Raw genomic sequence first — 288,358 nt, forward strand, 5'->3', positions numbered from 1 at the left:
GAAGCAGAGTTTAGTCTGTTACATCTCTCTAATAGCGGGTTAAGCAGCTGTTTGTCAAATGTTGAGTTTGGGTATGGGTCCTATGCGTACCCCATCCCTATCCCCTCAGTTTGCTGAATGCTAAGTTTCACTGCTGCCACTGCTTTGAGAAAACCAGGCAACGCTGCTGCCACCCGATCAAGAGTAGCTGAGAAATATCCGATAGGGTGCTCAGTCTCCCCATGGGCCTGTGTTAGTACAGACAATGCACACCCATCTCTTTTATGACAAAAGAGCACACATTCTTTCCTTTAATCTGGCAATCCAAGAGCAGGTGCGCTACGAAGAAGATTTTTGAGCTCTTGGAAGGCTTTTATGCTTTTGTCATCCTTTGGTGCTGAGTCATTGCCATTAGTGTACGTTAGCCTCAGTGAAGCTTTGCCACAAAAGAAAAGTTTGAGATCCATTGTCTGCAGTAGCCAATCATGCCCAAGAACATTTGCACTTCTCTCTGTGTGGTTGGGAACTTCATTTTAAGGACTGTCTCTATGTGTTTATGAGATACTTTCCTCTCTCCCTTTTCTATCTCATGTCCCAAATACATGACTTCCTTTTGACTTTATTGTAATTTCTCAGGAGAGACCCAGTGCTCATTCTCAGCCAAACGGTTGAGCAGAGAACTCGTGTCTTGCTTGCAAGCTTCCTTTGACATTGATGCAATCAGGAGATCTTCATAGTACTGTATTTGGGTTGAACTCCATGGTAGGTGCAGGGACTCTAGATGCTTTTAAATTATCTGATTGGAATGCTCTCAGTATACCCTAGTGGGGGTGCAACACCACACATGGGTTTTCATTCGGAACTGAAACTGGCTCTCTTTGTGGAAGGGAACTGAGAAAAAGGCTTGGCAAAGGCCAACAACCTTAAACCACTCGGCTTCAGGGGAATTAATAACACAATTATAGCATGCTTCTGCACCGCAGGATAGCATGGAATGCCGATTTGGTTAATTTTGGTTAATTTTTCAAAGGTCCTGAACTATTCTACACTTTTTGTAAAGTCATGATTCAATCAATCAATCAATCAATCAATCAATCAATCAATCAATCAATCATTTGTAGAGCGCACTACTCACCCGCAAGGGTCTCAAGGTGCTAAGGGGAGGGGCTGCTACTGCTCGAACAGCCAGGTCTTGAGGAGTCTCCTGAAGGTCAGCAGGTCCTGGGTCTGTCGCAGGTGGATGGGGAGGGTGTTCCATGGCTTGGTGGCAAATTGGGAGAAGGATCTGCCGCCGGTGGTCATTCGGTGTATGAGTGGAACAGTGGCAAGGGCGAGGTCAGCGGAGCGAAGCTGGTGGTTGTGAGTGTAGAAGCTGAGTCGTTTGTTGAGGTATGTAGGTCCGGCGTCATGAAGTGCTTTGTGAGCATGGGTGAGGAGCTTGAAGGTGATCCTTTTGTTGACGGGAGCCAGTGCAGGTCTCTAAGGTGGGTAGTGGTGTGGCTGTGGTGGGGGATGTCGAGGATGAGGCGCGCGGAGGCGTTCTGTGAGCGTTTAAGTCCTTTCTGGAGTTTGGCTGTGGTTCCTGCGTAGAGGGCGTTGCCATAGTCCAGTCTACTGGTGACGAGGGCCTGGGTGACCGTCCTTCTGGTTCCGGTGGGGATCCATCTGTAGATCTTGCAAAGCATGAGGAGGGTGTTGAAGCAGGAGGAGGAGACGGCGTTGACTTGCTGGCTCATTGACAGTGAAGAGTCCAGGATGAACCCCAGGTTGCGTGCGGGATCGGTGAGTGTCGGCGCAGCTCCCAGCGAGGCCGGCCACCAGGCGTCGTCCCAGGTGGAGGGGTGGGGCCGAGGATGAGGACCTCTGTCTTGTCCGAGTTCAGTTTCAGGCGACTGTTCTTCATCCATTCGGCGACTGCCTTCATTCCTTCGTGGAAGTTGGTTTTAGCAGTGGTGGGGTCCTTGGTGAGGGAGAGGATCTGCTGGATGTTGTCAGCATACGAGACAATGTTGAGGTTGTGCGATCGGACGATGTTGGCGAGCAGTGCCATGTAGACGTTGAAAAGGGTCGGGCTGAGGAATGATCCTTGGGGTACGCCACAGGTGATCTTAGTGGCTTCGGATCGGAATGGAGGGAGGCGGACTCTCTGGGTTCTGTCAGTGAGGAAGGAGGTGATCCAGTCCAGGGCTTTGTCGCAGATCTCTGCGTTGTGGAGGCATGTGCGAAGGGTGTGGTGGCAGACGGTGTCAAAGGTGGCCAAGAGGTCTAGGAGGATGAGGGCCACGGTTTCGCCGTTGTCCAGCAGGGTCCTGATGTCGTCTGTGGTGGCGATGAGGGCGGTTTCGGTGCTGTGTTTGCTGTGGAATCCGGATTGGGACGAGTCCAGGGTGTCGTTCTCTTCGAGGAAACGGTTCAGTTTTCTGTTGACGCTCTTCTCAATGACTTTTGCCGGGCACGGGAGCAGGGAGATGGGCCGGAAGTTCTTGGTGAGTTGCATGAACTCCGATGACTTCCTTTAGAATGCCTTGCTCTATCATGCAAGAGTAATCCATGCACTGGCTTCTGGGGCCATTCTATAGAATGGGCCTGAGGAAAAATATAAATGGGTGACCTATTGTGGTTTGCAAACTTTGACTAATCTGATTTATTTTTATTTGAAATCACAGACATCCTGTCTGACTGTCTCTCTCAGATCGACCTGTAGGTCCTGTCTGGCAATGACCAGATATAACATGATGACAGGTTTCGGCACTGTAATTCAAACTCAGCATTGGATGCCTATGTTTCAATCCTGCATCTGCATCGGGTTAAAGGAATTCAGCAGAATGCCAGACTAAGGGACCTTCAGGGCTGACATAGGGGTCTAGGTATTGGGAGGAGCTTCCCCTGCCTGCAGGATTTGCAGTTTGAGTGTCGGTCATGATTCAGTCTGGATTGTAACAACACTTGTACCACCTTGTAACAAATGTGACAGGGGTAACCTTCTAAAGTACACTTATGCTGGTCCCAGACATGTTACCTCGCATTTTACCATTCCAGAGACGTTCCCACCATAGATCATGGAGTCTCACTGCATTGCCATTCTGTAACTGGGGTCTATTTCAGGTTCTGAGGGTGGAACTTTAAGTCCCTTTTCTTCCCACTCTGGGCTATCATATACTTCTCTTTAAGCCCCTTTTGCTTTAATTCTATCATGTCATTACAATACTTCGCAAACTGCATGATCTCGTCACCAGGTTTGCTCTGCCAGCAGAGCACTCTTTCAATGGTTTGATTGCTGATCTCAGATCGAAGTTCCTGCACAAAGGAGGCAAGAAACCCTCCCATATATATCTCCAGAAAATCATTCATTGACTGTGCTCCCTGCATTAACCTCTCAAAGTAGGCATGCACTGACTCCTTTGGTTCTTTAGAATTTCAGAAGATCTTGGACCAATTCATCTCCTTTTGAGGAACTTTTGTCTTTAGATGTTTTATGACTTTGTCATATTTGGTTTTGACTATAAACAAAGTGGCATTCGTCCCTACCATCCGTGAGGGTTTCTGTGTCGGCCAGTCAACTGCCCTCTTACATCCTGCCCACAGATTCTTTGGGACTGCCACCTCAAACAATGCATCCAAAACCTCCAACAGAACCTTGGAAATTAATTTGTTCCATATGTGTGTACCACTTATCGGGATTCTCGCTGAGTTAGGAAGAGAGTTGGTAAAGTGGAAAAATTCTGATCGAGAGCAAGGGATATATATGTATGCTCCTTCCCATGCTTCTCTCAAATGATAATCCTTTGACTTTTTTCATCAAACTCTCTTTCTTATGATGCCCCTAGACCTTCTCCTTCCTAGACCACAGCTCTCTGAATTTATAAGTCACCCAATTCTCTAATGTTCTCGATCAGTTCCCTTACATGAGTCGTTAACCCTCTAAACTTCAGAAGCTTCAACTCCTTCTCACTCTTTGTCATCCTAGCATTTTTCCACAACTTCTTTTGCTGTGTTATGTTAATTCCACATTTTACCGCCAAACTTTACATCCTCTCATGCGTCTCTATTGTCACCCTGACTGCTTTCTTGCTCATGTAGAGCAACTCACTCTCACTGTAATGCCCCAGATAGTCCGTTCACATGTTTCCCTTAACAATGTATTCAAATTCTGTTTTCAGTTGGGCGACATTAAGTCGCAGTGGGGTTTGCCCTCTGCTTAGCGATTTAACTTGTAAGGCTGTACTTGTTGTCTGGCCTTCCATCCTACTGCAAGGCAAGCCCTCTCCTTGCGGGGAACCTAATCCCATTACTCCAGGCCTTGGAACTGAGCCCTGAGGTATGCTTGTTATAGGTTGACTCAGTAGAGCACTAAGAAGTGTCTTAACCAAGGAAGCAATAGTAGTGCTTGATGAAGGCAGGGCTTAGGCTGCGATTTTAAGTCCTACATTCTCCTCCTCAGATTCTCTATTTAAGGGATATGAAATGTCCTGCTTAATGGGAATTGCGGATCTCCTACCTTGAATGTATATTCGTGCCACTGGCTAAGCTACATGCGAGTATGTGTATCCCTTTCTCGTCTATCATCCCCCTAGCTGGGGTACCTTCGAGGGGAAACTTTTCCTCCTTATATACGTCCGTCTCCTTTTTTGAAAAGGGATTTCCCATTCTGGCAAGCTTCCAGTCACTCTCTAGTCCACTCACTCACTTATTCCACCCTAATGGGTTCACGATCGGTCCATCAAATCCAGCACATCTCTGATAAAGGTCACCCTACAGCATGTGCCAGCCAGTCCCTGCATGGCAACTTGATGACACAATGCCTGAATACTGCCAGAATTTTCTGAACCACTTTCCACAAAGTCTTCTCATTTGCCTGCCTCACTAAAAACAGAAAACCTCTACAGCAATAAGAATACTACCTACTTACATCCAACAGTGGACCCTCGACCCACGAAAAGTCACGGTACTTGGTGCTGTAAGGAACAAAACCGCTACGGAGTTTAATTAGTACAACTGTGTGGAAAGATTATGTCCCTGTCTAAGTGTAGCTGATAGCGCTTCACAGCACACTACATCTTAGCAGGCAAGTTCAACAGTTTAATACTAACTTGAGGTACCTCTCTTTAGCTCTATACCATATGTATAACGAGCCATTCAATTGTCAATTTAAAAAGAAATCCAAGAATATCATAAAGAAAGCAACACCTATCGTTCCCACAAATCCAAAGATCAAAGTCACGTATTAATTACTCTCAAAATCCGTCTACTGCATTCCACCACAATGCTCCTACTACAACTTCCAACATGCAGTGCTCTGCAATGTATTTACTTTTCGTATGCGTGCAAATCCATATTGAGACTCACGTCTTTCTTCTACAACCATCTCGTTTCTGGTAACCAGGGTCAGATTGGAACTGGAACAATTTAAATCTTGGGCGAAACTATCTGGACCATGAAGGTACAGTAGTCGGTTTTGCAGCCAATTTGGTCACTAATCGAATCTAATCGAAACCATCAACTATGTTACCAGATCTGTTGCGTGCAAACTCGTCCTAAATAATCATACAAAAGGCACGCTAACGACTAAGTATGTGAGTAGTATAGTCCTGATTTAGACTTTGGTGCTTCCCAACTGTACCCATAACTAATACATTTGTGATCAAATTCAATAATCAATACTGAAACATTCTCATAAGAATGGCAAATGCCGGATAATAAGTTTAAGACTTTATATAATAAATTAATGAGCATTGTACATAAAATATGTCATCATTGGTTAGAAGCAAATGGTACAGATCATAAATATGAAGAACTCAGTACAGTATTTTATGAAATTCAGTATAGATTCACCTTCTAAAGGTGGGGAATAAGGGGTTCAGGGTACAGAGAAATACATTACTTTTTATAGCGCTTCAGACAAAGACATTCTTACATTCTACACAAGTACATGGTTCTCAGGATATGCAACAAAGAGAAGCAAGCAAGAAGAAACATTTCACTACAGACACATTCAGAGATTCTTTCATAGCAGCATTGTTTTGGAATTTAGTGGTCCTCACAGTTTATTCAACCATATTAGTTGATACATTGTACAATGGTAGCCTGACACAGTTGGAATGTCAGTTGTTAGGCACATTGTGGGAAAGATCTCTGGGAACATTCTGTTTATTTGAGTAAAACACACAATTCTTTATTTAGAACAAGAAACAATAGCAGTGGTCCTCACATGGTGTATTATGAAAAGATGGAAGACAATGTAAACACAGTCTATGTTAGCATAAGCCCAGTTTATAGCACATTTAGATGGAAAAGGAAGAACAACTCTCACACTGGCTAATGCTAAATGCCTTAGCTAGTTCTCGGTGCTAATGAAGAAACAAAGTATAGGTGGATTATATCTCCCTGATTTCTAGTTTTACTATTGGGCTTTCCAGTTTTAGTGTATAAACAGAGGTTTTTTCTTGGATTACAACTCATAGTGTCAAATTTCACCACATTCAACCATGCAGAGGACATTCAAGTATGCTTAGTCTGCTATCATCTCAGAACCCATAAATGAATTGTAAACACAAAAATCTTTTATGAATATCACAAAAGTTAATTTATTAAAATCAATAATGTAAAACACAATGATTTAAACCAATTAAAACGAAGTTAAAAATGTATTCCGACAAACGTATACATATAACAAATGAGTTTCAATATACATAAGAGACAAAAACAAGTGACACATTGAAAAAACCATCAGAAATATGTTCATTCAACTGAATGAGTTACATTGGAGTCTATCAATCCTTTTATAATTATGCTCAAACATTCCTCGAATTCAACAATTTCGAAGAAAAGGGCGTTGACGCAGTTCGGTGGGCTATATATGTCTAAGCCACCTTCTTCAGGACTCCTCTCTCTTACAATTGGCACAATATCATGTATGCCTTATAATAACACCATCTCATCAGGAAGAAATACATTTTCAATTAGTTTCCATTCTTAGTATATAGTGTCTACTTTTTACCTAAAGTTGTAAATTCTTGAACTCCGTGAAATAATGCGCTTCTTTGATCACATTTCTCCGGCAGCACTTCAATACTTCCCAATAGATTTTCGCATTCTTTCAACACATATAGTGCACAATAGCAGCAAACATGGCTGTAGCCAGCACCAATTTCAGACCTTTGGGTTTAAGACCTGTAGGCCATTAATCGGGCGTTTAATCGGGCTCCCAAGTGGCAAAAAGCTGGGTCTATTATCTCAAGAAATATTGACGGTACTGTGTTTGGAACAGTTCCTTTATGAATTTGGAATACCTAATTACTTTAAAAAGGTCTGGTTAAAGGTACTAAACACAGCAGCAAGACAGTATGGGGTAGGAACTGATTTGGAACTCAATGTTATGGACATCTAACACCCTCCTGAGACTCCACAGGAACATCCGAGGTCCTGAGAGATTATCTGAGACTTCCCCTAGAAAAAGAAAAGATAGTAAAATGGAGTCTGTCAATAGCGCATGGGAAATTAAATTCATGGGAAAAAACTGCACAATCAAACCAAAGGAGGCATAACTCTACTGGGTACCAAAAAGTAAGATCACAGTGCGCCAAATAAAAATGGACTCAAGAAACCATTTTGGAAGTGGAGGAGGCACTCCAAAACCTGTCCCTGAAAAGAAAAGGAGGTTTCATTCTTGTACAGAGTGAATAAGCTTTTGTGCATTAATTAAAATTTGTGCCTGTTACTGGTGTGCTCAACAAAAAATCTACACTCAAATTCATGTATATACACTGACATGATGCTATTGCTTTGAACACAATTTTAATATAATCCTTTAAAGTACATTATCCTGGCTTATGGTAACTTGGCCTCAGCTAAGCCTCAATGCCATCTTGTTCAAAATTGATGTCTCATCTTGTTTGTGCTCTGTTTTTTTATTTCTGCCTGACATAGTCAAGCAAGTCATGCTTGCTTATTTATGAATTATCTTAAAGACCAGTCTCCAGCATGGGCTCAGTATTGTATCTTTTTTCCAAGGACCTTTCAATTATGTGAAGCATTGAATTAATTTACAATATTTCACTGTTGTTTTTGTAAATGATTTTCTCTACTACCTCTGAATGACAGTTGGTCAGAGGGGGCTGAATCAATATTCATCTAGTGGGTTAGTGCTTAAATGGTAAGACTGTGTGATCAATCTAAAGTCTTATTTCAGATTTGTTTTAAATGTATTTTTTTGCTCAATGGTTCTACCACTTCTCATGCTTTTCTATAACAAGATTTCCTATATACAGCTACAATTTTGTAGGTGAGCCATGAGACCTTCCCTATGCTACTAGGTATGCTGTCCGATTTCTTACTGATTTTGCTGCCCATCTGGGATTTAGTACCTGATTTAGGTGTTAGCGGATTGGGTCCCAACATCTCTTTTCTGATGGTTTGCCTGCCTTGGCAGTCCGCCCGTTTTATTTAGATATTGGTGGAACCTTAGAAGGAAGACCATCAATGGTGTCATAGGCAAGCCAGCTTTCAGATGGAGTTCTGCCAAAAATACCACCGAGCAGATTATGATGTACCTTTCCGTCGAGGCAACTGTGGCGGGGAAACCTCCAAACTCGAGTTGGCGGAAATATAGAAAAAGAGGAGAAACGTAATTTTTTTCAGGTTCCCTCAGCGGAATTATCTCGACATAAACCTGACGGCAATGGAGTACTGTTAGCCAGTAGTCTGTTGATGCCACATCTAAATATGGTGAGCAGACCACCATCAGCTTGATGGAGTACTTGGAATCACAGCCACTGCCGGACAATGGTACTCCTGTCAAGATCTAAGTCACACTCTAAGTCTATTTTCGATTTTGCCTATTGTCATGCATTATCCTATTTATGAGAGCCTTAATGGCAATTACTTTATTCATTTAGATGAGATTGCCTGCATTTGCATTTTAATTATCCTCTATAATACCTTTTTTATTAAATCTTCATAAAAGTTCAATTTTGAGCCCTGGAACTCACTTATTGAGTCAATCCTTGCTTATTTGACTGCATTTTTGACATGCTGATTTTGTACCTTGTCTTGAGACACATTGCCTCATGAAATTGAGGTTAACACCGTCTCCAAACCACCCACGTGTGGGTGCGCTATTGAGATGTCTTTTCAGGTGTAGGATTTTAGGAGTACAAAGCACCCACAGCAGGATTGCTAGAGAAGAAGGAAAAATGCTTGGCACCAGATAAAATCTGGAATTCAGTATTGCCCTCCACGACAACAGAAAAACTATGACGTTTCCCTGTATAAACGGATTAATTTACATCACATAGGAGAAATAAACTCTTCGCCATTTGCAGAATTTTTTGGTCGCCAAAAAGGTTTTATTTTACTTTTTCTGTGTTTATTGTCCTCAATCGCCTTGTAGGCCTCCACCTAGCAACCTCCAGCCCCTTTGTACTGCTCTCTTAACTTGCCAGTGTTCACAGGTTCACAAGTCTGGGAAGATATAGTCGACCCTTCAGATCTGGCCCACGCCACCCGGTGGTCTGATGTAATAATGGTACTGTTAAACTTGCGTTTCCTCCATAGTCTCCACCACACCTTGCGATCAAGGGTTACCATACATAAGAACTTCTTAGAGCTTTGGAGTGCGTATCCATTTTAAAGTGTACATTACAGAATCCAACCACTCGGCTTTAGTATTAGGGATACTTATAAGCCTGGGTGGTAAAATCCGCTCTGCTCGCGGGGTTTGTGGATTTTTGGCAACTCTGCGTTCCGCATAGAATGCGGAGTTACCGAAAACTCCACGCTCTGCTGCAGAGCGGAGTTTTTTCGTGTTCACGATCTCCAAATGCGTTTTTGAGTGCGGGGAAGCGACTTACCAGGATGCCTGCGATCGCCACCTAGATTTCCCATCTGTTTGCGCGTGCCACGAGAATTGGTAGCTAGCCGCACGATCCTACGAGAGTGTGCGATCGCGAACACGTCATTCGGGCACGCCATCAGACTTCCGGTGGACGTTTTGAGATGATCATGACCCCGAACGCACAAAACTTGCAATCTGGAGAAGAATCTCTCTCGAGCGGCAACCAAACTTTCCCGAAACGGTGATTCTGATTTAAAAAAACTCCTCAGATTGACATTTGGCTATACTTTTTTGTGGAAGGAGTCCCTTTTCTTTTTTTACTTTTTTTTTTAAGGGGAAGGAAGTGCCCCAGAGTCTCAAACTTCCTGTTCCTGTCCAGCTGGCTCCTCCCAGTGCATTGTCCATCTCCTGTTCACTTTGCATTTAGATTTGGAGCTGGAAGGATCACTCTTTGTGGCTGCTGCATCATATATCATTGGATCTGAGGACTTTTGAATCTGAGATTTCACAAGTAAGTTGGAAAATTGCTGTTGTTTGTTTGATTGGGACATTGCACCTACATTTTTTGGTACTTTTCATGGTTTTAAAAAAATGTATTGTGGTGGGTGGCCTGTAGTTCAGTAGGAGTCTAGTTGTTTCTTTATAAGTAATTTTTCATCTTTTATAAAGGAAACATGTTGCACAGTTCACTGCATTTTCTCGAAATTTTAAAATTAATTAATTTGCAATATTTATGTAATTCGCTAGCCCAGTAGTCTGCCAATACTATAGGCCTTTCAGCCAGTAGGCCCAGAGCTACTCATGGGTGCACCAAACAACTGTTTCTGTGGTGTCTGTTGAATTTAAACATCATTTAGGGCATGGATGGCATTGGATTGAATAGCAAAATGTGTTTTTTGGGGGTATTTCACTTTTTTCGTTTGTGTTCAATAAATACCTTTGTTGGATGTGTGTGGTGTGGGTGTTGTGCAACTTGCGAACCTTTTTTAGCCCTGTGGTTTTTCGTTTTTGCATTGTTGCATTAAAGCTGTGTTGTTTAGCATGCCTCCTTTGTCTGGCCATATGGGGCCTGCTTGAGTTAATTGTTTTCCAGACTTCCTGCTTGTTCTGAGTGACCATGTGGCTGGTGGCCATTTTGTGGTGGTACTTAGTGTGCTGCTTTTGCCATAGGCCTGCATGTCCTTCCTTTGGTCCTCTTGGCTTACTTCTTGTTTTTGTTGTGGCCTGACCATGAGGCTGGCAGCCATTTTATTCAGGCAGCCGGTGTGCTTTTGCCATAGGCGTGCATTGTCTGTCTTCCCTTTCTCATTGTTGTGGCCTGGCCATGTGGCTAGCTGCCATTTTGTGAAAGCAGCCAGTGTGCTTTTGCCATAGGCCTTCATTGTCTGTCTTCCCTTTCTTGCTGTTGTGGACTAGCCATGTGCCTGGCAGCCATTTTGTGAAGGCAGCCAGTGTGCCTTTGCCATAGGACTGCATTGTCTGTCTTCCCTTTCTTGTTGTTGTGGCCTGGCCATTTCGCTGGCGGTCATTTTGTGAAGGCAGCCAGTGTACTTTTTGCCATAGGCCACCATTGTCTGTCTTCCCTTTCTTGTTGCTGTGGCCTGGCCATGTGACTGGCAGCCATTTTGTGAAGGCCGTCAGTGCGCTTTTGCCATAGGCCTGCATTGTCTGTCTCTCCTTTTTTCATTGTTGTGGTGGCCTGGGCATGTGGCTGGCGGACATTTTGTGAAGGCAGCCAGTGTGCTTCTGCTTTAGGCTTGCAAACCTTCTTTGTGGTGCCCATGCCTTGTAGTTGATTTGCATGCAATTATTTCTCCTTTTACCCAGCAAAAAATGCATCATAGTTATGTTATGTTATGTTAAGCCACACTTTTTGAGCGCACGGCTACCCCAAAAGGGTGTCTAATACATTTGCAATATTATTGATTTGAATTGATTCACTATGTGGCCTAGTCTGCCAATGGGGTTTCCAACCAATAGGCCCAGAGCTACTCATGGGTGCATGAAGCAAATGTGTCTGTGGTGTCTGTTGAATTTAAACATAATTTAGGGCATGGATGGCATTGGATTGAACCGCAAAATGTGTTTTTTGGGGGTATTTCACTTTTTTAGTATGTGTTAATTAAATGCCTTTGCTGGATGTGTGTGGTGTGGTTGTTTGTTTAACTTGCAAACCTTTTTTAGCCCTGTGGTTTTTTTGTTTTGTTTTTGCATTGTTGCATTAAAGCTGTGTTGTTTAGCCTCCTTTGTCTGGCCACATGGGGCCTGCTTGATTTCATTGTTTTACAGGCCTCCTGCATGTTGTGACTGTGAGTGACCATGTGGCTGGTGGCCATTTTGTGGTGGTAGTACTAGTTAATGTGCTGCTTTTGCCATAGGCCTGCATGTCTTTCCTTTGTTCCTCTTGGCTTACTGTTTCCATCCCCATTGCCAGCTGCATCTCCATGAATGCTGCATCCCATGCACAATGCCAAACAGGTTCCATTACATTTGTATTTTTTTTTGTTCTTCTTCTTTCCTATCCTTCCTGACTGTACACAGTACACCATGAAAGCCTGTGTTGTCAAAGTCTCACAAATGTCTACACTGTTGTTATGTTTTTTTAATAACGAAACAGAGTTAATTAAATTCAATAATATTAATAATAACACTAACAAGTACGACCACACAATAAGTTATAAATTATTATATTTGTTTGTTTGTACTAGTAGGAATTGAACCACAATAGCAAATGCCACGTTTCACTTCTGGCTTCTTTGCTTTTAGGTGCACAAGACTTAGAAGGAGGTGTCATCATCACCCGTTGTACTGCTAGACAGAAGTACTGCTACGCACGACGTCACAAGACTTGTGACCACAGACAGACATCTCTTCAACTTGTGCCACTGCGTGCTGCTGACATCTGAAGAAGATGGCCCAAAATAAAGGTACCACGTCCTCCAGTACTAAGAAAGTTGGCAGTGAGAAGAAGGATCTGCCACTTACCAAGACTCGTGTGCCGCCCAAGATGTTTTTTGGGAAACAAAAAACTGCGCCTGCAGCAGCGGTGTCCAGGAAGCAAGCTGGGAGCAGCACCCCCGCATCAGTGGACCCATTCCTTAAACCTTGGCCCTAGCCCATGTCTGTTACAGAGGCAGCCAGTCTATTCACGACAACGCAGACGAGCAGTGATGTTTTAATTGACTTATCGTTATCGAAAAGTAGTACCCAATCAACTCAGATAAGTGGACAACAACAGCCGCAACAACAGTCGCAACCACTGCCCACAATCGTAGTTGTTCCTCCCTTAGTAGGGGCAGTTCAGGTGATAGAGCTTCCAGCATAGGAAGAAGAGCAAGCCACTGTTTCAGAAGATCCATTGTCTTCCACATCCCCAGCAAGAAAAAAGGAGGGTTAGTCCATCGAGCTCTTCTGCAAGCCCCCCTTCTGATGATCTAGATGCCAATTGGATGCCACCACCTCAGTCTGAGAGTGACACACGCCAGGAGAGAAGGCCAGGGAAAAGGAAGGTTCCAGAAAGCCTTAGAGTTATGGAGGTCGATGTAGAAGAGGAGGATGATGACGAGCCAGTTATCATGGATATTAGTCCTGCCCCAGTAGAGACCGACATTATTACCACATCCCAAATTTCTGTGAGGGATGTGGCACGGATACCACCAACACAGATAACACCAACACCATCTGCAGCTTCCATATTTGCATTTGCAAAGGCCCGGCAGCGACCTACATCCAGCACAACCACCTCAGAAGAAGTAGGTACTGCATCTGCGGAGAGTCAGACTTCATCCCGCCCACCTTCCAGTTCATTTGGCATTGCAAGTGGCACCTCCAGCAGCACCAGAAAGTTCACCTCCCCAGTTTGGGACTTCTTTTCGGTTAGCAGTAAGAAGGAAAACAATGCTATAGGCTCCATTTGTGGACAATGTGTTAGTCGGGGTAAGTTTGGTACAAACTATGCTACCGGAGGCCAAACAACCCATCTGAAAAAACACCACTTGATTCAGTGGGAGGAGCTATACACACTAAAGGAAGTAAGGTGAGTAAAAATCGCAAATTTTAAGTATGTATGAAGTTATGTCTGGAGCACATTCACTTTGTAAAAACTGCCCTACACACACAACAAGTTGTGGCATGCTTCATCATAGGGCTGCTACTAAATGCCTCGGTGCAGACCAATGCTAGAGGCGGAGCAATAGGGAGGGGTAGACAATACAAACAAATAGAAACAGGAAAAGAAAAGGATCCTAAACAGGTGCAGATCATTAGTGTTAAAACTGACTAAGAGATATAGTCATAACAATTTTATTCCTTGATGCCCTTGTCAGGAGTAAAAAAGGGTGAAAAATATTACCTCGGATAGTGATGCCGTGAGTGAGTTATGCGCGCTCCATCCCTCTGTTCTGCACAGAGGTCAACATGTTTCTGCCGGATTCCGTCTCTCTACCGGCATTCATCAGGACAAACGGGATCCCTATACTACTTTCCTTGTTGTCATTAATCCTGAAGGACACGTGCTCACAGTGATAACGTCATAAAAATGCACCCTTTAAAATGGGCAAACAGTGGCCCTATCTCTTTAATCTAGAACATTCAATGTGAATATCTAATATCCATACGCGTTTGACACAGTGCCCCATGCCATACTGTTACGTTGCCTGGAGGAGGCAGGAATCACTGGTCCGGCTTTGGAGTGGCTTGCCTCATTCCTCCATGAGAGGTCATTTGTGGTGACAGCCTCCCCATATGCCTCAGGCGAACACCCCATTAAACAAGGGGTGCCACAGGGTTCTTCCCTAAGCCCCCTGCTATTCAATCTTTACGTCCTACCTCTGGCCGCAGTAGCTAAAAGCAGAGGACTGACCATGGTCTCCTACGCCGACGATACACAGTTGGTGGTGGCACTGTCGAATGACACCGAGCAGGATGCCCTTAAGTTTCAGGGTGACCTGGTGGCAGTCGCCGGGTGGATGACCGCCAACTGTCTCCAGCTGAACGCCAGCAAGTCGGAGGTATTGTTGGTGGGGAAGGACCATGGTCTGTGGAGTGAACGCTGGTGGCCCGCACATCTTGGTAGTGCCCCCCCCCCCCCCCCAAGCAGACTGTGAAAAACCTGGGGGGGTGGCTAGACTCGTCTCTCAACTTTCGCGTCCAAACTAAAAATGTGGCAGGGACCTGCTTTGGACTTCTTCGGGGGCTTAGACCCCTAGTGGGTTTCTTTGATGCACCCACACGACAGGTCATCATTCAGGCGTCTGTAATGTCAAGACTGGACTATGCCTGCTCTCTGTACCTGGGGTCCAATAAGTCTGAAATTCTGAGGCTGCAAAGGGCACAGAACGCAGCAGCAAGAACCCTTCTAGGTCTGCGCAGGTCCTGCCCGGTGTCCGACGCCATCCGTCGTCTTCACTGGTTGCCTGTGGCTAGGCAAATTGAATTCAAACCTTTATGCATTGCTTTCAAAACCTTTGAAACTGTCCACCCCTAACATCTTGGCCAACCTCCTCTTGCCTTATGTGCCCTCACGTCAACTCCACTCACAGTGTCACCACCTGGTAGTGTTCCCCCATACACAGAGAGTCCGTGCTGGAGGCCGCTCCTTTCGTAGTAGAGCGGCCCTCCTCTGGAATGCACTTCCAGGTCACATCTGGGGCCTTAACAACTACCTGGAATTCCGGAAGACCATTAAAACTCACCTTTTCCCTGCACCATAGTCTGACTATCAATTCCACCCGCTTGTGTGAGTTGCTCTGCTGTCAGCGCCAGGACGCGCTATACAAGTCATGGTAACATAACATACTATGAAGGTATCACTGTGAGCACGTGTCCTTCACTTGTATTAATTATTTATGTGTTTGTCAGTTTACCACTGTACAGATTGCTATCACTGTTTTCATTTTTTCTACTTACAGATGTCATTTGATGAGTACGTGTACTGGACTGCACCAGACTTACAGGTGGAGTAACACTTAGTATAGTGGAAATACCAGGGGGATAAATGACAACAAGGAAAGTAGCATAGGGATCCTGTTTGTCCTGATGAATGCCAGTAGAGAGACGAAATCCGGCACAAACATGTAGACCTCTATGCAGAACAGAGGAGTGGAGAGTGTATAACTCACTCACGGCACCACTATCCTTTACTCCTGACAAGGGAATCAAGGAATAAAATTGTTATGACGGTATCCTTTAGTCAGTTTTAACACTAATGATCTGCACCTGCTTAGGATCTTTTTCTTTTCCTGTTTTCATTTGTTTGTATTGTCTACCCCTCTCTATTGCTCAGCCTCTAACGTTGATCTGCACTGAGGCGATTATTAGCAGCCCTATGATGAAGCATGCCACAACTTGTTGTGGGTGAGGGCAGTTTTTACACAGTGAATGTGCTCCAGACATAACTCATACATACTTAAAATTAGTGATTTTTACTCACCTTACTTCCTCTTGTGTGTATATATCGTCTTGGAGGAGGACGAGGTAAGGTTTTGTCCTTCTCCCCCCTTTGTTTCGTGTAAAGTGCATTCAACACGGCCGCTGAGCCATAGGGGAATAGAAGCATTTTCTGGTGCCCTAGTGGGAACCCCCACATAGTAATGGTGAACATAGGTGCTTTTTATCTAGTGAATACATCTGTAGCTTATCATGTCATTGGACCAGTGACTCGCATTTGACGAGGAGGCTGTTCTGAAGATTCTAGCAGGGCCTTCACTGTTGGGTGAAACAACATCAACCAGGTCCTTACCCAAGGAGAAAGGTGGGACACTGATAGAACTTAGGAAGACACATGTGAAGGCCCTCTTGTATGGGGCCATCCTTACTGAATACCTGAGGGTGAATGCTGCCTCGAGGGGTCTAATAGTGACTAACAAACCTCTCATCTTCCTAGAAGACCCCTCGTTCAGGATTGGGCATTAATCGCTGGGAAATGCACCAGAGATTGGTTAGTGTTAATTATACTACAACTTTATTGGGACAACCTTCTGTCCCTAGCCGCTGGCACTGCTTACTTTTTTTCGGAATTGCATTTGCAAAAAATTATTCATCTCGAGTTCATCTTAACCAGTTTTCTAAGCGTTGTTTTATTCCTTAAATACTCCATGTATTCTCTTTAGGATAATTTAGATCTTCATGCAAGAAAAGGCCATTTTTCCATATTTCTAATGCTCCTGCCGGGCCATCCGAACCTCATTTCAAGAACACGACCAAAGGCAAATTCTTCCATCGCAGTTTATTAAAATCCAATGCATTTCGGGCCTCAAGGGGCCCTTCGTCAGGGACAACTGAAAATAACATTTACACACATTACTATGCCATCATATAATGTTAAATACAACTATAATGTCTCATGCTTGGAGTTACGCTTTTTGCTTTATCTAAATTAATTAATTTAACGAAAATGCATGCTTTTCTTTGTTATAACCCCCCTCTTTAATAGTAACATAAGTGACTACCTGTTGTTCCATAGCGGATTTCCTTGCTAATTACCCCAACTTCTTGTACTCCCCGTCTACTCCTTCACTTGCTATCCTCTCTTTAAATCATCCACGTCCTCGATCTCACGACTCCTTCCCTCATTAGTGCTTCCCCACGCATCCCGCTTTTATTGAAAACATCCTTTCCTTTTCGAAAACGAACAGTTCTTTAGTTTTCAACAGCATTACTGCTCTAATCATACCTGCTAGGAAGCAACCGTCCTCCTCACTCCATCTCGGGTAAAGTTTCACATTTCCCTTCCATCCTCAGATCTTTAAACCAACTCTGACCCCTCCTCTCAAGAAACCCTCCCCTTCACTTTCGAATAATTAACACCTGTGTCACTAAGAAAACTCCCGGGTTATCCTGTAAACACTACATTTCCCATGATGCATTTACACATAAAAATTACAATGGTTAAGCGTATTTGATTCAACTTCAAGCTATAAGTCTCTAGCAATCTCTACAACGTATGCTTTGACCAATGAGATAGTTGCTGTATTATTCAGATTCTGCTGACTCCAAAAATAAACTTGCTGTGTGAATTCCGATGTTCCGTCTTGCATGAAAAAAATTAAAGCTTCGTTCAGAGTCTTCCTTTTGTTATATTATTCTTGATGGGTGCTAACTCGAAAAGGGCATTTCTTGTAGAATCATCATTTGTGGACGAGTTGCACACCTTGTTTACGACCAATTTCTCCAATTTTTAAACATTTTCTTTTTACCATTGCGTGCTTTATCAGCGGCGTCGCGCCCAGCCCAAACAGCACGTATGAAACCAAACTACAACTTTATTGGGACAACCTTCTGTCCCTAGCCGCTGGCACTGCTTACTTTTTTTCGGAATTGCATTTGCAAAAAATTATTCATCTCGAGTTCATCTTAACCAGTTTTCTAAGCGTTGTTTTATTCCTTAAATACTCCATGTATTCTCTTTAGGATAATTTAGATCTTCATGCAAGAAAAGGCCATTTTTCCATATTTCTAATGCTCCTGCCGGGCCATCCGAACCTCATTTCAAGAACACGACCAAAGGCAAATTCTTCCATCGCAGTTTATTAAAATCCAATGCATTTCGGGCCTCAAGGGGCCCTTCGTCAGGGACAACTGAAAATAACATTTACACACATTACTATGCCATCATATAATGTTAAATACAACTATAATGTCTCATGCTTGGAGTTACGCTTTTTGCTTTATCTAAATTAATTAATTTAACGAAAATGCATGCTTTTCTTTGTTATAACCCCCCTCTTTAATAGTAACATAAGTGACTACCTGTTGTTCCATAGCGGATTTCCTTGCTAATTACCCCAACTTCTTGTACTCCCCGTCTACTCCTTCACTTGCTATCCTCTCTTTAAATCATCCACGTCCTCGATCTCACGACTCCTTCCCTCATTAGTGCTTCCCCACGCATCCCGCTTTTATTGAAAACATCCTTTCCTTTTCGAAAACGAACAGTTCTTTAGTTTTCAACAGCATTACTGCTCTAATCATACCTGCTAGGAAGCAACCGTCCTCCTCACTCCATCTCGGGTAAAGTTTCACATTTCCCTTCCATCCTCAGATCTTTAAACCAACTCTCACCCCTCCTCTCAAGAAACCCTCCCCTTCACTTTCGAATAATTAACACCTGTGTCACTAAGAAAACTCCCGGGTTATCCTGTAAACACTACATTTCCCATGATGCATTTACACATAAAAATTACAATGGTTAAGCGTATTTGATTCAACTTCAAGCTATAAGTCTCTAGCAATCTCTACAACGTATGCTTTGACCAATGAGATAGTTGCTGTATTATTCAGATTCTGCTGACTCCAAAAATAAACTTGCTGCGTGAATTCCGATGTTCCGTCTTGCATGAAAAAAATTAAAGCTTCGAGTACAAGAAGTTGGGGTAATTAGCAAGGAAATCCGCTATGGAACAACAGGTAGTCACTTATGTTACTATTAAAGAGGGGGGTTATAACAAAGAAAAGCATGCATTTTCGTTAAATTAATTAATTTAGATAAAGCAAAAAGCGTAACTCCAAGCATGAGACATTATAGTTGTATTTAACATTATATGATGGCATAGTAATGTGTGTAAATGTTATTTTCAGTTGTCCCTGACGAAGGGCCCCTTGAGGCCCGAAATGCATTGGATTTTAATAAACTGCGATGGAAGAATTTGCCTTTGGTCGTGTTCTTGAAATGAGGTTCGGATGGCCCGGCAGGAGCATTAGAAATATGGAAAAATGGCCTTTTATTGCATGAAGATCTAAACTATCCTAAAGAGAATACATGGAGTATTTAAGCAATAAAACAACGCTTAGAAAACTGGTTAAGATGAACTCGAGATGAATAATTTTTTGCAAATGCAATTCCGAAAAAAAGTAAGCAGTGTCAGCGGCTAGGGACAGAAGGTTGTCCCAATAAAGTTGTAGTTTGGTTTCATACGTGCTGTTTGGGCTGGGCGCGACGCCGCTGATAAAGCACACAATGGTAAAAAGAAAATGTTTAAAAATTGGAGAAATTGGTCGTAAACAAGGTGTGCAACTCGTCCACAAATGATGATTCTACAAGAAATGCCCTTTTCGAGTTAGCACCCATCAAGAATAATATAACAAAAGGAAGACTCTGAACGAAGCTTTAATTTTTTTCATGCAAGACGGAACATCGGAATTCACGCAGCAAGTTTATTTTTGGAGTCAGCAGAATCTGAATAATACAGCAACTATCTCATTGGTCAAAGCATACGTTGTAAAGATTGCTAGAGACTTATAGCTTGAAGTTGAATCAAATACGCTTAACCATTGTAATTTTTATGTGTAAATGCATCATGGGAAATGTAGTGTTTACAGGATAACCCGGGAGTTTTCTTAGTGACACAGGTGTTAATTATTCAAAAGTGAAGGGGAGGGTTTCTTGAGAGGAGGGGTCAGAGTTGGTTTAAAGATCTGAGGATGGAAGGGAAATGTGAAACTTTACCCGAGATGGAGTGAGGAGGACGGTTGCTTCCTAGCAGGTATGATTAGAGCAGTAATGCTGTTGAAAACTAAAGATCTGTTCGTTTTCGAAAAGGAAAGGATGTTTTCAATAAAAGTGGGATGCGTGGGGAAGCACTAATGAGGGAAGGAGTCGTGAGATCGAGGACGTGGATGATTTAAAGAGAGGATAGCAAGTGAAGGAGTAGACGGGGAGTACAAGAAGTTGGGGTAATTAGCAAGGAAATCCGCTATGTAACAACAGGTAGTCACTTATGTTACTATTAAAGAGGGGGGTTATAACAAAGAAAAGCATGCATTTTCGTTAAATTAATTAATTTAGATAAAGCAAAAAGCGTAACTCCAAGCATGAGACATTATAGTTGTATTTAACATTATATGATGGCATAGTAATGTGTGTAAATGTTATTTTCAGTTGTCCCTGACGAAGGGCCCCTTGAGGCCCGAAATGCATTGGATTTTAATAAACTGCGATGGAAGAATTTGCCTTTGGTCGTGTTCTTGAAATGAGGTTCGGATGGCCGGCAGGAGCATTAGAAATATGGAAAAATGGCCTTTTCTTGCATGAAGATCTAAATTATCCTAAAGAGAATACATGGAGTATTTAAGGAATAAAACAACGCTTAGAAAACTGGTTAAGATGAACTCGAGATGAATAAATTTTTGCAAATGCAATTCCGAAAAAAAGTAAGCAGTGCCAGCGGCTAGGGACAGAAGGTTGTCCCAATAAAGTTGTAGTTTGGTTTCATACGTGCTGTTTGGGCTGGGCACGACGCCGCTGATAAAGCACGCAATGGTAAAAAGAAAATGTTTAAAAATTGGAGAAATTGGTCGGAAACAAGGTGTGCAACTCGTCCACAAATGATAGTGTTAATTATAACCATGGCGAAAAGGATTGCAGATACCCTGTTTATTCAGATACATATCTTGGCCAAATATAAAAAGAAACTTAAAGAGACAAATAAAGAGATCGGGGAGAATAAGGACTACCTTATGCAATCTAAGATCTCGAAGCTACAGAAGGACCTTAAAAAGTTCTTGAAAGATAAAATTTACCCATACACTACAGACGAGTATGTAGAAAGAAAAATGGAAGAAATTAAGATGGGGCAACAAGCAGGACATAGAAGTTCAGATTCCATGAGCTCCAATAGTGATGGCAGTGTGTTTGAGAATAGACCGAAGAGAAGGGGGAGAGGCAGGGGCAGAGCACAGTACCATGGCCCTGGACCCAATTATAATCCTATGTACCAGAACTACCCAGGTCAAGGATTTGGGTGGCCACAGATGTACCAACCATACCCACCAATGCAGGGTCCCCACAACAACCCACACGTTCTGCAGACACTTGGTCCCCCTTTTTTAGGCAGAGGCAGGGGCGGAGGCAGGGGCAAACAAGGAGAAGCATTGGAGGTACAGTGGGAAGACCTCAAGCAGAGGGTGACAAGGAGCATGGCACGGGATCCCTCGCCGGGCACCAGCAGGGAGGGAATCTAGTGATGACACTAACTTTTGCCCTAAATCTACCTTCACTCCTGCTAGCTCCTCACTTCCACTAGAAGTCATTGCTTTTGAGAGAGCAGTGATTCACAATTCAAAAGATCTGGGGAAAACACAGAGCCAACCCTTTAGGAACATCACAAAGGAAGAGAGGGAGGCTCTGGATGAACTAAAAAATAATCATGAATTGGTATAAAGCCTGCAGACAAGGGTGGGGCTATAGTGATCCAGACTAAAACAGCAAATGATCAGAGGTGTCAGCGACTACTGGGAGATGGAAGGAACTACAAGGCCCTCCCTAAAGATCCCATACCAGATCTGAGAAAGGAAATTTCCACTGTGATAGAGGAGGCCCTAAGCAACGACTGGATCTCAGAACATGAGGCCAGTTGTTTGCAGCAAAAAGATCCTGTCACACCATCCTTTTATACACTACCGAAAGTGCATATGGCCGCTAGACCACCGCCAGGTAGACCCATCGTTGCTGGCATAGGTTCTATTCTTGAACCTTTGTCACAATTTAGTGATTTCTTTTTCAAACCTTTGGTTCAGAGTAGAACAGCTTATCTCAAAGACACCACAGAGGTTCTTAACCCTGAGTGACATGGACTTCAACCCAGATGAAGAATACCTGGTTGGGTTAGACATAGAATCCCTGTACACCAATATCCCTCAGCTGGAAACCCTCCATGTTGTGGAGAAATACTCTTTGAACAGGACTGGCAGTACTGTACCCCTAGGCCCTTCATTTCAAATCTGGCTGAGCTAGCACTCACGAAAAATGTCTTTGAGTACAGGGGGACTCATTACTTGCAAACCCATGGCACATCAATGGGTAATGCTTTCGTGCTGAGCTTGGCGGGGTTGTATGTTGCAGCCTTTGAGCAGAAACACATTTTTGATGCTGGGAATCCATGGACACGAAACATCCGTGTCTGGAAATGCATTATAGATGATGTCATCCTAATATGGAAAGGGGACGAACAATCCATGACAGACTTCATGCAATGGCTGATGACAAGCAACACTTTCCTGCACTTCACCATTACAATCCCTATGGAGGGCCTCCCATTTCTGGACCTGGTAATTTTTCCACCTGAAGGGAAATCATCCACTAAGGTCTACCTCAAACCGACAGATAAAAATGGTCTGCTACACTTTGGGAGTTTTCACCCCAAATCCCTCAGGGAGAATCTTCTGGTGGAGCAGTTTCTGTGCCTGCGCAGGAATTGTTCTGAACCGGAGAATATCAGGGAAGAAGCTGCCCTCCTATCTGACAAACTAGACAAAAGAGGTTACCCTACGCGAGTGCACACCAACTGTATCTCCACGAATGTCATTTATATGATCAGGTGCCCTTGTGGCCTGATCTACATGGGTATGACTTGCAGGAAGGTGAAAGTGAGAATAATGGAGCACAGGAGCAACATCCACTGTGCTAGGACCACAACACTCACAATGCATTATGCAGAGAAGGGACACACTGTTGAAGATATGTATTGGACTGTGTTGGACAAACCTCACATCTCATCCAATACCAGGGACCCTTCTTGGACTTTGTTCATACGTGAACAGAAGTGGGTCTACAGGATTCATAGTCATGAGACAGGACTCAATGACGACATCCCCTGGACTACCCTGGGCAGGTCATAGGGTACTATAGCCAAACTGTAGCGGGTCGAGGCTTCTAAGGTTTGATTGCTAGTGCCTTCAGGGTCAAGCTGTTTTCCTATTATTACACCCCGTTCAGCTCCCTTTATGCTCAGCCTGAGTCCTTTTTCGAAAGTATCTGGCAATTTTTACAGACGAGCCACTGCGTTTCGCATTGGATGGCATACTGAATAGACAGAGCCTGAGTTATCGCTCTAGTTGTGGCGTCCTTGCGTGGGCTGTAAGACGCTGCACTGACATCATACAAAATCATCAATTTATCTTTATTTCGGTCGCCAGGACCATAAAAGAGTACAAATAATGCAACAATAATTATATAAAGTAAAATTAGCGATAATGATTCAAAAACATAAACAATTGGACTAAAATCATCAAAATAATTCATCCGGTTGGGAGGACTTGAGACAGTGCGTACGAATAAACCACATTGATGTTAAAAATTTTGCAATCGCAAATACAATAGGAGCAGAAAGATCTGATTTCAATATTCTGAAAGCTGGGGCATGCTGTCTGAAACCCATATTTGTAAGAAGGGGACAGAGCCAGCAATTCCTTGGTCTTTGATAGGCCGGACAGAAAAATATAACATGCAAGTCTGTTTCACAGGAATGCGCACAGGTGGGGCATTGGGCTGTGTGATTTGAATGTGCCCACAGAGCCGTATATGCCCTAAGGGGTAGTGTATTAAAGCGCCATTGCATGTAAAGTTTCCTAGTCAGTGATGGGCCCATGTCGTTGAATGTAAGCTCCAGGTGGTAAAAATCTTTAAAACCCAAGAAATGAGCTGTTTGGGAGCCCTCTCGAGAGCACTGACATCATACACTTCCCACATGATGGGAAGCTATCCTTTATTCTTGGATACCGGTCCTCCATTTGCCTTGTATCTACGCAGCACCCGGGGAGACAGCTTAGGTGGCAGCTGACCACCCTTGACGAAGTAAGGAGGAATGGGGGGTTTCTGTCTAAATGCGGAGGGTTGTGTGCACGCATACCACGCAGGGGTTGATGAGCAGTCTATCTCGGTGCCGGCTGTGTGATCAGCAGGGGCAAATGGCTTTACTCCAATGCCATTTCGCTCCAGTACCATGACACACTAGCACTTTGTAGTGGACATGTTTTTCCTAAAGCGTGCATACTCTACATTTACAAGTATTTACCTGACTACCATTTCTCCTCACAGAGTGTGACTACAGGGGGTCGCACTCTACTCCCATGCATGTTCCAGCGCTCATCTCAATAAACTCGGTAAGGTGTGCCAAGTGGAGATATATGTATGACCTTGTAAGCACACTTAAGGTTATGCCTAATACTAGGAGTACGTCTTTGCAGATGTGTTCACTATACCTATGATACAAAAGCACAGTATGTTTGGATATAATACATTCGCATTGAGTGTTCTAGATTAAAGAGATAGGGCCACTGTTTGCCCATTTTAAAGGGTGTATTTTTCATGATTCATAAAACACCCTAGTCACACCTAATGGGTTGTTTTTATGAAGTCATCACTGTGAGCAGGTGTCCTTCACTTGTATTAATTATGTATGTGTTTGTTGGTGTACCACTGTACAGATTGCTATCACTGTTTTCATTTTTTCCACTTACAGATGTCATTTGATGAGTAAGTGTGCTGGACTGCATCAGACATACAGGTGGAGTAACACTTAGTGTAGTAGAAATACCAAGGGGATTAATGACAACAAGGAAAGTAGCATAGGGATCCTGTTTGTCCTGATGAATGCCGGTAGAGTGACGGAATCCTGCAGAAACATGTAGACCTCTATGCAGAACGGAGGGGTGGCGAGTGGAATGGAAATGGAATGGAAAGGCATTTGTAGAGCGCATGGCTACCCAGGAGCGTCCTAGCGTTACGAACCGAGAGTGTATAACTCACTCACGCCACCATCATCCAAGGGTATCTTTTTCACCCTTTTTTACTCTTGACAAGATAATCAAGGAATAAAATTGTTATGAAGATATCTCTTAGTCAGTTTTAACACTAATTATCTGCACCTGTTTAGGATCTTTTTCCTTTCCTGTTTTCATTTGTTTGTATTGTCTACCCCTCTCTATTGCTCCGCCTCTATCGTTGGTCTGCACTGAGGCGATTAGTAGCAGCCCTATGATGAAGCATGCCACAACTTGTTGTGGGTGAGGGCAGTTTTTATATAGTGAATGTGCTCCAGACATAACTTCATACATACTTAAAATGTGCGATTTGTACTCACCTTACTTCCTTTTGTGTGTATATATCGTCTTGGAGGAGGAAGAGGTAAGGTTTTGTCCTTCTCCCCCTTGGTTCCATGTAAGGTCCAGTGGGAGGAGCACCTTAAAGGCCAAAAAACTGCACCCATCGCTGTTGGTGGTGATGAAGAAGTAGACGATACGATCGCGGTGGAAGGTGAACAAGAGGGAGACATTTTCTCTGGAACACAAAGTAGCCATGTCCCCAGCAGTGCAGAGGTAGCGCCAACAGCCTCAGCAACATCTCAGTGGCATAAGAGTAACAGTCAGGCTGAGACACTAAGGCATGAGAGTACCGCAACGAAAAAACATGCGGCATTGAGCCTAACAACATCTGGCGCCAAGAAGTCACCTTCATCAGTGGCACCAGAAAAGAACAAATCCAGCCTACCATTCTCAGCATGTTTAGGTCAGAGGGGCAGTACGAACCCAACCACCCAACCGCACATTTGTGCAATGCGAAGCTGGCTAAAATGTTAGCACGGGACCTCCTCACTTTTTCTTTTGTGGAAGGGGTGGGTTTTCTCAAATTTGTGACAGCCATCTGCACAAAATGGAAGTTTCCCAGCTGGTCCTATTTTGCCAGAGTTGCTGTTCCTGCCCTACATCACGAAGTGCTGGAATTGCTTGGACAAGCTTTGCAGCAGAGTGCTGGTCACACTATCCACCTGACAACAGACATGTGGACCAGTTGCCAAGCCACTGATTACATGTGCATCACTGCACACTGGATCTCTTTTGTGGGGGTTAGAGAAAAGATATCTGCAGATTTTGATACTGCTGAGATTTTTAATGCCACTCGGAAGCATGCAACTGTAGCCATATTGCCATGGAGAAATCTCATACTGCTGCAAACATTTTGGAAGAGTTTAAAAGGAAGGTATTTGAGTGTATGCACCCAAGAGGGCTTAACATTGTTTTTGTTGCCACGGACAATGGCAGCTATTTCAGGGTCCTGTGTTTGGCGCACTGCATTAACATTATTGTACAAGACATGCTGAAAAAAGAATACCAAGTCAGCAACTTACTGACCACCTGCAGAAGAATCTACACAAATTTCAGCCATTCTTTTAAAGCTTGGAAGCAGCTGAGGATCATTCAACGTGAGCATAGAGTTCCAGTTAAAGCACTCATCCAGGAGGTGCCAACACGTTGGAACTCAACTTATTACATGCTTGAACATCTGTTTGAGCAGTACAGACCAATCAATGAATATGTCATGCAAAGAGGGGATGCTATTGTGAAATGCATGACCTTTGAGATGGACCTGGTTAAATGCCTGACAGAAATGCTACTTCCTTTTGAGCTCTTCACACGTGAAGTCAGCAAGGAGGACTGTACTATGAGCCAAGCTATACCATTGTTGCACATGCTACAGGAACAGCTGAAGGGGGTGTCTGTAATGTACGCAGGTTTGGAGGGAAAAAAAGAAGCATATGAGTTGGTGGAGAGCTTAACCCATCGCTTATCTGAAAATACAAGGGTGCAAAGAGAAATTGTGTCATCCAACTGCTACATTTCTGCCACAGTTCTGAACACCAACACATTGATTCCTTTTTCAGAAGTGGATGTTGCCAAGTACAAAACTTGGATAACTTTGGAAGTCAGTCAATTAGAGAAAGAATGGCCAGCATTTAGAGGCCCTCTACTCCAGGCCACAACAAGAACTGCAGGGCAGCCGGCATCAAATTCAACTTTAGTGCCTGAGGGCAGTCGGTTGGCTCACAGCAGCCAAACCACCAACAACACCAAGAACAACATCAACAACAACAAGAACAGGAGCATCAGCCCCACCAAAATCAACATAGGAATGGTTTCTACAGCAAGGGCTTGTTAGGTCCAGTGCTGAAGCTAAATCAAAAGAGGCCGAGCAATTCAGAGCACCCCATAGCATTGGCCTATCTGGATGACCCAACAGAGTTCTACATTGATCAAAACCCATTGCTGTATTGGTATGGGAAAAGGTGCCAATGGCTAGTGCTCAGCATGGTGGCAAAAAACTGTCTGGATTGCCCTGTGGCAAGTGTCTCTTCTGAGCGTGTTTTCAGTGCTTCTGGTGCCGTTGTAACAGTGAAAAGGACCAGTCTCTTGCCCCAAAATGTGAAGAGGTTAACCATGATCAAAATGAATCAGCACTTTATACCACTGGATTACACCATACCTGAAGTAGCACAGCAGGAAGATGATGACAGCGACTTAGGTCGTGGAAGTATGTGTTAGATGACCTACTTCTGGGTGAACCACCAGAGTTTGAGGATGAGCTCTGCTTCCCTGACAACTAGGCTTTCAACTTGTTGTTACTTTTTTCCTTATTTACTTTTATTATTTGTGTGTGTCTCTGTCTTTCTGGTTCGAATCACAACAAATCCATCACCACCGTGTTACTCTTTTTATTGCTGTATTGGAGTTGCAACTGTGGGCATTTATTAAAGAAGTAAGTCCACCCCTCCGAGTCCTGCTCCATCCTGACTTGCACTAAATCAATTTCCCTCAAGACAGACATTGGATGGAGAATGGTACAACAAATGTGTGCCTGCCTCGTCGAGTCACTCCAAAGAACACGACAATAGCTATCCTCCTTTCTGAGCCGAGAGGGACTGGCCCTTAAGAACAACAGGTAATGATGGATGGCATGCATTAGACGCTGACTCTGAGTGATTGGTGTTTGTGTTGTTGTTGTGCATGAAGTGTACTAGTATTATTTAATCTACACACAAAAAAGTGACTCAAGTCAATGTTTCCCTTTTGTTGTTTAATAACAAAAATGCACTTCTACTGCAGGCCAATCTATTGCATTTTTGAATATGGAATCTATTCTGGACTCACTTGGTATACTACAGAGTTGGACACCATGATGATGATGACCATACTATACTCATCGCAGTCAGTCAGTAGGATCAGAGATGATTGATGGAATAACTCGGGGTGTTTTATGAGGTGGCCTAAAAGGTAAATAAGGGCCACAACAAACACAGCAGACCTACATGTCTGTATAGTGGTGGAGGTGAGTGTAGTAGTGGTATGACTGACAGCGGTGCATTGATTTAGTTACTTAATTTGGAAAATGCTATGTTGCTGTATATGTGTGCTCTGTCTGGCTCAAAATCTAAGCTAAGTGGAGGTTGGGTGGGTGCTGTGAGCCTGCTCTGTCCTGTTGCTGTTATAGGTTAATGCTGGAAACAGAGTAGTAGACATGATGGACCCATGCCGCCTCTGAAAGTTTACCTTGTGCTATACTGTGAAAAACAACTCACACTTACCTTACTAATACGAATCCGCCTGGCAGGCAGTGGCACCCAAGATTGACGGACGGAGCATCCATGGAAGGGGAGGACCAAGAGGAATGCTGAGATGCAACTGCCCAATTTGACCACGATAACATACAGTAACATAGTATCATTCATCATCTTTTAATTAATTTGAGTCATTTTTTCTCTTCAATCATTACGACTGTGTGTTGTTGTTTATTATATTTGCTCTTTGCTTTTAATTGATCCCTTCAGCTATTTCTTTATTTTCTTTGCTAGTTTTAAAAGGAAGCCCGGTACAACAGAACATAAAATGCATGTAATTTGGGTCTCTCTGAGAGCAGACAGGCAAGGCAATTGCATAATAATAATAATATACTGCTGCCCTGTACTACTAGTCTAGAACTACTTATTAACCATCAAGTTATCATCATGCATGCATTTCCTTTTCTCCCTTAACAGATTTATGATGGTCGTCTGCCAAGATTGTGTGTTGTCCATGTGTAGTGTTTGTCTTTGTCAAATCTTTTCCTCAAATATCCCTTCCCAACCATTCATCAAACCCTAACCCTCTTCCCCCCCTGTTTGATTTGTATTGAGGTGTGACTAAATTAAGTTTATACCAATAATTAATCACACACTTGCTGGGGCGGATGTGGTGAAAGCAACACTAACTCAAGGCAGGGCGAGGATCTTCGTCTTCTGCTCTAAGTATATATATATATATATATATATATATATATATATATATATATATATATATATATGCACCACAGCTGAATTTTTTCGGGATACGAAAGTAACAGCAACCACGGACTCTTCAGGCTTTTCAAATGCACAAGTTTATTCTGCAAAAACGGCCCACTGTACGCGTTTCGGGACTTGCTCCCTTGTTCACAAGTGACGTGGTTACAATAAAGTGTTGTTTAAATAAACAAACATGTGATCGTGTGAAGAATACAACGACAGAGAAAACAGACTTCATACTTAGGAGTTACTTCACTCCATAAACAATGCAAGTCGGCGAATCCCACCATCTTTCAAATGGTGTTGATCTATCAATCGGAAAGCTTATAAGATTATACCAGTGTGTATTTGATCATAATTAAATGCAAGGTAAGGAACAGAATGTAACGCATTTAAAATAGGCAATAAATCAAATAATCAGATGTTGAACACCAATCTATGAAAACGTCTCTGACTGTTTTCGACGCAGTATCATTTTACTGCTTTATCACTGATTCCTTTGTTATGAAGTTATGATGGCTAACGGAATTTTCAAATTCCATTCTGTTACTTCTGTTGTAATTATCCTTATCTGCTAACTGTCTCATCCCTTCTTCAATGTACTTCTGTTTAGATAATACAACAACATTCCCTCCTTTGTCTGTTTTTTAATGACAATGGCATTGTCTTTCTTTAGATTATCAATTGCACTCATCTGCTTTTTGGAAACATTTTTCCACCCATAATATTTCTTTTTGGCCAATTTAGATAATTCCTGTGTAGACTCGATACGACTCAATGAACGAGGCGGCAACAGAGTACAAGATCTGAGACGTCTCGAGTCTAAATTAATTATACAGTACAGGACTCTAGTTCCCATTGGACACAATTGTGATGAGGAAATGGAAGTTCATTTGGGTTAAGAGAGTATACTGTTTTGGACATTTTCTGTGATGTACTGCCAGTGGTTGCTTATATCCCTATTAGAGTTTGCAAGAATCTCTTAATCTGACATTTATGAGAATAAAAGAAAAAAGTTTGTTGTTTTCCATCCTGTCTTAGTCAAAGAACGATTTTTGATTAAGTATTTATTCAGTTATATTTCTGAAGTGTCTTATATTGTGGTGTAGTGTATTATGTCTTTGTAGTGAAAATTAATGTGTGATTTTATTTATGTTTTTCTTCCGTTTATTGCAGAGAACAGAAAAGTCATCGTTTGGAAAAATGCAAATGAGCCAAAGTATTTGTGGATTGATCCACAAAGGAAGGAAAGAATAATACTGTTTAATGGTAGAACTGTTCCAGATTAAGGAGTGTGTATTGAAGAGGTTTGACCCACTTGGGTTTAACTTAATGTCTAACGCAAATTTAGCCATCGTAACTTCATAACAAAGGAATCAGTGATAAAGCAGTAAAATTATACTGCGTCGAAAACAGTCAGAGACGTTTTCATAGATTGGTGTACAACATCTGATTATTTGATTTATTCCCTATTTTAAATGCGTTACATTCTGTTCCTTAGCTTGCATTTAATTATGATGAAATACACACTGGTATAATCTTATAAACTTTCCGATTGATAGATCAACACCATTTGAAAGATGGCGGGATTCGCCGACTTGCATTGTTTATGGAGTGAAGTAACTCCTAAGTATGAGTCTGTTTTCTCTGTCGTTGTATTCTTCACATGATCACATGTTTGTTTATTTAAACAGCACTTTATTGTAACCACGGCACTCGTGAATAAGGGAGCAAGTCCCGAAACACGTAGAGTGGGCCGTTTTTGCAGAATAAACTTGTGCATTTGAAAAGCCTGAAGAGTCCGTAGTTGCTGTTACTTTCGTATCCCTAAAAAATTCAGCTGTGGTGCATTTGTTGAGGTTCGCTTCCTCGCCACGGACCGCCATCGCCTTTCAGCACCGATGCATAAGCATTGATATCTATATCTATATATATATATATTACCTTCTGGCGGTCGCCAGTAGGTAGTTATAGTTAGGACCCTGTTTCCATAGGAAAACCGCAACATTCTATTTGGAATAACTTTGGCGCCGGTCGACGAATCCTCGCGAAATTTTCAAAACTAATGGGGCGCTACACTCCGCTCCTACCCTGAAAGTCTCGGGGGGATTCGTCAAGCGGGGGCTGAGATAAAAGGGGGGTCCCAAAACGCGTTTTTCCCATGCATTTTTCCATAGGACCTTTAGACACAGCTACAGCCCGAACGGCTGAACAGAGTTCCTTGAAATTTGGCAGAGAGGTAGTCTACAGGTCAAGGAAGTGCCTTTTGTAGGTTTGGTGTAAATCTGTTCAGTAGATTCTGAGAAAATAGCCTTTAAATCAATATATATATCCGAGCCAGCTTACGGTGCGCTTACGGTGCGCTTACCGTACGCGTACGGTGACGTGCGCGAGCGCGATTCTGATTGGCTGTTAGATCTTAGTAAACATTCGAATCGGTTGAAATCAGGAAGTGTCGGCCGCCATTTTGTGTGTTTCACTCAGAAAAAAAAGGGTGATAACTTGAAAAGGGGGCAAGGAAGAGAGTTACAGACCCCCTAACATTTGAAAGGGGGTCAAAGAAGGACAGAAAAGTACAAAAAAAACATTTATTAATTTTAAAAAATATCGCGGGGTACGCGTACGGTAAGCTCACCGTACGCGTATGGTAAAAAAAAAAAAAAAAGAAATGAAATGCAGATTTAAGTGTTTAGATATTAGGGGGCTCTAAAAAGAGCCGTTGTGTTTATTAAGTGATTTTTTAGTGGTACCTACAAGTAAGTACCGATGCAGAGTCTAAGGTTCAAGAGGAAGACTCTGTTCCCTTCATCAGTGAAGTGTACACCATCTCCTCTATAAATGTCTTGCATGTCGTAACGCAAGTTGTTGTGGTAAATGGAACCCATACCATAGTCACGGAGGAAAGCAGAAACAGATTTGTTGACGTGCTTTCTTGCTTTGTCAATCTGTGGACAAAAATGATTGGCCCAGTTCCATTTTTGCCTTTGGCATATGTTAGAAAACACAAAGGCAGTTTTAGGGAAAAGTGAAAACAGTTGTGCAAAGGTCTCCTTCATAAGCATTTCCAGACCTACCCCAGTCAAAGTGCCTAGGTCATTGCCACCACAGTGCACTATTATGAGGTCAGGGTGTTGGATTTGCATGAAGGATTTCACCAATGGCATTAATTGGTGCCACTTTAACCCTCTCTGGCCAATCCATTTAATGTCTACATTTGGCAAAGCAAGGTCTCTCACCATACCTGTTTTCTCAGCAAACTTTTCACTCCAGAAAACATAGCTGTGCCCTACAATCCACACTGTGAACATCTTCCAAGGAGATCTGGATGGACTCAGGAGGTGTATTTCAGTAGAATGGGAAAATGAAATGAAAGACAGTTTGGAAATGGAGGCATACATATTTTTTTTAAATAAAATGAACTCATTGGCTGTTTCATACCATTCTACACTAAAAACTAGGCTGTGTGTGTCAATTTATAGAAGCATGATTTGTATTGGTACAGAAAAATGTGTTACCAAAGAACATTAGTATGGATTTGCTGTTAGGTTAGAAAAGTCAAGAACTCTTGCTCATTGAAAATGAAACATTGTGTGGTGAACTTCTGACCTGACTGTAGACAGCAGTGTTCCATGAGCTGTTGCTATGGTAGCAGGCAGAAGTCAAGTTGGGGGAAGGGTACTAGGCTGAAGTCAAGTTGGGGGAAGGGTACAGTTGGAAAAGGGTTGGTTTTCAACCAATAGAAATGTGTGATTACATTTGAAAAAAAGGGGGAAGCACTGAGATTTGAACCTAACATGTATATGTGTGGAAAAAGAGAGGGAAACTTTGCCATTATCTGGTTCTGCTGAGAGGAGAGAGGTGTACAGAACAGAGATCCTGGCTCTGATAATCTGCTGTTTGAGTGCCACATCTCTTTCACAACTAACTAATTTTAAAGGTGAGTTAAGAGTTTGAGAGGGGATGTATATGGTAAATTAAGAAATGAATAATAGCATTGGAATTCCTTTTGTTGAAGTTGTGTTTATCATTTTGTGTTTTGGGAGAAATTTAAATGTGAGGAACATGTAAAATAATATGGACTATGTTTTCACCATAAATTAAGGTGTACTGGTATAATTAAGGAATACTTTTAGGGTTTGAGGTTCCAGTCAGTAATGCAAATACATTCAGCATCACTAAGGCTGGTTGCCCTTGCTGGAGTGTAGTCAGTCACCCAGGTTACACATGTTGCTGGTCTCAGAAAGCTGTTTGGTATTGCTCTGGTGATTTTACATTTGCATTAGATGGAAAGGGGGAGCTATTTTTTTATGCAGAAGCAGACTCTTAGCACACAGCCAGCTGCTTATCCTGTGGAATCATGTACAGTATTCACAACCGAGTGGGGTTTGAGGTTGCAGTCAGTAATGCAAATACATTCAGCATCACTAAGGCTGGTTGCCCTTGCTTGAGTGTAGTCAGTCACCCAGGTTACAGATGTTGCTGGTCTCAAAAAGTTGTTTGGACATGTGCTTTTTTAAGAATCTGAAAAGTGGATTCAAAATGTGTCAGACTGTAAAAGTACTTATCACTTGCAAAAAAAAGAGTAGTAAGTGTGCTTTCAAATTGGCAAAGAAATTTCGTTTTCTGACTAATATGAAAACATGACTCTGTGTGCAAAGAGGAATTACAGGCAGAGATTTATTGCGTATTGCTCTGGTAATTTTACAGTTGCATTAGTAGGAAAGGGGGAGCTATTTTTTTGTGCAGAAGCAGACTCTTAGCACACAGCCAGCTGCTTATCCTGTGGAATCATGCACAGTATTCACAACCGAGTGGGGTTTGAGGTTGCAGTCAGGAATGCAAATACATTCAGCATCACTAAGGCTGGTTGCCCTTGCTGGAGTGTAGTCAGTCACCCAGGTTACACATGTTGGTGGTCTCAAAAAGCTGTTTGGACATGTGCTTTTTTAAGAATCTGAAAAGTGGATTCAAAATGTGTCAGACTTTAAAAGTACTTATCAATTGGCAAAAAAAAGAGTAGTAAGTGTGCTTTCAAATTGGCAAAGAAATGTCGTTTTCTGACTAATATGAAAACATGACTCTGTGTGCAAAGAGGAATTACAGGCAGAGATTTATTGCGTATTGCTCTGGTAATTTTACAGTTGCATAAGTAGGAAAGGGGGAACTATTTTTTTTATGCAGAAGCAGACTCTTAGCACACAGCCAGCTGCTTATCCTGTGGAATCATGCACAGTATTCACAACCGAGTGGGGTTTGAGGTTGCAGTCAGTAATGCAAATACATTCAGCATCACTAAGGCTGGTTGCCCTTGCTGGAGTGTAGTCAGTCACCCAGGTTACACATGTTGGTGGTCTCAAAAAGCTGTTTGGACATGTGCTTTTTTAAGAATCTGAAAAGTGGATTCAAAATGTGTCAGACTTTAAAAGTACTTATCAATTGGCAAAAAAAAAGAGTAGTAAGTGTGCTTTCAAATTGGCAAAGAAATTTCGTTTTCTGACTAATATGAAAACATGACTCTGTGTGCAAAGAGGAATTACAGGCAGAGATTTATTGCGTATTGCTCTGGTAATTTTACAGTTGCATTAGTAGGAAAGGGGGAACTAATTTTTGTATGCAGAAGCAGACTCTTAGCACACAGCCAGCTGCTTATCCTGTGGAATCATGCACAGTATTCACAACTGAGTGGGGTTTGAGGTTGCAGTTAGTAATGCAAATACATTCAGTATCACTAAGGCTGGTTGCCCTTGCTGGAGTGTAGTCAGTCACCCAGGTTACACATGTTGCTGGTCTCAAAAAGCTGTTTGGACATGTGCTTTTTTAAGAATCTGAAAAGTGGATTCAAAATGTGTCAGACTGTAAAAGTACTTATCACTTGCCAAAAAAAAGAGTAGTAAGTGTGCTTTCAAATTGGCAAAGAAATTTCGTTTTCTGACTAATATGAAAACATGACTCTGTGTGCAAAGAGGAATTACAGGCAGAGATATATTGCGTATTGCTCTGGTAATTTTACAGTTTCATTAGTAGGAAAGGGGGAGCTATTTTTTTTATGCAGAAGCAGACTCTTAGCACACAGCCAGCTGCTTATCCTGTGGAATCATGCACAGTATTCACAACCGAGTGGGGTTTGAGGTTGCAGTCAGTAATGCAAGTACATTCAGCATCACTAAGGCTGGTTGCCCTTGCTGGAGTGTAGTCAGTCACCCAGGTTACAGATGTTTCTGGTGTGAAAAAGCTGTTTGGACATGTGCTTTTTTGAGAATCTGAAAAGTGGATTCAAAATGTGTCAGACTGTAAAAGTACTTATCACTTGCCAAAAAAAAGAGTAGTAAGTGTGCTTTCAAATTGGCAAAGAAATTTTGTTTTCTGACTAATATGAAAACATGACTCTGTGTGCAAAGAGGAATTACAGGCAGAGATTTATTGCGTATTGCTCTGGTAATTTTACAGTTGCATTAGTAGGAAAGGGGGAGCTATTTTTTTGTGCAGAAGCAGACTCTTAGCACACACCCAGCTGCTTACCCTGTGGAATCATGCACAGTATTCACAACCGAGTGGGGTTTGAGGTTGCAGTCAGTTATTCAAATACATTCAGCATCACTAAGGCTGGTTGCCCTTGCTGGAGTGTAGTCAGTCACCCAGGTTACACATGTTGCTGGTCTCAAAAAGCTGTTTGGACATGTGCTTTTTTGAGAATCTGAAAAGTGGATTAGAAATGTGTCAGATTGTAAAAGTACTTATCTTTTGCCAAAAAAAAGAGTAGTAAGTGTGCTTTCAAATTGGAAAGAAATTTCGTTTTCTGACTAATATGAAAACATGACTCTGTGTGCAAAGAGGAATTACATGCAGAGATTTATTGCGTATTGCTCTGGTAATTTTACAGTTGCATTAGTAGGAAAGGGGGAACTATTTTTTTTATGCAGAAGCAGACTCTTAGCACACACCCAGCTGCTTACCCTGTGGAATCATGCACAGTATTCACAACCGAGTGGGGTTTGAGGTTGCAGTCAGTAATGCAAATACATTCAGCATCACTAAGGCTGGTTGCCCTTGCTGGAGTGTAGTCAGTCACCCAGGTTACACATGTTGCTGGTCTCAAAAAGCTGTTTGGACATGTGCTTTTTTGAGAATCTGAAAAGTGGATTAGAAATGTGTCAGATTGTAAAAGTACTTATCAATTGGCAAAAAAAAAAGAGTAGTAAGTGTGCTTTCAAATTGGCAAAGAAATTTCGTTTTCTGACTAATATGAAAACATGACTCTGTGTGCAAAGAGGAATTACAGGCAGAGATATATTGCGTATTGCTCTGGTAATTTTACAGTTTCATTAGTAGGAAAGGGGGAGCTATTTTTTTTATGCAGAAGCAGACTCTTAGCACACAGCCAGCTGCTTATCCTGTGGAATCATGCACAGTATTCACAACCGAGTGGGGTTTGAGGTTGCAGTCAGTAATGCAAGTACATTCAGCATCACTAAGGCTGGTTGCCCTTGCTGGAGTGTAGTCAGTCACCCAGGTTACAGATGTTTCTGGTGTGAAAAAGCTGTTTGGACATGTGCTTTTTTGAGAATCTGAAAAGTGGATTCAAAATGTGTCAGACTGTAAAAGTACTTATCACTTGCCAAAAAAAAGAGTAGTAAGTGTGCTTTCAAATTGGCAAAGAAATTTTGTTTTCTGACTAATATGAAAACATGACTCTGTGTGCAAAGAGGAATTACAGGCAGAGATTTATTGCGTATTGCTCTGGTAATTTTACAGTTGCATTAGTAGGAAAGGGGGAGCTATTTTTTTGTGCAGAAGCAGACTCTTAGCACACACCCAGCTGCTTACCCTGTGGAATCATGCACAGTATTCACAACCGAGTGGGGTTTGAGGTTGCAGTCAGTTATTCAAATACATTCAGCATCACTAAGGCTGGTTGCCCTTGCTGGAGTGTAGTCAGTCACCCAGGTTACACATGTTGCTGGTCTCAAAAAGCTGTTTGGACATGTGCTTTTTTGAGAATCTGAAAAGTGGATTAGAAATGTGTCAGATTGTAAAAGTACTTATCTTTTGCCAAAAAAAAGAGTAGTAAGTGTGCTTTCAAATTGGAAAGAAATTTCGTTTTCTGACTAATATGAAAACATGACTCTGTGTGCAAAGAGGAATTAAATGCAGAGATTTATTGCGTATTGCTCTGGTAATTTTACAGTTGCATTAGTAGGAAAGGGGGAACTATTTTTTTTATGCAGAAGCAGACTCTTAGCACACACCCAGCTGCTTACCCTGTGGAATCATACACAGTATTCACAACCGAGTGGGGTTTGAGGTTGCAGTCAGTAATGCAAATACATTCAGCATCACTAAGGCTGGTTGCCCTTGCTGGAGTGTAGTCAGTCACCCAGGTTACACATGTTGCTGGTCTCAAAAAGCTGTTTGGACATGTGCTTTTTTGAGAATCTGAAAAGTGGATTAGAAATGTGTCAGATTGTAAAAGTACTTATCAATTGGCAAAAAAAAAGAGTAGTAAGTGTGCTTTCAAATTGGCAAAGAAATTTCGTTTTCTGACTAATATGAAAACATGACTCTGTGTGCAAAGAGGAATTACAGACAGAGATTTATTGCGTATTGCTCTGGTAATTTTACAGTTGCATTAGTAGGAAAAGGAGAACTATTTTTTTTATGCAGAAGCAGACTCTTAGCTCACAGCCAGCTGCTTATCCTGTGGAATCATGCACAGTATTCACAACCGAGTGGGGTTTGAGGTTGCAGTTAGTAATGCAAATACATTCAGCATCACTAAGGCTGGTTGCCCTTGTTGGAGTGTAGTCAGTCACCCAGGTTACAGATGTTTCTGGTCTGAAAAAGCTGTTTGGACATGTGCTTTTTTGAGAATCTGAAAAGTGGATTAGAAATGTGTCAGATTGTAAAAGTACTTATCACTTGCCAAAAAAGCAGTAGGAAGTGTGCTTTCCAATTGGCAAAGAAATTTCGTTTTTTGCCTAATTTCAAACCATGACTCTGTGTGCACACAGGAATTGTTTTTAGATATTTAATTTGTGAAGGTGTTATTGTGATTTTCACTTGTAGGAAAGGGGTACTTAGTATTTTAAGATTTGAAAAGATGATAAAAAATGTAGTAATATATTTAAATAAAATAAAGAATTTTTTTTTAGTTTTTTTCAGGTATTGCTGAAGAGCAGTGAACAAAATTTAAGATGCCTACAAAATCCAGACTAAGGAAAAACCACAAAAAAAAACTATATTTGAAGACAACTGGAGGACCTAAGTTAGCTGGAGATGCTCATGTTGGGAAAAAGAGAAAGTCTTCTGGTAAGCAGACAAAAGATTTTTTAAAGAACATCTTCAAAAAAAGGAAAAATGTACAAAATGTCTGTACTGGAAAGAATGTTTTAAATAGAAAAGAACAGGAAAAAATTGAGCATTTAGTTAATGCAAATATACCTTCAGAAACAATAAAGATTAACTTAAACAGAAAAACTGCGTTTAAAGAGATACGTAGAAAAATGTTTCAGAGAAGAGTTATGTCCAATTTGATAAAGGATGTGAAGAAATATAAGCAAAAGGCTAAATTTTATAAGAGAAAAAAAGAAATTGAAGCCATTGCAGCTAAGGCATTAGAATTAAAAAGGAAACTATTCATTTTAATTTTGAATAGGATGCGTACATTAGATAAAATGGTTAATGTACTGAAATCACAAACCAAAAGGAAAAGAGAAGTGAAAAGAACAAACTTTTGTAAAGTGTTTTTAGGAGAATGGATGCATAGTTCAAGTACTGAACCTTTTTTTAATGAAGAGAGTTATTTTCAAAGTAATAGTTTGCTGCATGCAGTTGACACCAGAGGTCGTGCTTACGAAGTGAAAAATGGTTGTATAATGGAGAGGGAGAAAATGGTTCAAGAGATGAGGTACAAGTGATGGCGGATGAGGCTATGGGGAGACGTCCTAAAGCCCCATTGTACACTTGGAATTGTAGTAGTATTTGCACTGTGCGTCAGGAATCTATTGATAAATTTCGTGAGTTTCTAAGAGAATATAGTAAAAAAAAGTGTAAATCAGAAGATAAAGGTGCTTCAAAGTCTAGATCCATGCAGAGTGAGAGAGAATACTGGTTTGCAGGGTCATTCTCTGGCTTGTCTATCTAGAAAAGTGTGTAAAAGTGTTTTTCATCATTTTAGGATGCTGGCTGTTCATCATACTGAAATGAGAAAGTTTGTGAGACGGTTGTATTTTGCTAAAAGTCCAGCAATAAAGTTAGATGAATTGAATAGGGCTCTGTTCCGTGGATCGGTATCAGATGTAGAGAAGGTTATTGATGAAATTCAGTTTTGTTACTTTGGTCCTGAACAAGACAGTGCAGAAAAGGACACAGTAAATGAGGAAGAAGTGGAAGAGAATGTAGAACCCTCTGTAAGTAAGACATTTAATGATCACATAACAAAATTTGCAATAATCTCTAATGAAAGACCAAATATTACTTGTATTTGTTGCCGCAGAACTCATTATAGAAAACAAACCAGGTATGTTGATCTCTACAGAAAAAGTGAAAATGAAGATAATTATAAGTGGAAGGATTTTGCCACATATATATTTCTTGAAAATTGTTTTCAATTGGGTGAAGATCAGCGTATTTGTAAATACTGTTACAACAAATTAGAAGAAAATAGAATGCCGACCAGAGCTGTACATAATAATTTAGAATTGGATGCTATTCCTGCCGAACTTTCTGAATTAAATACATATGAGTCTATACTTATTCAATGTGTTCACCCGTTCCAGACCATAGTGCGTATGGAGCCAAAAACTGGTAAATTACCTCCTTCAGATTTAGTAAGAGGTTTAAAAGGAAGAGTGGTGTATTTGCCCTTGGATTTGAAAACAAATATGGAAACTAATAATGCAGATACTTTGGAAACTAAACCATTAGTTATTCTGGTTAATGGTGTACCTACAAAGAATAAGAAGATTTGGCAGGAGCTGGTAGATGTACGGAAAGTACAAAGAGCAAATTTGTATTTGAAAAGGAATAACAAATGGTATGAATCAATTTATATAGAAGAAGAAGAAGAAGATTTACAAGAAGACACAGAAACACCAACTGGACAAATTGAAAAAGTGGACAAGTCAAAGGAAGAAGAAGAAGTTTATGAACATTTTAGCATACATCCTCTTCATTCAAAAGAAGTTATGGGAGACAATATTGATCTGTTTCAGATGAAGAAAGCAAAAGGAACTCCTGTGAGTGTATGGGAGGAGAGCTTGGAAGCTCGATGTTTTCCCCAGCTGTTTCCTACAGGAAAAGGAGGACGATACGATAAACGTCCAGAACAGATTCCAGCTTCTGAGTATCGGACTACAAGACTATATGCAGAAGATCCAAGATTTCGACAAAGTATTCCTTATTTATTCCATCTTTTATATGAAAGCGACTTGTCTGCATTATCATATGCAGTAAATCACATTTTAAAAAGTGGAGTACATTTACAAAATGTGTCTGCTAAGGATTTTATGGAGAAAGTGCAGCACCGAGATGATCATTTGGAAACACAACTGATCAATCTGATGGCTTGTCAGCGTGGGACAAATGAATATTGGTACCGACGCCATGGTGAATTAAAATGCATGTTACGAAATTTAGGAACACCAACATGGTTCCTTACTCTAAGCTGTGCTGAGTACGCTTGGGATGATTTACTGGATTTTCTACGAGAGGCAAATTCAAACATTAAAAACATCGAATACAAGACAGCTGGAGAACTGTGCTCATTGGATCCGGTTAATGTTTGCAGATATTTCAATCATAGATTTGAGGCTATGATGTCCTTCATCTGCAATAAAAAAAATCCACCTCTTGGAGAAGTAGAGGATTTCTTTTGGAGAAAAGAGTACCAGGCAAGAGGTGCTCCTCATATTCATATGCTGTTGTGGATCAAGGATGCCCCAAAGTTTGGAACAGATACTGATGAAGCAGTGTTATCTTTCATTGAAGAATATGCAACATGTGCTATACCAAAAAGCACAGAAGAGAAAAAGTTAAAGGAGCAAGTTTTACGTTTCCAAAGTCATCGGTGTGGAATATACTGTCGACGGAAATACAAGAGCAAAGATAAATACTACACTAAATGTCGATTTGGATTTCCTAGACCTGTTCTTTCAAATGGAAGAGTAAACAGTTTTATGTCATCTGTGAGACATACTATTACAAGAAAATCACCTAAGAATACCTACAACCTTAAAAGAAAAGAAGAATCAAAAAATATAAATGACTACAACCCAGTCTGTTTATCCATGTGGAATGCTAACATGGATATACAGTATGTAGCTGACAATTCCATTGCTGTTGCTTGATATGTAACGTCTTACATTACTAAATCTGAAAAAACTGAATTGAAGGAAATGTGGGAAGAGATTTCTCACGAGAAGACTGTCAGTAAGAAGCTGTACAGTTTCAGTTTAAAGATGTTATCGCATCGAGAAATTGGATCCTACGAATGTTCAGATAGGTTATCTTCTGCAAGTCTCTACTCGAAATCAAGAAGAATAATTTGGGCAAGTTTAGGCCTTGCAGCAATGAGAAATCGGGTACTGAAATCTGTTGGAGAAATTGAATATTTGGCCGAGAATGACCCAGAAAGTACAGATATTTTGAAATCAAACATGTTGGACACATATTATCCCAAGAGAAGTCATCATCTGGAGAACATGTGTCTCTATGAAGTGCTGCAGAACTACATTTATTCACGGAAAGCCGCAGAAGACATCAACAATGGAAAATATAAAGTCATTGGTGAGGAAGGGTGTTTGGTGAAGCAAACAAAAGGAAGTTTGATAAATCACAGGAAGCTGAGTTGCGACACTACTGACAAAAAGGAATTTTACTACTTGGCTATTTTACAGCTGTTTAAACCATGGCGTACAGAGGACGAACTACTGGGAGAATTTCAAAGCTATGAAGATTCATTTAATGCTTGCAAAGACAGCATACAATGCAGTACATTCACAACTTATGTGCAAATGTTAAATGAAGAAATTGAACAGGAAACTACAATTGCAGCTGAAGTAGCTAGAGACAGTTCTCAAGACAGCCAAAGTTCAGGAACACTCAGTCAAGATCCCCTAGGACAACCAATCGTTGAAAATGAAGCTGCAATAGCCATGAATGAAGTGGAAACGGCTATGAATCAAGCTCAAGAAGAATTTATAGACTTACCAAATTTGGAAAGACAACTGAATGAAGAGCAGCAACAAATTTATGAAGAAATCAGAAACAAAATTGATCACGGATTACTACATGAAAAAAAAGAGTGCTCATGCACATCATTTCATCCAATCAGGATGTATGTAAGCGGACAAGCTGGAACTGGAAAAAGTTTCCTAATAAAAGTCATCAGAAGCTACCTACAGCAAAAAACGGATTCTACTTTGTCTTGTGTGGTTACTGCTCCAACTGGGTTAGCAGCATATAACATAAAAGGAATCACCTTACATCGTTTGCTAATGTTACCAGTGGAGCATGAGAACAAAATACAATACCACAAGCTAACTGGAGAAGCATGCTTGGCAGTTTCAAGAGTATTGAAGAAGATGCAAGTTCTCATTATTGATGAGGTGAGCATGGTATCAAACTTAATGCTTGCCTTTGTGCATTTAAGAATGCAGCAAACTCTAAGGACAGACTATGACGTGTTATTTGGTGGAAAACATGTCATAGTTTTTGGGGATCTTCTACAGCTTACTCAAGTTAAAGGACAACCAGTGTTTAATACTGTGACACATGAAGACACAAAGAAGTCATTGGGAAGCATCGGTAATGCAAATATTTGGTCCTTCTTTGAGTACAAGGAACTTACTACTAATATGAGACAAGCAAACGATGAAGAATATGGAAGTATTCTGAAAGATATCAGAATTGGACTACTCACTGAAGCTGGCACAAAAGCATTACAGAGTCGGTTGCTACATAATTTATTTCCAAAGGAAGAAATAGTTGCAGAGAAGATATTCAAGAACATTGCAGAAAAGAAAAGTGTCATCTGCTTAATGCCAACTCTACGTGAATGCTCAATATTCAATGAGGAGCTTTTGAAATTGGAAAATGAAGATATCAGGAAATTGGAAGCAGTGGACAAAATTCAGGATGGAAGAATTACTATCACATTAACAGGCAAACTGAAAAATAAATTGGATTCACTAGAGAAGAACATTTCCAAAACTGCTGGATTAGAAAAAAATCTATATGTTTACATGAACTGTAGAGTATTTTTAAGGAGAAATTTGGATGTTGAAAAAGGTTTAGTTAATGGAGCTATGGGAAGAGTTGTGGGTTTTATTAATTATCAGAAAAACGATGGAATTGAATGTTTAAAAATAAAATTTGATCAGATAGAAGAAGTTATAGACATTTGTCGTTGTACAGTTCGTTTTATGCTTGTGAAAGACTTATATGTACAAAGGAAACAGTTTCCGTTTTCTCTAGCATATGCTGTAACTATTCACAAGTCTCAAGGATTGACTGTAGATTGTGCATTTGTAAACATTGGTTCAACTGTGTTCAAAGAAGGTATGGCTTATGTAGCTTTGTCACAAGTGAAAACATTATCTGGTTTATTCATGATAGACTTTGATGATTCAAAAGTTAGTGCTGATGCAAATTGTGTAAAGGAGTACAATAGATTAAGAAGAACCTATGCTCCTCATTTAGGTCAGTATCCTGTGTTAGAGAAACGTGTAGTTTCTCGTAAAAGGAGAAATGAGAATATCTGTAATGAGGATGTAGAGAGGAGGAAAAAAAAGAGGAGTGATGTAATTGCAAGCAAAAAAAAAAAGGAAAATGAAGAAGAGGTTGTAGGATGTCATTTTGAAAATAGCTCTGGTGTCAACTGCTACGCTAATGTAGTGCTGAATGTTGCATTTTATCTAGAAAGTTTGCAAGAGCAGATAATAGTAAATCAGAGAAAAAGATTCTGTTCTGAGTTGAGTCTCCTTTTTCAAAAGCTGAGTAATGATAAAACTCAAATAGAAAGTGCTACTGAAATTAGAAAACTTTTAGATGTATGTTCAGGATGTACACAGTTTTCTCAAAATGTACAGCAAGACGCACAGGAATTCTTGTTGTGTTTTCTTCAGGTACTGGAAGAAGAAGGTGTACACATTGAAAATTTGTTTGGTCTCTCTTATAAATGGGAACATAGTTGTGTAAACTGTTTCAATACATGTGGCTCTAATGTTGATTCTGAAAGGTTTATTTATTTAACATTGCCAGAGAGTAAAACAGTCACTTTTGCTAAATTAGTTAAAGATGCTAATCATAGCATGGAATGCGGTGAGTGTAAATCTGACATGTTTTCAACGTTAATTTTAAAGGAATACGGACAGTATGTAATTTTAATGATGCAACGATGTAGAGCTGATGGTTCAAAATTGGATACTTTAATAAAGAAGTTTACAGGACAGCAATTATCAATTTCAGGAAAAACTTTTGTAACAGTTGCAATAATTTTCCATGATGGACCTACTGTAACTTCTGGTCATTACACAGTTTATCTAAAATGTAAAAAAGGCTGGACAATGTGTAATGATTGTCAATTGGTTTTTAAGCAACGTTTGCCGTTTGATTTAGCAAATTCCTATCTAATCTTCCTGAAACCTACATTTTAGAGAGAATTGGCAACATCTGTACAAAACAAGTTTACCATTTTATTGGATTACCATTGGAATTTTCAAATTTAAAGATTTTTAAAATTACCATTTGGCCTAAAGGAAAGGTAACCAATTGTATTGTGGACTTATATAATTCTTAATTAATGTTTCGGAAATCAACATTTTAGAGAGAATCGGTAACATCTGTACAATTTAAATTTTTGTATTTTATTGGATTACCGTTGGAAATTTAATCAAAAAAGATTTTTAAAATTACCATTTGGCCTAAAGGAAAGGTATCCAATTGTATTGTGGACTTAATTAAATCCTAATTAATCTTTCGGAAACCAAAATTTTAGAGAGAATCGGTAACATCTGTACAATTTAAATTTTGGAATTTTATTGGAATATCGTTGGAAATTTAATCAAAAAATAATTTCAAAAATTAACATTTGGCCTAAAGGAAAGGAAACTAGATGTATTGTGGATTTATTTGAGATATATTTTTTTGGAGATTATGCTTCTGAAAGAAAATAGTCAGACGGTATTTTTTAGAAATAGTTTTTGTTATTAGATGATATTAATGAATAATATTTTGCATTTCGATAATGTTATGTCTAACTGAGTAGAGATTCTGGGCTTTGTTTAAACAATCTTTGAGATTGTTATTTTTTTTTGCCCGCTGTTAAGTGATGAATGCAATTGCTTTCACGATTTATAGTGAAATGCAATATATTCTGAAAACAGCAAAAAAAAGGCAAAAAATTGTTTTTGGAAAATTTGTAAATATGTGTACTGTATTATAAAATGTTTTATTAAATATTAATACTTTTTTCTTTTTTTTCAGATTGAGAAAGAAAATTTTCGAAAACTTGAACCATTTTTCTAGCAATTAAAATTAAATTTGAATTAATAAATAATTTTTTGAGTGGGTATGGTAAGTCAGAAATGTCATGGTCCCTTTTTTCCACTTCTCCACAATCACATTTTCAGTTTTTCATTGTAATCTCTCAAGGACCTTGTAATGTGGTAATTGATTTTTAGTGGGTTTTTTAAAAAAAAAAAATCAAAAAAAAGTTTGAAAAAATATATAAAAAAAAGTTGATAGGTAAGGTTGGCTCTTAAAAGAGCTGTTGTGTTCGTACAGGGACAGAGGAAAGAAAGAATGGGAATGTTAGTCGGTAGGACAAATGTGCTGGTCTATTTTATTGTTAACTAGGGCAACACTGGTCTCCCTATGAGCAATTAGACCATAACAAGTGGCGCACCGCATTGTAACCCTCGCAAACCGATGGTTAGTTTCCAGAGGACCAGAAAAAGGAGATGCTCCCCCCACAGATGAAGGGCTCAGCTGACCTGCCGAAGATGGACTCGGCCCTGCAGATGATGGACTAGGCTGAGCTGCTGTGGATGTGCTTGGTTGACTTACTGAAGGGTTTCCTCCAGTATGTCGAGCATATGTCCTACCGTGTACATCATGAAGGTGTCTTAACATAGTGTGATTCCCAAAGGAATACTTCTTGTTAGGATTCCCTCTTGAAAGTACACGGTCACAAAGCTTACAAGTCACTAAAGGTGCATTTACCTTTTTCTTGCCCTCTGGAAAAGAAAAATACTCCCATATGAAAGAGCTCTTTTGTTTCCTCCTTCTCTGCCTGATGGTAGTGCTGCTAGGCTCACTCTCAGAAGAGGTCTGCTGTTCTGCCATCGTATCACAAAGACAACTCAGCTCCTTCTCCTAAGGGATCACAAGCAGAAATGAGGGGAATGGGTGTGGTGTAGGAGAGTTCTAGAACTGAAAGTAGTAAAAACCAATCAAAAGTGTTGTTTCTTGATCACATGACCCAACGTGCGCGTACGTTACGCTTACGGTGCGCTTACGGAGCGCTTATGGTAAATGTACGCATGCGCGTAAAAAAGACACGCGCACGCGCGCATGCGCAAAACAGGCACGCCCCTTCACTTCCGCGTAACATGCGCGTGCAGCGTACGCGTTACGCGCCGCGTGCGCGTGACGCACGTCTACGCAAATTGCGTAACTGAACGCAAACAGCGTAGAAATCTAACGTACTAAAAGCAAGACGTGCGCTTACCGTACGCGCACGTTAAAAAAATACTAAAAAAAAAAGAAAAGGGAAAAAAAGATTCACTATGTTATACTACTATATCTTACCTGTTTAGTTTAAAAAAAAGGTGAAAATAAAAAATATATTGTAGAATTTTTAAAATTTAACCATAGTCTTTAAAGAGGATATAAATTTAAAATAAAAATATGTAAAAAACATTGCAAAAAAAAAAAAAAAACGTTAAATATAAGAATTAGCATTTAAAAAACCTTGCAAATTCACTGAAAAAACCATGGGTTTCACACACGTTATAGTTAGGAATTAGCATTTAAAAAACCTTAGAAATTCAATGAAAAAACCAAAGGTTTCACACATGTTATAGTTAGCTGGACATTTCACTCGTAAAAAACCAATGAAATTCCCCCGTTATAGTTAGTTCAGCTAACTATAACTCGCGCGCCCGCAATGCACTGCTGATGACGTCACATATTACATCACTCATGACATGGTCAGTGACATCACTCATGACATCACTGTCGCCAGTAGGTAGTTATAGTTAGGACCCTGTTTCCATAGGAAATCCGCAACATTCTATTTGGAATAACTTTGGCGCCGGTCAACGAATCCTTGCGAAATTTTCAAAATAGGTGGAGCGCTATGCTCCGCTCCTACCCTGAAATTCTCGGGGGGATTTGTCAAGCGGGGGCTGAGATAAAAGGGGGGTCCCAAAAGTTTTTCCCATGAATTTTTCCATAGGACCTTTAGACACAGCTACAGACCGAACGGCTGAACAGAGTTACTTGAAATTTGGCAGAGAGGTAGTCTACAGGTCAAGGAAGTGTAAATCTGTTCAGTAGATCCTGAGAAAATAGCCTTTAAACCAATATATATATCTGTGGCAGCTTACGGTGCGCTTACCGTGCGCTTACCGTACGCGTACGGTGACGTGCGCGAGCGCGATTCTGATTGGCTGTTAGATCTTAGTAAACATTCGAATCGGTCGAAACCAGGAAGCGGCGGCCGCCATTTTCTATCTCGCACTCTGAGGGGGTGGAAGAAAAACAAAGGCAAAAAACATATAAAGGGGCTGTTTAGACTGCTCCCAACCACCTAGCCTTGATGATGGTGTCCTCAAAGAACCCCCAAGGGCAAAAATGCAATTTTAATTTTTTTCGAAAAATCGCCGATTACGCCTACCATCCGCGTACGGTAAAAAAACTGCAAAAAAAAAAAATCCATATTCTCCATACCCCGTGTGCAAATGGTGCCCGAAGGGCACCATTCGTGCATTGCTTCTCAATGCACCATTGCACAACAAAAAATCAAACATTACCTTTCACAACGAAGCGCATAATATGACCTCCATGTGCGCACGGTGCGCGAAGCGCACCGTGCGTACATGGCCCATCCAGCGTAACGTGGGCACGCGGTGCGTGTGCCCACCCGGCGTGCACGGCACTAACTGCGTAAAGTGGGCGCGCGGTGCGCGAAACGCACCGCGTGCTCACTATGCGCGCACGGTGCGCGAAGCGCACCCTGCGCGCACGGAACGAACTGCGTTAAGTGGGCGCGCACAGCACGAATGGCGTAAAGTAACTTAGCATTTAAAAAACCGTACAAATTCACTGAAAAAACCATAGGTTTCACACACGTTATAGTTAGGAATTAGCATTTAAAAAACCTTGCAAATTCACTGAGAAAAACATAGGTTTCACACATGTTATAGTTAGCTGGACATTTTACTGATAAAAAATCAATGAAATTCCCCCGTTATAGTTAGTGCAGGCAACTATAACTCACGCGACCGCAATCCTCTGCTGATGACATATGTGTCTTTATGAAAAAAAAATATTTGTAATATATGTATAGCTAAAATTTAATGGAAGAAGACATGGGCAAATAATTGTCTAAATACAGTATTAGCATCAGCAGAGGATTGCGGTCGCGTGAGTTATAGTTGCCTGCATTAACTATAACGGGGGAATTTCATTGGTTTTTTATCAGTAAAATGTCCAGCTAACTATAACATGTGTGAAACCTATGGTTTTTTCAGCGAATATATATATGTATATTACCTACTGGCGGTCGCCAGTAGGTAGTTATAGTTAGGACCGTGTTTCCATAGGAAATCTCAAAATTCTATTTTGAATAACTTTGGCGCCGGTCGACGAATCCTCGCAAAATTTTCAAAACTAATGGGGCGCTCCGCTCAGCTCCTACCCTGAAAGTCTCGGGGGGATTCGTCAAGCGGGGGCTGAGATAAAAGGGGGGTCCCAAAACGCGTTTTTCCCATGCATTTTTCCATAGGACCTTTAGACAGAGCTACAGCCCGAACGGCTGAACAGAATTACTAGAAATTTGGCAGAGAGGTAGCCATAAGGTCCATGAAGTGCCTTTTGCAGGTTTGGTGTAAATCTGTTCAGTATTTCCTGAGAAATTAGCATTTAAATCAATATATATATCTGTACGCGCGTACCGTGCGCGCACTGAGCAAGTCCTGTGCGCGCACCTTGCCGTGCGCGAGCGCACTTCTGATTGGTTGTTAGATGTCAGTAAACATTCGAATCGGTGGAAATCAGGAAGCGGCGGCCGCCATTTTGTCTCTCGCATAAAGAGGGGGTGATAAACAAAGGGGGAGAACTTGAAAAGGGGGCAGAGTGGGGAGATATTGACCCACTAGGCATTGTAAGGGGGTCACAGTAGGACCTTGTAGGGCAAAAAAAAAGATTTATATTTTGAAAAAAAAATATCGCCGAGTGCGCGCACCCAGCGCGCACCCGAAAAAAAACTTTAAAAAAAAAATAATAAAAAAATCGCATTTAAGTGTTTAGATATAAGGTGGCTCTAAAAAGAGCCCTTGTGTTTATTGTGTGTTTTTTGGTACCTACAAGTAAGTACCGATGCAGAGTCTAAAGTTCAAGAGGAAGACTCTGTTGCCTTCATCAGTGAAGTGTTCACCATCTCCTCTATAAATGTCTTGCATGTTGTAACGCAAGTTGTTGTGGTATATAGAACCCATACCATAGTTTCTGAGGAAAGCAGAAATAGATTTGTTGACGTGTTTCCTTGCTTTGTCAATCTGCGGACAAAATTGGTTGGACCAGTTCCACTTTTGCCTTTGGCATATGTTAGAATATACGAAGGCAGTTTGTGGAAAAAGCGATATCAATTGCAAAAAGGTGTCCTTAATAAGCATTTCCAGACCTACCCCAGTTAAAGTGCCTAGGTCATTACCACCACAGTGCACAATAATAAGGTTAGGCTGTGGGAGATGTAGAAAGGTTTTCACCAAAGGCATTAATTGGTGCCACTTTAACCCTCTCTGACCAATCCATTTAATGTCTACATTTGGCAAAGCAAGGTCTCTCACCATACCTCTTTTTTCTGCAAATGTTTCACTCCAGAAGACATAGCTGTGACCTACAATCCACACTGTGAACATCTTCAAAGGAGATCTGGATGCACTCAGGAGGTGTCTTTCAGTAGAAAGGCAAAAAAAAATGAAAGACAGTTGAAAAATGGGGGCACACATACTTTTTTTATAAAAAGAACTCATTGGCTGTTTCAAACCATTCTACACTAAAAACTAGGCTGTATGTTTAAATTTTAAAAAGCATGTTTTGTATTGGTTCAGAAAAATGTGTGAGCAAAGAACATTAGTTTGGATTTGCTGTTAGGTTTGAAAAGTCAAGCACTCTTGCTCTTTGGAAATGAAACATTGTCTGCTGAACTTCTGACCTCTCTGCTCACACCTGTGTTCCATGACCTGTTGCTATGGTAGCAGGCAGAAGTCAAGTTGGGGGAAGGGTACATTTGGAAAGGGGTTGAAGTTTTCAACCAATATTAATGTGTGATTTCATTTGAAAAAAAGTGGGAAGCACTGAGATTGGAAATTAACATGTATATGTGTGAAAAAAGAGAGGGAAACATTGCCATTTACTGGTTCTGCAGAGAGGAGAGAGGTGTAGAGCTCTGATATTCTGACTCTGATAGTCTGCTGTTTGAGTGGCACATTTATTAAACAACTAACTAATTTTAAAGTTGAGTTATGAGTTTGAGAGGGAAAGTATGTGGTGATTTTTTAGATAAATATTAGAATTGTGAATCTTCTTCAAAAGTTATGTTTTACATTTTGAGGTTTGGGAGATATTTAACTGTATTGAACTTGTAAGATATTAAGGACTATGTTTTCACCATAAGTTAATGTGTACTGGTAACAATGAGGAATACTGTTTTGTGCCTACCATCAAACCATGAGTCTGTGTGCAGAGAAGAATTGTTGACAGAGATTTAATTTGCGTTGCTGTTGAAAAGTAAGACTTGCAGTTGAAAGAAAAGGGCAGCTTGTTTTTAATTGTGATGGTTAGGATTTAGCAGAAATCACTTTGAAAGAAAAGAGAGGAAAATGGCAGCACATTTGAAAAAAGCATTAGTTCTGTAAGAATTGATGACCCAGGAAAGGGTCAGCCTGTGTTTTGTGCCTACCAACACAGCATGAGTCTGTGTGCATATAGGAATTGTTGTCTGAGATTTAATTTGTGAAGTTGTTGTTCTGTAAGGATTGCAGACCCAGGAAAGGGGCAGCCTGTGCTTTGTGCCTACCAACACAGCATGAGTCTGTGTGCATATAGGAATTGTGGCCAGAGATGTATTTTGTGTTGCAGTTGTTTTGTAAAACATGCACTTGCAGGAAAGGGACAGCTTGTTTTCTTCAAATGTGGTGGTTAGCACTCAGCAGAAATCACTTAATCGCAAATTGGAGGTAAAAGCTAAAAAATTTGAAACCAACAGGGTAGATTTCCCTTTCAAAATAGCAAAGGCACATGTAGATGCCATATGTTCAAAACTGAAAATAACCCTTAGCACACATGCACTGTTACATATATCTCTGCAGTCTTCATGCAGTTCTGGAAGTCTCTTTGCTCATCTGTCTTGCACCAGACAATACACAGTCTTCAGAAACACACTCTTGGCACACACGCAGCAGCTTCTCCAACACTCTCATGTGTAGTACTCAGCTCTGTGTGCTGTTTCAGATAGCAATGTGTAATGCAAACACATTCAACGTCACCAAGGCCTCATTTAAATTGATCTAGTCTAATCACTCACCCTGTAACACATGGTCATGGTCTTAAGGAGCTGTTAGGACATGTGCTGTTTTCTGCTTCTGTGAATGATAAGGGAAATGTGTCAGGCAGTAACAGTAATTTGGTACTATTCAGGGACACTGTTTTGTTCCAAAAAACATAGCATGAGTCTGTGTGCGCAATGGAATTGTGGGCAGAGATTTAATTTGTGAAGATGTTTTTCAGTAAGAAATGCAGTCCCAGGAAAGGGTCAGCCTGTGTTATGTGCCTAAAATGATGGCATGACTCTGTGTGCACACAGGAATTGTGGGCAGAGATTTAATTTATGAAGTTGTTGTTCAGTAAGAAATGCAGTCCCAGGAAAGGGGCAGCCTGTGTTATGTGCCTAAAATGATGGCGTGAGTCTGTGTGCGCACAGGAATTGTGGGCAGAGATTTAATTTGTGAAGATGTTGTTCAGTAAGAAATGCAGTCCCAGGAAAGGGGCAGCCTGTTGTGTTTACACAAATTATCCCTTAGCACACATGCACTGTTACATACATCCCTGCAGTCTTCATGCAGTTCTGGAAGTCTCTTTGCTCATCTGTCTTGCACCAGACAATACACAGTCTTCAGAAACACACTCTTGGCACACACGCAGCAGCTTCTCCAACACTCTCATGTGTAGTACTCAGCTCTGTGTGCTGTTTCAGATAGCACTGTGTAATGCAAACACATTCAACGTCACCAAGGCCTCATTTAAATTGATCTAGTCTAATCACTCACCCTGTAACACATGGTCATGGTCTTAAGGAGCTGTTAGGACATGTGCTGTTTTCTGCTTCTGTAAATGATAAGGGAAATGTGTCAGGCTGTAACAGTAATTTGGTACTATTCAGGGACACTGTTTTGTTCCAAAAAACATAGCATGACTCTGTGTGTGCACAGGAATTGTGGGCAGAGATTTAATTTGTGAAGATGTTGTTCAGTAAGAAATGCAGTCCCAGGAAAGGGTCAGCCTGTTGTGTTTACACAAATTATCCCTTAGCACACATGCACTGTTACATACATCCCTGCAGTCTTCATGCAGTTCTGGAAGTCTCTTTGCTCATCTGTCTTGCACCAGACAATACACAGTCTAAAGAAACACACTCTTGGCACACACGCAGCAGCTTCTGCAACACTCTCATGTGTAGTACTCAACTCTGTGTGCTGTTTCAGATAGCACTGTGTAATGCAAACACATCAACGTCACCAAGGCCTCATTTAAATTTAAATTCTAACTATAACGTGCCTGAAGCCTATGGTTTTTTCAGTGTTATTTAAAGGTTTTTTAAATGCTAATTTCTAACTTTAACGTGCCTGAAACCTATGGTTTTTTCAATGAATTTCAATGTTTTTTAAAGGCTAATTTCGAATTATAATGCTCATTAAAGGTATGGATTTTTCAGTAATTTATAATTCTTTTTAGTGATATTTTGTAACTTTAATGTCCCAAAAATACTTTTTCTATTTTTTTTGTTTGTTATTAAAATGATATAATGTCTTCTGTTTTCTTAAATATTTTTATATATATATATATATATATATATTCCAGACGGAGTCCCAGAACGCGCTCTTGGAGCAAATAAACAATACCAGGGAAACGAATGGTAACATCAATACAGGTAGGTTTATTCACATCATAAACCAGCTGCAACGCGTTTCACCCGCAAATGGGCTTGTTCACACAATCTATCTGAACTAACTATAACGGGGGAATTTCATTGGTTTTTTACGAGTGAAATGTCCAGCTAACTATAACATGTGTGAAACCTATGGTTTTTTAAGTGAATTTGCAAGGTTTTTTAAATGCTAATTCCTAACTATAACGTGTGTGAAACCTATGGTTTTTTAAGTGAATTTGTAAGGTTTTTTAAATGCTAAGTTATGTATGTTTTATTATATTTCTTATATATATATATATTTTTTTTAAGGTTTTTCACCGTGCGCGCACCCTGTGCGCGCACCCAGCGATTTTTTGAAAAAAAATAAAATGTTTTTTTCACCCTTCGGGGTCCTTCAGGGACCCCCTGACAAAGACTAGGGGGTCAGGAACTCTCTACCCTGCCCCCTTTTCACTTTCTCCACCTTTCTTTTTCACTGTCAGACACAAAACACACAAAATGGCGGCCGATGCTTCCTGATTTCGACCGATTCGAACGTTGACTGACATGTAACCACCAATCAGAATTACGCTTGCGCACGTTAAGGTGCGCGCACGGTGCGCGCACGGTGCGCGCCTATAGATATTTATGTACTTTTAACTGCAATTTTCTCAGGAACTACTGAACAGATTGACTCCATATATGCAAAAGGCACATCCCTGACCTGAGGACTACCTCTTTGCCAAACTTCAAGTAATTCTGTTCAGCCGTTCGGGCTGTACCTTTGACTAAAGGTCCTATGGGAAAATGCATGGGGAAAACGTGTTTTGGGACCCCCTTTTTTTTCAGCCCCCGCTTGATGAATCACCCCGAGACTTTCAGGGTAGGAGCTGAGTGGAGCGCCCCATTAGTTTTGAAAATTTCGCAAGGATTCGTCAACTGGCGCCAAAGTTATTCAAAATAGAATTTTCAGATTTCCTATGGAAACTCGATCCTAACTATAACTATCTACTGGCGACTGCCAGTAGATAATATATTCACTGAAAAAACCATAGGTTTCACACATGTTATAGTTAGCTGGACATTTCACTCGTAAAAAACCATTGAAATTCCCCCGTTATAGTTAGTTCAGCTAAATATAACACGCGCGACCGCAATCCACTGCTGATGACATCACATATTACATCACTCATGACATCACTGATGACATCTCAAATGACATCACTGATGACATCACTGATGACATCATCCAGTGAATATGTGTCTTTCTTAAAAATAAATATTTTTTATATATGTATATCTAAAGGTTAATGGAAGAATAAATGGGTAAATAAGTGTCTAAATGGATGTTTTTTTTTGTAAAATTAATTGTATAACTGACTTATTAACATTATCTTAGTGAATACAGTGATGTAATATGTGACATCATCAGCAGTGGATTGCGGTCGCGCGAGTTATATTTAGCTGAACTAACTATAACGGGGGAATTTCAATGGTTTTTTACGAGTGAAATGTCCAGCTAACTATAACATGTGTGAAACCTATGGTTTTTTCAGTGAATTTGCAAGGTTTTTAAAATGCTAATTCCTAACTATAACGTGTGTGAAACCTACGGTTTTTTAAGTGAATTTGCAAGGTTTTTTAAATGCTAATTTCTAACTATAACGTGTGTGAAACCTATGTTTTTTTAGTGAATTTGTAAGGTTTTTTAAATGCTAATTTATGTATGTATTATTATATTTTTTATATATTTATTTTACAATAAACTACCTATGTATATAGTTATAGATTGACTGTATCCTGTAATATGGAATGGCTCGTTTAAAATGTTTTTTTTTTTAAGGGTTTTTCACCGTGCGGGCACCGTGCGCGCACCTCGCGATTTTTGGAGAAAAAAATAAAATGTTTTTTTCACCCTTCGGGGTCCTTCAGGGACCCCCTGATAAAGGCTAGGGGGTCAGGAACTCTCTACCCTGCCCCCTTTTCACGTTCTCCACCTTTGTTTTTCACTGCCACACACAAAATGGTGTCCGACACTTCCTGATTTCGACCGATTCGAAAGTTAACTGACATCTAACCACCAATCAGAATTACGCTCGCGCACAGCGTGGTGCGCGCATGGTGCGCGCACGGTGGGCGCCTATAGATATTTATGTACTTTTAACTGCAATTTTCTCAGAAACTACTGAACAGATTGACACCATATATGCAAAAGGCACATCCCTGACCTGAGGACTACCTCTTTGCCAAATTTCAAGTAATTCTGTTCAGCCGTTCGGGCTGTACCTTCGACTAAAGGTCCTCTGGGAAAATGCATGGGGAAAATACATTTTGGGACCCCCTTTTTTCTCAGCCCCCGCTTGACGAGACTTTCAGGGTAGGAGCTGAGCAGAGCGCCCCATTAGTTTTGAAAATTTCGCGAGGATTCGTCAACCGGCGCCAAAGTTATTCAAAATATAATTTTCAGATTTCCTATGGGAACTCGGTCCTAACTATAACTATCTACTGGCGACCGCCAGTAGATAATATATATATATATTTATATATATATATATATATGTTTGCGGCAAGACCGTCGCGAAAAAACTGAGACCCAGAAGGCAAAATCCCAACAGCGCCAAAGACTCAACCAAAAGCGCAGATTGCGTCGACAAGCATGCCGCAAACATCAGGCCAAAAAGGAAAAACAACAAGAGATGGAACAAGTAACTAAAGTATCACATGAAGTTGCAGAGTCCATGGGATCATCATCAGTTGTCAACCTTACTAGCACCCAGCTTAGTCCAGCTGAGATTAACATTTTACATCTTGGTCTCTCGTTCAGCCCGGGCAGCAACTTTAACTATTCCAAAACTCGGATCGATTTATACAAATTTATCCGCAAGTTAAAGCTGCAGAAGTATTTTCTACTCAATCCCAACATTCGGAGACCAAGTCTTACACCCATGTTGGATATGCAACAAGGATTGAGTGCCAACGATTTGGATTTAATGCAAGACCTTCAGCAGTTAAGGTATGAGGGCTCTAGTTCTGATTTCACTGAAGAACACTTATCTCTGAATGTGCCTGGACACACCAAATTCAAACCTAAATCTACCTTCACTCCTTTAATGCTGCATGATAACATCGATATTTTTCACGAACTATATTCATCTAACCTGCGTGAAAAATTTAAATTTAAATACACAGCACGGAACAATTGCTACTTCCAACTTGTCAGCAAATTACAAGCCAATAACAACATCATCATACGTCAATCTGACAAGGGGGTAATGTAGTGCTTTGGTCCAGGGACCTCTATTTGGAGGAAGCCTACAGTCAACTTAATGATTCCCTTTGTTACAGACGCTGTGATGCAGCTTCAGTGAAGGTAGCTAGAACTGAATTCTATTCCCATCTTGTTGCCTGGAGGAGTACAGGATTACTAAATCAAGATGAACTGAAATTCCTCAAAAATGACTTCCCAGTAATTCCTGTCATGTATTTTATTCCTAAAATACATAAGAACTTTGAGAAGCCCCCAGGCAGACCAATTATCTCGGCACGAGGTGGACTATGTGAGAATACCTCTATATATATTGATGCCTTTCTGCAGGAACATGTCAAGACTTTGCCATCATATGTGCAGGACACAAGCGATTTTTTAAGGAAAATAGCTGGGTTAAATTGGGACCCCACATTTTGGTTGGTTACACTGGATGTAACCTCCCTCTACACCAGCATCCATCATCCTGATGGTGTAAAAGCTGTCCAGCACTATCTGGGTACCCGACCTCTACATATGTTCAACCATAACAAAATGTTGTTAGCTATGATTTCCTTTTGCCTGCACAATAATTTCTTTATGTTTGGCAATCAGTTCTTCCAGCAGGTCAGAGGTGTTGCCATGGGGGCCAGCTTTTCTCCCAGTTATGCCTGCCTCCATATGGGCTACTGAGAGGAGCAGGTCCTCTATGGTCAACATCATGATATCCTGTCAAAACATGTAATTCATTGGTATCGTTTTGTAGATGATATTTTCATGGTTTGGCAAGGCACAAAACAACAGATCCTTGACTTTATCGATGTTATTAATCTTAACACCTTTAATCTCAGTTTCACCACAGATATTAGTCAAGACAGAGTGTTGGATGTTGAAATCTTTATTGACTATGGCAAACTCAATACACGCCTCTTTAGGAAACCCACCGCGGGTAATACGGTTCTCCATGCCACAAGTCACCATCCTGTGCATCTTATTCGCAGCATTCCTTACGGGGAGATGCTGCGTATCAGGCGCATCTGTAGCACATCGTGGTACCCGAGATGGGCACCTGCTTCGCCCCCAGTTACGCGAACCTGTTCGTGGGCTGGTGGGAGGAGCAGGTGGCATGGTCTGAAGCAAACATAGACTGGACAAATAAAATCATATCGTGGTACAGGTATATAGACGACCTTTTCCTGGTATGGAATGGCACGGTAAATCAAGCAGAAAAATACATTGAACATCTAAACAAGAATGAGATCAATCTACGATTCTCAGGCGAGATAAGTTTGGTGGCAGTAAACTATCTTGACCTGAGAGTCGAGATACAGGAGGGCAAAATCACAACGGCCTTATATAGAAAGCCGACAGCTGGAAATAGCACTCTACATGCTGCTAGCAGCCATCCCCAAAGATTAAAAAACAGCATTCCGTATGGGGAATTTCTTAGACTGAAAAGGAATTGCTCTGAAGAAAGCGATTTTAAATTGGCAGCCAGAGCAAGCATACACAGATTTATAGAGAGAGGTTACACTCCAGGTCTCCTTGAAAACACACTTAAAAAGGTAGAAAGAATACCTAGAAAGGACTTATTTCAGCCAAAAGTCCGGGATGATCAAATTGGCAAATTCCGTATGATAACGACCTTTTCGGAAGATGCCAACAGTCTAAGATTAATAATGAAGAAAAACTGGCATATATTGAAAACCGATGCCATTATTGGTACAGATATTCCAGCAGGACCACTGATTACCTTTAAAAAGGCTCGATCCCTCAAAGACAGCTTGGTACATAGCCATCTAGACATTATACCATCCAAACAGGGAACCATAAATGAAATGAAAGGGTTTTTCCCCTGTGGAAGATGCAAGGCCTGTGCACACAGCAAAAGGGTGTTGACGTATGAGATCAAAGGCCTGAAATCACCTAAAAAAATCAAAAAATTCATGACCTGTAACACCACACATGCGGTCCATCGTCTGAAATGTCCCTGTGGGCTGAGATACATAGGGAGCACAATACATTGTGTCAAACTTAGAGTGCTGGAGCATATGCGTGCAATTGCAAAAAAAGATTTTAACTATCCTGTGGCACGTCATTTTGCCCTTAAGCATAATAGCAACAGGGACCTGTTGCAGTATTTCAGCATAGACTGCATCCCATTTGATGTAAGGGGAGGAGACAGGGTACTGAAATTGCGAAGACTCGAATCACGATATATCATAGATCTCCAATCCAAGTCCCCGAATGGGTTAAATGGTGGGGAAGAATTGACAGTTCATCTGGGTAACCAATAGTTATGTAATTTATTGTGATCACTGATCGTTGAAATGTTGACTGGTGAAGAACCTGGTACATCGAAAGCATCTGCCGATACACGGCTAAATAATGATAAATGAGGGACACTGGAAGTTCATTCTATTTGGTGCAACTGGCCGATACACGGCAAAATTGTAATTAACTGACTGGTCACAGCAAGGTTATGATTATAAAATCAAGCACGCTGATGAATTTTCATGTGAAATGCATAATATGTTGTATTTACCAACTGTACTCCAAGAACCATGCATAATTGACCACTTTAAGATGGCGCGCATAAAGTAAACGCGCTAGTCCCCTGTTTATGTCTATGTTAATCGATGTGACTCTTTTTAATGGCGCCTCACAGCGCGTAATGCAAACACTGAAGAAGGATCTATTCTGAAACGCGTCTGTTTGTATTCGGTTTAAACCATTAAACCTTGCTGAAACGAAAGCCCCGTGAGTGCCGTTTTTTCCTTCTAGAGGACGGAGGAATTTTTGGAGCTTGCATTTCGTGCGGTACACCACCGCATTCGGCACCCGCCCACCAAAGAGTGACTCGTATTTTGGTGTATTTGGAGCGACATATATATATATATATATATATATATATATATATATATATATATATATATATATATTTCCCCTTTTTTCTAGAAAAGTGAAGTCGCGCACCCATCGTGTACCTATCTCGCTGGAAGTGCGGATTCAAACCGCCATATTGGTAAAGTCATGTAGGATGCGCGTTTCAGCCAGCCCACTCCGCTTACGCTTACAGGGAGGGAACTACAACGCTACATGTCCCAGGTCTTCCCTGTAGTGCTCTGCTGATCACAGGTCTAGTTGTCAGCATGCCACAGCCACTCCCTCACGGCTGCTTTACACACACACCACATCCATGCAGCACAGTTATCACAGGACATGTGACCCTGCCAATAAAAAGGTCTGGGCTCACGTGCTCGATGCCAGTTCCACTCTCTATCTGGGTGTATCCGTGTGCTTATTATGTTGGTGGCAGCCGAGGCACTTTGACCGACACAGGCCTCCCTCAACGTCGCGATGAGTTGAGGTGCACAGAGATGGTGGCAGCCGAACCAATTTGCCAGAGACTGGCCTTCTGCCACTTGACGATGAGTCAAGGTGCACAGAGTTGGTGGCAGCCGAGGCATTTTGGCTGACATGGGCCTCCCGCCACGTGGCAATGACTTGAGCTGCACTGAGTTAGTGCCACCAGAGCTGAGCGGGTGTGCAGCCTGCTATGATGCATGGCCTCGATACGCTATCCTGGCAATCAAGACCCAATCTGAATTGTGAGCTTGGCTGGACCATGTGTACGCCAAAGGCAGCTGGCTGTACAGACATGACTCCTCGGCGCGGTGCAGCAGGATGCGCTGGGGTCCTGTGCTGCGGAATCCAGCAAGGGCGGAGGAGGTTGCTCCGGCACTTGGTGGTCCCTCTTAGAGACACACCAGTGGCGGCAGGTGAGCATTGAGGTCTGGGTGCGTAGAGTCAGGCAGTCATCACTGGGTGGCGGACTGGTCTGGGGACCAGGGCTGGGATGCTTGCGAAAGATGTAAGAATCATGCACACTGCCTGCGAAGTTTGCGACGACATCAGTGCACAGGCCCCGGTGAACCAGTTTTGCCTGCCCATTGTTGGAATGCGTGTGGTTTCTGTTGCAGTAATTGGGTGCGGTGTCGGAAGGGGGCACAAATAGTACATGTGTGCAGTCAGTTGCCCCCAACACGTGCAGGAAGGTTGTTATGGCGTGGTTCCCTTACTTGGTCTCCAGTTGTTTCTGTGCAGTTTAGGTGAAGTGAACATGCATGTGTATCAATCTGAAATGAGCCCTGATGCTAACAGGTGTGATAAATCCTGCATAATGAGACCGTAACAGAAGTTCGTGTGGTTGTAACGTTCTATTTCTTTCCTACGAAGGTTACAACCACACAAGCTTCTGTTACTGTCATTCTGTGCAGGATTGATCATACCTGTAAGCATTCCGGTTTGTCCAAGTGCAATACATTGTACCATATTACGTTTGTGACCATACTAACGCTTGACCATTATCTTCATTTATCCAACAGGTGTCTGAATACGGACTTTTGGGATTTCCAGGACGATCTACAGTTATTTCGATCCGCAAGTTGATGTTCCCCGTTGGCAATGTCACTCGTTGTTTGATGTGTTTGTGTTGTTAATTTATCTTTTTCTAAGAAAGTACTGTTTTTCAACTACTGTTCACTACTAGACTTCATGACCTGGCGCACCCCCATTTCAGTGACTACAATCTTGGATCTGGAGCACAGAGGCATCAAGCAACGGCTGGGATTGGGGTTGGTTGTGCAGGAATACTACGAATTGGGATGAGCGGGTAGTGCGGATGCAGGGGCCCTAAGTTGCTTTTGTAGACATGCATCCAAGACGTGTGAGGAAGTTTACTAGGGCTGGCTGTGAGACTCCTAGAACTCTAGCAGTTGTTAGTTGGAAGACACCAGAGGCCAACAGGTGCAGCACAGCCAGCAGCTTTGTCTGTGTAACGATGTTGATTGTCCGCTGTGTTGGTACCGTCAGCCTGTGGGGAATGTGTCAGTATGCACCAACTTGAGAATGGCGTGATAATTCTTTCGCCACTTTTGCTGCGCTAAACTGCTGATAACTCAGCGATAAGTCCCAACTGTTGTGTTATAGGGTGATTCTAAAACGAGCCCTTGTGTTTATTAGGACTTTGTCGTAGCTACATGCGAATCACAAGAAAAAAGATGAAAAAACTAGAAAAGTGGGCAAGGTACAAACACCCAGGCCCCCTAGGCCTGCTCAGGGGATCCCACAAAAAGCCCCAGGGCCCAAAAAGTATTACTATTTTTTTTTTTAAAGCGGCTGGGTGCACGAATCTGGACAATTTTTTTTTTTAAAACAATGGGGTGTATTCTCAAGAACTTACCGCTGAGTTATCGGCACTTTACTGCAGCAAAAGAATTATCATCCCATTCTCAACCTGGTGAAAACTGCCAATATCGCCAGTTTTCCAGCGATAGCTTCCTCAAAAAAAACATCTCCACCAATGAGAGCGACAACTAACGCTAATGATATGCAGAATAGACGTTCCAGTGGAAAAAAAAACATGAAAACACCACTTCCTGATATTTTTAACAACCAGGGAAATCTGCAATACAAACCAAAAACAGGCGATAAGCCGTGTTAGCAGTAGAAATTTAACATCTGACTTTTACTGGTGTAAAGCATGACGACTGCCTACAGTACCACATCTGAAGACCAACATATGTCATAGAGCAACTGACCATGCAGCTCCGACACCCAAGAAAGCCACAACACCCAATGCCACCAGCCCCAGGACCTCCCCCTCGGACCACCTCCATCCCCCTCCTACGACTACCGAGGCAGCGCAGAACAGCGGACCTTCCCAAAACGGCATGGCCCCTCAGCCACACAATAGCTGAATGTTGGGAGACGTGGGAATCAAGTATGTGTGAAGGAGGCAAGTCGCCCATCAATAATAATGCACACAACCCCAAGTGTAGCGGTAATGTGCTGGACATACCTCACTATGCAGAGCACAGACCTCTCCATGTGTAAATATACTGCTGGTGCTTGTACTGTTGTGGACAGAGGACGCAACCATGTTACCTCAGGCAGTGGTGAAGATCTCGGTCATGTAACTGTGTCGTCCCCCCTGTAAGCGAAACCGGAAGAGGAGTGGGCTGGTCCAACATACGCCACTCCAGCGTAGAAGTGTGAATAAATAGGCCGGGGCTCTGGCCGTGGTTCACTTCTGGGTAGGCCAACGCGTCTGCCAGAGCGGCGGCCCTCACCCTGCCACGAGGCCACCACCATGACCATCGGCCTCCTCGACACAGGCCCCCTGCGAACCCAGCAGCACAGAACCTCAGAGTTATGTCTGTACAGACTACTGCCTTCGATGTACACTGCGGACAGCAGGGCTCACAATTCAGATTGAGTCGCGATTGCAGTGAGTGCTTCAGGTACCACTAACTCTGTGCAGCTCAAGTGAACGCCACGTGGCTGTTGGCTCTTGCTGACCACTGCCTCTGGCCTACACTTCGGTTTGCAGGGCTGAAAATTCAGATAGAGTCACGATTGCAGATGACGCAGTCCAGTAGGCAACAGACATTGCATCCAGTGCAGTCCACCCAGACCACGCATCATCGCTCGCTGCGCACACGCCGAGTGCTTGGTGCCTCTATCTCAGTGCACCACAAGTCATCGCCACATAGCCTTTTTAAGGCAGAATACATTAGGTAAAAGACATTGCTCCCAGTGTGGCCCGCCCGGACCATGCATCATCGCAGGCTGCGCACAAGCTGAGTGCTTCAGGTGCCACTAACTCAGTGCACTGCAACTCACCGCCACTTGGCCTTATTGACGCAGAATTCATTAGGCAAAAGACATTGCTCCCATTGCAGCCCGCCCGAACCACGCATCATCGCTGGCTGCTTCAGGTACAAATAACTCTGTGTAGCTCAAGTCAACACCACGTCGCTGTGGGCCCTTGGTGACCACTGCCTCCGGCCTACACTGCGGTCAGCAGGGCTCGCAATTCAAATTCAGTCTTGATTCATTAATTTCACAGTCCAATAGGCAACTAACTATAACATCCCTGAAACCTACATATTTCGGCAATGTATTCCATACATATTTCATCTTTTGTTCCATACTCCTACACTGCGGTCAGCAGAGCTCCAAATTCGAATTCAATCTTGATTTATTAATTGCAGAGCCCACTAGGCAACAGACATTGCATCCACTGCAGCCTGCACGCACAACGCATCATCGTTAGCTGCACACACGCTGAGTGCTTCAGGTGCCACTAACTCTGTGCAGCTCAAGTCTACACTACTTGGCTGTGGGCCCTTGCTGACCGCTGCCTCTGGCCTACACTGCAGTTAGCAGGGCTCACAATTCAGATCGAGTCGCGATTGCAGATGACCCAGTCCAGTAGGCAACAGACATTGCTCCCAGTGTGGCCCACCCGCACCACGCATCATCGCTGGCTGCGCACATGCTGAATGCTTCTGATGCCACTAACTCAGTGCACCACAAGTCACCGCCACGTGGCCTTATTGACGCAGAATTCATTAGGCAAAAGACATTGCTCCCAGTGCGGCCTGCCCAAAGTAAGTATCATCGCTGGCTGCGCACACGCTGAGCACCACTGTTGCCACTAACTCAGTGAACCACAAGTCAACACCACGTAGTTGTAGGCCTTGCTGACCGCTGCCTCCAGGCTACACTGCGGTTTGCAGGTCTCACATATCCAATCCAATCCTGTCCTGCAAGGACACGCCATCATCGCTGGCTGCGCACATGCTGAGCTCTTCAGGTACCACTAACTCTGTGCATCACACCTCATGGACCCTTTATGATTGACTTTCGTGCTGTAGACACCGGACGCAACAATGTCACCTCATGCAGCAGGAATATCCCAAAGGGACATTAACAATTTCTTCACATCAGCACACTCATCTCTGGTGCCCCTACCTCAGTGCACCACAAGTCATGGACCCTTTACGATACAATCTTTTCTGTTTGATTTGAGATCTGGTACCCCTACTTTAGTGCACCACAAGTCAAGGACCCTTTATGATGGAATCTCTGTGTGTGATCCAATTATCACTGTTGTAGTTGTTGCCAGCACCAACCATTCTCTGAGGGCTGGCTTACACTCACCCCACACGCATCCAGCACAGACATCACTGGACATGTGACCCTGGTAATAAAAAGGGGCTGAGCGCACGTGCCCATAGCCAGTTCCACTAACTGTGTCCGTGTGTTCATTATGTATGTATGAAGGCTCTGGTCCGTACCACATTACATTGTGCTGTTGACTCCGCACGCAACCATGTTACCTCTGGCAGTGGGGAAGACCTCGGTTATGTAACTTTGTCTGGGTCATTCTATGAGTTCATGGGTAGAGACTGGATGATTAGAATACTGCAAGGAGAGTGTATAGTGAATTTATAAGTGCTTGGGGATTGGCGAAGTGATTGGATAAGTACATATGTTGGCGGAGCCTAACCCCCGAGCACGAGCTTGGCTCTAATTGGCTGCCAACCAGTGGCAACCCTGGCGGAGCGTCAGGATTGCATACCAAGCCAGGAAAGGCCCAGAATCCTGTCTGCAAGATATTTCCAGCTCCACAGCTGGATCATTGACATATGGCAGATAGAATCTACGAAATTCTGTAAGCATAAGCGGAGTGGGCAGAGCCGGCGTACGCCAGTCAGGGGCGCAACTAGAGCCAAGTTTTGGGGGAGGCTGATAAATATTTCGGGGGGAGGGGGCTAATTCTTCCTGTCATAGGAGTGGAGATGCAGGGTCTCTAAGAAGAGGTGAAATCACCATAAAGCCTCATTTAGAGGTAAATGGTCTTTTAAAGACCTGTGAATTACTCGGTTGCCGTGCTGAGAGTGATGGAGCGGGAAAAATATTTAGCTTTTATATACCCAATCCATTTATATAAGTTTTATTAAAATGACTAAAGAACTAATTCTAATGAATAATAAAGTGATGTAATTGAATTAATCAACCTTATTAACCAAGAGAATACACATGGGAATGCATTTGCATGGCTAAAATAATAAGTGTACTAAGTTTGTACGCATATTAAATTTATATGTCTAGCTTAAGCAGTGTTAATGTGATTTGCTCTTAAATAAACCAGCATTACCGGCTTTAAATGTTGCATATGGCTAGATAAATGCATACACATAAGGGTATTAGCGAGGGAATAACATTGTTTATTTCATTTCTATGTATTAATTATGATTTGTGTTTCTTTTACTTAAGTTAACTATATCGGCCTACTAAAAGATGGCTGCCTCACTAAAGTACATGACATCACGCAATTAGCAATGGAGGAAGACGCCTGCACTGACTACGTCGTGCCCTCTCCTTGAACCTCCGAACCAGGTCCATGAAGACTACTCTGGGCGAGATGCCAATGTCCCTGAACATGGACCAAATGTTGCCATCTGGGAACCAAAAGTCACCTATGAACAATAGACTGATACTTTCCCGACCTGGGAACATCCTTTCCCATGCGCCTAGTTTATTCATTATCCGTATGTGAATTTTGAAAGATGTTTCTTAATGTATTTAGATGTGACTGAATTCAGCCAATCAATGACCTGGAAATAATGAAAATGCTACATGTATATGTAAATTTTGGTATAAATACTAGTAGCCTAGAGAGGGAAATTAGATTACCACCCAAAGAGCTTGAGACGCACCCTGATCGATGCTACTCTATGCGGCACTCCATGCTGACAGCAGAGGACGGGACGGTAGAACTCTGATGAATTTCTGAGGACCAGTTTCTGACTGAGAGATCGACAATTAGCCAGAATAGGTAACTATGACAAAAGATAATATTGCATTGTTAGGATTTAACCTGCAAATTTAATTAGAAAAATCATTGTTTGAAGAACTGTGTCGGGTGGTTATTTTTTGTAATGTTTATTGATTAATATAAGAATTGAAGTGTTATCTATCAAATTCCAACTCAACTAAATGATCCGATCGTCCTCCGGATGGAGGAATTGTTAGGGTAATTTAACAGATGTGATTTCCTCCATCCAAGTAGGAAGAATTGTAGTTCGGGATATTCGAAGATCCCTCTGTAGGCACGGATATGATTGATGTAGAATGAATGTTGGTGTTATGGGCCCCACCAGCGTGTGATGTGTGTATGTGCGTGTGACTGAGGAATCATTCCGTCCGTGGAAGCAGGAGGAGATTTTGTGTTCTGAACTGCACCAAGAGCTGCACACCCAGCGCATTCACACTAGGGGGGAGCCCTGAGTGCCGCAAACCCAGCGCGTATACACTAGGGGGGCATGCTGAGCACGTTAGGATCGCCACTCCAAACTTTAAAAGAAAAAAAAAAACACAGTCCACTTCCATTAATTAATATTTGCCTCGAGGACCCCATCCCCCGGGGCATGCCTAATTCTTGAATGTATTTATTAATTATTAGGCCGCATGGTCCCCCTTCCCTTGTCCACTTCTGGCCCCATGGACGCCATCCCCCGGGACCTGGCCTCTTCGTTGGGGACCGTGGGAGGGAGCCCCAAAGCCCCCACGGTCTCAGCCGGCTCCCCGCCTCCTGCGCGAGCCGGCATTGCTTTTGGGCAAGAGGAGCTGCTACATACAGCTCCCCTTGCCCAAAAGCAATCCTGCAATATAATTATAGGATTGCCCACAGAACCTAGCCCAACCGGGGGCTCATTTAAATGAAGTGGGGGAGCCCCCGTCTCATTTAAAAAAAAAATCACCTGGATTTGCGCACCCAGCGCGCATACTGACGTTAAAAAATAAATTAATTGTGCCTGCCTAGGGGTCCTTGTGGGACCCCCTGAGCAGGCCTAGGGGGTCAGAGTATATCTACCCTGCCCCCATTTCTTCTTTTTTAATCTTTTTTCAACTGTTTTCTTGTGACTCGGTTATACCGAGTCACAAGATGGCTGCCAACACTTCCTGGTATGAAGTGTTGGCAGCCATTCACAGTGAAGCTCGTGGTCGTGGCAGCCAATCACAGTGAAGTGCGTGGATGGGAGGGTGCGTGAACCCACCGCTGCCCCAGAAAAATCAAAACTTATTTTTTGAATTTCTTAGCAACTACTGTTGTGACTCGGTTCTACCTAGTCACAAGATGGCTGCCAACACTTCCTGGTATGAAGTGTTGGCAGCAAATCACAGTGAAGCTCATGGTCGTGGCAGCCAATCACAGTGAAGCGCGTGGTCGGGAAGGTGCGCGAGCCCACCACTGCCCCAGATATTGAAACTTTTATTTTTTGAATTTCTCAGCAACTACTGAACAGGTTTACACCATTTAAAAAAAAAAAGTCGCTTTCTGAATCAAGCAATACCTTTTGGCCACATTTGGTGTAATCATCACTGTTCCGCAGCTATCCCTTTGGAAGCCGATGGCCAGATGGCCAGATGGCCCGCACCTTTCCCTATACCAGTCGGCCTGCAGGTGTTCCTCTGCGAGCTGGTCCGCAGCTCTCCCTGTGCGAACTGACGGGCTGCAGTTCTCCCTCTATGAGCCTGCCAGTCGGCTCACAGATCTTCATCTACGAGCCAGCCCGCCGGCTCGTAAGTCTCTGAGAGCAGATGCAATGGAGGCAACGATCATGCAGGTTGGGCACCCAACACTGCTCCGACATCCCCCAGCAGGAGCTCCTTGTCCACCATCTCCCCTCACCCCCACCCCCCACAAACAAATGTGACAATCACGTTAGGGAATCTGGAACGTAAAAAATTGGGTAATGTTGTTTAATTAATAAGAAGATGCTTGTGAGGTTGGACAAATAAGAATCTTAGTCACATATGGATTTACATATAAAACATTTTATGAAAACAAAACAACAGCAAATAAAACTATGTACAGCCATGTTGTGTCATCGCTGAACCATTTGTCAATCATAGCCTGCAAGACAAAAAGAAAGATTAGATGGTGCGTCATGCGTCCAGCAAAGGAGAAAAAGAAAGAGAGAAAGAGTGACAGAGAGGGAGAGAGAGGAACAAAGAAAGAGTGAGAGAGAGAGGAAGACAATGAAAAAGAGAAAGAGTGAGAGAGAGAAAGAGAAAGAGAGAAACTGTGAGAAAGGAAAAGCGAGAGAGAGAGAGAGAAAGAGTGAGAGAGATGAAAAGAGAGAGACAGAAAGAGTGAGCGAGAGGCGAGAAAGAGTGACAGAGAGGGAGACAGAGAAAGAGTGAGAGAGAGAGGAAGACAGAAAGAGAGAAAGTCATTAATTTGTGCTGCATTAAGGTAGGGGCACCAGATGTGAAATAGTATGCAAAAGATTCTATTGTAAAGGGTCCATGACTTGTGGTACACTGAGGTAGGGGCACCAGATGTAAAATTATACACAAAATATTGTATCATAAAGGGTCCATGAGACATGCTGCATTGAGATAGGGGCATTAGAAGAATTCAGCGTGTGCGCAGCCAGCGATGATGCATGGTCTGGGCGGGCCGCACTGGGAGCAATGTCTCTTGCCTACTGGACTGCGTCATCTGCATTTGCGACTCGATCTGAATTGTGAGCCCTGCAGTCCGCAATATAGATGGAAGGCAGTAGTCAGCACAGACATCGAGGAAGGCTTTTTGTCACTTCCTCCTGACAAAATCCGAGGACATAGAGTACAATTCTGTCTGCAATTAATAAATCATGTCTCAATTTAAATTGTGAGCTCTGCTGACCGCAGTGTAGGTAACAAAAGATGAAATATGTATGGAATATATTGTCAAAATGTGTAGGTTTTGGGGACGTTATAGTTAGTTGCCTAGTGGACTCTGAAATTAATTAATCAAGACTGAATTTGAACTGTGAACTCTGCTGGCCGCAGTGTAGACTGCCATTCAGTGTTCCTTTGGAGTTGCAAGATGAATTTCGTCATTGTACTAAGCAACTAAAAGGATACTAAAAGATACTAAAAGGATATTGTGTAGGTTTGAGGGACGTTACACTTAGTTGCCTACTGCACTCTGCAATTAATGAATGAAGACTCAATTTTAATTGTGAGCCCTGATGACCGCAATGTAGGCAGGAGGCAGTGGTCAGCAAGGGCCCACAGCCACGTGGCATTGAGTAGAGCTGCACAGTTATTGGCAATCCAGCGTGTGTGCAGCCAGCCATGATAAGTGGTGCACCGAGTTAGTGGCACCTGAAGCAACCACCGTGTGTGCACCCTGCGATGATGCGTGGTCCCTGCGGGCCGCACTGGGAGCAATGTCTTTTGCCTACTGAATTCTGCCCTAATAAGTCCTTGTGGCGATGACTTATGGTGCAGTAAGTTAGTGGCACCTGAAGCACTCAGTGTGTGCGCACCCTGCGATGATGCGCGGTCCGGGCAGGCTGCACTGGGAGCAATGTCTTTTGCCTACTGAATTCTGCCTTAATAAGTCCACGTGGCCATGACTTATGGCGCAGTAGTTAGTGGCACCTGAAGCCCTTAGCGCGTGTGCACCCTGCGATGATGCGTGGTCCGGGCGGGCCGCACTGGGAGCAATGTGTTTTGTCTAATGAATTCTGCCTTAATAAGGGCACGTGGTGTTCACTTCTGGTGCACTGTGTTAGTGGTACCTTTGGCACTCAGCGTGTGCGCACCCTGCGATGATGCGTGGTCCGGGGGGGCCGCACTGGGAGCAATGTATCTTCCATACTGGACTGCGTCATATGCAATCACCACTCCATCTGAATTGTGAGCCCTGCTGTCTGCAGTGTAGATCGAAGGTAGTAGTCTGTACAAACATAAGTCTGAGGTGCTGTGCCGCTAGGTTCGTAGGGGACCTATATTGAGCAGGCCCGGGGCCATGGCACGAGGCACGTGGCAGGGTGAGGGCCACCGCTCTGGAAGACGCTTTGGTCTTCCCACAAGTGAACCACGCCCAGACCTCCGGCCTATTTATTCATACTCCTACCCTGGAGTGGCGTATGTTGGAGCAGCCCACTCCGCTTCCGCTTACAGGGCACGACGACACAGGTACGTGACCGAGATCTTCCCCTCTGCCTGAGGTAACATGGTTGCGTCCACTGTCCACAACACTAGAAGCACCAGCAGTATATGTACACATGCAGAGGTTTGTGCTCTGCATAGTGAGGTCTGTCCAGTGCATCACCGCTACACTTGGTATTGTGTGCATTATTATTGATGGGTGACTTGCGTCCTTCACCCATAGCGACCCTTGACCTTCCAGGCAGGTCGCTCCCCCCGCTGCAGCTCCGCCTGCACCCCCGCTGTCTCTGCTAAGGTTTGTTTCCGCTGTGCCTATTGCTTGCGTTGCCTGTCTGCCCACTCCTCTTCTGTGCCCCCCTGCCCCCCTGCTCACCGCTTTCTTCCGTGGCCCCTTCTGATTTCTGTACCCCTCGCCAAGCTCTGTGCCCCCTTATATTCTGTACCACTGACTTCTGTGCCCCTCTGATATTGTGTTTATTTGTACTCCTGTGCCCCTCTGATTTTGTGCTTTTTTGTACACCTGTGCCCCTCTGATTTTGTGCTTTTTTGTACTTCTGTGCCCCCTCCTCGAGTCCGTGCCCCGCGCGGTCTCCTTTCCCCTGTCCCCGCCACTGCCTCCCCTACGGCCCCGCCCCATCCACGCCCATTCACTCCACCGTCCCTCGCCTCCCACCTCCCAGCTGCTCCTCCCTCTCCACCTCCCCATATATGGCGGCTGCTGTGCAGCCATGCCTAAGGCAAGCCCGTCTGCGCCCGTCCGCGCCTGGACTGCACCCAGCGCCAGAACCCCTGGACCCCACAGCAGCCACGAGGACCACCGCCTCCGCTACGTCGCCAACACCCTCGTCACTCTCAACCCAGGAAAGACTCACACCTGCTGCAAGGCCGCCCCGAAGCGCACCCACGGTCCCTTCACCTGCCGGAACTGCAGCTTCTCCTGCCACAAAAGCGCCAAGACGCCTGCCACGACGGAACCCAACCAGCTCAGATGCATCCTGATCAACACCCGTTCCACACACAAACACACCGTCGAACTCTGGAACCTACTCGACACCGCATCACCGGACGTCGCCTTCCTGACCGAGACCTGGATGAACGAAGCCTCCTCGCCAGACATCGCCATAGCCATCCCAGACGGGTACAAGATCACCCGCAGAGACCGCATCAACAGGGTCGGAGGAGGAATCGCCATCGTCCACAAAAACACCATCAGGGTCTCAACAAACACCAACGACACCCTCAGCACCGCCGAACACATGCACTTCCAGATCCACACGGACCCCAAGACCACCCTAAGAGGCACCCTCATCTACAGACCCCCGGCCTCAATTCTGCGACTCCATCGCCGACCTCATCAGCACGCACACGCTGACCTCCACCGACTACATCCTCCTAGGAGACCTGAACTATCACCTGGAGAACAACAACGACAACAACTCCTCCACCCTGATCGACAACCTCGCCAACCTCGGACTGAAACAGCTTGTCATGACGCCGACCCACATCGCCGGCCACACGCTAGATGCCATCTTCTCCTCAAGCCCCCACGTCACCTTAAGCCACGCCTCCGAACTCACCTGGACAGACCACCACTGCATCCACTTCTTCTTCCGAAAACCCCTCACACACCACCGCACACTATAGACCCCCCACCGCTGCTGGGGCAAAGTCACTCCAGAACAATACAGACAAGCCTCGAACGCTCGATGAACGACTGCACCAACACCGTAAGCCCGCTGAAAAAACCCACCAGCAGAGACACCAGCAAAAGAGTCAGCTGGTTCACCCCGGAACTCCTTGACTCAAAACGCACCTGCCGGAAACTGGAGAACATATGGCACAGTGACAAGACGCCAGACAGCCGCGCTGCCCACAAAGACGCCATCCGCAACCACCACCACCTCATCAGGACCGCCAAAAGGACCTCCTTCACAGACCGCCTTGACAACAACGCACACAACAGCAAGGAGCTCTTCACCATCGAGAAGGAACTCTCCAGCCCCAGCTCCTGTGCCAACGACATCCCACCATCGCAAGCCCTGTGCGACTCCCTCGCCACCTTCTTTCACCGGAAAATCACCGACATCCATGACAGTTTCAAACCCCGGATGACCCCCACAGACCTCGCCGCACCGGACCCACCGCACCCCACCACCCACGACACCCTGACAACCTGGGCCAACGTGAGCATCGAGGACACAATCAAGACCATGGGAACAATCCACTCCGGATCCCCGTCTGACCCTCTCCCGCACCACATCTTCAACAAGGCCAGCAACTCCATCGCATCCCACCTGCACAAAATCATCAACCTCTCCTTCGAGACCGCCACCTTCCCTGAGAACTTGAAGCACGCAGAGATCAACACCCTACTGAAGAAACCCTAGGCGGATCCGAGCGACCTCAAGAACTTCCGGTCCATCTCCCTGCTTCCGTTCCCTGCAAAGGTCATGAAGAAGATAAACATCCAGCTCACCCGTCACCAGTAAGAAGACAACAACATCCTGGACCCTTCCCAATCAGGATTCCGCAGCAACCACAGCACGGAGACCGCCCTCATCGCTGTCACAGACGACATCAGGATCCTTCTAGACAATGGCGAAATGGCGGCCCTCATCCTCCTGGATCTCTCCGCCGCTTTCGACACCGTCTGCCACCGCACACTACGCACATGACTCCATGACGCAGGGATCCGAGACAAGGCCCTGGACTGGACCTCCTCCTTCCTCTCCGGCAGAACCCAGAGAGTCCGCCTCCCCCCGTTCCGGTCCGAGGCCTCCAAGATCATCTGCGGTGTCCCACAGGGGTCCTCCCTCAGCCCGACGCTGTTCAACGTCTACATGGCACCACTAGCATGCATCGCCTAACAGCACGACCTCAACATAATCTCCTACGCCGATGACACTCTGCTGAGCCTCTCCCTCACCAAGGACCCTCTCACCGCCAAATCCAACCTCCACCAGGGAGTGAAGGCCGTCGCAGACTGGATGGAGGACAGCCGCCTTAAACTGAACACAGACAAGACGGAGATCCTCATCCTCGGGTCCAATCCCTCAGCATGAGACGACTCATGGTGGCCCACGTCTCTGGGGACCCCCCTGGCCCCCACCGACCACACACGCAACCTGGGAGTCATACTCAACTCAAAGTTCACCATGACCAAACAAGTCAACGCAGTCTCCTCCACCTGCTTCAACACCCTCCGCATGCTCCGCAAGATCTACAGATGGATCCCGACAAACACAAGGAAAACAGTCACCCAGGCCCTAGTCAGCAGAAGACTCGACTACGGAAACGCCCTCTACGCCGGAGCCTCGTCCAAGCTCATCAACAGACTGCAGAGAATCCAGAACGCCTCTGCACTCCTGATCCTCGACATCCCGCGTCGTGTCCACATCACCCCCCACCTGAGGAACCTGCACTGGCTCCCCGTCGACAGGAGAATCTCCTTCAAGCTCCTGATCCACACACACAAGGCACTCCACAGGACCGGACCAGCCTATCTCAACAATCGGCTCTCCTTCTACGTACCCAACAGGAAACTCCACTCTGCTGACCACGCCCTGGCCACGGTCCCGCGCATCTGTAGAACATCTTCCGGAGGCAGATCCTTCTCCCATCGTGCCGCCAGGACCTGGAACACCCTCCCCCTCTACCTACGACAAACCGAAGACCTGCTGACCTTCAGGAAACAACTCAAGACCTGGCTCTTCGACCAATAGCAGCAGCACCCCCCCCACCCAGCGCCTTGAAACCCTCACAGGTATGTAGTGCGCTTTACAAATTACTTGATTGATTGATACTTGGTTGCCGCATCTGACAACATTCATGTATTGTGTGGCTGAGGGACCATGCGGTTTTTGGAAGGTCCGCTATCCTGTTCTGCGCTGCCTCGGTGGTAGTAGGGAGGGGGTGGTCCGAGGGGGATGTCGTGAGGCTGGTGGCAGGGGGTGTTGTGGCCTTCTTGGGTGTCGGAGTTGCATTATCACTAACTTTATGACATGTGTTGTTGTTCAGATGTGATTCTGGGATGGGCTCCCTTTCACACTGTAAGTAGTCATCCTGGTTTACACCAGTAAAAGGCAAATGTTAGATTCCTACTGCTAACGAGGCTTATTGCCTGTTTTTGGATCGCACCCCAGATTTGGCTGCTCGTTGAAAATATCGGGAAGTGTTTCTTTGGTGTTATTTTTGCTCGGGAATGCCTACTCATATTATTACCGTTAGTTGTTGCTGTCATTTGTGGTGATTTTTTTTTGCGGAAGCTATTGCTGGAAAACTGGGGATATCGGCTGTTTTCACTAGGTTGAGAATGGAATGATGATTGAAAATCACTGAAAAAACATGGGTTTAATGAACATTATAATTAGAAATTATCATTTTAAAAACCTTTGAAATTCACTGAAAAAACCATAGGTTTCAGGAACGTTATAGTTACAAATTATCATTTTAAAAACCTTTGAAATTCACTCAAAAAACCATAGGTGTCAGGGACATTATACTAACAAATTAGCATTTAAAAAAACCTTTGAAACTCACTGAAAAAACCATAGGTTTCAGGGACGTTATTGTTAGTTACACATTTCACTCATACAAAACATAGAAATTCAGCCGTTATAGTTAGTTGAGCTAACTATAACTCACGCCCCCGCAATGCACTGCTGATGACGTCACATATTACATCATTCATGACATGGTCAGTGACATCACTGATGACATCACTGATGACATCTCAAATGACATCACTGATGACATCACTGATGACATCATCCATGTGAAAATCTGATGCCACTCCTCATACCTTAATAAAACCTTTGATACACCCACTCTAAAATACAGACTACCATTTTCGAAACAATCGAGACACCAATACCAGTTACTATGGGCCCGATTCACAGAACTAACTTAAGACAAAATCCTAAACTTACTACTTTTGGTATTCACAGAAGGCATTTAGTAGTAGTAAAGTTAGGAGTTTGTCTTAAGTTTGTCCTAAGTTTGTCTTAAGTCTGTCTTAAGTCTGTCTTAAGTCAAACTTAAGACAAAATCCTAGCTTTACTACTACAAAATGCCTTCTGTGAATCCCAAAAGTAGTAGGACAGACTTAAGACAGAATTAAGACAGACTTAAGTCAGACTTAGGACAGACTTAGGACAGACTTAGGACAGACTTAACACAGACTGAAGACAGACTTAAGACAGACTTAAGACAGACTTAGGACAGACTTAAGACAGACTTGAGACAAAATCCTAACTTTACTACTACTAAATACCTTCTGTGAATACCAAAAGTAGTAAGCTTAGGGTTTTGTCTTAAGTTAGTTCTGTGAATCGGGCCCTACGTACGCACGCACTGATTCCTAGGTCTACACACACATCCACTCATTCACCCATACAGTCACTCATACATGCAGTGACTCATCAATACAACACTATTATCACTCACCCTGTAACACATGGTCATGGTGTCAAATAGCTGTAAGGACATGTGCTCTTTTCTACTTCTCTAAAATATAAGAAAAATGTGTCAGGCTGTCACAGTAATTATCATTTGCTCCTCAACAGAAGTACATGTGCTTTCAAATTGCCAATCAAATATCGTTTTCTGCCTAGAATCACACCATGAGTCTGTGTGCACACAGGAATTATTGTCAGAGATTTAATTCATTTTTCTCCTATTTTGTAAGACTTGGACTCGTAGGAAAGGATCAGCTCATGTGATAGGATTTGAAAAGTTGAAAAAAAAAATTGAAATGAATTAAAATTACATAAAGGTATTTTTTTTTAGTTTTTTGCAGGTATTGCTGAGCAAAAGTGAAAAAATATAAAGATGCCTATAAAGTCAAGAAAAAGAAAAGGAAAGAAACACCAACTATATTTGAAGACGACTGGTAAAAAAAAAATAGGAGGCGAAGCGTGTGTTGGAAAACAGAAAAAGTCTTCTGGTAAGAAAACTAAAGAATTTTTAAAAAATATCTTCCAAAAAGAAAAAAATGATCGAAAGATAAATTCAAACAGTGTTTCAAGTACAAAACTACAACAGAGTCGACAGCAAAAACAAAATGCTAATATAGACTCAGAAGTTAGGAAGAGATACTTAACACGGAAAATAGATTTTAAAAACATTCGTCGAGAAATGTTTCAGAGAAGAGTGATGTTAAATTTGCTGAAGGATGTGAAAAAATATAAGAAAAAAACAAAATTTTATAAGAAAAAGAAATTAATTGAAAGTATTGTTACCAAGGCATTAGAAATAAAAAAAAAACTATTCATTTTAATTTTGAACAGGATGCGTAGATTAGATAAATTAGTCAATGCAATGAAGTCACAAAGCAAAAGGAAAAGAGAAGTAAAAAAAAAAAACTTTTGTAAAGTGTTCTTAGGAGAATGGAAGCATAGTTCAAGTACTGAACCATTTTTCAAAGTAATAGTTTGTTGCATGCAGTTGACACCAATGGTAGAGCATATGAAGTTAAGGATGGGTGTGTAATGGAAAAGGAGAAAATGGTTCCAAGAAATGAGGAACAAGTGATTGCTGATGAGGTTATGGGGAGACGTCCTAAAGCCCCAGTGTACACTTGGAATTGTAGTAGTATTTGTACTGTGCGTCAGGAATCTATTGATAAATTACGTGACTTTCTAAGAGAATATAGTAAAAAGAGTGTTAAACAGAAGATTAAGGTGCTTCAAAGACTAGATCCATGCAGAGTGAGAGAGAATACTGGTTTGCAAGGACATTCTCTGGCTTGTCTATCTAGGAAAGTGTGTCAAAGTGTTTTTCACCATTTTAGGATGCTGGCTGTTCATCATACTGAAATGAGAAAGTTTGTGAGAACATTGTATTTTGCTAAAAGTCCAGCACTAAAGTTAAATGAGTTGAATAATGCTCTGTTCCGTGGATCTGTATCAGATGTAGTGAAGGTTACTGATGAAATTCAGTTTTGTTACTTTGGTCCAGAGCAAGAAAATGTAGAAAATGACACAGTGATTGATGAAAATGTGGAAGAGAATGTAGAACTCACTGTTAGTAAAAATTTTGAAGATGAAATGACAAAATTTACTATTATCTCTAATGAAAGACCAAATATTACTTGTATTTGTTGCCGGAGAAGCCAATATAAAATTCAAACAAGGAATGTTGATCTCTATAAAAAAAGTGAAAATGAAGATAATTATAAGTGGAAAGATTTTGCAACATATATATTTCTGGAAAATTGCTTTGATTTGGGTGAAGATCAGCGTATTTGTAAATACTGTTATAACAAGTTAGAAGAAAATAGAATGCCAGCTAGAGCTGTACATAATAATTTAGAATTGGTTGATATTCCTCCAGAACTTTCTGATTTAAATACGTATGAGTCTATACTCATTCAATGTGTCCATCCATTTCAGACCATAGTGCGTATGGAGCCAAAAACTGGTAAATTACCTCCTTCGGATTTACAAAGAGGTTTAAAAGGAAGAGTTGTCTATTTGCCATTGGATTTGAAAAAAAATATGGAAACAATTGATGCAGATACTTTGGAAAATGAACCATTAGTTATTCTGGTTAATGGTGTACCTACAAAGAATAAGAAAATTTGGCAGGAGCTGGTGGATGTACGAAAAGTACAAAGAGCAAATTTGTATTTGAAAAAAAATAATAAATGGTATGAAGCCATTTATATGGATGAAGATGAAGAAGAAATACTAGAAGACACAGGAATACCAACTGGGCAACTTGAAAAAGTGGATAAGTCAAAAGAAGAAGAAATTTATGAACATTTCAGCATACATCCTCTTCATTCTAAAGAAGTTATGGGAAACGCTATTGATCTGTTTCAGATGAAGAAAGCACAAGGAACTCCCGTGAGTGTATGGGAAGAGAGCTTGGAAGCTCGTTGTTTTCCACAGCTGTTTCCTACAAGAGAAGGAGGACGACATGATGAACGTCCAGTACAGATTCCTGCTTCGGAGTATCGGACTACAAGATTATATGCAGAAGATCCTAGATTTCGTCAAAGTATTCCTTATTTGTTCCATCTTTTATTTGAAAGTGACTTGTCAGCACTATCTTATGCAGTAAATCACATTTTGAAAACTGGAGTACATCTACGTACTGTGACTGCAAAGGATTTTATGAACAAAGTGCAACAGCGAGATGATCATTTGGAATCTCAATTGATCAATTTGATGGCTTGTCAGCGTGGGACTAATGAATATTGGTACCGACGCCATGGAGAATTGAAGTGTATGTTACGGAATTTAGGAACTCCTACATGGTTCCTTACCCTAAGCTGTGCTGAGTACGCTTGGGATGATCATCTGGATTTTCTTCGAGAGGCAAATTCAAATATTGAAAACATCCAATACAAGACAGCAGGAGAATTGTGCTCATTGGATCTGGTTAATGTTTGCAGATATTTCAATCATAGATTTGAGGCTTCATCTGCAATAAAAAAAATCCACCTCTTGGAGAAGTTGTGGATTTCTTTTGGAGAAAAGAGTACCAAGCCAGAGGTGCTCCTCATATTCATATGCTGTTGTGGATCAAGGATGCCCCAAAATTTGGAACAGATTCTGATGATGCAGTTTTAAGTTTCATCGAAGGATATGCAACATGTGCTATACCTAAAAGCACAGAAGAGAAAAATTTAAAAGAGCAAGTTTTACGTTTCCAAAGTCATCGGTGTGGAAAATACTGTCGACGAAAGTACAAGAGTAAAGATAAATTCTACAGAAAATGTCGATTTGGATTTCCACGACCTGTTCTTTCAAAAGGAAGAGTAAACAGTTTTATGTCAGCTGTGCGACATACTATTACAAGAAAATCACCTAAAAATACCTACAATCTAAGAAGAAAAGAAGAGTCAAAATATATAAATGACTACAACCCAGTCATTTTATCCATGTGGAATGCTAACATGGATATACAGTATGTGGCTGACAATTCTATTGCTGTTGCTCGCTATGTCACATCTTACATCACTAAATCTGAGAAAACGGAATTGAAGGAAATGTGGGAAGAGATTTCTCACGAGAAGACTGTCAGTAAAAAGCTATACAGTTTCAGTTTAAAGATGTTATCGCATCGAGAAATTGGATCCTACGAATGCTCAGATAGGTTATCATCTGCAAGTCTGTACTCAAAATCCAGAAGAATAATTTGGGCAAGTTTAGGTCTTGCAGGAATGCGAAATATGGTGCTGAAATCTATTCGAGAAATTGAATATTTAGCAGAGTTCGAACCAGAAAGTACAGACATTTTAAGAACAAACATGTTGGACACATATTATCCACAAAGAAGTCATCACCTTGAGAACATGTGTCTCTATGAAGTGCTGCAGAACTTTATTTTTAAACGGAATGCCACAGAAGATATCAACAATGGAAAATATAAAGTCATTGGTGAGGAAGGATGTTTGGTGAAGCAAACAAAAGGAAGTTTGATAAATCACCGGAAGCTGAGTTGCGACACCCCTGACAAAAAGGAATTTTACTACTTGGCACTTTTGAAGCTGTTTAAACCATGGCATTCAGAGGACGAACTACTTGGAGAATTCCAGAGTTATGAAGATTCCTTCAATGCTAGCAAAGACAGCATAGAATGCAGTACTTTCACAACTTATGTTCAAATGTTAAATGAAGAAATTGAACAAGAAGCAACAATTGCAGCTGAAGTAGCTAGAGACAGTTCTCAAGACAGTCAAAGTTCTGGGACATTCAGTCAAGATCCTCTAGGACAACCGATCGTCGAAAATGAAGCAGCAATAGCTATGAACGAAGTGGAAACAGCTATGAATCAAGCTCAGGAAGATTTAGTAGACTTAACATATTTGGAGGAGCAACTGAATGAAGAACAAAAACAAATTTATGAAGAAGCCAGACAAAAAATTGATCACGGATTACTACATGAAAATGAGAATGTATGTAAGTGGACAAGCAGGAACTGGAAAAAGTTTCTTAATTAATGTAATTAGAAGCTACCTACAGAAGAAAATGGAATCCATTTTGTCTTGTGTTGTTACTGCTCCAACTGGGTTAGCAGCGTATAACATCAAAGGAGTTACCTTACATCGTTTGCTAATGTTACCAGTAGAGCACGAGAACAAAATACAGTACCACAAACTAGCAGGAGAAGCATGCTTGGAAGTTTCAAAGGTATTGAAGAAAATGAAAGTACTCATTATTGATGAAGTTAGCATGGTATCAAACTTAATGCTTGCTTTTGTGCATTTAAGAATGCAGCAAATTCTGAAGACAGACTTTGACGTGTTATTTGGTGGAAAACACGTCATAGTTGTTGGAGATCTTTTGCAACTTACTCCAGTTAAAGGACAACCGGTATTCCATACTCTTACACATGAAGACACGAAAAAGTCATTAGGAAGTATAGGCAATGTAAATATTTGGACATATTTTGAGTATAAGGAACTCATTACCAATATGAGGCAAGCCAATGATGAGGACTATGCAAGTATTCTGAAAGATATAAGAATTGGACTACTCACAGAACATGGCAGAAAAGCATTACAGAGTCGATTGCTATGTAATTTGTTTCCAACAGAAGAAATAGTTCCAGAGAAAATATACAAGAAAATTGCGGAAAAAAATACTGTAATCTGCTTAATGCCAACACTACATGAATGCTCTGTATTCAATCAAGAACTTTTGAAAGTGGAAAATGAAGAGATCATAAAACTGGAAGCTGTGGATAAAATAGAACATGAACGAATAACTATTATATTGACAGGCTAAATTGGATTCTCTGTCACTGTCCATGTCATGAGTGATGTAATATGTGACGTCATCAGCAGTGGATTGCGGGCGCGCGAGTTATAGTTAGCTGAACTAACTATAACGGGGGAATTTCATTGGTTTTTTACGAGTAAAATGACCAGCTAACTATAACGTGTGTGAAACCTCTGTTTTTTTCAGTGAATTTGCAAGGTTTTTTTAATGCTAATTCCTAACTATAACGTGTGTGAAACCTATGGTTTTTTCAGTGAATATATATATATACATACACACCACACTAGCAACAGATTAGATTGCCCTGTGCCCACCCATGCATTGCTCAGTAGTATTTGCTATTCTCTTTTTTTTCCAGAGGAAGATAATTATTAACCCATTATTAATTAATTGCCTGCATCGAGTTATCATCCTTCCAGCACTAAAGGTTATACTTGTCCACTTCAAGGTCAAGTCAACTACTTCAGTTTGTTGTAACTTGTACAGGGCTATCCCTGCCACCATTATGTTTTATTTTACTTTGGCATTGCTTATCAATATCATTCATAATCACTTTCAACTTGTTTGGCAGTCTTTTTCTTGTGTACTCACTACTTACTGTACTTCTACTACTCGTTCCATAGTCTCCCTCAGGTGGCTGACTGTCTCATTTTCTTTTATTGCAAATACAACTGTCTATTACTGCTACCACCACCCACCATGGCACCTTAGGAAACCAAACCATCACCATATAGCCATTTCTTCGTCTAAACATCAATCACAGGTAAGAGAAGATGTTATATTTCATATAGGTACCCCAATATATGTCTAGGTAACATCGTAACCCTTCACCACATTCTCTCCTACACTACATACATATGGATTTGGAGGACTGACCTTTTACCCAGTTACAATACTACACATAAGTACGTAGGGTTTACCCTGGACACTGGCCTCATAAATTATGCATGAGGATTTTTAGTTTCTTGGAATCACAGCAGGACCATCATCTCCTGCATAATAACTATGTATAAAGTTCATTCCCGACATCATCCTAAATCCGACACTGGCACAGCAAGGTAGAACCCCTGGGGATACCTTAGGGTATATAAACATCACATCTTGCTTAGATAGTAAGAGGAGTTCACAACTTCCATGCCAACACACTGACGCGAGACGCTGAGGTTCGTGCATGCAGATACTCCAGATCGCAGTGGGCTGACATCCCTCGCGGGGTGTTCAGCTCGAGAAGAGAACGGGGTCCCGCAGGCAAACATCAGGTAATGGGGTTGGCTTAATCCTAGAGGGATTCTTGGCATCCCACCTACACAAATGCTAGGTACACTTACGTACATCAAGTTATGGTGCATCGTAGGAGTACGCATTTTATTGCCATGTATTTTATATACTTGCCTATATCGATGATTTTTGCAAAATTGTAGAAACCTACCATCTGTTTACTTTCTTAGTGCTGCTACTCATATATATATATGCTACTGTCTACTGGTGATTTCAGTGCACTTATTTTACGCTAGAATAACGACTGTTCAATAAATACTTATTGAAAACGTCCCAACTGTTTATTCTGTGTATCTCTCGGAGAACAAGTGAGCATGTGTGACTGAGCGAAAAGTAAGTTACTGTTTCCACGGTCCTGAGGGATCAGGGTTGTCATGTTTGATAGTTGCCAAGAACTATTCTCTCCTTGTTAAGAGGAGGTTATAGTGGCATTGCGAGCTAGCTGATACACTCCCGATGGGGGTGTCTGAAATCAGTCTGGACACCAGCGCCACATTGTATGTTGTCGAAACGCGCAGCTCCTATATAGGTCTTATAGGAATTACACGACAAAGAAGTGGGGGGAGTCAATAATATATATACTACAATGGAAATTAATTAATTGACATACCCACATCCTTCCCAGTACATTAACATACTACAAAGGGGTTTAAGTTGCAGAATGCATAGAGAGTAGTTATATCAAGAAAGGGAAAAAAAGACAATTGTAACCAATACTCTTAGCAAAACAGTAACACAAATTTAAATTACACAAAGGAAAATTTAATTATAGTGGCACAGTGGTATCCTCTCCTCCTCACTTCACTTCCTCTGCCCCTAAGAATTTGATGTGATGATTATACTTTCAGGCGCTATGTAGTAGTAGAATAGTAGAAGTATTATTTTCTCACTTGTTTAGCACAATTAATCTTATAGGCATGCCAGCTCAGTCAGCTTGTGCCCTAGACAGACATACTCATGTTGCAGACTCATGTTACTTAACTACTGTCTGCATGTGGGACAGCTGGACTACACAATTATATATTTCCCTTACGGCCATACTCTGTTAAATCTCAATGGCAAATGCTCAGACAATTTCACTTTCACCCTGACTACTGCAATAAGGCACATGATGATGGTTAATGATGACATGCTTATGGATGATGGGAAACTGCGGCACTACATCATGTCACTCATGTGATGATGATAACAAACTGAGTAAGTACTAGTTACCTTGCAGCTGATAGGCCACCCATGGCTGACACAGGGAGGGGACTGGAGCGGAGTCGGAGTGAGGCGATTATGGGTAGGATAAATAATAAACAACAGTTGATGGACAGAATGCAGAACAATGTCATACATTCACCCCAGTACAGAGATCTGGGCCTAAATCCATAGATTTTTTGCTCACCATGCCGTCCCAGTTTGAACCCAGCCATATGCAAATCAGTCTTGACCCTGTGCCTCATGGGAACAGTCCAGACCGAACTGCCAAGCCAGGTCCTCCCTGGACTGGAAACAAGCATCCTAGGACTGGTTTCGGGGTTTCACCCCTCTTCAGCCAGGATAGCTTGATTCCAGTGGCAAGGAGAGCACGGGACCCACGTTTGGGCATACCCTTCCCACTCGGGGTGACAAATGCAAAAACAACAGTTGATGGACAGAATGCAGAACAATGTCATACATTCACCCCAGGACAGAGATCTGGGCCCAGATCTGTGACTGTGGGTGAATGTTTTGCCAATGTGCAACATTCCGTCCATCATCTTCTGTGTTTTGCTGTCCACCCTATGTGGGAAGGGTAAGCCCAGAAGTGGGTCCCGTGCTTACGACGCCACTGGAGTCAAGCTATCCTGGCTGAAGAGGGGTGAAACCCCGAAACCGGTCCTAGGATGCTTGATTCCTGTCCAGGGAAGACATGGCTTGGCAGTTCGGGCTGGACTGTTCCCATGAGGCACAGGATCAAGACTGATTTGCATATGGCCATGTCTGAACTGGGGTGGCGTGGTGAGCAAAATAACAATGGATTATACCCAGATCTGTGACTGGGGGTGAATGTTTTGCCAATGTGCAACATTCCATCCATCATCTTGTGTGTTTTAGGATAAATAATAGTCATGCACAATATATATATGTTGTGCTTGCAAACTACTGTGAGTCAAGAGAGTATTCCATTCTGAAATACAAGTACAACATCAAAGCTTTGAATCAAAAAGCTTGTTTGCATTGCTCTTCTAGCATTATTATTATTTTATTCTTAATCTTTACCCTTGGCTCTGGTACTCTGGCACAGTTTAATTTTCTTTTACATTCTCTTCATCTAGTCTGACTGTATTCACCTACTCTATGATACCATCCAGGTATCCATCCATCCAAACATGGCTATCATAAACCGGCTTTCCCCGACAATATACATTTGTCATAGATATAGCCAACCACTACCCATGCCATGCGTCCTTGCTTGCCTTAGAGTTTGACCCCTCAATCCCCCGGAGGATTCCTTTCACCCATACAGTTTCACCCACTCAGACAGGCATCCTTTCGGCTTTCTCTTTCACCTTTCACCCATCCTTCAACTACCCATGCATCCTATTCCTATCATCTTCATCTGCCACCTATATGCATCCCGGGGCCCCTTCCATCACCCATGCATCCTTCTCTACCAGTCATACATGTCGTTTGATTGTTTGTCTTCATCATAAAACTGTCTTTGCTGAGTTGAAGATAGGTTGTGTCATTAGTTACTCAACTCCCGCCGCTAATGCTAATGTTTAAGTAAAGGATGTCTTCTTCAACTGTTCAGTGTTCACAACAACTTAGCCTCAGCAGAAGTACAGTGTACTAGTACTGCGCGTACACCCTTGCAGTGAGTGCATCATCATTCTCAATAAGTAAGGAATATGACTTACCACTGCCCACCACTGCTGGTGGCTCACGCCCTGTGTCTGCCGCATCTGCTCCATCCGTAGTGGCGATGCCCTCACCGCTGGCCCCAGCACTGGTGCTCGGTACGCCTGGAGAAAAAAAAATCTAATTTTTTAGATGCCATAAACGCCTCCTCTATTTATTTTTTTCATTAGCAAGATTGAAAATACATTATTAATAATACATATACACCACACACATCACCATCTACAATTCGGATACTAGAGTACAGTAGACAGTATGTCCTATCAAAAATAACTAAATAATATCCGGTTGGTCATTTTGTTGGTGGCTATTTTTGAAAAGCCTCTCAAGAAGTGGACAACCCAAAGGACTGGACTCAGTGGCTAGAGCTATTGGTGCATCGCACGAGTGGCCAACAGGGCGGACATGAGGTCTCTCTTAGTTGGAAAATAGTGGTGCCATCCTCCTACTCATACTTCCTTCCAGCCATGGTGCACGGTAACAGTTGTTCAGTGTTCCCCATTCAATTGCTGCTACTTAAAAAAGTACTAGGCCTGGATTAGAAAAAGTAAAATACACCACTTTGGGGTGTCCTGTCCAACGTGAGTGACCAGCATTACTGATTGAGCATGATCATTGATGAGACAGTAAAAGAAACTAAAACCTTCTCATCTCACAATTCACAAACTTGCGGATAATACCTTACTTGGGTATGAAATCTGCACAGCACATTAGTGCTACTAGTAGTAGTAAGGAGTCCTTACTAGTATTAGTACTAGTACTAGTGATAGCCTAGGACCAATGGGTTTTCTGAGTCTTACAGTACCACTACTAGGCAATCCACATATAAGGGGAGAGGGAAAGCTGAGTGAAACCCAGAAGAAAGCAAGCTACAGACAGACTGATACAAAGTCAGCAGAAGTTAGTCAGATGCAGTTTGATTTGATGTAAAAAAAAACACAGACACTAGAAGAAACAATGTTAGTAGTAGTACCAGTACTTAGTAGTAGGTAATGGAGCAAAAACAAGAATTTAGCAACAGATAGATTGAAGAGGATTTTGGAAAAATTCAAATTAGGAAATGGAAATAATAGAGTGGTAAAAGTTAGGGAAATATTAATATATAACACCAGGAGGACTTACTGGGGCCAACAGCAGAGCCATCTGCACCTGAGGCTGCTTCCTGCTGCTCCTGGGAGGCCCCTCCAGCTCTCGCACCCGCCGCACTGTCAGCTGCCCTAGTCTTCTTCTTCCCCCTGGATGCTGATCATGTAAAGAGACAAAAAATGATTTGTGTTAAATAAATAAATATAATTGCTCTAAAAGAATTTTTGGACAGGAAACGGCAATTGCGATAACATTGACCTATCCAAAATCAATCAGATCGACTTATTCGACTAGTAGTAGTCGACAAGTATGTATCGCAGTCGAGTACCATCCGATCATTATTACTTCACAATTCAATTCCGATTCCTGAATCCTAAACATACCTAGCCCGCCTATTCCAGACTTTGGAAAAAAATTATATTTGCTTCTCTAAGTTCCGATCTCATTCCCAACCATCTCTCAGTCTCAGCTCCAACAACTCCCTTTGATCGGCCAATTACTAAGTCTGCATTTATTCTTCTTAATGCGTAGATACCTGGACACATGCATGGATCACTGACATAATATCGACTACAAAAATATAGACTTACAAAAATATCGATGCCAAAATATAGAATGCCAAAATATCGAAGTCCTATCTCCAAACAGGAAATTACAAAAATATCGAATCCTAAATATCGTTGTAAATAATATAGTTAGTCAAAATATCGAATTTTTTAAATGTTTTAAAAGTAATGTTAAATTAATGAAATAATACATATAATTAACTGACACATACTTAAAAATACTTAAATAACAGTAAACTTAATGAATAATTAAAGTAAGTAAAAAAAAAAATTAATACATATATCTTAACGTGATATTAATTAAAAATATTCAATATTTTCTGTGTAGGATAGCGGGCGCGTAAAATTTACTATTACCACTCCAGTAAGTGCAATAGTAGGGAAAGCGTTGGATAGCGGGAGGGTAAAAATTACTATTCCCACTCCAGAGAATGCAACAGTAGGGAAAGCGTTGGATAGCGGGAGGGTGAAAATTACTATTCCCACTCCAGAGAGTGCAATAATAGGGAAAACATTGGATAGCGTAGGGGTAAAAATTACTATTCCCACTCCAGAGAGTGCAACAGTAGGGAAAGCGTTGGATAGCGGGAGGGTAACATTTACTATTCCCACTACAGTGAGTGCAACAGTAGGGAAAGCGTTGGATAGCGTAGGGGTAAAAATTACTATTCCCACTCCAGAGAGTGCAACAGTAGGGAAAGCGTTGGATAGCGGGAGGGTAACATTTACTATTCCCACTCCAGTGAGTGCAACAGTAGGGAAAGCGTTGGATAGCGTAGGGGTAAAAATTACTATTCCCACTCCAGAGAGTGCAACAGTAGGGAAAGCGTTGGATAGCGGGAGGGTAAAAATTACTATTCCCACTCCAGAGAGTGCAACAGTAGGGAAAGCGTTGGATAGCGGGAGGGTAACATTTACTATTCCCACTCCAGTGAGTGCAACAGTAGGGAAAGCGTTGGAGAGCGTAGGGGTAAAAATTACTATTCCCACTCCAGAGAGTGCAACAGTAGGGAAAGCGTTGGATAGCGGGAGGGTAACATTTACTATTCCCACTCCAGTGAGTGCAACAGTAGGGAAAGCGTTGGATAGCGTAGGGGTAAAAATTACTATTCCCACTCCAGAGAGTGCAACAGTAGGGAAAGGGTTGGATAGCGGGAGAGTCAAATTTACTATTCCCACTCCAGTGACTGCAACAGTAGGGAAAGCGTTGGATAGCGGTAGGGTAAAAATTACTATTCCCACTCCAGAGAGTGCAACAGTAGGGAAAGCATTGGATAGCGTAGGGGTAAAAATTACTATTCCCACTCCAGAGAGTGCAACAGTAGGGAAAGCGTTGGATAGGGGGAGGGTCAAATTTACTATTCCCACTCCAGTGACTGCAACAGTAGGGAAAGAGTTGGATAGCGGTAGGGTAAAAATTACTATGCCCACTCCAGAGAGTGCAACAGTAGGGAAAGCGTTGGATAGCGTAGGGGTAAAACTTACTATTCCCACTCCAGAGAGTGCAACAGTAGGGAAAGGGTTGGATAGCGGGAGAGTCACATTTACTATTCCCACTCCAGTGAGTGCAACACTAGAGAAAGCGTTGGATAGCGGTAGGGTAAAAATTACTATTCCCACTCCAGAGAATGCAACAGTAGGGAAAGTGTTGGATAGCGGGAGGGTAAAAATTACTATTCACACTCCAGAGAGTGCAATAATAGGGAAAGCATTGGATAGCGTAGGGGTAAAAATTACTATTCCCACTCAAGTAAGTGCAATAGTAGACAAAATAATAAATGTATTTTTATTTTTAAATTAATTAATTATTAATACAAAAACAAGTATTACAATTAATTACCAATCACACAAGAATTGATTATTTATAAATACCAAGACATTTTTGTTTAATTAATTAACAATTAATAATTAATTAACAAACAATTGTTTTTCAATGACAAACATTAATAAATGCAAATAATACCAATTAATAATTAATTTATAATATATTAATTAAGGATATACACAAATTATTTAAATAAGCATTTTTTTCCAATTATATTACTTCCCACCATATTCCCCTATAAACACAATACCCGCTACAAATATTAATTGAATACAATTAACATAATTAGCAATTTACCTATTAATACTAATTAATTACCAATTAATACTAATTATTTACCAATTAATAATTAATCAACACCAATTAATTTGCAATACCAATTAATAATTAACTAATAACAATTAAATTACTTCCCACCCTATTCCCCTATAAACCCACAACCCGCTACAGAAGTAAAATGCAAAATTAAATTAAAGATATATTATTAACAATATACACAAATAAATTAAATAATTATTTATTTACAATTATATTACTTGCCACCATATTCCCCTATAAACACACTGCCCGCTACAAATATTAAATGAATACAATTAACATAATTATCAATTAAACAATTAATACAAATTAATTACCAATTAATACTAATTATTTACCAATTAATAATTCATCAACAACCAATTAATTTTCAATACCAATTAATAATTAACTAATAACAATTAAATTACTTCCCACCCTATTCCCCTATAAACCCACAACCCGCTACAGAAGTAAAACGCAAAATTAAATTAAAAATAATTAATAATTCCTATAAATTATTATTTAATAATCTATAATTAAATTACTTCCCACCCTATTCCCCTATAAACCCACAACCCGCTACAGAAGTAAAACGCAAAATTAAATTAAAAATAATTAATAATTCCTATACATTATTATTTAATGTACTATAATTAAATTACTTCCTACCCTACTCCCCCTATAAACCCACAACCCGCTACGGAATTAAATTACAAAAAAATAAAAAAACATAAAATTCAATAATTTAAAAATATTCTAACATACATTCCAATATTAATACATACTTATAACACATATACTAATACTTAAAACACTATAAAAAATTCGATATTTTTAACAACTATATTATGACTGTCGATATTACTTACTTCTATATTATTGCAATCGATATTTCTTACCTGTTTTTCGATATTCTTCACCACTATATTTTTGCAAGTCGATATTCTGTCCATTCGATATTAATAACTCGATATTCTGGCTACTCGATATTTTTTTTCGATATTATGTCTAGTTACCCACATGGATAGTACATACACCAAATTGGTTGGTTACTATATTCACTCACTATAAGAACTACAAAAGGTTCTACTAGGACTGAAGTAATGTGAGAAGATGTGTCACGCAGGCTGCTAAATTACCAAATAATACTAACTAACTAACTAATACCACTGTCTTAGTGACAGGAGACAGGCCAGCCTGACAGGACAAAGGAAAGGATTTGAGTCTTTCCTATCAGGATTACCTACCTAACTTAAATTCTCTAACCTCTCTTACATAACCAGCCCAAGTGAGCGCAAAGTTGCAAACAAGTATGATTAGTTAGTAGCTCCGAGCACCTGTCTGGAAGTAATAATCACATAATATAAGATTTTTAAACATCGGTTACCTGCATGTAAGCAGCAGCTGGCTGTTAGCTATTTGCGAAAAAGTAATATTCGCAATAACACAGAACAGAAGAACACAAAATAGTAATATAAATAGCTACTCCCCATGCCCCGGGACCTCAACACCTAGCAGGTCCTGCTCCCGGTCCAGGATATCGGACCACCGGTGCGTCAATTGGTTATGGGTGCGCCGGACCCCAGAGCAGCAAAACACTGCCCGGCGCACCCTTGCCCACCACCGGTGATGCTCCTGGAGCCCATACCCGGACCCAGGCCAGCCGCCTGCTGCCAGCGTTAAGGGGAGGTGGCGCTGGATAAAATAAACCAGTGCAGCCACTTCCGCCTCTGTGAATAAGTCCAGCGACGGCCCGTATAGGGCGTGTTACCGGGGCGGTGACGTGGGGCAGAGGAGGGGCAGGGTGGAGGGTTGCAAAATGCGGCATACGGCCGATTGCAGGTAAGTTACGGAAAAAAAAAAAAAAAAATTCGTTACGCGCACAGCATCGCCAAATGCGATGCAGCGCGCGTAACAAAATTTGTTTTCTTTATTTTTTTCGTAACTTACCTGCAATCGACTGTATGCCGCATTTTGCAACCCCCCCACCCTGCCCCTCCTCTGCCCCACGTCACCGCCCCGGTAACACGCCCTATACGGGCCGTCGCTGAATAAGGCCCGTGGCTGCACCCCTTGTGGGCTCTGCCTTCCGCAAGGAAGGCGGTCGCGGCTCTCACTCCGAGCCCTCCTCTTCCCCTGGCCCTTGCTCTTTGCCATGGTTTTGGGTAGGCGGGGGCAGAAAGAAAAGGTAGGAAGTAAGAAAGTAAGTAAAAGAAATGAAAAAAGCAGGTAATAGAAAAAGAGTGAAAAACGCACTAAAAACACACAAAAAGTAGGAAAAAACGCAAAATATACAATCAGGAATAGACAGGCATACATCATAAATGAAAAAGATTTAAAAAAAAGTTTCTAGAAACAAAGAATTGAAAAGATATAGGAAGGATAGAAAAACAGGCCCAGACTAGAAAAACAGGCCCAGACCCACAGCAAAAAGTGAAAAACAAGATGGCCATTGGTGACCCCGTGGTGAAGTGTGCATGATATTTACCCCGAGCATGCAAAAAGCTTCCCCGAACACGCATCGCGAACTGGCGCAACAAGCAACTCCGCACGCTTGGGGAATTCCGCAAAATTCAGAGTTTGCGGCTTTGCGGAATTCCGCTTAGTGCGACTACGCAAACTTTGCCCATGGTTAATATTTGATATCAATTTCATACAAATCTCACTCTTTGCCAATGGTATCAGATAACACACCAACTTAACTGTTACCTGTACTCAGCTTAACTGTCTCTTCCATGTTCCCGAAGATAATTAAACCAAGGCTTACCTTGATGTCTAGTCAAAGAACTTCGCCAAAAAGAAATTGCCAAATTATTGGAGCACGATGAAGGCAGATGTAAGAAATGCAGTAAGATACAAGCAGATGATATTTTGCACTTTTCGATCTAAATAGTTAAGATCATACATGGAGTGTACCAGCAAGACATCAAGGTAACATTGCCCCTTATTATTTTGGCATCACAGATGAACCTAAAAATGCAGGTCTCTGATATGACAAATAGCTGCTGTTTTATCGGAAACTTTGTGCTAGTTTTGAGATGTGTAAGAAATACATTTGTGCGTGGTTTTAGGCGAGTCGGTGTTCTGGCAGCTGTATAGAAGATATATTCGGATAAGGATAAATATTATATATCTAGTGTAGGCCAGCACATTAAGGATTTTGACACGGTGGTTGGGGACTAAAAGGAAAAGAAAAAAATCGTGGGAATAACACGCTCACCGTCAGTAGCAATAAAGTCGAATATCTGGTCTTTTCTAATTGCAGTAAGTCAAAAGGGAGTCTCTACCGTCGTGCAGACAGAACCATTTGCAACTCCCTTGCTGTTACTCAGGAAAATCATATATTAATTGTAAGCTTACGAAGATCATTCCTTGGCCAAGAAAAGTGTCAGTCTTTTTCCTTTCTTGTAAGAAAAAAGAAGACATTCATTAGTTTAATCTTCGGTTTAGGATCAGTCCTGATCAAGAGTCAATTCCAGGTTATGGTTTTCTTCACGGATGTTTAGGCAAAACGTCAACAGTTTAAACAACAGATTGGATGTTCTATCAAGGGGGGGGGGGGGTGGAGAGGTGGAGGTCGCTGCGCCAGAGAGAGGTAGAGGCGCTGCGTCATCACCTGGTGCAGCGACAAATCCCCCCCCCCCCCCCCCGCCATCACCCTCCCCGGGGACCAGTGTGACCGCCATAATGGCGGCACGCGCCATGTTGCGCTCTGCCTTGCCCAGAATGTGTTGCAGGGATGACTGGGATACCCGAATCTCCAATTCAGGCTGGTATTTCCGAGCCAAATTACGGCGATTGCAAGTTTTCTCCCTGGAATGAGAATTAAAGACGTGATTAGGGAATACTGTGTCTTTTTGTGTGTTTTCACCAGCTGCCTACTGACATTTTCTGACTGCCTGGTCCAGGCCCCAGCTTGTGGGGTGGTAGCCTATACGTGGCAATGCACCAGGCCTTGCTGATTGGGACAGATATGGATGGAGGGGGGTCAGACGTGGACTGGGGCTCTGGTGGGAGCGCGGTATTCTCCCGCATTGTGCTGCAGGATGCAGGATTACCTGGGTCGGATTTTGAACACTTGGTAATTCCAGTCCCGGAGACACCGGGCCTCTCTGAATTGTGAGGTGTGGATTTCCATTCCTACTTGGAACTACAGCTCTGGGTGGAATGCCACCCCTCCTAACGAGGGCTTTCACTTGTGTGAACCCTTGGCAGAAGATAGTGTGCCGATAATGAATATTGTTCCGCACTGATGCTGGCATTTATCTACGCACAGCAGATTGGAATCAGCATGGAGAAAGTGTATGTTGGAGGAAACAACTGACACACTTTTCAAGAATGATAAATGTAGCTCATTTCTTTCTCAATATGCTTTTTTCAGTCTTTCACAGGGAACAGTTGTTAAGGCGCGCATGCCAGAAACAAATAACAAAGGCATTTCATTACTTTTGCTATACACATTTCTCCCTTGTACCACAGACCCTAGATCTCAAATGGTGAATGCCATTATCACCACCAACAATAACCCTAACACCACCAATACCAGCCCCAACACTAGTATGACCAGTACTATCACCAATACCATGATCTGCAAAACTATCACCACCAACACCAATACCATACCCAATCCCACAATAACGCCACCAATCCCACCACCATCACACTATCAATAAATCCGCTAATACTACATTACCACCAACAATGTCACTGATACTGCTACAAATACTGCCAATACCACCACTATCATTAAGACAAATACCACCAACACCACTAATATCACACCACCAAAATCTATACCACCACTAAAACTACCCCAGCACTATCAATGCCACTGCCAATATCACAACCACTACCAGTACAATTATGAACACCACCAACTGCCATCACCATTAATATCACCAATATCACAACCACCACCACCAATACTACACCACTTCCAATATCACCCATCACCAACCACCATTACATTAAGATAGCAACAGTACCACCTCCGTCAAGACAACCAATAACACCATCAATACCACCCCAATACTACAGCCAAAACAACCACCCATAATACCACACCACCAGTACCAATGTCACAGCCACATTACCAGTACAACTATCGTTACCACACCACCACCACATGTATCACCACTAATAATACCACTTATATTAATATCACCATCAATACCACCACCACCAATGCTGCCACCACAACCATTACCACTAATACCACAAGGAACACCAATACCATCAGCAACAATACCACTTCGATCAATAACATCCTCACCACCAATACCATACCACCACTACCAATACCACCACAGCCAATACCAACTACCATAACCAATAACACACCACCACCAATAGGAACACATATGAGTGTATTTCAAAGTTTTAGTGTCCCACGCTAGGGTGCTCTAACAGATCCCCAGTTACTCAACCTGGTGTACAATTACATTTAAAAGCATTTGGAGGCACCTAAAAAACATAATTACCAGTGACACCAATAACTCTCCAACCAATACCATCACTAATATTACCAATCAAATACTAACACCACATGTGCCGCAACCACCACCACCAATTCAGATGTAACAAACACTACCTCTGCTACCACCACCAATATCACCACCAGACTACCAATATCACTATCACCAATGCCACCATCTTTCAACTACAATTACGACTACTGCCCACCATTGTCAAAATCCATAGCTCTAATGAGCTATAACATATAAACATAATTTATAGAGGCCTGTGCTAGCAGGCATCATCATATTAATCCCAGCCTTTTTAACTTTGTAAATGCATCTTTTAATATTTGTGTGTACTCTTGGAGACTTTATTCACTGAGTTTGGTGTTGGTCAAACTACGTTTTCTTTTCTCGTTTGAGTAAAGTTGTTTTTTAACCCATTAACACATAAACTGTTTTCCCTACATTGTGATTTATACTGGATTTACCAAACACGAATTTACATAACCACAATCTGTCTTACACCACTGACACTCATATGCCTTTTTTCAAGTTTTGATTTTAGCCGTGGCTTATGATTTGGTATTGTTTCAAGTTACTTAACAAGATAAGCTCAGTGTTGACAATTTCACCAGGCTTGCATTTGTCTTCAGAGAGATTTTGCAAGATACAGCTTGTGTAATTTTTCGAATTACACTCTTGTCATTATGTTTTAACCACATTGACACACCCTCAAGGCAGGGCTATGTAGCTGTTTCATAATAATAATTATTTATTTTGATTCACATTCAGTCCTTTGAAACATCACCTAACCATTGATGTTCTAAACAGGTATATATAATTGCATCTCTTGAGTACCCCGGTCATAATAAACGTCTTTAATAACTATTTCATGCATAAAACCTTTCACAGGTTTCACCCAAGTCATTAGTATTCAACTCCCCTTTCATCTGCTAATAAAACTAATATATCTATGCATATCAAAATATAACCTAACATATTTTCTTTAATAGCCCTGACAAGTAGTGCTGATGCAATCGGTGATTTTTCCAGTTAAACAAGCTTTCCGGCACTTTATTCATGGTATATACAGCAATTTCCAATATTTTGCACTGAAAGATACTCCCTATGAAAAACAATGAAAAGGTGAGGAAAACATAGCTTATTGTAGTTTAAATATAATGTTGCACAAACAGTACTTTGTTTGCAGCACCATTTTAAACAGTGTTCCATTATGGGCCACAACATAAATTATCACCACTTTCTTCTGCAGGTGTGCCACATGTATGGTAGGCACCTCGGTGGACATCTGCAACTGGATGCATTTAACCAAATATGGGTGGAAACTTCTACCCAGTGGTAGAAGTACTTGTCTCCACCCACTTACATGAGAGGGTGAAGACATGTATGAGTCAATTTATGACTGTAAATCTACAACAAGTTCTTGATGACCAGCTTTAAGGCATATGCCTTTAAGTGGAGCTCGACGCAGATGCAGAGATCTCTGCTTATGTTGTGTAGTGCTAGAAATGGGAGAGAACAGGAAAACAGCATTCGTTTGAAGGAAATCACATACACCTGACAAACACTAACCCTACAACACATAAATCCAGCCCACACCCTCGGCTCAGACCTCTTCCCTTTATACTGTGTGACACTGTGAATACAGCCCCAACCTCCAGGACGCAGCATAACCCACTCAAGAGAAATAGGAACTTCAATTAAAAGGAAACAGAACTTGTAGTTTCCTTTGTAGTGGATCATGGTCTGCCTACCCACACCATCAATGGAGCAGAGAAAGCAGACATGTAGCAGGAGGTCAGTGGAAAGGTGAATGCATTGGGAAAGAAGAATGCACAAAGGGGAATTTAAAGAAAAGTAAGGTAGGGTGAGAGGAAGTGGGTAAAGAAGACATTTTACAGGGTAAAGATGGGACCTGAAGGCGCACTGAGATCCCACCAGGGTTGCACCCCTTTTGGTGAACATATCCTCTCCGCTTTGCACCATAACTTGATATATGGCCTGCCTGTTCCAGCCAGACCCAACGTCAGGCTTTGTAAGAACAAAACACCTCTATCTTTCAAATAGATTACATCTCCCGACTAATGTTACATTGTCCTCAAACAGCACACATCTCCCCCCTTACAAATAGGCACACATACCACACATCACTCACACACAGCTCCCAGTCTTTTCAAATGATTACACTGATTACAGTACACTGGTCTTAACACCTTATAACTTTCCTTTCTACAGTCGCAAGTAACTGTAGGAAAGGGCCTTTCTTTGGATGATAACATAGTTAGCTGAATGTCAATGGCTGCCGCACTGATCTGCACCACCACTACAGTGACAATGTGAAAACTTGACTCTAGGCCTGCTACTGCAGCCTAGTTGGTTTTAAACTGCCAACTCTACATGGCAAGATACACCAGTTTGCCAGCATCCTGCAGCCCTAGCACGAGGACCACTTCTTAGCTGGACCACTTTAAAGGAGGGAAAGACAGTGAGGACCCTAAGACTGCTGAAAAGGAACAGGTAACTGTCTCTCTGCACCTAAGTGCTCCCGAGGACTGCTCACTACTCCGCTGGGGCCTGTGCAAGCTAAAAAACGTATACCTGCTCGCCAGGTGGCTAGGAATTGCTTAGTTGATTGCAAAAATGTATTGCATGTCTTAGAAAGAACATACTTAGCTTTGAAAAATCATATCTCCGGTTTCTATTAGTATATTTTTGTTGTTTTGGTGTCTTATTTAAGACATAAAAAGGAAACTCTATTTCTATAAATTTGTGTTGGATTTTTTGTTTCATGTTTTTTACATACCTGTTGTTTTGTCACTTTTTAACTGCTTTACTCCTGTTATTTTCATTAAGCTTGACTGTTCTATGCAACAACTACTCACGATTAAGCTAAGGGTCTTATTAAAAAAAAAAAAACTGTACCAGATAAAGATTGCGGCATTGTTACATGGTGACACCTCACAATTATTATGTGGTATCACCACATAAGAATCCACTCTCCTACTCTGTATACTGGCGGGATCCGGAACTTGTGTTTAGCTGTAGCACTCAGCTAGTAAGCTAAGAAATTACTGTTGATTTCAATTTTGCACCTTTTTAGATTAAGGGAACCATGGCGTTGGACCTTGATAATCTGCACTCCCTCGCGATCAGTGAGCTGAGAGCCCTGTGCAAGGACAGGGGAATTACTCCAGGCTAATGCACTAAAAAGGGAGATCATGAGAAGGCCCATAGGGCTTGGGATGTGGTGCAAAAAGGTCAAACCCTCCTGGAAGAGAAGGTTCCTACAGAGAGTGGAGTGGAAGAGGATGACATATCTCAGCACACAGCCACATAAATACCTTCCTGGGTTGGAAGTGAAGCAAGTTCAACCAACACAAGTGCCTCAGAGATGCCCCTCTGACAAAGAGAACTGGAGGCCCAACTGGCACCTATAACTCTGGAGGAAAATAAATTGGCCTTGGCTGCGAAAAAGCTAGCCTTATAATAGAGAAAAGACAAAATGGGTCTGGGTCCCAGATGTAATAGTGACAACACAAGGGAAAAATATCTACCAAAGGTCACATGAGTCTCGACTGCACAAGGGTATTGTGCCATTGTTTGTGGTTGAGGACTCTGATCATCTGGGTTGTCGGTTGACTGAGTTGTTAACCCTGGTCAAGCAACAGCCACACTCTCTGTCAGCGTAAGCCACAAAAGCCACTAAATTAACCCCTACTTAACCCTCTGGTAGCTTGGCACAAAAGCAGTCAGGTTAACTTATAGGCAATGTGTAGAGTAATCATGCAGCACACAAACGGTAATAAAGTGAAAACACAGCACAAGAAAAATCTCACACCAATTTAGAAAAATACAGTAAATGTTGTTGAATTAATTGACAAACAAAATGTAGAGGATATGGCCCAACAGATAGGGTGATCAACCTCAAATCTGGGGAATCAGGTTCGAGTCTCGGCACCGACGCTCAACATCCTCTGATTCTGGGCAAATCACACTATCTCCCCTTCCCTATCAACAAAATAAAAAATGAATGTGTCCTTGTGTAACGCAACTGGTGCTTGTGTATAGCTCTCTGACACCCGATACCTTTGGGTCAAGTTCGTGCTATATTAAACTCTGAGAAAAAAAAAATAGACCAGTTATGAATTTTGAAAGTTTTTAGTAAAACTAGCACTTAAAAGATCAAACCGTCAATCGCGGACATCTAGTCACACGAGACTGGGTCAAAGTCGAAAAATATGGCTCACCACGATAGAGCACGGTTTGGATACAAGAAGTGGATTGGGCCCGGTTGGTGCTTAATTTTTGGGCTCAGAAGAAATTCTTGAAAAAATGTTCTGAGAAGGTAAAGTTCAGCGGAGCAAGGTGGTGTCCGAAGAGGAAGCGTCATCAGGGAGCCTCTGGATGAAGTCATGTTGAAGATTTCTACATTCAGACTTAGTCACTTTTTTGCAAGTCAAAAATCTCGAGAGGGACAAGGCTGGAGGCTGTAGCCGACAATAGTTTTTTAGGACGCCGGACACCCCTTTGGGGAAGGACTGCTTTACAGGATTTGCTGCCATGGAGAAGAATGTAGTGGGAACTGCTTCAAATTCAGGCCGACCAGCGAGGAACCTTGGGTAGATAAATGAGCAGGTTGATCCCAGTCTTCTCTATTCTCAGAGCAGTGTTTAGTAAAAAAAATACGAAGTCCCAAGTTTTGGATTTTGGCTATCTCAGGACCTTTAGCGTCACCATCAAGGGTCGAGGACTGGAGGGGCAACACTTGGGGGGTTAGGACTCACTCAGGCAGGGTCCAGTTGGGGGTTTAAGATAGCGAGTGCATGTTATTTCCCTCTGGTTCTGACCAGTAGACCAGCAAACTAGTCCTTCGAGTCACTCTGATAGTCCTGGGTTCAGATGAAGAAGCAGGGCTCCAGTAGCAGGGCAGTCCTTTGAGTGTTCAAGGCAGGCTCCAGGCAGCAAAGCAGTCCTTCCAGGGGCAGCAAAGAAGTATTGTGGAGTACACAGCAGTCCACAGCAGTGGACATGAACATTTTGTGCAATATCGTTTTTGTGTAAATAATGCAAGCCTGATAACATTTCCATGTATTAGAGAAGAGTTGTGTCATCTTTAGTACAGCGCAATAATGAAAATCAAGAGGGAGGGCGGGGCATAGTTTTAAGTGCTGGGATTATCACGGGCGCAGGAAGGGTGGGAGAGAATGGGCAAGAGAGTTTAGTGTTTGGCGAGAGGTGAATTCTGGGGTATGGAGTCTCGAACTGAATATAGAGACTACTAGCAAGGAGTGATAGGCCAAGCAGTGGAGGCGGGGCAGGGTCACATGATTTAAATCAAAGGGGCAATCTCGGTGCGAATTTGAACACCGATTTACGGAGAGAATTGCTTGTGATGGGGAACACTACAGATTTAAGTTGCTAAGGTACGTGTTTAAGCGGCAAGGTTGAGGAGCAAAAGCAAAGCAACGATAGATGGGATAAAGTAGTGGGTGAATTAGAAGAGGTAAACAGCGGTGCGTCATTTTGCATGAACAAGCAGGTTAAAATCAGGAGGTTGAATCAGTGGGTTCGCGGGAGGTGTAGGCAAGATGACGGTAGCAATTCAGTTTAGCATTTAGAGGGAAAGCGCTGCATTAATACATGGTATTGATTAGCTTGTGCAGGATAGTATATAGTTCATGACAGTGGTTTGAAATAGCATTTTAATAGCAATGTTCTTTTAATTGTAGAATACCCCTGAAGAAGGGCTTTTAAGCAGCCCGAAATGCATTGGGTCATACAAGATTTGCAACTGAAGATGTTTTATGTCTTTTGGCGTGCCCGGGAAAAGGCTTGGATTGGCATACTCGTGGCATGAGAAGCAGTTTAAGATATAAGTATCTCACGTGTGGATAAAAACTCAAAGAAATAAAACAATGACATTAAAAAATTCGGAGTACATGGATTCATCATTATCAATAATGTTTTTTCAAGAATAAAAGTTAAACAATAGCGTGGAAATCACGATATCAGCTGTGCGCCGGGCAAAGGAGTGAAACTTCGCTCCATTCTTGTTGATGATATGTAGGCAATGGCCATAAATCAATGGGGTTATGATAGAGACTGTGAGATATACAGGTGCCAGTATGACCACTGTAGTGGATAGATTGTTTTCAGAAGAGTAGATCGTCTCAGATCTGTTACACTAGGTTGTCAACACTGACAACAATCAATCAATCAATCAATCAATGTACTTGTAAAGTGCACTACATACCAGTGAGGGTCTCAAGGCGCTGAGGGGAGGGGGTGCCACTACTGCTCGAAGAGCCAGGTCTTGAGGAGTCTTCTGAAGGGGAGCAGGTCTTGGGTCTGCCGTCGGTGGGTATTGAGGTTGTTCCAGGTTTTGGCGGCGAGGAAGGAGAAGGCTCTGCCGCCGGAGGTCGATTGTTGGATGCGGGGGACAGTGGCGAGGGCGAGGCTGGCGGAGCGGAGCTGGTGGGTGGGGGTGTAGAAGCTGAGTCTGCTATTGAGGTAGGCTGGTCCGGTGTTGTGGAGTGCCTTGTGTGCGTGGGTTAGGAGCTTGAAGGTGATCCTCTTGTCGATGGGGATACAGTGTAGGTCTCTCAGGTGAGGGGTGATGTGGATGCGGCGAGGGATGTTGAGGATCAGTCGGGCGGAGACGTTTTGGATGCGTTGTAGTCGTCGCAGGTGTTTGGTCGGGATTCCTGCATAGAGAGCATTTCCGTAGTCCAGCCTGCTGCTGACGAGGGCCTGTGTCACCGTTCTTCTTGTTTCGGTAGGGATCCACTTGTAGATCCTGCAGAGCATGCGGAGGGTGTTGTAGCAGGAGGAGGAGATGGCGTTGACCTGCTTCGACATGGAGAGGGAGGAGTCAAGGATGAATCCTAGGTTGCATGTGTGGTCGGTGGGTGTTGGTGCTGTTCCCAGCGTGGGCAGCCACCAGGAGTTATCCCAGGCAGAGGAAGTGGGTCCGTGGATGAGGACCTCTGTCTTGTCCGAGTTCAGCTTCAGACGGCTGCTCCTCATCCAATCATCGACGGCCTTCATTCCCTCGTGGAGTTTGGTTTTGGCGGTGTGCGGGTGAGGGAGAGGATGAGCTGGGTGTCGTCGGCGTAGGAGATGATGTTGAGGTTGTGTTGGCAGACCACTTGTGCGAGGGGGGCCATGTAGATGTTGAAAAGCGTCGGGCTGAGGGATGAGCCCTGGGGTACGCAGCAGGTGATGTTGGTGGCTGCGGAACGGAAGGGGGGGAGTCGGGCACTCTGGGTTTTGCCGGCGAGGAAGGACGTGGTCCAGTTCAGGGCCTTCTCTTGGATTCTGGCTTCTTGGAGGCGTGTTTTTAGTGTGCGGTGGCAGACCGTGTCGAAGGCGGCTGACAGGTCCAGGAGGATGAGGGCTGATGTTTTGCCGTTGTCTAGTTGGCGCCTGATGTCGTCTGTGGCGGCGATGAGGGCTGTCTCGGTGCTGTGGTTCCATCTGAATTCGGACTGGGACAGGTCTAAGATGTTGTTGTCCTCGAGGTGGCGGGCCAGTTGCAAGTTGACGATTTTCTCATAGACCTTCGCCGGGAACGGGAGCAGGGAGATGGGCTGGAAGTTTTTGAGGTCCTTGGGGTCCGCCTTGGGCTTCTTGAGGAGAGCGCTGATGTCGGCGTGCTTCCAGCTTTTCGGGAATGTCGCTGTCTCAAGGGAGATGTTGATGACCTTCGGTAGTTGGGGTGCGATGGCTGCGTCTGCTTTGTTGAATACGTGGTGTGGGCAGGGGTCTGATGGTGATCCTGAGTGGATTGAGTTCATGACCTTGTGTGTCTCGTCGTCGTTGACGTTGGCCGAGGGGGTCAGGCGTTGGTGCATGTGGTGTTAGCAGGGGGGGTGGAGTCTGGTGTGGTCGGGGAAGGCGTGGTGTTGAAGGTGTCATGGATGTTGGCGATCTTGCGGTGGAAGAAAGTGGCCAGTGCGTTGCACAGTTCTTGTGAGGGCGGGATGTCATTGGTGTTGGAGCTGGGGTTGTAGAGTTCCTTCACGATGCTGAAGAGCTCTTTGCTGTTGTGTGCGTTGTTATCCAGGTGGGCTTTGAAGGAAGCTCTCTTGGCTAGTCTGATGAGGTGGTGGTGTCTGCGGGTGGCGCCCTTGTGGGCTGTGTGGCTGTCCAGTGTACACTTGTGGAGCCATTTCTTCTCCAGTTTCCGGCATGCACGTTTGGAGGTCTGGAGCTCTTCAGTGAACCAGGTGGCTTTCTTGCTGGTGCGGCTGTTGGAGTGTTTCTTGAGCGGGGCTAGGGTGTTGGCGCGGTCGTTGATCCATTGTCTGAGGTTGCGAGTGGCGGCGTCTGGGTCGGTGGAGTCGGTGGGTGGGTTCTGGGCGAGGGTGGTGGTCAGCTGATCTTCGGTGACTTTGCTCCAGCAGCGGCGGTGCGGCTGTTGGGTGCGGTGGTGCGTGGTGGGTTTCTTGAAGGTAAAAGGGATGCAGCGATGGTCAGTCCAGTGGAGTTTGGTGGTGTGGTCGAAGGCGATGTGGGTGCCCGCGGAGAAGGCGGGGTCGAGCGTTTGTCCGGCGGCGTGGGTGGGTGTGGTGACGAGTTGTCTGAGGCCGAGGTTGGCGAGGTTGTCGATCAGCGCGGCGGAGTTGGCGTTGTTGTTGTTCTCGAGGTGGAAGTTCAGGTCCCCGAGGAGGATGTAGTCCGTGGATGCGAGTGCATGGGTACTGGTGAGGTCGGCGATGGAGTCACTGAACTGTGCCCTGGGTGTGGGGGGTCTGTAGACAAGCGTTCCTCTGAGGGTGGTGTTGGGGTCGGTGTGGATCCAGAAGTGGAGGTGTTCGGCGATGTTGAGGGTGTCGTCTGCATGTGTAGAGACCTTGAGGGTGGACTTGTGGACGATGGCTATTTCCCCTCCGATTCTGTTGGCACGGTCCCTGCGGGTGATCTTGTAGCCATCCGCGATGGCTATGGCGATGTCGGGCGCCGAGGAGTTGTTCCACCAGGTCTCGGTCAGGAAGGTGACGTCTGGGGCGGAGGTGTCAAGCAGGTCCCAGAGCTCGACTGCGTGTGTCCGTGCGGAGCAGGTGTTGAGGAGTATGCAGAGGAGGTTGTTTGGTCCGGCCCTTGGAGGTTTGGTGGCTCTGTCGCAGGTGAAGCTACAGGTGCGGCAGGAGAAAGGTCCGTGGGTGCGTTTCGGGGCGGCCTGGAAGCAGTTGTGGTCTCGTCCGGGGTTGAGTGCGAGGAGAGTTCTGATGTCGTAGTGGGGTCTGGCATCGTGGCTGTTGCGGGGACAAGGGGTTCGGGCACTGGGCGCGGTCCAGGCGCAGACGGGCTTGCCTCCGGTGCGCCAGCGGCGTGCTCGCTGCGCGCAGCCGTGCAGCGGCCGCCGTTTGAGGCGGGGAGGGAGGAGCAGCTGGGAGGCGAATCAGTTGGCAAGGGGGCAGGGCCGCAGGGGAGCAGCGGTGGGAGCGGCCGGGTACAGAAGAAAAAAAAGGGGGGGGTGAGGGTTACGGCGCAAAGGGTACAGTTACAATGCCAACAAAACAACAATTACAGCAATGATACAAATGAAAACAAATATAAAGAAATGGCAAAGCGCAGGCGAGAGAGCCCAGGAGCAACCAGGCTCAGAGGGACTCGAACTCACGGCAGCAGCGGTAGCGTGGAGGAAGAGGGCACAGACACGCAGGTGGAGCTGTGCGGCGTGGGGAGCGACCTGGCCTGCAGGCAGGGTCAGGGGTCGCCATTATAGCCACACTATGGCTATAATGAACTTTGAGTGGGGAGGGGTTAATAGCCTGAAGAAAGTAGCTGTTTCCCCTGCCATCTCAATGTAGTGTCTGCTGGGAAATGATGTGGAAACCTCTGCTTGGGCAGATGTTGAAAAGAGCACCCATTCAGAAATATTGGGTCTCCCTTAATGGCAGTGTGTGGCTATCATGCCCAAACTGTACTGCAGGGATATCTGGTGGAAACTGGGATAATGGCCCAGACCTCACAGGTGAACGAGAAGTGGTAAGAGGGCTTGAAACTATAAGAATCCAGTAACCGAACGGTTGACTAGAGATCTACAACCATAAAGCGCATAGGCTAAATTCTTTGAATTTTTATTGGCAACAATTTTTTGTATCAAATTCATTACAGTTTAAACACTAAGTCAGAACAACATATCAATTTATTAATTGACTTTGTTATAATGATGAAAATTCACTTTTGTAGATGAACAATGTAGATGTTTTAAGTTCAGTGACTTGTTCAACATAAAACCCAATGCATTTCGGGTGTTGACACCCTTCATCAGGGGTAACTGCAAAACAATAATATAACATTACAATTCAGTTATAGAATTATATCTCCAAAAGGTTACACTAGTTAATAAGAGGCAGATGACTAAAGCAAGCTGTAGAGCAAGAAAAAATAAAAAAGATAAAAGAAGCAGGAAAAGCAGGAAGAAAACCCAGACTCCCAGGTCAACTGCATGAAATGATATACTGCAAGACAAGATATACACGATAACTGGAAGCAGCTACTGAAAGCAACCCTTGAAATGCAGAAGGATAAAAACACCAGATGAATCTACAAAAGTAAAAAGGTGCGATAAGCTATGGAAAGTGCTTCCAAACTAAGATCAGAAACTTCACAGAGTTTCGTGCAGCTGGTGAAATGACGCCTCATGCTCCCATAATGCACCATAAATTGCTCACATGGGCTGTCTGGATCAATCCATCCAGAGAGATATATTGCAAGTCAGCCTACAGCAGCATCGAAGTGACAGTCAGCTGAAGGAACAAATAAGTGAGTGATGTTAAAAGTGAGACTGGAGTATTACCACGCCTTCAGGTGGAGCAAACTACACAAGAGAAACTTACATCAAACACTTCAACTGCCAGATAGCATTCGAGCAGTCCAACATAGTGCATTCAATAACTTGTGTTTGGATCAGGGCCTTAACTTAAGTGAGCCGGCTGCTCGAAGGCATAAAAACGACAAAAGTTTCAAATGGCAGAACCTGTGGACTTACTTTGTTATATGAATGGTGCTCATGCAATTCTCCATTCGCAAATGAGTTATCAGGCTACACAGTGGTGCAAATATGCACCTTTATCATATCAATGTATGTGGCAAAAAGTGTACAAAGTGACGAGCAGCAATAAACATAAAAGATAGAACACACCTGTCCCCGTTTATATTGGCTGCATGTCAGTCCCCCTAACAGGAGAGGTATAGAAATGTCAGCGCTTATCTACCCCCACAAAAATACAGAAAGAACTGATTATAAAACATGTCTGAAAATTACAAACATTGGAAAGTACAAAAAGGGACTTGAAAACCAACTTCAGAAGATCCTAGGACCCAGAAGAAGCCTGACCTTCTGAAGGAGACCTGGACCCTGAGGGACCTGCCAAGGCTTGGAGAGCTGCAAGGGGCAGGAGGACCCTCTATGGAGAACCTTTGCCAAGGACAGAGGACCTGTCCTTCTGTTTGGCAGCATCCTGAAAGGAAAGAGAAGGGTACCCACAGAGTCTTCTGGGAAGAGGAAGTCCTTTATAGAGAGGCAAGAAACACCAAACCAGGAGCAACTAGGAGATTTGTGGTCCCCAAGCAATACAGCATTCCATCTAAACCTAGTCATGACATCTCCCTAACTGGACATCTGGGGCAACTAAAACCTGCAATGGGTTAGTAAACAATCTCTATTGGCCCCAGATATGAGAGAAAGTCAAAGATTTGTGTCACTCCTATGTCACCTGTCCTGCCAGTGGAAAGGCAGGGTGATAATCAGAGGTTCCCTTAATCCCACTATCTATGGTAGGGATTGATATTGTTGGTATTTTAGACATTCAGCTGCCTTTAGAATAAGATTTAACTTGGTGGTAGTGGACCATGTCATCAAATATCTAGAAGCCATTCCCCTTTGGACAGCCACTGTCCCTGCAGTGTCTACAGACCTACTTGGCATCTTCATAAGGGTAGGGCTACTTCAGGATGTCATTTATGATACGGGTACTAATTTCATGTCTGCATACCTGAAGGCTATGTGGAATGAATGTGGTGTTACTTACAAGTTTACCACCCTATGATACCTCCCCCAAGACACATGGTTTGGTTGAGAGATTCAACAAAACCATAAAAGGCATGATCACTGGTTTTCTTGAAAAAGTCAAGAAGAGATGGAATGTTCTCCTTCCATGCCTACTACTTGCCTACACAAAAAGGAGTGGGCTTCAGCCCCTTTGAACTTTTGTTTTAACACCCTGTGAGAGGTCTCTTGTTATAGAGGGTGTGGTGAAGCCCTTTAATGAATCCAAGCAAGATGTAGTAGACTATGTACTAGGCCTGTGGTCTCGCATGGAAGAGTACATAAAGAAGTCAAAGAATCTTATAGAGGCGAGTCAGGAGCTTCTTAAGCAGTGGTATGATCAGAAGTCCTCCATGGTGGAGTACCAGCCAGGTCCGAAGGCATGGGTGTAGGAGCCTGTGGTTCCCATGGCCCTTTAGGACAAGTGGTCTGGGTCTTACCCGGTACTGGAAAAGGAAGGAGGAATCACCAACTTGGTGGACCTTGGCAACCCCACAGGATGATCCATGTTAACCGTTTGAAAGCACACCATGCCATGGCTGACATGACTATACTTATGGTGACCGAACAGATGGTGGAGAGGAAGAAAAAAGGTAGCCCCTGCCAAGCAATGACAATAATGGCTTAGTGGATGGAGCTGTGATCTTCTCCCCCCTAACTGAACAGCAGCAGAAGGACCATTGCCAGCTACTCAGACAGTTTGCTGCACTGTCTTCTCACACTAGGTTAGGACTAGCGATATATCAATGATATCGAAACACGTGACAGTTTAGTTGTGAAAAGTAAAATTCTATAGGTTGCCTGAACAGGTAAAGACTAGCATCAAAGCTGAGGTTGCAAAGATGCTAGAGTAGGGGGTGATTGAGCCCTTAAGCAGTCTTTTGACCACCCCAGTGGTGGTGGTACCCAAACCCAACCGAACCCCTGTGTGGACTACAGCGTCTTCTTAATGAAGTGAACTAGACTGATTCCCACCCCATCTCAAGAGCTGATGAGCTGATTGACGGGCTGGGGGTGTGCTAAGTACTTAAGCTTTGATTTGACTTCCTTTTACTGGCAGATAACCCACAGCCAAGGAGCAAAGTATAGGTCTGCTTTTTCAAAGCCAGCAGGCTACTTTTAGCTACTTTTAGTTTAAAGTGATGCCCCTTGGCCTTAAAAATGCAGCAGCCTCTTTCCGTTGTATTTAATAGAAAGGAGACTTTAGAAAGTCACCTAAGAACTTACACCCCCCTCCCACTAGGAAGTGTGAAGCGTGAAGCGCTCTCAGGAACAGGGAACAAAGAGAACTGCTGCAGGAAGGAGGTGTGACCTCCTCCAACAGGATGTCTACTGGGCAGTGGCTATAGATGGCCCAGCTTCAAAGTGGCTCTCACCTCAGTGAAGTGAATGGCAATCAAACCTTTGCCTGACTGCTCCATTGTGAAGGCAGATCAGCTGTCATCTCCTCTGGAGAGGGAAAAACATGCTGGGCACACACTAGGGACTGGCCAGGGCTCCTCACAGGGGAAGAAAGCTAGCATTATCTTGGATTCTGGTAGAGGAGTGTATCCTGGGATTCTTTGTTGGTCAAACCCACAGAAAGCAATGGAAAGTGGGAAAGGTAGCCTTATGGGAGCTATTGCCCCATTGGCTAATGAGTCTGCCTCTCTGACAAATGAGAAGATGGCATAAAGGCGCTACCCCAAACCCACAGTTCTCAAATCACTACTGGACTGGAAAGAAGACAGAAGGAGGACTGCCTTCCCTGCCCAGCAAGGAGCTCCCTGGACCCAGCAAACAGAGGCTGCACCAAAGACTGAACTGCCCCTGCTCCACTCGAGGGACCAACAAAGATGGCTCTGCTTGCTGTCCCAACTCATGGAACAGGGCTCCACTTGTACCAGGGTGGAAGAAATGACTCAGAGAGATAGGTAGCTCACCCCCTGGTAAGTTTCAGGGGCACTTAAAGCTAAGGGAACCTGCACCTGGGCGACTGAGTCCAGTACAATGGCCCTGACATGTACTTTGGCCCTGACATGTACTTTGCCCTCAACCCAGGACAGCAGTTCTGAGGCAGAATATAGGTTGGGGGACTTATTTTAATTTTATGATTGACTCATTGGACTTTAATTTGGATCTGGACTTTACTTGGAGACTTGAGAATATTTGCTTGGACTGCTGTTTTGTGGATGGGTTCCTTGATGCTAAATGTAAAAGACAGATGTTTCATATTCCTTTCACATGGAGAAACTGATACATGGACAGACACTTTATAGAAATAAGAAAGAGAAAAAACGAGTTGAAGATGGGTGCAGATAATAGTAAATGTTTGATTTATATATATATAAACACTAATGTATTTATTTTTATATATGTTTTTATATATTTCCACACACAATGATGTGTGTGGAAATATATAAAAACATATATATAAATATAAGCACCATACACTTTCCAAATTACGTTTCTGCATTCTCCTATATCATATAGGAGAATTGTGTTGATGGGGTCTTTGAGTCGGTACATATGCACTTTGAAGTGATTATATATACCCATTGTCATGATTTGGTTTTTACATTATTAGGAACTGAACGCTCTTTTTTTTTTTTTTTTTTTTGAAAATTTTATTGAACAATAAATCAATTACAAGCATGGGCCTACAACCACCAGGGCCGGCCGCTAGATTCAGAAAGGATCATACAGATGTTAAGGCAGTAGTCGACTCCCGGGGCCCAGCCCCGTACATGGCTCCGGATAGTCCTAGGGAAGCAGGATACATAGGTTTAACATAAATAACAAATAAAAACAAAAGGCGAGGCGTAAGGGCAAAAAATGTGGGTCAGGCTACATCCGGGGGACTCTACTTCAGACCTTCAAATAGCTATCAAGAGGAAGGAGTACTGATAGGTCGGGGGGGGGGTCACGGGAGAGGAACGTCTATACTCGGTTATTCCAAAAGTCGCAAGGAACCATCAAGGGTCAGGGGGACAAAGCAATATCGGTGTCCACTAGGGGGGGAATACAGATACCCCCACGATACGCGTTCCATTGCCCCCAGATTCTACCCCATGCCCCCGGTTTACCACGAGCCACATACACAGTCTTCTCCCTGAACATGCACCAGTCCATGTTCTCCTTCCATACGGACACGGTGGGAGGCCGCTGGGAACCCCAAAGCTGCGCTATATCTCTCTTGGCAATCATGTTCCCCAGGGCCGCCCACCGAGTCTGAGCCGCGTTATAATCATTGGGCTCCCACACATTCAGGACACAGCGACGCACCTCCGGCAGCAGCACAACCCCGGTGACTTGTCCCATGACCACATGAACCCGGCGCCAGTATTCCGCCACCTCGCGACACTCCCAAAGGATATGGAGAAAGGTGGCTCTGAGTCCACATCCCCGCTTACAGAGCCCGTCTTCAGAAAATCCCATCGAGACCAAACGGGGACCCGTCACATACACCCGGTGGAGAATCTTAAGTTGGACCAGGCGGAGACGGGCTGGAATGGCCACTTCCTTGGGGGACGACAGTGCGGACTGCCAGTCCTCGTCGTCCAGTTCCACCCCATCCCCCGTCCACGCCTCCCGGAGGCGCACCAAGAGGTCAGCCCGATTATTGATAAGTTTTTTATAAATTAATGAGATAGTACTGTCGGGGACATGACCATCGAGTATGCGGTCCTCGAGGGGCGAAGAAGCCGGGATCTTGGTCCCCTCCCCAAAAACAGAGAGCAGGGCATGCCGAATCTGGGCGTAGCGGAAGAACTCCCTTTCCGTAAGTTCGTATTCGCTCTGGAGCGCCGCGAATGTTTTAACCGCACCCTTAATCCATAAGTCTCCCACTCTACTAATACCAATCGTGTCCCAACGTTCAAACCCCTTCGTTGTCCAGAGGCTTCCCAGGCGGTCGGAGGCAAACAGAGGAGTAGCACATGTTAATCGCTCACTCCAGCCCAAGGCTACATTGGCCGCCTTCCAGATCCGTACCGCAATCTTAGTAGGGCCCGTAAGGGTCCGTCCAGCCGAGCTGGAGTAAAGTGCCCTGTTATAGTTTCCGCCGGGAAGCAGGAATTTATCCATCTCATACGCCGGATTCAAGCCAGGCGCATACGTGGCATGGTTAATGGCCGATAGCTGTGAGGCCCAATAATACCTGCGAATGTCGGGAAGCGCGATGCCCCCGTCGTACCAGGGGAGAGTAAGCTTTGCCAGAGCGATACGCGCCCGTCCGTCCCACACCAGTCTCCTCTGCAGGCTCTCCACCTCCCGAAAGTAGGACACAGGAATAACATCGAAGGAGTTCTGAAGTGCATAGAGAAATCTGGGAAGGGACATCATTTTAAACAGTGCTGCCCGACCCAGCGGGGACAAGGGCAGCTTACACCACCGAGCCGTGTCCTCCCTCAAACGCCGAAGTGGAAGCAGGAGATTCTGCTCATAGCGAGCCACCGGGTCCATCGAGACGTATATTCCCAAGTATTTAAAGCCGGACAGAGATAATTGGATCGGAAGCCGAGGCGGCAAGAGAGGAGGGTCACCGGAGATAGGATAGACACAGGATTTAGACCAGTTGATCGTTAGACCCGAATTTCTCCCAAAGGAAGTCAGAACATCAAAGAGAACATTAAGCGACTGCCGCGGCGAGGTGAGATACAGGAGAATATCGTCCGCATACAACGAGACCCGATCCTCGAAGTCCGGGGCCCACCGGATCCCTCTGATCGAGGGCTCCCAGCGGAGCCAAGCAGCGAGCGGCTCCAAGGCAAGAGCAAAGAGCAGAGGGGACAACGGGCACCCCTGCCTCGTACCCCTACCGAGAGCGAAGGGCCGAGAGACCCGCCCATTAACTACCACCTGAGCCATGGGTCCCGTGTAAAGAAGCTTCACCCAGCCAAGAAATCCCTCCCCAAAGCCGAATTTGGTCAAGACAGCCCAGAGGAATGGCCACTCGATGGTGTCAAAGGCCATCGTGGCGTCTAAAGAAACCAGCACGGCTGGTTCGGAGAGGTACTCCGCCCTGGCGAGGGCGCCGTGAAGACGCCGCAAGTTAAGAGCGGTGTTACGGTGAGGGATGAAGCCGCATTGATCAGGATGAATCAAATCGCAGATGACGCTCAACAAACGATTGGCAAGGACTTTAGCCAGGATTTTAGGCTCTGCATTTAGCAGTGAAATAGGCCTGTAGGAGGCACAGCGATCTCGTGGCTTACCGTCCTTGGGGATCACGACTATCGTAGCCAGACGCTGGTCGTCAGGAAGGGAGCCTGCCTCAAGGGACTCCTGAAACATACGACGGAGGAAGGGCGCGAGTTTATCCGGGCGCAACTTATATAATTCAATAGGCAGCCCGTTGGGACCCATCGCCTTGCCCGAACGAAGGGACCGAATCGCAGTTGCAATTTCATCTACAGACAAGGGGGCGTCCAGCTGCTCACGGTCTTCGACGGACAGGCCGGGCAAAGCAATATCCCTCAGCATAAGGCAAGAGTCTTCTTCATCCCTATCAGTCACCGGGGAGTACACGGCCCGGAGGTGGTCAGCGAAACATTCCACAATCTCACCAGGCTCAGTCACACACACTCCATCCGAGACACACAGCTCCGGGACCACACGATTCACTCTCTCCTTCTTATCCAGCCACGCAATCAACTTTCCCGCCTTGTCCCCGGCATCATACAATCGACCCTGCTGCTCCCTATACATCGTTTTGGCAGCGTCAGTGACAAGAGACCTGTATTCAAACTGTTTCAGGCTGAGGGCATGGAGCCCGTCCGGAGTGACACCCGTCTCCAAGGCCGACTCCAGCCCCGAGATGTCAGTCTCCAGCTTCACCACTGCCTCACTCCTGAGCTTCTTAGCCACCACTATCTGGGAGAGGGCGTGTCCGCGGATTACGGTTTTAAAGGCTTCCCACAGGGACATTGCGGACGACACCGACCCCTCGTTTTCAAGGAAGTATTGGTCCATAGCCTTAACCAGGCTGTCGCGAGTCATAGGGTCTCGCAGGTACCACGGGTTAATGGGAGCAATACGCCCTGCAGACCGCGACTCGGTGTCAAAGAGCAGCCACAGCGGGGAATGATCGGAAATACCCCGCGCCAGGTGCCTAACCTCTCGAATCCGACCAGTCTGTGCCGCGGGCATAAGGAAATAGTCTAACCTAGAAAGACTCCCATGCGCCCCAGAGTGAAAGGTGTACTGACATTGGGTCGGATGCATTAATCTCCAACTATCCACCAGGCCGAAGGTCTCCAGCAGGCCACCAAGCCATGCCTGGGCAGCGGGGAGGGCCCTGGGTGGGTGACGATCCAGGTCACCCGAAACCACCGAATTAAAGTCCCCGCCCATAAGCAAAAGACCATCCGGAAGTTCAAGCAGCATTCGACCCAAGTCCGCGAAGGTGGAGTTCTGGAGGCCCGGGGGGACGTAAACTGAGACCAGGGAAAGGGGCTGCCCCTCCCACCTCCCAGTCAGACACACATAGGGCCCTCTGTCATCCGAGATTACCCTAGTGATATCCAACGGAAGTGAGGATCGCAGGAGAATGCCCGCCCCCCTGGAACCAGTTGTGAAACCAGAATGGGCCACGAGGCGGTATCCCCCCCTGTTCATTGCATGACAAACATTGCCAACCAGATGCGTCTCCTGGATAAACACCACATCAGGAGTCAGACGACGCAAATACTGCAGTACTACACCCCGTTTGATATGATCCCCCAACCCATTGACGTTCCATGACATCAGTCTCAACCCGTCCCCCCCCATCCCCTCCAATAGATCAAAGGCCCCCCAGTCAGTAGCACAGTTCCCGAATCTGGACAAAAATCAATACCTCGCCCTGCGAACAAAAAACACACAGCAAAACAACCCCTCCCTCCCCCCAACCCCCCCCCAAATCCAACTCCCCCCACCCTGCACCCCTGCGGGCCAGAAAACCCCCCCAACTTGCAGTGTGCCTGTCGCCCTACTAACCCCATTCTACGAAAAGACCCCGGAGGAGGAAAGGGACCCGTCCCCGCCCGCCCCCCACACAGGTCCTAGTGAGACAAAATGAACAAAAGAAGTAAAACCCAGCTGAACAATGCAAAATGGCAAAATCAAGGACCAAAAGTCACTCCAACGGGGGCCCGTCACCTTCGGCGCCTGCAGAGGGCCCGGGACGGTCACCTCTGTCCGGCAGCGAGTCCAGCCAGTCACTCACGGCCACAGGAGAGTCAAAAAAGGCAGTCCGATCCTCATGTTCCACTCGGAGTTTTGCAGGGTAGAGCATAGAGTACTTTAGGCCCAGTTCACGGAGACGACGCTTCACCCCCTGGAATCCCATCCGCTGTTTCTGGACAAGTTGGGTAAAGTCCGGATAAAAGTTAATGGATGAGTTCTCATGACGAACCGGGCCGTGGACCCGTGAGGCCTGCAGAATCGCATCTCGGTCTCTATAGTGGAACAGTTTGGCCACGATAGGCCTCGGGGGGGCCCCCGGCCGTGGCCGACCGCCCGGAACTCGATGGGCCCGCTCCACGGCAAAGAACTTACTTAGGCCTGCAGGGGCCAACTGTTGGAGGATGAGTTACTCGACCAGGAGGTCAACCGGGCGGTTGTCGGAGGACTCCGGTACGCCTATGACACGGATGTTGTTGCGTCGGGCCCGTCCCTCGAAGTCCTCCAGCCGCCGGGCCATCTGATCGTTGACCGCCTTAATGTCACCAAGCGCGGCCTGCAGGTCCGACACATCCGCACCAAGGGTGGAGGTCCGCACATCGAGAGCCTGAACCCTCTCGTTAGTTTTGGAGAGATCTGCCCGAATTAAGGTGACATCGATTGCCACCGTGTCGATTTTACGGGCCAGGGCCTCGTATTGCGTGGCGATGGTTTCCCTGATGCCATCAATGGCGCCCATGATGTCCTGCAGGGAAAGCTCCGGAGAGACGGTCGTGCCACCACCGACGGCATCCGGGGGGGGGGGCGGTCGCTCCAGGGGACCCTCTGCCCTGAGTGTAGCGGTCCATGTTGTTGGCCTGGACCGGTCCCCCGCGGAGGGAGGCCTTAGTCTTACGCCCCTCGGGGCCCCCCTTGCCCCCATGTGGTCACGGACACCGAAGGGGACCGCCGATCAAGAGTCGTAGGGGCACCGGCACCGCAGACCAGCGCCTCACCAGAGACCACAATATAGCGGTGCGGGGGGACCCAAGGCGATGGGCACACTAGTGGCAGGTGGAGACAAGGCCTCGCGCAGAGGCCAAGGAAACACCCCGCCACATCAAGTGCATTCGCAGGCCAGCCCCCTGAAGTCCGAAAGTGAAACCGAAAGTGGTAGAGCGGCCACTGGCACCGCACTGCAGCCGCTGTTGTTCAATTACGACACGGCTCCACGGTTCACCTTCGCCCCGGGCACCTCCGTCGGGTGGGTCCCAAAAGTTCGAACAACGACAACTCAGGATTCCCAGGTCCGATTCGAGTTCTGAAAAGAGATACGTGCTCAGCCGGTCTTCATCTGCCAGATTCCATAAACCACATCAGGATATTCTCAGGATAAATTCCGAGGAGCAGCAAGGGTCCGGGGAGCCCTGTGCTCACGCGACCATCTTGGATGCGCGCTAGGCTCCTCCTCGAACGCTCTTTTGATATGTTTTGATTAAAGGCCCAATGAGAATTAGGTTACATATTATCAACAAGCACTTTATGAGCATGATGCACTTTTTAGCTGGATATACATATTAGATTATGTTATGTACATTTAGGAAGATGAGAACCCACAAGAGGACTTAGAAATTGTCTCTATTGCAGCTCGAGTGGGGATTGATGAGATCACATGTATTGGAGGGGCGAACCCAAAAAATAAATGAGTAGAATTAGTAGAGAGAGCATAGTGCACTTTATAAGCAGTATACACTTTGTTGGATTAATGATCAATCGAAGAAAGTGAAGAGGGCAAATTGAATCCAAATGTACTCATGACCCTTGAGAATTTAAAGGGAATATGTTTGATAACATCATGTGGTCTTACATGCAATATTTATATGTGACAATTCTATTTTGGTTCTATCCATAATGAATGAAACTAAATGTGGATCATTTGGACCTCATAGTCCTAAAAATGATCAGGTTGAGAATAATTGGCCACTTTTTTGCACATAGTGATAGATAAAATACTTGATATAAAATTCACTTTGAGAAAAGTCTAAACAAAAATTGAAAATAAGTTTACAATATTTTCTTAAGACATTTTAACCAAATCAATGGAGGCTGGTTTGTGCCGATTGAATCTCTGTAATGTTGGAGCTCTAGCGTTTGATGGTCATTGAAATCAAAGAAGGATTGTTATAACTATGCTGCTCATTGTGATGACCGTGAGACCCAGTTGAAGGCGCTTGCCAAAACGCATCGGGCGTGGTCATTGTATTAGTTGTTGTTATGCCACACAACGTATTAAAACATAAGTGCAACATTTGTGAAGGAAGTAATAAGGGATATTAAATTTGTTAAAATGGAGCCAAAACAAGCAAAGTGGAGAGTGGCGGCGGAACGAACCTTCCAGGAGAGTTCCAACAACGTGGGGTGTGAGAGTGCATCCAATGTTACAAACAAGACGCCAACCCAATTGATAAAGGAATTGGAGAAAGCAATACAAGTGGAAGCAAAGCAGTGGTGGGAGATGACCTTTCTCACCAGATGTCTAGAGTGCAAAAGGATCCCAAGAGGTTAGAGGATCATGTTATTATCTACTTTTGAGGATATTGACAATAATTTAATAGAGGAGTGGTGTGAGAACACAGAGGAGTGTTCAGTGAAACTGATGAGAATCTAGTCAAACACGTTGAAAGGAAAATGAATTTACAGGTCACAAAGATTGAAGCTGTAAACAAGGAACTGGATAAATATAAGGATAAGTTAGTTGTGAAGGATCTTATTATTAAAATGGAAAAATCATTACAGGAGTACCATGAGGGAATCATGAAGCGTAAAGCAAGAAGATTCACTAGGGATAGGCTGGATTACGAAATTCGTTAAGGCATGCGTTGTTTAGGCATATGCGTGGTAGAAATATGTGTTGTAATTGTCATGCATTGTAATAGCATTTGTGTTGTTATAACCACGTTGTAATGGTAACGCGCTGTAATGACTGCGTTGTAATGGTTGTTTCCCAGGAGAAAGCAAACACGGCATGAGGTGGGATGGATTTCACCATGATATGTAATGATTGCTGTCCTGAAGAACAGAAGAGCTTCTTAAACAGGTCAACCTGCACCTCTTTTTGGGCCTTCACTGCTGCAGGGGTGACAAAAGAGAGCTCAGTAGTGTCTGAGGGAATCTCACTCTTCAATGCAGACTTACTTGGTGGACACTTTTTAGAGGAGTAGGGGCGACAGGTGGTCCTGCTGCAGGACCCAGTGTTACAGAGGATTTGCTATTGTTCTTTTACTTATTCTTCAACTCAATGGAGCACTAGTTTTGTAAGACCTTTCGTACAAATAAGTATGTGGGATGCTTTACCACTTCTTTTTCCCTTTTTTGAGAAAAGGCATTCATAATGTATTTATCCTTGTCAGTGTGATATTACTATTTTTCTTTTAGAAAGCGCAGTATGGCCTCCCATACCACTGACGGTCACCCTGTAATACCACATTTGATATGGCATCTGACCCAGAGGTGCAACTTTCATTTATAATAATTCTCCCAAGGGTTTTAAGAGTTATGATACTATACAGCTCCGGGATGCACCTATACTTCAGACTTGTCACAATCTCCTGATCTTGTACACCACAAAGCTTACTAAAGATAGCCCTCAATTGATCAGTCATGAAATATGTACTTGGACCCAACTGTTCAGAACCATGAAGCCTTCAAATTAATACTCACTTTACACACTTTATACTTGGATCATCCCTTGTTTGCTCATATCAACTATTCACAATCCACAAATGGGGCCTCAGCCAGTGAAAGAGTTGGGAAGGGAACACAGGACCATCAAAGATGATGGACTTGCATATCTTTTACAGGTCTCTAAGCATATCAGAGAAGTAGGAGTCTACCTGGTCTATAATGCATTGGTTCCCATGGGCCAGGTGGACTTGGTGACAAGACCTGCTCATGTCAGCAGGCCTAATCCCATGACACCCATAGGAGCAGAATTGGCAGGTATGGGTCTTAAAGGATCCGTTGGTGTCAGTGCTCATATTTACCTTTCTATTCTCACAGTAGAGGTGAGAATGTAAATGAGCACTCCATTGCTCATGCAGCACATACGTGGTGGAGCACAGGCCTCCATAACAGACAGAGACTTTTCTATTACCTCCCTCCATTGTGCTTTCTCCTGTGACAGCCTTGCACTATGCTAGGGCCACCAAGGTCACTCGCGACCACCTCTCAGACTTCCATACAAAGGAGGGGTCAGTCAGACAGTAAAGAATATAAACCAAGTTATTTATTAGTATTGCGCTGCAGCGGAGCCCAGTCTGGCCAGCCTCCTGAGATGGCTGCCGAGGGACTGAACCTCCCCAACATAACATCAGACATTATACATTTCCAATACCCAACAGGACCCACCCAGACTGGAAATTTCCAGTTGGAGCAAGTTAACAAAGGAGGCACAGAAGGATGAGCCACCATCCTGAGACCAAGAACACCTTATCTTAGTCTCAAGGTTGCTCAGCCCGTGCCCGTCTCTCTGAACAGTGGGAGTAGGGCTACATACGAAGAAAGGTATGCAAACACTTAACAAGCTATTCATTAAAGTAGCGAAGTTCAGCCTTGTTCTACTGAAGCAGTCGGTGCGTGACAGAAGTTTGGCTTCGATCATAGAACAAAATGGCAGCTACTAAGAAAAGGGTGCCATGAATGCTAACCTAATGCAGAACGAAATATGAATATTAGGACAGTAACCTATTCAATTCTAACACAGGTGCACATTCCGGCGCAGCATTCTGTGAATTATGGGTGCACTGGAATCTGCACCCGACACTCCCATGACATACTCACTAGTGCACATTCTTTGATGTGCAAACCTGTTTATCGTATTTGGTCACATACAAATATTCATTGTGATTTCATGTGTCCAATCTGGACTAAGGTGCCTGATTATTATACGTGAAGATGCTATCTTCCCTCACTACCACCACTTCTGTGTACATATAAACCTGTTTCTTTCTATTCTGTAGCTGCCATTATATCTTCCTGAGAAACTTCTCGTTTCCACTATTTGCCACAACCTCCAAGTCAAGATTAAGATGGTCAATGTATTCAAAAATTCAATCTCTCTGTGCCTTATTATTACCCACTAGAGAGAATCATGTTTGCATATGAATTCCATGCATTTAAGGATCTATCCAGAACCCTGTAACAAATGCACTGCTGCTTTTGGTCCTCATTCTGATGGAGCTAACTGTGGATAGGATTCCTCTTGTGTTTGATACAATTCATCCAGCACTCTACCAACTTTATCACTACTCTCTTGAACTTCAAGTCAAGTCAAGAGATACTTTATCCGGCCACTAAAAGTCATAAAAGCCAACATTTGATAAGAGATGCTGTGACTAAAAGTTCCCACCTGTCCAAATCATGCAGGTAAATATGCCCAAACCAACAGTACAAACAAGTAAAATTAAAAACTCATTATTAAAAGCCAGCATTAAACACTATAATAAACATAATAATAAATATAAAGTACAACGGGTAAAGTGCAAGAGTTTTATAAAACTTTAACTCGGAAGATAGACTAGGGTGTTGGCATAACGGGCACAGGCTGGCACATACAGTTCCCAGAACACAGTTAACAGATACAGCCTGGCTACTGCAAAGACAACCTCTTCCTATATCTTGTGGCCCCTGTTAAAAAGCTCACGACCCCAAATCAAATCAAATCAGACCATGGGAGAAGAAAGCATTTGAAGGTATAATAATGCAGGCCTTACTTGATCAAATTGACAATTTCTGAGCAGCTGAAGCATAAACCTTTTGCTTAGGGGGTCATTAAAATCACAGAAAAAGATAAAATGTAGAGTATCCTGCTCAGAAAAATTGTCACAAGGAAAAGGCTATAGTGACCAGGTTTCATATAGCCTTTAGGAAAGGCTAATAACCAGGGTACCAGATTCAATCAGAATCTGGTTAACACAAAGCGATGGTATGCTTTAGTGACAAGTAACAAGTATGGCTGTATCTGTGGGCTCAGACTCAGTGTAACAAACCATCTCACAGTGGGCTTAGCTAGCTCCTTACCTTCCCTAATCCCCTGCCTTTTGGCCAGAAACTGTTGTTTAAGGATTCTACTGGCTACCAGGCCTAGTGGCCTATGATTAACATACAGGTCGGGGCAGCCTAACCATTTCATTTGCTCCATAATATCCCTTAGCCAGGGATACTTAATCCCCCTCGTGTGCAATGCAGTCCGTGATGACAAGTTGATTTAAAGTGGGGTTGGGACAAGCCCAGAATCTCAGCCAGTGCAACAGCAGGGCAATGGCAATCAGGTCTGAGATATACCCCACGCCCAGTTCTTTGTGTAGAATGTACGCCGGAATAGTGGGGGCGACAGCTTGAACTATTTGTTCAACCAGAATCTCCCCATAGTTCAAAAAGTTTTATAATGATTACAATTGATACTGCATAAATATAGTGCAGATACCTCTGGCATTGTCAGTCTGGGAGTAGGACTTGACCAGAGAACAGGAGCGCCATGGAGATTCCTCCAAAAAGAGAAGATTTGTTATAGGAGAAAAGTCTAATATTTGAGAGTCAAGGTAAATGTGGTATGCGAGGTCTGAGTGAGTGAGCCTAATCCAGTACCACTTTTCCACAACCACTCAACCAACTGCACATAATCTGAATGATTGGTTACCCAAACAATATAAAAGGCAAGTTTATCTATGCCCATTAGACAGACCACATTAATCACACTGAAGCAACTAGTCAATGTTTTTCCACAAAGCACCCTTTTCCAGTCCCTGGTTATGTGCTTCTTTGTGTTTTTCCCTTTTGCAAAAGATAGCAAGAGATAGGTTCTTCTTCTTCTGGATATTCTTAGAGTCACTGTAAGCTGAGGCGATCAGAAAAACCAATAGATTCTGTAATGCGGTCAACCACGCAACATTCCCATTGACACATAAAATCCTGCACTCAGAATTATCACCCAAAAAGTAATTCTATCAAATGTAGCTAATCCCATCCTATTGCTCACATACTTATTTGGTATTCATTAATTAACCCAAGTCTCCTGTTTCCAAACCAGTGTGGTATCTATCTATGCATCTTTTTTCCATGGAAGCCACACACATCAGCAGTGGAGTCCAGTCAATATTCATTGACTGCCAAAGATGGGAATGCAAAGTTGGGCACGGGAGCATGGGAAGCATCTTGATCTTTCAGGAAATTGAAGCATCCGCCGCAGACATAGAGGTTGTTCATTTCAAAATCAATAGTTGACCTTAAGGTTGACCTTGTACTTCTTCTGAAGGACAATCACTCCCCACACCTGAGCTGAGAAATTACCCCTATGCACTGTTATATTTTGTGGAGCCTGATAATTTTTGGGGATGACTTATTTATTCATGTTGATCATAGTGAGTCCCTCGGTGTTTTGAGGAGAATCTGGTCCTTCTGAATGTGATAAGTGCATCAATCAATCGATCAATCAGTCATTTATAGAGCACGGCAAATCACCAGTGAAGGTCTCAAGGCACTCGGGTGGCTAGCTGATTTGTGGTGCTCTATTCAGTTGAACAGTCAGGTTTTGAATTATTTCCTGAATTCCCAGAGCGATGAGGTAGTTCTAGTAGGGTTCTTCCAGTAATGTATACACCAGTTGCACTGAAAACGTGCCCAGAGGATACACTAGGTATAGGACATGGTGGATATTTTATTATGAGCCTACTTATTTCTGGTGGCTATACCTTTTTCTCGTGCCAACTATTCACTGGGTCTTGATCATCTGGGAACTTGGTTTGGTCTTTCAAGTACTCCAGTCACAACTACTCTATTGTGAAAGCTGATTTTTGCTGCTCTGGTTTTTCTTCTTGTGTAAAAGGCCAGAATTGCAGAGAATCAATCCAGTGCAGAGGATGGATCTAGTGATGTTCTTGGTGATGGTTTTGAACCAAAGGGAGTTGGTTTTGGTGATTGTGGCAGGCCCAAACGTTACAACATGCTATTGGAGCCATCAACAGGATCTCTAGAAGCTGGTGAAAACAACACTTCAGTTCTTCTTTTTGTCGGGTGTGGCACAAACTCTTTCCTTGCAGTTCACACTGAATGCCTTGCAGGGACGTTATAGACCCAACTCCTCTTGCCCTTTCGCTCCTACTGGCGGTTGTACTACATCATGAAGGGTGGATTGGGATTAAGGAAGAGGACCTTGCTTGTTGATGGTGCTTGAGAAGAGGATTCTATGAGAGCTGTTAAACTTTGAAATAAGCGGGAAGAAAACTTAATCTCTCTTTTAACCCCTTTGTTTTCTTCTGTGCCTGAATACCTCCCCACCCGTGTCCCAATAGGTACTTGCGAGTTAGCCTTCTTGTTTGCGGTACTGATTTTATATGAGGATTGAAATGCAATTACGTACTCTCCTGTTGGTTATATACCGTGGTGTTTTACTCTCACGTTTGTATCATGCAACACCAAAGGATCCAGTGATTTCTACCGAAAAATATATGAGTTTGTTAACTTAACTGAGTTATTTTCTATTTGTTATCCAGTAGTGCCTTACCGAAGCTGTAATCATTGCAAATATTCCATCATATTTGCTTAACTCAAAGACACGGTATGACAAAACATATCCTCAATATACCAACTATGTCTTAGTTCTCGTGGGTATTCTTATAAGGTTAACATTGTTTGTAACTGTTACCTTTTTGCAAGCTAGACTTAGCTTGCAATACTTGTTGTTTCTTGGTTTGTTAGCACAGCACCTTAGTGGTTTGATCTGATCTTTTCTTACTTTGTTGCCAGACTTGGAGGTTGCTGTGGGCCCATAAGTTTCAGGATGCAAGAGTGCTGGGAGCGACAGCAGCAGGATTCAAGTGATCCAGATTCCAGGTGAGTTCTTCTTCCGCAGCTGTAGAGTGGTGAGCAGCTCCCTCATCTAGGTCTCGAGGCAAAGCAGGGCTAGGCCTTCTGGGTATGGTTTAATCAGGAGCCATGCCCAAGATGGTCACAGAGACTTGTTGAGATCTCTGTAATTCTCACTGACACAATAGACAGCAGAACCAAGAGCCAACAAACAAGACCAGGGTACATTAAGTTCCTTTTATGCCCTCCCCACAATGACATTGAGCAAACCTCCATAGCAATAACATCTTTCGAGTAAATAAACATAAGTAAAATGTGATGGGTGCCCGGGAGCTGAGAAATCAGGTGTTTGGGGGACTGAGATCTTACCAAAGGCCACAGAGTTAGGACGGGGTCATAGAGTGAAGATGGCAATGCCTGACTGTCTTCTTGATATACCCAACATTGCTCTATAGTGGTGGGGTGAAAATAGGCTTTCCTGGAGTCGGAAGTGACACTTAGTTACAATCTTTCATCTTCCAGTTCAGCTGCTTTTTTGATTGATTATCCAATTTTGTAAATGGAGACATCAAACACTGGAGAAGGAATGAAAGTAGGCACCCATGCTGATCCATGATCTGGGTCCAAAATAGTTGCACAAATGTACTCTTTGGAGGCCAATGCCTCTTGTTGCAGCCTCGTATTTGAATCCAGATGAAGGATTAAGTTACTGGCCAAACTAGCTACTTCCTCATTAACATTGGTAAATGTTTGTTCCATATTCCACAAATGGATCTGCAGTAACTGTCACAGTTGATGGCTTGGTTTATGGTGCAATCTTCAGTCCAACTTCATGTGCGAAAATCTCAAGTGGTGTGAGTATTTTGACCAGGCACACTATTAGCCCCCATTTTTCCACGTGCATTGATATGGCTTTGGAAGTAACATTCCACCTCTTAGTAGCACATAATTATTTATAGACATGTACTGCTCAAACAGGCCTTTTGACATATAGAAGGCCTTCTCTTAACTACCTTCAAGGTGACACAGTGTGCAGTGATGCATATGTAATCTATAGCTTGACAACCAGTCTATGTCTTTTGACAGACAGATCATATGTATTGTATATTGATCTTCTCCATTACCTTAGCAACCAATACCAGCTCTTCCCTGTCCAACTATGGCAAAGCCCTACTTTTAAAATAGGTCTGGATGAAACCCTCTATTTTGGACAGAGGGAACCCACACATTCCAGAAACCTCTCCTCTGCTACCAAAAAGGTCAACTGCTAGCATTGTGAACTAGATTATAAGTTCAGAAGGATGGGGTATCCTTACTCAACATAGACATGATAGCGCTTAGTCTTTTGTTTTTCAGAGCTAACAATGAGAGCATTGCAAGCAACTTTCATGGAGGTACTGTGCCTGGATACTTTGGGGTGACTATAATAATATCTCCAACTTCCTTGTGCCACATAGAGGTTACTGCAGGTGCTGAATGCACAAGCAGGTCTGTTTGTTCTGACCACAATATCTACGTTTATAATCCTCTCTTCCCTCTCTCCATGTGTGCTCTTCTGTCTCAAATACACCAGTTGTCAGGCCTGCTGTCCTGCCACTAGATGTCACTAATGAGGGCCCTTTACATACGTGCCTTTATATCACTATAACTGTTAAAAGACAGGGGGTGCCCTTTTGTCTATGCTGGCCTGGGGCTAATGAACTGACCATGAGAAAATGAGAAGCGCAGGAACCAATATATACCATTAGTTTATATATGCAAAACAACAATTGTTTGCCAGTAGTAAAAATAAATTATGTCAAACTAAATAAATTAAATGGACTCACAAATACCATATATCCTCATACTCAACCCTTTGTGCATTTATCGTTCTTATAATGCATTCGGGGGTGTTTTAGGAGTATAAAAAATGTAGAAATACATATACATACTCATAAAAATAAGCATAATAAATGTTTACAAAAACAAACATATATTCACAAAGAACATAACCCCATTTATGTGGTCATTTCTTGCATATTCTGACCACAACTTTTGAAAATATTAAATGGTGATTATAAATGTCCTTCTAAACATTATTAATCCTCCTGAAGGTTGCAAGGTGAATAAACAAGTAGCGTCTTTTTGTGGCAAGTTACGCACTTTCCCTGCATGAAAAATTATGAACGTTCATCTTATGTTGACTCCTCCAAAGTTATAGTTGGTTGACGCGTTTTGGTCTATCGAAAATTGCAGGCCTCATCAGGACTGGCCGTCGACAAGTGACCAATTACTATAAAATCAAGAAATACTATATCAGGGGTCTCCAACCTTTTCTGTAATAAGAGGGACTTTTGATCAGTGAAAATAGTTGTAAACTACTGAAGGCCAAGTAACTCTCTTATCATTACCAGACACCCCGCCCCCATCTTCATTGACTTTAAACCTAATGTCCATGTAGCACGATACTATGGTTTGGACAGAATACTGTGACTACGGGTACGATAATAGGGCTGCCATGTGCGTCAATGAGTGCATGGTCTGTGTGAATGTTTGAACATGAGAGTGGATGAATGGGTTATATGTTTATGGGTAACTCAGAGTCTGTGTTGTATGTACTTGTGGCACATGACATACCTTTCGCCATTTGTAGCACCCTTACAAGTACAACACAATCAACCATTTTTGTTTTTAAAATGGGAGAAATATAAAGTACAGAACTTTTTTCCTAATAAGGAACATTTTTCTGGACTTTAAATTTCCCCATGTAATTTATTTTTCTATTTTTCAGTTTTAAATATGGCAGAATGTCTACTAGCCACTGAAGCAAGATACCTACTGTGTGTAAATGCGACACTCAGAAATGGAAGAAAATTCAACTGAAGTGTTAACTTTATGTTTCTATGCATTACATAGAACTCATCATTTTAATTCTCTCCCATGTCAAAGGTTCTTTACAAACAGGAGACATGTTACTTCCTGTGGCATGTAGACGTGGTGCCATATTTCTAATAAGTAAAATACAGTAATTTGTTTAAATGTGAGGAATTTAAAATGAAGAAACATAAACATTAGTACTTAAGTGGCCTAATTTAAAGTAAAGAAAAACATTAATGTCCATATAAACATTTTTCTTCACTTTACATTTCTCACATTTAGAAGAAAATTACTGTTTTTCAGTTATAAATATGGCACTTTTTCTACCTGCCAGTGGGAGCAAGAGGCCTGCTGCTTGTAAATGCTTTAAAAAGGGAGAACATTAAAATGTAGATTTAACTTGATCATTATGTTAACTCATCATTTTAATTTTCTCTCATTTAAAAGCAATCAGAACCATAATTTTGTTCCCATGCTCCAATATTGAGTAGAGAAGAACATTTATTTAAGAGCTAAATTCCTCAGTTCTTCAGTTCTGAACTTCTTTGACCCAGCTGGATCAAAAATCTGAGTGAGGGATTGTTCATTATCAGGCTCTGCTATCTGCAGCCTGATAATAATGGAAAATGGAAAACGCAACACCAATTTATTGCTGTTTTTAGTTAAAAATAAACTTAAGGCTGGGAGCAACTTGGTTTCTGCGAGCTACTGGTAGCCACTGACTGGTTGGAGACACCTGATGTAATTCTTTTGAAAAAGGAAATACACTCCTGATCCTTCTCTGTGTAGTGTTAACCCAGTCACCTACAGGCACAAATATACAATGTGCAGCCAGAATGTAATGGTTTACTCATATAATCCCTGTGACCGTGCCTCCATAATTAGCCTGTCCCTACCAGTACAGATACATGTTAATTCATCGAGCTGATTTGAATGAAGGCGACTCGTATTTACTGCTGGTACCACAAACACAATAGTCTCATTTTAACCTCTTCGGTGCCCGCGACGAGCTGGACTCGTCATGGGCCGCGGTGGCACTGTGCCCATGACGAGTCCAGCTCGTCACAAACCCCGCCCGCTAATACAACGGCCGGCACAGGGCGGGGAAAGGGGCGGGCACCGAAGGGGTTAAGTGAATCCCAACAGGGGAAGCAAGTTTAACAAGCATTTGTAATGCAATCGGTCTCGCCTTTGGGACCTTGTCAGTGTTTAGCCAGAGCAATTGGCACTGCCAATGTGTTTAAGTTATGTTATAAAAAAATACTTAATCTAAAAGCTATTAGCGATCCCTTTCAGGGATGCCTCCACCCACGATAGTGCAGCAGAAGGCAGCAACTCATCCCTGCCCAGCATTGTCACGCATTTTGCCACTGACCAAGCTGCCAACGCCTGCCTGCCTGATGCTAGCGCGCGTGCGCCGGCGCCTCTGCACCTGTGTGCCGTGCGCCCGGCCCGGAGCAGACTTCACTTGCAGCTGCCAGCAGGCTTAGTAACAGTAATAAAGATTGTGCTCAGCTCTGCTACAATGAATCAATCTGCCCTGCTGCCGGGATAGAAATTCCTGCCCGCTGCGCAGGGCCGCGGCTGTCACACACACTAGTCACACTGACGGCCCAATACAAGAGACCCGGCGAGTCCTGCCCTCTTGCGTTCAGGCTGTTGTGGCACCGTGGGGGGTGGTGTGACCTCACGTCCTGAACAAGAAGGTAGTGAGGTACCGGTCAGAAGCGGTGGGCCTGGCACTTGAGGAGTTGTGCTCGTCAGTCGGCATGGAATAGGTCCCTCTCAGTGAGTCTGAGAGTCAGAGTGCGCTGCTTTCTGCGCAGGAGGCAATAATTTATAGGATGCATTTTACTGAGGTCAAGTCACTGCATGGCAATGGTTCGTACCGAGTCATTTAGACAGTGAGGTTAGGAGTGTGAATTTCACAGATATAGGCGAGTGCGACAAGTCCGTAGGCTGCCGCTCGCCCGTTGCGCAAGCGGGCTGCAGTTGAATTTAAGATTAATGGCTATGCTGCCCATATCTGCCAAGGTGTCAGATTGCCATGTGTGACATTTTCATAATTTCAGTGTAATTACGAGTGACTTTTCATCGACTATGAGTGACACTTTCTTGCGAGCAAAATCAATCATCGAAGACGAGAGAAATACATAAATATCATTTGAGCAACTTGAAACTCTAAAAAGATCTTAAAAGTGCTTCAAAGCACCAGAAATGAAGGGCACTGTTGGACCTGACTGTACCAAACAGGATGTTAGAGGTCATACTGCTTGCAAATGAGGCTCATGTTCCATAACGCCCCATCCACCTCACTTCCCACAAAAACAGGATAGAACCACATGCCACATCCTCCCTCTGCATGGACTGATCAAACTGTGCTGAGAAACCCCAGCACTAACCGACACAAATTCCTGTACCATGAGACCCTCAAAGCCACCTTCTGACACAAATGTCACCTTATAAGTAGGTTAAGGCCTTAATAAGAAGTGATAAATAGGCCGCACATTCTCCTCAGTCTGAACATTGACACTCCTCCCAGTAATAAGCACCTGTGTCTGACCTCTGTGTATTATTGTTTTTATTAACTGCAGCAGTTCACAGGTATGTCCTCCTGAACTGGCCACTCACCAGTAGGGCTACACCTGGTTGTCTTTTCATTGGCATGAGGAATGCTCCATTGCTTTTGCAAAAGTTGTGAAAAGCACCTAAAGCCTGTATTTCCCCCTCAGTAGTACATACTTAAGACAGAAAAAACATGAACAAGAAAGCACTTTGCAGTGTTCTGGAACTGCTGACTTAATGATCACTGGCTGCTAATTAAATTAAACAGACAGAAAGGCGATCTATAAAAATGAATACACTTTATAAAGACAATTTTATAGCGCTGTATATCTTATTTGACACTTTCCAAAAGCTTGAAACGAGGTGAACAAATGGCGGGCATTTCTTTATAAAAGGTGGCAACTCTACTTACCAGTCGTTTACTACTGCTTAGGCGTTGGTCGTGCGGTAGACAGGGGCACTATTGGAGGCGGTCTCTCACTGTCTTGGAGCTCAGGACAGGTATGAATCCCCGCAAATCATGCCTCAGTCCAGTTCAAAGCTTACTGGCCTCAGCCAATGTTGCTGTTGAGCTGCCTCAGGCAGTGGGTCTCTGGTGGGCTGAGGTAGACGAGTCAGACTGCTGGCAAAGAGGAGTCCAGTCACTGTGCGCCCAGTGACGCTGGCAGGACCAAGCACGTATGTCTTGGCCCCCTGGCACCCTCACAAGTGGGCAGATGATGTTTTCTTGATCCGGCGGGGGGACTGTGAGGTGCACTCCCTCCAACACGTGGAGAGCTGGGCATGTGACATGTGCTTCCATTCGGCTGGTTCGGGCGATGGCCAGTGCCTCAGCACGGGAGGCCGGGATCACACAGTATTTAAGAAATTACAAAAGACATCCTCCTTCCTCGATGTCATGTCCAATGCCAGTGAGTCCGTCAAAGCTACGAACTAAAAAGCACATTTGTAGACTAATACTCAAATGGCAATGCTTCACTGACACTTTTGTCAAAGTCTGTGTGATAAAAGCCACACTCTGTCTGCAGACATGTGGCTGGTGCTGGCTTCAGACGCAGGTGGTCCACTTTAAATGAAGGTAAAGTTTTGTTCGCATAGCTGCCAAGGTTTCAGATTGCTACGTGTGACATTTTTATAATTTCAGTGTAATTATGAGGGACATTTTAACCACTATGAGTGACACTTTCTCCCGAGCAAAATCAGGCAGTAAAGATGAGGGAAATATGTACATTTCAGAAATGACACCCAATTGAGCAAGAAGAAACACAGAAAATCTTAAAACTGCTACAAGTCACAGAAATGGAAGCGGTCTAAGCGAGTGCCCTTGTAAACTGATCGTCATTTTGGAAATATGCAATGTATCATTGGTACAGTCAAGTGCTTTCAACAGGGTTATCGAAGACCTTCGCTGTGATAAATCCCAGCGGTAGCATTCATTTAATAAGGACTTACCTTTTTTCTAGTAAAGTCATAACACCACACTGCACAACCTAGGTAAGGAAAATACAATAAAAATAATGTAGCTGCCGCTGTCCTTGAGAAGTGTCTTTACGTGTGTTACGCTCATTGGCTCAGCCGGCAGCGTGCACTCTCAGCTGCTGTACAGTAGAAAAGTCAGTCTCTCCCTAGTCGTGACGCTGGTGAAGACCTCTGAATGCAGAACTGGTCAGTGGAATGCTTATTTGTATTTTGTGTATTCACGAGAACCTTTTCTCTCAATTAGCGAGCTTCAAACCTGCGTGGATTCTGTTAAAAATGGCTCTGATTAGATCTGCAGTCCCTTGCTAGCCGAGTTTGAGAGAGGCGTGCCTGCCCTAAGCATCACCTGCCTCTCCCGGACTTGGAGCACGTGTTGAAGGAGAGTTTTACCAGGCGACTAAACAATTATTGGAGGCCGGGCTGGTGCACGGGCTGAGGGAGGAAATAAACATCGGAAAGCACCAGAAATGAAAGTGCACATAGTGCAGGACTGGAACAGCAACTTGTATATGGCAGTTACGGAGAAGTATTTTTAATGAGATGTTTGTAATTGATGATTTTTAGTTAATACATTACCTGCTTTCTCAGGCACTGATTATTCATCATATCACTGGGCAGCTGATCCCGGCTGGTGGCGCGGCGGCCCAGTGGGCTGAGTCCCTGTCGTGTAAAATATTACCACCCCCGCTGTGCCGTTAAACATACTGGTCCAAAGCATCAGCTTGCTGCACCCACCCTCACTGCGACTGGCCCCTGCGCTGCCTCTACTGTAACACTGGCTCGTGGTGCTGCTATGGCTGAATGGTGCAAGTGGGCTCTGATTCCATTTCTCGACCCTCGGCCGGCCCGGGCAGTCTTTGCGTGTTAGGCTAAATGTGCACGTCAAGTGTGTGTGGCTGCAAGTGTGGGTAGTGTGTGCCTGGAAGCACATTTGGAATTTAAAGCATTATCCCACGATGTGCTGGCAAATGATTTATTGTCCCTCACTCTAGACACACTTACTTTTGCAGCGGCAGCCAGTGAGAGCAGGTACACGGCTGCTTGACTCGCCTCTCTCCTTGTGCCTGGGGATGTACTGCTCTAAGCAGCCCAGCTGAGCTGCCAACATAAAACCCCTCCGGCCGCTGCAGGGAGTAATCAGTTAGCCCCGGTGGGCCCGGCTGGGTCGGGTTGATCATGGTTTCAGTCGCCCATTATCACAGGAAAATTTTGCAGGCAGGCGGCAGTGAACAAAAAGTAGGTTCATGGATGTCACCGGCTGTGCGGGAGCTCAGAGACAGGCAGGGTCCCGCCAGTGGTGTGTGCGGCGGCCGCCATTGTGAAACAACAATGAAAGTAAAAGCGCGCACGGTGCGCAGAAAATAACAAGCATTGGCAACGTAGCAACGCTGCTCCTGGGCACCTCTCTCCCTAGAGTACAAGTGGCAAGCGGGCAGGGCGGGGGGGGGGGGGTCTGAGAAGTTACAGACTGCTGGAGGGGGCTGGGAGGGAAGACAGGGAAGAAAATAATGCAGGAGTAAAGGGACCGATAGCTGTGGAAGGATACAAATGATGACATGCTCGTCAGGAGGAGGGACTAACAATGCCCAAAACCAATCATAAGGCAGCATTCAGGATCTAAGCCAATGAAAAAGATGGGCCAGTGAGTGGGCGGAGCTTCCACGAAGCTTCCACACTATAGTGTATACTGCATGCCTCGCAAAGTAATTGCAGCGCATTCGCGCTGCATCCCAAGGCGAGACCTAAAAATGGAGGGAACTGAGAATGCTTCAGTTATTCGAGCTGTAGAGATCAATCCATAGTTTTTTTCTCTCTGGCAGGGAAACTAGCAAGGCTCCTTCCCGATGTCTAAGTTGAGCTGTAGGTCTACAAGTGGGCCGTCATTGCGGTCCACATTTGAAGGTCGTGCATGTGTCTGCGGCTCGAATCTGCATAATAGCGCTGTTATGAACGGGCGGCGAATGTCTTCAAGGGGTCACGTTTGAGCACTGTGCACCTTACGGCAGGTTGAAATATGCATGTTAGCACTGTAATGAGTGTGGTGACAGCCATATTAGAGGGAATAATTCTGGATGGCTAGTGTATTACTACTTTTTACTGAGCCCAGTTTCTGTTTTGGCATTCCTTATTCTGTTCCATGTTTCTCTATCTTTTATTGTTATCCTTATTTTCATTGCTACCAAGGGTGCCAGTTAGATTCCAAGGATTGTGCCTTCAGCACAGAGAACCCCCCAGCGCACCTTCTACATAGGACCTGTTGGGTGTCTTCCAGAACTCTGTGAGATTAATCTGCTCACCCCTCACAGAGAGATGATTTCCGTGGAGCAAACTATAATTTATGATAGTTAGTCTGCCATTTCCCTGCTTTTGATTCCTGTTGTGTGTGCTTATGTTTTCCCTGCATACTTCCAGTGCCCTATTCACAGCCTGTTCCAACCAACTTCAGTGCTCAGTTTCTATCCTGCTTCCCTTTTCGCCTTCAGGTATTCTCTTGCTTGTATTCCCTTCAGGGACTACACACAACCCCAGTGATCCAGTCTTATCCCAGTCTCACCTAGGTAGTCCCCTAGCAGATAACCTTGCTAGACCTCTGACACCAGTCATTATTAGGTATGGTTCCAATGGGATTAGATGTTTTTCATAATGGGCCAACTGGCCCCTGTACCAAGATGTCTGCCTGTCTTACCAAGACAGACAGATGTGCGTCAAACTGTGCAGTCTTCAATATATTCATCAGTCAGTCAAAGTGTAAAGAAGTCCTAAACCAAGAAAGGGAGCTTCCTTTTAGAGCCAATACTAGAGAAACATGTGGTGGATGTAGGTGGGGGTTGTTTTGTCAGACTGGGACTACAGTCAGAGTCTTTGGTGCAAGTTCTTAACATTTTGTGAAGATCAAAACAGGCTATGGTGGCATAACAGCAGGCTAAATGGAAGTGATTACACTTCCTCAGTACCATTCTTGACAAAACCAATCAAGGATATATTTTCTTTACTATCATGTAGGCATACTCGAACCTTCCTTTTGGCTCTCTCTCTCCCTTGTTGATACCCACGGGTCCATTCCTTGTTATCCTCGTATAAATGGGGGCTTGGGGAAGATGTGAGAATGGTCTTTCTTTTTCCTCTGAGGTAATAAAGATGGTGTGTCTGTTGTAATAGCAGTCATAACATCTTGCTGTGCTCCTATCTCAGGAAGAGCTGGTGTAGCAGAATCTTGCTCTTGTTCAGTTTCCTGGGAAGAGTTGGTATCATGGGGCAATTTCATTTTGGACTCACTAGTCTCAGCCAAGACTGCAGTTACTGCAGCACTGAGAGACAGATGCTTTGGTTTTGGTGGTGGTATCATTGGTAATCCAGGGTTGCTCCTAACATCTTACTGCATAGAAGACAATGCAGGAGGTACACCACAAGGAATTGGCGCCAATGGTAAAAAAAACTTCTCCTCGCTGGCTGCTGTTTCTTAGGTGCAATCTTCTTCACTTGTTGTTGGTTTCCACTAGCAGTAGCTATTAGTAGAATGGTCTCTGGACTCCAGTGCCAACTAATTCATAGATTTGTCTTTGTTTATTTCATTTTCAGCCTCAGTTTAGTTTATCTGCAGACAATAAAAAGTAGGAAGACAGTCAGGATTGGCTTTTCTTGTGGATGCAGCACAAGTCATCATAACATAGCAATATACTAATGTGTAAAGTAATTGTTTTTATTATACCAGGCGCAACATAGACAAAACTCAGTGAAAAGCTATATAAATAATAAATGTTTGGTGTCCCACCAGGGCCCCTTGCAACCCTGTGTGAGCATGAGGACGTTGACAACAACTGATTCAATTAAATAAAAATAATAACCATGGCCCAGGAGTATAATCCATGTAGCAGAAAATGTGATAAACAAATCCTAAACTCCAAGGGGAGGATAGTAAAAAGTAATAAATGAATTCAAAGTAATAACCATGAACTACAGACTTCTGCAACTGGACTGCAATCACAACATATAATCAGAAAGAAAAAGTAAAATTGAACACAAAGTAGCATATAATTTTAACTGTTTAATGATCAGAAACGAACACTTGTTTCACTAAGTGGTGGACAGGCACATGGCTGATGTTAAGGACAAATGAGACACTCACTGCTTTCAGAAAATGGTAGATGATCAAATGGGAAGACAGGAGGAGGCATGGAGGACAAAGAGAACATGAATGCACGCTCTGGCTGCAACCAGTCCCCCCCAACCCTCCACAAACACTAGCAGCATTGCATGGAAAGGATTGCACAGATATAAACAAACACAAAAGGTGCCTGGGCCATTCAGATACCTATACATCACATAAAAATCAATAAGGAAAAACAAGAATAATAGCAAAGTGGCACTGAAACTGACAAAATTGTTTAAATCTAACTTTAAAAATACCCCAAACACTGACAAGCCTAGGAAACAATTACCTCAGTAATCACATGGGGAAGAAGCTGGCTACGAACAAAGTAACATATTTTGCCATATGAACTCCAGATCGAGGTTCCACCAACAGAAACAATCACACAAAATATACCCTAAATTTGGCATACACATAGAAGGCCCTCTGCACTAAGAATGTGAAAACTTGTTTAAAATAACCAAGATAAACATCAATGGTTTACAGCAGGCTAGGCCCATAAAAAGAAAAACAACACAAATATAGGCAAGTTAACAGAGGATATAATTCCCCTCCACCCAAAAATGTTCAAATACTTAATCACCACATGCGGCAGTCCTGTACCCCTCAGTCCAAACTCCAGGCCATCCGGCAAAAAGAACAAATGATAAAAATCCTCAAAACTGGAAAACAGGTGGTGCCTACCCTCCCTAAGCAAATATTTTTCCAAATACTGACCTCAACTTACTTGATTTTATCAAAAAACACAAAAAAGCACCTCCTCTGTAAAAAAAAAAGAATGAATAAAAAGATTGATTTCATACTCAAAAAGTTACCTAAAGGGTCAACTCTACTAAAAAGCAATTTGAGGTAATTATTGGGGCCCGGCATTAAAACAGCTGCACTTGTTTACGCAACTTGGCATAGTATTGGAAAATAGGCATCACTTTCATATCACTTTCATCACAACGAACACTTCTGGTACCTTCCTCTGCCGTTTCAACACATCTTGCAACTGAAATTGTCATAGCTCCTCCTGACCCACTCAGTACTGTACACTACAAGCCTGTTGTACGATTCACAGGCGAGATGAGTACAGTACAGTTAAATACCTGGGATTGGGACAGACTCACAGTAGGGCTCGCATTGACCAGCTAAGCTCTAAACCCTAGATGCCCTTCACATGTGGACCTAATGTGGAGAAGCAACTGCGGGTCAATTTATATTTGTTGACTACATATGAAGTATTTGTGGCTATGGTCCACTCAATATGTTTTAACATGTTTCTATAATATAGAATCAGAGAATAATGCAAGGAACTTTACCCCATGTTTCCCTTCCTTCCCCCTACATTTACACCATTGGCAATGATAACAGGCACCCCATCTGCAAGAGACGCGGGCCCTTAATTTAGAGTTTAACGAAGAGACTACTACTTCACAACAACAATAGGGTACCTGATGGAGCAGGTAGTACAACATTTTGTATACCCCCCCTATTCTGCATGAGATCACTAATTGAATAATCTATTAACTATAATATTTTATTAAATGAGTTTTGCATGTTTTATTAATCAACATTATTATTTTATTTATTTATTTATTTATTTTTTGGGAAAACCTTTATTGAAAAATCAGGACACAGCTATTCAGCCGACAGCCCGGAGGTTCGGCAGCATCGATGATTAGAAACAGTGATGCGTCCCCAGTAAAGTACAAAGAGAAGTGCAAAGGTTCAATTTTAAACAAACATAAAAAGCACAGCAAACCCCAGCAAGGCAAGAACACTAAAAAACCCATGGTGAGAGCCCCGAGGGGAGGCCAGACCCCACTCATCTACCAGTTACAAGATAGTGTAAGGAGGAAGAGGGGGGACAGCAGAGGCCCAAATAATTCACAAATCAGTCTGTGCTGGAAAGAAGGTCAGGGGGAAAGCTGTTCCTCGGGCGGTTCCAGATCAGGGGCAAGACATATTCCCCCCCTGTATTGATTCCACCGCCCCCAGATGGCGTGCCACTTCCGGGGGCGGCCTCTAGAGCAGTAGACTGTCTTCTCCCTAAACATGCTCCAGTCCATGTTCTCTTTCCACGCAGTCAGTGTGGGGGGCCCCGAGGAGCCCCACAATCGCACGATATCCCTCTTAGCGACCATGTTACCCAGTGTCACCCATTGGGTCCGCGCTTCATCGAGGTCAGTGGGCCCCCAGATATTCAGGAGACAGCACCGCGCCTCCGGTTGCAGAGCAATGCCTGTCACCTCCCCCATTACTGCATGGACTCCCCTCCAGAATTCCACAATGACACCGCACTCCCAAATGATGTGCAGGAAAGTACCCACCATACCACACCCCCTCCTGCACAGGCCGTCCTCCGAGAACCCCATGTGGACCAGCCTTGGCCCCGTCACATACACTCGGTGCAGTATTTTAAGCTGCACCAGCCTCAGGCGCGACGGGATCGCGACCTCCTTAGGGGAAGAAACAGCTGACTGCCAATCCTCATCATCTAACTCGAGGCCATCACTAGTCCACTGGTCCCTCAGCCCCAGAAGCATGTCCGCCCGGACGTTTATAAGTTTCTTATATATGAGCGAGATCGTGCTTTCGGGCATGTGGCCATCAAGGACCCGGTCCTCCAAGGGGGAGGACTCAGGCACCTTCTCACCCTCCACGAGGACTGATCGGAGGGATTAATCAACATTATTAATATACAAAATATACATGGGATTTGCATTTTGCATGGCTAAATAACCTTTATGACTAAAATCCACACGCATACTAACAGTAGTATATGTAATTACTCTTTTGTGTTTGTTTCGCTTAAGTTGGCGTTTGGGCCTAAATTCTAAAATGGCCGGAGACGCGACACGACGATGTGGCCACTGTCCTACGAGGCGTGGAGCGAACTGCGCAGCTGCGACATAGATGACTGCAGCCTCTGCATGACCCGTAATCCACTGTACTTAGGCAAGGCCACGGTGGGACAACAGCCAAGTGACAAGACAATGGACATTTGCAAAAAACCGGAATGGACTGAACTTGTGACTTCACCCCTCAAACTGTGCAAAACCCCATCGGACGATCTTAACCAACCAATCACGACAGTACGAAATTACCGAAATGTAACTTTTTACTGTGATTTTGTTATAAAAGTACATGGTAGAATAGAGAGGGACTTACTTGCTACTACTTACCTACCTACCCTACTGACCGATGACCACGACGGTGACGCTACTCAAACTCTACTACTTAGGGTGACTGCTGCGTTCCTCAATCCTAAATTGTCCGGATGCTGCCCAATTACCTGATGACTACGAACTTTTCCTATTTCTATGGGCATTGACAGATGCTTGCACGTCTCTGGTCTTGGCCGATCTTTGAGACTGTGGCGTGCTGAGTACAGAACTTGAACATTAATCTGCTTTGACGAATGACGACAGACTTAAAAGACTCCAGATAGTCAGATTAGGTAAATATGATGTTCTGCGAATTAATTGAAATCTGATATAAACTTTCCAAACGAAATTTAACTCTACAAAGAAATTTTAGATAAACATATTGATTAACAAAGAATGAGTTTGTGGTTTATTAAGAAAGGTAAGATCTAAATCTTAAATGAGTTTTAGCTGGTTCTAGATCACCATCAACCAATCCAACTATTTGGTCCATTGACCACGTGAGAGGAGTGCCTTGATGTTTAGGATTGTGATCTGTAGGTGGAAGGGATATTGATGTATATTTTGTAAATTAACTTTTCTTTCCCTATAGGTTATTAGGTACTCCCCTCACATGTGGAGCGATTGAACCGCTCGTCCCTCCAACTGTGTGCAGACCGGTGGATGGTCAGTGTGAATGTTGGTGTTATGGGCCCCACCAATGACTGCATGTGTGAATGAGTTAGTGTGACATCGGGTCTGTGACGCAGGGAGGATATCGGTACGGGTTTGCTTTCCCCGTTACCAGGGTTTCTGCGCTCCATCATACCATTTCTGCCAAACTGAAGTTATGACCACCTCATATAGAATTGGGCAGAACTTTACTATGTCAGCAATGTAGACTACTTTGTCTCCATCCCTGACTGTCATATCTGTATGGGCCATTTTGGAAACTAACAATATTCCCTAGCAGAGTGGCCTTAAAGGCCTCTCATAGAGAGCTATACTGTCTTTCCATCAGTGATCAATATCCCTTTTTTCGACCACCAGGCCCACATGGTCACAACAAAGCCATACTGTATTGGTTAGTATCTAAGTCTGCATTAATGTGAAGAATGGGGAATATGGGATCTCTAGGCAGCCTTCAACCCAATGCAGAGACTAGGATGGAGAGAACCCCCTCACAAAAGGGGGTAAGCACTTCACACCTCCATACTGTGTTTAGCAAGTCCCCTGTCTGTACAGGCTCCTCAGGGGGAGGCCTCCTCCCCTTTCTTCCACAATGTATGTTGTGTGAGAGATACCCCACATAAGTACTTGAGCTGAATTAGTAGGTTCTTGAATGCTGTCCCTCCCTCCCATGGAGAGGACTTGGCCTACACTCAGTCTTTAGCGGAGAGTGTACCTAGGTCTCGGGACCACACCTGACACTGCACTTCAAATAGATCTGCCATATTAGTCATTAAGGTACAGTGGATCTGCATTTTCTTGTGTCTGCTCAGCTCTAATAATAGTAACTTCACCTCCAGGGGGTTGAATTCTGATAATTCTTCGAAGTCTGAAATATATACAAGTATCGCGTGTTTCAGTTGCAAATAAAGAAAAAACTCACTATGATGCAACTTGCATCCCCCTGTAGATCCTTGAAGGGCTTCATGTTAATTACTAACATTACATTGCCCAAAGTAGAAATCCAAATCAGGAGCCAGATGTACGACCATTTCATTTAGCGCCTCGCAATTTGTGACACATTGCGAGTCGCAAATTGCGAGTCGCTAAATGAAATGTACAACAGTGTGTTTAACACTGTTTGCGGTTCCCAATAATAATGAGCCTCTCGCAATTTGCGAGCCCATTGGGAATGCTAGCCCTCCTAGGGATGGTGGCCTGCTGAGCTCAGCAGACCACCATGTCTGGGACTGCTTTCAAATAAAGCAGTTTTTTTCTCAAATGCAGCCTGTTTTCCTTAATGAAAAACGGGATGCATTAAAAAAAAAAAAGTAACATTTTCGTTTAATTTTTTTAGGGCAGGCAGTGGTCCCTGGGACCACTGCCTGTCCTTAAAAATTAATTTGCATGCATTTGCAAAGGGGAAGGGGTCTCGTTTGGCAAGGCATTGCCACCTACTTGAAGTTAATTGCAAGACATTTGTACATGGTTTTGAGATTCGCTATTTGGAAGGGAACGCCCCTTTCAAATACGAGTCGCAAAACCTATTTAGGGAGTCGCAAAAAAATTGCGACACGCTAAATAGGCTATGTACATGGCCCAATAGGTTTTTGCATGCGCAAACGGGTCATACATCAGGCCTTAGGTCTCATTGTTTGAGCCCCTGCAGCAACACCACCTGTCATAGCCTTGTTCCAACCCACAGCAGCATCTATTTAGTAAGTCTATGTTCACAGCCTTGAACTCTGAGGGCCTCTTTCCTGACTTTTATGTCCAGTTTTGAGGCCAGAGGAACGGGATAATCTAGACCACATCCCCAGAGATCAGAAAATAATTTGGATGGTCCAATAAAGAATAGTTGATACCACGACCTCAACATCTGAATTACATTTTTTGAGTGCTCAGAGAAAATCTTTCACCTCCACAGAGTAGATGTTAAACCGGTACTCCCTGCATTGACTATTTTTCGGACACAAATGCTGGATCTTCACTCATATACCACCATTCATTGATTGCCTGTAAGTGGGAGGCCCCATAATATGCCCTGACATCTGGAGTAGCGATACATACTTCATATCGTAGGGGGAAGCCCTGGTCTCATAGGAATCTTTGCATTAGAGTTGAGCCGCTGAAAGAAGGACCATAGAATGTCAAATGGGAAATTCTGAAGGTGGTACAGCAGGCGGGGATGGGCGACCATCTTGAAGATGGGGCATCTATCTCAGAGTGACAATGGGAGCTTTATCCAGCTCTTCATATCCTCTTGTCTACTATTGTGTGAATGTTCTTCTCCCAAGCTACTATGGCTTATTGGGTAACATAAAGAACAGATAGTGCATTGTCTTTGTTTTATTTAACCATAGTCTTGTCCAAAGATTTGAAAGATTTGCAGGACTTGCAGTCCAGACCACTATAGGTCCATGAGGAACACCAGCACATCATCTGCCTAAAGTGCCTTTCTATCTGAAAGACCACATGCCCACTCAAGTCTCCTCACCTGTGCATCGATCCTCAACCACACCGACAAATTGTTAACATTGAAAAGGATTGGAGATAGAGGGCACAACTGCCTGGTGCCCTTTTGTATGGGGAAAGGATCTGATGCCACTTGCCACACCCTAACCCTGGCCAACAGATTTGATGAATTTGGGCCCAGGCTGATTCTGTACAGCAGGGTGAACAAGTATCCCACTGCACAGAATCAAATGGTGTCTTCAAGCCTGCAAGCAACAATGCTACCGGGTCATCTATTCTTTTCTCTAATGCCTAAGGCATCTTATGTTATGTCAGCACTAAGGCTACTATTTTGACCTCCACATTAAGAAGAAAATGGGTTGATAGGAGTGAAAAGTAAGAAATATCCAGGAAACAAGGTAAAATTGAATAGAATTCCTTTATGTGCAGGAACAGACACACAGCACTACAAGGTACCGGAAGATTACAGCAACTGTCAATTCCTGGAACATGGAACACAGATCGTACCATGCAGGTACTATGTCCCATGTTCCAGTAAGCCAAGTTATACAGCAATGCATGCCAGTATTTACATAAAATAGAATGTAACAAGGAGGAGCAGAGGTCAGGTGGGCGGACCAGCTTGTGGGTTACCACAAGTCCAGCCCCATTAAGGTCAGTTTGCAGCACCCCTGTCTCCATTGATTCGTGTAGCAAATAAACCATGGGATTCAGCACCTTGGGTGTCAAGAGCTTGAAATGTTCCGTCGGGCATCCATTTGAACCCAGTCTTCTCCAACTGCAACCGAGCCAGGGACTCTCCCAATCCCAATGCTGTAAGATTCTCCTCCAGTAGAGCCTTTTTCTAACTCCAACAGGGCCCTCAATACTAAATCTGAGACCAAGCTCTCCAGGAAGGGATCTGACGTTTCCTCCCTGAGAATACAATTGGGTGTAATACTATGCAAAATGTTGGGATATGTTTTTTTTTACATCTGATTAAACCACAGTCACCGGAGAGATGTGTATTTGGCTCATGTTGTTGTAGGCTTTGGCTTAGATGCTGGCTATTAGACCTAGAATCCTTGGTGTGGTTTTCCCTGTCTTTTTTGCCTTTACCTCCTGTATTTTTGGCAGTGTGTTGGATTTCGTTTTTGCTGGTTTAGATGCTCCATGCACTTTTCCACTGCTGATCAGTGCCAAAGTGCAAGTGCACCCTGTGGAAATTGTGATTATGATTGGTTCTTCATGATTGGCATACATGATTTACTAGTAAGTCCCTAGTAAAGTGCACGGTGTGTGCCCAGGGCCTGTAAATCAAAAGGTACTAGTGGGCCTACAGCACTGATTGTGCCACCAACACAAGTAGCCTTTCAAATGTGTCTCAGAACTGCCACTGTAGTGTCTGCGCATGCAGTTTTTAACTACCATGTCTACCTGGCAAGGGCACCCACTTGCCAGGCCTAACCCTTCCCTTTTACTAAGTGTAAGGCACCCCTAAGTTAGGCCCAAGGTACCCCCAAGGGCAGGGTGCAGTGTATGTGACAGGTAGGACATGTGCTGGTTTGTTTTACATGTCCTGATAATGAAATATTGCCAATTTCGTTTTTCACTATTGAAAGGCTATATCTCCCATAGGTTATCATTGGAGCTGCCTTGTACACCTTACAAGTGTAACTTTCAATTGGGAAGTGACAGAGACTTGGAGTTTGGGTTCCCTGAGCTCAGAATTTAAAAATAAATTTTTTAGTGGAGGCTTTTTTTAAATTGTGTGTTTGAAAATGCCACTTTTAGAAAGTAGAAAAATTAAATTCAAACAGCTGGTGTGCACTCAACTTAACTAGTGAGTCCTACTAAACCAAATTATGCTACACTTATTCTAACTTGGTGTGCAATACCTGCGGTGGTTCCACCCTGCCATCAATTCAAAATGAAGTAAAGACTAGAGCAATGTGTTCTAGACAGGGCCTGCACTACCTAAAGCACTCAAATCTGAGTGTACATCGACTATTTCACCGTGTCTCACTTGTTTTAAACATCACATAAAACAATAAAGATCAAATCTAATGTGTAGTTTACAATGTATACAAAACAGTCCGAATATTGTAACAAAAACGTCTGGAACAGAAATTCTTCTTTCTGATGTGTTGTTTAATCACACATCTCTAAAGGAACCATAATCCAAAATAGTTACAGAAAGTCCATACAATACATAAAAGCAGTACGACGCGACTCGATTAGAATTCCCAATGCATTTCGGGTGAGTCCATCACCCTTCTTTAGGAGATATCTACAAACAAAATGAATCCCATTTATTATGTTGATTGTACAATTAAATATGAAATTTACTCTAATGAAAGTGAGATGAAAGATGAAAATAGAATTGGTAGGCCTCTATATCCTAGGAGGGTTAGAAATACTCCAAAATGAGACAAGTTAATAAGGTGTGTGGACATTTTAGCCAAAGAGTGAAAATGAGGTGAGAGAGGACTGTCGGCTTACGTAGGAAGCTAAAGAAATACAAAACACGGCATGTGTAAAGTGTTCATATCACCATTTGTGTAAAGTGTTCAAATCACCAATGCTGATTTGAACACTTTACACACGCGGTGTTTTGTATTTCTTTAGCTTCCTATGTAAGCCGACAGTCCTCTCTCACCACATTTTCCCTCTTTGGCTAAAATGTCCACACACCTTATTAACTTGTCTCATTTCGCAGTATTTCTAACCCTCCTAGGATATAGAGGCCTACCAATTCTATTTTCATCTTTCATCTCACTTTCATTAGAGTAAATTTCATATTTAATTGTACAATCAACATAAAAAATGGGATTCATTTTGTTTGTAGATATCCCCTGAAGAAGGGTGATGTACTCACCCGAAATGCATTGGGAATGATAATCGAGTCGCGTCGTACTGCTTTTATGTATTGTATGGACTTTCTGTAACTATTTTGGATTTTGGATCCTTAAGAGATGTGTGATTAAACAACACACCAGCAAGAAGAATTTCTGTTCCAGACGTTTTTGTTACAATATTCGGACTGTTTTGTATACATTGTAAACTACGCATTAGATTTGATCTTTATTGTTTTATGTGATGTTTAAAACAAGTGAGACACGGTGAAATAGTCGATGTACACTCAGATTTGAGTGCTTTAGGTAGTGCAGGCCCTGTCTAGAACACATTGCTCTAGTCTTTACTTCACTTTTAGAAAGTAGGCATTTTCTTGTTTAAACATCCTGTGTCTGTGCCTGCCTGCGGAATCAACTTCTGGTTTAAGCTGACAGGGACTGTTTGTGCATTCACTCCAGGTGCTCACACAAAGTGAGCTGAGGTGTGCCTCACATATCCTGATGGATCTTCCTGAGCTAGAGTAATGGGAAGAGTTGTCACTGACACCTGAATAGACTGTGGCTGCCTTTCACAATGCTGTCTCCACCTCGTGTAGTGTGCCTGTCCAGGGTGGGACAGAACTCGTTCTGGTGAGCAAAATAGACTTTTTTCTGCTTACTTCAAAGAGAAAATTAGTATAGGTATTGGGACTTTGACCCCAGGATTGTAGAACACTTCTGGATCTAAAGGTTGTTTTGCTGTTTCTCCTGGTGAAAATCTACGTATTTCCTTTCCAGTGCCTGTTTTAATGATGCAGCACCGCCGTGTAGGAGAAATGTTCATGCACCACCGTTGTGCGGCCGGAGAAACCGGCGCAGTGCCTGCCTGCGCCCCGAAGAACAGCCACACACCGAATCCAGCGCGCAGTCTCTGAATTCTGAGACCACTGCACTGACTTGCAAGAATCGACGCATCACCTGTCTGCTGCTGTGGAAATCAATTAATCGCCTAGAGTTTCCATGCATTGGCCCGTGTGCACCAAGTTTGACACCCGCAGACCGGAGCCCCGCAGACTAGAGCCTCTGGGATTTGATGCATTGCCTCCCCTTACTGTCCCGAGCCGACGCAACACTTCTCCTGCGTGCAGTAGAATTGATGCATCACCTCCCCAAGGACTCAGGAACGACACGTTCCTGTGTTTTCCCGCGCCTCGCTCATCTGCGGCTGCTCCGTTTGGTGAATTTTTACACATCCTAAGGTACTTTGCGCAAAATACATGCATACATAGTTCTATATGGCCAGAATTGTGAAACATTTAAAAAGTGATATTTTGAATTGTGTATGTTGAATGTTTGTTGTTTTGGTCTTGTTTGGTTTCGATAAAGATGCTTAATTTTTTTCTAAACTAGTGTTCATTTGTGGTGCTTTCACCGTGTTATTGTGGTTTGGGTACGAATGCTTTACACATTGCCTTTGAGATAAGCCTGTCTTCTCGTGCCAAGCTACCAAGGGGGCGAGCAGGGGTTATCTAGGTGTGTAACTCCCTTCTTCTGACTAGAGGGAAGGGACCCTACCTGGACAGGGTGCAAACCTTTGCCAACTAGAGACCCCCATTTCTAACACTGGCCTTGTCACCCCACTGATAACTGGGGCTTTGCATTGCAAGCCATGCTTTCCGTGGCTTATCGTGAAGCAATTGTTGAAGTGTTGTTTTAATATGTGGCAGGTCTCTGAGTGTGGCAGCTGATGGCGAGTGTATGTATTTGGACTTAAGTGTCAGTATGTTGAAATCTAGGTCCACGTTGTCTTATAGCCAATTCTGAATGCGGGCAGTTTGGAAGCTAACAATTTCCCTTTGCAGAGTGCACTTGAAGCCCTCCCATAGAGTCCAGCTGATTTTACTGATCCCCTATTATTTGTGAAGTATGTATAAATTGCTCCTTTAATATGTAGTCTGCTGCTCTTGTCTTGAAGGGGCTGTGTACCCAGGCACCACGGAAATTTGGGCCCCTGCAGGCTCAAAGTTTGTATACTTCCACCAATGAGTGGTCTGAGAGGCCACATGCACATATTTGTACGCTAACTACTTTTTAAAGCTCAGTTTAGGTAGAAGAAAGTAGTCAAGTTGTCAAGTTGGGTGAAAGTGCCGTTGAGCTCGAGAGTAAAAAGTAAAGTAGCATTTTTATGGGTGGAAAGAACGCGACACATCTACCACACGCAATGACGTAATGAATTTGGCCGTTAAAATATTAGACCCATGGGCACTTGAGGTCTTTCCCACCTGTGTTGGGAACTCTCCACCACTCCATTCCAATCCCCACCCAGAACAATGAGGACCTGTGGTAAACTGTGTATTCGTCAGGATACTAGGAAGGAGGCCAACAAGGGTGGCAGTGCATATTCATTAATAAGCAAAATAGGCTGTCCATCAAGGATGCTTGCAACAGCTGATCTAAGTTTTCATTTATCACGTGTGTGGATTTAAAGGGTATTTTGCCTTGTGTCAGTACAGCTGTACCTGTGAGCCCCTCGTAAACCCTAAATGAAATACAAGTTTACAACCTCCTTGGGCCAGGGAGGGGCATTTGCTCCCCACCAGAGTATTTCAGGATGAACCATTTTGTGTATTTTATCACCACACCCCTCTTAACTTTGTCCAAGAGACCATTTACATTCCCTGAAAAAATACACAGTTGATCTTTGATTGACCGCATCATAGGAATAGCCATTGGAGGGGCGCCAGCTGTTATCATAAAACTGCATTACAAGGGGTTTTGGTACAATATGTGTTAAGATGCACAGGGATAGTGGACTAAGTGTGAACTTAAAACAAAGAAACCCCACCATTACACTCACTATACTTCTGAAACGTGAAGTATCTGTTGCAGGATAGACTGATGGCTGATGCCGATAGGGCAAGTGATACAACATATGCCATAAATTCATATTCCAAAATATCGATAAAGGAACTGTAGTGTAAAACAGAAAAAATTGAATTTTCAACTAATAATAAATCCCATACAATAAAGGTTCTATTCATCAAAGCATTACCACCAGTCCCTGTTCCTTCTGCGGTCCTCACTTCCAAAGAATACATATGAAAGATAATAAGCTAGTAATCTTTTATGACCACATATTCAGATGAGACATATAGTGATGAGCACATGTCCCTCAAGCAATCGTCCTGAGCCTCTAAGCAACTTTCAAGTAACAGTTTGGAGGCCTCGTGGATCCTCCCCCAACTTCCATTACCATTTCACTTGTTCCCAACCACTTGACCCTTCTCCCCCGACTTGGAGAGACTGAATCAGGTAATCCGCACCGAGCGGGTGAGATTGATTGTTGGGGGAGTGAGTCCATGGATTCCTCAGCAAGTGGGATCTAGTAGTCGAGCAGGAAGCCTCATCATATGGAGGCTGCACATTTAGAAAGATGGTATGTTTATCCTCCACCCATTCGCAGACCGCCTCGGGGTGGCAAATAATGGTATATTTTGCTAAATGATTTATAAGTTTAGTAGAGAAGAAGAGCATGTATCTGATGTTCATCGCCCGAAGCTTTTTTTGGGTGTTCACAAATGATTTGCGGTGTTGCTGCACTAGCTTGGTGTAATCTGGAAATTTCAGAATTTCAGAATTTTGTGAGAGTCATACATCAGCGCTTTCTTAGTACGGGCAAATCTGAGGATCTCATCCCTATCTTTGTAATTAAAAATAAAGGATGAGCATTGGCTCCCTGGAGCAGTTTCTGCACCAGTGCTCTGAGGGCACGTTCAATAATAAAGCAGCATGAGAGGAAGTCTGGAGGCATTAGTGATTATTGCCAACCATCCAAAAATCCCTCAGGCGAGGTCCCCTCACAGCCCTCCAGAAAGCCTACAAAGAAAAAATTACTTCTTCGGCACCCCTTGGGCATGCCTCTAGATTTCTGGATACTGTAGACAGCATTGATAGCTTGTGCTGAAGCGTCCACACTGTGTCTTTTAGTTCCTGAACGCCTCCCCACCGTCTGCCTCAGATCTTGCCTCTATGGCAACATCACAGCCCATAGCTCCAGTTTTCTCCTCAGGATCTACAATATTCGGGCTGGGCTCACTAATCAACTTAACTTATCTAAGCCCAGGACACACACGGTACTGCAAAGCAGTTCCCTTCATCTGAAATGATGTCTTTTCATTTCAATCCTACTTGATAATACTGAACCCCCTATATCCACAAACTTTTCTGTGCTTTTGTTACCTTACGGCTTAAACAAATAAGAGAAGAAGCCCACCCTGCTCACTTCTTCCCCTGTTGATCTTTGAATGATTCCTACACAAGTAGTTTTCAGCTGACACACACTAGGAGCATGATGCAACATGTCCACATCTAACAGGTGGACCTTTCTGCTTAAGGAGTCTTTTTTCCTGTCTCCAGAAGAAAGTACCTTTTCTCTGTGGTCATATCGTGTAACCTACTCTCTTGCTCATTCTAAATCCTTACATTCCTTCCCCCCTTTTTCAACTTATTCACACAATAATGCCTCTCACTCCCACTGCCAGCGGGTGTAGTCTCATTATTTGTCTAGGATCATCATAGCTCGTGACTCAGTCTCATCCATTGCCATGTTTGTATTCCTGCAGTTTCTCTTTTCCCCTAGAGTCGAAATCTCCCATAATCCTATTTTTTCATTTTGATTATATGACTAATTTATTTTTCATTGCCCTACTTCTGAACATGCTTAATATAGCACCTCGCCCTTTATCGAGCACATGCTTTCTCTAGCTTCGTCCTCTTACTACCGTTTGTTTACAGAAGAAAATGTCTCTTGAGTGTCAAGATAGGTTCATGTTACTGAGGGACGGAGCTTTTAGGTTATTAACATTACACTGAGTTTTCACTTCAGTTTCCATACATTCACCACTACTTTCTCCACAGAACTCATTCATGTTACCCCGAAAATCTCTAATTTCTTTAAAAGAAGCACCTAACACATCTGTTTCTCTTGCTTATTGGAATAAATGACCATGAGTACTTATGATAGACAAGGGTGGGAATGTTTTTTTGGGCAGTTACACAAGTACTGACTGGTTTCCCTGTGCTAGGAAGAATAATCATCTATACATGGAAGGGATCCAGATTCGTGAGCAAGTCTTCTCTTTCTTTTATACTATCCTGATTTGTTTTACTCCCTGCAATCCCTGAACGGAATCAGACCTTAGGAGGTGGATAGTCTGAATGTGCCAGCCTTGGCGCTGCCTCTGCGGCACTGCAGACTTCTTGGCCACATTACACACCTCCACAGATGCTTCACACAGCGGGACTGTGGGGTCCTGAGCATCCAGGGCTTGTTTAGCAAAGGAAAAGGAAAGACCTTTGTGTCTAGCACAGGCAAAGGTACTTAGGCTGTGGTGAGCTTCAACAGCATGTTGATTGAGTGTGTAATTCATAAATGATGGACGTTAGTTTATTAAAAAGCAATGATGACTGATCCATAGACATGTATTTCAACATACCAATGAGACTTGATCCCATTTTCAAATCAAAAATTGCCTGTCATTGTTACAGGAACTTTCACACCGTATAAACCAGTGGCTGAACTGGGTGGGCTCTATTGGGAACTATGGACCTGATTTAGGTTTTGGCGGACGGGTTACTATGCCAGTGGCGGATATCCCGTCCCGAGAAATATAAATACCATAGAATATACTAGGATTCATATTTCGGTGGACGGGATATCCAGCACTGTTGTGACGAAGTAACCCGTCCTCCAAGATCTAAATCAGGTCCTATGTTCCTAAATTTTTTTTTCTATTTTACACTAAGAGTTCCTGTAAGTCTTGTTGCCTCACCCCCAAATTTACTGACCCCACCCCCATTGCACTCATTATAGTTCCTATAATTATTGACACACATCAGTGTCTGGTATAAACAAATTAATATCTCCATTCAGCCAATCTCCTTTGAAGTGGAAATCAACTGTACACCCATTCATATTACTTGAACTGTCTTACGGCCTTATATAAAGTTTGGCAAATAGGATACTCTGTGAACAGGTGATGGATATTCCAGCCGCCGTATTATAAGTACTATTTATTTATTTTTATTTTGAAAGTTTTGTATAGCGCGAACAAGACCCTTACGGGTATCAGAGCACTTTACAGGGTATTAAGTCAAACAGAACAAGCATGGAAAAAATGTAGGTGAGTCTCATACAAACAAGTAAATAATACCAACTGGCAAATATATTACAGGTAGATATAAATAGTTTGGGTATATTTCTCCATGAGAATAGCTTTCACTTCCTTTTTGAAGAATGCAGTAGAAGGATTCTTTCTTGTTTCTGGGGGCAAAGCATTCCAAATCCTTGGAGCCATTCCTGAGAAGGAACGGTGATATGTTTTCTTCTTGACAAATCGTTGAGGTTTCATTAGAAGATTGTTGGAGCTCCTGGTGGATCTATTCCCACAAGAGAGCACCAGTTTCTGGACTAGATAACTCAGAGTTTTGTGATGTAGTGCCTTGTGTGTCATAGCCGCGAAAGGTAACCAGTTGAGGGCTCGACGGTCAGGGGAGATGTGACTGTTTCTTTTGGAGCCTGTTATGAGTCTAGCAGATGCATTGATTGAGGCTCTTAAGGGGGCCGTTGTTGATCTGGGAAGGTCGCAGAGAGTGACACTCCCATATTCCACTCTAGGGATAACTAAAGATTGAACTGCCAGTTTGAAGTCATTAGTTGGCAGGAAGGTTCTAAGTCTTCTCATTGTGTTCATCTGAAAATCTGCTCCTTTTTTAGAGGCACTGATGTGTTTCTGCATCTTTAGGTTTTTGTCCAGGGTCACTCCCAGCGATTTCGCAGAGTCGATAATGAGAGGTTGCCCTTTGAGTGCTGCTAGGTGGTTCATCCAATCGAAGATGGTGGTTGATTGGTTTGGGGGAGCAATTAGGAGGAATTCAGTTTTGAGGGTGTTTAATTTCAAATGGATTCTGCCAGCCAGGTCTGTGTTTTCAGAAGCGTTGAATTGAGAGATTTGATGTCCTCAAGTGAGTGGATCTTTATGTAGAGTTGTGTGTCATCTGCATACATGTGATAATGGATATTCGAGGAATTGAGAAGTTCTTTGAGCGCTTCCATGAACAGGTTAAACAGTCTGGGTGAAAGGGGTGATCCTTGTGGTACTCCTAAGGTGACTGGGACGGGCTTCGATAGTGATTGGTTAACCTTGAATCTTTGGAATCTATCTTGGAGGAAGGAGGTGAACCAATTTAGAATGGATCCAGATAAGCCCATTCTGTATTTCAGGAGATCGATTAGATTGTCATGTTTGACGGTGTCAAATGCCGAGAATAGGTCAAGCAAGATTAGTATACAGGCTTTGTTTTGGTCCAGGATGTTTAGTGCATCATCTATTATGTTGGTCATGGCTGATTCAGTGCTGTGACCTGCACAGAAGATGGATTGGAATTGATGAGCAGGTTGAATTGATCTATGTGTTTGCTAAGCTCCATGTGAACACATTTTTCTAAGAGTTTGGCCAAAGTGGGGATGTTGGATATTGGGATATTTAAATCCAATGGGTCCGCAGATGGCTTCTTTAGGATTGGGTCTACCTTTCCTGCTTTAAGGATTTCTGGGATGGTTCCTTGAAGGAGAGAGGTGTTTATAATCTTAGTCCATAGAGACAATACCAGTGGAGTGAGGTCTTTTATGTTGTTTGCAGGTAGAGGGTCTGTGAAGGGACTGGAAGGATTTAGGTCCGTGAGTGTTTTTAATATAGTTTCTTCACTGTAGGTGCTGAAGGAGGACCGTGATGCGTTGTTTTTTTAGGTCAAACTTTGCAAGACGCACGAGTGGAGCTCCTAGCAGGGGAAATGAATTGACCAAGTGCGAGTCAGTATGGTACATTAGGTCGTTGAGCAGGACCGACTTTATGTTTTCTGTCTTCATAGTGAAGATGGAGGCAAACTCTTCGCAATTGGGTAGTGTGTCTGGGTTAGTTTGGGGGCGGTGGAGTACACCCTTCGATTGTGATTTGATAAGTAACTATAATGCGCTTGTAATATGGCAGACTAGACATCTGTCACATTTGTGACGCAGTATCCCGTCCGCCAAACTCTAACTAAGGCCCGTAGTTTCCTTTGATGCTAGTGTGTTTTACGTATAACTTAGAGGAAGAGAGACAGCATAGCTAAGTGGTTGCACAACTCACAAATAACCAATCTGCAGGAGATATGAGCTGTAAAACCTTATTTTTCCATTTTAAGTGAACCTCAACAAAGCATTGGGTGGAGCACACATGATTGTGCTCCCTGCTTCGTCTATGGGAGTACCGATTTAAAAAGCAGATACTCAAAACCTTCATGGGCTGGGCCTTTTTAAGACAACAGTGTTTCGGCTGTAGGGATGCACAGTGTGCTGCATTTCTTCTCTCCTCAGACACATGGCAGTCCAAAGGTGGGATCCTGCTAGGCAACTACAAACCAATGGCTGTGCTGCCTTGGGAGATGTTAAAACCCTGAAGCAAATAGTTCTACCATTACCCAATCACACGGGTACTTTCTAGCTCCATTTTTTGGTGTGGAGATGAATAGAAATGGGGTTCCCCACAAACTTCAACTACCCAGATTAAGAGCACACAAAGTTTTAGCTGTGAAGAAACCTTTGGGAAAGGGTAATCATACTTGCCTATGCTGAGTACTAGCGCGAACGTGTAAAGACTGCATAGGCCACTGGCTCTAAAAAGTGACCATGTTCATCAACATATCTGCTGTACCCAAGACCCACAACTTTAAAGCCTTAATTGTGGGCCCACATGCTGAATGCCCAACACTGATGGTAATGTGTAAGTCCTTCACCTGCACAAGATCCCCAATGTTTGCTGGCTACAAATCAGCGGATTCACCTCACGGACCAGTCTGGTATCAGATATAAACAGAAAGCAATGCTGCATACATTTCTGAAGGTCCAGAGCAACAAGTGAGTATGATGTGTTCAAAATGTTTCCTTAACATCATTCCCAAAATATGTTTTCATATTTGTCTAATTGCCAGAAGTACATTTATTAATAATAATGTATATAGCCCTTGTAAGTACTGGCGATATTAATGAGCACTTCTAAATGTTCCACTGCAGTCCTAATACAATGCTATGCAGTTTGTAATGCTAGAATCAGGCCCTTTGCAATGTAAAAATAATGCAATGCCTAACACAACAATCAGGTAGTTTGTTCTGCATAAATAATGCAATGCGTAATACGACAATCAGGTAGTTCGTTCTGCAGAAATGATGCAATGCGTAATATGACAATCAGGTAGTTTGTTATGCAGAAATAAAGCAATACGCTCCAGCACCGATCATGGTGCCCTAGGCGGTCTCTCCGTCACTCGTACTGACTCGCAGTCAGCTTCTGCCAAGAGTTGCCCCCACACGGGTATGATGTAAACAAAAAGTGCAGCTCTGCATTGAGGCCCCGGTACTACCACTCCTTTGACAAGTACGGGCCACGATACAAGCCGAAGCAGAGGCTCACGCTGCAGGAATGGGAGAGGCTGAGAGCGTCTCCCTCCGAGCCCGCACCCCGCCCCTGGAGTCGAAAACACGTTACCTGGGGGGTGCGACCTCACTCTCCTCTCCTCTTCCAGTGACTTGGGCCTCCGGTGCAATCTTTGTGAATTCCCGGCAGTGGGACTCGGGCCCTCCCTCGACGAGGTTGGTTCGAGGTCCCGCTCTGGTAACGGTGGGCTCGGGCCGGCGGCTCAGCTCCTCCGGGGCTGCCAGTCCAGGCCGCTGATGCTACGAAGATCTCAGGCTGCTGCAGGGCACATGCACACAGCGTCGCTGAGACTCACTTGAGCTTCGGGTGCACGATCACAGGGCACGCCTCACGAAGTTCTCAGGCTGCACGAAGCACACGCACACAGCGTTGTTGAGACTCACTTGAACTCCGGGTACACGATAACAAGGCAATCCTCACGAAGGTCTCAGGCTGCACAAAGCACACACACACAGTGCCGCTGAGACTCACTTGAACTCCGGTGCACACGATAATAAGGCAATCCTCACGAAGTTCTCAGGCTGCACAAAGCACATGCACACAGAGTCGCTGAGACTCACATGGACTCCGGGTGTGCTATCATGCACACCCGGCAATCCTCATGATGGTCTCAGGCTGCACAAATCATACGCACACAGCATCGCTGAGACTCACTTGGACTCCAGTGCACACGATCACAGGACAATCCTCATGAAGGGCTCAGGCTGCAAAAAGCACACGCACACATCGTCGCTGAGACTCGCTTGGACTCCAGATACCCCCGCTCACAGGGCAATTCTTACGAGGGTCTCAGGCTGCAAAAAGCACGCACACACAGTGTCGCTGATACTCTCTTGGGAACCTTTGTGTTTCTGAGTTTCCTCAACAGGGAGCCAGCTCACCTCGGACCATTGGGGATAAGTTACTTCTGTACACAGCACACAGCAAAGTCCTTTCACGCAGGGGGACACAGCACACAGCAAAGTCCCTTCAGCCTCTCCTTGGTTAAAACAGCAAACTGCAGGTCAGTCCTTTCCTTCAGTCTCTTCAGCTGTTTCTTCCTTGGCAAAGGTTCCTCTTGACCACACCATTTCTCCAAAGTTCAGGGGCTGCAGCTCTCATAGTTATACCCCTAAATGTCTTTGAAGGTATTGTGTTCAGGGGGGCACTGACCCCTGTTCAAACCAGTTCTGGGTGCTTCCCTGCCAGTGACACCTTCTTCCTTTGATTAGTGGGGGTCTGGATTCTCAATCACTCAGCATGAGATAGGACCATTGTTTTATGGCTGCAACCCAGGCCTCTTCACCTCTAGGGGCTACTCCTCCCCCTACACTCCAGATGCAAGTCAGCCTCTTGCTGTCTCACCTCCTCCCCTGGGTCAAGACATTCCCCAGAGCCTATCACTTTCAAGTCCAGATAGTCAATCCACAACCAGGCAGAGACACACAGAAATGTTAAAGCACAAAAACCCAGCCACTTCTAAAAGAGTAGCTTCTAAACACATAATGCAAAAACCACCTACATAAAAAGATGTGTTATTACATTGTGAGTTCAGGCACACTAAACTTCACCTCTCCATCTTAAGCCTTTGGGAAGATAGGCTGAAAAACATATTACACAGCCTCCCCATTGATTCATATGGGCAAGATGGCCTTTCCACAGTGAAAAACGAAATGGAGGTTATTTCACTGTGAGGACATGGTACACATCTTAGTACATGTCCTACCATTCACATGCACTGCACACTGCCCAGGGGGTGCCTTGGACCTACCATAGGGGTGTCTGATGTGCATAGAAAGGGAAGGGTAAGGTCTGACAAGTAGGTGCACTTGTCAGAACAACATGGCAGTTTAACAAACTGCACGCAGAGTTCTCTCTTTAGGGCAACTTGTGTGGGTGGCACAATTAGTGCTGCAGGCCCACTAGTAGCATTTGCATTACCAGCCCTGGCACACATAGTGCACTTCACTAGGGACTTTACTAGCAAGGCAAACACGTCAATCATGGACAATCAATTACCATTACACTTTATACAGGGAGCACTTGCACTTTGACACTGATTAGCAGTGGCAAAGTACCCAAAGCAAAACAAAATCCATCACAGCATCAAAAATAGAGGTAGAGCCAAAAATTCAGGGGTAACCAAGCCAAGAAATGCAAGGTCTAATGGTGTTGGTTAAAAAAGTTGGGATTATCAGGCGATAACAGTCCAAAACTTCTTTCTTTACCCTTTCAGCAATCATAATCTTATGACGAGTTTTGAGAGTTTGGATTTAAATTCATGCAAACGTGTTGCATAACAATTCTGCTGGTCTTGTGACCAGCTAAGGAGGATCCAGGACGCTGGCTTGTGTTTTCTTTGGCACTTGTTATGTGTAGTAAGAATAATGGTTTTATGAAAACTCTCTTGTGCCAAGCTTGGCAAGTCATGCTCGCTGCACACAGACAGAAACAGTAGAGTTTGAAGAAGAAAGAAGAGATTTCATTATTCGTGGTGAACCCATTTGTATAGTTAGGTCCCTCCCTGATTAGTAATACTATAATACCACTGATGCCAACCCAATACGCATTCCAGAAAGGATGCAGAGCGCTCTCAATCTCCCACAAACACCCTTTATCTACTCAGGAAGCGAGCACAGGGCATTTCATACACATCCACATTTCTTCCATTTTGCCACAGACCCGCTTATGGGGTAGAACTGCCTCTGGTGTGTCTGTCATCTCTTGTTGAGCATGTGTTTGCCGAACAGGTTTAGAAGCATGATTTCAACACGCTGCTATCTGCTTAATCTTGAGGTGGAATGAACTCACAGTTTCCAAATCCTAGATTAACTGTACCAGTTAAATACAGAAATACATTATTGAACATGTGCAAACAGTGCAGATTCTCCACTGGCATCCAAGCTTCTTAACATAGTTTTTAGTAACTTTTTCGTACAACATTTTGTTATAAACTACTCCAGAGTTTCTTCATTGTTTTTTGTTTTTGATTTTTAAATATAGGCCATAGCCAGGAAAGTGGCACGTTTTCCCCATACCAGCTCCCCCACACCAACACACACCATTTTTTGTGGAAATACTTTGCCATTGAGCGCCACGTGTTACAAATGTTTGGTGGTCATTTTTGCACAAATGGACTCTCCAACTAAATCCTCCTACACAGTTAGGTGGGAAAGTCGTTATTTTAATAACTATTTTAATAATATTATTCCAGGTAAATATTCACTACTGAAAATAATGCAAAATATTGTTAATGAAGCATTGTAGTGTAATGTACATTATTTAATTTTCAACCATAATTCTGTAATTTGACCTTTGCAATTTTTTTCCCATGACCTTCAATATATTTGTGGTCATAGTATCTCATCTCACACTTGAAATGTGGGGTTTTGACAGTAGATTGAAATTAAAGATTTATGTTTATCAAAAATGTCGTTTATCGCTTGTAATTACAAATTGATTTTTAACATAGTTCTTTCCTTGATAATAAACAATAGAAGGGCTTTTTCTAAAAAACTCTGGGTAGTTTTCTTAAAATATCAATTATTTGTTGTATGTATGAGTAAATGGTCATATTTCTTCTTGGGTTCCGGTACGGCATTGAGGTTAGTGTTCTGTGACCTTATGATCTCCAATTACATCTACCTATGTATTATGAAAAAGTCTGCTAACCTGAGAAAGAATTATTAGGGAAACCGAAGCTCGACTTACAGGAGGGCCTTTTGTACACGTGCATTTAGTAAAGGTTCGATCAGGAGCCATGTTGCATAAGGTCAATATGTATATTTACACTTCTCTCTGGTCCAGTTATGCTAAAAAATACTTTAAACAATTACTTTATTCAGTGATATTTTCAATGTCCCCTCCTCAGTACCGTCCTCTTTCTTCACAGAGAAAAAGGTAATATGGACCTCCAGTCTGGCTCCTGGATGAAAACCTATAGCTGTTTTGGCTGTTACCCTCCTTTGCATCGATTATAACCTTTTCCACTATGCAATGAAAAGCCATTTCACGTTGTGCTTATATTTTATATTGGAAAGTTGATCGATGATGCTGTTTTATGCGAGCTGCATTCTGAGCAAACACCAGAGTTATAAATACAGAGTTTTGGCTTCCTTCCCTCTTTAACATGGGCTTGTTCTCAAGACTGCCACCAGTGTGTCTTTAACAATATTGTAAATGGAATAGAGTGGACGACCTGTATTTGTTCCAGTTAGATAAGTGAATGAATGAATTTACTGTATAGTTAAACCATATCAGAAAGTTAATTTGTTTGAAGGAAAATAACAAAAATATTAAAAATTATAAAGTAACAAACATCACACACTGAAGCAAATCTGTAACGTTAAGAATTTTGAAGTATAAAAAGTTCAGCCAATTTCACAATGCTTCAACAATTCCATTTTATTTCTTTATTGACGGACAAATCACGACCTTATACATTCTTACCTCTCAAACATAGAAGTAGTAATCCCAGTCGGATCTCAACACAAACCGGTGTGTAAACAATGAAAGAGACTGAAAAAAGCACCCATGGGTTATGCATACATATACCCCATGAAACCAAACCACTGAAATACCCTTCTATGGGATCCACCACCAGGGGCGGCTCCTCACCCATGGTGGAGGAGCGTCGCCCTACTGCTTTTAAGCAGTGTGAAGAAGAGAAACATAAAATGATAATAAGTTGTTATCATTTTATGCTTCGTGACGTGTCCTGTTGCTTTGCGGGTGGGAGGGTGGTTGGGCGGGGCTGCTCTGCTCACGGAGCAAGCCGGGGAGGAGTGGTTTGCCAACTCAAAAGTGCGCAATGACTGTTTCGTCGGGCCTCTCGGGCCGCCCAAACCAGTCATGCGCACTTCCCCGTTCTCCATGTAGGCTGCATTACAGCCTACATGGAGAACATGCCCTCCCCTCCAGCACCCGGCTGATCAATCACAACGCTGCATTGCAGCTTTGTGATTGGATTAAGGGAGGGAGCCTGGCTGCCTGCTTTCTGTTCCTGTAGTCGGAGACAGGAGAGCAGGAGCAGCGACGTGAGACGGGACTCAAGTAAAAAAAAAATTACAAACTCACCCCCATACCTCTACGTGACACCACTCGCGACCCCCTCGCGGCCCGCCCCCGTGCTTGCCCCCCACCCATGAGCCATGCCGGCCACCACTGTCCACCACTTGTGTGGCAAAGCATCTTGCCTGTCAGCCAGGGGCCGCTCCTCTGCAATGTCGGAGCAGCGTCGCCCCACTGCCTGGCTCAGAGCCAGCAAATGAAAAAACAAATGATGTTCTGGCATCGTTTTCTTTTTCATTTGCCGGCTCTAAGCCATCCTGTGCAGGGAGGGGCGGATGGGGCACAGGAGGAGGAGTGCTAAGTGCGCATATGTGTTTGGCCAGCCACCTCAAGCTGCCCAAAACACACATGCGCATTTATGTTTCGCCAGCCAGGCTGCATTGAACAGCCGGGCTGGAGAAATCCCCACAGACTCCCTGGCCTGAGCGGAGTTTCTTTTCAGGCCAATACCAGCGCTGCTGTGCTAGCAAGAGAAGAGGAAGTACGACGCAGCCGGCACCTTAAGATAAGTTATTATTTTTTAATATTCTTACACCCCTCCTGCGTTCCCCCTCCCCTGCTCCCCCTCCCGCGTTTGCTACTCCCGCTCACCACCCTTTTTTTGTGGCAGCCGCCACTGGTGAAGTAAGGGGCCCGAACATATATTTTATTAAGTTAATTAAAAGGGTGGCATAGTTCTTTTATGTTAACTTTAAGGAATCTTGTGACAAACTTGCCTACCTTTGTCAGTCAAACGGACGAATCAGTCGATCGTGAGCAAAAACTCGCCCACATACAGTTTCAAACCCGGAATACATTTGAACACATAATGTAAAGAAACCAGGAAACGCATTAAAATCTCCATACGTACGCACACATTAGCTTAGAAGTTTTATTCATGTGTACACGGAGTCATATTATCAACACTACCATTATTTCTGACCTCTTTTGAAATGAAGCCTGCCTATGCTGCAATGCAATTTTACTGAATGAGGTGAAAGCATTTAGCAAATTCTTAAATCACAGCTGGTTAAATATATTAATGTCATGTTTCTACCATTATCTTCACTACTATCCCCCCCTCTTGTGTAGTGTAATCCACTTTTATTGTCATGGCTTCTGGTTTATTGTAAAGCGTACGTATATTTGCAATTCTCAAATAGCGATTCTCAAAAAATCGCTATTTGAGAATCGCAAATACGGTTTTTGATACATATGCCCCCAAGTCTTCTAAAAAATCAATAACAGCTTCAGTAGTGGGCATGGATACAAAATTGTAGCACAGCCTTTTGGGATAGTAATCAGTAGGCACAATGAGAATTCTCATATCCTGTGGTAAGATAATAAAAGGTTTGGTAAAGTCAATAGCTAGTTTTACCCATGTCCGTGCCTGGAGCTCATTATAACAAGGTTTTCTTTTATTAAATTTCCAGTTTTTATCAGATAGCAAACGCTCTGGACAATCATTGACAAACTGCTTCACACAAGCATCCATCCTTGGCCACCAATAATGCTTTCACAGCAGTTTGTTGTGCCTAAACCAGTCGGATGTCCATTGCGGGCAATACAAATTAACTTGTTTTTCAAACTCACCGGTGGAATAAATAAACCCTGTCTAGTGAACATACCATTTTCTATTGACAACTCTGCTGAAATTTGATAAAATGGAGCAATACTCTTTGGTAAATTCCTGATTCCCAGCCAACCCTCAGTTACATGTTTTTTAATCTGACATATCACAGCTTCCTGCTCACATGCTTCCATCCAGCCATCATCGCTAAGCAACCCTACAGATAAGGCAGCTGCATTCACAGCAGAAACAGCACATTCATCATCTTGATTAACAATGATTTCAGACTCATTTGCTACAGGCATCCGAGGGAGACAATCAGCACCAAATGTCTTTTCACCTGTCTGACTCAATTTCATTTTTTTTTTTATAAATTTTATTCAGCAGTGTCAGAAATACAGAAAAAACACAAATTAACATATGAGCCAAATTAAGTACAAATCTAAAACATAAAACTAAAATAGTTTCATAAATTTACACAGATTGTCGCTATTCACAGCCAATCAGTTATCGGTGCCCATAATTGCTCTCCAAATAGCTTTCTTCTATGACCCTTCAATTTATAAAGAGCAGTTTCCATATAATATAAAGCAAGAATCCTGGATCTCCATTCAGAGAAGGAAGGTGGGTCCGGGCTTAACAGAGTCGCATCACAGCCATACACACAAATAGGAAACCCCTTTGTGGTAACGACCTGCTAATTAGTGATTCAGACTCAATACCAAACAACACTAGGCCCGGATTAAGAACTACGAAAAATTCTAAGGAGGAATTCAGAAAAAATTGCACTTCACCAAGGAAGTGAGCCAATGATGAACACAAAAAAAACATATGTGCAGCGTCCGCTGCGCTCTCACCACAGCGCGCAAATTTATCACCCTTTCCAACCTTCCATTTTGCAAGCTTGGCTGGAGCGTAATAGAGATCAAAAACTGACATAAAACACTGACTCTTTAAACTCCCAGAAAACAGAATAGTGCTTGCCAATTCTAATGACTCCTGCAAGTCTATGTTCTGAATCCCAAGCTTTCCTTCCCATTTTAATTCCTGACTTTGCAGATCATCAAGCTGGCCATGAATAACTTCCTTATATATTTGTGACAGTTTCACCTTGCGTATTAAAACCTTGAGTATATGAGTTCCCTCGAGTGAGCATATACCTTCTATGATGGCTTTATCTACATAACTACGCAACTGTAAATATTTTTAAAAATCCCCTTTTTCCAAATCAAATTTCTCTCTCACTAGAGCATATGGCATTATTTGACCGTTTTCGCTTATGTCCCCCAAAGTCCAGATACCTGCCGCCCGCCACTTCCGAGCGACGGAGTCCATAAGAACAGAAGACATAGCCCCGGGCAGAACAATCGGCGTATAACCATTAACTTTATCTATCTTACACAATAGGCTTATCGTTTTCCATACAAAAAAAGCTGCTGCCACAACTTTAAATCTAGTTTTTTTGTAATAACTGGGCTCATTAACCCTAACTAATAAATGCCTTGCTTCGGGGCCCAAAACCAATTCAAATATGGAGGGAAAAACAGCCGAATCCAGACTTGCCCTTTCTCCATAGATCAAAATTCGACAATGTTGTAACATTGCTATATAATAGTATAAACGAAAATTAGGGATAGCCCACCCCCCTCGACTAACGGGCATATAAAGCCACTTCAAGGCCTTTCTAGCCCTTTTATAGCTCCATAAAAACCGAGAGCAAAGTCTTTCTATCCTCAGAAACAGAGAGTTGGGAAAAAGTAACGGGATCGCCCGAAATATATAAAGAAACTTTGGGAAGATCAACATTTTAATAACATTGCTTCTTCCGTATAGTGATAAATGCAGATGGTCCAGTCTCTCCAAGATCTTATCGGAGTCTGATATAATGGGGTCCGCATTCAGAACTGGAATATCCTCAACTTTCGCCGAGATTCTGATGCCAAAATAAAGAGCCTCATCAACTATTTTAGAATCTACTGGGCGTCCCTTTTCAGAATGCAAAATTTGGGTCTTGGCTAAGTTTAGCTTATAGCCTGAATACCTTGCAAAGTCATTCGTCAGGATCTCAATTCTATCTAACGCTCGGACAACGTCACTAGTCAGAACTGCTATATCATCAGCATAGGCTAAAACTTTCACCTCGTGCAACTGAGGTTTAACGGGAGCAATTAGTATATCATGTTCCAGTTTATGAATCAGAGGTTCTATACAGAGAGCAAAAAGCACGGGCGAGCAAGGGCATCCTTGTCGTGTGCCCCTCAGCACTTTGAACTCCTCTGATTGTACCCCTGAGACCCTTACAACGCCAGTCGGATTTTTATACATAGTTTTTATAGCTTTGACAAAATCAAGGGGAAATCCCTTCCATTCAAGCACAGACCACAAGTAGGCCCAGGTGACCCTGTCGAACGCCTTTTCGGCATCCAACAGGGCCACCCCAGCCCGCGACCCAGTCGCCTGTGCCCAATCTAGAAAAGATATAACCCGACTAATATGATCTATAGTGCCCCGTCCGGCAATAAAGCCATGCTGGCGTGGTGAGACAATTGAGATTATGACTTTCGACATTCTCCTAGCGAGAAGTTTTGAATAAATTTTGCAATCTGCATTTATTAAGGATATAGGTCGATATGATCCTAATTGCATCCCACCCGTCCCCTTTTTTTTTAATACCATAATGATCGTTTTGGACCAAGAGTCCGGCGGGGAGCCATTAAAGGCATTTTGCAGCAACGTCAGCAATTCTAACCCCAGCTCCGCCCAGTACCTCCTATAGAATTCCAAAGGTATTCTATCTGGGCCCATAGCCTTACCACACGGAAGCGAAAAGATAGTGGCCTCGACTTCTTCTAGCGTTATCGGCTCGACCAAAATATCTCTCAATTCTTCTGTCAGAGAGGAGGAGTCAATCCCAGCTAAATAACTCTCCGCCTTTTCAGATGCCTCATACTGGTACAAATTCTCATAAAATGTATGAAAAGCTTTCCTCACGCCTAGCGATGTTACCTGGATTACACCCTGCGTATCTCTAACCTTGAGAATTTTATTCTGTACCTCTCTTTGTCGGAGTCGATTGGCTAAGATCTTGCCGGACTGCTCACCATACTCATGGCATTCTCTTTTATACAGCTGGAACTTAGCAGCCACCTCTTCGGCAAACTGTTGGTATATAACAGATCTATTAATAGCTAACTTTCGCAATGTCTCAGTCAGGTCTACTCCTTCTTTAATATTCTTATCCAACTCACGTTCGGAGTTACTTAAATACCTAATACGATTATCTAACACTACCTTAATATTTTTTCGCTTATGGGCAGCATAACTAAGAGTCTCGCCCCTAAGTCCCACCTTAAATGAGTCCCATACATTTTCTTCAGAGGCAGAGTTCCTATTTATCTCAAAAAAGCTTGATATCCAATCCTTAATATGTCTACAATACTCCAAATCTAACAAAATGTTCCTGTCAAAAGTCCACTCAGAATTTTGTGGGGTGGTTGTATCAAACTCAATGGTTACAACTATAGGATTATGGTCCGAAATAAACCTAGGCAGAATAGAGATCCTTGCATTTTCAAGCAGAGAATAGGAAACAAAAAAGTAGTCCAAACGTACCCATTTTTTATGGGGGACTGAGAAAAATGTATATCCTGGCTGATTGGCATTAAATTCCGTCCATACATCAACTAAGCCTTGATCTAAAACCAAACTACGCAAACTTCTAAATACTCTAGGCTTCCTTCCATAATAGGACTGATTACCTTTGACATCAAACCCCGCATTTAAATGTATATTCAAGTCCCCACAAATTATGAACGGTTGCGCCCAAGTAGACATTTCTAAATTGATTTTATCAAAAAATTCAGATTCATCTAGGTTTGGACAATAGACTGTGCATATTGTTAGCTTTTTACTATTAACGATAACTTCGACAATTGCCCAACGCCCCCATTTATCCTCCTTATGTTTCCTAACCGTTAATGACCCTTTCTTAGATAGAATAGCGACCCCCCTTAAATTTGTCTGACTCAATTTCAAATGTGTATTCCATCAACTTAGACAACAAACATACATGCTGTGAAGAAGCTAAACCAGTCCCATTATCACTTGTGAAGTGCAAGAATGGTTTATGACCAGTTATAGGGTATGTCAGTGCTTCTCTCTTAATAGTGCTATAGTGTTTTTCCAGATCTTAGAAGGCGCGAAAAATAAAAGCAACATTGTGTTCCTTACCCATGTGTAACTGTGCTAACACAGCACCTAACACAGCGTAACTAGCATTCACGATTGTGGAGCATTTGTTAACACTACAAAAACGTTGCAAGGAAAGCATAGATTTAATCATGTCTTTGGTGGTCTGAAATGATTTCATTACAAGACCGGAGGCTACCAATATGCAAATACTTTTAGTTGCTGCCCAAGATGCAGCCCTTTAAAGAATGTAAATACATCACAATAAATAGAACATTAGCAACATCACAAGTAGACGGTGCACACTCCCATCTTCCTCTTTTGTTCGCTGCTCCTGACACAGCTAACTACTTTTTTTATTATGTGGCATTACTTTCTCTAACTGTTTCTTAATTTGATATTCTTTGTACTACTTTATTATGCAATGAGCCGTATTAGTTTAGTATAAGCTCAGGACTACTGTCCTACCTTGCCTTGATTCTGTGATTGACTTTTCCTTTTACAGCAAACCTACCTCCCCTGTCCAATTTATGGCGGGGAATGGGTTTCGATCCTTTCTTCCTTTCGATCATGCTGCGATAGTCGGAAGGACCAGGTAAGTGCTTTATTGCTACAAGTTCACACTCTGCCGCTCGACGGCACGTTATTGAGTTGTGTACCCAAGCGGGCTGATTTTAAGCCCTGAGCCTGTTTTGCGGGCTCAGAATAGTTTTTGAGCCTGATTGTGCTGTTTGTCTACTGAGTAATAAAATAAAAAAAAATAAAAAGGGGGAGAGGCATTGAGTCACGTGAGTGGCGCTTGCGTCCTTTGACTCCCGCGTCTCTTAGCAACTTGCTGGGAGACGCGGGAGCATGCCATTATTCCTCACGTGTGTCGGCGTCATGTTTCCTAGGTTACCCTCGAGCGTGTAACGGTGTCTGATCGAGCCGGAGCCTCTTTCCGTCCCCTAAGGCCTAATTCAGTACAAGTAGCACGTTCGCCACCTACTGGCCATACAATATACTGTACTCTGACTTCTGATGCATTTCCTTTTAATGTAAGGAATCGGATATTCTTTCAAAAGGTCAGTGTACTGATTTCAAGTGCGATAACTCCACAAACTGTAAGTAGTCCTTACAAAGGGCACTTTATTTAATAATTGTTACACATCTCAGTTATCTTGAGAATATAAATGGATCCTGACGCTAGCAACCTTCAACATCCCCCTAAGGAGTTACTGGGTGATAACCTGAAGAGGCTCATTGGGGAAGAACTTAAGTCTTCCCCAATGGAAGCGGTTGATGCCGCTATAACTAAAAGAAAGAGGGTGTCCCCTGTCGAGGAGATTTATTTTTCTCTCTCGGACAGAGACTGTCCCTCTACCTCAGGTCCTATAAAAAAGGGGAAAGTTCCTCAGAAAAGGAAACATGTGAATGAGGCACTTACCCGTCCGTGCATTTGATGTTGGTAGCCCTCACGCTACAATAGATGTCGGTGCTCATGGCAGCACAAAAGAGAAATTCCAATACCTTGGGACAGAGAGAAGAGTTGTCCGTGGCGGCATGACATAACAAGGTAACCTTTACGGTACAAATGACTTTCATAATGATTCTTTACATTTCTATCATGAATCCTCAGACTATGAGGACTAAGAAATGGATGAGTTCATTTTTGATCCTCAAGATACCTTGGAGGATTTTGATGAGGGCCTGAATCAGCCTTCCACCTCATCCTCCATTGTCAAAGACCCCCTTGGTGGGGAGAAGTTTAATCCGACTGATATTCACCACCCTCACAGTTCTGAATGGTGGCCAATGGACCACGTCAGAAAATACCTATCTCAGTGAGCGAGGAAACCCCTGGATAGGGAAACATGCAACCTTATGCGGAACAAGTGCCCTCGTCCCTCCTCAGAGGACAAGGTCTGCAACACCCCTAATTTGAATCCCGAACTGATCACCTTTCTTTTTAAATCTGGGAGGGACCCCAGAAAAGGAATTGAAAAATGTCTGAAGCAATGCCAAGACAAACTGCTCGACGTTCTTGGACCATTGTCCAAGATTCTTGATATGACCGAAGATGCAAGGACCAATGATACCCCGGTAGATATTGAGCTTTTAAGAGGTTGGTCACAACAAGCAATTTGCTTCGTTGGTAACGCCAATGCCAGCCTCATTACAGAGCGCAGGAAAGCGGTTATTTTGAGAATGAACCCCAAGATCGCCGATCTTTCCGCTAGAGAGGACATGTGCGACGCAAAGGGTCTATTATTTGGAGACAATTTTGTTCAATCCCTGGGAAAGTATGTGTCCACCTTTAACGCTTTCAGCAGAGCCCAGTCAAGTGTGCGCAGAGTTTTTGGAGGTCTCGCAGTTTGTGGAAGGGCTGACAGGAGGGGACAGTCTGTCAGCTGATGCTTCTTCAGGTCCCAATTTTATCCCCAAGATGAAAGAGGCTCATACCATTTCAATAGAGGCTTCCGCTCCAACTCAAATTTCTATCCCCAAAGAGGGAGGGGTTCAAGATCCCGTGGCGGCAGACCCAGATCCACCAATCAATCCTACCAAGGTAAGCCAGAAGTCTTCTTTCCCCTTAAAGGTGGCAGGAAGACTGAACCATTTTGCACACAATTAGTCAAGAATTACTCAAGACTCCTGGGTTTTGGAAACAGTAGTTGGGTTCAAGATAGATTTTTGGGAAGAACCATTCCAGAAGAATATTCCAAGGGAGATGACTTTAGACACGGAAAATTCAAAGCTGATAGAATTGGAGATTTCCCAAATGTTAGAAAAGGGAGCCATTATAAAGATCCCTTTATCAGAGATTTCGAAAGGCTTTCTAAGTACTATCTTTCTAGTCAAAAAGAAGGACAAAGGTTGGTGTCCCGTCATATATCTAAAATATTTGAACAACTTTTTAACATACAGACACTTCAAGATGGAGGGTATCCATCTTTTGAGGGACATCTTGCAAGCCAATGATTGGCTAGTAAAACTGGACCTCAAAGATGCCTATTTTACAATACCCATGGACGAGGAACCCTTTCCAAGTAAAACGGTCTTTCCTCAGCACCTTGGTGTTTCACCAAGGTCCTGCGGCCAGCGGTCTCTTATCTTAGGGAGAGGGGGTTCATCTAATAACTTACTGAGGTGATATCCTCATTATGTCTCAAGACAGTTTGATAATCCAGGAACATTTACAAATGACCGTAGACCTCCTTCAGAACCTAGGCTTCATGATAAATATAGAGAAATCCATCATGGTCCCTACACAGGAGTTGAATTCCTCGGTTTACAGGTAAATACTATTCTTTCCAACTAATCCTTCCACACAAAAAGGTTACCAAGATAAAGAAACATATCTCGTTTATCCTTTCAAAAGAATTAATCCGTCTGAAAGACCTAGCCAGGGTTCCATGTCTCCTATCATCCTCCAGCCAGGCTATTTCACCCGATCCGCTTCATTACAGGGGCTTACAAAAACTAAAAGCTCTAGGCTTGAGCAAAGGCATGTGATACGAAGACTCAGTTCCCATCTGAGAGGACGCTCGAGAGGATCTTCACTGTTGTTTGATCCAAGAATCTCTCAGATATCGCCAAGCGGATCTGGTATTTTTGTTGGGATAAAAAGATTTCTCTCAGGGTGAAATTCATTCCGGGAATTCAGAATTTGAGGGCAGACTGGAATTCTTGTTATCTCCACGATTTCAGCGATTGGAAACTGAATCCCGAGAGTTTTTCCCTGATTCAAGACTTATGGGGTCCAGTTCAAATAGACCTGTTCGCCGGCAGACTAACTCACCAAGTTCAGAGTTACTTCAGCTGGAGACCAGACCCGAATGCGTCAGGGGTAGATGGTTTTCTCCAATCTTGGGAAGGGATCAAGGGTTACGCCTTTCCACTCTTCTCAATGATTCAGAGATTGTTGTGGAAAGTGAGACTGGAGTCCTGCTCTATCATTCTTGTAACTCCCTTCTGGACATCCCAGGTTTGGTTCCCTGGGGTAATGGAGATAGCAGTGGACCTTCCACAGTTAATCCTATCATCCTTAGGCCTTCTCCAGGGTCTGGACAAAGAAGAGCATCCTTTGGTTCTAGAAGGGAAGATGAACCTTCTTGTCTGGAGGATCTCAGGAGTTCAGGCAGATATTCTGAGTTTTCAGGAGAGGCTAAGAGCCTTTTGGAAGATTCATGGGCACCAGAAACCAGAAAGAGGTACACAGGTGATTGGAGAAAGTGGTCTAGTTACTGCCTGGAAAGGGATCTGGATCCCGCACAGGCCTCTCTACAACAAGTAGCCAACTACTTTGCCTATCTCTTTGAATCAGGTCTTTCTTATAGAACTATCAATTGCTACAGATCAGCAATTTCTTCCAGCCGTGCTCTGATTAATAACCTTGCTATTGGTAGCAACCCTTTAATTACAAGGGTTATGAAGGGTATTAGATTAAGGAGACCTCCCAAGGCTCATTACGAATCCCTTTGAGACGTTAACCTTATCTTTAATCTCTTCCTTTCCTGGCCTGTCAACGATTTACTCTCCCTTAAAATGATCTCCACGAAACTGGCGACTCTTTTGTGTCTGATTTCTTTTAGAAAGGTCTCAGACATTAAAGCTTTGGAACTTTCTAATAGGTTCTTCTCCTCCGAATGTGTTCACTTTGATATCTGGAAAAGAACTAAAACAATTACAGAATCTGTCTTCTATTCCTTTTTTCACGAGTGTGAAAAACTGTGTGTTGTGTATTGCATGAAGTGCTATGAAAACAAAATTTCTACTTTTAGACCTGTTGGCACAGATCAACTTCTTTTGTCATATGTTAGTCCTTTTAGACCTGTCTCTTCAGCCTCCCTAGCCAGATGGGTTTGTTTGATTATGCATGAGGCTGGTGTGGATCCCCATCTTACACATACTCACAAAAATAGCGCTAAGGCTGCAGGCACCATCACAGAGCTGCACAGACATCCCTCCACAGAAAAAGCTACTTGCAGTGCTGCACATGTTGGCCCCTGTTACCTTCCAAACCTTCCAAACAACCACTGCCAGAATGGGTGGAGTCTCACAGTCAGCTTTCTCCAGGTTCCTCCCAAATGTCTTAAATGCCATTATCAGCCTGACGCCACAGCACCTACACTTCCCCAACACTGCACAGGAACAACTTGACCACAAGCAAGGCTTCTATGACGTTGCTCGGTTTCCGCATGTGTTGGGGGCAATTGACTCCTGCGCAAACTGCACATATATACAGGAACAGGTAGCACACACACTCAATGAATCTACAGGCAATTGTGGACCACCTGGGTTTGTTCATCAATGTTGTCGCTAAGTTCCCTGGGATTGTGCATGACTCCTACATTTTGCGCCAATCAATCATTAACCAGCGTGTTGAGAATGGCACATATGGAAATGGACTGCTTGTTGGTAAGTACAAACTGAACACACCACACACCTTAAGTACACAAGCGTGTAGCTCAAATATGTGATAATGCACATGTAGTCAATGTAATACGACACACCTTGGAACAGGTCCAAACAATATACACAAACACACAATGCAAAATAATCAAGACATATGTAAAACAGCCCAACAAGGGAGTAGCAAAGAAAGCCTCACACAAACCACTTTGGTACCCTTGGAATATAGATTTTGCAGAACTCCTCAGACAAAAATAAAAATAATCAATGCAGTACATAACACAGAACATATGCTTCTGCTGTGCTACATACATCTTGAAATCAACACATGTATCATATGTACAACAAGATAAGAGATCGCCCTCCTCTCAATTGTGATAGTGCACAAAAACAGTCAGCCATGCACCATGCAGCGGGTTTACCTGCATCATGGGTCTGCAGGTAGTGATGCATGAAGGGAGCACCAAATGCACACAAATAATCAACAAAGTTGTTTAAGTATTGGTCTGTGTTGTCGCAGAATGGAGTATATAAACCATCAATAGTACATTTTATCCCTCCACTATCCAATACTTTCCCTACTGTTGCACTCACTGGAGTGGAAATAGTAATTTTTACCCCTCCGCTATCCAACACTTGACCTATTGTTGCACTGACTGGAGTGGGAAATTTAAATTTCAAGATTTTTAAATATTTTTATTTATAATAGAATGTTTTTTAATAGATTTTGTAATTGGGATATGTGTATATATATATTACCTACTATAGTTAGGACCTATTATCCATAGGAAAAGCGTTTTTTGATTTGCCAATATCTTTGGCGGCGGTTGACAAATCTTCGCGAAATTTTCAAAACTAATGGGTGCTCCGGTCAGCTCATGTCTTAAAAGTTTCGGGGTGATTCATCAAGCGGGGGCTGAGAAAAAAGGGTGTCCCAAAACGTGTTTTCTCCATGTTAATTTTCATAGGAAACTTTAGACAAAGCTACAGCCCGAACTGCTGAACAGAACTACACCAAATTTGGCAAAAAGGTATGTCTTGGCCTAGAAAGCGTGCTTTTTAAAAAATGGTGTAAATAAAAATATCTGAGCACCGAGGAGGGTTCGCGAACCCTCCCGAGCACGAGCTTTACTCTGATTGGCTGCCAACACTCTAAACCAGAATGTGTTGGCAGCCATCTTGTGACTCGGTAACTGAGTCACAAGAAAAAGGTAAAACAAACATAAAAAACAAGAAAAGGGTCAGGGTAGAAACACCCTGACCCCCTAGGACCTCCAGGCAAAACAAAAGCATTTTGTTTTTTAAAACGTCTGAATTCGTGCTGGGTGCACGAATCCGGCCGAGAAAAAAAAAAAGGAAGCGTGGGCTCCTGCGCTTCGTTGTACTTAAGCCCTCAGGTGGGCCAGGTCCCGGGGGCAATGCCTAATTAATTTGGGGACTGCCACCTCAACAGGGCTTGAAAAATAAATGCGTGGGGGTCCCAACCCCCTACTGCCCCGGGGACCGCCACCTCCCTGGGACTTTATTATAATGGAGGAGGGGGGCCTCGCGGGCCCCCCAGGCCCTGGGGCCCACCTCCTCCCCAGGGCTTCCTTGCTTAATGAGGAGGGGACCTCGTGGGCCCCCTCAAGCCCCGGGGACCACCACCTCCCCGGGGCTATGTTAAATGTTGGAAGGGGTCCCTGCGGCTCCACTCCTTGAGCCCTCAATGGCTCTGGGGACTGCCACACCCCTCCTGCAATGTCCCAGGGTGCTCCCGCCCTGTCATTGCAAACTCTGCAAACTCAGCAAACTCTGCTTTACTTCTTGGAAGCGAGAGCAGGAAACCTGCTCTCGCTTCCAAGAAGCAAAGCAGAATTGCATTTGGGCAAGGGGAGCTGCATGTTAGCAGCTCCCCTTGCCCAAAGCAATTCTGGCTCCCGCAGGAGGCGGGGAGCCGGCAGGGACCGTGGGGGCATTGGGGCTCCCCCCACGGTCTCCAACATGAGGCCAGGCCCGGCAGGATGGGGTCCCCGGGGCCGGAAGTAGCCAAGAAGGGGGGCAACGTGGCCCCCTCCCTAAGAAAAAAAATTGTAATAATAACAACAACAAAAAAGATCGAGGCAGAGCCCCGAGGGATGGGGTCCCCGGGGCCATAATTTGCCTCTGGAGGGGGGCCACGCCGTCGCCCTTAGAAAAAAATAAGGCTGGCCAGGCCCAGGGGGATGGGGTCCCTGAGGCCATAATTGGACTCAGGAGTGGGGCCACACGGCCCCTCTCCCAATTATTTTTTACAAATTAGTAAAGACTGGCCAAGTCCCCTTCATTCCTGAGGGTCCCTGGGGGCCAACTAGCCCACCAGGTACCTCCAGTAAGCCCCACACAGTGGGATTGCTGAGAGGTGGTCCAAGGCCACGCCCCTTTTTACACCACTCTGCAAACGCGCATTGCTGGTGGGGCGATGAGGTCCTTTTGTGTCCTGAGGACCTCAGGACACAAGTGGACTTCATTCCCCGAGCAGCAGTGTGCCAGGAGCCGTGTTTGCAGAGTGGTGTAAAAAGGGGGCTGGCCTCGGACCACTCTCAGCAATCCAACTGTATGGAGCTTACTGGTGGTAACAGGAGGGCTAGTTGGCCCCCAAGGACCATCAGGAGGAATGGGGACTTAATCCCCCAACTTAGAATGCGCAAGGAGGCGTGTTTGCAGAGTGGTGGAGAAAGGCTGCATGGCCTGTGTCCACCTCTAAGCAATCCCACTGTGTGGAGCTTACTGGAGGTAATAGGTAGACTAGTTGGCCCCTAAAGGACCCCCAGCAGTGAAGGGGACTTCAATCCCCATCCAAGAGCGTGCCAGGGAGCGCCTTTGCTGAGTAGTGAGTAAAGGAAGCGGGACCTATTATGAGAACTAGCAATCCTGCTGTGTGGTACTTACTGGAGATAATAGGAGGGGTAGTTGGCCCCCAAGGATGTCTTTGGGGGCCAACTACCCCTCTTGTTAACTCCAGTAAGTCCCACACAGTAGGATTGCTAAGACGTCTTCAGGGGCCACGCCCCCTTTCTCCACCACTCTGCAAACGCGCCTCATGGCAGACTACGGGATGGGGGATGAAGTCCACTTTACTCCTGAGCGACTTTGGGGCCAAGAAGCCCTCCTGGTACTCCTGAAAGTCCTACGCAGCGGAATTCCTGAGCGCTGGTCGGAGGCCCAGCACCCTTTCTCTACCACTCTGCAAACGTGACTACTAGGTAAAGAAGCATCTTTCTGCACCTCTGACTTAGAGGTAGTTTTAATCCCCCTGCCCTATTATGTACTAGGGCCTTACACGGGAGGCCATGCTTATCACAGGGGTACCCCAACCCATAGTGTTCCCTAGTGTATGTAGGTGTTTTCACTGTATTCTAAGTGTCTTTTAGCATAGCACTGGCAGTCAGTTACCTCCAGTACCCACCAGTAAAAAGTTGGGGGCACAGGATGACTTTACAACAAAGCCTTTCTGCACCTCTGTTGGTTCCTTCTGCATTTCTCTTGCACCTTTCTGTACCTTTCTTTGTCTTTCTGGACTTCTGGTGCCTCTTTCTGCATTTCTCTTGCTTCTTTCTGCACCTTTCTTCCTCTTTCTGCACATGCACAGTGACCTTATAGTTAGAAATTAACATTTAAAAAACCTTAGAAATTCACTGAAAAAGCCATAGGTTTCAGGGACGTTATGGTTAGAAATTAACATTTGAAATACCTTAGAAATTCACTGAAAAAGCCATAGGTTTCAGGGACGTTATGGTTAGAAATTAGCATTTAAAATACCTTAGAAATTCACTGAAAAAAACCATAAGTTTCAGGTACGTTATAGTTAGAAATTAGCATTTAAAAAACTTTAGAAATTCACTATAAAAACCACAGGTTTCAGGGACATTATAGTTAGTTGGACATTTCACTCGTACAAAACCAGAGAAATTCAGCCGTTATAGTTAGTTGAGCTAACTATAACTCACGCCTCCACAATGCACTGCTGATGATGTCACATATTACATCATTCATGACATGGTCAGTGACAACACTGATGACATCTCAAATGACATCATTGATGACATCATCTACGTGATAATCTGATGCACCTCCTCATACCCTAATATAACCTTTGATACACCCACTCTAAAATTCAGACTACCATTTTCGAAACCATACACACACCAATACCATTTACTACATACGCACTCACTGATTCCTAGGTCTACACACACATCCACTCATTCACCCATACAGTCACTCATACATGCAGTCACTCATCAATACAGCACTATTATATGCACTCATACACTTACACACACACTCACACACCGCCACTCATCCGTAGAGTTACTCACACACTGAGTCAGTCATGCAAAGAATCGATCACACTCCCATTTACTCACCTACACAGTTACACACACACCACCTCACTTATTCATACAGCCAATCTCACAATAGCTCACTCTCACATATAGTCATTTTGTTATGTTATAAGATATGTATAGAGCGCACGGCTACTCAAAGAGTGTCCCGGCACAAGCAGAAACCATATGGCTAGTTCGTTGCTGTCGTACAAAGAGGGAGAGACCTAAAGTTGTGATGAAACAGCGAGGTTTTAAGTTGCCTCCTGAAAGTCATTAAATCAGGCACCTGTCTGAGTGGCACCGACAAAAGGTTCCAAGCACGGGCAGCCTGCACTTGAAAAGAGCGGCCGTCAGTCCGAATACGAGAACATTTGGGAACAGCCACCTGCTGCAGAGAGGATGATCTCAGGGTTCTGCCGGGGGCATAGTGTAGGATTCTGTTTCTGATGCAGTGGGCACCAGTACAGTATAGAGCCTTGAAAGCCAAGACTAGGGCTTGGAAGCGAATTCTATTTCCGACAGGCAGCCAGTGCAAGGCCTTCAGATGAAGAGAAATCCATGTTCTGGATCCAAGCATAAAAACCACCCTGACGGCAGCATTCTGGACCACCTGAAGTCTGTTTAATAAGTACTCTGGGAGACCCGGTACAGAATATTTACGTAGTCCAGCCTGGAAGTAATAAGGGCTTGGACCACAGTCTTTCTGTGCGAGAGAGATAGCAGGGGGAGGAATTTCCTGAGCCTTCGCAGTGGCCAAAACAAGATCCACCGACAGTCTGTATTTGGCCTTTAATGGATAGTGTCATCCAACTTTACCCCCAAATTGTGGACCATATTCACCGAAGATTGGGGAAGGGTGATTTGTCAGAAGGCAACCATTGTTTACAATCATCCCGAGATGGAGACCCAAAGAAGAGGATTTCAGATTTCTCAGGGTTGCATTTTAATTGATTTTGTTTAAGCCAAGTAAAGACTCCAGACAGAGACGGAGCTTGCCTGACTCCAAGATGGCAGCTTAGTTAGAGCGCTCCGTCGAGTCGTCTAACTATCCGGAAACTATCCTGCATCTGCACTGCCAACGGTGCAATTACCTGACAGCCCGTTGAGCACTAAGTTAGCGGCAACAGAATAAGCCATTCCTGCGGTGCGGAGGGCGCTAGTGCTGTGGTCCTGGGCGGAGGCTGGGCGCGGTCTGGCTGAGTCTGAAGGTGCTGCGTAGGCGAAGCACTGACAGCAGACGAGCGGTGACCCCCCACAGCTGGTGGGACTGCGGAACTTGTGTCGCTGCAGGCGAGGCGGGCCATAGCCCTGGGGAGCGGAGATCCAAATGAGAGAGGACCTGTGAGAGGACCTGTGCAGTGAGGGAGAGCCACGTGGCAGCCGTGGCCCTGAAACCACCGATGAGGCCTTGCTGACGGTGTCTGCTGTGACCAGACTCACTGAATCGAGTACGCACAGCCAGTGCCATCCGCAGTGAGTACATAGTCGACCGAAGTGACACGTTTCCCCCTAGGCACCTTAACGGGTGCTGCGCGCCGGGCAAGAGCGGCACTGGAGCGCATTGACTGGCCTGGGCCCACGACCATGCGTAGAGCGGCCGGAGCAGAGACACGCACTAAGCCGTTTTCGAGGTACCGAGTTCCAAGCACCTAAGGCATACTTGGTTATGGGGGCAGGTACTGTGAACTCACCGGTTACATGGAAGTGGTACCGTCTCCAGGGTTTATTGGTACGAATCGGACATGATTAGCACCCACCTGCCTAACCTTTAACAGAGTGTGAATCGCTGCAACCTGGTCCCTGGAAGGCTCGCATACAGACGCCATTTTACCTTTCCTTGCGTGGCACTGGAGCCTTGAGATGTAGGCTATGCTTGTGGAGGGGGAAGGGGTAGAGATGGTTGGGTCTGGGCTTCTATGTGCGGAGACTGATTGCACATAAAACCTGCATCCAGAGATACCTCAATAAACGCTGCATCACTGAGAAATATACCGCAGCAGGCCTGGCTGTGCTTGATAACGCCGAGTTTATGGGTGATTGCCAGCAACCTGACTGGAAGGTAGTATGCACCTACTTCAGGCAAGCTCTTCACGTGGACCCCCTCACGCGGCGCCCACTAGGGAAACACTATGGGCAAGGTGGACAGAACGTAGCAGAAGCTGAAATGCGAACAAAAGAAGACCAGATTGAGGGAATTGACTCCAAAATGATAAGCTGGGGAGCGGGGCTATTGTGTCACTCATGCAAAGTTGGGGAATGCATGATGTGGATGGGAGGGATGGCACAGAGACCTAAATTGCTTGTTGTTCTCTATGAAGAGATGTACGGTTTGACAAAGCACGGTGGGGTGCGTAGATGCAGGGAAGCCCACAGAAACATAGACGCAGACGTATGCAATACACCAAGACAACTACCAACGGACTAGATGCATTCGCAGCCTAGTAAGTTAAAAATCTTAACGTGGAACGTCCGAGGTCTAAATGACCATAGGAAATTGAGGAAGGTTCAAACATATTTCAACAGACGAGGTATAGACATTGCCCTACTGAAGGAGACACATTTGTCCCTACACAGTACAATGTTGTAATGCAGGGGGTTGCAGGGAAACATGCATGCAGAAGGGTTTGCGACTCATGCCCGCGGGGTGATTACCTGAGTGAACCCAAGATCGGAACTTAAACCAGAGGCTCTGGAGACAGATCCAGAAGGCTGTTTCGCTATTTCGCGATGCAGCGGTAAAGGGCTAGGACTAGTTCTTGCTAACACATATCCCCCAAATTATGACAACCCCCTCGTTTTTCATAAATTTGCTGGGAAGGATGAGGGGTTATGACAAGAGCCCTATACTCTGGGGAGGAGACTTCAACTGTGTGTTAGACCCACATTTGGACCGGTCAGGAGGACCAGAACGACGCCGCACTGGCCGGAAACAAGCATCCTAGGACCGGTTTCAGGGTTTCACCCCTCTTCAGCCAGGATAGCTTGAATCCAGTGGCACAGTGAGCCCAGGACCCACGTCTGGGCATACCCGGCGCATTTAGGGCGAGAAAGCAAAAGACGCACAATTGATGGACAGAATGCAGAACCAATCAATACATTAACCCCCAGTCAATAGATCTGGGTTAAATCCATCATCCTTTTGCTCATCATGCCACCCCAGTTTAGACATGGCCATCTGCAAATCAGTCTTGGCCCTGTGCCTCATGGGAACAGTCCAACCCGAACTGCCAAGCCAGGTCCTCCCTGGACCGGAAACAAGCATCCTAGGACCGGTTTCTGGGTTTCACCCCTCTGATTTGCATATGGCTGGGTTCAAACTGGAATGGCATGGTGAACAAAAAAACGATGGATTCAGGCCCAGATCTCTGTACTGGGGTGAATGTATGACATTGTTCTGCATTCTGTCCATCAACTGTTGTTTTTGCAACCCTCAATGTGTGAAGCGCTAATTGTTACTATACTCAAGCCTGATAAATCACCAGCAGAATGTTCATCTTACCGCCCCTTGTCCCTCCTAAATGTGGACACAAAAATATATGCCAAGATCCTAGCGACTGGATTGTCTCCCCTAGTGCCGCTTTTAATAGCACGTGAGCAAGCCGGTTTTGTCCCTGGTTTTAATCTCACCTACAACCTGAGGACGGTGTTTGGGGCTATACAACATTCTAGACTGGACACACAGGCGATTGCAGTCTTCTTAGATATGGAGAAGGCGTTTGACTCCATGGAGTGGGAGTTCATGACTCAGGTGCTCACGAGGATGGGGTTCGGAGGGGTTTTCTTGCAGATGATGGGGGTGCTATACAATTCCCCTACAGCCAGGATCAAGATAGGAGATCTGGTCATCGACTCGATTAGTATTGCTAGAGGCACACCTCAGGGGTGCCCACTCTCCCCATTGCTATATGCTATGCTATTGTGCGAGTTTCACGTCCATAGAGGTATACGCTTTCCGTATTACAATTTGATTACTTCCACCTATGCTGAAGATACATTGTACTACGTCAGAGACCCTGACCTGAATCTATCACCAATATTGCGCAAAGTGATTAAGTTTGGGGCGATGTCGGGCCTCAAGGTAAACTGGACAAAATCGATCATCTTACCTTTGACTACTGCCACAGCTCCATTTTTGCCTGAATACCCCCTGAGCTGGACGACTGACCCGGTCTGATACTTGGGTATTAAGGTTCATACTGACTCAGAGGTGTTTTTTAAAGTGAATTATGGGAGAGCGGTAGGCAAATTAGAAGACGGTGTGGACCGATGGATACGACTGCCTTTGTCATTGGCGGGCAGAGTGTCAATCATGAAAATGGTAGTCCTCCCACGTTTTCTGTTTTTATTTACTAATATTCCCATGAAACTCTTCTTTGGGACACTGACAGCCCTATTGGTACAGCTAGCTTGGGCTGGGAAACAGGCCCGGGTTAAGTGGGAAATCCTCACACTGCCTTACAGCAAGGGTGGACTGGGAGCCCCGGATCTTGACTTGCGCAGGCGGCACAGGCGCATCACTGGATGCACGGCCCTGCAGACACCCTGCATATGCAGATCGAGAAGGCAGTGGTGGCACCATGCCCACTGCCAGCACTCCTATTTAGGCCTCCGGATCGTAGGACTGGAATCCTAGACTCCATTCATGCATGGCATCACCTTCTGAAATTACAAACTGGTGCTATCCTATATTCCCCCCGGACACTGTTGGAATGGTGCCTCTGGTTGTCACCATGTAAGGAAATAGGAGTGATTAGGGCCTTGAACTCAATAAAAATTCACACAATAGGAGACATGTTTGTGGAGGGTAAAGCGGTAACATGGGGAGAGACTGAGCAGGAGGGACAGCATGCCACACCATTGACACAATTCCACTTCCACAGGATAAGACAGGCATTGAAGTAACTCCTGGGCAGCGAACTAGATGAGCCACCAGAAATAGCCCCAATCACACGTGTTATTAGGACTGATTCACCAGTGAAACATGTCTCCAAGATCTACAACATCGCCCAGGGATACCGGGAAAACCACTACACTAAGGCTAGAGTATTGTGGCAGGCAGATCTGGGCCGGGTTATTGATGATACAGGATGGAGATACTGCTGCGAAAGCACCAAGCGTATTTCTTGAAATGGGCGACACAGGCTGATACATTTTAAATGGCAAAAACAGGGTCTATTACACTCCTGAGAGGCTCTGCAGGTATGGTTTACGTGACAATGTGCTGTGTGACCGCTGCGGTGCTAACTTGGCTGACTTTTTCCACCTGGCCTGGGTATGTTCTGGGATTGCACCCTTCTGGGCCTCAATATTTAAGACTCTGGGAGACATTACAGATACCATACTAGAGCCAAACCCTATGCTTGCACTATTGGGGTTTTCCAGACATCTACCTAAAGCGATTAGATGATTGGTAGACCTGGGTCTCCTGATGGCTAAGCGCAGAGTAGCGATCTGCTGGTCCCGGGGCCCGACCCCTACAATGAGAAGCTGGTCGAATGATATGATGTAATGCTGCACACAAACAGAAAATTATAATGACCTCCTTCCCCCTCGTAATCGACCTAAGAACGTCTGGGGTCTTTACCAAACGTACCTAGCTTCCAAAAATGTTGGGATTAATGGGGAGGAGGGCCCCGATTAGTAGTTTCAAAGAGAACACCACAGTAGCAGCAGGAGCAAAAGGTGAGGGCCACTTACAAGGCACTTTGGGTTTCTGCCCCCGGACATGGTGTTGCGATAGATCAAAGTGCCAAAGATGGCGTTAAAAGGGTTGCTCTGTGCTTCGGGTTTAGAATCGTATTGGAGTGTTTCACAAATTAACCTGACGTGAATTGCATTGTGTAACAGATGTATAATACGTTGCACTAATGTCGCTACGCTGTGAGATGAGCTGTTTACTATGTACACTTCTGCAAGAAAGATATGTCTTTGCTTTTTGTCATCAATAAAAGATTATAAATAAAAAAAGTAAAGACTCCAAACAGGCAATTATTTATCTTTTCCCCTACGTAATCCTCACCCTTCTCACATGTGAACGGAAGCTGCGTATCGTCAGCGTAGGAGATTATTGATGCGTCTCATGCTTCGACCAAGGGGGTTAGGGGGGCCATGTAAAGACTAAAAAGTATCGGGCTCAGGATGGAGCTCTGTAGAACACCCACTTTCAGAGGGGGGATAGGAACGGCAAGAGGAGGGGACCATACCTCTTGGTGTCTATCCTCCAAAAAGGAGGAGAACCACTTGAAAACTGTGCCTCCCAGGCCACATTCCTGCAGTCTATGCAGGAGTTGGTCATGGGGCACGGTGTCGAAAGCCGCAGATAGGTCCAGAAGGATCAGCACCACTTTACCTCCTTTATCTAGTTTCTCCTTTATGAACTCAAAGATTTCCAACAAAGCAGTCTCCGTGCTGAAATTAGGTCTGAAGCCAGACTGGCTCTTGTGGAGAAGGTTATTAGATTCTACGTAGTCTGTGATCACTGAGTCTACATATTTCTCTAGGGTTTTCAAGAAAAAAGGGAGGAGTGATATTGGTCTATAGTTTGATGCTACCAAGGGGTCGGCAGAAGGCTTTTTCAACAGTGGGAGGATTTTTGCACTCTTCCAGTTAGGAGGCACCTCGCCGTTACTTAGTGACAAATTCTGAACAGTATTGACAATTGGATTAATGATCTCAGCACAGATGCCAGTGTTTTGGCCGGACATGGGTCAGTCGGTTATCCTGACTTTAGGCCCTTCATAATTTTCAAGGATTTCTTAAGTGGAAGGGGGAACTGTGTGAAGGAGGGATCCATTGCAGGATCGCCAGAAGGTAAAGAGACAGTGTCCCTTTCCTCTTCCAGAAGTGGCTCCACAAAAGAGTTTTGAATAGTCATAATTTTCTCATGGAAGAATGACTCAAGCTGATTTGTCCATTTTATAGTCGGGGTGAAGGGTCTAGCTACTGCACTGGGGGTGGAAAAGTCTCTTACAATTTTAAAAATGTACTTACTTCTGTTTCCAGATGACTTAATTTAAGATAAGAAGAAGTGTTTATTTTCCTTGTAAATTGTATTATGGTAGGCCTTTAAGGCTGCTTTGTGAATTTCTTTGTCCTCCGTATTAAAAAAAATTCTCCATGTTCTTTCCATACGTTTGCATGCACTTTTGCGCTGCCTGAGGGCTTCTTTAAACCATGGAGAAGACCGTCGAGCAGATTTAAAAGGGCGCGTGGTCAGAGGCGCAAGTGCCCAGGTGCATCGCTGCAACCAATTCTCTATACAGAGGGTATCACTCTATGTGTTGCCACTTATATACATTTATATACTCCGACACTCATATATATTGCCTTTCACATATGTAGTTACTCACACATGTACCACTGAGACATCCATTCACTACTAACACACACTCACCCACCCATACAGCCCTTCACACATGCAGTCTTGAACCCATGCACCCAGTGAATCACCCACTCACACACCTATGCACAGTCACACATCCCCCACCCACTGACACAGACACTCAGGCACCCATACAGATACTCAGACAACCAATCAATAACCCATATAGACACTCATGTAGCTACCCACTAACCCATCAGCCGCTTACACAGCAATTGACAGACTGATACAGACATTCACACAGTTTAGTTACTAACCCATGCATTCAGTGACATGTTTAATCACTCACTTATACAGTCAGTCACGCACCTACCAAATCATCCATTCAGACACTCATAAACCCACTCATTCTTTAATACACCTTGGCATTTATATATATAGAACATATTTAAACTTTATAGAAACACACAGTCACTGGATGATGTCATCAGTGATGTCATTTGAGATGTCATCAGTGATGTTATCAGTGATGTCACTGACCATGTCATGACTGATGTAATATGTGACGTCATCAGCAGTGCATTCCCGGGGCGCTAGTTATAGTTAGCTCAACCAACTATAACAGCCGAATATCTCTGGTTTTGTACTAGGGAAATGTCCAACTAACTATAACGTCCCTGAACCTGTGTTTTTTTCTGTGAATTTTAAAGGTTTTTTAAATGCTAATTTCTAATCATAACGTCCCTGATACCTATGGTTTTTTATGTGAATTTCTAAGGTTTTTTAAATGTTAATTTCTAACTATAAAGTCCCTGAAACCTATGTTTTTTCAGTGAATATATAAATATTCATATATAGTCATTGAAAAAACAACAAAAACAAAGGTTAGAGGTATATTATAGTTAGGTTCAGATTTTACACACGCAAAACCACCGAAATGCAATAGTCATAGTTATACTCATCTCAAGAAACTATAACTCGTGCCGTAAGGAAACAATAACTTGTGCCCCCACTTTGCACAGTTTTCTCATCAATAATTGTATTACAAATGTTGCAGTAAAATTATGAATGATGTAACTGCAGATGTCATTACTAATGTAATATGTAGAGTAAGTAGCAGTGTATTGCAAAAACCTTAGGGTTTTTTGTGAATTTCTAATGTTTATTTAAATCCATTTCCTAACTATAACGTCCCTGTGAGCTTTGTTTTTTCGTTGAATTTCTAGTTTTAATATTTAATTACCTTACGTTAATCCAAACCCTGCCACACATGAACACATGCACCCAACCCTGCACGGCCTTTGGCCATGAGCAGAGAAGCCCCATATGTAGACAACACGGGAGGGGGGCACGTAGTACCCCACCCCATGCAATTACGGACTGGGGAACCCATTCCCTGGAGCTAGGTTCAGTACTGCAAGGGGAGGGGATGCCATGCAAGACCCAACTACAGGGCCCAGCCAGCTAGTGCAAGGGGAGGGTGGCTGCACAGGCCCCCCTGGGCTGATTTTAGCCCCGAGCTGAGCCAATCAGTAAAAGGGAAGGGGGCCTTGCGACCCCACTCTTCAGGCTGATTTTGGCCATGGAGCCCCCTTCCCCCGGCCATTTCATGCTAGGTCACCTGGTCCCACAAAGTGTTGACTGTTGAGGGTCTTGGAGGAGGCAAGAATGCCCCTGTGGTCCTTTCCAGCTCCCCTCCTCCAGGAGGAGCCGGCATTGCTCCTGCACACAGGGAACACAAAAAATGCTGCTCCCTGTGTACGGGAGCATTTTTTACTTTTTCTTGCCTGCTTGACAGTGGGCAGAGAAACAGATGAAAAAGCCACTTCCTGCAGGCAGGAGCAGTTTTCCTGCTCCCGCCTGCTGGGAGTGGACTTACTGTTTGCTTTCGGTTGGCCGGAGCTGTCAAAGCTCACGCCAAGCAAAAGTTAACATCAATGCCCAAGGACAGGCACCTCAGGCCTTAGGGAGACGGTCCATGGCCCTAATGGTTCCAGGATAAGGCTGTGAGGCCCCGCTCCTTTGTATTTACATGAATTGGCCCCAGGCAGGTGGTGGTCCCCGGGGCCGAAAAAGGCCTGGTAGGGGAGGGCGCCACCCCTCCCCTCCCGATTCACAAAATTGGCCTGGCCCTGGGGAGGTGGTGGTCTCCGGGGTCAAAAATAGCCCACGTGAGCCCACTTCCTCTCATAGATAATCAGCCAGGCCCCAGGGAGGTGGTAGTTCCCGAGGTCAAAAAGGGGCCAGATGGAGGGTCCACATGGCCCTCTTCCCCATACAAACATTTGCTTTGCCCAAGGGAGATGGCGGTCCTCTGGGCCTTAAAACGGCCTAGGGAGGGAGAGCGCCCTTCCCCTTTAATTTAGTTAGCAGTCCCCAGGACCAAAATTGCCCATGGAGAGGGGGCCACATGTGTCCCCCTCCCTAATATACTTATATAGATTCCCCCTAGGACCTGCAACAACAATTGATGGACTGAATGCAGAACAATGTCATACATTCACCCCAGTGCATAGATCTGGCCCTAAATCCATCGTTTTTTTGCTCACCATGCCATTCCAGTTTGACGCCAGCCATATGCAAATCAGTCTTGACCCTGTGCCCAATGGGAACAATCCAGCCCAAACAGCCAGGCCAGGTCCTCCCTGGACTGGAAACAAGCATGATAGGACCGGTTTTGGTTTTTGTTTGCCCTAAGTTAGCAGGGTACGCCCAGACGTGGGTCTCTTGCTCATTTTGCCACTGTATTCAAGATAGCGTGGCTGATGAAGGGTGTTACCCAGAAACCAGTCCCAGGATGCTTGTTTCCGGTCCAGGGAAGACATGGCTTGGCAGTTTGGGTTGGACTGTCCCCATAAGGCACAGAGTCAAACTGATTTGCATATAACTATGTCTGAACTGGGGTGGCGAATTGAGCTAAAGAATGAAGATGGATTCAACCCAGATCTGTGACTGGGGGGGAGTGTCTGAAAGGTTTCAGCACTCCGTCCATCATCTCCTTGTGCTTGCTTTGTGTGCCCTAAGTTGGCAGGGTATGCCCAGACGTGGGTCCCTTTCTCACTTTGCCAGAGGATTCAAAATAGGCTGGCTGATGAAGGGTGTTACCCAGAAACCTGTCCCAGGATGCTAGTTTTCGGTCCATGGAAGACATGGCGTGGCAGTTCGGGCTGGACTGTTCCCATGAGGCACAGGGTCAAGACTGATTTAGATATAGCTATGTCTAAACTGGGGAGGCAAAGTGACCTAAAGAATGATGATGGATGCAACCCAGATCTGTGACTGTGGGTGAGTGTCTGAAAGGTTTTGGCACTCTGTTCATCATCTCCTTGTGTTGGCTTCCCCCTGGGACCTGGCCCACCCAGGGGCTCAAGTAAAGACATGCAGAGGAGACAGCGCTTGATTTTTAAAAATTGTTTTGAATAGATTTGCTGGATTTGCTGTAATTTTCACAGCAAAAAAAAAAGCTTTAGGCCTCAGCAGAGTCCTTTGTCCCGACCACCATATCTAGGGGGTCGGGGTATTCCTACCATGCCCCCTCCTCTCTTTTAAAAAAAAACATTTTTGGAACTCAACTGAGTCCGAGTCCCAAAATGGCTGTGAACATTTCCTGGTTGAAGTGCTGGCAGCCAATCAGATATCTGCAGGATTTGCTTTGTGTGCCCTAAGTTGGCATGGTATGCCCAGACGTGGGTCCCTTGCTCACTTTGCCAGAGGATTCAAGATAGGCTGGCTGATGAAGGGTGTTACCCAGAAACCTGTCCCAGGATGCTAGTTTCCGGTCCATGGAAGACATGGGTTGGCAGTTCGGGCTGGACTGTTCCCATGAGGCACAGGGTCAAGACTGATTTGCATATAGCTATGTCTGAACTGGGGTGGCGAAGTGAGCTAAAGAATGATGATGGATTCAAGCCAGATCTGTGACTGGGGGTGAGTGTCTGAAAGGTTTCAGCACTCCATCCATCATCTCCTTGTGTTTGCTTTGTTTCCCTAAGTTGGCATGGCCAGGGGCTCAAGTAAAGACATGCAGAGGAGACAAAAAATTGTTTTGCATAGATTTGCTGCTTTTGCTGTGATTTTCACAGCAAAAAAAAAAAAGCTTTAGGCCTCAGCAGGGTCCTTTGTCCCGACCACCATATCTAGGGGGTCGGGGTATTCCTACCATGCCCCATCCTCTCTTTTAAAAAAAACCTTTTTTGGGACTCAGCTGAGTCCGAGTCCCAAAATGGCTGTGAACATTTCCTGGTTGAAGTGCTGGCAGCCAATCAGATATCAGCAGGATTTGCGTCCCTAGATATAAAAATGTATTTTCCCTTTAGTTATTCAAAAACTACTGTAGGATTTACACCAAATTACAAAACAAAAGCTTTTTCTGGACCAAAAGCTAGCTTTCTGCCAAATTTGGTATAATTCCGTTCAGCGTTTCAGGCTGTAGTTGCATCTATAATCTCTATGGGAAATTGCATGGGGAATACACATTTTGGGCCCCTCCCTTTTTCTCGCCCCCCGCTTGACGAATCACCGCGACACTCACAAGATAGCAGCTGCAGTGAGTGGCAAACTAGTTTTGAAAATGTTTTGAAGATTTGTCAAACGTCAACAAAGTTATTAGCAAAACAAAAAATGCTTTTCCTTTGGAAACTAGGTCCTAAGTGTAACTACCTACTAGCAACATATATACATATAAATATATCAATGACGGTTGCCACTAGGTAGTTATAGCTAGGTCAGCTGTTCAGTAGGAAAAGCGTTTTTATGTTGCTAATAAGTTTGGCAGCGTTTGATGAATCTCTATGAAACTATCCAAAAAGGTGCTATTATTTTACTAGATTGTGCATGGAAAGTTCCGTGGTGATCCGTCAAGCAGGGGTCATAGACATTAGAAAAAGCTACAGCAAAAACTGTTGAATGGAATAACACCAAGTTTGGCAGGAAGCTAGATCTTTGGCCCGCAGATTGTGCTTTGTGTGATTTGGTGTAAATCCGTTCAGTAGTTTTTGACAGGCAGAAGCAACTTTATTCAGTCTAGCTAGACAATATAAATAACAATAAATACAAACAGATAAATACAAACCACAATAAAATCATACAACAGACAGTTTGTAGTTAAAAGACAATAAAATCATTGAGTACAAATGTTCATGAAATATTAAGAACCCGTGTAAGCACAAGTGAATAAAAGAAAGTGCATCAATTTTTCTACATAATTATTCACAGATGGAAGAGTCTGTAAGTAATTAAAAGCTGCTTTGCAGTAGCGAATGCTCAATTCTTTAAAAAAATGGTAGCAATTAGGGTTGTCTCAGCAGTGAGTAAAATTTACAGAAAAACATAAAGTGAATTGTGCTATGTGCTGACTAATCGCCGCAAGGACAGGCAGAAAGGCAACCGAAATAAGAGCCCTAACCAGGAAAGGCGACCAGAAAGTGCACACTGCATATTGTGAATCTGTCAAACAGACATCTGTGGTGCTCGTTACCCACTCATGTAAGGTAAGGTTCAATGCCCGAGTTTGCACTGAGCAGCAAATACGCTTGGACTGTGGACATATCAGCCACCCTCTGAATTCTCTCGCCTCTTCGACTAGCTAAAAAAACGTGCATTAGAGAAATGTTGGGAATAACTGCCCCACTGCTGGGGAAAGTAAACAGGTGTTCACGTCCCAGGGAATAGTCAGGCCTTGGTTCAGTTTCATACACTCAGTAAGCACAGCTCTGTTGAATGATGTCTGGCTCCTAAACCAAATTTTAAGCCACAGGAGGAGTCGTTGCAACCTTATTAAATAATTTTTTTCATTTTATTTTTTTCATTTTTATATAGCGCAAACTCGACACAAAGATATCAGAGTACTTTACATGAGCACCAGTTGCGTTACAGACGGTCACATTCATTTTTAGGCACAGGGAGATAAAGTAATTTGCCCATTATCGCTGGATGTTTGAGCCTCCCGCCAGACTGGAACCTCGTTCCCCAACACCAGAATGCCCTAGCCATTTCGCCACACCCTCCCCCGGTTTAAACAAACAATCCCAACCGCTGAGTGCCAGATAAAAGAGCTTGTGCTTGTGGGGATAGATAGTAACCATTTAATAAAACCATTTTCAATTGCTTCTTGACTCCCCTAATCATTAATGCGCAATAACCTGGCCCCAGAAGAGGCAACGGCACAGCATTTGACTTTATAAATGGCCACGAGTTCCTTAATAGGCTTATGGCCTAACCTGCCAGCAGAGTTTAGGACAGCTTTGATGGCTTTGGAGAAAGCTGTGTTTTTACAAGTCTTTAGGGGGCCCCATGCTAAGTGGGAGTCAAAGGAAATACCTAGGTACGAGAACGAAGGCATTGTGCTGACCCTGGAGCTATTGACTACAAAAGCGGTACTGTTCCTTTTCTTTGCATCAAAGATCATAACATGCATCTTGGCCTGATTGACCCTTAGATTTAGTCTAGTCATAAACTGGCAAAATGATACAGCAAGCATTGTAATCTGATTGCTGTCCTGACAGTATAATCAGTGTAAATGAATATAGGAATACTACGGTCACCTATGCGGGAGCAGTCACCCCTAAATTCCAGCAGATTCTCTTCAAGGCCATTTATATACAGTGAGAATAGGAACGGGTCCAAAACACAGCCTTGATGAACACCTCTCACCAAGTTAAAGGGTGAAGTAGTCTCTCGACCAGGACCGAAAATCCAACCAGCAGTGACTTCACTGTGAAGCTCTGTAAGGAAATTGACAATGTACTGGTCGGCCCTCAAATCAGTCAGGATGCTCCAGAGCTTGGACCTATTACCAAAGTCAAAAGCAGTACTTAGGTCCATAAAGGCAAGGTACAACTCACCCTTCCTAGTCACTGTGTACTTGCTTATAAACAGGTATAAATTGAAAGACTGCTCCACAGAGCCTAGACCCGGACCGAAGCCAAATTGGACCTCTGAGAGCACGTTATGTTCATCGGCCCAGGTCTGGAGGTGATCCAGCAAAATACATCTCATAACCTTGGCAATAGAACTTATCAAAGATATGATGCGGTAGCATTGCGTGTCGCCTTTCGAGTCCTTTTTAAATATTGGGACAATGATGGCGTGGGATCAACCTTGGGGCGGGCCAGTCACTATGGCTTCATTAAGGACATTGTTCAAGAGGTGGGCCCGTAATGAGGTATTAGCCTTAAACATGTCTGAAGGTATCCCATCTGGGCCTGGGGCACGCCCAGCCAGGCAACAAGTTGTTGTTGAGAAATTAAGGTTAAAAAAGAATTTTATATCTGGAAAGTTGTGTCCATGAGAGGCTCGAAAGACTCTTGTGGGAGCACCAATTTAAAAATAATCTGTTTGGATTGGCACAGAGAGCTTTATTTTCCTCGAGCCAGCTCGCTGACATGGAAGTCAGACTACTGTAGAAGCGAGCAATCTTATTGGCTGCCAGTAACATCAGAGAAAGGTTGATGGCAGCCAATACAGGACTCAGGGACTTAGTCCTCTGTCCTGAAGTAAAAAATTACAAGTAATATGAGGTGGCAGGGTAGGGACCTCCTAGGTCCCATGGGCGGACCTAGAGGGATGGTCCTCAGGGACCAAAAACAATTGGCAAAGATTGTTGCAGGAGCGAAAAAAAACAAAATGGTAGGCAGGCAGCATTCATTACGTTTAGGCTCCAGGAAGCCCACACCTGAGGCCATAATCAATAAGGCGAGGGGGACACACGGCCCCCATCCCGAGCCATGACAGGCCATGGGGAACCCATCCTGGGGCCAAAATGAATGTATATGGGAAGGGGGGCCCTATGACAACCCACCCCAAATCATCAGAGACCCAGGGATGCGCACTCCAGGGCTAAAATGTCTAAAAATGGGGAGGGGTCTGTATGGCCTCCATCCCCGAGCCAAAATTGTGAAACTGGTCACCAGCCCCACACACTGCATAGGACACAACTTGGACCCAATCTTTACAGACAACAGATTTAGCCACACCACTGAACTCACCTGGACTGACCACAGCATTGTCCACTTCACCAATGCAGGCTCACCACGATCCACCTCTGCGCCCCCACCCCTGCTCGCCGCAGATGGAACAAAATCACTTAAGCCCAATGGACTGCCGTCCTCAGCACCGCCAGAGTTCACACCACCAGCAACCTTGAGCTATCCATCCAAAATATCTCTGACTGGATCTCCAGCTGCTCCGACACAATTGCCCACATGAAAACTGCCAACTCCAGCAGACATAGAAAATACACCAGCTTGTTCACCCCAAACTCCGAGCCTTCAAATGCAAGTGTAAGCCACTGGAATAATGATGGCACTTCAGAAGGATTCCCCACCTTAAAATCCACCCTCAGCAAATACCACCACTGCCTCAAGGAAGCCAAGAAGGACACCCCAACCATCCGCATCAAGGCAAGCGCCAATCACACAAAGGAAATCTTGAGCATCGTCTGAGAATTTTCCTACCCATCTGTCACCAAGACCACAAATTGACCCTTCCCAAACCCTCTCCGACAACAAGATAGCACACATTTACAGCAAATTCGACCCCCAACTAAACGATCTTAACCAAATCCTGACACAAGCCGACAACTCCCAGTCACCTCATTGACTGGACACCACTCACCACGGCGATCAGAACAGAAGGAAATCAGCAGCGCACTCACCTACATCCTCAACGCATCCATCATCACTGCTACCTTCCCCGATGCCTGGAAACATGCAAAGGTTAAACCCCTCCTGAAGACACACTCCAGCGAGCTCTAGAACTATTGCCCCTTCTTGTTGCTCCCCTTTCCGGCCAAGACCTGGAGAAATCCATCAATCACCAGTTCACCGACCAACTAGAAGAGAACAGCCTTGTTGACGCTTCTGAATCCGGGTTCCACTCCAACCACAGAATCAAGACCATCTTAATAGCCTCAAACGATGAAATCATGAGATCTAACTGCATGAAGCTGAACACGAACAAGACGATAGTGCTCATCTTTGGAAGGAACACCTCCCTATGGGAAGACAGATGGTGGCCCACTGCACCTGGACCCTCACCTACCCACGCACAAAAACACGGCATCATCATTGACAGCGATCTCTCCATAAAGCACCAGGTCAATGCAGTAGCCTCCTCCTGCTCCACACCCTCCGTATGTTTTGCAAGATTTTCAGGTGGATCCCCGTCAGCACCAGGAAAATGGTAACTCTAGCCCTCATCACCAGCCGACTGTACTATGGAAATGCACTCTACGCCGGAACTATCTCCTCAAGCGACTACAGACTATATAGAAAGCCACAGCCAGACTCATCCTTGATACCCTCCCAAGCGAACCAGCATCACCCTCCCACCTCAGAAGCCTACACTGGCTGTCCAACTAGAAGAGATGCCAGTTCAAGCTGCTGACTCACACGTACTAGGCCCTTCACAACACCGGACCATCCTACATCAACCACCACCTGACCTTCCACCAGCCGACTGGGCAATTCCGATCCAACTCCCTCACACACATCCCCTGCATCCGGCGGATCCACAGTGGAGGTCATTCTTTCTCCTACCTTGTTGCCAAATCCTGGAACGACCTTCCACTCCACCTCCGAATCTCTCCTTTACTCGCCGACTTCAGAAGGGGACTCAAGACCAGGCTCTTCGACTGAAACCCTCCAAACTCCAGTGCCTGTTCCCCCCTTCCCCGAGATGATAAGCCGCGCTACATAAAAACTGATTGATTGATGACAGGCCCCGGTAAACCCATATCGGGCGAAAGGTTTTCAAAACGGGGAGCCCACACCCAGGGCTGAAATTATTTTAAATGGGGAGGGGGACATGCTGTCCCACCCCCTCAGCTATTAATGGTCCTAGGGACCCCTCCACTGGTGCGGCTCACATGCTATGACCTTGGGGCCAAAAATTAAAACAATCGGCAAGAATTGTTGAACGATAGCAAAAAAATGGCAAACAGGTGGCATTCATTATGTTTAGGCCCCAGGGAGCCCACCCTTTGGGCCATATTCAAGAAGGGGTTGGGGCTACACACCATGCCCCGGGCTGGCTCACATGCTATGTCCCCAAAAGCCCACCGCGGAACATAGTGGTTTCCCGATCCACAAAGTCGCGGACAGGAAAACCTGTGTTTGCTCCTGCTTGGCTGAAGTATTTTTTCATCTCCTGCCAAGCGGGAGCAAACACAAAGTCTGCTCGAAGCTGGCAGGAGTTTTGATCCATTTCCCAAAACAGATCAAAATATTGCCCCCACCTACAGGGAGCGACATTAGTAGCTGTTCCCTGCAGGCGGGAGTTATGCCGGATTCCGCTGCATGCAGGGAGTCAGTTGGGGCCATGGGAGCCTTGGGGCTCCCCCGCGATCCCCAACGAATGTATGGTGTTTGCTCTAGGAAGGAACAAGGGCACCCACCTTCAATGGTGCGGGCCCTGAAGCAGGAAGTCCCCGGGGCCGGAAAATGCTTGGGGAGAGGTAGCCACGCAGCACCTCCCCTTTAATTGAAAAGAAAAAGCCCCAGGGATGGGGTCTCCAGGGCCTAATAAGGCTCTGGGAAAGGCCCCCTCCCTTTAATTTAAGCAGGGAGCCCCAGAAGGTGGGGTTCTCAGGGCCTAATAGTCTCAGGGACGGGGCTATGAGGCTCCGCTTTAATTTAAAAAATGCAGACCTGGAGCATGGGGAACCTAGGGCCTAATAAGGCTCAGGAGAGGGGCAGGAGGCCACCCTCTCCTTTAATAAAAAAAAAGGGCCATGGGGATAGGGTCACCATGGCCTTTTAAAGCTCTGGGGGCATACGGCTCCTTCCCCTTTAATTAAAATAGAACAGCCCTAAGAGATTTGTCCACAGGGCCTAATAAGGCTCAGGGCGGGGGTCGTGTAGGTTCAGGGACTCTCAGGGGTTTGATACAGGTAAAGACTGTCTGTATTAGGGCATTAGTTATATAACAGGGCTTCAGTGTCTTGGTTTTCCCTGAACAGTTATATACAGATTGAACACTGTGTGCAGGACAGTTTACCCTTTCATCTGTGGTGTATAGTCAACATGAACTCAGCTACCCGTGAAGTGTATGGTATAGGGTCAATGTTGCACTTAACAGAAGCTTGCTTTACCTATGGGAGTTGTTTGTATGATAGTAGTATTCATGCTTCATATTATTCTGAGCTATTTTGAACTTACTTTCATAGCTTTAATGTTATACCCATTTAAATAGCAATGTGTACAAAAGACATTTGGATGAAGTCATCAGTGAGGTCATAAATTACGTCATAAAACATGTCATCAGTGATGTAATATGTGAGGTAATTAGCAGTGCACGGCAGGGATGAAAGTTATTGTTAGCTCTGCTATAACTATAACGTTACGTGAACATTTGTTTTTTTCAGTGAATTTCTAAGTTTTATTAAAAAAACTGATATTTTTATCACACCTAACAATAACATTACTTTAACCTATATATCATGAGTGGAGTTTAATTTGGAATTAGTGCAGTCCTGAGATCTCTTTAGATATACAGTAATCAGGTGCTATTTTTAGTGATGTTCAGTCCATTTAGATGCAATGATTTTCAATGATACATCAAGATATTTTCTCTGGAGCACAGTAGTATATTCCTTTGAGACATGTTCCACAGGAAATATATGCTAACAAATGGTCTACAAGGTTAAAATGATTGGCTATCGGGTAGTGAAGTTTCTTGTTAATTACTGCTGATTTTTTAATCCTAACTCCTGTACAGAGGTAATTCGCTGTTTGGCCTACATATTGTCTTTTTACAGCTTTGGCATTGGGACTGGATCATGTATATAATGCACAAAGATTAACAGGTAAGATGCTTTCTTATTTCATAGAATCCTCTTATAACAGAACTTGTTGTGATGTTTGTAAAAGGTATTCACATGTGATGCATCTTTTAGAATCACAACAATAAATCTCGGCATTTGTTACAGGTTGTTTGAGTCCAGGTCTCACAAGAAGAGCTTATAAATTGGAAGCTCTGCAAAAGCAATGATTGGTGGTTTTGTTGCATATGGGAAATGCTTTAGAATTATTATTTTACTTAGGTGCTGAAGGATGATAGTCAACCGCATATGGGATTCTGGCACTTATTTTCTGCTATCGGTATTCTAAATAAGTGCTACCCTTACGAACTTTTCCAGAGGCCCCAGAATTAGCGCGGTTGAAAGTGACATGGGAGGAAGACCTGACATGAGCTTACTTACTCCGCTGTCTGATCTCATAGCAGGCACTGCTTGGGGAATCATAGCAGTAGTTCCTCCCATCCAGATACTAGATTGATTAATGACCTGATATAATCTTTCAAGTAGGAAGGAACACAGTTCAGTGAATACAAGTTACTCATGAGTATGGCTATAGCTATGAATTAGCCTCAGGCTCCATTATTTTGGGTCTGGCAAATCGTTACGACCACGGTGCTCTGATGTATGAAGTTTGAGGCCAATCCTTCTGCACCTTTGGGGTTCACTTACCCCTCTTGTAAGATATCAAAGGTGGTAAAGAGGATACAGGAGTAGGAGAAAGGGGGGGGGGGGGTTAGGAGAGATTACTCCTACAGGTTGGATTCCGGAATATCCAGACTAGATGTCAAACAGCCTAAGCCTTTGGATCCCAAGAGTGCAAACCAGGTATCCAACTATAGGTGAGAGGACACACATCAATGAAGGGATCACACCAAAGGGAAATGGATAACGTACACTCAGAGAATGCACATACAGATGTACCTGGTGCAAGTAGGATAGAATCTGTAACCAGTCTTTTGGATTTCTAGAGTTTGAGCAAGGAACTCAACAAGGATGCATCATCACTCCAGCACCGGAAAGGGAGAAGCCTGATAGAGGAAAGATAACTGACATATGATGGTCACAATGCAGGATACAGCTTAATCAAAGATAAGGGATGTGCATCGTGAGAAAGGGAACATAATTTTCTTTATCCTTCTCAGTCTGGCTTCAGGTCTGGATATTCATTGGAATCCACCCTTCTTGGGGTAACTGAGTTGCTACGGCAGCGCTTGGATGAGGGAGAAACAGCTGCTCTCATCTTATTAGATCTCAGTGCTGCCTTTTGACACCATGTCTCATCTCATCTTTATAGAAAAACTGATAGCACTTGGTCTTGATGGCATGGCTTTGGAGTGGTTCTGTTCTGTTCTTAAAGACTGATCCTTTCAGGTTTGTCCTTTAACTGTCAGGTCTAATTCCCAAGCTCTTTCTTCTGGAGTTCTACAGGGTTCTGCGCTGAGCCCGATGTTATTTAACATTTATATCCGCCCTTTAGCGGATGTGGTTTATAGATCAATATGTACAAAAGAAGCTTGGATGATGTCATCAGTGAAGAGAGCAGTGGGTTGTACCTTTTTTTCTACGCTGATGACACCCAGATTATCTTTACCTGCTCAGAGTCATGGGTCTTCAGACCTAAGTTTGGGCTTGAGTCAGATTTCCTCCTGAATGCATAATAACCTACTCAAGCTTATGAGGGATAATACAGAGGTCATGATTCTGGGCAAGAGCCCCTTTCTTTTGGATCTACATCATTGGCCTGCTTCTTTAGGTGCCCTACCCACATCTTTGGCCAATGTTAAGAACCTGGGCTTCCTTGTGGATGAATCACTATCCATGAAGCCATTAGTGGCTAAGGTGTCAGCCACCTGCTTTGCAGTACTTAAATGGCTTAAAAAGATTCTCTGGCTGATCCCCATCTCTGCACAAAGGACAGTGATTAAAGCTCTTATTATCTCCAAGACTGGATTATTGTAATGTGCTGTATTTGGGAGCCGAAAAAGCTACTATCCGTCGGCATCAGCTAGTGCAGAATTCTGCTGCAAGGCTTCTTTATCGGTTACCTAAATCTGCCTCAATCTCTAATCTTCTCCATGAGCTGTACTGGCTTACTATCTCGAATTGCATCAAGTTAAAAGTTTTATGAAATATGTTTAAGGCAAAAGCCGGAGGCGGTCCTAAATATATTTTGGATTTGGTTCACCCATACTATCCATCTCGATCTTTGAGATCTTCGCAACAGACCCTGTTTACTGTACCCAGGTTTCACATGTCCCGCATGAAGGGCAGTTTTTTCGCTTATTTTGGCCCAAAACTTTGGATCTCCCTTCCAGATTCACTGGGGAACTGTGCATCCTTTACTGATTTTCTAAGGGGCCTGAAGACCTGGCTTTTCTAATCCGTTCACTTAGCACTCTGCATCCTTTCCTCCTGACATGTTCTGGGAAACCCCTTGGGGTAGCTATGCACACTATACGTTCACAATAATAATGATAATAATAGTCTAGGGAGAAAACAATAAAGATAGGGGAGTGGAATAGCTGGGTGTGCACTATATAGAGTGTCAAGTGTGTCACAACAGCTGATGTTACAAGACAACTTGCCCCAGTACTTGTAAGGTCTTACATACTGTCTACCACTAACAAACCAGAAGTCTACCTTTGCAGAACTTCCCACCTGTAAATAGGCTGTGTGAGTTGCTCTAGGAGTTGTAATCATGGAATTGCCTATTCTCCATTGTCCGATTTTCCACCTTCTACATGTAACCTGTCTTTGTGGCCTCTTATGCCCTTATATATCTAACGATCTGACAGGTAAGAGCATATGCAGATAGATAGAGAACTGGAACCACTATATTAATAATGATGATAAAAAAGGCTTCCCTGGAAGAATGCACCTGTCACATTGGGTGCTTAAAAACCTTAAAGAAAAGACTGAAAAACCTACAAATAAATCTAGTCCAGTAAAGTGGTTGGCTTTCCTAAATTGATACGCGTAGACTGTGAAATACCAGTGGAAACTTCAGTTGCCGGGTCTTATGGGCACCCAAGACAAACTAAAGACCTGATAACCCGTCTGCCTTATTACAACTACATTATTGCTTATGGCACATGTAATAAGGTGGATGGGGTATCCGTCACATGAGTAACCTGTCCGCTCTAACTTATTAGGTGCACTGAGCTTTGCAGTTCCAGTAAGCGATGCACCACCGATCGTATTTAAATCGCACTTGATATTATTTAAAATATTAATTACCTCAAAAGATTATATTCTTGTGAACGATATTTGTGCATCACTATATTTGTGTCATGATATCTAATTTCTGATATTTCTGTCTCCCGATATGTTTAAGTCGATATTTGGTCCAAACACCGCAGCAGTTAGAACAACTACTTTTATCTTTAACTATCAACCCCCTGTAGTGCAACTTGTGGCTAGCTGTGCTCATTGGTAGAGAGATGATATTCAGTGTCTCTCTTTCTCTCTCTTATATCCAATTCCCCTTTCCTCAGGTCTCCTTTTAACGAACATATTTTTAGTGTATGGTTGGCAGTGGGTTCAGAGACGTGTGGAAGCACACATCTCTTCTGTTGGATCTGGATTGCAAGTTTAGTGCATTCGGACAGAATTCTTACCACAGAGGAAAAATATGCATTTGGGGTAGCACATAATGTTGGGTTCCTTTGAACACAGCAATAGTTCCTTACTTGAGCAGGGATCACAATCCAAATGGATCCTAGATTAAAATGTTGCTTGATGTTCTACAACTGCCCCTGATGGTTGATTTTGGTAAGTGGGCTCCTCATCAATTCACTTAAGACGACATATCCAGGGGTAACAGTTATGCTGGCCATACTGCTAAGATCTCCTAGGTCTGTGGTAACTGTGTGTGTCCCAGAGTGCTGAGCCTTTCATGCTCACACTTCAGGATTTTACTGAGCTAGAGGATCTGGTCATAGAGAGCGAAAAGAGTACATGGATAAAGTACGAATGTCACAAGCACCCTGATTGACTGTAGTGAGAAAACCAAGGGAGGGTTATTGTTCCCCAAGTGTTACTCCCAAGCATAGCATAACCTGTAGCATGATATTGCAACTTAGGTGAGATGCATATAATTGCATATGTCTGAAGGAACACAGGATTACCAGCAGTTGACCTTGCAACAGTGATCCTGCAGGAAGAAGGCATATTTCCTTCAAAACTCTGATTGAATTATCTACTGGAAGAAATGTTGCGCCCCACAGTGGACCCAATGATTCACACACCGAATATGAGATCCTCTGGAATGCTTATGAGGAAAGAGGCCTGCCAAAGGCAATAAAGGTGCAAGATTAGTTAGAGGCTTTTTGACATTGTTTTATCACAAGGCCTCATCTATCTTTTCCATTCTAAGCAGAGGTACCTGGATGGCAGTGGTAGGTTTCAGAGTCAAAGCACTAGAAGCGTTTCTAAGAACCTATTCCAGATTAGCTTTTTGCTGTAATTTGAAGGTCCTACTATAATGTAGGACATGGTATATTGCAATCTAGTGGACGTTGTTGCAGTTGAGAAGCTTATGTGTTGTCATACCTGAAGAAAACATTCTTGTAGTCCTATGTGAGTTGCTGCTTACCATACACTATTTGTCAATATTTGTCCTACAGCTTCTACATAAAGTTGGAAAAATCCAATACACTCAAGTAGTTTAATCATCTACAAACTCATATCTTAGCGAGATGAACCAGAAAGCATTTTATTAGGCTGCTTCTGGAACCTGATGGTGATGGAGCAAGGATTCGTAAAAGAAACTTGCTTGGAATCAAACCTCTCAAATAACATGCAACAATGTAATCAGTCTGTTTTTGTAAATACTAAAATCGCAATACACCACAAACACTTTTATGTAGGGGAAGCTTGTCAATGTGCATTCCTAACCCGTAACATGAATGTCCTAAAATGGCCGACAAAATGCGGGATTTCTATTGCGCATGTGTCTATTGCATCTACGTAGTATGACTGTCGCTTTTGGTGAGAAACCTTTACAACTGCGCAATGGCACTAAAAATGGCTGCTTAGAATTCACAAACTAATGTACCTGCTGCTGTTAAACTAAACTCGTAATTTAAACACTAATTCAAAAGATTTCAAATAAGTAAATGGGGATAGAGTAGAGATAAGCGGTATACAGTGAAATCATTTGTGTTTGTGTTCTAATGTGTCTTTTTCTGATTTTATTATTAGTTCTTATTTGGGTCTCGGAGGGTGACTGCAATCCCTACTACGCGCATGCTCATAAAGATTGGTCGAAGTCCATGACGGCACCCATGTCACTCAGTCAAGGACACATTGAAGGAAGAAGCCTGGGAGAAGCGACCCCAGAGAGTGCAACAATGTTGAATAAAATGTTTAAAATACTGAGTAATCTTAAAATGTGTGTGGGAATAAAGCTATGGGAAAATAAAATTAAGGGGCGGGCACATAGACAATGGTTCATAGAGAAATGTTAAAATTTATAATGGTGTGATGAACTCACCTCCACATCCCAACCAATCAGAATAGGGGAAGACATAAGAATTGATACTTGGGGGGGTGGCACGCGAATCAAGAACAGTATAATTGAGGTAAGATAGCTAGAGACCTTGTCCGATTTGTCAGCTCTGTTATTCCGACTCGTCACTGACCCAACGCGTTTGCTGCTCCAGTTCCTGTCGGAGACGCTGTCTCAGACCCTGCTGCATCCAGAAACTCTGTCCGAGAGTTTGATATTCCGATCGATAACTCTATTCATCTAGAGGGATTTCGGAAAAGGGACACCCGAGGAGAGTAGTGTCAGACAGGGGTGCAACGCTGGCGTTGTACTTTAGAAGAAGATATCCTTCCAGATCTGAACCTGCCTGTTTCTTCTACCTGTCACCTGCTTTGGAGATTCTATTCTGTCCCCTCATTACGGAGTTGGGTTTATCTTGACCAGTAGGTAAATATAATTAGAAAATATGTCCTTTATGTCTGTGCTGTCCTTATCCCTTTCTTTTCCTTCCAGGTATCGTCATCATTGATCATTTTAATTTGCTACGAATTATTTGGTGTATTTTGCCTCTTGATATGAAGGTGGTTACTGTAATTGAATTTTGACAAATTAATTTAGATAAAGGTTTTCAAAACTTCTTTAGGCTGTGGTTATTTAGAGTAAAGAGGTAAAGCTCATTCTACCTTAAACTAGCTTAGCAACCTGATTTGTCGAAGAAATTAAATAAAATTCATTGAATTGGTAAGACTTGGTAAAGGTAAATAACAAAATTACAAGTATCATTACCCAAAATTGATGCCAGAGGGGTTTACTAGCTTATTGTGTGTGAGTGTGGTTTGGGCCCAGGTGAGTAATAGGTGTATGAGTGACTAGAGCTGGTGACCCGCGCTCCATCAGTTTTGCTTGGTAGCAGAGGCATGGTTAAGGTTCTAGTTAGTTAGGTAGGGAATATTGTAATTAAAAACATTATTGAAATTATCGATATATGCATTAACATTTGTTGTTGTTGTTGTTGACATCGTTATTCATGTTGTCTGAAATTCCCGGGAATAAAGAATAGCTGATGGTAAATGGAAACCATACTGCAGTGAGGTTACTTGTCAGGATTCAAGAAAGTGCGGAAAGTTAGGCAAAACTAGAAGCACTGTTTTCGGGATTATTTTCTGCATGTATGTGAGAGTAATTGATAGCTAAAGAGGTCATTGGTGAAATGATGGTCTTATATCACCTAGAAAGGGTAATACCGAAGGAGTAGCAGGTTCTCTGATGCTTGAGTGAAGGGTAAGCGGAAAGGTTTTACTCGTAGTGTGTGAAGAGAAGGCGGAAAAGTTCTACTCGCAGTAAAAGAAAACTGATTATTCTTTGAAATTAGAGAATCTGACATGGTAGCGAATGTTTTCAGCAAGATACGTACAAAATACTGAGAAATTCAAGTTACGCGTTACCTTGTAAAGGAGGGGTCAGTTGCGGGTGCTGCACTGACGTAACAAAGAGCCGCGCTGGGATTGGCTAACCGCACAGAGTAAGTTGAGTTCTAATTGAATACGAAAATAAGAAGACGCGCTAGTATTGGAGGAAGAATTATGTAACTATAAACATAGAAGTCGTAAGAATAATAATAGATAAAGGATTATGTATGTACGATCCCACATTAAATGGGAGTTGGCCAGATAGAAATTATTTAGGGTTTGCTTACCAGCAATACTTAAGAGGACGATCCCGAAAAATGTATGGTGATAAAAGAAAAATTTAATTTATGCAGAAAATATAGAATTATTTCAAGAAAGATAAGTCTGTTAAAACTAGAGAAGGAATTCTCATTCCTCCTCCGAAAACTCCCGCATCCTACATGATGGTAGAGAGAGGTTATCATACTTGTGTATGCTTAGAAAATTGGATCGAATATACGAAAGACGATGGAATTCTGGCTTTCCGAGAATACGGAATATTTAATAGGAGAATTTGACATAATTTACGTACAAGAAGGAATGAGTTAGAACCCAAACCTAGGTTGACTCAGTATGAGGCATTCGAAGAATGGGAAACTGAGGCATTTGAACGAGATAGACCAAGGTGTAACAGGAATTTGAGTAATTTCTACCCAACATTTCCGCGTGAAACTCGAGACAAACAAGTGAAACAATGGAGAAAAGCCATGTTAACTGAAGGATTATATCCTGTATTAATGGCTGATGAACCGACAAGAAGTAAATGTATAGAAATGAAAAAACACTTAATGACAAGTGGACGAGACTCTGATGAAGATTATTTAGATGAAATATTAATGAGAAGTCCTCCACCATATCAGGAAGGGCCAAGTAAAATTACCCCAAGCGCACCACTCCTAGAGACACCCTTAGTACCACAGGTAGTACATGATGGAACAACGGAAAGGCTACTCCAAGAAAAGGAAAGAGAGGCAATAAATGAAAATAGAGAAGAATTAATACAGAAGATAACACAGTTTAACGCTAATCTGGAAGCTCTAACTATACCTGTAACTATAGGCCCTGTTGTCCCGTTGTATGGAGAAAAATCAAACTGTCCTAAAACTCCTGTCATGACTACACCAGTCATAGAACCAGGAAAAAGAAAATTAATAGTTGACGACCAAGCTAGTGATTGCGAGTCAGTAATTTCCTTAATGGACTTGCCAATAGGAGGGCAAATAAATGACACACCCAGAAGAGTCACACCATGCAGATATATAGAGAACTGGAACCACTATATTAATAATGATGATAAAAAAGACTTCTCTGGAAGAATGCACCTGTCACATTGGGTGCTTAAAAACCTTAAAGAAAAGACTGAAAAACCTACAAATAAATCTAGTCCAGTAAAGTGGTTGGCTTTCCTAAATTGATACGCGTAGACCGTGAAATACCAGTGGAAACTTCCGTTGCCGGGTCTTATGGGCACCCAAGACAAACTAAAGACCTGATAACCCGTCTGCCTTATTATAACTACATTATAGCTTATGGCACATGTAATAAGGTGGATGGGGTATCCGTCACATGAGTAACCTGTCCGCTCTAACTTATTAGGTGCACTGAGCTTTGCAGTTCCAGTAAGCGATGCACCACCGATCGTATTTAAATCGCACTTGATATTATTTAAAATATTAATTACCTCAAAAGATTATATTCTTGTGAACGATATTTGTGCATAACTATATTTGTGTTATGATATTTAATTTCTGATATTTCTGTCTCCCGATATGTTTAAGTCGATATTTGGTCCAAACACCGCAGCAGTTAGAACAGCTACTTTTATCTTTAACTATCAACCCCCTGTAGTGCAACTTGTGGCTAGCTGTGCTCATTGGTAGAGAGATAATATTCAGTGTCTCTCTTTCTCTCTCTTATATCCAATTCCCCTTTCCTCAGGTCTCCTTTTAACAAACATATTTTTAGTGTATGGTTGGCAGTGGGTTCAGAGACGTGTGGAAGCACACATCTCTTCTGTTGGATCTGGATTGCAAGTTTAGTGCATTCGGACAGAATTCTTACCACAGAGGAAAAATATGCATTTGGGGTAGCACATAATGTTGGGTTCCTTTAAACACAGCAATAGTTCCTTACTTGAGCAGGGATCACAATCCAAATGGATTCTAGATTCAAATTTTGCTTGATGTTCTACAACTGCCCCTGATGGTTGATTTTGGTAAGTGGGCTCCTCATCAATTCACTTAAGATGACATATCCAGGGGTAACAGTTATGCTGGCCATACTGCTAAGATTAAAAGTCCAATTGGTTGCACACTGCTCCACCTACCAGCGTGTTGCCCCAAAGAATTCTGGTCCCTGAAGTCAGCTTCGGCGGGTACGCCTATGCCCGAGTCTTGAGTGCAAGTGTGTGTAGCGTTAGCCATCCCTGGACACGTGTTTCGAGGTAGTTGCCTCTCGTCAGCAGGGAGTAGGTGAGTGTGTAGAGTTGCTGTGTAGGCTGCTAAAATAAGTGTTCTCAGGTAAAGTACCTCTCGTAGCGCGCAGGTGCGTAACCATGAGCTCGTCAGCTCCACCGGCTCAAGGAGCCTGAATATTAACAAAAGTCCAATTGGTCGCACACTGCTCCACCTACCAGCGTGTTGCCCCAAAGAATTGTGGTCCCTGAAGTCAGCTTCGGCGGGTACGCCTATGCCAGAGTCTTGAGTGCAAGTGTGTGTAGCGTTAGCCATCCCTGGACACGTGTTTCGAGGTAGTTGCCTCTCGTCAGCAGGGAGTAGGTGAGTGTGTAGGGTTGCTGTGTAGGCTGCTAAAATAAGTGTTCTCAGGTAAAGTACCTCTCGTAGCGCGCAGGTGCGTAACCATGAGCACTGCTAAGATCTCCTAGGTCTGTGGTAACTGTGTGTGTCCCAGAGTGCTGAGCCTTTCATGCTCACACTACAGGATTCTACTGAGCTAGAGGATCTGGTCATAGAGAGCGAAAAGAGTACATGGATAAAGTACGAATGTCACAAGCACCCTGATTGACTGTAGTGAGAAAACCAAGGGAGAGTTGTTGTTCCCCAAGTGTTACTCCCAAGCATAGGCTTCCTGTAGCATGATATTGCAACTTAGGTGAGATGCATATAATTGCATATGTCTGAAGGAACACAGGATTACCAGCAGTTGACCTTGCAACAGTGATCCTGCAGGAAGAAGGCATATTTCCTTCAAAACTCTGATTGAATTATCTACTGGAAGAAATGTTGCGCCCCACAGTGGACCCAATGATTCACACACCAAATATGAGATCCTCTGGAATGCTTATGAGGAAAGAGGCCTGCCAAAGGCAATAAAGGTGCAAGATTAGTTAGAGGCTTTTTGACATTGTTTTATCACAAGGCCTCATCTATCTTTTCCATTCTAAGCAGAGGTACCTGGATGGCAGTGGTAGGTTTCAGAGTCAAAGCACTAGAAGTGTTTCTAAGAACCTATTCCAGATTAGCTTTTTGCTGTAATTTGAAGGTCCTACTATAATGTAGGACATGGTATATTGCAATCTAGTGGACGTTGTTGCAGTTGAGAAGCTTATGTGTTGTCATACCTGAAAAAAACATTCTTGTAGTCCTATGTGAGTTGCTGCTTACCATACACTATTTGTCAATATTTGTCCTACAGCTTCTACATAAAGTTGGAAAAATCCAATACACTCAAGTAGTTTAATCATCTACAAACTCATATCTTAGCGAGATGAACCAGAAAGCATTTTATTAGGCTGCTTCTGGAACCTGATGGTGATGGAGCAAGGATTCGTAAAAGAAACTTGCTTGGAATCAAACCTCTCAAATAACATGCAACAGTGTAATAAATCTGTTTTTGTAAATACTAAAATCGCAATACACCACAAACACTTTTATGTAGGGGAAGCTTGTCAATGTGCATTCCTAACCCGTAACATGAATGTCCTAAAATGGCCGACAAAATGCGGGATTTCTATTGCGCATGTGTCTATTGCATCTACGTAGTATGACTGTCGCTTTTGGTGAGAAACCTTTACAACTGCGCAATGGCACTAAAAATGGCTGCTTAGAACTCACAAACTAATGTACCTGCTGCTGTTAAACTAAACTCGTAATTTGTATTAAACACTAATTCAAAAGATTTCAAATAAGTAAATGGGGATAGAGTAGAGATAAGCGGTATACAGTGAAATCATTTGTGTTTGTGTTCTAATGTGTCTTTTTCTGATTTTATTATTAGTTCTTATTTGGGTCTCGGAGGGTGACTGGAATCCCTACTACGTGCATGCTCATAAAGATTGGTCGAAGTCCATGACGGCACCCATGTCACTCAGTCAAGGACACATTGAAGGAAGAAGCGGCCCCAGAGAGTGCAACAATGTTGAATAAAATGTTTAAAATACTGAGTAATGTGAAAATGTGTGTGGGAATAAAGCTATGGGAAAAGAAAATTAAGGGACGGGCACGTAGACAATGGTTCATAGAGAAATGTTAAAATTTAAAGTGGTGTGATGAACTCACCTCCTCATCCCAACCAATCAGAATAGGGGAAGACATAAGAATTGATACTTGGGGGGGGGGGGATTGGCATGCGAATCAAGAACAGTATAATTGAGGTAAGATAGCTAGAGACCTTGTCCGATTTGTCAGATCTGTTATTCCGACTCGTCACTGACCTAACGCGTTTGCTGCTCCAGTTCCTGTCGGAGACGCTGTCTCAGACCCTGCTGCATCCAGAAACTCTGTCCGAGAGTTTGAGATTCCGATCGATAACTCTATTCATCTAGAGGAATTGCGGAAAAGGGACACCCGAGGAGAGTAGTGTCAGAGAGGGGTGCAACGCTGGCGTTGTAGTTTAGAAGAAGATATCCTTCCAGATCTGAACCTGCCTGTTTCTTCTACCTGTGACCTGCTTTGGAGATTCTATTCTGGCCCCTCATTATGGAGTTGGGTTCATCTTGACCAATCGGTAAATATAATTAGAAAATCTGTCCTTTATGTCTGTGCTGTCCTTATCCCTTTCTTTTCCTTCCAGGTATCGTCATCATTGATCATTTTAATTTGCTACGAATTATTTGGTGTATTTTGCCTCTTGATATGAAGTTGGGTACTGTAATTGAATTTTGACTCACAAATTAATTTAGATAAAGGTTTTCAAAACTTCTTTAGGCTGTGGCTATTTAGAGTAAAGAGGTAAAGGTCATTCTACCTTAAACTAGCATAGCAACCTGATTTGTCGAAGAAATTAAATAAAATTAATTGAGTTGGTAAGACTTGGTAAAGGTAAATAACAAAATTACAAGTATCATTACTCAAAATTGATGCCAGAGGGGTTTACTAGCTTATTGTGTGTGAGTGTGGTTTGGGCCCAGGTGAGTAATAGGTGTATGAGTGACTAGAGCTGGTGACCCGCGCTCCATCAATGGTGCAAAGATTGAGAACAGATTAGTAGAGCTCCTGCTTGCTTTTTCTGGCTCTTTCCTGACAATGAAAGGTATGACTATTGTTTTCCCTGTAAATGGAAAAAACCACTGTACTTTAGGATGCAACCACAAAAGATCTCAATGCACATCAAACACTGTAAAACTAAAAAAAGAGAAGGAGGAACTCCCTATACCTTCTAATAGAGATTAAAGGTAGAATGGCATACAGCTTCAAAGATTTGGCACTAGTGTGATGAAGTAAGGTCTTAAAACAATATTGTGAGAAAAGATTGCCAGCAATAATCCAACATTCTCCTATCTAAAGAAAAAGGCAATGCAGAAAGAGAGAGAGAGACAGTGTGAGAGATAAACACTGGATATGGCACCACTGGCTCAATTTAGACATGGATTTAGTCAAACATCCAGAAACGTCTGCCACAAATTGTATTGGGCTCAGGCTTCTCAAATATGTGAACACTTAGACAATATGATGAACAAACAGATTTTAAGTGCATTATTCAACTATTGTGAGCATGCTAACATAACTTCTCTGTACTCCTTTGTCTGTTTATGAGATTCCTATTTGTTTCTTGGTAAGGAGCAGTTGACAAAGCGGAGAGTTCCAGGAACTTTCCCTAGATTCAGGAGCACCAATAAGTCAACACACATGCAGAAAACCACAAAGGAGAAGAAGTCATCTAAACAGGGAGAACATCTTTAAGAAAAACAAGTATTAAAAGGAGTGATGGAAACCGGGAGAGAGGGAAGGGAAACACCAAAAACATATAGGGAAATGTAAATGGCTAACTAACCTACAGGTGCAGAGAGCCCTACAACCAATGAAGTTGCAAGGCAATTTCTGTTCTGCTAACTTCACTTAAGGTCACCTAGAAGCATCCGCCCGCCTCTTTCTGTTCTTCTACTGACCTTACAACTGCCCATGACCCATACTTCCTTCCTCCTACTAAGCCTCTTCAGTCTCCACTGACTGGACTACCACTTTCTCCATCCACTCAATGCTTACCTATGTCACACTTTTATTCTCTACTGTATAGGCTAACAAACACCAACTTTCTAGAGTCCTGCAGCTTTTGTCTCAGGATTCTGACAACTAGTCACAGCTGTTATTACTGAATCTGATGATGGGCATGAGTGGCTAGACATAAAAGTCACAGATTTGTAGGAGAAAGATAAAAGACTGTGGGAGCAAACAGAAGTGGTAGTCCAGGATAAACAACTGACAATTAGGGCCTTGTTACGAATACGGCGGTCCTGAGGACCGCCATACTGGTGGTCCGACCACCACTGTGGGTCCACCTACAGTATTCTGAGTGTGGTGGTTGGACCGGCAAATGACTACCGCCTCCACTTGAATCCAGGATCCCACAGCATTGGCAGTGCGGACAGGTGAAGGAATATGCTGCCGGTGCCGATGCCAGTACCACCAAGCAGATTACGACTTCTCTTACCACCGCCCTATTCATGGTGGGGAGCCTGCCATTAAAAGGGTGGGAGAGATGGCCGTGGCCGCAGCTGGACACGGGGGTATGTGTGCCCCCCTACAATTGCACCTTTGTTCATGCACAGTGTCGCATGTACAGCATGGTGTATACCACACCGTGTAGGAATGTGCAGTCGGCACTCTCACGGCAGCGGTCTGCATGTTAGGCTCTCCTATGAGTCTAAGATACCACCACTGTGAGACTGCCGACACACCGCCCGCCCTGGGTTCAAATCGGAATTCGGTGGGCATGTGCAACATCACCTTGGCAGTTCTCCTACGGGCGCGGTGGTGGTGGTCCTATAGGAGGACCTCCAAAGTTGTAATTGTTTTTACTTTGGAAGAGGCTCACTTAGGTTTACGGAGCAAGACCTCATAGTGGATGTAGAATGCACTTTGGAGGCTTTCCTCAGATTTGCAAGTAAGGAAACCTAGTACATTTTTACAGGTGTATTGGCCAAATTACTAAACAAGTCAAGACCAATAGTAGTCTGTTTTTTAACGTTTCTGAGTGAGCGACAGATGTTAAACACAGCCACAGAACTCAAAGAAATTAGCTTGTGTGAGAACCCAAAAATTATGCATAACCCTGATTGTACTTTGCACTTTTTCTACCTGCGGTTAAGGGCTAGTGAAATATAGTGGTACTTGGACACCAGAGGGCTCCGAGTCCAGGATCCAGATCTGCAGCTTTCAGTAGTCTGACATAGAGGATAGCCTTGCTAACCCCTCCCCGCCCTCCTCCCCACACTCTACAAGAATTATGTTTTCTAATAGGGTGACTTTGGTGATGGCGGCAGCACAAAGTACACTGCATACTTTAATTGGGAAAACAGACCATTTGGCTGATATGCCATGTGCTGGTACCTGGTGGAATTTTAGTTTGTCTTAGTAACTTTGTTTATGTAAATATTGTCAGAAAAAGACAAATTTGAATTCAGCAGCACACACACACAAACTGGTAAAACAATAACATCTGGTAATGTGAGTTCTCAGAAAAGGACAATATTCAAACAATTTGAATAGTTTAACCATCCTGGTAACTGTTTCATTTTGCTAAGATAAGGATCTAAGACACTAAGAGAATAGGGCTACTTGGGTAGATGTCAAAGTCATTGTTTTTAAAACAAGTGTGTTAATTATTTTTCTTTTGATTAATTTTAATTTACATGAATCAAAATTGCTAATCAGTGGATCTGACTGTCTCTAACTGAGTTGTCACAAATAGTTCCAAGTGCTTCAAGTCAAGGGTTGCTGGTCCCCACTAAAGGGGTTTGAGCCATATTGACTTCTGCCTAATATCTCTTTTTTGTAAGTTTGAATTAGGCTTGCCATTTCACTTGAAAGATAAGTGTCACAATACAACTACCCACACAATTCTTCCAGTTTTGATTTTTACTTTGTATTATTCAAAGGCATGAATTTCTGAGTAGGGGGAGTTTTGTGAAAATATATGCAGAATTTGGGGATGTGTCCCTCATTAATTCCATGAATGAGGGATCTATTAAGTTTATTCCCTGTGAAGAAGGTCCACAATTTCGAGCGCCTTAAGCCACATTAAGTCACTACACTAGGAGTGACATCCATGTTAAGGAAGGAGAACGAGGACCTGTATACTTTTCATTAAGTAACAACTTTAGTAAGCTGAATGTGGATTAGTGCCATACTAGTTACCACCAAGAGAATGATGAGATTGAGGTGCCTAAAACTGATGGCCTCACACGATTTTATTAGTAAGTAAAACATTTGATTTCAATGTGGATTTTGGTATGAGAGACCTTAGTAAGGATTGGAGCTGGAGATGGAGGTGTTTAACTCTAGTCCATGCCAGAAAGCATATAATTATGCATGCCGTAAAGATACACATTTCCGGGGCGAGGGGGGGCCTGGATGGCCAAGATGGTGGTCGAGCACTAATATCACGGCTTTAGAGGACTCCAGGGATGTGGTGGAGTGTAAGGTGGACTGCTTCCCTGCTGAGTTAGGACCTGAGGAATGTGGTAGACAGGGCCACGGAGGTCAAGAACACATATCCTCTCTTAACCCCTTCGCCGCGGAACCACGTCGTCATGAGTCACGGGCGAGCTGTGCTCATGACGGCGTGGTTCCGTCACGACTTCGCCCACTCAGGGAATTAGTGCCGCGTGGGCGGAGCGGCCTCAGCATGACGGAACCACGCCGTCATGAGCACACGCCACCCGTGGCTCATGACGGCGTGGTTCCTTCATGCGCGTGGAAGGATTTAAGAGCCAGATGTCCAGGCTTGTGGCCTCTGTGTCCTCCCTGACAGAGTGGGCAGAGGATGCTGAGAACAGGTCTCGATGTAACAATCTTAGACTGATTGGTCTACCTGAATCCTTGGAGCAGAGGTGTCTGGCAGGGGTCATGGAGGACTGGTTCAAAATGTGGGTGCCCGAAAACAAACTGCTCCCCTTCTTTGTCATCGAGTGGGCAAATTGCTCTCTGGTACTGAAGCCTCCAGCTGGGGCCTCCCCACGGCCTGTGATCCTGAGGCGTCTCAACTTAAAAGACCAGGATGTGATACTACAGGAAGCCCAGACCCATCCTGATCTGAGGTTCGACAACCCAAAGATTCTTTTGTTCGCTGACTATACAAAGGCGGCGTGGCATCGGAGGCGCTCCTTCGCTGAGGTGAAGCAGAAACTTCGCACCTTAGATCTGCGTTACATGCTTCTATTTCCCGCGCACCTCATGATCCTGCCCCGACCTGGCTGCACAGGGAGAGTTTGCGGGCCTCTCGGACACCCCCTTGGTCTTTCACTTTATGAGGTAGTCTTGGGGTCCTTGTCTCAGCTGTCAGAAACTCTGTGATCTGGATGGTCCCTTTTTACTTTAATTGACAGTGGTGAGGGGTGTGGTGGTTTGGAGGGGCAGTTTGGAGGGGCAGATGGCTTGCTTTCCCCCCTCCATTCGAAAGCTGCCTTAGCCTGTGTGGCTCTTCTCTTGATTTGGTTATTGCTCTATTGGGTACCTGGAGGCAAATTTCCAATTTAATTTTTTAGGTTGGTAATTTGTTGGTAATGCATTGGATGTTGTATGGGCACCTATGGACCACAGCGGTGTCCTATCCCCAGTTAGAGGATTAGCGTTATTTAGTTAGGGGGACAGATGCTTTTTTGGGTGAAGTGTGGGTGGGGTGGTATTGGGAGTTGGGTGTTTTAGTCAGGCTGTTGAGCCTGGTTTCTTTCACTAAATGTTTTGCTTTAATGCTGTGTTTTCGTTCTAGGTTAGTCTCTGCAATCACACAGATAATACTGAGTAGCTTGATGTAGCATGGCATCACAGGCCCTTAGTGTATCTTGATCCCTCCTGGGTGGGCGCGGACATGTTTTGGCCCCTCTTTGACTGTGTCATGGCCTCCATTAGGATAACGGTACTCTCCTGGAATGTAAACAGCCTCTTGGACAGCCTTCAGCGCTCTGCAGTATTATGATAGCTCAAGCGTCACTGGCCAGCAGTTGTTTTATTGCAGGAGACCCACTTATTGGGTATGAACTGTCCCTTTCAGGCCCGTTTCAGCTACAACAGGGTTTACCACTTGAGTTTCATACGAGGTTCCTGGGAAGTAGCCATATTGCTACACAAATCTCTTCCACTCGCAGTTACAGCGCACCACACGGACACTCAGGTTTGTTATGTGGGCACTGAGGGCCGACTGGAAGTGAGGTATTATAATTTTGTATCCTGTTATGTCCACCGCCCCTGCTGCCGCCTTCCCTGCAAACACTGAGATCCTTCCTCTTGACTCTCCCAAAGGGCATCACGATGGTTGGAGGGAACTTTAACATGCTTCCTGATCCAGTCCAGGATGCCTCCTCTCATACCCGACCAGGCACTTCCAAATGGTCTGCTTGTCCTCCTGGGCGGACTCTCTGGGTTTCTGCAATGCATGGCGCTCCTGGTACCCAGGCCAAAGGGCCTACACTCATCAACACGCTGCACATACAGTGGAATCTGGCATAGACTTGATGTGGTTGTCAGGAACGGATCTTCTCTAGGTTCAATTGGTGTGTATTCTCCCACGTGGTATCTCTGTTCATGCTCCATTGTTATTGTCATGGGGACCTCAGCCCCCTTGCTTTACGGCTAGTTTGGAGGTTCAATGCTTGGCACCTGCAGAGGTCAGAATGCAAGGCCTTTGTTGTGGAGGAAATCCACCCATTTTTAAGCTCAATGTAGGATCAGTGGACTCAGCGGTGACGCTATGGGCAGCTTGTAAGGTTCCCCGAGAGTCTGTATTAAAGGCTATGTTTGTCAGGTTGAGGTGCACCGAGTAGCGCACCTGACCGACTTTGAAGCCCAGATCCTAAGAGTGGATGCTGCTCTCTGATGTCGGGACACAGAATACTCCTGTCATCTCCTGGCCATGACCCGTAAGGAACTACGGCAAGTTTCTTTAGAGAAAGCCAGGCAGCGCTGGAGGGCCTCAACACAGAGGGGATAGGCCTCAGGAGACAAATCAGGTAAATTAGTAAATTATTGCATTGGCTGGCAATCGGGGGAGTCTCCGACCGTGTGGTCTTGGTGATTCGGGACTCATCGGGCAGGACTCAGGAGGAGATCCCCGCTATTGCTCAAACCTTTGCAGACTTCTACCAGTTATACTTGCGGTGCTCCCAACTGCGAGCGGAAGTTGCAAACCCCCTTCAGGACAGTATTCTATTGTAGGGGTGAGCGTAGTTCACAAAGTCCTACTAAGTGGAATTCCGCAGAGTCTGAAAAAAACCTCCACCGTGCTACGTGGAGTTCCTCTTGTGAGCGGAGTTTGCCGGCGCGCGGCCGTTCGACTTGCGTTGGTTCCAAGTGTGTTCTCACGTTCTGAATGGCGCATGAACAGCACCACACTGTCCGCATGGGCACAGCCATCTTGTTTTTCTGCTCCATGTTATGGCGCTGGGCCTAAATTTTATCCGTCCTTAATTTTTCTAATCCTCCTCTTTTACTACTTTCCTACTCCTAACTTTTATTTTTTAGAATAGTTTGTGTCTTTGTGTTGGTGTATTTTACGTTTTTGGGTAAATTTCTTTGTGTTTTCGTAACTTTTTGACCTTTTCTTCCCCTTCTTCCCTTATTTCTTTCCTCTTTATTTTCCCTTCCTTTTTGTTTTATTTCTACCCCACCTAGCGCCATGACAGAGGAGTAACTTCCATATGGGTGGCGCTGCAACATAGGTGTGCAGCCTCGGGTGATGTCTGGAGAGGAGTAGGTGGCAACACTAGTTTTTTTGTGCATGCCACCTCCCCTCTATGCTGGCAGCAGTCAGCAGGCCCGGTAGTGGCTACCCCCTACGGGAGCGTCGGAGGCGCTGGGGGATGTTGCGCCGGTGCGTGTGGTGCACCAGCCAGGTTCATCGCACCGACCAGCAGCTGACGCAACACTGGGCAGACGTTCTGGACCGGGAACAGGACCTGCTCGACCTGCTCCGGGGCTTGGCGAGTATTAATTATTTGTTGTGTTTGCGTTCGACAGTGCTAACATTTTTTTCTGAATAGCATGCTGCTCACACTCAGAGCTAAGTTATGTTTAGTTTACGCTGGTATATTATTGTGTGATCCATTTTCTAGTTTCTGCTAGGCAGGTGCTCAGTGCCACCTAATCACACTCATCAGGTGCTCGCTTTGAATGATTAATTAAGAAGCCATTTCAGAATGTTCTCCTTTCACTACAGTAGCGCCTTGTCTCTGTGACTTTGTTCATGTAGCTGGTACAGCTCCAGGCTATTTAATTGGATTCACAGTGATGTGAAGTATGCATCTATGCATTTCAAAAAGGGGAGACTGAGCTGGCTCATCAAGGGTGTTGAGAAATCGGAATAGAATCAAAGATCATTCACTGCAATACTTTAATCCAAATGTAGTTGTTGTTAAGGAAATTTAGAATATGAATTTAATGACAGTCAATAGACTCGAGTCGAAACTAGTAGTACTATAGCTGATCTGTTTTAGCAAAGTATGTGACTTCGTTTGCTTTTCATAAAACATTTTGTCGGGATTATTAACTGAATCACTAATCTATTTTTATTTATCTTCTTAATTTCTTTTATCAGCACCCAAAGACAAAAAGAGTGATGTTTCTGAGGGTCCAGGAGAAGCTGGTTAGCAGGCGCCGACCACCAGCGCCATCGCCGAGGGCTCTGCTGATCCCAGAAAGTCCTTTTATGATTGTTGTGGACTTCATAGGGTAGGCTCTTAGAGTATTGGAATGTTGGTGTTGTCTATCGTGAAGATTCAGATAGCAGGACCAAGTAAGCCAGTATTATAAATAAAAACCACCATGTATGTTTGTTGCGAAGGCTTTCCTTTTCCTGCTGATGCCTAGCTTTAACACAGTTCAGTTCTCGAGAGAGTGGCCATCATGGACCATCTCCACACCCCCCAATGTAGTGTCCTACAGACTTGTTCATTTCTAGTTACAGCATACTAGCAGTTTCCCAAGGCAGTGCAGCAAGGCTGGAAAAAAATATGAGGTCTCACTCCCATTTTTCTACGCTTGGCTAGTATAACTTTACGAACCAACCAAGTAAATGCCCAGAGTGTCATTTGGAAGATACTGAATTGCTAACTGGGCTGTAGTGGTGCATTGTCGTTGTATTTTGGGTCTAAATTATATGTAATGTTTTATTCTAGCCACACAGAACATCGGTGATGCTGGCTCCTGTGCCGGTGCAGGAGATGGGTCAGTTGGAGGGGAGAAGAGGCAGCAGGGACGGGCACTGGTAAGTCACATCATTTCTTGCAATTACTATTGCCATGGCGTCGCTCGTCATCAAAAATGACCGTGAAGTGAACCCCCCAGCTTTACCAACCCCAGTGGTGGTTGAGTTATTATTAGGGCCTCTTCTATCTGCAACTCAGCAAAATCTCACATAATGACCTTTGATGGCATGAGGTAGAAATGAAAGAACGGAAGGTAACTTAAAAGAAAGGTAATGGTATATGAGTGAAAGGGTGGGTGGGTAAAAGGATGCGCAGGAGAGTAAAGGGATGGCTGGACAAAAGAAGGGTTTGAAGAAAGGGTTGCTATTCAATGGGTGGATAATGGATTGGACATTTTGTTGAAAGACTGGATGGGAGAAAGTAAAGCTTAATTATGGTAGCTATCTGTGAATTAGAATGAAAGGATGAATGAACATTTGGATTGTTTGGATAAATAAGCAAGGCAGCTTTTCTTCTCATGAGGAGCATGCTGCTCACCTACTTTGCTTACTTGGTATATGTAGGGTTATCAATATAATTCAAAGCTATGATTCTAACAGGGAGTTATTTATGTGTGTTCTTTGTTCTACTCCCTTGACTCGCTGTATTTATTAAGTGACCCGGATCTATCCAACCTATCATTCATCATCCCCTTCCCCTCCCCACCCATAATCTTTTGGCCAACTATGACCAAAGTGCAGTATGGGTAAATCAATTTGTGACTGTAGTGTTGGCTGTGTGATGTGTGTCTGCTTCAGTTAGTGCAGCATTTACAATGTTTTGAATGCATTGCAAACCAAACACACAAGGTGTGTTGTCCCTTTGCCCACTCAGTCACCTCTTAGTACTTCACTCCTTTATTTTTTCCTAAGTTCTTCCGTTCCAGCCTACAAAATTGGAAAATCCATTCTTGGCATGTGCCACATTTAATTCAATACCCATGTGAAGTGATTCCAGAATATATTTCATGGTTTCCCATAACAGATGTAATTCACACTTGTTCAGATTTTTCCCTTTCGAATTGTACTGTGACTGAATAAACCAAAGATGATGAATCGATGATCAGTGTAGTGGCCCCTCTATTATAGATGAAAGAAAGCTGAACCCTACCTGTCTAATCCCTGTACCCTGCCCCCTGCAGTAGAGAAAATCAAGTTTCCTATATTTGGTTACTGCCCAGCAAATGAATTTGTTGGAAATACTTGGTAGCGGGCGAGGCCACAGAGTAAAGTGAGAGTAAGTGTATGATTTGAAGTCAAGTTTGGTGTATGGGATACACAGAGACGAATGTGCCAAATAAAATCCATATAGCCCATTCCTTTACATATAGTACAGTCCATTAGATACATTTTCCTCAACATCTACTTATGGCAGACACGATAATATATTAATATCTACATTTCATACGTGAGGTGTGTGACGCAGTATCTTATTTATTATTCATATGCCTCTTTGGAGGCAAGGTAGAAAGAGAAATGCATTTGGCGAAGAGCAGGGCCATTGGAAATAAAAATAGATTATTGTCAACTACAGCTGCAGACAGTCACAATCTAGCCGAGGTGCTGGCTAGCAATGATAATGGCTTGATTACTTTAGCACCACACACAACTTGTACTCCATATAGTGCATAATACCATACTCATTAATGGGAAGTCATTAATTTTTCAATTCAAAGTGTCTGACTCTGTGTATAGTTACTTGAAAAGTCTTTGAAGAAATGAACAAATCAAATCACAGTTTCGTTAATCCTTTAATGTTATTCTGTGCCTGTTAATACTTTTCTGCCACGCAGTCAGTTCTGTTTTATGTTTGGCAACGTGTGAGGGTAAAACATAAAATTGGCCTTGTGACTCTCCTAATCATAATCACATCAAATAAATTCCAACAGCCCTAGGGGACTAGCAATGCAATGCTACTGTGCCCCCCAGTACATTAAAATAATTGTTCTCACAGAGCATTATAAAAAATTGCTTTTCTCAATATAGCTGCTCCTGCTGGTCCAGCCGGACCACCCTTCAGGCAGGGAATGATGGCATGTTTGTACGGCGGCAGAGGCTGGTACGTATCCAGGTGGAATACTGACGGCTGGTGGTACTGGAAGAGAAGGAGGAAATGAACGAACAACAGCTGGGTCCCAATGCAGCTGGTCCCCCTCAGGCTACAGGTCATCCCATCACCGACACTGCTGCCAGCCAACTGCTGCCACCTCTCACCACATTCACAACAGGCCATTGCTGCGCCGCATTCTGCAGCAGCTGGGCATCACCAAGGGCTGGCTTACCAAGATGGACCAGAGCCTGGACCAGCTTCGGACTGGCATCCATAATGCCCATTTCTAGCCCTTTAAAAAACAATTGTTTTGGTGGGAGGGATTTGTTGTTTCTTGGGGCTGAATGGAAAGGGTGGGAAGGGAGTTGGGACTGGAGAGACGTTTTCTTGGACATTTTGAGTTTTGGGGCATGGGTCAGTTTTGTTTGGGGAGAGGGGTGGGTATGTTGTTTGGGTGGAGAGGGTGGGTTTCTTTGTAAATAAATAAAGAGGAAAACTATTTTATTCAATCTAAATGTATGCCTGAAGTAGTTTCCTTTACTTTTACTTTGCACTGCTGCCTTCAAATAATTTTACGCAGCATGTTTATATGATTGTAGCTTAAGAACGAGCGTAGAACATAGTTATAAAGTCTAGACTTATACTTCTCCAACTATCATGACCATTATGGTGAATGCTGCCATGATGACCTATATTGTAGGCAACTGTCTAGATAAACAACAGTAGCAGTTAGTTACTTTCTTACTAAGTTAAAGTTCATCCATACTACTTGTCTTACTTTGATATACATGCAGCAATAATAGGGGAGGCATCACAACTTCAAAAGCGAGGTCCCACTTCCAGTCCCACCCAGGTGAGCTCTAACTGTTGGATGGATCTGAATGATTGATTGATTATCCATTGTAAGCAACTAAATGGAAGTAGAAAGACTTGGTTATTGGGTTATATATTTATCAAAGATTTACAAGGAATTTACAAGGAATTGACTCCACCTGAGTACTGCGTAATGACACAATGAGAATGCCTGATTATGCTAAAAAAGAAAATAGCAATGCTATTAGGTTTTGGCTAATGTGGAGCTAGCAGTATTATTTGTGAAACCCTCAAGTTATAAAAAATGAACTCAAAGTCTGGAGTGGACAAGCTTAGGTTGGCATTTACGGTTAGGCAACACAAGGCCTGAATGATGATGCTGACAAATGATGTTCTTCAATCTATATCTAAAATATGGATCATTTTTAAAGCGTGGGTTGGGAATGGGTTACTGTGGGCTACTGCTTAGAAGAATCTGTGTGATCCATTGATGGTGTAATTTAAGCCACACCTCAATAACTCACACAGCTCAGGGGGAGAGGGTTAGGGTCTTGAAGAATGGATGGGAAAGGGGATTTGGGGAATGGTTTGACAAAGACAAACACTACAACACAAGGACAACATTCATCTGGGCGATAAGCAGCAGCACATCATTTGTCATCAATCTGTTGTTAGAAGGAAACAAAGGAATGAGCATGGGAGAGTACAGATAAATGCATTGCAAACAGTCCTTCTGCCACTGAGACACAAGTTATCAGGTACCTAATTGTTCTCTCTTCTAGGTTGGTGAGTGAACCCACCCACCCACTTCTCTTAGTTAATATGAATGTTAAAAAAAATTATACATTATAATGCAAAATTGGGTGGTGCATCTGCATTCTCCTTGGGAATGTCCACTCTTGAGGGCCTGTCTGCCCTGGTCCTGTAGGTTAGCAAGAGTGTTGTTGAGCTCAGCTAGCTTTTGCCTTTCGTTCATGAAGGAGACTAGAAGAAGGCCTGCGGATTATAAGTGAAACTGTATTTTAGAGTCAAGGGGAATGATGGAAGGAAGGTAAGCTTCATGAGGAGTGTATCAAGAAAGCTCAGAGGCAGAGCAAAAAAAACCAAGAGGGGGATTCATATTTTCACTTTTGCCACAAGTCTAACACACACACAGAGCAGCGTTTCACATGTGCACCTCTCTCTATTCTTCATAGCTTAGTACTAGGCCTCAGACTCTTGGTTTACCTTTGAACTGAAGTCAATACTAAATAACTTATTGCTTCTAGCTGTTGATGAGGTAGTCCTGCAGCTCCCACCCTGAGTTCTTCCATGATCCTCCTCCTGACAGAGAAAACACTGCAATTAAATCTGGCTAAGTGTGAAAGGGCTGATTACCTACAGGGAAAAAAATGAGTGTACACCCCCTAGGGCCCAAACATTGCAAATAAGTCATCTAAGGCAATTTCCCACATTACAGTTCAACACTCTCCCTCACTGTCTGCCACCACATGAATCATGAATCAACTTAAATCATCACACGCGAACAAACAGTCACTCACTGTTGCAATAGTTGAAGTTATCTCTTCCAATCCAAGCACGGGTAGTTTAGGTATTAGGTATTCAATCATGTTTGATGCAGGCAACACATTGGAATTTGGTATTGGCAGGCAGTTTCGTAAATAATACATTATTTTATGGGGCAGACCTTCTAGTGCTAAGTGATGCAAAAAGGGATAGGCATTAGGCAAAGGCATGCAAGGGGGCAGGCATTGTCCCCAATGTCATGAAGGAATTGTGGAGGCTTCCTTAATGCACACTGGTCCAACTGCAATCTGGCAATATATACGTAACGAGTAAAAAAGATGGGGCAGCATAACTCTCACACAAAAATAATAATGTTCCTCTAGGTAATGTTTTGGTTTTCGTTTTTTTGCAAAGAAAGATCTAAGTTCAACGAGTAATGATTTAAAAGTTCTATGGGGGCACTGGTATACTTAGTCTAGGAAGTAGAGTTCATCCTCAGACTCAGGTTGTTCACCCAGAACTTGGTCAGCTAACACATTTGGTTCAATTTCAAACCAATTACCCTCCTCCTACTCCTCCTGTGCTGCTGTTCCAGGAACAGTGTAATTGTGTGGTATAAAATGTTGCTTCGTTTTGATCATAGTCAATCTCTCCACGTTTTGGTGAGAGAGACAAGTCTTTCTCAGTGTGATAAATGCACCAGCTGCACTGAACACACATTCAGCAGATACACTGGCGACAGGACAAGCCATATACTTTATTGCCAGCCTGCTGAGCTCTTGCCATTGGCGCTTCTTCCCATACCAATACATCCATGACTTTTGATCCACATAGACCTCTTTTGGATCATCCAGATTGTCCTGGAACATCCTGTGGTTGGTCATTGGTGCTGCCTCTTGCTCAAACTGTTTTGCCATCGCCTCTGCACTGGACCTGAGCCCTGCCAGCTGAAACTACTACAATGCAGAGGTTGGGCCCAGTCCCTCTGTTGCTGTTATTGCTGGTGGTCTGGTTGATGGTGTTGTTGGCTGCTGTGAGACAAGACTGCCCTCTCTGAAAGCTGATGGCGGCACCCCAGAACTGTGGGTTGGCCTCAAAGTTCCAGCTGTTCTTCTTCCAAGTCTCCAGCTTTCTCTGTAATCCACCTCTTGTATTTTAAAACATCCCCTACAGAAAAAGGAATTATAGTGGTCAGAATGTTTTTGTACCATGGATCAAGTAGTGTGGCACAGATGTACTCTTTTAACTCGATGATGTCATGTTGCAGCCTTATATTAGAAGCCAATTGATAGACTAAGTTCTTAACGAAGGCATGTGCTTCTGTGCTTTCATTCAAACCTGTGGGGTTGAGCCTTTCAGACACCTTATTTACCTGGTCTTGTAGGTGATGCAACAACGTGATAGCTTGGCCCATCGTACTGTCCTCCTTGCTAACTGCCCGTGTTCCAAATCTCAAAAGGGAGTAGCATCTGTGTCAGGCATTTGACTAGGCCCCATTTATCTGCATTCCGGGTCATAGCTTTCCCAAATGCATCCCCTCCTCTTTGAATGACATAGTCATTGATCTGTTTGTACTGCTCAAACAGACATTGCAACATGTAAAAGGTGGAATTCTAACATGTTGGCACCTCCTGTATCAGGGCTTTAACTGGTGCTCTATTATTATGCTGAATAATCTGCCGCTGCATCTGGGCATTAAAAGAATGGCTGAAATGAGTGCAGAGTCTTCTGCAGGTGGTCAGTATGTTGCTGACGATGTCTTCCTTTTTGAGGAAGTCTTGCACCACCAGCTTAATGCAATGGGCTAAACACAGGACCCTGAAATAGCCTCCATTTGACATGGCCTTTACTATGTTACTTCCATTTTCCGTGGCAACAAATCTAATTGTAAGACCTCTAAGTTGCAGCCATTCCTACACCTTGCTGTTAAATTCCTCCAAGATGTTTACAGCTGTATGTGATTTCCCCATCGTAAACATGGCCACTGTTGCATGCTGCCGAATGCTCTTAAAACTTTCTTCAGGGCCAAGACCTTAAGATACCCTTTGCTTTACCCCTGCAAAAGAGATCCAGCGTGCAGTGGTGCATATGTAATCTGCCGTCTGACAACTGGTCCACATGCCTGTCATCAGGTGGATGGTGTGAATAACACTTTGCTGCAAAGCTTGTCCAACCAACTGAAGCACATCATGATGCAGCGCTGGAAGAGCCACTCTGGAAAAATAGGTCCTACTTGGTACCTTTCATTTTGGGAAGATGGCTGCCACAAATTCTAAGAATCCCACTCCTTCCACAAAAGAAAAAGGGAGCAGCACTAACATTTTTGCCAGCTTCCAATCGTACAAGCATGCAGTTGTGTGGTTTCACTCTTCGGCTCCCCCCTGCCTAGTAAACATGCCTGTGATAGTAGCCTGGATTTTCTTCTTTTCTTGGGGCAATGTGCCATTGTGAAGTCGCTGAGGTGGGTGAATCTGCAGGACTGGGCTGCTTTGCATGAATATGTCACCCTCTTCTTCATCGTCATCAACTTCCACCATGATTGGACTTGTACCTGATCTTCCTCCACACTCCTCACCACCATGATCACATTCAGCAATTATTTTAATGTGCTCCTCCCACTTTCTTTCCGCAGCGGTTTCTGCCTCATACGGCAATTGAGTCCGATGCGGTACTCCCGATACCACTAGTGGCGGCAGCACTCTCTGGTGGGAACGAAGGCCCCAGGACAGAAATTAATCCTGTTCTCTGCACTTCCTGGGCCTGGCGTGCTCTCGCCAAAAGGACACAGCTGGATTACCTATATGCCCCGAAGCTACCTATTGCTGCACATCCCGACATATATGCGCGTTGGAGACAGCTGGTGTTACACTGATGGGTGACCTATATGACCAGGGTCAGTTCCGCTCATTGCAGGATGTACAGGCGGGTTGGGTTACTGGTTTGATGCTGCAATTCACCTATGTGAGAGTGCGGCAAGTGGTCAGAGCCATCTATCCTAATTATCCTGCTGAACCCCAAACACTGCGAGCACTGCAGGCAGTTCTGGCTGGGAAAGAACATAAGGGTCTGATCACTAAGCTATATGGTGCATCACAGCAAGAGAGGGAGCCAGGGGACTACCCTTCTGTTCTGCTTGGGTTTTCAGAGCCTCTCTAACCCAGCCAGAACGTTACCCCCTCCCTAGGGCCTCTTTACAATAGTGCAACCACATCTATCTACCACCTAAGGGCAGGGAATTCCTACTATACATACCAAGACCTCTTATAATCGGCGGCCTCGCGATCCCATACGGATCCAGACCTCTCTGCCCATACGACAGTATCACAAGTGGCGGCCTCGCGATCCCATACGAATCCAGACCTCTCTGCCCATACGACAGTATCACAAGTGGCGGCCTCGCGATCCCATACGAATCCAGACCTCTCTGCCCATACGACAGTATCACAAGTGGCGGCCTCGCGATCCCATACGAATCCAGACCTCTCTACCCAGACGGCAGTCTCAGCACAATCGGCGGCCTCGCGATCCCATACGAATCCAGACCTCTCTGCCCATACGACAGTATCACAAGTGGCGGCCTCGCGATCCCATACGAATCCAGACCTCTCTACCCAGACGGCAGGCTCATACAACAGTTCATCCTATGATCACCATAACATACAAAAAGGGAATCAGTCTCACTATTCATCAGATCACACAAGGACTGCCAGTTCAAGCATAGCCTGTTCTCTGGTTCGAGGGGCTCCTCTTTCCCTTATTCAGTTACCACTTACCTGATCAGGGTTAACATCTGTTCATGTAGCCGCAGCTGACTAGAAGAATAGGCTACCCTCTCATACAAGAACATGCAGCACATGTTGGTTCACTACAAACTGGGTACTTTATTACTCATTACATACGCAATCACATAACATTACAATATAACACATAACCTGCAAAGAAAAGTGAAAGATTAAGTTGTACACTCTAATAAGAAAGGGTCGACATCACCTTAGTAGTGTGTAGCCTGCACTCAGTGGTCATCTAGGTTCCCTTCTCGTCTGTGCCTCGGCTCGCCTGGAAGTCACACCTCCGCAGTCACGGATACATGTCTGCACCACTATGCGCTGTTCTCTTCACCCTTCTCCGAGTCACTGGGACCTCTTCCTTATCGGCTACTCTCTCCTCTCTGGCTACTCTGCTAGGAGAGGATCTATCTCTCGGTTCTTCTCCGCCTTCAAGATGGCGTCTGTCTTCCCTGGAATAAGTAGTAGATTTACTGCTAACGGCTAGATGCCGCCTACGGACTGAACATGTAACTGTCTCAGACTTTCACTAATATAGAGGTGCGTTTCCTCATGGAAAATTCCGGCCCGTAACCTGCCGCCCACCAAATTCTTGTACCTCCCCGTACCAAGGACACGTTCCCAGCCGGCCGGCCTGATGTAGTGTCTTCGGCATGAAGAAAAATACAATCCTTCGATAAGGGCCGGCCTGAACCGGTTCTCTCCAAGCGAATAACACCTCATAACTAAAACATTACATTTGACCTAGAAGCATCCCAAGCTGCCGGAGCAGAAAGAAAGATGGAGTCTCTCCCGTTTGAGGCCTACCAGGCCTGAATTCAGCACGGCTCCATGAAATACCCTCACTACAGGACAGGTTATCCCTAATACTAACGAATCTATCCCCTAGGCTATGTGTGCAAGCCCTGATCTATGGGGAAGAGCACAGGATCATGTCGAAGTGCCTAGTAAATAGGTTCCATTCACTACTCTAATCCTTAGACTTGAATGGTAAGAGACTGAAGTCACATTCACTCACTTTTCCTCACAAGAAGGCCGGGAAAATCGAGCAGAACATTTCACCCTTGACTTCAGTCTATTATACACTCATTAAACAGAACTAATATCTGTGGAAGAATAATATGAAACAAGACTAACTGATCTATGTCTAGTACCAGGTGTGCAGAATTGAAATAGTGAAGGAATACACTGAATAAAGCAACAGATAGAAATCAAAATGCCGATAGTAATCAGAATACCTCCTAATATCTGACGTAACATATGCAAATCAGGTAACCAATTAAAGAGCCAGTCAAACCAGCCCTGGTCAATGTGTTTTCTAACTTCTTCTGTCAAGTCATGTAGTTTATCAATGTGAGCTTGAATGGATTTTGTATGATCCGACAAGTTAAAACAACAAAGACCCTCAAAATCAGAACAATCGTGTCCATGTTTAAGCAAAAGATAATCAATGGCCGCTCGATTTTGCAAGATAGCTCTACGTTCACCCTGGGCGTCTAATAGCATGTCAGACAGGACTGTAGAAGTATGATTAATGGATTTTACCATCCAGCAGGCCATTTTCCCAATAGATTTGGCATTATAAACTGCCAAAGCAGGAACACCAACAATTGAAATAGCCAGGCTAAGGTATTCAGACTTGGAAAATAAATGCAAAGATGAGTCACAATCCTCCTGTAACCTCACTGTATCTCGAATCACACGAGAGTTGGCATTCGGATGTGATGAAAACATCAACAAGCTCAGTCTAGTAATGGCACAAGGGCCTCCAGAAATATTTGCGGGGATATATGGCCAGGAAGTATTACCACATGAGAAAAGCCATCCGGCAGGTAGTAACATCGTGCGATAATGACTGGGGGTAACTACCAAACTCTTGCAAGTCATGTTATTCTGAACAGAAGTACATGTTTTCGGTGTCCTTTGAAGGCACAAAGTTCGTTCATGAGCGGTGAATGAAGTGGCACCTTTCAATCTTAAACGCATACATTCAGAAATCGCACTAGGATCACAAGTAAGGAAAAAACACAAATCACCCTGTGTGATATTATAGGTAACTATTTGGGACTGGATGGGGGGTATCGGGTCTGACAGTACAGTACACAAGGGGCAATACTCATGGGTAGCAAAATCGCCCAGAAGAACATTGGGGCGAGCATTCGATATATTAAAAATATGAGTCAAAGTCTCCAATGAAGCAGGGACAGCAACTAAACAAGTCGCTAGAATGTCAGTCACCGATCTCATCGGTGTCAAGCAGAAATGAGGGGCTTTAGTCACTCGTTTGGCTAACGTAATCCAAAAGTTCGACGACGAATCCCACGCGGCGAAGAAACGCGACACTCGGGTTCTCAACTCAGCCCGGGTTGATGGGATCCCTCCTCTCTCGTCGTACCAGCCCAAAAGGAGTCCAACGCCGACACATCCTGCAGCAACAGTCCAAAGAATGATCTGAAAGAGAATCAAATACAGGCATTATTCATTCTCGTAAGTAACATTTGTCAGCCGGGACTGCTTCCCAGCTATCTTTCCCTGGTCTCATAACTAAAATGGTGTTGTCTTGACTGGTTGCAATGACTTCTGCTTGTTCAGGGGGATTCTTAGGCGACTGCACCCAAACTCTGGCCCCAGGATTATCTGTGGAGCCAAAACCTTTCTGGCCTCGTACAGTTAGCAACGTTGGGGCAGTGCCTTTTGTGATCTCACCACTGAAAACAGGCATTATTAGCAATTGAGCCACTCGGTCAGTTTGATGTATCAGTAAGTCAACCTCACTGCTATTCAGCAGGAGCACCTTAATCTCTCCCTGATAATCACTGTCAATGATCCCTCCAAGCACCTGAACGCCTTTTACAGCCAGCCCCGATCTAGGGGCGATTAATCCGAAATTCCCAGTTGGTATATGAACACCAACACCAGTTTCAATGATGACTCGATCCTTACTTTTTATAACGGTGTCATCCATGGCATGCAAGTCTAAACCTGCCGACCCTGGGGTCGCTCTACATGGAGCCAAAGCTCCGGGAGTAATTTCCCAGTACATCACAGTCTCTCTGATTTCATTGGGCTTAGCATCAACATTCGGAGGAAACAAATGCATAAGTGGGGATTCAGCATTTAGAAAAGGACGGTTATTCAAAATCAATAGCGCTTGAGGCAAAAAGTCTCGCCAATTTTTATACTTGTCATCTGTTAATTTACGTAACTGATCTTTCAGCAGGCCATTCAACCTCTCCACAAGACCCGAGGCCTGTGGATAAAATGGTATATGAAACACCCATTCAATATTGTTTTCCACACAGAATTCCTGTACCAATCTTCCACGAAAATGGGATGCATTATCAGATTGAATTTGGAATGGCACACCATAATACATCATAATCAATTCCACTGTTTTAATAGTATTCAATTGGGTAGCTTGCTTACAGGGAAGGGCCACCAACAGGCCACTGTATGTATCAACAATAGTGCAAACATATTGACAATTCCTACTCATAGGAAGTGGACCAATGTAATCAATCTGCCAAATTTGAGCGGGTAATTTCCCGCGATGTAAATGACCTTTAACAGTTTGGGGCACTTTGCGCTGCCTGATATGCTGACAAATGGGACAATGTAGAATAACATTTTTGATTAAATCTAGGGGAATATAAATTCCTCGATCAGCAGCCCACCTGCTAGTGGCTTTCTCTCCAAAGTGTCCTGCTTTCTGGTGGGCCCATTTCGCCAATCCCGCAATATCAGAATCTTGCCTGTCCACCACTGCCTCAGCAATTTTAGATTTCTCATCTGCAATATTATGAAAGAATTTGTCAAGAGAGTCTATCGGGGTATGAGCATCCACATGGAAGATTGTAACAGTACTCTGTGGGAGCATTTCCCAAATCTCCTGCCATAATTCTTTTCCCCACAGTTCTTTTGAATGGATTTTCCAACTATGGGAATGCCAAGTCGGTAACCAAACTGCCAGTCCATTGGCAGTAGACCAAGAATCGGTGAAAATATGACATGTGCCAGGTAATTCTTGTTTCAGAACTTGATAAACAGCATAGAGTTCAGCAAATTGACTGCTCTTACCCTCACCAGTTGTGCTCAGCAATTTTTGTGTGATCGGATTATAGGACACCGCCTTCCAATGCCGTTTCGTCCCTATGAACCTTGCTGAACCATCCGTAAACCAGACATGGTTTCTGTCCTCCGCCGACAAATCATCAAAAGGTCTATCCCACTTAACAGGAGACTCCTGTACTAACGGTACGGAACATTCACTCTCAGTCTCAGTCGATGGCGCCCGCGCCACCTGCTCATGCAAAGATGCAACTCCTTTTTGTCCCACACGTGCCCTGTCTTGTATATACCATTTCCATTTAATCACACTCGCCTCTTGAGCGTGTCCAATTCGGTGAGTTTTCGGCGAACTCATAACCCACTGCATGATAGGAATTTCAGGTCGCAAAACTATATCATGTCCCAAAGTCAATTGCTCGGTATCCACCAGAGCCCAATAACATGCAAGTAACTGTTTCTCAAAAGGTGTATAACGCTCACCAGCATCAGGTAACTTTTTGGTCCAGAAACCTAACGGTACTCTACTCTTGCCTTGTTTCTGCCACAAACTCCAATTCGCATAAAGGCCTTGTACAGAAACATTCAAATCCACATCACCATCACATACAGGCCATAAATCCAGAGCATGCTGAATTGCTTCTTTTGCCAGACTGAACGCATCTTGTTGTGGTTTATCCCATTCAAATGCATTCTTTTTACGAGTGACATGATACAAAGGGGCCAATATTTGACTCAAATGAGGAATATGCTGGCGCCAAAAACCAAACAAACCAATGAAGCTTTGGGCTTCTTTCCTGTTCCTCGGAACTGCAAAATCAAGAATTTTCTGTTTAACCTGAGGGATCACTTCTCGGTGCCCCTCATGCCAATTAATACCCAAAAATTTCACAGCCTGGGACGGACCTTGTAATTTATCCGGGTTGATTTCCCAACCTTTCTCACGCAGGCACTCAATGACTCTGTCCAATTGGGTCTGAACTTCCTCTTGTGTTTCGCCTTGGATCAAAATATCATCAATATAGTGACATATCTGAATTTGCGGATGAACCGGTACCTCAGCCAAATGCTCTGCCACCAGCCGGTGACATATCGTAGGACTATGCACATAGCCCTGGGGAAGACTTCTAAACGTCATCTGACGCCCGTTCCACGTAAAACTGAATTGTTCCTGACACTCAGGGGCAATCGGAATCGAAAAGAAAGCATTAGCAATATCAATGGATTAATCAATAAAGTCATCATGACCTGCTTATAAGCAACAGGGGAAGAACGAATAATACGATTCCGCACAGAAGATGTCAACAAACCATCAAGCAACCTGTCAGCAGTATTCAGAAAAATTGCCGTTTTCATCACCTCCTCTTTGAGACGTTGTGCAGCATCGCGCAAAGTATACCACGGTTTGTCATTCACAGGCCAGTCAGACTCAGTAGGATATTTTTGATTACAACCCTCAGTCGCCAATTGAAGCAAAGAAATTTGACCACCAACATTAAAGTTACGAAAATGATCCTGTACAGTAGAATCCGAACTCAAGGAACAAAACTTCAAACAATCGCCAGCATCCAACATAATGCCAGCAGCGCCCAGTTCATAAAGGCGCACCATCCATGTGAGTAAGGTCTCACCAGCTCGCTGCCGAAATCGCTGCAAAATATCACTAATTTCTTGTTGAGTAAAATCCTCCAAAGAGTCTAAAGCAATACCATTCGGAGCACCGGGAGCCTGCTGCAACTTCCGCCGAAAAACTGGATGCACCGAGACCGCGGGACGAGCATCACAAGGAGCTCGACCAGTACACGTAGAGGAACAATCAGTGTAAGAAGCATCGACCCCGCTCGGAGGACGAGCGCAATCACGGGGTGCACCATCAGAGGCGCAAGAAGCAGACTTACAATCACGGCCGGAGCGAGAGGACTCGCGCTTGGCAGACTCCTCACCCGAGGAAGGAGAATCACTCGAGTTCCAGATATTACCATCCCATTCATCAGGATTCCAATCCAGTCCGGCTTTCGCCACGACCAGACGCACCTTTCGCGTCGAAACCCGACCACGCCGATTTTTATATTTATAACGAGCAATTCGCACAGCCGCCCTCTCGGCAATAGTTTGGTACGTCTCAAGTTTGTCAGCAAGCAACTTATTTTGACACCGCAACAAAGTATGAGCATTCTGAATCTCAACAAAGTTCGCTTCCACATCCTTATGCGATTTCTGTAACTTCAACAACCTCTCATGCAGAATCCTGTACGCAGACAGAACAATCCAACCTCTGCGCCCCAAAACGGGAAGCTCATCACCCTTAGATACCGGCGCCTTCTGTAAACAAGTAATCACATTAGCCGGCTCCGCCAGCTCCAAAAAAGAATTCCAATTCTCACTCAAACCAGTAGAATCAGCCCACTCACGGGCTAAGGCTTCATAAGGCGTTGAATCCCAGCCGGGAATATCAACGGGCAACTTAAAAGTAGATTTCGACTTTCTAGAAAACATCTTGGAAAAGAAAGAAAAAGAGAAAAGAAAGAAAGAAGAAAGAGAAGAAGAGAAGAGAAAAAAAAAACTACACACACAATTATACACAAATAATATACAAACGAAACCACGCACGCGCCGAAAGCAAACACGATACAACCACAACGCACACAGGTTTCGTAAACGGTTCGTGACGCCAAATGTTCTGCTTGGGTTTTCGGATCAGATAGAACCCGCTCATCAGAGCCTCACTAACCCAGCCAGAACGTTACCCCCTCCCTAGGGCCTATTTACAATAGTGCAACCACATCTATCTACCACCTAAGGACAGGGAATTCCTACTATACATACCAAGACCTCTTATAATCGGCGGCCTCGCGATCCCATACGGATCCAGACCTCTCTGCCCATACGACAGTATCACAAGTGGCGGCCTCGCGATCCCATACGAATCCAGACCTCTCTGCCCATACGACAGTATCACAAGTGGCGGCCTCGCGATCCCATACGAATCCAGACCTCTCTGCCCATACGACAGTATCACAAGTGGCGGCCTCGCGATCCCATACGAATCCAGACCTCTCTACCCAGACGGCAGTCTCAGCACAATCGGCGGCCTCGCGATCCCATACGAATCCAGACCTCTCTGCCCATACGACAGTATCACAAGTGGCGGCCTCGCGATCCCATACGAATCCAGACCTCTCTACCCAGACGGCAGTCTCAGCACAATTGGCGGCCTCGCGATCCCATACGAATCCAGACCTCTCTGCCCATACGACAGTATCACAAGTGGCGGCCTCGCGATCCCATACGAATCCAGACCTCTCTGCCCATACGACAGTATCACAAGTGGCGGCCTCGCGATCCCATACGAATCCAGACCTCTCTGCCCATACGACAGTATCACAAGTGGCGGCCTCGCGATCCCATACAAATCCAGACCTCTCTACCCAGACGGCAGTCTCAGCACAATCGGCGGCCTCGCGATCCCATACGAATCCAGACCTCTCTGCCCATACGACAGTATCACAAGTGGCAGCCTCGCGATCCCATACGAATCCAGACCTCTCTACCCAGACGGCAGTCTCATACAACAGTTCATCCTATGATCACCATAACATACAAAAAGGGAATCAGTCTCACTATTCATCAGATCACACAAGGACTGCCAGTTCAAGCATAGCCTGTTCTCTGGTTCGAGGGGCTCCTCTTTCCCTTATTCAGTTACCACTTACCTGATCAGGGTTAACATCTGTTCATGTAGCCGCAGCTGACTAGAAGAATAGGCTACCCTCTCATACAAGAACACGCAGCACATGTTGGTTCACTACAAACTGGGTACTTTATTACTCATTACATACGCAATCACATAACATTACAATATAACACATAACCTGCAAAGAAAAGTGAAAGATTAAGTTGTACACTCTAATAAGAAAGGGTCGACATCACCTTAGTAGTGTGTAGCCTGCACTCAGTGGTCATCTAGGTTCCCTTCTCGTCTGTGCCTCGGCTCGCCTGGAAGTCACACCTCCGCAGTCACGGATACATGTCTGCACCACTATGCGCTGTTCTCTTCACCCTTCTCCGAGTCACTGGGACCTCTTCCTTATCGGCTACTCTCTCCTCTCTGGCTACTCTGATAGGAGAGGATCTATCTCTCGGTTCTTCTCCGCCTTCAAGATGGCGTCTGTCTTCCCTGGAATAAGTAGTAGATTTACTGCTAACGGCTAGATGCCGCCTACGGACTGAACATGTAACTGTCTCAGACTTTCACTAATATAGAGGTGCGTTTCCTCATGGAAAATTCCGGCCCGTAACCTTCCGCCCACCAAATTCTTGTACCTCCCCGTACCAAGGACACGTTCCCAGCCGGCCGGCCTGATGTAGTGTCTTCGGCATGAAGAAAAATACAATCCTTCGATAAGGGCCGGCCTGAACCGGTTCTCTCCAAGCGAATAACACCTCATAACTAAAACATTACATTTGACCTAGAAGCATCCCAAGCTGCCGGCGCAGAAAGAAAGATGGAGTCTCTCCCGTTTGAGGCCTACCAGGCCTGAATTCAGCACGGCTCCATGAAATACCCTCACTACAGGACAGGTTATCCCTAATACTAACGAATCTATCCCCTAGGCTATGTGTGCAAGCCCTGATCTATGGGGAAGAGCACAGGATCATGTCGAAGTGCCTAGTAAATAGGCTCCATTCACTACTCTAACCCTTAGACTTGAATGGTAAGAGACTGAAGTCACATTCACTCACTTTTCCTCACAAGAAGGCCGGGAAAATCGAGCAGAACATTTCACCCTTGACTTCAGTCTATTATACATTCATTAAACAGAACTAATATCTGTGGAAGAATAATATGAAACAAGACTAACTGATCTATGTCTAGTACCAGGTGTGCAGAATTGAAATAGTGAAGGAATACACTGAATAAAGCAACAGATAGAAATCAAAATGCCGATAGTAATCAGAATACCTCCTAATATCTGACGTAACATATGCAAATCAGGTAACCAATTAAAGAGCCAGTCAAACCAGCCCTGGTCAATGTGCTTTCTAACTTCTTCTGTCAAGTCATGTAGTTTATCAATGTGAGCTTGAATGGATTTTGTATGATCCGACAAGTTAAAACAACAAAGACCCTCAAAATCAGAACAATCGTGTCCATGTTTAAGCAAAAGATAATCAATGGCCGCTCGATTTTGCAAGATAGCTCTACGTTCACCCTGGGCGTCTAATAGCATGTCAGACAGGACTGTAGAAGTATGATTAATGGATTTTACCATCCAGCAGGCCATTTTCCCAATAGATTTGGCATTATAAACTGCCAAAGCAGGAACACCAACAATTGAAATAGCCAGGCTAAGGTATTCAGACTTGGAATATAAATGCAAAGATGAGTCACAATCCTCCTGTAACCTCACTGTATCTCGAATCACACGAGAGTTGGCATTCGGATGTGATGAAAACATCAACAAGCTCAGTCTAGTAATGGCACAAGGGCCTCCAGAAATATTTGCGGGGATATATGGCCAGGAAGTATTACCACATGAGAAAAGCCATCCGGCAGGTAGTAATATCGTGCGATAATGACTGGGGGTAACTACCAAACTCTTGCAAGTCATGTTATTCTGAACAGAAGTACATGTTTTCGGTGTCCTTTGAAGGCACAAAGTTCGTTCATGAGCGGTGAATGAAGTGGCACCTTTCAATCTTAAACGCATACATTCAGAAATCGCACTAGGATCACAAGTAAGGAAAAAACACAAATCACCCTGTGTGATATTATAGGTAACTATTTGGGACTGGATGGGGGGTATCGGGTCTGACAGTACAGTACACAAGGGGCAATACTCATGGGCAGCAAAATCGCCCAGAAGAACATTGGGGCGAGCATTCGATATATTAAAAATATGAGTCAAAGTCTCCAATGAAGCAGGGACAGCAACTAAACAAGTCGCTAGAATGTCAGTCACCGATCTCATCGGTGTCAAGCAGAAATGAGGGGCTTTAGTCACTCGTTTGGCTAACGTAATCCAAAAGTTCGACGACGAATCCCACGCAGCGAAGGAACGCGACACTCGGGTTCTCAACTCAGCCCGGGTTGATGGGATCCCTCCTCTCTCGTCGTACCAGCCCAAAAGGAGTCCAACGCCGACACATCCTGCAGCAACAGTCCAAAGAATGATCTGAAAGAGAATTAAATACAGGCATTATTCATTCTCGTAAGTAACATTTGTCAGCCGGGACTGCTTCCCAGCTATCTTTCCCTGGTCTCATAACTAAAATGGTGTTGTCTTGACCGGTTGCAATGACTTCTGCTTGTTCAGGGGGATTCTTAGGCGACTGCACCCAAACTCTGGCCCCAGGATTATCTGTGGAGCCAAAACCTTTCTGGCCTCGTACAGTTAGCAACGTTGGGGCAGTGCCTTTTGTGATCTCACCACTGAAAACAGGCATTATTAGCAATTGAGCCACTCGGTCAGTTTGATGTATCAGTAAGTCAACCTCACTGCTATTCAGCAGGAGCACCTTAATCTCTCCCTGATAATCACTAAGCAATTTGCCCAGTTCTAGTGGATAAAACGTGTACCTGGCAGGCCGTAGGTAATTTTATTCAATAGATTTCCAGAGGAGGACATCGAATTACAGAATTTAAAATTAACTCTCCGTTTTTTAATGCAAGTAGGATAGAGGTGAGTGTCTCTTCTAGATTTGCTAACTGCATGACTAACAGAAAAGAAAGTGGATAAGCTCAAATAAAAACTTTGAGTGCTGGCAACTATTTTGTAATTCTGCAGTAGAATTTTCGGCCAATACCCATGGTACAACTGTATTTAAGAATAAGAAGAGAGATTTGATGACAGCCCTCAGAAATATTTCAAAAGGATCCTTATCCAAGTCTAATAAATGCATTTAGAAAGGCTAGTTGCTTAAACAAAGATACGGCTAAACACCATTATACTAAACAGCAGTGAGCTATCATGTGGGAGAAAAGACAACCGTATGTTTGGGGTTTTAGATAATCTTAGCTCCTTGCCATGCAGATCTGCTCATCTATCTTGTGGATTACAGGGTCACACTCTGGAGCAAAACTGCCAAATATGGATATAGACTTTCTCGCCTTATTGCAATTTATTTGTGCCCTGCACACTAATAAATCTAAAATCCCTTCTAGAAAGAGAATACCAAATAACAACAGCATTATTCAATCTTTATATGTTATATGTTCACCTCGCTAACCATCTGTCGCTGACTGCTTTCTTCCAGACACTGATCTATTTGCAAAGACTACTACATTCTTTAGTCAGGTACCACTAAATAGCTTGCCTAGCCATGAACAGCATACAAACACTTTACATTTTGGGAAAAGTCAATCATGTTATTCCTGGTTGGATAACAACAGAACTGTTATATCAATACAGATATTTTGACGAGTCGTTTGATAGACGGTTAAGTTAAGAATCACAGTTTTAAGAAACTGTCTGTTGACACTAGGAGGAGCTGCTTGGGAATATTTTATTTTAATACCCGTTATGGGGCACTTCTCTTTTGCCTTTGCTTAAAGTTATCGTACAGTTGATTTATATTTGCTAATTTATCTCCAAACATTTTTATCAAAACAATGAGAGGAATAGCGTACACATATTATTGTATAGAAGTCCAACTACCTCTCAATATGCAGTCAGACTGGGATTGGCAGCCCCTGAGGTGTCCAAACGTGCTGAGAAAGTATTTATTATGCACACTAGCAAATTTAGGTAGAGTCTAACACTCTCGCTGCATTGTGTTGAAATTAACTTCATTGTTCTAATATCACATTAAAACATGCCTTTGGCACTACAATTCATCAAACTGGGGCTCAGATTTTGAAGAATACTCCTAGCTCAAGAGGAGAGTTCATCACAAAATCTTAGAGCAGAGATACAATGATGATCTAAAACTCCCTTAACAACTTAACATTAGTCATGTTTTTGAAGAAGAATTGTGCTCCACTACTTCATAAACCTACTTGCTTACTTCAGTGAATCTCTATAGGTGCAAGATTTTTATGAAGATAACATTTCACCAGATTCATTTTTTTTTCGATTGGACCTGTGTGATAGAAGCATGTAGGCTCTGCTCTATAGACAAAGTGTCATGGACGTCCATTATCATGCAAATTGGTTAATTTTGAACAGGTTTAAAGAGTTAATTTTTTTTTTATTTGGTGTGATTGTAAACCTCATTTGATTTATTCTTGGATGTAATAATATGGATTTTAGAGGATTCAATTCCGTTGTATTTTTTTGTTTATGGTTTTTATTGTTAGCATTATTTTGGTTGTTTCTATCCCATATACTAATAAAATAAACTTCTGAAAGCGAATTGTGAATAACGAAGAAACGTTTCTGCCAGCCAAAACCTTGCAAGTAAAAAGAAGCTGCTTGATTGCAGTTCTTGCCTAGAACCATTTAAAATGAAACTTTGTTAAGAATTACATAAATGGGTTGATCACATTGAGGCAATACAGTGTGTAAAGCTTATTGTAGACTATTCTCCATTGGAATCATTTAAGGAAAGGACTGCCTTCCCTCCCACCATTGCAAAGCTTCCCCCCCACCCTTCCTGTAACTAAAACCAACCATCTCAGTTGCAGAGCTCTCAGCCCCACTCTTTTTCACGTCTATTCTCTCCATTCTCCTCATCGTCCCCTTGGACCTCCCTGGCACCACTTACCTGGAGCAGGGAGGGCTTCGGACTGCCATCGTTTCCGCTCTATTTCTGACTCCATGGTGTTCTTCCCACAGGGCTTCCTGAAACAGGCAACATTCATAAGGCAGGGAGCCTGGGAGGGGCTAATTATGCTTCTACAGAATGTGAGAATTCTGAAAATGTTGCCCCTTCACTAATAACAAAGATTTCCCACTTTGCCTCACTATGCAGCCATACAAATCCAATTCACACCCTTTATTGACATGAAATGAGCACTGCCTCTTTAAAAGACGTACATTCTGCCAGTGAGTAGTGTTATTACATCCTGAGTCGTTCAGTTTATCTGTGGTGTGCCCAAATGTGTCTCAGCATCACAGTAAGGAGTTAAGCCGATTGCTTTGAGGGTTTCCCTTTGAGCTCTGCCCGTTTGGCTGTGCTGAATACAACTCCCCAAACCAAAAGGCAGCAGAAATGGTAGACTTCTGAACCCCTGGTCCTTCAGCCTCAGGACTGCAACGATCCAGGTGCCCTGAGAAATTCACAAGTTATGGTGGCCCTCTTCAGTCATCTGTGAGAACAAGCATTGGCATAGCCAATGGGTCTCGCCTTTGGGACCTTATAAGTGTTAAGCCATGCAGCACATAAACCTGAGTAGTTCAATTATAGCTTAATTCCTATATATGTGTAAGGCTATATCAAGCCCTAATTGTATCCACTTATAAAACAAAAAAAGCACTACATTACATTACTGTCCGTAGCCCCTCGGACAAAAGAGCTATACTTAGATTTGCATACATCTTGGTAGCACAAGAGTCAGCAGAGCTACCCCACAGGTGTCACAGTTCTTCAACACATATCTACATCGGGTTACACTGCTCTCATAAAGGACTTAGACGGAAGAGCTACTACCTTGGTTGCACATCTGCCAGAAATGTTTCAGGCAGCAGAGCTATCAATTGGGTTACATGATCTGATTAAGGCCTGAGTCCGCAGGTGCTGTAAGACCTTCCAGAGCTCTCATGAACATTTGGGACAGCAGGGCTTCCTCCTGCATTACACAGATGTGGGCGAAGCCATGGGCAGCAAAGCTGTTTCTTAGCATACACAAATCGCTCAGTAGCAATTATGATAACAGAGCCTCCCCTCAGGTGACACACCTCTGTAAGACCTGCGACAACAGAGCTAGCTACCCCTGGGGTTAAAATGCTCTCTGTGACTGCCAAGACTGAAGAGCTATCCATCAATTTCTATTGTTATCACTAACAACTGAGAGAGCAGAGCAATACTTAATTTACACACGTGTAGGTAGGACGAGAGTCAGCAGAACTACCATAAATGTGTCACATCTCTCATTATTGTGTGCGTCAGCACTGATCTACCTCAGGCTACACTGCTCTCATCAAGGCCTTCAATAAAAGTTCCTTCTCTGATTGTACATCACTCAGTCATTCCTAAAACAGCAGAGCTATCAACTGGGTCACGTCACTCTCAAAAATGTCTGCGACAGGAGAGTTCCATCAAAGGCCCCAAAGCTGTCATCAACAGTTGGGACAGCAAAGCTACCCCACAGCTTACATGTATTTTATGATTCCAGCAACATCTGTACCTTGCAGGTAGGGATGCGCATGCTTAGTTAAGCATCAGGGTACACATCTCTCACTAAGCTGTGAAACAGCAGTGCTATATCAATGGTTACTCTTGGGTAACTCTGAGATACCAGAGCTGTCCCACAAGCAAAACAGTCCTCAGTATGTCATGTCCTCGTTTGCGAAGTGTTCAGAACCACCTAAAGCAGAGCGTTCTCTCAGGTTATGCACCTCACGCTCAATGGTTAGATTCTAAAAACATCCACAAGGGGACCCACTTCAGACCTGGCAACTCACATGATGCCACCGTGTGCCAAACGATATTGGCTCCTTTCACACTGTCACCTGGTGAGATATCACACAGTGGGCACACAAGTAGCTGGAAACCCCTGCAGGGAGCAGGTTTCCAGCCAATTAGTTGGAGGTTTAGCCTAACCAATGTCCACTACAAGGTGTGAAAACTCCCCAGGACATCGGCAGCTGCCTCAAAAGCTTTCATTTTGGTTTCTGGTAGGGGTATGGGGGAAGGGGAGGCATTGTGGGAAGGGAAGCTTAGATTTAGAAGTGTCTCAGGCTGTGCTGGGTACTAAGCACCACACCCTTCACGCCACGACCATGCCAACTCCTCACACTGTGAGAAAAATTCACAAGTTGGCAGGTATGCCAGTTGCCAGATCTGCCTGTTAACCTATGCCAGGGCCATTGAAAGTAATCCATTGAAGTTTTACACATAACTATGGAATTGGCCCATTCACACATGATCCGTCATCTGCTGCATAACCTGCAGAGTTTTACAAAACATCTTTCTAGCTCAAAATGATGAAAAGTATCTAAAACGCGGGGATACCAGATGTGACTCAGTGGATGGCCCCTCACAAAGGTTGACTGGTCATATTTCAATTTCTTATTGTTGTATTGGAGTGTTAAACTGGTACAAATTAGGTGAAAGCTGTGCCCAGACAGTGGTGTTGCATAAATGACAAAATAATCAAGTAAAACTTTCAAAAAATTGCCACACAAATGATACATGATCTGACCTCAGATGTCAGAGCTAGACTGTATTACATTAACATTCTCTCAGTATCAAGTGAACAGAAAACCTATCCACAGCACTAATGCCTTAGACAGCAGAGCTATCTCTAAAGTTAGATGGCTCTAACTGACATCCTCTTCATCTCAACACTCAAAACCATTCCATTCAAGTCAATCAGACCTGCTTTGTCGACACTTAATTCTGTTACTAACCTCTCACCACTCACTTCTTGAGGTAAGGCTGTTCTGGGCCTTTTGCAACCTGTGAAAAAGAACAGTCTTATGATGCTGCCCCTGTAAGCCTCCCCCTCTGGAGTATTAGTGCCTCTGAAGCATGTTAAGGCCAGTTCAGGAGTTCAACCCTATCTGAAGTATGTTAATCCGGCTGTTACACATCCCAGTACAGTGATGTTTGAGTCTGGAAAAAGTAAGCACACACGCACATATTATTAAACAATCAGACAAATATGTAGAGCACACACAAAACCCACACTGGCACATGCAAACATAAAAGACCCAGATGCAACCAACACAATACAACTCCAAACAAAGCATACATCATTAGTCAGATTTTAACCCTTAAGATTTTAACCTTTAAGAGCACATCTGGAAAATAAGTAAACAGACAAAACTATTTAGAGACAAGAATTGGGAAGTGTAAACGCTTCTGTTTACTGCCCGGTCTAAAATACAAAGTGTTTTCTTGTCATTCTTACACCAAAACGACCTGCTATCAAAGACAAGTCTGCATTTTATCACTGCAGATTTGACGTAATTCACTGAAAAACAGCACTTACTTCGTACATAGGAGTGCAGTAAGCCCACAAGGAGAAAACGGTTACAAAAATGCATTAAAGGAAGGTACATTTTGTCATTGCGTCACTTCACGAAATACGCTTATAGTCGTTCTTGATGTCAACAAGGCCTTCCCCAAAAATATATATTTTATAACACCATTAAAATTCGTTCACATACGTTTTTCATGCCGCTGTGGGCACTTCACTTCACAAAACGTGAATTTACATTACATGACTACTTTGAAACTACACGTTGCCACATCAACACTACATTGACTACAAGTAATTTAACGCTTTGGCATGATGTCAACATTACCCAAAAGATTACCTTCAAATTACTAAGTTGTGTCACGTTTTTATACTTTCAGAAAAATAATAGTTTGACAACATTTATTGAAACAGTTAATCCTGTAGTCACGCGTCGCGTGTTGTTCATACAACGACATCACATCCTACAAATACTGCAAACATACCTACAAATGAAATATATGTCAGTGTGATGCAAAAGCAGTTCGAACTCATAAAACGTGTTTGATGTTTTGTCAAGATACAAAATTGACACAACTCATAAAAACAGGTGTGTTACCCACATTCACCAGTTCTAAGAACTGTCAACAGCAGATGTTACTGCCACCCAAGTTAATGGTGCATTATTTTTTTAAATGCGCCGTGAGATTAGAGTGAAATACAATGCAGCGCAACTGTAAAACCCCGAAGAGGGAGTCCAAGTTTCATGGAAGGAAAGCAACACTATGTAGCATTAGAATACACCATATTGGCAATTCAAAAAGGCACTGTTAAAGCCAGTGAGCAGCACCTGAAAATCATAAAAACTGGATCGGAAAAAAAATTGCATGAAAGCAAAAAATACACACCTTGACAAAGAAGGCAGAGAGAATGGTAGGGGGGCAGAAGAAATATTACCTGCATTGCAGAGGACGGCCACTAATCAAGTAGAATTAATCTGTACTTGGTCGGTACTACTCTGCTAGGAACAAAAGTGACGTATCGGGTGTGCGAACCAATTAGGAGGCAGCAAACAAGAGCAACACTGGAGTCAACCTGTGGTAAGCAGCAGACAGGCTCAAAGTCCTATACTGAAATTAACATGTCTTGTAGACAACGCATGCGTGCTGCCTAGGTATGACCTAAAAAAGAGGTTTGGAAAGCCGAGGCGAGACCACAAGTCCTTATGGGAAATGCAGAGCAGAAGGGCTGCCATGGGCAACTTGTCTTCTGCTGACAGGAGGAGGCAGTGGTGAAGATAACCCAGAGCCAGAGTGAAGAGAAAAGTCTGTGAAGAGTGGAGGGACTAGATTTGTGGTGTGATATAGTTAAATTCTAACAATAAAAAATGTAAAGTGAGCCCCTACACACCTGTAACATAACAAATATCACAAATTAATTCCAAGACACCCACAAAATGAATATATAACATGAATACATTTACAACTTTAAAATAAAACACTAGTAGAACACAACCAAACAAGCAATAATGAGCATTCACCATATAAGAACAAAAAAATCAAAAAGCAAAGAAACCAAAGAAGAAAATGAAACTTTAAAACAGTTAACCAGCTACAATGCTTTATTAATTAGAAAACGGTATAAAACGGTATAAAATTTGCATAAAAACTTTCAAGAAATTGTTTCACTAAAAGTTTGCAATTGAAAAAGCTGAAAGCCCACCAGATTGCTAAAAGACTACAGGCAAAAAAGGAAACAAATAACTTTTTGGGAATTAAAATTAATAAATTAAACGTAAACTAAATGTAATTAAAAAAACTACATAGCTTTATTTTAACTAAATACTTAATATATGTTTATTTTTCCTGTTTTTTAAATACAGATAAACAAAATGCATCCAAAGAAAAAAAAAACATGACTGAAAATAAAATCTGATACATATTTGAAAATCGCGCAACATAATAAACAAAAAGTAAGTAAAATGTAAACAAATGTACAAATGACTAACAGCTTCTCTTTTAACAGTAAAAGAAATAGTTAAAAAATAAAGCAAAATTAATTATTTACAACTTAAAACTAATATTATTATTTTTTTCAACAGTTCAACAGAAACACAACAGCAAAAACCAACTAAATTAAGTTATGTTTCCAAATATCACCAAAAGTTCTAACTCGCAAGTATAAATATACAACATGCTCTACAAATGCCTAAATAACTACCTAGTGAAGGTATAATTGATTAATAATTTCTAATTGTATAACCCACGCATAAGATGTCAAACAGACTCACATACACAAGATCTCAGAATAGAAAATCATTATTAAACCACATGGCATATGTGTACAGGAAAGAATGTACAAGACGTGAAAAAATGCAAATATTTTTCTAATGCATGTTAAAGGAGGGTACACTCACGCCCCGGGGCCACCATGCACAGTGTTGTCATCAATGATTTCAATCAATCAATAAAAATCTTTGTTCGTCCTGAGCCATGAAAGTCAGAGATAAATTATACAGTACAAGTACTAGTTGTAAGAATTAGAACACAGCTATTAAAATCAGCAGTCATTACAGCATAAAAGAAAATATAATTGCTGCAAACAAAGGTGCATTCTCACACCATCTCAAAAAAAGCATTACAATGAGGGCCATGATTCAATGTCTATGACACTTTGTAGATTAAAAAGGCTAAAAAGGCATTAAAGTTGTATAAAAAGGGAAGGGGGGGGAAATAATCCAATTACTTTAGCAATAGAAATCATTGCTACCATGGACTGTGTTTTCTGGAGTCTTAAATTGAAACGATAATTAAGAAAACACAATGTAACTTCTTCTTTAGCTTTTTGGGTGATCAAAGCTGGATTGTCAAACAACTCTTTCATACCTATTAATTCAAAAGTCTCCTTCAAATAGGTAACCCAAAGGATTCGTGCAATCCCATTAAAGGGAAGACAGTCAGAGATACAGGATCGCACCAGCACTGCTTCCTGTCTTATCCAGAATATGATCCACAATAATAGTGGTGCAACACCCAGTGTGTCTTCCAAGTAGACAAGGCATAGTTCTTTGTGGCAAATCACAGTTGTGGTTCCCTGGGAGTCCATAAAAAACAGTTTTCGGTCCGCCAGAGGATTTCTGAGTGTGCATACTCCCATAAATCCTTTTCTTATGATCCTGCAGTAATACATTTTGTTTTATAGAAGTGAATAATTTCTTTGATGGGTTTCTGGCCTAACCTGTGAGAGAATCTGAAGATAGCCTCAGCATTTCTTTTAACGTGATGTGCTCTTGCAATTAAAAGTGACTTCCAGTTAAAAAAGAGGCTAAATAAATCCCTAAATAGTTAAAGTAATTTACTTTCTCCAACACTGAATCCCGTATAGTGAAGATTTTTGATTTAGGGCCTCATTATGATGCCAGGCAGTTGGACCTCCGACAGCCATTGCGGCGGTCAAGAGACCACCCGCATGAATGCGGCCGTCTGCCAGCCGAATTTCAATCTGACCGCCGGGCTGGTGGTTGAAATTCGGCAGTACCACAGCAGGGCCATGCCGTGGCCACAGGAAAGTGCTGCAGCAGTTGACACTGCCGTTTAGCGCCTTCAGCACGTCAGTGCACTGTGTGCTATTCACAATGTTGTGCATGGCACACGGTGCACACATGACAGTGCAATTGTAGGGAAGCACTACATGTGCTCCCTGGCACATTTTACTCTGGGCTCCGACGCCCAAGGGCCCTGGGTTGGACCCCCTTGATCCATTCCAAAAACCTTTACATGGCGGAAACCTTGCCATGTAAAGGTTGTCGAAAAGGGATATTGTTATCCGACGGCAGTGCCTGCCTCAGCATCGCTCTCTTTCTGGGATGGTTTTCTGACCACCGCACCATTGGGATCTATGATCCTGGCAGAGGCAGCGGTGTTGTGTCTGACAGCTGTGGGTCCGACGGCCGGTATCGTAATATGGCGGTTGGCCCAAGGAGCTGTAGGTGGTCGGACTGCCAACGACTGACTGTCGGCGATCCGACCAATGACATCATAATGAGGCCCCAAGTGTTGCAAGGCCTGCTTGAAGGATTTAGTGTGGTTAATCATAAGATCTAAGTTTCCCATGTAAGAGGAAAATTCATCCAGTAGGATTTGGAGCCCATTTGGAGTACGGGCAATTAGCACAGTGTCATCCGCATAAAGGTTTATGGGGATTGATTGACCACCCATTAGGAAAAGGTATTCCCCTACCTCGGCAAGATGTTTAGAAATGTCATTAATGTACAGCAGGAATAGGAAGGGAGCGAGGATGTAACCCTGTCTCACCTCTGTGTAAATTTTATTTGGGAGCTAATTTCACCCTGCAAACCATAGCAAACCTTCACCGTCAAATCATGGTGAAGACGTTTGATCAGCAGTAGGAGTTCAGCTTCTCCCCCCCCATGGATTCCATCAGTGTCCAGAGTTTTTCCCGGTTTACTATTTCAAAAGCGCTAGATAGGTCTATAAAGATAAAGCGATGGGCGCCCTTTTTTCCTTTTTTGCTCGTACATACTTCCCTGATATTATTTGCAAATTTAGGCACTCATCTATTGTGCCTACCCCAGGTGTAAAATCAAATTAGACAATTGAAAGGATTTTATGTTTAGTGGCCTAAGATTCCAGGCGCCCCAAAATAACATTTCCGAGGATATTCATGCTGGAATCAATTAATAAAATGGGTCCCTAGCATGATAGTGAGTGTCGATCCCCCTTTTTAAATTCAGGAATAATTATAGCAGTCTTCCAGAAATCAGGAATTCGTCCCTTTACTGCACTCCTAAATACATTTGTTAGAAGAGTTGAGGGGCTTTGAACAGTTATAAAAGTCACTAGGCAGCCCTTGGCACTTCTTGTGGGTGTGGGGGGGGGCCATGGGCTGGCTCCAAAAAGGCATTTAGGTGGAAGTCCTCTGTCATCCAAGTTTTCTGAAACCAAACAATATTTGCATGATTTACAAAGTCAATCCAGTCCGAGTTTTTAACCTTTGGACATACCTCAGCAGTGTTCCAGGTGATAACTTTCCATCCTGCTTTAATTGGAGCCGCACTGGGCCCTTCTTCTTATGTTCTAGATGTAAAGAGAGGGTCAGACTGGAAGATAATGCTTCAGTGGGGAGTCAATCCGTTTGATCCAGTTGTGAGATCGGATAAAATCGGTTTGCTATGTCACAGTAAAAGAAGCACAAAGAGGGAGTTGGAAAGTTGGTGGCAGACTTCCAGGTGGACGGTAGAAGTAGCCCAAGGGAAGGGCTTCTAATGCTCTGTGGGTGGTCAACTTGATTAAGCCCCATTAGCGTTAGGGTGTTCTTTGCCACCAACTCGCTTCTGAAGTTGACAATCACACAGTCATTTTTATCCATTTTAGGAGTGGTGCTTGGAAACTCTTTGGACATGGTGATGGAGCAAGGACTAGTATAAAAGAGACTTGCTTGGATGCAATCTTCTCAGATAACTCGTAATACCGTAATAATTGTGTTTGTAAATACTAATAATGCATCAAAAATTTGTACATTTAAGCTTAGGGGAAGCTTGCCTATGTGTTGTACTAACAAGTAACCCGAGAGTGACTCAAAATGGCTGCCAACGTGGGAATCTTTACTGCGCATGCATCAACTACAGCTACGTAGTAATGACGTGCCTATGCTTTGGAGGGAAATTTTTGCAGCTGCACAATCGCTTTCAAAATGGCTGCTTGGAACTTACATGTTAATGCGCATGCTTTTGCTGAAACTAAACCATTGCAAATTTAATAAAATTCTAATGCGAAAGATTTATATAAGTAAAAGGGGTTAGAGTAGAGATAGGTGGTATACAGTGAAATCATTTTATTTTGAATTTAATATGTCTCTTTCTGACTTCTTTATTAGTTTGTATTTTGGGCCTCAAAGAATGACCGATGTCTATTCCCCCACGTGGCCTCCGCACATGTGCACATGTAACCCGCCAGGGACCATGACAAATGAATTTGAAACTCATCCAAGGCCACGGCCTCTACATGTCCTGGGAACGGAATTTTCTTCCTGACTGATGTATGAAGAAATTATTAAAATGTATAATTTTGATCAATAAAAATGTTAACTCGGGTGGGAAATAAAGCATGGGAAAGTAAATTAAGGGGCGGGAACACAGAACAATGAGCTTAAAGAAAAAAATTAAACTTAGCATGGTGTGATGATCATCTCCCCTTTTTCTGTCCAATCAGAGTTAGGAGTTTCATAAATTTGAAACATTTAGGGGTGGTACATGCCATTAGAAAGGTAAAATTGAGGTAGTTTAGTTAGTCAGTTTAGATCGCAGATCACAGACTGCAGCGAGACCAGAATGCTGAGAGACCCAGATGCTGTCCGAGAATTAAAAGAATACTGAAGAAGATCTATTTCCAAACTCAGAACTCTGAGCCAATTAATTAAAAGAACATCTAGAAGAGGTCATCTATCCTGCCCCTGAATCCTGTTCTGAGCCTTTGTCACCTGATCTGTCCCAGGGGACTAATTCCAGCTCCTTGGCCAAGGGGTTGGTTTTCACACCATTCTAGGTAACTATAATTCTGTATAGTATGTCATTGAACTGCTCTCTCTGTTTTCTCCCTATTCAGGTTCTGTCATCGTAATAACTTTGTTTAACGATTATTATGCTTAAATTTTATTCCCTTCCTTTCCTTGGAGAAAACTGTGTTCTAATTGTATTCTTGGTTCTAGGCTCACATGAATTAACTAGATAAACATTTAAAACTCTCCTGAGTCTGTGGTTATTAAAGGTTTTATTCTAACGTAAATTTTTAGAGGAAAGTACATTTGGTCAGAAAGGTTTGGTAAGAAATGATTAGATAAATTCATCTTACAGGTATTAATACAATAAATTGATCCCAGCGGTATCTACTAGCCTATGTAGTATGGTTGGAAAATTGGATGGAATATACAAAAAGTGGTGGAGTGCTAGCTTTTCCAGAACATGGTACGTTTAATGGGAGAATTCTACATAACCTGAGATGAAGAATGAATGAATTAGAGCCACGACCAAGATTAACCCCTTCCACGCGCGGCAAATTCCGCCACGATGCTAGGGGGGACGGTGCTGGGCGTGGCGCTCAGGTACCCAGGACGTCCGTCATAAATTACGGTTGGCGTGTGCTCATGACGGCTGGGAGCCGTCCGAACTCCGCCCACCAATTAATTCGCCCGCACAGGCTGGGAATTAGCCGCGCGTGGGCGGAGCGGCAAAGGTCGGACGGCTCCCGGCCGTCATGAGCACACGACTACCGTGACTCATGACGGCCGGGAGCCATCCTGAGCATCAATGAGGTTAACCCAATATGAAGCTTTAGATGAATGGGAGACTGTAGCATTTGAGCGCGATACATCCAGAAGTAGCAGAAGCTTTAGAGGGTTTTATACTAGACTACCGCGCGAATCACAAGATAATCAAATGAAACAATAGAGACAAGTAATGGAGGCTGAGGGATTATATCCTGTACTAATGGCTGAGGAACAGTCAGGAGGCAAGTACATAGAGAAGACCAAACATTTAACGATGACAGGTAGCGGAGAATCGGAAGATGATTTTTTGGAGGATATTTTAATGAAAAACCCTCCACCTTTTCCAAGAAGAACTTTGGAAATTGGCTAGTATGTATCACAGAGACACCCATATAGGCAGGGATGCCATGATCAGACTCTTTAGACAGGATTGGTTTAATCCGAAATTCAGGAATGTAGCGGAGAGTCTATGCCAGAGATGCCTAACCTGTCAACAAATTAATCCAGGCAGCAAAACAGTGGTCTGTAAGAGAAAAATTGGAAAGGCAGAAGGCCCATTTATGAGGCTACAAATAGATTTCATTAAATTACCACCATGCAGAGGTTTGAAGTTCATACTCGTTATAGTTTGTTTATTCTCACGCTGGGTGGAGGCATTCCCTACTAGAAGAAATGACAGTATAACAGTTGCCAAATTATTGTTGAGAGAACTGATTCCACAGTTCGGTTTTCCAGTAACTTTGGAATCAGATAGAGGGTCTCATTTTAATAATGAAATAATTTGACTAATCTGTGAAGCATTTAAAATTGAACAAAAACTGCACTGTGCATATCGCCCAGAGACTTCTGGAGTGGTAGAACAAATAAATGGCACTATAAAAACAAGACTGGTAAAAGTATGTGGATCCACACCACTGGAGTGGCCTGATGCTTTACATCTTGTTCTGATGGGACTCAGAAGCATTCCTGACAAGAATACAGGATTGAGTCCCCATGAAATACTCATGGGAAGAGCAATGAGGCAGGCATCTATACCAGGACACAAACTGTTGAGATTTGGTATTAGACTATTGCAAAGAACTGTCTGACCTAGTGTGTTCTATCTCTCACCAGGTTGGAGAGGATGCAGTTGCCAGGCAGCCGGATCAAGCACAAGATATAAATCCCGGTGACTGTGTGTTGGTGAACAATCACACTCAAGAGTTGTGCCTAGAACCAAGGTGGGAAAAACCACATCAGGTTATATTGGTTACAACAACAGCAGTGAAGTGTGCAGGCTTGCCTACTTGGATTCATGCAAGCCACACTAAGAGAGTTCCAGCACCTGATGAGGAAGGACCCCAACTGACTTAAGCAGTTGAGGCTGCAGAAGGTTATACAGCTGAAGGACTTAGAATAACAGATCCTGAAGTAGCTGATCAAGAATAACCGAGCATAAGTCAATAAGTAAATGTGAGAACAAGAAGCCAAATCCAGTTAGAGAGACAGGAGAATAGTGAGGACCAGTCAGGTATAGAAGAACAAGCTCAGGAAAGAGAAAATACAGCTGTTGGAGAACCTAAGCAGGATCAGACAAGGAAAGAACAATCTACTCAGACAGAAGTGAATGAAACCATTCATGAGTCTGAAGAAGGACAGATAGGTCTAGAAGAACACATTCAGGCTGCAGAAAACCAAAGTGCAGTAAGACCTGAGCAGGACCAGTTAGGAAAAGAAGAACAAGTTCAGGTAGAAGAAGAAGAGAAAATCAAGATGAAACCTGAACAAGGTCAGGCCAGGGAAGAAGAACGCATCCAGGCAGAAAATGACATTACAGAAATAAGCCCTGAACAAGGTCAGACAGAAAGAGATTCTGAAAACGAAAATAACCAAATTTTGCCACAACTTAATGAAAATAAAAGAGCACTAGAAGACAGTGACAGTGCAGTGCAAGCACAAATGGTCAGAAGAGGTGATAACTGGCCAGGTGGTGTGAAAAGCTTAAAGTATAATTTCAAGACAATTAATGAAGAACCAGACCAGGTAAACAAAATTTCTAGTCAGTCTGGGATATCTACTGGTATGCCCAAATGAAGAAGTCAAAGATTAAAAGTATTGAACAATAAGTTCAAGGGTCCTGAATGGACCTATGTAATTCTTGAAGAATTCGAGAATCTAGATTTAAATGAAGAAAGTGATGAAGAAATAAATGCAGAACAGATTGTCGAAGAAGTGAGACCAACCTGAAAATTCCCCAAGAATTTAAATTTCACAAATAATTCGAAAGTAAAGAAGAGAAATCTTCTTAGCCCATAATGGCTGATGATAGGGCTCCTGGAAAACCAAAACAAAATTGTGTACAAAGTTGTTGTAGAATATGCATATGTAGTATATTTCTAGTACTTATAATTTGGTTAGTACTAACAGTAGCCATCCCTTATTTGATGGTTACAAAAGAAAAGAATGACACAGATATGCATGAAAGGGTAGCTAACATCAAAGGAGATAGAGTAGCATTAGAAGCACCAGATGAGTCTGAGACTAAAAGAGACAGAGTAGATTTAGGAGCACCAGATGAGTTAGATGTACACCACACTGTGACAAATAATGACACTGCTTTAAATGTATTTACAAAGTTACAAAGTTATTAGTGCAATATGTGGAAGTTAGTGATTGTTATGTGTGTATGAAATTACCTGCATCAGTAGCAGAAGGTGTAACATATCACCATACTCCATTAACCTATGGTATTTCTTGTAGTATTTTTGCAAGTTTGTTTTATAGAACAGGAAGGTTACAATATTATTATTCTAATGTAGATGTGATTTTTTCTGAGGTTCCTATGCGAAAGAGCATGAACCCAGTTCTTAGTACTAAGGATGCACAGTTTATAGGAGAATATTTTCTAACTATGAAAACAATAGATATAGCTTAAGCACACAAGCACAATTTGACATGTATATTACACGAAGAAGAAAATATATTTTTGAATTTAGTTATGTTATGTTATGTTAAATGCTCTTATAACACGCAACAGCTACTCCAAGGAGTGTCCTGGCAGGAATCCAAGAGGAGACCCTGAACTACACCCCCCTCAATTATGGAAACAGGTAGGTTTTTAAAAGTTACTTCAAGGCTAACGGATCATGGGTATTGCGCAGTGAAAACAGAAGGGCATTCCAAGCCTGGGCAGTCTTGAAAGCCAGGGAGCAACCGCCCATCTTATACCGAATGAAGCGGGCACCCTAGCTTGAAGGAGGGCTGAAGAGCACTGTTGTCTCAACGTGACATAGAAGGAGAACCGCTTCTGTAAGTAGGCCGGCCCGCGACCATAGAGGGCACGATGCGCAATAACCAGGGATTTGAATTTAACCCGGTCCGCCACGGGAAGCCAGTGGAGAACGCGGAGATGTTCCCTCACACAGTACTTCTTAGCAATTCCCAAGAGAAGCCTGGCAGCCGCATTCTGAATGACCTGGAGTCTATTCAAAGAATATCCAGGGAGGCCTATGTACAACGCGTTGGAGTAGTCCAATCGGGAGACGATCAAGGCACGGATGACCATCTCTTTGGCCGGCCTAGGGAGGAGGGGTAAAAAGGACTTCCAAAGAAGGGCTTCTGAACCGAAACCTCAGATACATCAATGGGCTGAGAAAGAGAAATTTATAAAACTGGCAAGAGTCATGCTGCTATGTCCTTGGACTTTGAAAAGAAAGGGAAGATCTGCCTCCATAGATTAAAGACTGAATATAGCAATGTATTTATTGGTTCCAGTGAATGTGAACATAATTTATTAGTTATTGGGGGATGGGGACTAAAAGGTGTAACAGATCCAGTATTTCCTGGAGTTTATTACGTATGTGGCAATAAAGCCTATTTCAGACTGCCTGATCATTAGTTTGGGAGTTGCTATTTTGGAATAGTATTCCCAAAGGTGTACCATGTGATTAGAATCACTGGAAGCAATGAAGACGCAAAATAACTAACACGTATAAAAAGAGCTAGTTTTTCTGAAATAGTAGGTGATATATTTAGTGCATTGATACCTTCAGTGGGAGTAATTCTGAATTCACGAAAGATTTGACAGCTATCTACAGTAGTGGATTGGTTATCTACTGACACTGCTGGAGGATTTTTAATGATCAACACAGAAATGGTTGCAATTAGATCTATGGTTTAGCAAAATCGACTTGCTCTTGATATATTATTGGCAAAAGAGGGCGGAGTCTGTAAAATGCTGAAAGCGCAACATTATTACACATACATCCCGGACAAAAGTGTTGAAATTGGAGGATATATTAGAAATATCACAAAACTGGAGGAAGATTTGAAACCACTGGAAGTTGAAAGTGAATGGAAGAAATTAACAAATAGTATTGCTACCATAGGTTTTCTAACATAGGTAAGAGCATAATAGGTCAAATAATATTGCCAATCTTGGGAATAACACTATTAGTCTTAGCAATAATGATATGGTTCAAATGTTGTAAGAAAAGAAAAATGTATGAACTGAATGAAAATGGAAAGAAAAGAAAGTATGAGGAAATACAACTTGAAGAAATGAAAGGAAATCTATATAAAATAATGAAGGGTTTACAGTACAGAAATGAAAAGGAAAGAAATGAAAAGGTTGAAGAGGGAATTGAGATGTGCTAAAGTAGGCATCTGATTAGGTGATGGGAAATTAGTGATGGCATAAAATGCCATCAGAGAGGGGATTGATGGAGCAAGGACTCGTATAAAAGAGACTTGCTCGAATGCAATCTTCTCAGATAACTCGTCGTACCGTAATAATTGTGTTTGTAAATACTAATAATGCATCAACAATTCGTACATTTAAGCTTAGGGGAAGCTTACCTATGTGTCGTACTAACAAGTAACCCGAGAGTGACTAAAAATGTCTGCTAACGCGAGAATCTTTACTGCGCATGCGTCAACTACATCTACGTAGTAATGATGTGCCTATGCTTTGGAGGGAAATCTTTGCAGCTGCGCAATCGCTTTCAAGATGGCCGCTTGGAACTTACATGTTAATGCGCATGCTTTTACTGAAACTAAACCATGCAAATTTAATAAAATGCTAATGCGAAAGATTTATATAAGTAAAAGGGGTTAGAGTAGAGATAGGTGGTATACGGTGAAATCATTTTATTTTGAATTTAATATGTCTCTTTCTGACTTCTTTATTAGTTTATATTTTGGGCCTCAACGGATGTCCGGTGTCCATACCCCACGTGGCCTCCACACATGCGCACTTGTAACCCGCCAGGGACCATGACGAATGAACTTGAAACTCATCCAAGGCCACGACCTCTACATGCCCTGGGAACGGAATTGTCTTCCTGACTGATGAATGAAGAAATTATTAAATTGTATAATTTTGATCGATAAAAATATGAACTCGGGTGGGAAATAAAGCATGGGAAAGTAAATTAAGGGGCGGGAACACAGATCAATGAGCTGAAAGAAAAATATTAAACTTAGCATGGTGTGATGATCATCTCCCCTTTTTCTGTCCAATCAGAGTTAGGAGTTTCATAAAGTTGAAACATTTAGGGGTGGTACATGCCATTAGAAAGGTATAATTGAGGTAGTTTAGTTAGTCATTTTAGATTGCAGATCACAGACCGCAGCAAGACCAGAATGCTGAGATACCGAGATGCTGACCGAGAATTAAAAGAATACTGAAGAAGATCCATTTCCAGACTTAGAACTCTGAGCCAATTAATTAGAAGAACATCACGGAAGAACCGAGGAGGCACATAATAGAAGAAGATCGCAGAAGAATCGAGGAGGAAGATAGTGTCAGAGAGGGGTGCGACGCAGGCATCGTATCTAGAAGAAGTCATCTATCCTATCCCTGAATCCTGTTCTGAGCCTTTGTCACCTGATCTGTCCCAGGGGACCCATTCCAGCTCCTTGGCCAAGGGGTTGGTTTTCACACCATTCTAGGTAACTATAATTCTGTGTAGTATGTCATTGTACTGCTCTATCTGTTTTCTCCCTATTCAGATTCTGTCATCGTAATAACTTTATTTAACGATTATTCTGCTTACATTTTATTCCATTCCTTTCCTTGGAGAAAACAGTGGTCTAATTGTATTCTTGGTTCTTGGCTCACATGAATTAACTAGATAAACATTTAAAACTCTCCTGAGTCTGTGGTTATTATAGGTTTTATTCTAACGTAAATATTTACCTACAAGGTTAACTAAAAGGTCCATTAACCAGAGGAAAGTACATTTGGTCAGAAAGGTTTGGTAAGAAATGATTAGATACATTAATCTTACAGGTATTAATACAATAAATTGACCCCAGCGGTATCTACTAGCCTATGTGAATATGTGTGTGTTTATGGGCCCAGGTGGGTATATGGCAGTTGAGTACCTGAGGTTAGTAACCCGCTGGATCAGTTTTTCTGGTAGCAGATCTATGGTTTTTATTAACTAGTTAGGCAAAAATATTGAATTTGAATTATTGAATTATGTATTAACAAACCCGTTTTGTATTTTGTTTTATGTTGTCTGGAAATTCCTGGGAATATTGAATAGCGGGTGGTAAATAGAAACCACACTGCAATGAGGTTACTCGTTTGCTAAAGATAGCACTGTAAGCCTATGCAAGGTTGACAGGGATGATTTAGGGATGATTTTGTATAAAGGTAAGAGTGATTGATAGCAAAGAGTTTGCTGGTGAAACTTTGGTCTTATATCACCTGGAAAGGGTAATACCGAAGGAGTAGCAGGTTCGTCTGCGCTTGAGTGAAGAGTAAGCGGAAGAGTTTTTACTCGTAGTGTGTGAAGAATAAGCGGAAAGGTTTACTCGCATTAAAAGTAAATCGACTTTCTGATTTTGGCGGAGCAAACAGAGTAGCGAATGTTTCTATGTTGTCATTTAATGAATTTTGTATCTAAATTGAAAGAAAAATAAGTTTATGTAGGAATCTGGGGCCACCTAAACACGTTTACTAAGTGCACTACTTTGTTCCGGAGTTGGTTATGGTCTCCTTTTGAATCTTTCCTTAAAGGAGGGGCACCTTTCACAACCATTACGGAAGGGGTAGCTTGAGGGGGCAGTTGTAGTATTATAAGATGTGTATGTCCCTTTGAGCACTCTAGGGTGTTTCTTGCATTTCCACCAGGATTGACCGTTTGTCCTAAGTGGTTACCTTCCCAATTTGATCATTTAGAGCTCAATAGTTGTTATCCCTTATTAAACTACAAGCTCTGCGAGGAATACAATTTTTGGATTGGTGGGATGTCTGTAGGGCAGATTTCCCAAACGCGTTGATGATTCGGTGCACAGGTAGCCAGGCCAGATGATGGAAGGCATGTCATGAGTCCCTCCTTAATAGTAAAGTTCCAATTTGAGAGTTGCTCTTCAGCTTAAGCCATACGGGTCATTGGGAGTTTTAAGGTATCCACTAAGACGTTGGAAATATAAGTGCAGAACACCTCTAATAAGGGTGGTAAGTGTGGTTCACTATCTTCTCCAGTTAAGCTGGCTGGGTTGGCTGTGTCTTGGGTAGGGGTTTGCAGACACTTCAGGAGGACGAGGCATTGCTTTTTGAATTTTGATCCACACAACCCTTTCCTCTCTTGGACTTTGGTCTCCCCTCATTGCCCAGGATTTGGTCAGAGGGTTGAGCATGATTTATGGGCCTGCCAAGTTCAGTATGGGGGCAGGGGGTCCATTTGTTGGGGCTTGGGTTGGGCCTTGTTGGACTTGACCCTTCTGGCAAGTACACCCCCAGAACTTTTTGCATTTATCCTACCCTTTTTCCTATGTTGCATTGGTGGTTTTAGGCCTCTAGGCGCTTTCACACTGAGTCCCAGTGGAAAGTGCGTGTGCTCTGTGGATGTTTTAGTGAGACTGACCTGCCCTCCCATAGGAATGCATGGGGGATCTGAGTGACCGTGTTAAGTCCTGATGTAAGAGGAGTGCAGGGTCGAGTTTGGTATGTGCGAACTCGTGAGATTGAATGCTGCGTGATGATGTGTGCGGCGTTACTGTGTCTAGTGTAGAAGTGCCACTTCTAGAAGCTGGCATATCTGTGTAATAAATGTGAAGTGACTGTCTGGCTTGTGATTGGCTGGTGTGCCTGGCTCCAGGAGTCAGGATGGGTCTGCCCCGGTGGTGAATGGAGAGATCTGCATGTTGATGGCAGGGAGGAGTACACCTGGGACCTGAATAGGGCTGGGCTTTCCCTACACAATGCTGGCTCCACCCCCTGTGGTGCGTCTGATATCTCTGGCCTGTCCTGTGAAGAGGGAGAGGGGCTGTGCAAAACAAAGTGCTCAGGGACAAGTTGCATCTGGTTCGCCCCTTCCCTGCACCTTTGAAGACAAATGATTTTGTGTATAAAAGGGGGGCTGTGACCCCATGAAAATGTTCTTGTTCTGGACTTGAATCTACCAGGGGCGCGCTGCTGCTGAGGCCCAGAAGGGACCGCCATGGGGGCTGCCTCCCTGCTGGAGGGCCCTGTGTGCTGGCCCCTGGGCCCAGCTCTGCCCCTGCACCCCTTCCCTGGACTTTGCCTGTTCTCTCTTGGATCCTGACAGAGGGAGGCTTGCTGCTGGTGGGGCCCAGGAGGGACTGCCATGGGGGCTGCCTCCCTGCTGGAGGGCCGTGTGTGCTGGCCCCTGGGCCCTACATTGCCCCCCTGATGCCTCCAGGACTTCTTGGACCTTTTTTGCTTGTTCTTGGACTTTGCAAGGCTTGATACAGCCATCCAGCGCCCTGGGAGCGCTTTGTCTGGAGCATTTTCCTAGGAGATGGAGAGCCTGGGGGCCGAGCAGCGCTGTGCTGCAGCCCTGGCTGAGGGAATCCCCCTCGTAGGGATTCCCCCTCCTTGTGAGCTTTTGCGGGGGCCCACCCCGCTTATATCGCTATTTTTAATGGCGGGTGCCCACCCCGCATTTTGCCTGTCCGGCGCGGGAGGCTACCCCGCGTTATGCATCTTTTAAAAAGAGCGGGTGCCCAACCCGCGATTTGCCGTGTTCAGCGGGTGCCCACCCCGCCTTATATCTTGAATTTAGAGGGAGACTACCCCTCATTGTCCGCGTTACGTTGATTTTTAGACGCGGGTGCCCACCCCGCATTTTACTGCCGAGAATGAATCACCGCTGCGGCCCGAGTCGCGGCCAGGGCGGAAGTCAGGCAACAATGTGCCTGGCAGCGGGCGGGACTTCCGGTTTTGCGAAGGAAGTCCTGCGCACGCCGCCGCCACGGAAGAAGCCGCTCCAAGTGAAAGTGCAGCAGGTGGAGACGGGAGGCGGAGGGGGCTCGAGGCACATTGCCGGTGCCTGCCCCCGCCGCGGGATGAGAGCAGAGACGAGCCCTGCCGCTGGAGAGCCCAGGTGAGTGGGGCTCGCATTCAAGGGTGCCCGGCAGAGGCACCCAGTCAGAGCGGCCCCGTTTGGGGAAGGGGCCACTCCCACATGGCAATACTTGTTTTAAAAGGCCCCCCGGGAGGGGGGGGTACAGAGGTCCCGTGCCGCCCCCGTTGGGCATTCCTCTCCAGCTACCCCTCTTTGCAGGGGTCAGCTGCACCGACGGGACATGGTATTTGCAGAGCCAGAGCGGTCCCGCTAGGAGAGCGGGCCGCTCCAACGTGAGGGTGCCATTATTGTTCTAGAGCCCCGAGTGGCCCCAATGTTGGGGGCAAGTTCTTTTTTTCTTATAACTGGCGCATGAGTATTTCATTAGCAAGTGCGCTCCATGGGGGCATGAATATTTACAGAGCCCCGTGTGGCTCCAACGCTCTGCATATTGGTTCTGAAGGCACAGTGGTGCCAGGCCTTATCTGATTCACAGCTTCCCAGCAAGTAGTGGGCAGCTGCAACGTTTAGGCACACAGTCCTTTTTGGGGACATGTCTGAGTTAGGAGTGAGTTGCACTCCTGTGCCCCTGACATTCACAGCTGCGCAGCACTTAGTGCCAGCTGCAACGTTTAGGTCTGTGTAAAAGTGCGCACCCTTGACTTTCGCTGCCATTGCAGTGCGCCCTGACTGTTGGGACACAGGCCATTTGAGCCCCTCCTTTGCGATGGCCAGTTGGCCAGGGGGGCTGTGGAGATTGTTAGGTTTATAGGGCGCCAGGCCCTAATGTGATTTTGGTGCTAGGAAATGTAATTAATGTAGTATGTTTTACGCACCTTGTGTTATACCTTTAAATGTGATTCATGATTATGAGGTTGGTTCGCATATGAGGGTTAATGCTAGTGAGAATTATTCCCTAAGGTAGTTATGCTTAGGAGGTTAGGGTCTAATGCGTTAGACTTGTGAGAGATTGCATAATGTGTTTATGCCCCTATGATGTATACAGGATAGGTTTTATACCTGATTCTGTTATGATAATGCTGAAGTCATTATTGCGCCAGTAGTTACTGGTTGTGCGCTACAGTATAAATTGTGTTGCAGTTGGTATATGTCCTACATTTACAATTGGTGATTTGTACAAATTCTGACAGTGGTCCATGTGGCACTGTCTTGTGTAAATAGTCCCCTGTAAAATGCTGCCCGGTGCCAGTTGGCACAGTGTAAATTATGTGATTATCATCTAATGTGTTTATTATAATACAAAGGCTATTTTTTATATATAACCCTGTGCGGAGTTTCTTTTGTGGTGGGCCTAGGGTGTTGTTGCTGTGTGCGCGCGCAAACGCTTTACACATTGCCTCCAGGATAAACCTGACTGGTCGTGCCAAGCTACCAAGGGGGTGAGCAGAGGTTATCTTTGGCGTGTAACTCCCCAGCCCTGACTTAGAGTGGTGGTCTCTGCCTGGCTTTGGCTCAAGCCTTAACCAACCAGAAATCCCATTTCTAACAGGCCTCCATTGCCCTAACCACAGTGTTGTGTGCTATAAAAGTGTGGGAGGCTGGAGGCAGAGACAGTGATAAGCGTCTTTTGGCCAATTCAGTTTCTTTAGTTAAGGCATCCACTACCTGCTTCTAAAAAGCCATCAAGATTATTACCATTTGTAGGTACTGCAGAGATTACTTTGCGTTTCCACATCACAATTCCACAAAAAGAGTCCAACCGGGAGGCACGTAAGTTCATAAGATGAAATACCTTCAGGCCGCGGCCCAGTCAGCAACAGCAGCAAGCAATCAACTAAGGTCTGTGGCCTGTTACACTATTAGGGCTTGAATTATATTTTGGCGGACAGGTTACTCCTTCACAAGGTGATGGATATCCCCTCCACCAAAATATAAATCCCATAGGACATAAGGGAATGTATATTTCCGGTGATGGGATATCTGTCATCATTGTGACAGAGGAATCTGTCCACCAAAATATAAATCAGGCCCTTAGTCTGTTGGGGTTTCTGCATGCGGTGGCAGATAAAGTATGTAACTATGAGAAATAAACGCAAAGCAGCATCAACAAGGCAACCAGGTAGCGCCCACTTACCTCCTACCCTGCACTTCTTAATCTTGTTGATGGCCGCAGTCTCCACCCACAGCAACCCAGTGCAGAGTAGACTGTAGAAACACCTGTCAAGACACCTGTATAGCACCAGTACAGTCTCTGGGTTTAGGACTACCCTGAAGTTCTCAAAATGGTTCTAGCCCCAAAAGTGCTCAGAGTAGGACGCCCTTCACCACGTCGTCATGGAAGGATCTCCCCTCTAAGCAGGGTGCCTCAAGGACTTTTCCAAGTTCAAAATCTGACACCGGCTCCCCCGCGGTTGTCTTCAGCCTCTCCGGCCACAAAAAGATGCCCGCACCCTGATGCATGCCCGTACTCACCCAGCTCAATGCGTGAGTCAAACACAGTGGCGGTGACAGTATCATCGGTGTCAGCGGAGTTCGAGGACTGCAAGCTGCTAAGAGAGACTTGAAGAGGGAGCCGAGAACAAGAGCCAGAATGATCTTCCCACAAAGGAAATGGCAATGGCGTTGGGGCAGAGGGCGATCCACCCACCTACAACAGCGGATATACTGTGAGTCGCTGTGGGCTTCCAGTGCTCGGCGCTTGGCCATTCTGGCATGTGATGTATTGGCATGTGTGTGGGCATGAGAGCGGCAAACAGGGGAAGAGTAAAGCAGGTATGTCTCCAATTTTTCAAATTTACTAGGTCAATGATGTCCGTTCAGTTGTCATCAGTAATGTTATCTATGATGTCCCAGAACTTCATTGATGACAGTGGTGTAAAATGTAAGGTCATAAGCAGTGCATAGCGAGGGCGTGAGTTATAGTCTGAAATAACTGTAACTGTTGAATTTCACAGTTTTTTTAGTTGGAATGTTACGTTTAAACTTACATTTTAACCTAACTATAACGTCACTTTATCCTTTGGGTTTTTTTCAGTCAATTTCTGAGTTTTTTTTAATGCATAGTGTTAGACCTTGCCCTCTCTCCAAGTTTAACCTCTAAACGTTATACCTTTTACCCTCCACTTTTTGCTGACTTTGTTTTTGTTGACCATAGAACTCTGTGCAGTTTACCACTGCTAGCGAGTGCTAAAATGCTTGTGCTCTCTCCCTAAAACATGATTACTTTGACTTCTACCTAATTGGCTAACAGGGCCTGTGACGTAAATGCTATCAGTGGGCCTGCAGCACCTATTGTGCCACCCATTTAAGCAGCACATTAAAGCATGTCCCAGGTCTGCCACTGCAGCCTAAATGCAGTTTATTATGTCATGTCAACTTGGCATTTAAACCCCCTTGCCAAGCCTTAAACTCCCCTTTTATTACATATAAGTCATCCCTAAGGTAGGCTATAGGGCAAGGTGCTGTGTAATTAAAAGGTTCGATATGTACTTTTAAGTTTTACATGTCCTGGTAATGAAAAACTCCCAAACTTGTTTTCACTACTGTGAGGCCTACTCCTTCCATAGAATAACATTGGGGATTCCTTATGACAAGTAATAAGCTGTAATTCCTAATTGGTAGCAAGTAGATGCATGTGGATATGTCATGTGTGGTACCTATGGAATTGCTATGATAAACCCTGTTTAACAGTAAAGTCAGATTTTTCATTACAATTTTGAAAAATATCACTTTTAGAAAGTTGGCATTTTCCTGCCCACCAGTCCTTTGGTGCCTCTAGCTTGGCCTGCGTCACATGACTGGGTTTAACTGACAGTTAGACTTTGTGAATCCCTCCTAGACAGTCACACAATAGAGAGATTAGGTGTGCCTGAATGGTCCATCTGCTGGCAGGCAGGGGGAGGCGGACCTGAGCACAGCCCCACATGCACCTGAATAAATTGTGCTCTACCTCCACACAAAGGGCATAACAACCTTGTATTGCCACTGCAACCAGCTTGGAGCCAGGACAGGGGAGTCAGGAGATTCCAGGCATTTCAAAAAACCTTTCCAGAAGCTTCTCCCACCTTCCAGAAGAAGGGCATCAGGGTATAGAAATAAGACCTTCAAACCCACTCTTCAGTTTACTACTGGACCTGTGGAAGGGTTCTCAGAGGACTACCTGCTGCTGTGCACTCTGCCTGACTGCTGCTGTACCTGGAAGGACTGCTTTGTTGTCTGGAGCCTGCCTTGAACCCTCAGAGGCCAGCCCTGGTGTTGAGCCCTGCATCTGCATCTGCACCAAGGATTGCCAGAAGTGACTCCAAGGGCTAGTTTGCTGGCCTCCTGTTCAGAGCCACAGGGACATAAAAGGCTTCCACAACCTTGAACTCACACCTAGACCTAGCCTGAGGGAGTCCTGAACCCACTAGAGGTGTCCCACCAGTCCTCGACCATTGGTTGTGGTGCTAAATGTGCCCAGATGGCCAGTTTCCAAAAATAAAACACAATTCCAAGCACACACCCAAAATACACTTGTTGAATATAACAGTACACAGTTGACAATAAATCAATTTCATTTCGTTCCTCTTTTCTTTATTCTTTTTCCTCTGGAGCATTGTATTGGATTCTTAGCCAGCCACCACGTGTTTCATCGCCATATGGGAAAATGTTCCTGCGACTTTCTCAAGGCTCAATCCTCAAATACAGAGACTTTTCATTTGGTGATAATTCCATCCCAAACAATATCGAGATAAACCATATATGGTGGTCCCCGTGCTTCCATACGTTTTTCAAATATAATAGCTTGTATTTGAGTATTGAGCCTTGAGAAAGTCGCGTGAACATTTTCCCATTCCCTATGAAATAGAAAGAGACAGAGTCTGGGAAGTTCTGTTAGAGGAATTTATACAACGGCTATCTGAGGTGGGGTTAGTCGATACATGGCTAGTCAGGTATGTTATACACATCTCTTAGAAAGCATCCAAATCCTACAGGTGTTTAAACATGATATCCACGGACTGTTCCCTCATTTGTATGATGACAAAAAACGCCCACAGAGTGATCTCTTTCTGATTATACCAAAATGGTATGATTTTGTCAAGGGAGAGCAGAAGGGTCAACAAGAGGAAGTATAGAAGACTAGACAATTCTCTTGTAGGACATCCGTGGTGAGAGATTCAATGAGAACATAGGTGAACAAAATCTTTAGTCTAATGACCTAGATCAATCTAGACTTCACATAATTTGGGCCAGATAAGACAATGACAGCTGCCTCACAGCTGAGGAAGTATGACCGAAGAAAAAAATGGAAGGCTACAGATTGCATTAGAAGAATGGAATTCTACTGCAAAAAAAACAACATGCCTGGAACAAAATGCTGCCCTTGAGGCCAGCTCATGGTGTTTGACTTAAATAGAGTAGAATACTTACTAATTAAAATTGGACAAAGATTTTATGTAGGCGGGATAGAGCAGGGAGGTTGCTAGTCTCCACACTAAAAGCTAAAATGAGCATTCATAAGACAGAGAGATTTTAGCAGTTTTTCTAACAGTCCTACACTGCAGAACCATCTAACCCAGAGTTATAGTTGTAGCATGCGTCGAAGCAGCTGGTTTGAACAGGCAGCGCAGGAACAGGTTGAGATTTTGGAGCAACTCTTTACAAACGAGGAAGTGATAAAGATGATAAAGGGCCTCAACGTCTGAACCTCCAGGCCACAATGGTTTCATTTCTTCACTTTTCCATACAGCGTCATGCCTCACTTCCTCATTGGATAACTAGACTGTGCAACTCATTTGATCCTTAACCCAACCCCTTTGATGGCTGAAGCTAAACTTACAATGCTACACAAACCGGATTACGACTGGGAGGATAAATCTCTTGGAAAGATCTTGACGATAACGGCTAAATTAAGTTTGTTCAAAATTATTTTATTGGTTGAGGGGGTGGAAGCTCCATTCAGGCAACCTCCACAAAAGTCAATAAATTAACCTGTGTTTTACCCCCACTGGTAGCTAGGCAAAAAGCAGTCAGGCTTAATTTAGAGGTAGGTGTAAAGTAATTATGCAGCACACAAATAGTAATAAACTGAAAACACAACACAGGAAAAATCCCCAAACAATGTAGAACAAATAGAATACATTTTAATAAATAAAATGATACCAGAATGACAAAAATCCAATCATTAGAACAGGAGATATTCAATTTACAACTTTTTAATAAAAGTAGCACCTACAAGTGCAAAGCGCCATTCATCACCATGTGGTTGCACTAGACCAGGGAAAGTTCAGGCCGACCACGAAGTAGTGAGAGTCAAAGCCCTTTGAAGTATAAGGGATACAGTTCCTTCCCTCCAGCCATCCTGTCAGGAAGGCCTATTCCATCTACACCTCAGGCCTATTTGTGTCACTGCCTGGAAGCAATAGACATAGTCATGTACTCCAGTACATTGGTAGTAAGTACAAATGGCTGGGATAAGAAAATGTCAACTTTTTTAAATTGCCATTTTCAGAATCATGACTAAAAAATCCAACTTTACCATTTAAGTTTTAACTTTCAATTCATTTTAGTGTAAACCTTATATAATTATCTTATCCGACTTTAAAGTTATCATGTATTAAATACATGTAATAAGGTAACCCAGTGCTAGTTAATATGTAAAACTTAAACACACATGTCCTACTTTTTAAATACCTCACATTCTGCCATATGAGCATTTAGGGCCTATCTTAGAGGTGATTTATAAGTATTAAAAAGGAAGTTTTGGGCTTGTCAAAAGGTTTGTTTTGCGGGGCGTGGGTACGGCACCGAAGGAGATTGCCGCCGTTCTCCGGAGCTCCGTGGATACGTAGCGGCAGCGGGAGCTCTCCGGGGACTTTAAACGCCTACCCGGTCTTCAAGACTGCCTCTAAGTACAGCGGAACTCCTGCTGCTTCTGCGGAGTCCCTTACAGATGGAAGCGGTGAGGGGGAAGCTGCTGTTTTTTGGCTGTTGATGACTGAGGTGCACACTTCAATAACGGCCGCCATTTTGTCTTTAGTGCCGATTCCAGTGACCGCTGTAAGTCTTCTGCCTTATATTGCGCGGTTAATTATGCTTTTTCTCCCAAGCGCTCTTTAATATGGGGACATTCCTTGTGAACTTTTGATACTTGACAAACTCTACTGTTTATGAGGTAATGAATGCTTATACCTCCATCTTCCCAACATGCCCACCATTTTGTTGTTAGTGCTGAGCCTTAGAGCCCCTGTTTACCATTTACCTCACGCTATGCTGTGAAATTGGAGTTCTCTTTTTTCAAATGCTTGTGCTTTGGAATGTAATTATATAATACTGGAGAAAGGATAAATTTTACCGCTTTTGAATCACCTACTGCTTGCGGATTGACTCTAATTATAAGACCGTCATTTGGATGAAGTTACTACCACCCATGCGTGCACTATGGGGTACTTGGTTACCTTTTTCTTAAAAGAAAAGGTTCTGAGTCTTCCATTCTGATTTTGGCTGTGCGTGTCCAGAGAAGGCAATTTCACGATATTTTTCACTTATCTGCCGCTTACTATTTACTTGACTTCTGCTACTAAGCCACTAACTTTTGGCTGGCCATTATAGTCACTCAATTTTGCTTTTCTTCCGCTTTTCTCTGGCCCCATCATTTTGAAGCTTGTTTTATTATTCTTCTTATTTACAATGGCAACATCACGCTATAACCGGAACTCTTCTCAGCAAGTTGCTACTCCTAATGCATCCTTGGAGGACCACAATCCCTTAGTGTACTACAAGACAATATGGAGGATGCTTCAACTGACTCTTCCGCAACTAAGAGCTCCTCTCCCCTTCCCTCTCGCACAACCTCTAAAATGTCATCTAAAGTACCTTCCACTTCTGCCTCTACTCCTGGAAAACAGGTGAAAGCGAATCCTCCCTCCCCTACCAATATTTCTCCTACTATTTCTATGGAGCTGTTACTTGAGGAAATTCGCTCACTAAAACCCTATATGGCTGATACAAATTCACGTCTACAAAATCTCGAAGTGAACTGGTCGCACACTGAACAAAAAGTTGAGGATCTTGAGAAGAGGGTCGCTACCATCCAACTGGCCGCTGATCAAGTCCCTTGACTTCACAGAGAAATTCAAAATCTCAAGCAGCAGGTCGAAAATGTTGAAAATAGAAGTAGATGTAATAATATTCGCATTTATGGGCTTGCGGAAGGCCTTGAAAGATCGAACCCTTTATCTTTTTTCCAATCATTTTTGCCTAAGCTTCTTGGCCTTCCAAGTTCTCCATCCTTGAATATTCAGAGAGCACATCGTATGGGCTCAATTTCAAGTTCTTCTGTCTCCTCTCCCTCCTCAACAAGACCTAGGGGAGTCATCCTGTACTTTTTAGAGTACACTGACCTTCTTAAAGTTATTCAGGCTGCCAAGCAGAAAGGAAAGATCGCTTGGAATGGCTCCAGTCTCTTCTTTGCACAGGAGTACGCCAAAGCTACTGCTGACCGTCGGAAAACGTTTTTGGAGATGAGGCCTGCTCTTCGCTCCTTGAAAGCTCTTTATGGTTTATTCCACCCGTGCCTCTTCAAAGTGACTTACAACAATAAAACAACGAATTATGAAGATCCAGCGTTGCTTCAACAATTCCTGAACTCTTGAAGAGATGATTCTATGGACATTCCTCGAGCATAATTGTTTTGAATCTTAATCCAGTTTATGTTATTGTATTTGTTATATCTTTCTCGCTGCTTTATTTTTATGTTTTTGTCTTGCAGTAAGTTCCATTATTAATATTATTTCTTTTTGAACCCCTTTAGGTGCAGTTTTTTGTGACCCTCTGATACATGTTATCCTCATGTTCCCTGGAGAGCGTCCTTCTTGTGCTGCGTCCTCACGGAGTCCTAGACCCGGTGTGCTATCTCCCTCATGTGGTCCCACCATCCTGTTATCATTGTTTTGTTGTGGTATGTCTCTTCAACATTTTATTTTACTATCAAATGCTACTTGTGACAATGTCAGGGGAGACACCAGACCCCGCCGTAGTAGGTCACCCCTGTCTTCTCTTTCCCCACAGCCTCACGGGGACCTCTCCCTCACGCAATGGTGGAACAACGAGGGAGAGACAGAAAGAAGCGACTGTTTCTTTAATTGGGCGGAGTTCGGAGAATCCGGACCCGGCCCTCTTTGTGACGTCACCATCCCGGGACCAGAAGTAGCCGGACAGGAGACCAAGCCGGTGTGTGTTACACCTGGAGGAGCGGAGTGTGGAGCGGAGCGTAGCGATCGTGAGAGCAGAGGAAGCGGAGCAGGACGAACGACGGGAGGACGAGGAGGAAGTCGGGACAGCGGAGGAAACGGAGGAGTGACGGGAGGAGTCGGAGGTGAACCAGCGAAACTCGGAGGAGGAGGAGACCAAGAGCCCGTAGAAAGTCGAGGAGGAGAGGTCGAGAGCAGACCGGACGTCCAGAGGGCTGAGCCAGGAGGCCACCGACCCGGTGAATCCCCGTGCCACACTTCAAGGGAAGTGTGGCTACAACAGGTACGGGGCCGAATCAAAGCCTGGGTGGGAGGAAGGGGTTGGAAACCTCCTTGACCCTATCGTCCACGGCTCTCAGTGCGCACCCTACCCCTGAGCACTTATTTTCCTCACAGTCTGGGTTGTTTTTTTTGGAGAGCACTGCGTGACCCCTCACCTCCCCTTCCCTATAACCAGTACGTACTTCCAGGAGCCTGACCCCCCCATTTCTTGTTTGTTCCTTCCTTGGGCCCGCGACGAGTCCGGAGACCCCATCACCGTCCCGGCAATCTGGAGAACGCTCGCCCCTCGAGAGAGAGAGAAGAGGTCGTGTCAGCCCAGAGCCCCGCAGCCTGGATATCCCCCTACCTTATTATCGGAGCTCACGGCTGCGCAAACGTACTGTGAAAACAATAAAACCCCTTGAAAACACCCCTCTTGTACCCGTGTCTCCTTGCGACCCGCTACACTACTTTTAGGTTGTGTTTTTGTTTTGTGTTTCGCTCCCCCTAAACTCTCCCCTTACCTGTTTTTCTCCTTTAGACTTTTCTCTTCTCAATTTTCTATTTTTTACAATCTTTACTATCATCTGTTGCTTCTGTACTGTACTTTTGTTTTGTGTCTTCATCTCTCTCAATCATGTCCTTTCCTATCTTTTTCTTTTCCCTTTTACTCTATCTCTTTCTCTATTTATTTCTCTACACAGTACAATATTCTTCTTTTTCTTATTCACTTTCTCTTTTCATTCCTGAATTTCTCTTGCATTACTCTGCTCTCTAATTTCTTTCTCATATGTAGTATAAATGATAATGCTTATACTGTTTGCATAATAACTGTTCATGTTATCTTTAATGGTTCATTTTTAGAGTTGTAACTTGGAACGTTAAAGGAGTAAATAACCCCATTAAAAGACAAAGGGTGTTGACACATTTAGCCAGATTAAACACTGATATTGCATTAATTCAAGAAATGCACTTATCAGATCTTGAGGTTTCTAAACTGAAACGCAGTTGGGTAGGCAATGTCTTTTCTTCCCCTGCATTAGGTAAAAAAAAATGGAGTTTCTATCTTGTCTCACAAGAAATACCAAGTTACAGTTACACACCAAGAAGCTGATTTAGAGGGTCGTTGGGTGATTGTCAAACTTCTTATAAATCAAATATCTCTTCTTCTTTGTAATGTGTATGCACCGGTTAATGTAGATAATACATTTTGGTCACTGATATCAGATGAACTTCTTTTATTTGATGATGACTATATTATTTTGGTGGAGATTGCAATCAGGTTTTTTACCCTATTTTGGATAGACGATCTTCTGTTAAATTTATGGCCACAAAGATGCACTCACAATTTACATCCTCCATACGCCGTAAATCCTTAGTTGATATCTGGAGGCTTTGTAACCCTACTACTCAAGAGTATAGTTTCTATTTCCCTCCTCATCACTCACAATCTCATATAGACTATCTCTTTTTCAGTAAACCCTTATCCCAACTAGTTTCCCATTCTGAAATTAGCTCTATTTTGATATCGGACCTTGCTCCAGTTTTAGTTGATTTTGAGTTACTCCCTTTTACCCCTCATGCAGGCAGATGGCGTTTTAACAATGTGTTGCTATCTGATTAAAAAAAAAATCCAAACTACTTTCTAAAATTAAACAGCTTGAATATGCTTATTATCATTCGAACTCCGAATCCGCATTGAAAAATCTTATTGACGCTAAATTTACTTTTAACAAAATATCTACTGATGCCGCTTGTTCTTATCTTCTAAAATGTTGTACTCGATATTATGTAGGCCAAAATAAGATGGGGAAATTGTTAGCGAATTATCTGAAAATCAGACGTGAACGGAACAAAATAGAATCTATTTGAAATGATAATGGTGCATCTTTCTTTAAAGATGCAGATATATTAAATGCATTTGTTTCCTTTTACAAAAATGTATACACTCCTGAACAACAGCCAAATTCGATAGATCTTTCTACTGATTTTCAATCTATTGAACCTCCTTTGCCTTATGACATGGATTTTTCTTCCTTAGAGACTGACATCACGACAGCTGAATTTACACGCACTATATCTCTATTAAAAAGAGGAAAGGCCCCAGGTCCAGATGGGTTTACTATTGAATTTTATGCTCATTTTGCTAATCTCTTACTCCCTCATCTTTTATTACTTTACAATGACTTTATCTCTAGTGGTTCTTCATCTGGGACTTTTCAAGAGGCCATGATTTGTTTAATCCCTAAAGACAATAAAGATCCATCTCTTTGTAAAAATTATAGGCCAATTTCTTTGGTCAAACTGGATTATAAAATTTTTGCTAAAATCCTAGCACTTCGCATTGACCCCATTTTACCTAACCTTATTGGCCCTGAGCAATCAGGTTTTGTAAAAGGTCGTTTATCTTCTGACAATTCCAGAGTATTTTTTAATATTCTCAGCAAAGCATCTTCTCTTGATTACCCCATTGCGGCTATCGCTTTAGACGCAGAAAAGGCTTTTGACAGAATCGGTTGGGATTTTATGTTTCAAGCACTAAAATGGATAGGATTTCCCCCTAAACTAATATCTCTTATTTCCATATTATATTCTAATCCTAAAGCTTCTATTTTTGTGAACGGGAAAACTTCAGATTATTTTTCTCTATCTAGGGGAGTGCGTCAAGGTCGCCCCCTCTCTCCTCTTTTGTTTATAATAGCCCTGAAACCCTTTTTAACTAAAATTAGAAAGGATGAAAAGATTACTGGCTTCCAGCTTGACTCCTCTCATGTTAAATTATCCGTCTACGCAGATGATATTCTTTTATACTGCTCTAATCCGAATACTTCCATTCCTGCCTTTTTATTTCAGGTTGATAATTTTTCTCAACTATCTGGGTATCGACTCAATTCTGATAAATGTGAGGTTTTACCTCTAAATGTTCTTTGTCTTAAACAAGATTTTATACAAATGGGCTTTTCCTGGCAATCGACTAAGATTAAATATTTGGGCTTATGGTTCTCCTCCTCCATTTCAGATGCATTAAAGATAAACTTCAATAATATTACAAAGATTCTTTCTGATTCTATCGATCGTTGGCATCCACTTTTTCTCTCTTGGTTGGGGCGTCTAGATTCTATCAAGATGATGCTTTCTCCTCTGATTCTTTATCTTCTCTCCATGATTCCAGTTCACATTCCTTCCTTCTTTTTTAAGAAAATTGACTCTCTTTTAACCAAGTTTTTGTGGAAAAATAAACCTTCCCGGATTGCTTTATCTGCCCTAAAAGCAGATAAATCCTCTGGTGGCCTGAAATTTCCTGATTTTAAATCTTATCATTATGCCTTTTCTCTAAAACAGTCTTCTTGCTGGCTCTCTGAGGCACATCAAATTCATCCTCATGTCTGGCTGAATATAGAAAAATACTTTTTGTCCTCCTTTGATGTTAAAGAATCACTTACCTTTACTAACAATAATTCTCGTTTCCGCGCACCAGTTCTCTCCCATGCGCATAAAATCCTTGTACCTCTTCTTCCTTCTTCCTACCCTTCCCTCGCTTCGTTAGACCAACAACCGATTTGGTACAATAAATTATTACGTATTAACAATCGTACAATTTATTGGAAAACGTGGAAGCTTAGGGGGTTGCTATGGATCTCCCAACTATTAGTGAATAACATACCCAGGTCATTTTTGGATTTACACAATCACAATTTTCATTACCTTCCTCGTATAAGGCTAAGTATACTTTACTTAGTTCCTCTCTTTCCCAATATTTACGCTCTTTACCGGCTACTTCCACTCACATAAATGTTCCACTATTTTTCCTTTATTATCATCTTCCCCATCTGCCTCTTCTTTATATAAATTATTGTTTTTCACTTCAATTAGAGATAAGGGGAAAGCTGAATTGGCTTGGGAGAAACATTTAGATGAATGTTGGCCTATTTCCCTTTGGGATAAAATATGGCAAAAGATTCATAAGACATCAAGGGCTGCTAATACCTCTCAAACCTTATATTTCATTTATAAACGTACTTTATTTACTCCGGTGAAGTTGGCTTCTATTTCTCATGATTCTTCTGCTGCCTGCTGGTCCTGTTCCTGTGTACATGGTGACCTAAAGCACATGCTCTTTGATTGCCCCCCCATCTCTCGCTTCTGGAGCTTGGTCTGGTCTCAAGTTAACAAAATCTTTCGAACCCAAATTTCTTTTTCACACATTAACATTTTCCTAGGTTCTTTATCACTGGCCTGGTCTTCTATATCTCCTAAATCCAAACTAATTGATTTATTATTGGCAATAGCTCTACATTTGATTACCTCTAATTGGAAACAAGCAGATAAAGTCACGTTCAACGCATGGTGGAATGCTGATTTCTTTCACCATACACTAGACACTAATTAAGTCACTCCCATATCACTTTCTATCAAAAGAGATCTTCTATGGCTCCCATTATCCTCCTACCTAACCTGTGTTGCATCTGCAAATAATACGCCTGTTCACATTCCTGAAGAAGTTCGTAAACCCCCTTGATATACTCATCTCTTTTTGCTTCTCTCATATCTCCACTTAAGGTTACTCCTTTCGTTGTATTGTTTAACTATAGTTAATCTATATTTTATACATTCTAATTTTCTATGCTTATATGTTTTTGAATTCAGGTATTATGTCTAATTTTGATGATGTATTACTTTTTACTCTCTGCCTCCCTTGTTCCTCTTTTTCTTTCTGATCCCCCTCCCCATTTTCCTTCCTTCATTTTTATAGATTGTTATTGATGACGATTGTATTCTTATAATGTTTATATCTCATCTTCCTTGTGAAGACTTCTTATGTTTATTAAATTTATTTCTTCAATAAAAATTTAAACTAAAAAAAAAAGGTTTGTTTTGCCAGTTCAGAATGTCAGTGTAAAACTACATTGCAAGCAGCAGTGGCAGGCCTGAGACATTTTAAAAGGCTACTTTAGTGTGTGGTACAATGAGTGCTACAGGCCCACTAATAGCATTTAATTTACAGTCCCTGGGTTTATGTAGTATTATTTAATAGGGATTTACAGGTAAATGAAAAGTGCCTATTAGGTGTAGGCCAATTTTTCTATGTTTAAAGGAGAGAGAACATGCACTGTTGCACTAGTTAGCAGTGGTAAAGTCCAGAGTCCCAACAGCCAACAAAAAGCGGGTTCAGCAAATGAAGGCAAAAAGTTAGGGGTTCCCTGGAAAAAGGGGCAAGTACAACAAAGTTCTTCCTCAGTTCATACACCCAGACCAATAAAGTATTGTGGGAGTCTGTCAGGTAGGTGTAACACAAAAAAGCAGTAAACTTGATCCCTATCACAGTGAAACTCAGAGGACAGGCAATGCTGCTGTCCCTTGACAAGAAGTCCTTCAATCGGGTGGAGGAAAGACTGCTATCTTCCTGTGCCCTCAGGGGAAAGGATTTATTCTGCAGAGTGGTCCTTTCTGAATGAAATCAAGAAAGGACATGGTCATGGGAGTGTAACTGAGAGTACCGGCCAAGATCCCCCCCCCTCTAGTTGGGTTTTCATTTTGATGTTTGAGCTGGAATGCTGGGTGGGTGGGTGATCGGATGAGTGGGGCATTCTGTAATTGGTGCGTGGGATGCAAAAGTGGACTTGACAAGATTCTTCCAATTCTGTATCATCATTCCCTTTCTACTCTTGGCCTTATGTTGCCCCTACCTGTCTGATACAGTGGAACCAGAGTTTATTTGTGAAGGTTGGGTAGAGTAATAAGTTATGAGGTTTCCTTCCTCAGAGTTTTTTCTCCACATGGTAGACTTTGTAACGGGAATATTACAGGAAAGCTGACAAGGTAATAATGGCTTTTGCCTTCAACATGACTTTTGTATCACATACTGACAGATCTTTGGCTCATTACAGTCAAAATTAATGGCATGACTAAAACGTATGGCTTCTAAAATAAAGTTATAACTTGGAAGACTCCTGGGGATAGCTATTCCCAATGTCAATGAATTTAAGTGTTACCCCTTGTACACGAAGGTAGGTCTCCAACTGACTGTTTTATTGCAAAAAAAGGTGACTTAATATTACTGTATTAGAAAATATTGAGGGGATGCCGTCTCTTACGATGAAGCAGTTCTTATTGACAATAGCCTATAGTTACCTTTCTGACTAAAGGGAACAGAAGAAAGTTTGATTGCCCGTTTTGAGTGGACAAGCTATTTGTTAAAAGAAGATAAATAAGTTTTGTGCGTCTTTCTCTAAAGCTAATGCAGATACGGAAGGAAATATTTCTGTATTTCCCAATATGTTAAGCATTCTAGGGGCAAAAAGTAGTTAAAATACTGCAAAAAATAATTAACATTAAAAAAGCTAAGCGACTTAAAAAAACAAAAAACTTAAAATCTTGGGAAGCAGGTTTTCTATCTCAGGTAGTGAATATGATCTTATTCTACTTAGAAAAGATTGTTATTATATGAATAATATTCCTCAATGAAGTTCACAATTTACACTCCTTCAGACAAAGCGGTAATTTCGGTATACTGGGAAAAGGCTGCTAAATATAGTCACATAGACTTTGAAATGAGGAAGAATCTTGACTTATACCATCTTTCTTTGAATAACTTGTAATTGTCTGACATTCTTTTTTTTTATATAAAACTCCTTTATTAGCATTATATTGTAAAACAGTGAAACAATTGACGGCATCGTCTGCATTACAAGCGCAGAAATATGGCTATATCGCTAGTAAAATTCTCCATATGTTGTGTTCCCATTTCAACCTTCTGGTTCAAACTGTCTATTATGAATTCTATCTGCCATATTTGTAAGTCTCTATCCACCTTGCCCAAATACGTTCATGTTTCTTTCGCCCTCCTTGTAAGTCCTCGTTCTGTGTTTTTTTTATTATTCGGCAGAGCTCCAGCCCATTCCCCCACTCTTCTACAGAGGAGCTTTTGCAGCCCTGCAAGTCTCGACTATATACCTTTTGGCCACCAGGATTCCCAAGAACAGGTTATTGTACTTATTAGTGTTTATATTGCCAAAAATATTCAACAAGGTTATTTGAGGAGTCACTTCAATGGCAATCTAATATTTCAATCATTACCCTGGCCACTCTACTCCAGCCTCAGGGTCGAATAGTCTTGCACCGAATGTAAGAACCCCCAAAACCCTCTCTGAACCTCAAAAAAGTTGTTAAGGGCTCCATTACCATTTGCCACCGCCTCTCCCTTGTATGGTATGTGCAATGCATTTATTTGAATTGGAGACGCCTGTAGTGTGCTAAGATCGCTATCGCTATATCCCTCAGATCAATTACAGTAGTCTGTATTGTGCAATGGACCCACATCTGCTTCCCAACTAGACTTGTTAGCCTGAAAGGAATCTGGTGATGAATACAGGCCCCAGCTAGGCCCGCAGGACACAAGGGTTCGCTCTCCTGTAATGGAATCTATAAGGAAGTTGGCACGGAAACTGCAAAGTACAAAGACAGAGTTTATTAACCCTTAAGGGTGGTCCTACAATCCATACAATACCCTTCAGTATTGCATAGAGTAGCACAAAGAACTTGCGTACACGGTCCCCTTTTATACACAGCAGAAGGGCTCATAAGTGGGAGGATACAACATGAGGCGAAGAATGTTACCTTTTATGGACATTTTCGATACAAGATCAATATGTGGGCGGAGCTGACATACTCCTTGAGCCCGCGAAAACATGGTCAAGCAAGGACTAACTGATAACAGATGTGGTCAAGTCTGGGCATGCGCCAGGCGGACAAAGGAACTATTTATAGACTGTTACTAGGCAGATTACAAGAGCAACTAACACGAAGATAGGACTCTCCTCGTGTTGAGCACGTGGAGACATGACAATACAAAATGGAGTCCAAACTTCAGTCAACATAACGAAAGAGACATGTGTATGGCAGGAGAGTTCATGTCTTTAGTAAATGCTTAATCACATCGTAGTTTCAATTTACAACAGACGACCCTTTCAGCATTTACTGAAGACGTCCGGTTTGTTAGGATAATCATCGTATATGTCAATTATCATCATCTCTTCTACTTCCTTAGCTAAACGTTTCTGATAAGTGACATTGGCGATAGCTTTCTTATCGGGGATACAGAATGATACACATAAGGAACAGAGCAAGGGACCACATTGGACACAGATGCAGCAAGAAAACAGAACTGCTATAATTATACAGAGACCAGTTAAAACCTTCCAACCCCAAGCAGTGATCAATGCCCAGAACCATCCAGAAAAGGACCAAGTGCCGTTTTCTGTATGGATTTCAGCTGCAATTTTATGCAACCTGTTGATTGCATTATAGACTGACGGTGTGTGGTCAGGAATAAACACACAGCAACTACTTCCGATAATTTTACAAGCTCCACCTCGATCAGCTAACATAACATCTAACACCATACGATTCTGCAATGCAACAATTCTGGTAATCTGTAATTCTTCCGTAAGATTCCCAAGAGCAGCAGCGGTTTAGTTTGTCACAGCCTCTACCACTCTTGTTAATCTTCGAACTTTCCTACTATTTAGGGCAGCTCCAACGAAGAAAAACAATCCTAAATTAAAATCAATATACTGCTGCAGACTGGTGTCAGTCTGTTCCACGTCATCAATTGATAGGGTACGTTTATACCTATTTACAGTCACATTATTTAACAACTTCAAATCCTTATGATAGGATGCAGGTGCCAAAAATACAGGAGGCAACAAAAATGCTACATAACATACTCCGGACCAACCGGCTGGCAAACGGTAATAACCTTTATTTCCGCATACGAAGTATGTATTATGGGATGCTAAGAAGGTACTGTTATTCAACCCATCAATGTTCAATATGGTAATGCAATCGCTAACACCAACAGGAATATAACCCACACTCTGGACACACAGGTCCGCTTGAGCTTGTGCCACTTGAATCACAAATTTGTCTTTTCCCACAGTGTCTCTGGTGTTCGTGAAAACATAAGGAATCGATTCATTGTCTGGTCGATACTCTTCCCATTCCCAAATTGTCCCATTCGCTTGCGGATATCCATCTTTATCCTGATGACATTCTTTATTGAGTCTGAAGAGTAATCGTCCCACTGTGGGTTTCCGAGTGGCAAAAAGCAAAGTATACCATGCTCTACAAGAGCCATTATGAGAGAAAGGAAGAGGTATGAATGGCGTTCCTCCTTTCTTCTGATGAGCTGGCATCATACCACATATCCAACAGTTCGTAGCATTCGTGGCAACGTGGGTATGATGCAACATCTGGATGAAAGTGTTATTCAAATAAGATTGACGATGCTTCAATTCTTGATACGGAAGGGTATAGAAGTAGTGCTCCTCAGGCACTGGAGTGGTCAACACAAGTAACTCTCGAGCAGGAGTCACATCCTCCACAAACCATGTGGTTATCCCAACAATAGCTACTGTGAGCATAAAACCTGTTGCACAAAGGATCTTCTTTTTCTCCATGTCAGAATAGAGAATCAATATCTTCCTGAAACTAAAAGGTTTGTCAGAACTCTTCCCCTTGGGCAGCGGTTGATTTCTTCACCAACGGGCCAAGACGGGTGTCGCTACACTAATGCAGGGCTGATCCCCCCCCCTTGCCTCATTGGCTCTCCGTTTCACTAACCCAAGGGCCGTTCTGACAACATGTCCCGCTACTTGAAGGATTCACTTTCTTGGCCTCAGATGATATCGCTTTCCTCCAGGAGCCGCGTGGTCCGGAAAGAGCTCCTCAGCGTTGTTCGATTCCACAGCACGGCCTTTCTCTGCGGTCAGAATCTCTCGTTGATCGGTCAATACAGCAGGCTCCACCAATCCGGGCGGTACTTTGCGGCAGTGCAGGGAATGGATCCAATTCTTTCTGTTGGAAACTCGCACAGCCGTCCTCGTTGCCAGCAAGACTTGCTCAGGACCAACCCATCTCGGTTCCAGGCTGTTCGTCCTGTCAAAGATTTTCACCATCACATAGTCTCCAGGCCGAAGACTATGTCCTTCGCCGGTGGACCGATCAGGGAGCGCCTCCCGGACCTGTTGATGAATAGAAACCAAGTTATCCGTTAACTGTGCCAGATAATCATTCATCATTACACAAGGTACATCGTACACAGTCTTAGGTTTTGGTGGACCCCAAATATTCATTGGACGTCCAAAGACAATCTCGTACGGTGTAAGACCGATTCGAGAGTGCGGTACCGATCTAATTGACAACAACGCCAGCGGTAAAGCATCTGGCCAAGTCAAAGACGTCGAAGCTTGAATTTTAGCGATCTTGAGCTTCAGTGTACCATTATACTTCTCGACTAGTCCTGCAGATTGAGGGTGGAATACTGCATGGAACTTCTGGGTGATGCCTAGACCCTTCAAAACATACTTTATAACATCCGCTATAAAGTGGGGTCCGTTATCACTCCACAGAAGTCTACAAACGCCATATCGAGGGAAGAACTCCTTCAACAGCATCTTGGCGGTAGTCATTGCAGTATTGTCCTTCGTAGGGTATGCCTCAACCCATTTGCTTAAGGCACACACCACTACTAGAACATACTTCAAATTGTTACAACGCTCAAGCTGGATGTAATCCATCTGTAGAACCTCAAAGGGTGCAGTAGGTGTTACAAATCCTCCTGCTGGGGTCCGAGTACCCTTTGCTGGGTTGTACCTCAGGCAGATCATACAGGTCTGCACCACCCTCTTTGCCGTGCTAGCAATCTCTGGATGCTCCCAGACTTGGGTAAGCAATTTTACAATTGCGGAAGCTCCAACATGTGCTAGCCCATGTGCCATCTGAACCATAGGTTGTACAAAAGCCGTGGGTAATTTCCATCTATCCATCTGCTTATTTCTCCAGCAGCCCTCATCATCCAATTCTCCCTCACTGTACCATTGCTCCCGTTCTTTGTCAGAAGCGGTCCTCTGTATTTCTCGCACTTCTTCCTTCGCATCATGCCATCTTTCTACTTGCGACTTCACTACATACATGGCAGTAGCACCGGGCTGCATCGCAGTCTCCCGTGCTACCCGGTCTGCTAACGCATTCCCTTCTCCAACTTTATCGACTACTTTCCTATGGGCGCTACATTTAACGATGGCAATTTTCTTCGGATATGTCAATGCAGTTAAAAGATTATGAACTAACTCCCCATGCATTATTTGTACTCCATGTGACGTTAAGAACCCTCTTTCCTTCCAGAGCAGGCCGAAATCGTGCGCTACTCCGAAGGCATAGCGGCTATCTGTATAAACATTCACACACAATCCTGTACTGAGCTCACATGCTCGTGTTAATGCTATCAGTTCCGCTGCTTGAGCTGAATTCTGTGGTATGCGTGCTGTCTCCACTATTGTCTGCAATGTGGTAATCGCATACGCTGCTGAAGTCGTACCATCTGGTAGCTTCAGGCATGACCCGTCCACCCACAGTTCTCCATCTACATCTGAAAAGGGCGTATCCTGGAGATCAATACGACCCTTTGTTTGTTCCTCGGTCACAAGGATACAATCATGTGCTTTCCGTGCCTCAGACCGAGTCTCGGGGTATGGCAACAATGTGGCAGGATTTAACGTCACACACCTCTTTAACGTAATATGAGGAGCCAAAAGCGTCAGCTCATATCCCGTTAAACGGGCACTGGTCAAATGCTGCGTCTTTGTCTGATTAAGCAAGGCGTCAACAGCGTGGGGGACTAATACCAACAGCTTATGAGATAACACAATTCCCTCGCTTTGGCGTATTGACACAGCTGTTGCCGCAACCGAGCGAAAACAACCAGGCAATGCTCGGGCAACAGGATCAAGTACAGCCGAAAAATATGCACAAGGGCGCTGCTTGTCGCCGTGCATCTGCACTAAAACTGATAATGCACATCCATCTTTCTCATGCACATACAGCGAAAAAGGTTTGGTATAATCAGGAGTCCCTAACACTGGTGCTGAACAGAGAGCCTGTCGCAGTTTCTGAAAGGCAGTGTCACACTCATTCGTCCAAGGAAGCGGGATAGGTGTGTCTTTTGTCAAAAGGGCTAACAATGGCTTAGCTATGTGTGAAAACCCTAGTATCCATTGCCTACAAAACGAAACGAGACCCAAAAATGCACGCACGTCCTTCTGCGTGGACGGCGTCGGCGTGTCCAGAATCACTTGGACACGATCTGGTGTGAGTGCACGCCCCTCCTTAGACAAAAGGTGACCCAGATAAGTCACCTTTGGTCTACAGAATTGCAACTTTTTCCGAGAGACTTTGTGATTGTGGGATGCCAAAAAGGAAAGCAAGGACAACGTACTCTTTTCGCACAACTCCGAAGTGTCGGCCGCCAACAAGATGTCATCGACATATTGAATGAGGGCGACACCCTCAGGCAGAACAAAGGAGTCCAATTGTCTTTTCAAAGCTTGACTGTAAATGCTAGGGCTTTCTGTGTAGCCCTGGGGGATTCTACAAAATCGGTAAGACCTATTATTTAGAGTGAAACCAAAAAGGTATCGACTATCGGATGAATGGGAATTGAAAAGAAGGCATTTTTCAAATCAATAACTGAAAACATGGTCGCCGTAGGCGGGACCAAAGTAAGCAACGTCGTGATATCAGAGACCACTGGGTACTGAGGGATCACGATCTTGTTTACTTCTCTCAAATCAATGATAAACCGATAGACTTTGGCATCCGTATCCTTTTTCAAAATGGGTAGAATCGGGCTATTACAAACGTTATAGGGGACTTCCTCCACTACTCCCACCTTAATCAAATCCTGCACAATCTGTATAAGAGCCTCTTCCCCCTCCTGCGAAATACGATACTGTGGAAGGCGTGGTAACACCGCCCCCTCCTGGACACTAATGTGAACAGGCGGAATCACCATCTGTCCCACATCAGTATCCGAGGTGGCCCACAGAGCACAAGGGAGGGTAGCTAACACAGCATCTTCTGTAACCACACACATCCGTTCAGACAGGGGGTAATTGTCATTCAATATCACCCGCACTCCAGCAGGGGAACAGCGGATCGTAGCTCTGAAGTGCTTCAGCATATCAAGGCCCATAATATTGTCCGGCGTGTTCGGGGCAAGCAAAAACGGACAGGGTGCAGAAAAGGAATCAACCTGGAATGTGAGGGGCTGCGAAAGAGGGCTTCGGGAGAGTGTACCATCAAACCCTACCGATGTAACCATTAAGCCAGATGGGGGAGCCCTCGGAACCAATTGTTTAGACAGCGCACTACGAGTCGCTCCTGTATCCACTAGGAACTGATCAGTAGAACCCAAAACCTCAGCTGATACGTAAGGACCCTTCTGATCAACCGGCACCTCAACTGATTCTAACCCCCATCCAACGCATTCCTATGCATGCTGAGAATCATGGTACCCAGAACGGTCAATCCCCGACACTTGATACTGGTTTTGTCGATCGAAAACATTAGACCTATCTCGTTGCTGCCCGGCAGGGTCAAAACGAGCGTGATCATTAGAATTCCCTCTAAAATTCGAGAAACCCCCTCTACCTCTCGGGCCACCCTGATTGTGTCCCTGACGCGAAGCATGCAACGCTGGGCAATCTCTGGCCCAGTGTCCCGATTGCTTACAATACGCACATTGATTCCTATTCAGATCAGATCGGCCAGAGGGAGGACCATAAAATCCTCCCCTACCTCTATTTACACCCCGTCGGGGCGGACCATATACTTGTGCTAACATCACCTTTGTTTTTAAATCCTTCGATTTCTTCTCCTCCTGCCCCTTCGCTTCTTGCTCCTGGCGCTCATAGTACTGAGCTATAGTCAGGAGGGCTGTCGGGGTCGCAGTGGACCAAGAACTTTCACTCGCTTTTAGGCGGGCTGCGATCGCCGGTAATAAATTCGCCACATATTTATCAGCAAAAAGGTGTCGACCCGTGTCATCCGTAAGAGACTGACCACTAAAATCATGAAACGTCTCCTCAAAGCGCGTAAAGAAATCTGCAACTGATTCATAGACTTTCTGCTTGCACGAGGCTAGCATATTCCAGTCAATCTTTTTAGGGGGAATGATTGTCTTCAACTTAGTCAGAATAGCAGCAGGGAGATCTAAAATAATCTGAGGTGGTTTCTGCGCGGGCTTTCTCTCCCTATCCTCATCCTCAAGCTCAGACCATCGAGCCTTAAAAGCGGCAGCATCATCCACCTTCCGCACAGATCGCCACATATCTGGTGGTAGAATAAGCCCAAAGAACAAATCTATATCTGCTAAGGTCATAATACAAGAATTCAAGGCCCCCTCGACTTCTTCGTAAAAGGCCGCTGGATTCTTGCGGGGATCAGGCAACGCATTCTTTAATGCCATGACGTCGGCCCTGTGCCAGGGAGTATAAACCCAATTATACACAAAATATCCCTTAGCATCGGCGGAGGTAATATCCGAGCTAGTCCCTGTTCCTTTAGGAGGAACATACAAAGGCGCCGCCTCTCGCATTGGTTTAGCATGCACTAGATCGCTCTTATCTGATTGAGAGGTGGATGAATGGCCGTCTCCGGTACGCGAATCCGACCGCTTCTCCCCCTCGAGTTGTTGGCATGCTTTCTCTTTAAGGTCTTTCGCCGCATCCCGCAACGCAAACAGTCGCCGAACCGCCTCCGGCGCCTTAGAGGGAGAGAAAACACCATTACGCAATGCTTTAGCATCCAATACCACATCGTCAGGTTCAAAGACACTGGAATATTTCCGAAAGGCACCAATCACTTCATCAGAAAAGTGTCCCAAGAAATACAACCTTTCTCTATCCTGCCACGACTCCCAAGAATCCAACAACTCAGCAAGGGATAACTTGCCCTTACATGCACGATAGGAAATCTGCCGAAGCTCACCCATTCGCTCAGCCGATAACATGGACCGCGTGTCTACCTTACCCGAACCCGATCTAGAATCTTGTGGCCTCGGGGCAGACGCGCCGACATAAGGAGGCGGGGAACGATCTAATAAATAAAAATCATCGTCATGATTATTAAGGACAGGATAGAGTGGCTGACGAACAGCATATTGACCCGAAACTTGTAACCTGCGTTCTTTCTCTTGCCTCTCCGTCTCTTCTCTTTCCTCCCGACGCTTTGCTTCCTGCGCTCTCACATGATCATTCTTTCGTTGCTCTTTATCAAACAGCGCTTTCTCATGTTTCTCTCGCTCACGCACTTCCTTCACCCATAATCGCACACATTCAAACATGTCTTGACGAGCACGCCGTTTACACATACACTGTTCCACATACTCAATCTTACGCATATCAAACGACCCATACAACGGCCACCGTAACTCAGGATCCTTTCTGGTATTTTTCCTCCATACTGTGCTGTACATTATGGAGGAAAGACCATGCTTCACATACATATCCCTATTAGGAGTCCCCTCTGGGGGAGCTGGAGCAGATTCCTCGAGGTTTAACCGGTTTCCAAAGCAGCAGCACCACTTACGGAGTGCGCTAAAAGCAGGCATGCTCAAAAATAATGCAGAATATGCAGTATTATCAAAAAAATGGCACTTAAACGTTGTGCCGTTCAAAGTTACACAGTTTCGGAGAAATATCTCCACATTGCCTGCCTATATGTGTTGCAACGCATATATTCTCACAATAATCAATACAAGATATGACCGGTCATCACAAATCAAACTCAAATAGCCAACCCAGGCTTCAAAAACTCGGAGCAAGTACCGTACAACGGTTCTTACCAATCAAGAGTCCAGATTCCAACCGCCAAGCTCCAAAATTCTCCCAAACGGCTGTCACGGCAGGACCGACAGAAGAGGTCTCAGTCGAGGACCGGCGCCACCCAGATGGTCAGGTCGGAAGGGAAGGAAGAAAAACCTCGGGATGCCAGGACTAAAATGCCTCTGGCAGTGATCACATCCCCGGCCAAATTCCTCACCTTCGTCGCGACCAATCCTTCGAGCATCCGAGTCGCCGATGAGCCCCACGTGACGGGCGCCAATTGATGAATACAGGCCCCAGCTAGGCCCGCAGGACACAAGGGTTCGCTCTCCTGTAATGGAATCTATAAGGAAGTTGGCACGGAAACTGCAAAGTACAAAGACAGAGTTTATTAACCCTTAAGGGTGGTCCTACAATCCATACAATACCCTTCAGTATTGCATAGAGTAGCACAAAGAACTTGCGTACACGGTCCCCTTTTATACACAGCAGAGGGGCTCATAAGTGGGAGGATACAACATGAGGCGAAGAATGTTACCTTTTATGGACATTTTCGATACAAGATCAATATGTGGGCGGAGCTGACATACTCCTTGAGCCCGCGAAAACATGGTCAAGCAAGGACTAACTGATAACAGATGTGGTCAAGTCTGGGCATGCGCCAGGCGGACAAAGGAACTATTTATAGACTGTTACTAGGCAGATTACAAGAGCAACTAACACGAAGATAGGACTCTCCTCGTGTTGAGCACGTGGAGACATGACAATACAAAATGGAGTCCAAACTTCAATCAACATAACGAAAGAGACATGTGTATGGCAGGAGAGTTCATGTCTTTAGTAAATGCTTAATCACATCGTAGTTTCAATTTACAACACTGGTGTGTGGCTAACCAAGGTTATATATCTTTGTAATGTTGGGAAGGTGGACCATAAAGACGTTCATTGCTAATGGTTTTAATTTTTGGAATGTTGTCTACTCCTACCTGCTATTCAGTCTGGGAAATTCGGAGGTGTAGGTAAGTGAAGAATTTGACTTCCTCCTGAATCTCTGACAATGCCCTGGGAGTGTTGCCCAGTCCACATCTCCAGTGTGGAAACACCTAGCAAGCCTCAGCGTCCAGGTTCACAACCTGTGGTATAGTTGATCGAATCCACAAGGGAGTCTGTTGAGTCCCTTGCCATCCTGGGTCTTTGTAAAGTCTCTCCAAATACTCATAACAGTTTTAGTTGCTAGTGGAACCCCTGCAGGCTTGCACGCCATATAAGAACTGTAGTGGGCCAATGTGTCCCAAGCCATGCCTCTCACTATTGTAAGGCAGGTTTACTTCAGGCTAGTGAATTCAGTCATTGATTACTGTTAAACGCACTACTTGATAATAAACAGGAAAGTCAAAAATCCCAAGTCAAACGTCAACTTACAAGATATAGCAATACTAACCCTGGGCACACCATTGTTCCACAGGAAGAACGGATCAGTGCCATTACACGTCTAGATAATTTTTGAGTACTTTGTGCAGGACATTTTGCAGAACTTATAGTAGCCAAGGTAGGTACAACATTTTCATACATCCTATCCGACCCAACAGCAATTTGGGAGGGGACGTCCAATGATACATGTCACTTTTAATCTGCTCCATCAAGGAAAAATGTTGCTGATCTAGTATTGAACAGTAATGATGAGGTATCATCCGATCCATTGTGGTCACAGAAATAGGAGTGGTGATATGGATGCTGAAAGGACAGACATCTCCAGTTTTAGATGGCTTCACTTTTGTAAGCTTCTGGCTGTCCCGCCCACTATTCCGGATTTTATATTACACGAAGAATTGACCTGATAGTGGTTGCCCCTTTGCTGCGCTGGCTGAGACTATGGGCTTGTCCCACTACTAACTTAAACCAGCTTATAATTACTGATTGTGTAGCATTGGAGGGAGCAAAGCACATTCCCTGGCTAAAATATGTGATGGATTTGACAAAGTGGCTCGGCTGCCCTGACTTGTACCTAAGCCCCAAACCCTTGGGTAAACCTGCAGTTAGACTTATTAAACAACAGTTCCTGGTTAAACGCCAAGGGCTCAAGGAAGAAATCAAGTTGGCAAAACCCACTGTGAGAAGGTATGTTACTCTCTCCCTGAGGGAGCAAGTCCAACCATATCTACTTATTGTTAACAATGCCTTTCACCACTTTGTTTTGACTAGATTTCGACTGCTTTTGGTCCCTTGGTTTTTGGCAGTTCCCCAAGGTTTTGCAAAACCTGGTACCCTAAAACCCTGCCCCTGTGACAACTCCTCAGAGCAAGATACCTTACACTTTATTTTCTTTTGTGATTTTATCACTCTCTTCGTAAAAGGTTCATATTCCTGCTGCTCAGAGGTTGTCATTTTACTCAAGTTAGTTCTGCCCTATTGTATCTGCAAATGTTAACCTCTCCCATGGTCTGTCTCAGGGTTGTGAGTTTTTTAACAGGAGCCACCAGGCATGGGAGAAAGTTGTTTTTATAATAGCCATCTGGGCTAGGGCCTACACTATGTCTGCATATGCACTTTTCGATATTTTGCCCTTACACTTGGTCTTTAGCACTCTGCACTTTGTAAAATGTATTTCTGTGTTGTTTTAAAAACTTGAATTTTTTATTGATACAATGGATGTTTTTATCTTAATCCTTTTTAAGTGACCACGGTTTTTAAAATTGTAATCTATGAGGATGAAATGCTTGCCTTTTTATTATGCTGGCTTTTATGGCTTTCAGTTGCCGAATAAAGCATATTTTGACTTTTGACAGACATTTCCAGTTTTAGATCGCTTCACTTTTGAGTTCTGATCCAAATCTGGCTCACTTTTGATACTAAACTTGTGAGGGATTAGTAATTGATTGTATTATTCATTAAGAACTGAAACTCAATAAAAACGAATGGAACTTGTAAAACTATGCCACATAACCCAGTTAAAGGCAAAAAAGGGATGTTCTAACTTGTGTCCAATATTCTTTGTGAACCTGGATTTTATGATTATGTCAGTTATGCTAAAGAACATATTAAGCTAAGAATTCCACAAATTTAAATAAAGTTTGTAAAAGAAAGTTATGAGAAATAAGATGTGCTAGACCACTTGCATGGAGAGCATGAATCTCCAATGGTGGCTATTTGTCTGTATGGGGAAAAGCTTGTGACAGAGTTAGCTTATTTGATACACCATGTCATTTAGCTTCCCGGGGGTATCTTCTGATATTATTTCTTCATTATTTGGAAAATTAATTCTTATAAATAGATCTATATTTAAGCTATTTTGCTAGAGAGAGGAACTATTTTAATGAAAGGAGTTCCACATTTTTGTCAGACACAAAGTATGAACACATGCTGATGATATCGTTCCCTTAGTAGCTGATCTAAATGAAACTTTGGAACATATCCGGTGTGCCTAATTGGAAACCTGATATTTTTAAGATGATGAGATGCCTTTAGCCACATCTTGCTATAGGGCTATTGTCAGAGCTGGGGGTCAGATTGGTCAAAGAAAGATATGCAGAATCTGGGGATGGAAAGTATTAGCAACCTAAATTAAATATTGAGAGCATTTGTGAAAATAGCAGTTGGGCACATGTCACCCTTTCATTATTGGGAATGAAGATGAATAGCCCATTTAGGTGTGTGGTTGGTTATGTTTAATGAAAACAAAATATGTAAAAAGTCATTGGTTAACATTTTGGAGTTAGTAAGGAAGCTTAAATTATCGTGGCAGATACACACAAAAAACAAAAGTACATGGGGATTTTGCCTCCCAGTTCCACAGACAATGCTGACACTACATAGCTATAGATTGCGTCTGTGTCATTTGTGCATTTAGATATAATTAAAAGAAAATACGCCTCTGGCTTTAATAAACCATTTCTATAATATGGAAGAATGTTTTGAAATGTGTGCATCAAATTAAATTATACACATAGAACAACATTTGTTTCAGACTTAGAATTCTGACATATTAGTATTGGAGGCTCTGTTATTACTGTGGCCTTTGAACTTCCAGCACAAGTCTGGATACAAGGATTTATGATGAATTATTCTTTTTGAAAATTCAAATGAAAACAAAGAAGCAGTGATAAAAATATATATCTTGTCCTAAGAGTCAACACTGCTTATGAAAGCAATACATGATTTTTGTTTCTGGTATTTACAAAACAATTACAATAGTTCAAAATGGATTGTCGATAGAGAATAACCCCGCATAGTATATGTAATGATCACATTTATTTGAGACGTTTGAAAGCAAACAATCAGACGTTTTCTTCCAGAATATCTTTCATCTTACTTCTGGCTATGATCTTAGTATTTGTACATTTTTGGATTGAAAGGTTTTGTTGGGTGTGAGACTATAACCATGTTCTTATTCACCAATCTATGCTGACATTTTCTTTTACACTGTGAACATTTTTAGGCTTTTGAAGCTCAGCAGTTTCTATACTCTCTGAAGCATTTGCTACTGGGTGAGCCTTTCACAGATCATCTTTCATCTTTTGTTACGTGTTTCTGTAAAGAGCACTATGTTATGTTATGTTATTAATTTTTATAGAGCGCGACTAATACCCGTAGGTGTCCTGGCGCCATAGAAGAGGAGTCCATCCTTGGTCCGAAACCGGGTAGGTATAAAAGGCGTTAAAGTGTGAATAGCCATGTCTTGAGGGCCTTCCTAAATTCCAGATGATTAGTAATATTTCTAAGATAGAATGGAAGTGTATTCCATGCCTTAGTTGCTTTCACTAAGAAGCTTCGTCCACCCCAATTCTCTTTATTTGCCCTTGGGACTGAAGCTAGTTTTGCCTCTGAAGACCGCAGCCTTCTACCGGATGTATACTATTGAATGTGCCTTATCAAATGGGAAGATCCACTTCTGTGTAGGGATCTATGCGTAATGCACATGGCTTTAAACAAAACCGGTTTGTTTACTGGCAGCCAGTGTAGCCTTCTGATCTCTGCCGATATTGAGGCATATTTGGGAATCCCGGAGATCAATCTGGCTGCTGCATTCTGCAGTAATTGCAGTCTTCTCAGTAGTCCTCCTGCATATTTAGGTAGATGCTGTTACAATAGTCCAGTCTTGATAGTGCCAGGGCTGAGATGACTATCCTTTGGGACTCTTTGGGTAACAGGGGCAAGATCTTTTTACAGGACCGCAATGTATGCGAGGTGGCGGAGACTACCGCATTGACTTGATCTTTGAAAGAGAGTTTATCATCAATAATGATTCCTAGGTTTTTTACTTTTCTGCAAGTTGTTGGCAAAGGTCCCAGTGAGTCTGGCCACCATGCTGGTGTCCAGAAATTTGGATCATTTCCAAAGATCACCACCTCCGTTTTATTAGTGTTTAACTTGAGGCAGTTCTGGGCCATCCAGCTGCCTACTGTCGTCATACAATCCTTAAATGCAGATGCTGTACTCGGAAGTCCTCCAGGGAGTAGAGAGACCACAATCTGAGTATTGTCCGCATATGAGGTAAGGTAGAACCCAAAGGATTCTACCAGAGGGGCCAAGTGTTTTACATAGACATTAAAAAGTGTCGGACTGATAGACGATCCCTGTGGAACACCACAGGGAAGGGAGAAAGATTTAGCAGTAAAGTCTCCCAGAGTAACTGTTTGTACTCTATCAGCTAGGAAGGACTTATCACCCGAAAGGGTATCCTGATGCTGAGCAGGTGGTTGTGCCTAGCCCTGCCTGTGCCAGGTTGGTTAATGGAAAAGCCAGATCTTCAGCTTCTTGCAGAATTAAAGCAGAGAAGAGGAGTCTCTGATGTGGAGTGGGCGGTTGTTCCATGCTTAAGAAGTGATGTAAGAGAACATTTCTGATGTGGTTTTGTGTATTTGTCGGAAGTGTAAAAGTAGGAGTTCTGTGGAGTGTAGGGTGTCTGGGTGGTTGGTGGAAGGAGATGCGACTGTTCAGGTAGTGGGGGGGGTGCTGAGTAGTGTAGTGCATTGAATGTGTGTGTGAGGAGTTTAAATTGAGTGTGTTTGTGTATCAGGAGCCAGTTATGTTCCTTGAGGTGTTGTGTGATGTGAGTTCTATGTGGGAGGTTGAGGCTTCCAAGTTCTGGATGGTTTGTATTCTTTCAGTGAGTTGCTTAGTGACCCCAGCGGAGGGTGTTCCCCATAGTCTAAGTTGCAAGTGACTAGGGCATGAGTGAAAGTTTGTCTAGTGTTGCTTAGGAGCCATTTGAAGATCTTTCTCAGCATCTTCTGGGGTGGAAGCAGGACACAGTGATGGGGTCGACTTGTGTTGTCATATCCAGTTTGCTGTTGATGATTATACCAAGGTTCCTGGCGTGGGTTCTGGGTGTTGGTGTGGGTACAAGTTCTGCTGGTCACCAGCTGGACTCCCATGGTGAGGTGTGCTTGCCAGAGATCACTACTTTGTCTTGTCGGTATTGAGCTGAGACAGTTAGCTTTCATCCAGTTGGTGACTTCAGTCATGGAGGCTGTGAGCTTACTTCTTGTGTTGGGGTCTTGTCTGAGAGGGAAAGTATGAGTTGCGCAGATGATGTTGACACAAGAGATTATGTATGCATTAAGGAGGGTGGGGTTGCGGAATGAACCTTGATGCACTCTAAAGATTAGTTTGTGGGATCTGAGGAGGAAGGTGCCAGGCTGACAGCTTGTGTTCTATCAGTTCAGAAGGAGCAGATCTAGCGAAGAGTGGGTCTATTAAGAAGCCAATATTGTATAGATATCTGATGAGGATGCGGGGTGAGAGTATGGCAACTGATGCAGAGAGGTCAAGGAGAATGAGGGCTGATGTGTCTCCTCTGTCAAGGATCATGCAGATACCGTCTGTGGTGGCGATGAGTGCTGTTTCTGTACAGTGGTTGAACCTGAATCTGGAGTGTGTGGCTTCAAGGAGCTGGTGTTTGCAGAGCTGGTTGGTGAGGCATTAGTAGGAGGGCAGTGGGTCTGTAGTTGGAAAGCATGGCAAAGTCAGAAGAGGGTGTTTTGAGCAGGGGCATGACAGTGGCATGTTTCCAGGTGTCTGGGAATGTGGCTGAGTCGATGGAGGCATTGAGGATGGGTGTTAGTGCTTTGCTGATCGGTCGGATTCTTTTGGTGAGGGTATGGTGGGGGGGAGGTTACATGGATCCCCTGAATGATCTTCATGGTGGCAGTGACATAGGCAGTGGTGATCACATGCCACAAGGTCAGAGTTTATTATCTCCCGTAATAGGAAGTTGAATCACAACGGTGACGGGTCTGGTTGAGGATTGAAGTTGCCGTATATGGAGGTGATTTTGTTACAAAAGAATTCTGAGAACTTGTTGCAAAGATCTTGGGAAGGGGTGGTGTTGCTGGAAGCGGCAGGAGGCATAGTGGCATCTCTGGTGATGGGGAAGATTTCCTTGCTTCTGTTAGTGCTGGCATTGTTGTGATCTGAAAGAGCTATGCTCTTGGTGTTCCGTATCTATTGGTGGTAGCATCTAAGGGCTGCTTTTAAGATTTATTTTTGTGCTCCAGCTGCATTCAGTAGCGTTTGTCTACCTGAGTTCCTCTATGAACCAGCTCGCCTGTGGTTGAGCTCTTGCAGTTGGTTTGCAGTGATCCAGATATTGAGGTTTTTGATGGTTTTAAGCAAGATGATGGTGTGTGTTTGGGAGGAAGCCTAATCCTCTTCTAAGTCGTTTGCCCAGCTGCGGCGGACGGTTCCAGTGATGGTAGGTCTGGGACAGTGCAGGATGGGTATGCTAAACCTGACGAGTGCACGATCTGTCCAGGGCATAGTTGTTGGCTTGTTAACTGTGATGTTGCTGAATGAGGAGAAAATCAGGTCCAATTGGTGTCTGGCGGTGTGGGTGGGCTACGTAACGGGCTGAGTGGAGCCAAGGTTTCAGAAGATATCTAGAATGGCGCTAGAGTTTGGGTTAGTGCAGTCTTCTAGGTGAAAGTTAATGCTCCAAGGAGGATGAAGTTGCTGGCATTGATGATGATGAGAAGTTGGCTGTGGTGCATGAGTTATTCCATGTAGTTGGTGGGGGTGTCTGTGTAGATGAAGCTACTGACGGTATTTTTTAATATGATGGCAACACCACCTTTGGGCTTGTTCTGACAGTCTTACCTAACAACGGGGGTGACTGTAGCGATGTCCGGTGCTGAGGTTGGGTTTACCCATGTTTCATTAAGAAATGGTAGATGTAGAGCGTAGTTGTGCAGTAGGTCCCATCTCTCCATGGCCTGTTTGGGGAGGGAGCAGGTGTTGAGCATGCATGTGAGTGTGGCGTGTTGTTTAGGTGGTGTGTGGTCTGTGTGAGCGTGAGTGGGTGGCTGGTTTCTGTGAGTGTAAGAGAGTCGGTGCTGGGTGCTGTTGATGCAGGAGTTAGTGTAGGAAAGTGCATGACAACTTGCAGGGGGTGAAAGTGAACTCTACTTCCGTATTGTGTGGTGTGACAGTGGTGCGTCGAGTGGCGGCCAGGGTTAAAGAGCATGGATAAGTGCAGCAGGGTATTGGTGGTCTTATGATGAGAACCATGGTTCCAGGTGCCGGGCTCAGTCCAGGTGCAGATGAGCATAGATGGGCTTGGCTTTGCAGCCGCCATTAATTAGGTTCTGGGAGGAGGGAGGAATGCAGGGTACCATGGGCGGGAAACCAGTGATGTCCCTTCCTCTGTAGAGGGATGATAGGCAATCCAATGATGTCACTTCCTGTACAGATAGATAATGGTAAATCCAGTGATGTTACTTCCTATGTAGGTAAGCAATGAGAAATGAAGACCTAATACTTGGCTTTTTTTAAAACGGTTTTGGCTGGAAACCAGTGACGTCACTTCCTGTGCAGATGGATGATGGGAAATCCATTCATTTCACTTCCTATGCAGATAGATGATAGGAATTCCAGTGTTGTCACTTCCTATGCAGCTGTTGGTTTTTATGTTTAAAGACAGCCTCAGCATTTACATTGTGTTTATTAACTAGGAGCTCAGTCATGTAGTAGATTACTGATTGTTTTTGTTTTCGGTCTCAGCCACGAATAGCCTGGCTGTTTGTTGGCTGGACTATTGTTTCCAATACATTACATATACTTAGAGTAGGCTTTTGGTTGGCCCCTAGCTCATGACTGGATGGCTTTGTTGTTCATCTCACCTGCTCATGATTCAATAACTTTAGTCACTACTTTTG

Source organism: Triturus cristatus, chromosome 4_1 (genome assembly GCF_964204655.1).
Source record: "Triturus cristatus chromosome 4_1, aTriCri1.1, whole genome shotgun sequence".
Taxonomy (NCBI): Eukaryota; Metazoa; Chordata; class Amphibia; order Caudata; family Salamandridae; genus Triturus; species Triturus cristatus.